The 288,358-nt window shown below is 41.6% G+C and overlaps 8 protein-coding genes and 1 pseudogene across 15 annotated transcripts; 5 read left to right on the plus strand and 4 right to left on the minus strand.

Moving 5' to 3' along the window:
• The first annotated feature begins 3,622 nt into the window (after nt 1-3,622).
• AK9 (adenylate kinase 9) lies at nt 3,623-116,605 on the plus strand. Its single transcript, XM_036249032.1, has 39 exons — nt 3,623-3,739; nt 6,059-6,122; nt 7,562-7,614; nt 7,713-7,809; nt 8,316-8,428; nt 17,949-18,137; nt 23,526-23,654; nt 27,656-27,734; nt 30,187-30,281; nt 36,498-36,637; nt 36,719-36,899; nt 40,889-41,033; nt 46,097-46,183; nt 46,275-46,367; nt 50,295-50,434; nt 57,949-58,105; nt 58,937-59,051; nt 61,937-62,013; nt 63,757-63,915; nt 66,320-66,406; nt 66,888-67,088; nt 67,729-67,850; nt 75,767-75,979; nt 78,046-78,309; nt 79,545-79,669; nt 82,827-83,046; nt 89,608-89,673; nt 95,764-95,964; nt 96,309-96,527; nt 100,218-100,431; nt 102,482-102,683; nt 105,736-105,882; nt 105,988-106,208; nt 110,181-110,377; nt 111,949-112,118; nt 112,338-112,436; nt 114,401-114,503; nt 115,823-115,937; nt 116,323-116,605. Exons 1-39 carry the CDS (start codon nt 3,623-3,625, stop codon nt 116,523-116,525), a joined length of 5,619 nt encoding a protein of 1,872 aa, XP_036104925.1. The 3' UTR covers nt 116,526-116,605.
• Nucleotides 116,606-121,084: 4,479 nt separating this feature from the next.
• On the plus strand, nt 121,085-145,684 carry ZBTB24 (zinc finger and BTB domain containing 24). Of its 3 annotated transcripts, none has more exons than XR_004957848.1 (6): nt 121,085-122,078; nt 125,130-125,297; nt 125,823-125,901; nt 127,036-127,119; nt 143,202-143,283; nt 144,608-145,684. XR_004957848.1 is itself a non-coding variant. In XM_036249371.1 (6 exons), the coding sequence occupies exons 1-6, from the start codon at nt 121,109-121,111 to the stop codon at nt 145,326-145,328; spliced, it is 2,109 nt and encodes a 702-aa protein (XP_036105264.1). In that variant the 5' UTR covers nt 121,085-121,108; the 3' UTR covers nt 145,329-145,657. The 3 variants fall into 3 exon arrangements, 2 of the variants coding, with proteins under 2 accessions (XP_036105264.1, XP_036105265.1); XM_036249371.1 differs by having other exon boundaries at nt 125,818-125,901; nt 144,608-145,657; XM_036249372.1 differs by lacking the exons at nt 143,202-143,283; nt 144,608-145,684 and having other exon boundaries at nt 125,818-125,901; nt 126,971-127,065.
• On the minus strand, nt 126,614-126,941 carry LOC118621934 (annotated as a pseudogene).
• Nucleotides 145,685-155,554: 9,870 nt separating the features above from the next.
• MICAL1 (microtubule associated monooxygenase, calponin and LIM domain containing 1) lies at nt 155,555-166,440 on the plus strand. Of its 4 annotated transcripts, XM_036248205.1 has the most exons (26): nt 155,555-155,609; nt 157,087-157,395; nt 157,490-157,697; nt 157,959-158,063; nt 158,402-158,506; nt 158,614-158,769; nt 159,340-159,440; nt 160,140-160,397; nt 160,645-160,760; nt 160,939-161,065; nt 161,231-161,312; nt 161,870-162,017; nt 162,412-162,602; nt 162,757-162,845; nt 162,957-162,998; nt 163,222-163,305; nt 163,411-163,567; nt 163,840-163,916; nt 164,200-164,215; nt 164,372-164,476; nt 164,609-164,706; nt 164,998-165,111; nt 165,237-165,330; nt 165,516-165,615; nt 165,716-165,789; nt 166,149-166,440. In XM_036248205.1, the coding sequence occupies exons 2-26, from the start codon at nt 157,138-157,140 to the stop codon at nt 166,295-166,297; spliced, it is 3,054 nt and encodes a 1,017-aa protein (XP_036104098.1). In that variant the 5' UTR covers nt 155,555-155,609; nt 157,087-157,137; the 3' UTR covers nt 166,298-166,440. The 4 variants fall into 4 exon arrangements, with proteins under 4 accessions (XP_036104098.1, XP_036104095.1, XP_036104096.1 ...); XM_036248202.1 differs by having other exon boundaries at nt 164,200-164,476; nt 166,149-166,417; XM_036248203.1 differs by lacking the exon at nt 155,555-155,609 and adding an exon at nt 155,671-155,787 and having other exon boundaries at nt 164,200-164,476; nt 166,149-166,417.
• Nucleotides 166,441-166,555: 115 nt separating this feature from the next.
• Nucleotides 166,556-169,388, minus strand: SMPD2 (sphingomyelin phosphodiesterase 2). The gene is made up of 10 exons (XM_036248206.1): nt 169,281-169,388; nt 169,000-169,096; nt 168,799-168,875; nt 168,371-168,464; nt 168,149-168,238; nt 167,834-167,916; nt 167,579-167,711; nt 167,384-167,488; nt 167,052-167,205; nt 166,556-166,957 (listed from the first exon to the last, which is right to left on the minus strand). The coding sequence occupies exons 1-10, from the start codon at nt 169,328-169,330 to the stop codon at nt 166,569-166,571; spliced, it is 1,272 nt and encodes a 423-aa protein (XP_036104099.1). The 5' UTR covers nt 169,331-169,388; the 3' UTR covers nt 166,556-166,568.
• A 622-nt stretch (nt 169,389-170,010) lies between these two features.
• Nucleotides 170,011-197,784, plus strand: PPIL6 (peptidylprolyl isomerase like 6). Its single transcript, XM_036248512.1, has 8 exons — nt 170,011-170,124; nt 173,022-173,117; nt 175,927-176,115; nt 179,742-179,804; nt 179,921-180,068; nt 186,248-186,304; nt 194,615-194,750; nt 197,581-197,784. The coding sequence occupies exons 1-8, from the start codon at nt 170,011-170,013 to the stop codon at nt 197,690-197,692; spliced, it is 915 nt and encodes a 304-aa protein (XP_036104405.1). The 3' UTR covers nt 197,693-197,784.
• A 1,743-nt stretch (nt 197,785-199,527) lies between these two features.
• CUNH1orf35 (chromosome unknown C1orf35 homolog) lies at nt 199,528-206,063 on the minus strand. Of its 2 annotated transcripts, none has more exons than XM_036248515.1 (3): nt 206,046-206,063; nt 205,631-205,728; nt 199,528-201,450 (listed from the first exon to the last, which is right to left on the minus strand). In XM_036248515.1, the coding sequence occupies exon 3, from the start codon at nt 201,177-201,179 to the stop codon at nt 200,463-200,465; it is 717 nt and encodes a 238-aa protein (XP_036104408.1). In that variant the 5' UTR covers nt 201,180-201,450; nt 205,631-205,728; nt 206,046-206,063; the 3' UTR covers nt 199,528-200,462. The 2 variants fall into 2 exon arrangements, with proteins under 2 accessions (XP_036104408.1, XP_036104407.1); XM_036248514.1 differs by having other exon boundaries at nt 205,977-206,048.
• A 388-nt stretch (nt 206,064-206,451) lies between these two features.
• CD164 (CD164 molecule) lies at nt 206,452-222,720 on the plus strand. 2 transcript variants are annotated; one of them, XM_036248969.1, is made up of 6 exons: nt 206,452-206,710; nt 209,587-209,679; nt 211,140-211,214; nt 212,635-212,670; nt 217,678-217,722; nt 219,422-222,720. In XM_036248969.1, the coding sequence occupies exons 1-6, from the start codon at nt 206,521-206,523 to the stop codon at nt 219,586-219,588; spliced, it is 606 nt and encodes a 201-aa protein (XP_036104862.1). In that variant the 5' UTR covers nt 206,452-206,520; the 3' UTR covers nt 219,589-222,720. The 2 variants fall into 2 exon arrangements, with proteins under 2 accessions (XP_036104862.1, XP_036104863.1); XM_036248970.1 differs by having other exon boundaries at nt 211,143-211,214.
• A 16,538-nt stretch (nt 222,721-239,258) lies between these two features.
• On the minus strand, nt 239,259-266,239 carry LOC118620719 (coiled-coil domain-containing protein 162-like). The gene is given in 13 exon segments (XM_036247740.1): nt 239,259-239,561; nt 242,206-242,337; nt 242,809-242,862; nt 242,864-242,962; nt 244,916-245,088; nt 245,970-246,018; nt 246,850-246,999; nt 249,452-249,462; nt 254,656-254,754; nt 264,361-264,399; nt 264,402-264,477; nt 265,635-265,773; nt 266,154-266,239. Coding segments are annotated over 13 exon segments (1,410 nt in total).
• Between the last annotated feature and the right edge of the window lie 22,119 nt (nt 266,240-288,358).

Genomic DNA, 288,358 nt, shown 5'->3' on the forward strand with positions numbered 1-288,358 from the left:
CTCTATTTTCCTAGAAACCTGCTTTATGGTGGTGTTTCACTGAGTATCAGTGTTTTCCACCCCCACTCACGTCTCTCTCTTGTCTATTTTGGTTCATGGAGGTTTTTCTTTAATCACCCAAATTGGAAATTTTGGACTTTGTCACGTATTTGTGCCGGAGGCTAACCATTTGTAAATTCTACAAATGGACCGTCGAAGGTAGAGCAGTGCAGTGTAGCACTGGCTTTGGAGTCAGGCAGCTCTGCGTTCACGTAAGGTTTCTTCCACTTGGTGTGTGCGGACCTAATGGAATCGCCTTCCATATTGGTGCAAAGCAGTGTATCACACCAGTGAATATTTAAAATAAAAAATAAATTACAGTCCCACCGCCCGATGCCCCGCCCCCTAGACCCCACCCACCCACAAGCGTCCCAGCGCGCAGCACAGCTAGTGGTTGCCTAGGCAACTGATCAACAGATCCCAGAGTTCCCGGAGGCGGATGTAGCCCACCAGTGAAGTCCGCTGGGGTCCACTGCGCCCAGGTAAGTAAGGGTGGTAGTCCATTGATCCAAATCATTTTGGTACAGATTGAATAGAATCCCACCTCCTGCGGAGACGCCCCAGACCAGTTTCTTTTCTTGCAAAACTAAACTTCGAAATCTCCATAAATTCCTTTGAAAAATCGCTTCCCCTTTTAAGGGCTAATGTTTTCATTCCACAGATATTTGCTGAGCACCTACTGTGAGAACATGAGATGTACTGGAGTGCCAGCTAACCTAGCCTAGGCAGAGTGCTAGATATTCGGAGTTGGGCCCCCTGCAAACCTCAGGACCCACTGCTAGAGGGTTTTTCAGCTGCTAAAATTGTAAGGAAACTTAACAGTTGTATTAAATTATAGTGTAGACACACAATGTGATATTAGAGTTTATATTATATAATAAAATCTATTATTTGGGATGATATTGTACATTCAAAATTGAGAAATTACCAAACTTTTAAAATAAATATTTAATCATTTTAAATTTTCTTTCACAGTTTGGTAACTCCTTTTATTAAGAACTAGATAGGTGACCATGTCAGTTTTGGCATTTTGCATTGACTTGGATCTTTTAACTGGGGAAAAATATTTAGTTCTGTTCCATTTATAATGGAAACCAACTCTTCTGAAAATGAGTTAAATAGTTTCACAATGTTTTTATTTAGGATAACAACTCTTAAAATATCTATTGAGTTCTGGCTTTCCAGTATTTAGTTTTCAATTATTATATTATATTATAATTAAGCACTTCCATTTGAACTTTGTCTTAGTTTGGTACAGCCCGAAACAGATCCTCAGACAAAAATTTGAGTACAAATAGTTTATATGGGAAATAATCCTGAAAACCAAAGCAGGGAAGTGAAAGAAGCTAATAAAAGGAATATTATCAAGCAAATTTTTCTGTAGTCTGAATTCACTTGGATGTATGTATGTCTCAATTATTTACTCTTACGGGGCAAAGGAGCTGGGGTATTTGTTCATCAATCCCCACCAGTTAGTTATTGGCTGAATGTTAATCCTCTAGAACTTCCAGTCTGCGCTGTGCTCAGGCAAAATAGGTTTTGGCAGCCATAAAGAGCCCTTAGGCAGAGTCACACATGCCAGCCAGCAGTTGGAAGTTGGACTGGCCATGCATGGAAAAGGTGTATGTCAAGTAAATGTGAGCAGGTCCCTAATAACATCTGTGTTCCAACCTTGGCACCACCTCATAGCCACTCCTCTCTCATATTACATTCACACCATCTGTGATTGGTTCTTCAATGTGGTGTCTGGTCCCAATTTCTAAAAGAAATGTACTCACAAAAAGGTGATTAGCAGGACAAGCTACAGAATCCACTACTGAAATTAATCCTAAATCTGTAACTGATACTTCATCACTTCCCTATTCTACTGCCCATTCTAAATTTCCCTTACCCTTGGCCAGCATTGCTGCTGGTCTGAATTGTTTTACCAGTAGAGTAACCAGTTTTCATTCCTGAAGGGTGTAAACCCCTGGTTATCATGTCCTTATCAGGTTGTGGTTGCTACAGTCATCCATTCACTAGTTATGAAAGCATTAAGAGGACTCTCAGAGAATCCCCTGCATTCAAGACATGTATCTCCTTGCCTAATTATGTAGCAGCAGCTCTACCTCCACCAGTGTAATAACTCCTTAATAGCTATGTGGAGCCAAATATGACCAGCAGCAATTTTAGGTTTAATGAAATTTAACTAAGTGGATCCCCTGAAAGAAGCATCTCTCTCTTCAATCAAAACAGGACTTCCAAGTCCAGCAGAGCCTCAAGCTGTGAGGGAGGTTAATATAAATTCCTCCTGTCAATCACAGAAGTGATAGTGGGAGGAGCCACTCTTACCCAACCACTGGTTCAAAGCAAATCCCTCATCCTAAAGTACAGTACAGTGTCTCAATCCCACACAATCCCAAACTGGGCTTTAGCTGTTCCTTTAAGAGGCCATTTTAACAATCTGTTAGACCAGCAGCTTCTAGGTGAGGTGGTATGTGGTAGGATCAATGGATCCTCATTTTATCTTCATTACTCTAAAGGGGGTCCTTTGATCCAAAGCAATATTACATGGGATCCCATGGTGATAAGTGCAACAACTCCAATCGTCAGAAAGTGGTGCTGGCTAAGGCACTGCAGGTAGGAAAGGCAAACCCATATTAGCAACACGTCACCTGCTACCCTGTCAAGGTAAAGGAGTCCTGTGTAGTCAATTTGTCATTGAATGGAGGTATCATTGAGGGCTCAGCCTCATTCTCTGCTACAGACAGGTAAGACATCCTACAGAAGTAGTAACTAGGTCAGCCTAATGAGAGGGAGCCTTGTTGTTGAGCCCGTGCATTGCCTCCATCCCTGCCACCATGCTTAGTCCATTTTTGAGCCTATTAGGCAAGCACCGAGGTGACTAAGGACAAAGACCAGTTGGCATTTACTGGATAATCATTCTGTCCACCTGGTTGGTGAGTTCCTCTTCTGAGACGGATGCTTCGTGAGATACAAAGCTCCACATACTTTGTGTTCATTTATATTAGTTTTCTATGTGGCACAACATGTTACCACAAAATTAGCATTTTAAAACAACACACATTATCTCACAGTTTCCACGTCCAGGAGACCTAGCTAAGCAAGGTCCTCTGCTCAGGGCCTCACAAGACTGCAATTTGGGTTGGCTGAGCTGCATTTTTATCTGGAGGTCCAACCTACTTCCATTCAGTTCTTTTGGAAATTATCCTGTGATAGAACACAAGGCAAGCCTCACAAATTTCAAAGAATTAATCTAAAATGTAGAACATTCTCTGATATAATGAGTTAGAAATAAACAACAAAACATAGAAAAGTCTTAGTCTTGATATGTAAGAAAACACACTTCTAAAATAACTGTTTAATATTGTTTAATTGTACCTTCTATCTTCCTTTCTTGATCAGTTTTGACAGTTTTTTATTTATAAGTTGTTTCATAATACCACTATTTAGCTTTGTTGACCCTCTTTATATAATGTTTGTATTTTATTTTATTAATTTTTTAAAAATACTTTTAAATTTTTTTGTCCCAACTAAATTAGGCACCTTAACAATCTTACTCTTTCTTGTAGTATTTTGTATTATGACTTCTCAAGAGAAGATAGAAGAGTATCCTTTTGTGGATATATTTAATGAAGATGAAGCTGAAAAACACTTTATGTTGTCTAAACCTGTTTGCTTTGTTGTATTTGGGAAACCAGTAAGTAATCTCTTCTAGCTTATTTAGTTAAATTTTTTAAAACATTTTATTTTATAACCGTACAGAAAATGACTCACAGATATACATCTGGGTGGATATTCATGGTTTGCACATGCTCAGATGCAGACACTGACCATGACAGCACCCCAGACCCTTGTACTCTCGTCCTAAACACCTCCCTAGGGTATCTAACAACTTAATTTGGCCAATTTTTGTTCTTTATTTTGTTTTCCATTTTTAAATCATTTTTATTTTTAATTACAGTTGACATACATTATTATATTAGTTTTAGGTGTACACCCCAGTGATTAGACATTACATAACTTACTAAGTGATCATCCCAATAAATCTAGTACCCATCTGACAGCATATATAGTTATTATATATTATTGATTGTATTCCCTGTGCTGTACTTTACATCCCCATGACTATTCTATAACAACCAATTTGTATTTCTTTCTTTTATTGAATTTATTGGGGTTACATTGGTTAATAAAATTATATAGGTGTAAGATGTTCAATTCTGTCATACATCATTTGTATATTGTATTGTGTGTTCACCACTCCATGTCATGTCTCTTTCTATCACCATTTATCCCCCCTTTACCTTCTTCTGCCTGCTCCATTCCCATTTCCCTCTGGTAAAGACCATACTGTTGTCTATGAGGTTGTATTGTTTTGGGGGTTTTTTTGCTTAATCCCTTCACCTTTTTCATCCAACTTCCTTACCCCCTCCCCTCTGAGAGCTATGAGTCTGTTCCTATTTTGTTTGTTAGTTTATTTTATTCATTATATTTTACATATACATAAAATCATATGGTATTTGTCTTTCTCTGACTGGCTTACTTCACTTAACATAATACTCTCCAAGTCTATCCATGCTATCGCAAAAGCTAAGATTTCCTTTTTTTTTTTTTAATGGCTGAGAAGGAATTATTTAGTATATATTTTTTTATTTTTAAAATCCTAATCTTATGTTACCATATAAGAATGAAAACCGCCCTGGCCGGTTTTGCTCAGCGGTTAGAGCGTCGGCCTGTGGTCCAGAGAGACCTGGGTTCGGTTCCCACTAAGGGCACGTACCTCAGTTGTAGTTTGTCCCCGGCCCTGGTTGGGGTCGTGTGGGTGGCAGCCAGTCTATGTGTCTCTCTCACATTGATGTTTCTCTCTCTCTCTTCCTCCGTCTCTCCCTCCCACTCTATCTGAAGATAAATGAAAAAAAAAAAAAAGTCCTCGGGTGAGGATAAAAAAAAGAACTTTATGTGCTTTATGTGGAAAAGTGAAGTTCTCTAGATATGTGAAGAGGAGACAACATAAGGACAAATGGGAAGTTCTCCCATTAACATCTGAAGCTACTGAGAGGCAAGGTGTTTCACCTTTGTCCACAGTGTGTTAGTGGACCTACACATCGTCTTTCCATAAAACAGGAAGAAACCAAAAATTACTGTCATAAGATAGGTTGCCTTTCTAGGCAGTTCCAGTAAGGACCTCTAGATAAAACCTATTTTCAGCCACGGAGCTAGTTGGTAGTTACCATTAGAGGGCCTAAGCTGGTTAATTAAAGAGCCTTTCCAGCCTGGCCCATGTGGCTCAGTGGATTGAGTGTCCTCCCATGGACTGAGAAGCCGTGGTTTGATTACCTGTCAGGGCACGTGCTTGAGTTGTGGGCTCGATCCCAGGGGGGTGTGCAGGAGGCATTCAATCAGTATATCTCTCTCCCCTCGTCTCTCTCTAAAAAAATTAATAAAAACATCTTTGGGGGAAAAAAAGCCTCTCCAGAACAGGGGAGACCAAGGGCTGGACCCTATTTTTGACTAATTTTATATAGACCCTGTGACAGATACCAAGAAATAGTTCCAATAAGTTTATTGTGTTTCTAAAAACATAATAGAGTTTTAAAAGTCTACAGTGAAAGTAATGAAATGCAACTGTTAACTTCATTAAAGTGATCTTTTATCTTTAAAATATCCTTTTCAAAGATGTCCATTAAGAAGGACTTTTTTTCTCTTGGAACTTACTAAATAAAAGTCTCAGAACGTTCTTGATTATAAACTTTAAGAAAAAAATAAAATGATGAATCTTAATATAATCACAATGATTTATATTGAAAATTACAAAATTTGACATTCAAAAGTATGTATTGCCTGGAATACCACTTTAGTACAGCTTCCTGGTTTTTAGGGTTATTCTTTGTTTATTTTGCAAAATAATTTTCTTGATAATATAGTAATCATCAACAGAATCTTTTAAAGTGAGAATATCTGTTCCACTGGCAAATAGCTATTTTATTGGGTTTTAAATAATGTCTTTCTTTTTAAGGGCACTGGGAAGACAACGTTAGCTCGTCACATAGCACAAGAATGGAAATGTATTTCTGTAGAAGGTAAATTTTATCTTTCCCCCCAGTATTTTAGTGTAATAAATTTTAAATATGCATAAAAAGTAAAGATTTGTATAATGAACACTCATATAACCCATCTACTTACCATCTATAGTCTGTGGTTAACATTTTGCTATATTTGCTTTATTACTGTCAACCCAGTGAACTATCTTTATAATAGCATCAAACATGTTTTGCCCTTCGGTTAGTCCTAGTTTTGTTCATAGAATTTAGGAGGGTTTATGAAGGGTCTTTGACTACATTCTATTGCTTTCAGTTCTCTGATTTCATCATTTAGAACTGTTGAGAATACACATGTTTGGGGTGTCCCCTATGAAAAATGAAAAGAAAAGAAACTCTTACAGTTGCTCTTGGGAATATATTCCAGGACTTAATTATCTTCAGTGAAAATTTTATTTTTTATTATTTATAAATTGACTTGCATTCTTTGCAATATTGAAGACAAGAATTGATACCTTTATATATAAATATTCTGTTGATCAATACAACTACTTATGCCCTCATAGAAAAACAATTCACAAAAGTAGAAACAAAAATAGGCGAATATAAGAAAAAAAGAGTTTAACCTCATTGTTATTCAAAGGCATGCTAATTAAAATAACACTGATCCATATTTGCCTATCAAGTTGACAGTAAATTTTTTAACTTTCCACAGTCATTATTTGCAAAAATGTTATGAAATGAACATTCCACAGGCTATTAGTGAAATTGCAATTGGATACACTGTGTGGGGAAAAACAATTCAATAACACATACACACAAAAAGCTTTTAAATTTTTCTCTTTCTTTGGTCAAAAAATTCATTTGTAGGAAATCTTAAAGAATACCAAATGTGCCATAGATTATTAGCAGCTAGGGACATAATATAGTTCCTGGGTTCTGCCCGGTCATTTCTATTCCAGGATGTCTTCCATCAAGGGATGGAATATTTATTCTTAAAAAGGAAACACATTATTCATATTTCAGCTTTAGGGCCCTTTTTCTGATCAGTTTTTATCTATTTCATCGTTGCTTGATGCACATTTTCCTTTTATACAACCAGTGTACAAAATTAATGAGCTCTGGGCATAACTGTATGGTTACAGTACTTCACAATTTCCAAGTCATTGTCATGTACACAACCTTATTTCATCCTCATATTCTCTTGCATATTATGCAGGGCATTAAGTATGCAGGGCACAGAGGTGTTTAGTAAATTAGCTTCCCCAAGATGGCAGAGACGTATTCTCTATGGAATATATTCTGCTGCCTCAGCACTTTGGTTAGGTTTAAATGATATAATGTGCATAAATATGCCTTGTAAACTCTAAAGTGATATACATATGTTAACCTTTGTTATCAGTTACAAAACACATGAATGTGTTTCTTAATTTGACAATTCTAATACCAGTTTGTGCTAATACTTCGAACTCATATTTCAGCTTTAACAATTTTAGAAGAACAGATTGCCAGTGAAACCGAAGTAGGAGTTATGGTAAACAAATCTAAATTTCAAAGTTACTATTATTTTTTTAAAAGCTCTGTGTCACAAGTGTATTGTACAGTAACGTAAAATATCTGTGCTTTTCTTAGATTCAATCAATGCTGGTCAGTGGTCAAAGCATTCCAGATGAACTTGTCACAAAGCTAATGTTGGAGAAGCTCAACTCCCCACAAGTCTCTCACTTTGGTATGTTTATTTTCTTTACATCAGAGTCTATCAGAGCAGCCTTAAAACGTGTGCTTTTTCTGAGGCACAGATAGTTTCTGGACGTGCTCTTTCTTGTGCCCTGGCACAGGTCCCAGAATCTGAATTCAGTTGAGCAGTTCAGATAGTGCTTGTTTACTTTTTATTTTTCATACTCTACTTTTGTAAAAAAAACAAATTACATTTATATGATCCAATCTTCTTTTAGCATTATGTTTTCCAGCAAAAGCATCAAAAATCTGCTGTGATCTTTCTCGCGGTGCTGACAGCTTGTCTCCTCCTAGCCTAATGATTTTATTTATTATCAGAAAAAGATTATTCATACTTATATTTCCTTTACTATTGATTTAAAATTTTTGATAGATGATTTTAAGATTTGTATTAGTGTTCATCCATAACTAGATGATATTTAAAAAGTAATAATAATAATAAATCCATGCTTTCACATGGATAATATAAAACATTACAAATTATATTTTACTCTACAGGTTATATTATCACTGAAATACCATCACTTTCACAGGAGACTATGACTACTTCACAGCAAATAGACATAATTAAAAATTTAGGTTTGAAACCTGATATTATAATCAATATTAAGGTAAGAATAGTTATTTTTCTAATATAGTTTAACTGTTCCTTTTGATGGCAGTGAAATTAAAGGAATTTTACAAAAAAATTTAAGTAGTTAGGGAAATACTAATTTATACATCAATCATAGGGACTGAGTTATTCTTTTCTTCTACCTCTGTGTTTTGCACTCACAGCTCCATCCACAGCAGATACCTCCTTGCCTCTTCACCAGATTTAATCATAGTCATCCATTGAAAGTTGGTTTGAACGACAGCTCTTCAGAACTTTTCCCCAGGGCCACCGCCTGCACACTAACACACCCATTACCTAATTCATTCTCTACCCCTACCCATTCCCCAACACATCTCTTACCACAGGAAAAGTTAAATACTTCTCTGATGACTGTTCATATTACTCTCTTCTTTTTTTTTTAATTGATTATTTTATTTATTTATTTATTTTCAATTAATTTATTTTTTTATTAATTAATTTTTGTTACAGATGTTTCTCCTTTTTTCCCCCACTGATCTCCCCTCCTCCTCCTTCCTTGCCCTGTCCCCAGTTTGTTGTCCATGTCCACTATTCATGCATACATGCATATAAGTTCTGTGGTTTATCTCTCCCCCACCACCCCCTCTTCTGGGGATTGTCAGTCTGTACCCCACTTCCACGTCTCTGGGACTACCCCATTCCTCAGACTGTTATGTTCATTATATTCCACAAATAAGTGAGGTCATATGATACTTGTCTTTCTCTGTTTGGCTTGTTTCACTTAGGATGATACTTTCCAGGTCCCTCCATGTAGTCTCAAAGGATAAGCGATCTTTCTTTCTTACAGCTGCTTAGTACTCCATTGTGTATATTTCCCACAGCTTTTTTATTCATGGACATTTGGGCTATTTCCAGATCTTAGCTATGGTAAATAGTGCTGCTACAAACATGGGGGTACATATATTCTTCCTGATTGGTGTTTCAGGCTTCTTAAGGTATATTCCTAGAAGTGGGATCACTGGGTCAAATGGAAGTTCAATTTTTAATTTTTTGAGGTAACACCATATTGTTTTCCATAGTGGCTGCACCACTCTGCATTCCCACCAGCAGTGTACTAGAGTCCCCTTTTCTCCACACCCTCGCCAACACTTGTTGTTTGATGATTTGTTGATGGCGGCCATTCTGACAGGTGTGAGGTGATACCTCATTGTCGTTTTAATTTGCATCTCTCTGATGATTAGTGATGATGAGCATTTCTTCATATGTCTCTTAGCCATTTGTATGTCCTGTCTGGAGAGGTGTCTATTTACTTCCTCTGCCCATTTTTCAATTGGGTTCTTTGTCTTCCTTTTGTGGAGTTGTATGAGCACTCTATATATATATATTGGAAATTGACCCCTTATCTGATATATCATTGGCAATTATGCTCTCCCATACAGTGGTTAGCCTTTCCGTTTTGATGATTGTATCTTTCGCCATGCAGAAGCTTTTGAGTTTGATGTAGTCTCATGTATTCATTTTCTCCTTTGTTTCTGTTGTCTTAGTTGATGTATCAGTGAAAATTCTGCTGCGTATGATGTCTGAAATTTTGTTGCCTACAGTTCCTTCTAGGATTTTTATGGATTCATGAGTCACATTTAAGTCTTTTATCCATTTTGAGTTTATTCTTCTGTAGGGTGTAAGTTGATGGTCTAGTTCCATTTTTCTGCATGTAGCTGTCCAATTTTCCCAACACCATTTATTAAAGAAGCTGTCCTTACTCCACTGTATGTTCTTGCCACCTTTGTCAAATATTAATTGAGCATATTGCCTTGGGTCCATTTCTGGGTTGTCTGTTCTGTTCCACTGGTCTATATGCCTGTTCTTGTGCCAGTACCAGGCTGTTTTGATTACAGTCGCTTTATAGTATAACCTGAAATCTGGTAATGTGATCCCTCCAACTTTGTTCTTCCTTTTCAAGATTGCTGTGGCTATTCGAGGTCTTTTTTGGTTCCATATGAACTTTTGAAATATTTGTTCTAATTTTGTGAAGTATGCCGTTGGTATTTTGATGGGATTGCATTGAATCTATAGATTGCTTTGGGTAATATGGACATTTTAATGATGTTAATTCTTCCAATCCATAAACAGGGTATGTGCTTCCACTTTTTTATATCTTCCTCTATTTCTTTTTTCAATGACCTGTAGTTTTCTGCGAATAGGTCCTTTATTTCTTTGGTTAAGTTTATTCCTAGGTATCTTAATTTTTTTGCCGCAATGTTAAATGGGATTGTTTTCTTAGTTTCTCTTTCTGTGAGTTCATCATTGGTGTATAAGAATGCCATCGATTTCTTGATGTTTATTTTGTATCCTGCTACTTTTCCAAATTCATTTATTAAGTCTAGTAAATTTTTGATGGAGTCTTTGGGGTTTTCTACGTATAGTATCATGTCATATGCAAATAACGACAGATTCACTTCCTCCTTTCCAGTTTGGATCCCTTTTATTTTTTCTTCCTGTCTGATTGCTGTGGCTAAGACTTCTAGTACTATGTTAAATAAGAGTGGCAAAAGTGGGCATCCTTGCCTTCTTCCTGTTCTTAAGGGAAATGCTTTTAGTTTTTGCCCATTGAGTATGATGTTGGCCGTAGGTGTTTCATACACGGACTTTATTATGTCTAGATATGATCCCCCTATTCCCACATTGCTAAGCATTTTTATCAGAAATGGATGCTGGATTTTGTTGAAGGCTTTTTGGCATCTATTGATATGATCATGTGGTTTTTATTCTTCTTTATTTATGTGGTGTATAACGTTTATTGATTTGCAAATATTGTACAGCCTTGCATCCCTGGGATGAATCCCACTTGGTCATGGTGGATAATTTTTTTGGTGTATTGCTGGATCCGATTTGCTAGTATTTTGTTCAGGATTTTGGTATCTATGTTCATCAGGGATATTGGCCTGTAGTTTTCTTTCTTTGTAGTATCTTTTTCTGGTTTTGGAATTAGAATTATGCTGGCTTCATAAAACAAGTTTGGAAGTCTTTGTTCTTCTTGAATTTTTTGAAATAGTTTGAGGAGAACGGGTATTAGTTTTTCTTTGAATGTTCGGTAAAACTCCCCCATGAAGCCATCCGGACCTGGGCTTTTGTTTGCTGGGAGAGTCTTGATTACCTCTTCAATTTCTTCTGTTGTTATTGGTCTGTTCAAGTTTTCTATCTCTTCCTGGTCCAGTTTTGGGAGACTGTGTGTTTCTAGAAATTTGTACATTTCGCTTAGATTGTCGAATTTGTTGCCGTATAATTGTTCGTAGTAGTTGTTAACGATCTTTTGTATTTCTGTGGTGTCAGTTATTACTTCTCTTTCATTTCTGATTTTGTGTATTTCGGTTCTGTTTGTTTCTTGGTGAGTCTAGCTAAGGGTCCATCAATCTTGTTTATCTTTTCGAAAAACCAGCTCTTTGTTTCATTGATCCTTTGAATTTTTTTTTTTTTTTTTGGTTTCTATGTCATTTATTTCTGCTCTGATCTTTACTATTTCCTTCCTTTTACTTGCTCTGGGGTTTTCTTTTTGTTTGCTCTCTACTTTTTTAAGTTGTGAGGTTAGATACCCTATTGGAGATTTTTCTTGTCTTTTGAGGTAGGCCTGTAGTGCTATGAACTTCCCTCTCAGAACTGCTTTCGCTGCATCCCATAGATTTTGTGTTGTGTGTCTTCATTTTCATTGGTCTCCAGAAGTTTTTAATTTCTTCCTTAATCTCCTTGGTAACCCATTCATTGTTTAATAACATGTTATTTAGCTTCTATGTGTTCAAATGTCTTTGCATGTTCTTGTTGCAATTAATTTCTAGTTTCATGTCATTGTGATCTGAGAAGATGCTTGATATGATTTCAGTCTTCTTGAACTGGTAGAGACTTAGTTTGTGCCCTAACATGTGGTCTATCTTTGAGAATGTCCCATATGCACTTGAGAAGAATGTGAATTCTGTAGTTTTGGGGTGTAATTCTCTGTAGATATGTATTAAATCCATTTGGTCTAGTGCTTCATTTAGAGTCTCTGTTTCCTTGCTAATTTTTTGTCTAGAGGATCTATCCAGTGATGTCTGCGGGGTGTTGATGTCCCCTGCTATGATTGTATTGCTATCGATTTCTCCTTTGAAGTCCTCCAGATTTTTAATATATTTTGGTGCTCCTATATTGGGTGCATATATGTTTATCAAGGTTATATCTTCCTGTTGGATAGATCCTTTCAATATTATGTAGTGGCCGTCTTTGTCTCTAGTTATGGTCTTCATTTTGTAGTCTATTTTATCAGATATGAGTATTGCTACCCCAGCTTTTTTTCCTTTCCGTTTGCTTGGGAGATTTTTTTCTATCCCTTCATTTTCAATCTATGTGAGTCTTTTGTTGTGAGGTGGGTCTCTTGTAAACAACATATAGATGAGTCATGCTTTCTTATCCAATTAGCTACTCTGTGTCTTTTTATGGGAGCATTCAATCCATTTACATTTAAGGTGATTATTGATATGTACTTACTTATTGCCATTTTTGTTTAGTGTGGTTCTATTTTTCTTCCCATTTCTTCTGCTAATTATAGCAGTCCTTTTAACATTTCTTGCAGTGCTGATTTGGTGCTAATGTATTCCCTTAGCCTTTTTTTGGTCTGGGAAGCTCTTTATTTGACCTTCTATTTTGAATGATAGCCTTGCTGGGTAGAGTAGTCTTGGATTCAGATCCTTGTCTTTCATGACCTTGATTACTTCATGCCATTCCCTTCTAGCCTGTAGTGTTTCTTGTGAGAAGTCAGCTGAGAGCCTTATGGGGTTTCCTTTGTAGGTAATCTGTTGCTTATCTCTTGCTGCTTTTAGGATTCTCTCTTTGCCTTTAATTTTTGGCAGTTTGATTACTATGTGTTTGGTGTGGGCCTGTTTGGGTTCTTCTTACTTGGGGCTCTCTGAGCTTCTTGAACTTGAATGCCTTCTTCCTTAACCAGGTTAGGGAAGTTTTCTGTCACTATTTCTTCAAATATAGTCTCTAACCCTTGCTCATTTTCTTCTTCTTCGGGGACTCCTATGATGCGAATATTATTATGTTTCCCGTTGTCCCACAGTTCTCTTAAGCTGTCTTTCTGTTTTTTAATCGTTTTTTCCTTTTGGTTTTCTGATTGGTTGATTTTTTCTACTCTGTCTTCTAATTCACTGATCCGGTTCTCAGCTTCCTCTACTCTGCTTTTTAGACCTTCCAATGTGTTTTTCATTTCTGATATGTCGTTTTTTAATCTCTTCTTGGTGGTTTTTAATTTCCAATTGGCTTATTTTCAGCATCTCTATGTCCTTACACATGCCATTGAGCTTCCTCAAGATCATGGCTCTGAATTCTAGTACTGTTAACTTGCTTAACTGCACCTTCTATATTTCATCTTCAGTAGAGGTCTCTTGTTCTTTCATTTGGCTTTTGTCTCTGTTTTTCACCATTTTGGCTATCACAGTGGGCTTTGGAGTCTGCCAAGTTTTCCCTGTGGGTGTTGCTGTTCTGTTGTTTGTGGCTCCCCTCCTGGGTTTGGATGAGGCAGGGAGGACCCACCTTACACACCACTGTTAAGTCTTAACTTTCCTGGTTAGAGTTGCTAGCCCAGGGAATGGTAGTTATCCTCTAACTCTTTTTTGCCTGGAGGCTATTAGTAGAGGTCACCTGAAGAACCTTGGTTTCTGAGTTTCCTGAAAAACTTCCTCAGGTGCTCAGTGTAAGAGGATCTCCCGAGGGTGGGGCAGATGCTGGTTGGTAATGGGCCTCAATTAGCATTTCAGTGGCCACTGGGTGGGGTTGAATCTCTGAGGGAGGGGTCGCTGCCTCTCCCCAGGGCTCTGGGAAGGAGTAAGATGACCACAGTCCTGCTGGCTGCACTCAGCAAAAGCTCTGAGCACCCTCCAAATCCCGAGTGTCCCCACACAGTTCCAGTCCAGTCTGCCTTCCCTCTACCGGAGCCCAAGGTGAGTGGCTGCTGCCAATGTAGCCTCTGTCCAGACTCTGAGTCGTGGAGCCGCCTGGGACTTTTAACCCGAGGCCGCTGCTCCCAGCCAAGGTTGGCCGAGGCTGCGGCACCTGCCGAGGGCGTAGCACCTAGCCGAATTCGCAGGACCCAGCTGCGGTCGCCAGACGCAGCCAAGGTGGCAGCAGCTTCCAACTGAGGCAGCTGGACTCAGCTGAGGGCGTAGCACCCAGACGAGGTCACAGGACCCAGCTGAGGGCGCAGCTTCCAACCAAGTCCCCTGGTCCCAGCCCAGGCCGCTGTGGACCGTGGGCTCCCGGCTCCCTCTCACGTCCTCGCAAGCCTACCAGGATTGAGTCAGTGTCCCTGGTTATGTTGCCCTCCAAGCTGCCTTTCAGTTGCTCCTTCCTGACGATTTGTCTTTATTTTCGTTGTAATTCCAGTTTGGTCCTGGGAGATGGTCTGTGTAGCTTCCATTCACTCTTTCCATATTACTCTCTTCTTTCTGTCATATTACCTTATTGTATGATCATTGAACATTTTCCTTCTGGACTCGGCCTTACTTGAAGGCAGGAACCATGTCTTACTCATATAAACATAAAGTAGCACAATATTTCCACCTCCTTGACACCTAATAAGTTTGCCAGTTAAATAGCATGAAAGAAGAAACACATGATTTGGACATGTGAATGTTAAAGAACACTACTAGACTGATTAAGAATCAAGGCTGGATCCTGTTCCCAGCTTTCTCCTCTCTCAGCTATTAGAATTGGTAAATCCCATTTTAAGAACCTCAGTTTCATCTTTACAAAGATGATAATAACTGCCTCGTGGGTTGTGATAAGAGTTCAGTAAGGTGAGGACTACTTGTTTATATGAAAATTAATGATAAGCTTTTTATTCATACCCTGCTTGATTTCCCAAAAGGCTGGGCAGCTCAAAATAAATTAGATGGTTCTCAGCCCAGGTGCTCGGAGCCGTCTGTGTGGTCAGCTGTGAGGGAGAGGTGTCATTGCAGGGCTGCGCATGCAGCCCCAGCCACCGGTCACGTGGTCAGAGGACCATCAAAATCCCTGTAATCTTGAGACTGTCATGTGAACATGTGTACAATGGAGAGAAGAAAAGATCTCAAACAATTAACTGAAACCAAATATAAAGTCTAAGCCATAGAAAATATATATTTTATAGGAATTTTAAGACTTCGTGGAACAAGAACACACAGGCTATGGGGCCCAAAATGCTTACCAAAGTTGGAACATCAATTTGGTTCTAAGTTTGATGAACCAGAGTAGAAGGGGAAATGTGACCAGTTATATAAAATTCACATTGCCCATGAAAAGACAAGCAATAACCTCAGGAAAAAGAACTCTCATTAAAAATGAGAGAAATATCTTACATGGCTGTTAATGTAAGAGATTGTTAATATAGAGAATGAAGTCCTGAACCCCATTTATATTGTAAGTGTGATAGTGAGTGTCCACAGCAGTTTCTGTAGCATAACCAGCGTGTAATCAGAGGGCTTAATGTGAGACAGAACTCAGTACAACACACACTTCCCTGATGGTTTAGCCTTATTTGGGAATAAAATCTGGAATTTCTAGAGCAGAAGTTCTTAGCCTGGGATCCATGAATCCTTCAGGATCCATGAATCTCCTAAAATTACATGCAAAATTTTGTATGTATGTGCATTTTTCTGAAACAAAAGCCTATGGCATTCATTATATTCTAAAGAGGGTTTGCACTACCAAAAAAAAAAAAAGGTTAAGGGCCAGTGATCTACTACAACAGTGGTTCTCACAGTATGGTTTCAGAACCAACTGCATCAGCAACACTCAGAAGCTTGTTAGAAGTGCAAATTCTTGCTGCACACCTGAGACTAATGTAAAATAATATTGAACATCAACTGTAATTGAACATTTTGCAAAAAGAATGAAATGCAAATTTTTCACCCCCATCTTAGAACTATGAGTCAAAAACTCTGGGAGTGGCATCCGGCTATCTGTGTTGAAAAGCCCTTTAGGTGACTCTGATGCCCACTGAAGTTCGAGGACCGCTACCATATTGTTTTTCACAGTGGCTGCCCCAGTCTGCATTCCCACCAGCAGTGCACTAGAGTCCCCTTTTCTTCACATCCTCGCCAGTACTTGTATGAGTATTTGTTGATGGCCGCCATTCTGACAGGTGTGAGGTGACATCTCATAGTCATTTTCATTTGCATCTCTCTGATGATAAATGATGTTGAGCATTTTTTCATATGACTCCTGGCCATTTGTATGTCCTGTATGGAGAGGTGTCTGTTCAGGTCCTCTGCCCATTTTCAATTGGATTGTTTGTCTTTCTTTTGTTGAGCTGTATGAATACTCTATATATTTTGGCTGTTAACCCCTTATCCAATTTCATGGGCAAATATGTTCTCCCAGAGAGTGGGTTCCCTTTTCTTTTGATGCTGGTTTCTTTTGCTGTGCAGAAGCTTTTATGTTTGATGTAGTCCCATTTATCAATTTTTTCCTTTGTTTCTCTTGCCGTAGTTGATAATATCAAACTCAGTTTTCTCATTTACAAAATGAAAAGGTTAGATTAGAATAGATGACCTTTCAGGTACCATTCATGATTGACATTTTATAAAATACTTCACCCACAAAACTGTAAATATTGTCAATGCACAATATATTTTTTATTGTTGAAAATGTGTGGATATTCCTCCATTTTTTTCCATTCTCATCCTTTTCTATTTTTAAATTTTCTGTTTTTCAACTACAGTTGACATTTTATATTACTTTATATTAGTTTCAGGTGTATAGCATAGTGGTTAGACATTTATATAATTTATGAAGTGATCCCCCCGTAAGTCTAGTACCCATCTGGCACCATTCATAGTTATTATAAGACTATTAACTATATTCCCTATGCTGTACTTTACATCCCTGTGACTATTTTTAATTACCAATTTGTACTTATTAATCCCTTCATCTTTTTTACCCAGTCCCCCAACCCCTCTCCCATTTGGCAATCATCAGTTTGTTCTCTATAGCTATGAGTTTGTTTCTGTTTTGTTTGTTTTGCTCTTTAGATTCCACACATAAGTGAAATCATATGGTATTTGTCTTTCTCTGTGACTTATTTCACTTAGCATAATACCTTCTAGGTTCATCCATATTGTTGCAAATGGTAAGATTTCACCTTTTTTTTTAAGGCCGAGTATTATTCCATTGTATATATTAACCACATCTTATCCTTTTGAAATTAATCTGACAGAATTCTCCTGTGTAACTTTGCAGGCTAAACTGACTTTCTACTATATTTCTGTAACTCTTTTTACCTTTCTTTGAACACTTTTTTTTTTATCACTTTAAAACTTCTGATACTTTCTCATATATATTAATTTTTGTGAAAGAAAAGTGTTACCATAGCATAAAAGTTGTGTCTTGTGTCTCTTTTGGTATATGATGAAACCTGATATAAGATAACATTTAAAATACTATATTCACTCAGGATTTTAAAGAACTTTTTGGTTTATGTATTGCATAATATACGAATATGAAGTAAAAGCATATTCAACATGTTTTAATTGATGACTGATGTTTTTTAGTGCCCTGACTATGATTTATGCCAAAAAGTTTCTGGGCAAAGGCAGCACAGTATTACAGGGTACATATATTCAAGAGATCAGTGGGATCCAGAAATCATAACAAATCGAAGGAAAAAAAAGAAAGAAACTCAAAAAGAAGTAAGAATAGAAGAGGAAGGGGAAGAGGAAGAAGAACAAGAAGAAGAGGAGGTAATATCCCAGTACCATATACTGTACTTTTAAAAATAATACCTTTTCATTGAGGTTTTAAAGGGAGAGAAAGATAAAAACAGTTGGCTACTTCCCGCATGAGCCCCAGCCGGGTATATGCTCCGACCAGGAATCTAACCAGCAACCTCTTGGTGCAGGGGACAGCGCTCAATACACTGAACCCCACTGGCTGGGTCCATATACTGTACTTTTAAAATTCATGACAATTACATTAAATTATAGCATGGATAATAGAAAATATCAGGTACTATAGAAAATTACATTTTCTTTACATTTTTATTTAGTCTGGAGTAAATAGCAAAATATTTCTTGTTTTCAAGAACTATTAGATCATAATCTGGAAGTCATCAAGTTTAACCTTCTTGTTAGTATGGAAGTCCTTCTACTGTCAGCTAATCTGCTTTATCCATAGCAACAGAGTTACTGATCACCTACTATGTGTCAAGCACTACGCAAGGTTACAGTGAGGAGTTAGAGCAATAAAGGCCAAAGTATAGGATGAAGAGCAAGATAGCTCAGACATAATCCAATTTATGAGGTTAACATAATCTGAATTCCAAACTCTGACAAAGGGAGCACATGACAAGAAATGTAGAGCCCAATTTCATATATACACATTGTTACCACAATCCTAAAGTCAATACTAGTAAGCATAATGCAATAGGGCATCAAAAGAATCTTCTACTATGACTTAATGAGGAAAATTTGATATTAAGAAATCTGTTGCCCACCCGGTTTGATTCCCAGTCAGGGCACATGCCCAGGTTGTGGGCCAAATTCCCAGTGGGGCGTGTGCAGGAAGCAGCCAATCCATGTTCTCTCTCATTGATGTTTCTGTATATCTCTTTCTCCCTCTCCATTCCTCTCTCTCTAAAATCAATAAAGAAAATAAAATTTCTTTTGAAGAAATCTGTTAACAGGTGATGGACTGGATTTGGCTCAAAGGCTGTAGTGTGCCAATTCCTGCTCTACTGAAATATATATGTGATTTCTATTATAAATTAATTATAATTTCTATAATTTTTCATAATTTCTATAATTTATAATTACTATTACAAGTAAATACTATTTCCATTAGGGCCTAGACTACTTTAATTTATAGATGGACACATTGCAGAGCATTTTCCCAGTACAAAAGATAACTTCTAAAGGTTACACTTCCATTGCCCTGTAAGATATTAAGCAACCTTGTATCTAACATTGCAATCTCATTTCAGTGGTTATGTATACTTTAGCTTTGTCATACTAATGAGTTAAATTAATCTTTGACATTTGTTCTTTCATTTTAAAGTAGATCTTAAAAGTTCTCATCACAAGACAAAAAAAATATTGTAAAGATGTATGACGATGCCCTGGCCAGTTTGGTTCAGCGGTTAGAGCGTTGGCCTGCGGACCAGAGAGTCCCGGATTCGGTTCCCGCTAAGGGCATGTACCAAAATACAGTGATACCTCGGTTCTCGAACATAATTCGTTCCAGGAGGACGGTCGAGAACCGAATTGTTCGAGAACCGAAGCAATGAAACCCAATAGGAAAGCGTGACTCCACAAAGCGTGACTCTCTCTCTGCACTCACACTGATGACGCAAGCAAGGCGCGCTGGGCCGAATGAACGCCATTCGGCTCAACTCGGCTCATCTCGGAAGTTCGAGTTCCAAATATTTGTTCGGATTCCGAGACAAAAGTTTCTCGAATCTCCATTTGGTCGAAAACCGAGGCGTTCGAGAACCGAGGTATCACTGTAAATAAATAAATAAATAATAATACAGTGTTTTCTCAAAAAATAAAAAGATGTATGACGATGAATATTAGCTAGACTTACCATGGTGTTCATTTTGCAATGTATACAAACATTGAGTCATTATCTTGTACACCTGAAACTAATATAATGTTATGTCAATTATATCTCAATTAAAAACCTATTAATATGAGAAAGCATATATAAAAACGTAAAATAATCTTTCCTGTGTAAATAAGGTGTAAGATAATAGCATCTATTACAGGTCTTTTTTTAAAAAAAAAGAAAAAAGAAAAACCTCATAGCAAATAAGAATTTTTTTTTTTTTCCTCACCCGAGGACATTTTTTCTATTTTTTGTTCAGATAGAGTGTGGGAGGGAGAGAGAGAGAGAGAGAAACATCGACGTGAAAGGGACACGTCGAGTGGTTGCCACCCACACGACCCAACCAGGGCCGGGGACAAACTGCAACCGAGGTACATGCCCTTAGCGGGAACCGAACCCGGGTCTCTCAGGACCGCAGGCCGACGCTCCAACCGCTGAGCCAAACCGGCCAGGGCCAAATAAGAATTTTTAAAGTGTGCTATTTTAGCATGAAAAAAAAAAAAACAATTTTAAGTCAAAAATGGTGAGATACAAAGTTTACATCTCAGTTACAGGGGCTATGGTTATGTCCATTTGTGATGTTGGCCAGGGATATAATTGGGAAGAGTGAGGACTGAGGTAGTCTAGGACTGCACTGTTCAGTATGGTAGCCAGTAGCCCCGTGTGGCTATTTAAATTTAAGTTAATTACATTTATATAAAGTAAAAAATGTAGTTCCTCAGTAATACTAGCTACATTTGAAGTGTTCAGTGACCAAACATGGCTGTCTTCCAAATCGGACAGCACAGATACAGAACATTCCCATTACTGCAGAAAGTTCCTCTGGACAGTTGGAGAATGCATGCCCTTCTTCAAAGGACAGCTCCCTTTTAGCTCCAGCCCAGCCAACTGTTGCCATGAGGGGAAAATGGCCTATTTGTACCAGGTAGTGTGGTTTCTCTAGAGAAACTGAAATCAGCGTTCTAAAACAAAGTTCTTGACAACTAATCTGAAATTTTAAAACGCCATTTAGGCTATGCAGAATCTAATATGAAGAAATCTGTTAACAGGTGATGGGCTGGATTAAATTATGGAAGATAGGAAGGAAAAGGAGAAGAGGAAGGGGAAAGAAAATAGAAAAAGAAGATAGAAAGATAATTAAAGATCATTAAATGCTGTGGAAGATCATTAAATTATGGTTCGGCCCCCAGGGCCCGGTTTTTTGCGATCTCAGCCTAATGGTACAGCCATGTTCAGAGGCAGACCTGCTGCCCATTTGAGCAGATGGTGTGAAAGTGTTTGCCTCCATACACAAGCAGATGTGAACAATCTCCCTGAACTTCTGCAATAGTTCTGTTCAAGTTCTCTCAGTTTTCACTTTCTTCCTCGACCTGCCCCCTCCCATTCCATTCTTTCTAGAAGCCAGAGCTACTTTTTTTTTTAACATGACCCTCCGTGACTTTTTATTACCTGTAGATTAAAATTCAGACACCCTCACATAGCTTACAAGGCCAAGGACCCAGACTCTCGGTGCTCATCCCTGCTGCCTCTCCCAGCCTGCTCACTTATTCCAGCCTCGTTGGCCTTCCAGCTTGTCTTCCACTGTGCTGAACTCAGTCTCACTTCCATCCTTTGGACCAGCCTCTGCCTACAGCCCCCTCCTCCAGATCTCCTTTATGACCTTGCTCCTTCATGTTGCCTCAGAGATGACGTCACTGTAGAGCACCTAGAAATATACCCTGCCATATGTGCTTTTAAATGTGCTAGTAGCCACTTTTTTAAAAAGTAAAAAGAAACAGGCAAAAATCATTTAATAGTACATTTTATTTAAACTAGTATATCCAAAATATTATTTCAACATAAAAATTCTAAGTATCATGCATTCTTTTTTATGCTAGAGTTTTTAAATCCGGTGTGTAGTTTACATTTACAGCACATTCCAAGGTGTACTTGCCACATTTCATGTGCTCAATTGGTACATGTGGCTAGTGGCAACTATGCTGAACAACACAGGCCTAACCCTTTACCCTTCTTCATTTTCCTCATAGAACTTACCCCCCTTTTTTTTTTTTGCATTTAACTTCAGATAGAGTGGGAGTGAGAGAAGGAGGAAGAGAGAGAGAGAAACATCGATGTGAGAGAGACACATCAAGTGGTTGGCATCCACACGACCCCATCCAGGGCCAGGGACAAACTGAAACCGAAGTACGTGCCCTTAGTGGAAACCGAACCCAAGACTCTCCGGTCCTCGGGCCATTATTCTAACCGCTGTGCAAACCAGCCAGGGCTATTTACTTGCTTATTATCTGTCTATCCTACTGAATGTGAGCTTTATACAGCAGGGACCATATCTCCCACTGTAACAATCCTCTGTATACAATAGGTGCTTAATGAGAAGTTGTATAATGACTGAATGCACATGCATTCTAGCAAAGCCCTCTGCTACAGAGAGAAGAATGATATCTTTTGGGAAAAAAACAGTGTGTATTAAGCTACTTTGAAATATATAATCTTTGGCCCAGTAATTTTACTTGTAGAAATTATTCTAAAGGAAAATATTAGCAATATAAAGATTTATCTGCAAAGCTATTCAGTGAAATGTTATTTATAATTGTGAAAAATATGAAACAGTCTTGTTCAACTATAGAATAATGATTAAATAATCATATATTTAAGGATATTAATTTCTTATTTAACTAATAAAATAGTATTTAAAGCATTTCAAGTAAGTTTAAATTGGCTTATATAATAGGTAATATATTTCAAATGGTATAAAACAGATTTTTATGCACTGACAAAAACTAGAATTAATAATTAAATAATAAATATGATGATGAAATAGGATAATAAGTATGATAGTGAACACTTTCCAGCCTTGGGCTGAGAAATTTTACACACTCTGTTCCCTCTGCCTTGAAATGTTCATTCTTCAGAAATCGGTGTCTCTCTCTCTCCCTCATTTACTTCTGGGTTCTACTCAAATGTTACTTCTTCAGAGAACCTGTACATGACCACCTGATTAAAATACCACCTTCTCCTGTTACTCTTCATCCCCTCTATCCTGCATTATCTTGTTTCCTCATACTTACCATCACCTAACCTGTTACATATTTATTTGTCTTCGTGTTTATGCTCTTTATGCTCCAACTGGTATGTATGGTCTGTGATCCCCAGTGTCTTAGTTTTGTTCACTCAGTCAATCTTCACAGAAGGAGTGAATGAACGAACTAGTAGCTCAGGTATTCAGAGAAAATCTGATCTCTTTATTTTTTCTCTAAAAATTTGATGTTTTTCCCCTGCTTCTCTTTACTCATTGAGGAGCACAAAGAAATTAGTAAGTATCAAAGTCAATTTCAAGTTTTATTTTATCTGATAAAGGCCCCCTAAGGCATTTAATCACTCTTAAATAAAAATGCTCAGTCTCTAATTTCCCGTCTGCCTGCTTCTTACCCTAAAATGGCATCTAGGTGTAAGGAGGGAGGGGTATGGCTTGTAAATTAAGTAATCATTAACATAAAGATATTTAAAATCTCTTCTTTTCCATTTAGATATTTATTGCTGAAATGCAGATGATGGCTGAAATTCTTCAACATTTAGTTCAAAGGCCTGAGGATTTTTTGGAAAATATTGAGCACACTGTTAAACTTTATAAGGAGATGATTCTTCAAGCTTTAGAAGTAAGAACAAGATATATTGCTGAAAATGGGAATATTGATATTTGTGTTCTGTCACTAGGTTAAATGGCTTTCACATTTATTCACCCCTACATATCATCTGTCTGATTCTCCTCCACTTGAGTTTGGTAGAATGCTGTTACAATAAGGCTTCTGTCCCAAAGCCTGTTTCACAAAACAATATTGTTTTACTCATACAAAGGATCAGTGTTACTGAAAAGTGATAAATGAACTGCATTTTTAAAAAGGAACTAGGGGAATTCATTTATGGTTGGAGATTGGAAAACCGATGTTAACACACTATTTTGTAAAATCATTTTCAATCTGTAATTTATGGGTTTATTAAAACAAATGTACACTAAGGTGTATCTTTTGTTCTAAAAGTTTATTTAAATTGTAATCTAAAGAAGAATTATTCCCAGATTAGTTTCTATGTTATATCCCATTCAAAGTTGATTATATATAAACATGATAAAGCCACTATATATTGTAATAAGAAACTTTTAATTAAAATAACTAGCATTTAAAATATGATTACTGCCCTGGCCAGTTTGGCTCAGCGGTTGGAGCATCGGCCTGCGGACCAGAGAGTCCCAGGTTCAGTTCCTGCTAAGGGCACATACCAAAAAAATAAATAAACAAATAAAATAAAATACGATTATTAAAATTACAATTATATGAAAAACATACTTTATATGGCCAAAAATTTAGGGAAGACTGCCAAATTTGTGTTGGAAATTTATTCAACAAACATCTGTTGAACTTGGGTATTTAGCTAGGCATTTTGCTGAGCAATAGAACAACAAAGACAAATAAAAAACAGTTTTCAAGTTGCCTCTTCCCATCTGATAAACTAAAATAATTTGTTTTGTGTTTATATACATATTTAAAGATAAATAAATGGATCATTTTAATTCTTGTCATCTACCCCTCAAAATGAGAACCAAATTTAATTCTTTTCTTATTTATGACTTTTATTCCTCCCTTCATTCTCTTCTATCCCTGGCCTTTAAACATAGCTTCTTAACAGTAATTTACATATTTACATATAACATTCTTCCTTCAACAAAAATATCCTGCATAGTCCTTATGTGGCTGACACTGGGCATGAAATAAAGCATAATTAAAATCAGATTCAGAAAATTAGAAAACTATATTCACAGGGGAAAATAAGCAGATATAATCTCTTCAAGGTTAGGGACAAGGTCTTACATACTAGCATTGCCCGTGCCCAGTGCAGTGCCCAAAGTATGGCAAGTGGTAAATGCTTAACAGATATTCAGCTGAACAAGTGACAAGCTCACAAAGGAAAAAAATTATAAATTCAGTTTTATTATTTGTAAGACTTCTAGAAATAAAAGAATTAAAAACCATTACTCAAAAGATAAACTGGTAATATATCCACATTAATTATGTAAAAGTCATAGAAATTATTTGTTAAACCTTTAAGTTCTCTCCCTTCTGAGATAAATAGACTACAGATATGAGCAGACAATTCACAAAAATGAAAGACAAAAGAGTAACAGACCTCTGGAAAAATGATCAGCTTCACTGATTATGAAGAAATGCTAATGTAAATAATGAAGCATTTGGACTTCCGGTTAAGATGGCGGGTAGGTAAACGCGGTAGCGCGTCCTCCCACAACCACACTGTAGTCACAACTAAACTACAGAACAACCATCATTCAAAACCACCTGAAATCAAGCTGAATGGAAGTCCTACAACTACGGAATTAAAGCAGCAGCCACATCCAGACTGGTAGGAGGGGCGGAGGCGGACGCGGACACGCACGGGCTGGTCCCACACCCACGTGTGACGGATAAAAATCAGGAGGACACCTCAGCTGGGAAGGTCCTCCCTGAGGACTGAGGGGTCCCCATCCCACACCAGGCACCTCGCTCAGGGTTCCAGTGCCAGGAAGAGAAGTCCCCATAACTTCTGGCTAAAAAAAAACAGCGGGAACTGAGGCTCAGAGAGTCTGAGGCAGCTGGAGCCCAGGCAGCTCCTTAAAAGGCCCGCGCACGGACTTATCGGACTCTCTCCCTCTAAGCTTGGAGGGGAGGCAGCTTGAGGGGCACCAGAGACATACAGGGAAGAACTGAGCTGTTTGGCACTGGAGCGAGGGCTAGAGAGGGGGCTTTCTCCGGGACAAATGTGCTGTAAGAGGCCTTTGTTCCTTTGGTGAGCCCTTCCCTGGGGCGGCAGACAGTCGCCATATCTGGGACTCCAGCAACCTGGCTCACACTGGTAGCCCCGCCTGGTGATTCCCTGAGGCCCCGCCCCGCCCAACTTTCAGGCCCACCCAAGCTGTTGCCAGTTGCTTAACCATAGGATTGGCCTGTCTTGGATCCTGGTTCAGGTTTTCCTAAATTCTTTCAAACAAGCAGCATCTGGTCTCAGATAGCCCCATACCTCTAGTTAAGTAATACATAGAAACAAACACAGGGAGGCAGCCAAAATTAGGAGACTGAGAAACAGGTCCCAAATGAAAGAACAGAACAAAACCCCAATAAAAGAACTAAGCGAAATGGAGATAAGCAACCCAACAGATGCTGAGTTCAAAATACTGCTTATAAGGATGCTCAATGAAAACCTCAGTGAACTTAGTGAGGACCTCAAGAGCATAAAAGAGGACCAGTCAGAAATGAAGGAGGCACTAACTGAAATAAAGAATAATTTACATAGATTCAATAGTAGAGTAGGTAAAGCCAAGAAGCAAACCATCGATTTGGAATATAAAGAAGCAAAAAAGACCCAATCAGAACAGCAAAAAGAAAAAAGAATCCAAAAAATGAGGACAGTGTAAGGAACCTCTGGGACAACTTCAAGCATACCAACATTCGCATCTTGGGGGTGCCAGAAGAAGAGAGAGAAGAAATCGAAAACCTATTTGAAACAATAATGGCAGAAAACTTCCCTAACTTGGTGAAGGAAACTGACATACAAGTCTAGGAAACACAGAGAGTCCTATACAAGATGAACCCCAAGAGACACCAAGACACATCATCATCAAAATGCAAAAGGTTCAAGACAAAGAGAGAATCTTAAAAGCAGCAAGAGAAAGGCAGCTAGTTACCTACAAGGGAGTTCCCATAAGGCTGTCAGCTGATTTCTCAAAAGAAACTTTGCAGGCCAGAAGGGGGTGGCAAGAAATATTCAGAGTGATGAAAAGCAAGAACCTACAACCAAGATTACTCTATCCTGCAAAGCTGTCATTTAGAATTGATGGCCATGTAAAGAGTTTCCCAGACAAGAAAAAGTTAAAGGAGTTCATCACCACCAAACTGTTATTATATGAAATGATGAAGGGTCTTTTTGAAGAAAAAGATAAAATATATGAACAAACAAAATGGCAGTGAATACTTATCTATCGACAATGGAATCTACAACAAAGTGAACAGGCAGAACAGAAACATTCTCATAGATACAGAGAACATTTTGTTGGTTGCCAGATGGGAGGGAGGTTGGGGGAATGGGTGAAAAAGGTGAAGGGATTAAGAAGTACAAATTCGTTGCTAGACTGAAAAACCTCAAATGGAAGGGGGTTGGGGGTGGGAAGAAATAAACCAAAGAACTTACATGCATAATCAATGGACACAGACAACAGTGTGGGGAAAGGCAGGAGGGGGGCGGGAGTGGGGAGGAGGGGGCCAATGGGGGGAAAATGAGGAACATCTGTAATACATTCAACAATAAAGATAATAAATAAAATAATAAATAAAAATAATGAAGTATTTATTTCTATGATCAAATTTGAAAAGATGAACAAGAAATAAGACTTTCTAATGCTAGCAAGAATATGGTAAAGCAAACACTCATGCCCTACTGAAAGGAACAGATACCAGAGTCATCCTTTTGAATAGCTTGAGCACTAAAAATAACATACATTATTTCATGTATAAAGCAATTTAGCTTTCAAGATTTCTTCAAGGATATTAAAATTCTGATCTTGTAGTTTTCGCAATGATCCTAGATAATAAGGTTTCATCTTTATTATCTGTAGGAAGTAATGGCTGAACACAACCCCCGTTATTTCATTGAGCTAGATGGAAATAAGCCCCCAGAGGAGCTCTTAATGGTAAGTACAATTTTCAGTAAGAATATCCCACAGTTTGGAAAATCAAAAAGTTGTTGACTGAATTGTACCTATTTTAACAAACATCAGAAATATTTTTACTTTTTTAACCATTTATTGTGTGAAAAATTCATCTTGACACTTAAAAATTTGATGTTATATTTATTCATTTGTTTATTATATTTAAATCAAAACTACATTTGAATCTAAAATTCCTGTATGACAAAAAAGGCCTCAAAGAAAAGTAAAAGCAAATAGCAGCCAATAAGGTCATGATGGTGCTTAATATGAGTCATTAGAGAAATGCAAAACAAAACCATAATGAAATACCACTGCATACCCACTAACATGGCTGAAATTAAACACACACACACACACACACACACACACACACACACACACATACAAACAGGCACTACCAAGTGTTCTCAAGGATGTGGGAAAATTGGAACACTTATACATTGCTGGTGGGCTTATAAAATGGTGTGGCAGAGGGGCAGAATCTAGTCTGGTGAAAAGTAATCTGAAATTATTTTAAAATTGAAAGTCTAAGGATGAGCAGCTGGAAGGCTGGATTTGACATTACTGAGAGGGGAGGAACGTGGGAGAAGTGTATTTGAGTTGGGGTGGTGGTAATGGTGGAATATGAGTTTTATCTTGAGTGTTTAAATCTGAGGTGACTATTAGACCTCTGTGAGATAAAAGAAAATATATATTGGTCTCTGTCCCTGATTCCTGACACAGAGCCCCCCAAACCCTATAAATGCCTAAGGGATAAGAGCACTAGAAGCATCTTTTGTTATATTGAGATGAATCTGAGTAGGCTCCTGGATGGCTCCTGGACACCAGAAAGACAGGTTTATTACAAGACATGATAAAGGATACAGATCAACAGCCAGATGAAGAAATACATAGGGTGAGGTCTGAGAAGGTCCCAAGCTCAGAAGCTTCTGTCCCCATGGAGTTGGGGTGTGTTACCCTCTTGGTGTCGATGTGTTCTCCAAGTGGAAGCTCTCCAAACACCATGCTATTGGGATTTTATGGAGCCTTCCTTACATAGGCATGATTAATTATTAACTCTGTTTCTAGCTCCTCTCCCTTCTCTGGAGGATAAGAGATGGGCTACAATTGCAAACCACTCTTTTATTTTTCTCAACCCCACATTCAATCCATCAAGCATACACAGTAGGCTTCACCTTCAAAATGTATTCAAAATATGAGCACTTTTTGCAACACAAGAGAGAGGGCAGAAACTCTAATAGGCCTAGTTGAAACTTACCAAGCCTGTGAAGACCCCACATTCCACTGGCCAAAACAAGTTCATGGAGAAGCTCAACACCAAGGGGATAGGGTGTGTACTTTACCCAACATGAACTAGGGAATTAGCAAGGGAAGGGAGGAGAGGGTGAAGTGTGAATTAATAATACAATCTAGCCCAACTGCTGTGGCTCAGTGGCTGAGCATCAACCCATGCATCAAGAGGTTGCCGATTTGATTCTTGGTCAAGGCACATGCCCACGTTGTGGGCCCGATCCCCAGTGGGGGGTATGCAGGAGGCGGCCAATCGATGTTCTCTCTCATTGATGTTTCCATCTCTCTCTCCCTCTCACTTCCTCTCTCTAAACAATAAAGAAAAAGAAAAAAATAATAATATTGACACAATCTTCCACAGGTTATCATGTACCATCAGGACTTTGTCTCTCTCACCATCTCTTATCTCAGACTATGTTTCAAATTCTTCCACAAAGTATCTGTATTAGTTTTCTAGAGTTATCATAACAAAGTACCATAAACTAGGTGGTTTAAAATGAGAGAAATTTATTTTCTCATAGTTCTAGAGGCTAGAAGTGCAAAATCAACATGTTGGCAGGTCCATGCTCCCTCCAGAGCCTGTAGGAGAGGATCCATCCTTGCCTCTTCTGGCTGGTAGCCCCAGGCATCCCTTGGGTAGCATAACTCCAATATCTGCCTCTGCTTTCACATGGCTGTCTTCTCTCACCTGAAGAGGTCCTATGGAGCTAGACCTCTAAGGACATGAATATTTGGGGACCAGAAGGAAGACGGGTTAAATTGTTATGGGTTGAATTGTGTCCCCCTAAAAGATATGTTGAAGTCTTAACCTCCAATATCTATGAATGTGACTTTATTTGGAAATAAGATCTTTTTGGATATAATCAAGTTAAGATGAGATCATACTGAATGACAGTGCTCTAGTGCAATGCGACTGGTGTCCTTAGAAGAGCAGAGACTCAGACACCAGGAGAAGATGGCTACATGACGACAAAGGCGGGATTGGAGTGAGGCACCTATAAGCCAAAAACACAATAGATTACCAGCAAACAACCAGAAGCTAGGAAGAAGCAAGGAAATATATTACTCATCAACTCACCACTTTTTCAGAATATTAGAAAAGTTCAAATGGCAATGTAATTAAAGATTTGTTCTCTAAATTTAGACAGTTATAGATCGACTTAAATTTCTGAACCTAAGAAAAGCAGCTGTTATAACTAAACTTCAGAGTGCTGAGGAAGAAATGAATGATGCATTGGACAATGTAAGTTATTTTTAAGAGTTTCAAAGTGAACTGTTTTACTGTTTTAATTTATATCCTTTCAAGGTTTAAAAGGAGTTTCAGGGTGCTTTTTATAAAGATGGATTTGATTTCTGGAAAGAAGTTGTGATATTGGCACAATATTCTTATAGACACCAAACACAACAAAACAAAAGTAATGAAACAAAGAAAACCAATTAAAGCAGAACAACCCTGCTGGCCAGTTTAGCTCAGAGATTGGAGCATCAGCCCATGGACCAATGAGTCGTGGGTTCGATTCCGGTGAAGGGCACATACCTCGGTTGCGATTCATCCCCAGCCCTGGTCGAAGTTGTGCGGGAGACAACCAATCGATGTCTTTTTCACATGGATGTCTCTCTCTCTCTCTCTCTCTCTCTCTCTCTCTCTCTCTCTCTCTCTCCCTCTCTCTCTCCCTCCCTCCGTCTCTCCATCCCTCTCACTCTATCTGAAGATAAATAGAAAAAAATATCCTCAGTGAGAATTTAAAATAACAAATAAAGCAGAACAACTAATCACAGGAAAAATGAGAAAGACAAAACCAAATTCACTTTAAACATTTTGCAGCACCAAAGAAAGCAAAGACATAAAAGCCTTGGACTCCATCAGCACTCCTCGTTCCTTCAATCATTCAACGAGTGTTTTGGAACAACCGCTGTGTTCCTAGCACTGAAGTGTTATGGATGTGATGGTGATCAGATTATAAATGCTAAGTGCTAAAGGGGCCACAGAGCTTTAATTGGAGATTTAATGTATTCTGAAAAATTCAGTTTTACCTACATGAATAGAAATTAAAAAACAAACACCAGAATTTTTAAATAAGTATTATAATTCAAATAAAGTAATCTTTGAAGAAAGGTCCTTTTGTTATCCTGTAATGTGTAATCCCTAGATCTTTTTTTTTTTAATGTTTTTCTTTATTGATTTTAGAGAGAGACTAAGTGAGAGGGACAGAGAAATAGAAACATTGATTGGCCACCTCCTGCATGCCCCCAGCTGGGGATCGGGCCCACAACCTGGGCATGTGTCCCAACTGGGAATCGAACCGGCGACCTCTTGGTGCATGGGTCAATGCTCAACCACTGAGCCACACCAGCCGGACTGTAATCCCTAGATCTTAATGGGTGAACTTTGTTGGAATATGTTCTGGGACTTTAGTAACACAAACTGGTGCTGAAGAGGAAGAAAGGTGGGCTCAGCAGTTAGAGCGTCGGCCCGCAGACCAGAGAGACCTGGGTTCGGTTCCCGCTAAGGCAACAGTTCTCAACCTGTGGGTCTTGACCCTGAAATGGGTCCCAACCCCTTTTGGGGTCAAACAACCCTTTCATAGGGGTCGCCTAAGACATAACAGTAGCAAAATTATAGTTATAAAGGAGCAACGAAAATACTTTTATGGTTGGGGTTCACCACAACATAACGAACTGGCCCTGGCCATTTTGGCTCAGCGGTTAGAGCGTCAGCCTGCGGTCCGGAGAGACCCAGGTTCGGTTCCCGCTAAGGGCATGTACCTCGGTTGCAGTTTGTCCCGGCCCTGGTTGGTCGTGCAGGTGGCAGCCACTCGATGTGTCCCTTCACATCGATGTTTCTCTCTCTCTCTCTCTACCTTCCTCTCTCTCCCTCCCACTCTATCTGTACAAAAAATGGAAAAATATCCTCGGGTGAGGATAAAAAAAAAAAAAAACACAACATGACGAACTGTATTAAAGGGTCGCAGCATTAGGAAGGTTGAGAACCACTGCGCTAAGGGCACGTACCTCGGTTGCGATTTGTCCCCGGCCCCGGTTGGGGTTGTGTGGGTGACAATCAGTTGATGTGTCTATGTTGCTCTCTCTCTCTCTTCCTCCCTCTCTCCCTCCCACTCTATCTGAAGATAAATGCAATGTCCTCGGGTGAGAATAAAAAAAAAAAAAATAGAAAAGAAAGGTGGGCCTGACGAGCACAGAGGCTGTGTCCTGAGCCTCCTCTTTTAGATCATCAATAAAAGAAAATTTTAAAGTTCCCGGCTGGAATTTCCCAGCTGGAAAGTTTGTCCTTAGAGATTATTGCCTAAGGTTATAGTTCATAAGATATATGACTAAGGATGCCTGCCCTCTCTTTCATAAAAGGGCAGAAATTGCGACTGTGTACAATGGAGTAATTATTTATATCCCTCAAGCACTATTTCTCCCCGGCAGACCAGGTCACCTCCAAAAGAATCACTTGGGAAGCTTACTACAAATACAGATTCCTTAAACTCACATCCCGGACTGACTGAACCAGAATATCTGTCTAGAGGTGGCACCTGGAAATGTAGTTTTACAAGATCTAGAAAAGATTTCTATCCCCACTTATGTTTGAGAAACCCTACTTTAAAGTTCGGGATACTGGCCCAGCCAGGTTGTGGCTCTGTGGTTGAGTGTTAATCCATGCACCAAGAGGTCGCCAGTTTGATTCCTGGTCAGGACACATGCTCAGGTTGTGGCCTCATTCCCAGTGGGGGGCGTGCAAGAGGTGACCAATTGATGTTCTCTCTCATCGATGTTTCTAGCTCTCTCTTTCTCCCTATCCCTTCCTCTCTCTCTCTAAAATCAATAAAGAAAGAAATTAAAATTTAGGACACTGAAGAATCCTGGCTTATCATGGTTGCTAAGTCTTGAAGTCCCTGTGTGTTTTGAATAACTTTAGATGGATGCTTCTGCTAAAGGCAGGTGAGTTTAAGAAAACCAATATAAAAGAGTTGAATATAAAGGACTTAAATCTCCAAAGAAGATTTATAAATGGCTAATAAACACATGAAAAGAATTTAAACATCACTAGTCATTAGGGAAATGCAAATCAAAAGTACAAGATTACTGCTGTTAAGTGTTAGAATGTGTGTGTGTGTGTGTGTGTGTGTGCGCGCGCGCGCGCACGTGCGTGTGAAAAAAATGGAAAATAATAAGTATTGTTGAGGATGGTGCAGCCACTGTATAAAACAGTTTGATATTTTGTCAAAATGTTGAACACAGATTTACCATAAGATGCAGAAATTTTACTCCTAGGTATATACCCCAAAAAATTGAAAACAAGAACTCAAGTAGATATTTGTACATCAGTACTCATAGTGAACAGCCAGGAGGTAGAACAACCCAAATGTCCATCAGTGCATAAATGGATAAACAAAGTGTGGTATGTGCACACAATTGAATATTATTCAGCCTTAAAAGGAAATTAAATTCTGATACATGCTAAAACATGGATGAACTTTGAAAACATTGTGCTAAGTGAAATGAGCCAGAAACAGAAGACAGATACTGTATAATTACACTTAAGTGAGGCTCCTAGAATAGGCAAATTCAAAGGGGCAGGAAGTAGAACAGAGATTACCAGGGAATTATTGTTTAATAGGTGCAGAGTTTCTGTTTGGGTTAATAAAAAAATGTTCTGGAAATGGATAGTGGTGATGGTTGCACAACATTTTGAGTGTACTTAATGCAACTGCATTGTATACTTAACTTTGTTAAGATGGTAAATTTTATGTTATATGTAACTAACCACAGTGAAAAAAATAAAAACCTGAAAACCTCCTTGCAGATATCCCTGTGCAGCCTGGGATGAGGACCACTGGTTTAAAGGGGTGAGAGGTAAACAGACCTTGATGTGAATTCGAACCCCTGGGAGATGAGTGTGAGAGCTGTAACAGTCGATGAGCTGTTAGATAGGAGGCGGACGTGTGGGTGGTGATGGGTGTGAGAGTTTGCGGTGGGAGGAAGGACTGTCAGGCTGGCATCCAGCACAGTAGACAGTGACAGCATCAGTTTTCAAATCAGACACATGTGGACTTGAATTCCAGATCTACAGCCTACCAGATCTGTGACTTTGCTTAACCTTACCCTTTGTTCAATTGTTTTAAAAAGGGATAATATCGCCTATATGAAATGATGCTTGTAAAATGCCCAAAACCAATGGTAATATTTAAAATACGCAACATCTGTATTGAAGGGGCAAGGCTGGCTTCATGGGCTAGCGACCTGTGCAGCCCCACAGAACCGCATGCTTAGACGGGCCCCACAATTAGTTCAATGCTGTGCTGTTACAGTCTTGAAATTCCTGGTCACTTTAGAACAAGGGCCCTGCATTTCTGTTTTGTACTGGGCCCAGCAAATTAGCTGATACTGTGCAGGATCAACCACAACAGAGCTGGCAGCAGGACTAAAGAGCCTGAGCTGTGCCAGGCACTAACAAGGGAGTTGCTAGATCATGGAAGTATCCAGAAGTTCTGCAGCTAGAGGCTGGGGTAGGAGGGGAGCTTGAGTGTAGTGGCTAGAACCGCCGACTTTCTTGTGCCTCCCTCTCACTGTGGCTGTGTTTTGGGGGTCCTTCTTACGAGATCCTCAGGTTTAGTCTCCCCAGGCAGGAAGCCTCCAGTCTTCTGATTGAAAGAGAGGTAGTGTTGGGCTGAGGGACAGGGCTGTTGGCTGACTCAGTGAAATGGAACGTGGCTCTGGCCACTAGCACCTCCTTTTTTTTTTAATCCTCATCCGAGGACATTTTTCCATTTTTTGTACAGACAGAGTAGGAGGGAGAGAGAGGAAGAGAGAGAGAGGGAAACATCGATGTGAAAGGGACACATCGAGTGGCTGCCACCCGCACGACCAACCAGGGCCGGGGACAAACTGCAACCGAGGTACATGCCCTTAGCGGGAACCGAACCCGGGTCTCTCCGGACCGCAGGCGGACGCTCTAACCGCTGAGCCAAACCGGCCAGGGCGGCACCTCCTTTTAAAGATTTTCAGCCAACCTTCCTGTCTTCTGCTTTCCATTCCCTGCCTTCAGAGGTGCCTGGTGTTAACAGGTCCTGAGCCTCTCGGGGGTTTTGCAGAGTGAATGAACTTTATTCTTGTTGTCCCCACACCACCCCCACACTCATTCCTGCTACCACACTGCGACTTCACCTGTCTCTAATCTAAGTCACTACCACTCATTCATCTGCTTTCTAGCTACAAAAATGTGTAACCGTGGAGGGTCAGCTATCAGTTCCCTGGTCTCTTTTCCCAGTCTGTGTCCTTGTGAGTTTATTCCTCTGCTGTCATTTTCATGAAGCTTTAGGGAAGCAGCAAACACAAATGCATGTGTTATCTGCCTTGTTTAACCAGAGGTAGCCCTGATCGTTCTTAAGACTAACATCCAACTCATTTGAAAGCTCCTTGTCTCATTGCCCCTCAGCACCGGCAGACATGTGGCTCCAGGGACTTGAAGTTGAGAGAGAAGTATGATCTGTTATTAAAACATTTTTTCAAGTTGGGTCAGGAAATAAGGATGCTAAGGAGAATGGCTGCCTCCTGACTGGACTGATTACGTTTCAGTCACTGCCTCATCGTCTGTGGACTTCATGGGGAAGGGGGGTAGCCCCACCGACGAGGTTCTCAGTCTCAGGCAGCTCCCCTGAGCATTGACAGTTTCCTTCAGACTTAATTACTTCCCCCAGCCTTCAGTTGAGGACACTCATGCCCTGTCTCCACACTGTGCACGCCTCTTTGTTCTGTGACGCTGCAATGGTCCAGGCAAGACCATAGCTCCTATTCTCATCACTCTCCACAGTCAGCTCAGGAGCCAGCAGCTAATGTGAGATCCACATCTGAAAGTGGGAGGGAGCCAACCTGGACCCTGGCAGTTGCCCACCATGCCACCTCTCTCCATTTCCCTTGTCCCCTGCTAAGGTAACACAAGGACAGTGAACCTTTCAGCCATCTGCACTCTGTAGAGAAGTGGTTGTTAACTTCTCTGGAGATCACCAACAGAAAGAATTGCTGAGGGCAACTTCACATTCTAAGAAGAATGAAAGAGCTAATTAATGAAAAAATAATCTGTATATAACTTCTTGCTATTTAAAAACTTAGGTAAATTGACTAAGAATTTGGTACATTTTCAAACTTTTTGGTAAGAATTTTTCAGTATCTGTTTTCTGAAACATAATAGAAAACATTCCTTGTGCTCATTCTACCTTATAATAGAAAATGCTCAGTAAAATTTATACCAGGTCTTATAACAGAAATGAAAGCTATATCCCTATTAAATTTTGAACAAGTGTAGAATGATCGCAATTAAGAAAAAAAGCCAAAATTTGCTTTCTAAAATATTTATTAGATAGTTACAGCAGTTATCAAATAAGAAATGAAATAATACCATTACTTTCAGCAAAACTTATGCCCACATATTAAATGTGGTATTTGTTTTCAATAGGATGAACTGTTTCGTACCCTTGCATCTTATAAACTTATTGCACCAAGATACAGATGGCAGAGAAGCAGATGGGGACGAACATGTCCTGTGTCTTTAAAGGAAGGTAACATTTATCCAGGAGTGGCGGACTTTTCCGTCAGGTAAGTAAGATTTTTCAGAACTTAATTTCCAAACTTCCCCAAATCTCTTTTCAGTTGTTTATGATTATGACATACTTTAAGTTTTCTAGGTAAAATATACTGTCTGTCCTCGGAAGAAACACTAAAATCATTTCTGTTGAATCCACGTCCCTATCTTCTTCCGCCTATGCCAGCACCACCATTTAAACTATTCATATTCGGACCTCCGTCTTCAGGGAAAACCACACTTTGCAGTTTGCTTGCAGAACATTACAAAGGAAAGGTAACTGTTATCTAACTAGCTAGCTAGCCTTCTACCTATTTATACTTGGTTATAATTTGTAGGCTTTTTGGATTTGTAGGATTTGTACTGACTTTTCTTAATTTTACACTCTCAGTTGGGTAGTTGTTGTTCTGGGCTTGGAGTGGGAAAGGCGTCTCCCTTGGGGTTTATTGTAGCTTCCAGACCATAGCCCACCCCTGTGTCCCCAAGGCCCCCAGATTTGACTGTTACGTCGTACAGGTGATGCCACCCATTCCCTCTCTTGGCCCCACTGGTCTACTGTATCGTGGGTCACAGCCCTCCTGGCTCACTGTGAAGTGAGTATGTGGAGAGAGTTTTCCACCACATCCTCACTCCTGTCGTAATTCTTGGCTTCAGTAGCTACAAAGGTGACCTCTCAACTCCCTGGCCTGTGAATTCCTGGACCTCTCCCCTCAGTGATCTTGTTCTCCACGCTCAAAAAAATGGAGAGAAATGATTTTTTAGGTTGGACCAGAGAGAGAGCAGTAGCGGTGATAAGAAGCGGGCAGATCGGGGATGTAATTTGAAGACAGAGCCAAAACATTTGACAAGGGATTGGAATGTGGACACGAAGGCCAGTGTGGCCAGAGCGTGGGGCGTGAAAGGAAGGATGGCACAAGGTGAAGGTGGCTGAGGAGGTCGTCAGAGCAGTGCAGGCCCTGAGGAGGAGTCTGATTTGCTCCAAGTCCTCTTGAGTTCTTTTAAACAAGGGGTAGCATTTTCTATTTGCTTTTATCTTTTTTATTGTAAAATAAAACAAACATACAGAATAGTTGAAGCTCACTGAACTATCACAGAGCAAACCCCCATGTAGCCAACCCCCAGGTTAACTATGGAATGTCGCCAGCATCCCAGAAGTCCCCTCATGCCTCTTCCCAATACCAGTCCTCTTACTCCTTCCACAAAGGGAGCCACTGCCCTGACCTTGATGGTGTTCACTTCGGTACTTTTCCTTTATGGTTTTACCATCTAAGTATACATCCACATCCCATAGGTTAGTTTTGCATTTTTTTCTTTTAACCCTATGGACTTAAACAGTTTATGTTCTTTGTGCCTGGCTTCTTCTAGTTAACGTTATGATTGTGATATTTATGCATGTTATTTATGTGTTGTTGCATATAGCTATCATTTATTCATTTTTGTTGTTTTATTGTCTTGCATTAATTGAATCATATTACAATTTGTTTATCCAGTTGAGTGTTAATAAAACTTGGATTACCTCCAGTTTGGGCTATTATGAATAATATTGCTATAAACATTCTTATGTTTGTCTGCAGTGCACACATACATATCTTTAGATATTTTGGAGCTATATCTAGGGGTAAAATTTCTAGGATACAGGGATATATGCATATGTTTAATTTATATAGATGATGCCAAACTGTTTTCCAAACTAGTTCTACCAATTTATAATTCTATCAGCAGTGTATGAGAGTTCTGTTATTCCACATTCCTGCCAACTTTTGTTAGGGGCAGTCTTTCTAACTTTAACCATTGTAATAGGTGTTTCTCACTGTGGTTTTAATTTGCATTTCTTTGATAGCTAAGAAGGTTGAACATTTTTTTATATTGACCATTCATATATTCTTTATTTTAAGTGTTTGTTCAAGTCTCTTGTTCATTTAAAAAAAATGAATATTATCAATGAGAGTTCCTTATAGTGTCTATATACAAGCTCTTTATTTATTTTTTAATTGAATTTATTGGGGTTAAATTCAATAAATTGAATTTATGGGGTAAATAAAATACAGGTTTAAGGTGTACACTTTTATAATACATCATCTATATATTGTATTGTGTGTTTATCATGCAAGTTCTTTTTTTATTATAAGCATTATGGATATTTTCTATCACTCTCTAGTTTGGCCTTTCACTTTTTTAATGAAAAAATCACTACGTTCTGCATATACTGAAGAGGAGTGGAATTAGACTCCATCTTCTGAAGGGAGGAGTATTAAAGGATTTGTGGATATGTTTTAAAACTACCACAATATGTATCAGAAAAAGGAATTATAATTTTAAAATATAAAGAGTTCTTTTTTTTAAATCCTCACCTAAGGACATTTTTGCATTTATCTTCAGATAGAGCAGGAGGAAGAGAGGGGGGAAGAGAGAGAGAGAGAGAGAGAAACATCGATGTGAGAGAGACACATCGACTGGTTGCCACCCACACAACCCCATCTGGGGCCGGGGACAAACTGCAACTGAGGTACATGCCCTTAGCGGGAACCGAACCCGGGACTCTCTGGTCCATGGGCCGATGCTCTAACCACTGAGCCAAACTGGCTAGAGCTAAAGAGTTCTTACAAATCAATATGCAGATGGAAGATAATAGCCAACAGGCAATTTACAAAATAATAGATACAAATAGTTATTAAAGAGAGATGAAAAAAAAACCTAGATTTATGTTATGTCAGCTGTTAGAGTTGAAAGATCACTATTAACACCCAATATTGATGTGTGACTAGGATGAGGAAAAGTACATTCTCATACACTGGTGAGAGTATAACTATTAGGGATGGGGATTGGAAATATGTATAAAAGCCTAAAGTCCATGCATATCCTTTGAACTGTCAATTCAATTTTTAGATGTTTTCTAAAGAAACCATCAAAGATATATACATAATTGTATTTATCATAGCCTAGTTTATAATATCAAAAACATGTATACCTAAGTATATATTATTGATATTTTAGTTCAATAAATTATAATATATTCCGCTAATACAATACTGTGCACCCATTAAAAATGATGGTATAAATGCATATTTATTGTCATGGAATAAAGTAATAGAAGCATATTGAAGGAAAAGCAAAATGGAATCTAGAGTTATGAAAATATTTAAACTTAAAAGGCACATAGAAATTTACTTGTAACAATTCAGTATAAAGTATACTACCTACCTGACAAAGGACTTACATTCAAATATATATAAAATTTTAATCAAATATTTTAAATGGGCAAAATACACATTTTTAAAAACAGAAGGTGAGTGACCAAGAAGTACTAAAAAGTAGCTCAAAATTACTAATGATAAAGGAAATGTAAATTTAAACTACAGTGAAGTACTTCTTTAGACCCACCAGAATAGTTAATATTTAAAAGATTCACAAACCAAGTGTCAGTGAGGATGTAAACTGCAACTTTCGTACATTGTTGATAGGGATGCAAACTAATTCAGCCACTCTGGAAATGGTTTAATGGCTAATTATTAAGTAAAATGTACACTTACCATATGACCCACTAATTCCACTCCTAGATATTTATCCAAGGGAAACAAAGACATGTGTTAACAAAATGTCTTGAACATTTCATCAAAAATGTTCATTACTACTTTACTGATAATAGCCAAAAAGTGAAAACAACCCAAGTGTCCATCAATAGATAAATGAATAAAAATGAAAAAACCTGGTATATTCATACAATGATACTATCTAGCAATAAAACTAACAGATTACTAATAATACAGTTACACTGATGAATCTCAAAAATGTTATGATAAAGGGGAAACACTTGGAAAAGATTACGTACTAACCACAAAGAAGCATGAGGGCACTTCAAGGAGTAAATATAAATGTTCTATATCTTGATTGTGGTTGTTTTTTAATATATATATTTGTAAAAACTCATCAAGCTGTATACTTATAATGGCTACCTCTTATTGTATGTAACTTATACATGCAAAGTTGATTTTTTAAATATATATGTAACTTGAAGATATATTACATGATACATATCTTTATAGATATATAATCCTATGTGAAAAATAGGACTGAATCTCTATGAAAGCAAATATTCAAAGATTAGTGAATTCTGAAAATAACATACCTCAAGTAGTTTTAAGATTTTAAGATAAATAGGTAAAGATATAGATATGAATAGATTACAGATATGGATATAGATGAACAATGTATTAAATTTTACAGTAACCTGTGCTTATGTTGGTTTTTTCAAATATTCTTTGCAGGTAATTGACTATGCCAAACTTGTTCAACCACGTTTTGATAAAGCCCTTGAAACGTTAATACAAAATACTATATCTGCGGCCACTGAAGCAGCTATTAAGGCTGTGAAAGAACGGCATCTCATAGAAGTAGAAGCTAAAAGACAAGGTGATTCATTGTTGTTGTTTTTTTAATGTGTTTTTTAAGGTTGGGTTAACAATTAAGCCTGACTACCTGTGGGCAATGGCTTGGCTTGCTCATCTTGGTATATCTGGCACCTTGCTCATTGTAGCCTCTTAATAAATAATTGAAGAAATGAGTATACATCAACCTGATTCATAAACAGAGAAAAGATTTCAACTCTAGACTTCTAAGGAAAGGAATCAGAAAGATCTTTCAAATTTATATTGCTTTACTTTTACGAGTCTGCTTGCTGGCCAGATACTGAGCAGAATTTATACTTTTATCTACACCAATCATGATACAACCACCACTCCACCCGACTCATGGAGTTTGATGGTGTTGCTGCTGCTGCTGTTGTTTTAGGCTTGTATGTTAGCTCTGATTGTAAATTAAATCTTTCTGTTGGGGGAATATTAATTTTAAATTCAAAAGGTCATAAAGCAATGAACCTGGAAGAAGCCTTAAGATCAACTAACATAATTCTCTAACTTTACAGATGAGAAAACAGAGGCATAAGAACGTTAAATAGCTTCCTGAAACTCACCCAGCTAGTTGCATAGCTGAGACTTGAACCCTAGTTTCCAACAACTCGGTGTTTTTTCTCCTGACATTCTGTCTCTTCCTGTATCTCACTTCTTTTTTTTTTTTTTTTTTTTATCCTCACCCGAGGACATTTTTCCATTTTTTGTTCAGGTAGAGTAGGAGGGGGAGAGAGGAACAGAGAGAGAGAGAAACATCGATGTGAAGGGACACATCGAGTGGCTGCCACCCGCATGACTGACCAGAGCCGGGGACAAACTGCAACCGAGGTACGTGCCCTTAGCGGGAACCGAACCCGGGTCTCTCGGGACCGCAGGCCGACGCTCTAACCGCTGAGCCAAACCGGCCAGGGCTGTATCTCACTTCTTATCATATATTTAAGAATAGGCACAAGGGTTTGGGTTGTTTTATTTTTATTGTTGACAGTATTACAGATGTCTCCCATTTCTCCCTTTTTTCCCCCCTCCACCCAGCCCTCACCACACCCCAGGCCCTCACTGCACTATTTTCTGTGTCCATGGGCTATGTATATATGCATATATGTTCTTCAGTTAATCTCTTCTAACCCTCCTCCACTTCCCTCTGAGATCTGTCAGTTTGTTCCATGTATTCATGTCCCTTTACCTATTTTATTTGTTAGTTTATTTTGTTCTTTAGATTCTACATATAGGTGAGATCATGTGATACTTGTCTTTCTCTGACTGGCTTTTTTCTCTTAGCATAATAATCTCCAGGTCCATTCATGCTGTCACAAAGAGTAAGAGATCCTTATTTTTTACAGCCACATAGTATTCCACTGTGTAGATGTACCACAACTTTTTTTATCCACTCATCTACTGATGGGCATTTGGGCTGTTTCCAGATATTAAAAATGGATAAAAGACTTCAATGTTAGTTGGGAAACCATAAAAATCCTAAAAGAAAACAGGCAGTAAAATCTCAGACATCTTGTGTAGCAGAATTTTCTCCAGTGTACTTCCTAGGGCAAGAGAAAAAAAGGAAAAAATAAACAAATGGGATTACATCAAACTAAAAAGCTTCTGTACAGCAAAAGAAACCATCCTCAAAATGCAAAGGGAACCCACTCTGTGGGAGAACATATTCACCAATGATACATCTGATAAGGGGATAATTTCCAAAATATATAAATAACTTATACAACCCAACAAAGGGTTTGGGTTTTTTATTTTCTGTTTTTCTCAGTGAAAAATAAGAGTTCTCATTTTATGGCTATTTTTTTAATTCATTGATTGGCTTTAGTAGAATTTATGTCTATAGTTGGCACCCTTGTAACCAGTCACATTAGAACACATGGAAGTAGCTTAATATCTAAACATTTCCTCTTAGTGGAATACTCACAATGCAGCACTTGCTATACACTATATGGGATATTTCTCACTTTCAAAGATCTGGAAACAAAATCTGAAATTAGCTCCAGTATTTTAGATTAGATTCAACTACCACTGTTTGGATTTCCAGAAGCTATGGCAGTTACTATACTCTAATAGAGCCATTACTGCCTCGATTCCAAATATTCTTTTCCTAATAAAATTTTTCTCATTACAAAAGTAATATCAGATAATATTTATTAGGCCTTTACTTCACATTGAGGCTATGCTAAATGCATTGTATGCATTACCTCACTTAATCCTCATAACAGGCCTAAGAGGTAGGTATTTTTATCTCTACTTTTAGTACGTGCTGAAACTAAGGCTCAGAGGGGTTAAGGTACTTGCCCACAGTTGACAGCCAGCAAGTGATTGGAATGCAAATCAGTTGGGATTCAAATAAAATCTGTTCTCTTAGCTCTGTCTCTCAAGTGGTCACAGAAAACTGGGAAGAGTAGTTATACCCAACAGCTATCCCATTAAGAATTTGATGCATTCTTTAGCCCTCTCTTTTTTCTATTCATATTGATAATAATTCATTGCAATTCTATGGTATATGCAAAGTTGCATTCTTTTGTTTTAAAAGAATGCTTCTTTCTAATTAATATGTAATTATTATAATAAATTGTATGTTAGATGGAGATTTAAATTCATTATTTCCAAATGGTGGGCCAATTTTATAAATAACATTTACTAATACTTATTTTAGTACAAATTTGAAATGCCATGATATTAATATTAAGTTTATGTGTGTATAAACTTCTGAATTTTCTATTCTATTCATCTTTCTAGTACAGCCTTTAATACAAAATGTAATTATTAAAACTTTATGGTGCATTTTAATGTAGTAATGCAAGTGTCTCCTCAAAACATTTGTTTTAAAATTTTCCTGGGTATTTTTTTTTTTTTTTTTTCACTTATTTCATAAAACGAGTGCTTTGTGCCAGGAGCTGAACTAGGCTTTGAGACACATACAGAATTTTGTCAAGTTCTACACAAATCCCAGTGGGGTAATTGTGTTTACATTAAACAATAATATGATGAGAATTAGCATCTTTACTATAAAATCTTCTCATGGAGACAGATAAAATCTCCATTTTGGGGTGTAATATTTGTATCCTTCCTTAACATGTTACAGCTTCATGTGTTATCTACACTTTTCTTAATGTTTATTCCTAAATATTTTGTTACTATTGAATGAGATAATTTTCTAATATTTTCTAAGTAGTTATTACCAGTATATTGGGAAAATGTTTAATATTTATATATTTGTAACTGTCCACCTTATTAAACTTACTAGTTCTAATTGATATTTTTGTTGAGTCTCTTGAGTTTTACGGATAACTACTCATATCATTTGGAAAAGAAGTATAGTTTCAACTCCTCTTTTCCCATTATTTATGCAGATTTCCTTTCTTGACTAATTATGTTCTAGAATGATGTGTAAACAGTGGCAGTGATAGTGGGCCTCTTTGAATGGATTCTTTCCAATGTTTTTTCATAAGGTTATTAAGTAGTTTTATCTGGAATGGATGTTGATTATCAAATGCCTTCTTGGCAGCTGTCAAGATGATCATAAAGTTTTTAATCCTTTGACCTATTGATTTCTCAATTATACTAATGTATTTTTCCAACATTAAACCATTCTGGTGGTTCTGAAATAAACCTTACTTGGTCATGATGTATTATAACATATTTTTTCTTTTGGTTTTTAATCTAGGATTTTTTTCTACACTTACAAGTGTGATTGTATATGACATTTTCTTTTCCTGCGCTCTGTTTGTCAGATTTTACTATCAGGGTTTCACTAACTTTTTACCTAAATTGAGAAGTTTCCCATCATTTTCTATGTTTGAAACTATTTAAGAAATAAGGAAATTACCTCTTTTTACATGGTAATGTTGAGCTTTTGCTAGGCAAGGACACACTATTGCCTAATAAATCTGCCTCTTTTCTTTCTCATTATTAGTCTATAAATAATATGAGAGTCCAACATGGTGCCTAAGGGATTACGAAAAATAACAATGAAAGACATTGAAATTGCATGCCATCCAAATGATCATCCAGATGATGCAGAATTGATTTATGTTTTTAGTATATTATCTTCAAAATGAAAACCAAATTTTTTAAAAATACTCATAGACAACTCACAAATTAAAGTTTGAGAATATTGACCCAGATTGCTAAGATGGTTTGCTATTCAACCTGTTTAAGGCTGGACAAAATGAATTCATTAATTCATTCAACCTAGAGTACCTACTTTGTGTTAGGCACTGAGCTACAGAGGTGAACAAGACACATGAAACTCCTGTCTTCATGGTGGTTACACTTTAATGGTAGGTAGAGGGGCAAAAAACACAAGTAAACAGGTAAAAAAAAATAACACAGTAATGGAGCTGGCAGTAATTAGAGTAGGTGTACAGGAGTATTGGGATGACTAGGGAAGACTTCACTGAAGAGGAGACATTTAATAAAAACCTAGATCAAAGGAGGAAGTTAGCCAGGGTCCTGGAGGAGGAAGAGGGATCTTTAACGTTTCTTGGAGTCTATAGTGATTCCTTTCACATGACATTATGGCATAAAATCATAGATTTTAAAGCATTCCCCAAATTGCCTTTTGCCACCAGAATATAGAATTAGATGCTCTCTCTCATATGCTACAAAACTTAAAAGCCTCTTTTTAAATTCATTAATTATTCTAAATATGACAATGAGGTTAACCTTTCTAAAAATTTAAAAAATTGGAATACTTTTGCTAGTGAATTTTACTCCAAAATATTTTTAAGAAAAATTCATCAGTGGAAAATATTGAAGTTTTCAAACACTGAAAATTATAGAATAACACAGAGAATGGCAGCTAACATGGAGCAGGCTTCCTGTGAGCCAAGCATTTTCTAAGTTGTCATCGTCCATTATTGTATTTAATCCTTGCAAGAATGCTTTGGTTTGATGATCCTCGTTTTGCAAAGTAGAAATTGAAACAAGGAGATCAAAGCCGTGCTTACTGAGTTAGAACTCACACCCAAGTCGGTCCAACTTTATCGCAAAGAAATGAATCATTATGCCTGTCTCCTTAATCCCAACTACCTTTTGTTAACACAGCCAATTACTATCTTTCAGCTTTAAGCGAACTTAAAATGAAGGAATATGGAAAGCTCTCATCTGATAAAAGCTTAGAAGAGGTGCCCTCTTCATTTGAGGAAGATGGTAAAGAAATATGTTGCTGCTCTTTTTATTGGCCAGATTTTTTCGAATATAGACAGAGTAGCTGATAAAGCATATTATTCCTTCATTACAGCCTTTACCCATGAATCCCAGATTGAAAGCTCGTTAGAGGACAATGAAGAAGCCAAAATGAAGTCAGATCACAGTGATCAAGCTGCTACAACTGGTAAAGATGGTAACAAAATGAACCGTTGATGCCATGCTTATGCATCTTATTTCCGTGTATTTCATATTTTGCCATGTTTGTATTGAAGTTTCAAATACCCCCAAAAATGGAAAGTTCAAGAGAAAAAAAGTAGCTTATCTCTTGCAGATTTAAGCTATAGAACAAAACTAGATTTACCAGAATGAAGAAAACAGACACTAATGACACTAATCTAATCTTATTAAAACCACCTCAAATTTTTAAAAATGTTTCTAAACGTAACACAATTATTATCATATAATAAATTTTTCTTAAAAACACTCTACTTCCCTTAATGCATTCAAATCCACCCATCATAAACCCAGAGTTTTAGTTGTGAAATGTTATCCTTTAGTGCTATTTATCCTTATAAAGTTTTTCCATTCATATTTTAACATAATTCAAAGCATACAATGTAAACTATTTCTTTTTAAATTTATAATGTAACATTTAATTACATTATTCTATTAGATTTTTTAACCTTCATTTTCAATTACTGCACTCTATCCATAGCTTCATACTCATTAAACCAGTGATTCCACTGAAGGTCTACTTGCAGACAAACTTTATGTAAAAAATTCATTGGATGCCCTGGTGGGTTTGGCTCAGCAGTTGGAGCATCGGCCCACAGACCAAGGAGTCACAGGTTTGATTCCAGTCAAGGGCATGTACCTTGGTTGAGGTTCGGTCTCTGGCCCTGGTCAGGGTTGTGCAGGAGGCAGCTAATCAATGTGTCTCTCTCTCATGTAGCGCGCGCTCTCTCTCTCTCTCTCTGAAGATAAATGGAAAAATATCCTCAGGTGAGGATTTTTTTAAAAAATCATTGGAGCATTATTTTTAGTAGCAGAAAAATTACAAGTTTCCAACATAAAGAACTAGTTAAAACTATTAATTATAAATAGGAGTATGAAGCTATAGACAGTCAAGTTGCTTTGTGTAAAAGTTGTTCCAAATTATGCTCCCCTCAGTAATATACAAAGTACATGTCATTGTTTCCTCGGTATTTTCTCTCTTTATTTACTTTTTTAAAAATGTTTTTTCTTTATTGATTTTAGAGAGAGAGAAAGGGAGAGGGAGAGAGAGCTAGAAACATTGATGAGAACATCGATTAGCCACCTCCTTCCCGGCCCTCACTGGGGATCAGGCCCTCAACGTGGGCATGTGCCCTGACCGGAAATCGAACCAGCGACCTCTTGGTGCATGGGTGACGCTCAACCACTGAGCCATACCTGCCAGGCAGTATTTTCTCTTTTTAGATATTTTAATTTTTTAACTGTTTCTGAAGTTTAATATTTGTTAGCTGTTTATATTTCTTATTTTCTGAGGTGACCATTGTTTCTTTTGCCCATTTTTATAAGTTGTTAATCAGTTATATGGTTTCTCTGTAAACTTTCTATATTAGCCACTTATTCTTTCGTTTTGTTGTTGTTGTTGTTTGTTTGTTTTTTCCAAAATTGGGCACTTTGTCTTTTATATCACCTTGCTGGTTTTGGAAGTAGAGGAATTTTTTATATTTCATGGTCAAATCATGACTTTCCCTTTGTTGATTTCCTCTGTTTACTTTCAGGCTTAAAAAGTCTTCCTCTCAACCAGAGATTTAATATTTACTTATATTCTTTTTTTTAAAATTCATCTAACCTTTTGTATTTAGTTTTTAAGTGCATCTGTAATTTGTTTCATTATGTAATGTAGAGCTGATATTTTTGTTTGGTTTCTACTCCTGAATCAGACAGATGCGTGCTTGCCTAATGTATATTTTAAGCACAGTAGGAACTGAACTGGGCACTGTCAGAAACTTAGGTTATGGTCCACTTCCTTCCCCAACATATATACAGCCCCCCCACACACACACACACACAAACACACACACACACATTGAAATTTTGGTTAAGTGACTTCTCGGAGTTGCCAGCCAATACACCGAGAGCCCCTCCCCCATACTGTCTGCTCCCTCCTTAGGGGAAGCAGTCGAAGGTAGAAGCAGACATCAGTGCCTCTAACCACTGCTGGAGGGATGTCAACACTGTCAGTGTTCCTGGTCAAACATACCCTCCCTGCTCCATGTATCTGAGATTAACACAGCCTTTACCTCTGGAAGGGAAAATTTGGTACATATTTTTTCAATTTATATCCACTGACATTATATGAAATTGAAATTACTCTTGGTTTTGTTATAGGTTAATTAAATCATCTTTATTTTCTACTGCTGATAGATACGTTTACCTATTTTATTATTATGATTATTATTTTAATCTTTAAAAAATTAGGAATATGAGGCCTGGATACCAGGACCCATACCACAATCTTTTTTGGGAATCACCTACAATTTAATACTGTTCTTTAGGTGTTAATAATGTTTTATTCACAGATGAAAGAGAACCTAGTGAAATGTCTACATTTAAAAGAAGTTTTCAAGACAGTCAGATCTAAAGTTGGATTCAAACAAAGCTAAATTAATATTTGGTTAGTTTGGTTCTCTTAGGTTGTGGATCTAAAAATCACAAATAGCTCCTTTAGAATTTTGAAGCAGAAATATGTAATTTCTGTAAAAAACATTATTAATACCCACCTTACTGTATCTTAAAGGTTACTCTTATAAACAGACATGCAGGAACACAGAAAAAAATAATGTATCATATTGTTTTGTTGAAACAAAATTTTGAGAAGACAGGAGATCTATCATTCTGTTCTGCCATCCCTGGCATCTGGCTACCATAACAATTCACAAGATGGCTGCTGGTGCTCCAGCCATCATATCAGTGTGCCTACCAGAAGAGAGAAAAGTCAAGGGACAAAAACCGACAGTCCCTTCAGCTGAGTTATTTCTCTTTAAAGAGATGATAGAAAGACTCTCCACCAAAAAAAAATTTTAAATTTCTGCTTGCATCTTAATTATGGGCCATCTAAGCTATAAAGGGAAGTTGTAAGATGTAGTGTTTTTAGCTGGGCACCTTGCTGATTTCCAAAAAATCAGGCAAGTTACTAAGGAAGAGGAGAATGAATATTGGGTTGAAAACTAAGCAGCTTCTATCACATTTAGTATCTTTGCCCAACTATTTATGACTCACCATGACCCCCATTCCAAGACCATGGGTTCTTGCCTCTTCCACTCTGGCTCTCCAGGAACTGCTGGCTCTCCAACACTGAGAACAGATGTCTCACTTAACAGTAGGGAGGGCAGCAGGAAGCTGCTCTTGCAAAGGCCCTTTGCGATTTTCTGGGCTAGGATCAACTGGGCTCTGGCAGGAGACTTTGATGAATGGAGCCTTGAAGAAGCACAATTAGCAAGACAGAAGGAGAGGAGTCAGGTAGAACAGCCATTCTCCTTTCTCATTTACATCATCATGCTGCCTGTGAGTCAACTCAGCTGTGTAAGGAGACATTTAGCATGCAGTAAGGGCAAGAATCAAATGTAACACTTGAGAAACAAGCCTATGTCTCCCTTTCTTCTATCCCTCCAACTTTGCTTATCTCCTGTCCTCTTACTGTCCTATGTAGTCTCATGCTTGTAGTGGGAAGTATTCACCTTGTTTTCTGACTCATGTCTTAGATACCTGTGCTTTAACTTGACCCTTGGAATCATTTGGTGCCTACCTGATCTCCCCAGCTTTCTGAGTTTTGACTCCTGCCTATGACTCCTGAGCATGACTTCTTGCCTCATTCACTTTCATTCTGCTGCACTGACTTTAAGCCACTGTTCTGATATGTTGTGATTTTTGACTTGACATTTTCTCCAGAGTCTATTTCCCCTTTCTTCTAGACTCTAGAGTCTAGAGTGTGCTATCGTCACACAAAGATAGTGCTTTGTTAGGTCAGGTATTAGCAATCATGTTCTATTGCAAATAGAATTGTCCACTAAAATTATTAATAGCACTAGTTTATTAACTTGTTTTACTTTAAACTCAACAGAAGACTCCATAGAAGAGATAACTGCAAATCATCCAGACGTTCTTTCTATAATAAAGGAGACTGTGAAAATGACAAAGGATATGAACTTTGAACAGCCATATGAAAAACATGCTGAAATCTTAGAGGACATCCTGGAAGAGGTAAGAAATCCAGGCTGTTTATTTTTATCATTAATTTAATAAAAACTGAGAAAATGTTAACCTAATATATATATAATTAATTTAGAGTGACAGTATTGAAATCTGTAGCCTTCAAGTTCATGTATATTTTATAGTCAACATTATTATGTATGATGTACTTCAGTGAACAATTGCTGATGCTCTTTGGTGGTTTTTCATTTATCAACAATTATGTTATACAATTTCATAGTTTGTAAATTAATTCTTCATTAACTTTTACTGTTTTTAATTCAGTCAGTTGGTTAAATGTTGGTACAGAGGCCGTTACCAAAGTTATATATTTCATCTAATTAGTTGTAAACCAAGACAAATTTTGCTCCATTGTTAACTTCATCCAACCACCCTGAATGTGTGTTCCTTGAGGAGATGGATGGACACATGAGTGATTTTCCAATCTGAAGGGAAAATAAAGCCTCAGGTACTATATCCTATCGATGGCAAATGAGAAAGCCTATCTTTTGTTTACAAAGAACAAGATATCCATATGGGTCTGTTTTGCACAGACACCTTGAGTAAGCAGAGTAAAGTCAAGGAAAACAAATTAGTTTTGGACTCTCAATGAACTTCTCTATAATTTGAAAATGATGCAATTTAAAATTATTATGTGTGAAAGTATATAACCACTCTGTAACACATTGGGTGGGCTCCTTGAGCCCCAGGTTATATCCAAGGTGAGTTGCTGTACCCATTCTGAACTTCCAATAGAGATCTTTCAGCTTCCTCTGAATTTCTTCAGGTTGTTTGTTCTGTCATCAATTTATTTCTTCAGAAACCCTCTGAGCACCTACAATTTGCCCTGTACTGTACTAAATCCTAGGGATATGAAGATGAATTAAACTCAGCTCTTTCTAAGGAGTTAACAGTCAGGTTGGGGAAGGCTGACCAATAATCCAATAATAGAGTTACTATGTGCTAAATAATAAACAGATAAGTACAAGGTGTAGGAGTTTTACCAAGGTCGGGGCTGTCATCTCTGCCTGGAAGGTGAGACCACATATCCTTGAGCAGGAGACATGCAAATGAGGGACATCTTTAGCCCTCTGAATGTCCCACCCTCTCCTTTCACTGACACATTTCTCCATTCCTTTCAGAATTTATTCTGGAGGATACCAATCTACAGGAAGTACTACTAAAATACTTCTGATAGAGAAATATATGTAGTATCACTAGATACTACATTGTGACTCTGGGATTGCAGGGGAGTTTAAATCACACGAGTTTTCACCATCAAATCTCATATCAGATTGTCTTTCTTAAGAGAACAGAGACCTGTGCAGGAGACTGTTTTATTTGTCATCTATTTTCTGTGATCTCTGTGAATAGGAAACCCATTTTCAAAAAGTAGCTAGTTAGTTACTCATTTTTCACATGTAAAGACATAATCTTAAAATGTCATTCTCAAATTAATTTGTAGATTGAATTAACGCTAATTCAAATCTCAATATATTTTGGAAACTGACAAAATAACTCTAAAGCTGATTTGGAAGAAGCAGTGGTTAAGAGTAGGTAAGAACAGTTTGGCAAAGTATAATAGAGAGATAGCTCTACCAGCGAGCAAAATGTGTTGAAATGCTACAATAGTATATAAACTTGATAGTCATATAAGAATGAACAAAACCACAGAGATGGTACAGAAATAGACTTCAGTAGAGATATAACTTTACTATATCCTAAAGTTTACATCATAATCCAAAGGAAGATTTAATGGTGTTGATAAAATTAATTATTGAGGAAAACCAATTTAGATTGTCACCTTATAAAAAAATAAACCAAAGAACTTCTATGCATAAATGAATGCATAGCCCATGGACACAAACAATAGGAGTGCAGTGAAGCCCTGGCTCATTTGGCTCAAGGATTAGAGTGTCAACCCAAGGACCAAAGGTTCTCGAGTTTGATTCCCAGTCAAGGGCACGTACCTGGGTTGCAGGTTTGATTCCTGTCCCCAGTCAGGGTCATATGGGAGGCAACCAATCGGTGAGTCTTTCTCACATTGATGTCTCTCTCTCACTCTTTCTCTTCCCCTCCCTCCCTCCCTTCCACTCGGAAAAAGGACTTGGGTAGGGCAGGAGCAGGGTAGAGGGGATCAAAGGGTAAAATATGGAAGACATCTGTTGTAAAAGTAAGACATCTCAACAATAAAAGTTTTAAAATGATAATAAATATCATATAAATTAGTTAAGTGTAAAAATGGCATTTTAAAAAACTTATCTTAATTGTTGAATGTATTACAAATATCCCCCTCTTTTCCCCCACTGTTCCCCCCTCCTCCCCACTCTCTCCCCCTTTCTGCCTTTCCCCACAATATATTTTTTTTAATTTTTTTTTTTATCCTTACCCGAGGACATTTTTCCATTCTTTTGTTCAGATAGAGTGGGAGGGAGAGAGAGGAAGAGAGAGAGAGAGAAACATTGGCGTGAAAGGGACACATCGAGTGGCTGCCACCTGCACGACCAACCAGGGCTGGGGACAAACTGCAACCAAGGTGTATGCCCTTAGCAGGAACTGAACCCGGGTCTCTCTGGACCGCAGGCCGACTCTCTAACTGCTGAGCCAAACCAGCCAGGGCCTTCCCCACAATATTGTCTGTGTCCATTTGTTGTGCATATATGCATATAAGTTCTCTGGTTTATCTCTTCCCATCTCACCTACCCCCTTCCCTTTGAGGTTCGTCAGTCTAACAACCAATTTCTACTTCTTAATCCCTTCACCTTTTTCACCCATCCCTCCAACACCCCTCCCATCTGGCAACCATCAGAAAGTTTTCTGTATCTATGTATCTGTTTCTGTTCTGCTTGTTCATTTTCTTTGTAGATTCAATTGTATTTATTGCCATTGCATTGTTCATATTTCTGTTCTTTTTCTTCTTCAAGAAGACTATTATATTTCATTTAATAGTGGTTTGTTGGTAATGAACTCCTTTAGCTTTTTCTTGTCTGGGAAACTATGTCCATCGATTCTAAATGATAGCTTTGCAGGATAGAGAAATCTTGGTTGTAGGTCCTTGCTTTCCATCACTTTGAATATTTCTTGCCACTCCCTTCTGGCCTGCAAAATTACTTTCGAGAAATCTTCTGACAGTCTTATGGGAGCTCCATTGTAGGTAACTAACTGCTTTTCTCTTGCTGCTTTTAAGATTCTCTCTTTGAAAAAAAATAAATAAATTCTCTCTTTATCTTTAACCTTTTTGCATTTTGATGATGATGTGTCTTGGTGTGGACCTGTTTGGGTTCATCTTGTTTGGGACTGTCTGTGTTTCCTGTACTTGTATGTCTGTTTTCTTCACCAAGCTAAGGAAGTTTTTTCTGTCATTATTTTTTCAAATAGGTTTTCAATTTCTTGCTCTCTCTCTTCTCCTTCTGGTACACCCATGGTGCAAATGTTGGTATTCTTGAAGTTGTCCCAGAGGCTCCTTACACTATTCTCATTTTCTGGATTCTTTTTTCTTTTTGCTGTTCTGATTGGGTGTTTTTTGCTTCCTTATATTCCAAATCGATGGTTTCTTTCTTGGCTTCTCCTACTCTACTATTGATGCCCTGTAAATTATTCTTTATTTGAGTTAGTGCATCCTTCATTTCTGACTGGTCCTTTTTTATGCTCTTGAGGTCCTCACTAAGTTCCTTGAAGTTCTCACTAAGTTCCTTGAGCATCCTTATAACCAATATTTTGAACTCTGTATCTGATTGATTGCTTATCTCCATTTTGTTTAATTCTTTTCCTGGAGTTTTATTCTGATCTTTTTTTGGGGATATATTTTTTTGTATCCTCATTTTGGCTGCCTCCCTGTGTTTTTTTCTATGTATTAGGTAAAGTTGCTGTGTCTCCTAGACTTCCTAGGGTGACCTATTATAGTAGGTGTCCTGTAGGGTCCAGTGGCACAGTCTCCCTGATCACCCCAACTGGGCCCTCAAGGTGCACCCCTAGTGTGAACTGTACACCCTTCTGTTGTAATTGAGTCTTGATTACTGTTGGCACATCAGCTGCCAGGACTGGCTGTGCCCACTGACCACTAACCTCTTATTACTTTGGAGGATCAACTGTGCAGGGGCCCATCACACAGAGCAAGACTTAGTTCAGCAGGGCTCTGGTACCTACTGACTCCACTCCTTGAGTGTTTCACTTGTGGAGATGGTTAGGTGATGGCACTTCCCCATTGTCTGAAGCTGTCCACTGGGTGTGCTGGCTCTGAGGCAAGGTCAGCCTCTACCTGTGTTCTACCCAGGGCCACCAGGCATAAGCTACAAAGTAATATGCAAATGGCTGCTGCTTGTACTGGGCTTGGTGGTGCCCAGGCAAAGCCAAGCTGTGGCTTCTAGTGCTGGGCCTGGGGTCAATTATGGAGAAGTATTGGGTTCGCAGAGGCCAGATGCTGTTTGTTTGAGAGAATTTAGGAAAATCTGAAGCAGGAGCCAAGACAGGCCAATCCTATGGTAAAGCCACTAGAAACAGCTTGGGTGGGCCCAACAGTTGGGTGGGGCAGGGCCTCAGGGAATCACCAGGATGGGGCCAACAGTGTGAGCAGGTTGCTGGAGTCCCAGATATGATGCCCCTCTGCCAGCTCCATGTGGGAAGGGCTCACAATGGCCTCTACCAGCACGTCTGTCCGGGAGAAACCTGCCTCTCCAGCTCTCACCCCAATGCCAAACAACTCAGTTCTTCCCCATATGTCTCTGGCACCTTTCAAGCTGCCTCCTCCATGCTAGAACCCAGAAAGAGCAAGTCCTAGTAAGTCAGTGCTTGGGCCCTTTAAGAGGAACTGCCTGGGTCTCTAAAAGCCTCAGCCTCTGTCAGCCCCAATTCCTGCTGGTTTTTACAGCTAGACGTTATGGGGACTTCTCTTCCTGGCACTGGAACCCTGAGCTAGGGAGCCTTGTGTGGGATGGGGGACCCCTTGTTCCTCAAGGAGGACCTTCCCAGCCAAGGTATCCTCCTAATTTTTATCTGCCACATGTGGGTATGCGACTAGCCCGTCTGCGCCTCCACCTCTCCTACCAGTCTCCATGTAGCTTCTTCTTTAATTTTGTAGTTGTAGGACTTCCATTCAGCTTGGTTTCAGGCAGTTCTGAATGATGGTTGTTGAATAGTTTAGTTGTAATTTTGAGGTGGTTGTGGGAGGAGGCGAGTATCATGTTCACCTAGGCCTCCATCTTGACCAGAAGTGAAAAATGGCATTTTTTTTAACTATAAGAAAGTATAGTAATATTGGAATGGTCAAGTACTCTATGAAAATCAAAATTTTAAGGCAAAAGTCAAATTGGGGAAAGTATTTATAATAAAATTTATAATAAAATGACAGTAATTTCTTAATATAAAAATTTCTTGCAAATCAAGGAAAATCTAATATCCCAATATAAAAGCAGGCAAAAGATATAAACAGATTATTTTATCAAAGAAAAAATACAAAAGGTTAATTGAAAAATTTTAATGTTCAAGTTTCAATAAAAATATGAAAATTAAAACAATGAGATATAATTTCTCTGCAAAGTTGGCAAAATGTATTTAAAACATTTATATTAGTGAGGCTGTAATGACATAGTCACATAGCAGAAATAAAAATTGATACAGACACTTTGGAAGCAATGTTGCAATGTACATGCTAAGCCAAAAGATGTTTATTTCTTATTCTCTTTAACCTAAAAACACGTCTTCTAGGAACCTAGCCTAAAGAAATATATATTTGGACAAAGGTTTGTACATACAGATATTCACCACATGAGTACAATGGTATAATAAAATTATAAATTATATAAATATTTAACAATAAGAGAATGATTAAACAAATTAAGATTTATTCATTTGATAAAATACTATAAAATCATTAAATTTTTTTTCAAAAAAATTGAGATGGGGAAACTATAAATTATATGTTATTGCTTTAATTTTTTTTTTTTTATTCTCACCTGAGGACATTTTTCCATTTTTTGTTCAGATAGAGTGGGAGGGAGAGAGAGGAAGAAAGAGAGAGAGAGAGATGTCACCGTGAAAGGGACACATCGAGTGGCTGCCACCCACACAACCAACCAGGGCCGGGGACAAACTGCAACCGAGGTACATGCCCTTAGCGGGAACTGAACCCAGGTCTCTCTGGACCGCAGGCTGACGCTCTAACTGCTGAGCCAAACTGGCCATGGCAATATTGCTTTAATTTTTATATCTTTGAAACTTGGATAGTAGCATTTTTATTAATCATTTATATTTTTTCCAGCTTTATTGAGATATAATTGACATATAATATTGTATTAGTTTAAGGTATACAACATAATGATTTGATATATTCATATATATAAAAATGATTATCACAATAAGTTTATTTAACATCCATCACCTCAAACAGTTACTCTTTTTATCTGTGTGTAGTAATAATCTTAAGATCTACTCTCTCAGCAACTTTCAAATATACAATACCACATTGTTAACTATAGTCACCTTGCTGTACATTACATCCTTAGGACTTATTTATCTTATGACTGAAAGTTTATTCCTTTTGACTCCCTTCACTTATCCGCCCCCCGCCCCCCACCCCCCACTCTAGCAATCACCAATCTGTTCTCTGTTTCTGTGAGTTTAGTTCTTTTAAATTCTACTTATAAAGGAAACCATACAGTATTTGTCTTTCTCTGTCTTATTTATTTCACTTACATTTCTTCTCTATAGCTTTTTTTTACCCTCTAAATCTCTTATGTTACACGTTTCAAAGTGTTTACAATTTTTTTTCTAAAGACTCTTCATTCAGACAGAAATTCATAAAGCAAATAATCTTAAATTCTATATAGGCTAGAGGGTTATACTTGCCATCTCTTGCCTTTTGACTTACTTCTAACATTCTGAAATTACCTGGTGTCACACAAACTTGTTTAAAACCCTCAGAATTGGTGTATTCACAGATCCACATTACTAATTTTCATACTTACGTTGAAGCTACTGCTGCTTGGTGGCAAGTTGGGGAGAGTTTAGCAAAACTCATTAAGCACCTGCAACATTTGTTTTGACCAATTCCTTTCATGGCTATTAGTAACCATCTCAGAACTCAGCTTTCTCCCTGAGGGATGAGAAGCAAAGGGGAAGTGAAGAGTGTTGTCATTAAAAAAGGCAAGCTGGACTTAGGACCTTACTACTCAAAGAGTGTGCCATAGATCATCATCACCTGGGAGCATGTTAGAAATGCAGACTCTCTGGCCTCACCCCAGACCTTCTAAATTAGGGTATGAATTCTGTAATATTGAATAGCATATAACAGAAAATGTGTTGTTGTATTCATTTAATAAAGGCTTTTGCTTTCCATTCTAAACTTTTAAAACTTATAACTTTCTTGCTTTAAGTTTCTCTTTTGAAATTAAGTGGCTCTTTTTTTCTTCTGAAAATTGGAAGAACTCAGAAGATAGTTGGTTATGGTTTACAAAAAGTGATATATCAAGGTAGCAACCTTGACTTGTCTAGCTATGATGGTAATATCAGTCTGTCATTTTTTTTTACAGGTCACTGAAGAAAACAAGAACAGGTTTTCTGGGGCCCCAAAATATGGAGGATGGGTACTGGACAACTGCCCTATTACTAAAGAACTGTGGACAGTCTTAGTTGAGAAAGGACTTACACCAGATTTAGTAATCTGTTTGTCAGATACAGAAAACAATGGTTGGTAAATATTTGTCATGTAAATTTGAAAGTGAAGTTTTTGGTACTGATAATATTTTTAGTTAAAATATAAAATGGAAAACTCTCCACCCTCACTAAGTACAAATACCACCCAGCAATCCTTTACAGCCTAGAGATACACAAAATGAGGCATCCATCCACCGAGTAGGTGGCCAGGGGTAGTGTGCTGGAGCACTGGATGTTCCAACAGGCTCTTGTAATTATTCTTTGGAGCTAAGAATTTAACACCCCTTCTCAGTCAGCACTATAAACTCTAAATGAAATATATATATTAGGCTGAGGGAAAATATGATATATTAGTCTTTCTCCACCTCAAATGGGACATGTCAAGTACATAAAGATAGCAGAACTAAATTTTAATTATTCTGTCACTTTGTACAAAGCTATAATAATCAAAACAGTATGGTACTGACATAAAAACAGATGCATAGGCCAATGAAACAGAATAAAGAGCCCGGAAATAGACCCACGTATATGTGGTCAACTAATCTTTGACAAGGGAGCCAAGAATATTCATTGATTTTGCATTTTAGGAAAATATACTTGAAAAGAGTTTCCAGAGTGAAAATATAATATACTACATTTTTCATGTTTTAGTTGTTTGTAACATGCCAATATATATCTTTTAAATGAGATTTAAGATGGTTTCTTAATATTTTAAAGAATCTGGGCTCTATTTAAATAAATGTTCAAAGGAAAATATATTTGGATATAGGCCGAATTAATTTTTTATTGTTAATTTTCAAAATATATCTCACTATACTTTATAGAGCTTCAACATTAATATTATTCTGTTTCTCTATATTTCAGGAAAATATTTACTCAATAGGCTGTATTTAGAGAATAAATCTGAAATTGACTCTAAGATATTAGAAAGATTATTAGATGATCTACAAAAGAAAAAGACAGAGGAAGAAGCAGCAAGGTAAAATCTGCCTGGCTAATAAAACAGGTTAATGAATCATTTATGAAGCTGTTGAAGATCTACTCACAATTTATATTTATGAAATCTCTTTTAATATCAAAATAGTAGTATAACTGATCCAATTCTAATAAATTTCAAGAAAAACAATCATTTCACAAATACTTTCAGAATCTCTACAGAGTTGTGGGTGTTTTCACAGTCCCAAATCAAATTTATTATAAATCAAATATCGACTCTCAAGAGACACTGCAAAATAAATAAGCAGAGATAAGATTTTTTTTACCATATTTACCTGTGATTTAAATAATTTTGCTAACTAGAATTCATAAATTGAAGAAATAACATGATAAAAAATAAATGAAAATACACTTGTGTGATATGACTAAAATCCAAAGCCCAACTATGTTCTAATAAGGAAAAGAAATGTCTAGTTACTTACTATACTCAGAGGCTTAACATCAAGTTTATTCTCCAATGTGGATGCAATGAAGTTTTAGGAATGTAAACATATATCTTTGTGACTGGGGTCAAGACTAAACTTTAATAAACTATGAAGTCCTTCACAATGGGAACTAAAGTATAATAAGAAACAGTGACTTCATTAGCTAACTGTCCTTTCGTGGTGAAATATGCTATTAAATACTTTAAGTTTTAGGTTGTTCACTGGGATTCCTAATTGTCAGTCACAAAAGCCAAGACATTTAGTAACTAAATTTCATGTTAGTCCACTAAACCTCCTACAATTAATGATGGCACCTGTAGGAGCCTTCTCAAATGCTATTTTCTTTTCCCCTTCAGATATTAACAACTTTAATTGGGATTTAGGAGAGCTATCTAAACTCTGGAAATTATGAATCTATTATCTGGATTATTGGGAAATAGAGGGCAGATAACTGATAAGTGTGTGTCAGGGGCTTTTTTTCAGTGTTCATTATTCATCTAAGTCAGCAATGTTCAACCTTTTTCATCCCATGGCACACATAAACTAATTACTAAAATTATGCAGCACACCAAAACATATATTTTTTGCTGATCAGACAAAAAAATAGGTATAATTTTTATTCATTCCCACCTCAGACGGCTACTGTGTTGGCTGTGTCATTTTTTTATTTGACAATCTAAGGGAAAAGAGATCAGTGCCCGTGACTAAAATAATCAGGTATTGATTGCATGTTTTAAAAGTTGTTGTGGCACACCAGTTGAAAGTCGCTGATCTAAGTTAACCATTTCTTTAGGAACTTAACACAAAAATGTACAAAGTTTAGTTAGACTAATTAATAAAATTATTTGATATATAGACTAAGAAGTATTATTAATTTTGAGAACAATTACAAACTGATTACATATATTTATAGCCTTTAAATGTGTGTTACAACTGAAGCTACAATCTTTAGGATTTAAGGGATTACCTAATTTCTTTCTAGTGTATGAGAAATAGTCAAATATTTGAGAACAGATGAAGATATTGACATAAAAGTAAAACAAAGTTTATATGATTCCTAGACTGAGGTATTTTAAATATATAAAAAATATATACAACTATAATTTTATAAAGGGAAAAGAGATCTTCACGTTCTCCCCACTATTCTTTTACTATATAGAATTTTCTGAGCAATCTCTATAATCAGTTTTTACTTCGTTTGATTCAAAATTTGTATATCTTTATAAACTTCTTTATATTAAAGACCTGCCCAGACTGAAGCAGACTTTTCTATGTTTCTGTATGTCGCCTTTTAAATGTTTATTTGATTTTCTTGAGTTTTAGAAAGAGAGGAAGGGAGAAGGTGATAGAGACAAAAACATTGAGAGAGAAACATAGATTAGGTGTCTCCTGCACGCCCCCTACTGGGGATCAAGCCACAACCCAGACATGTGCCCTGACCAGGAATCAAACCAGGACCTGTCAGTCCATGGGACCACGCTCAATCCACTGAGCCACACTAGCCTGGCAAAAGTATACACTTTTTTACTTTTGATATATATTGCTTTTCTGTGCCATTTTACTAACTTTTCTTATACTAGTCTTCACCTTTAAGGCAAGTTTAGTGCTTTAACCCTAATGAAAAACATTCCCTCCAGATATTAAAGTTTCCATACTCCGAGTCTCTTTAAATTTCATCATGACTGTGTTAGAAAGAAAATAAATCAGAAAAGAATTGTTCTTATTGCAAAGATAAATTTACAAATTTTCTATTCAATATGAAAAATAATTTAAATGCAAAAAAATTAAATTAAAAACTCATAATGCCATCCTCCAGATTATAACTATTAACAATTTGATTTGTTCCTTCTAGTCTTTTATTGTTTATATACATTTAAAATACAAAATTAAAATTATATTATACATAGTTCTATATTATACTTTTTTCACTTAAAATTATATTCTAAACATTTCTCAATCAGAAGGAAAAAAATGGCACAATTCTCTCATTTGCCTTTTCAACCTGTAGTTAGTCCTTTATTAATTTTGCCAGATTTCCTAATAAATAGCCACAGCTTTTCAAAGTGCAACATTCCAAACTTTCTTCCAAAAAACATACCCTGCCCTGGCCAGTTTGGCTCAGCGGTTAGAGCGTCCACCTGCGGTCCAGAGAGGCCCGGGTTCGGTTCCCGCTAAGGGCACGTACTTCGGCTGCAGTTTGTCCCCGGCCCTGGTTGGTCGTGCGGGTGGTAGCCACTCGATGTGTCCCAAAAAACATACCCTGAATATTAACTGACCTTAGTATGAGTAAATTAAACACTTAATTGTGAAGTAAAAATACAATGACTATTATAAACAGTTTACTCTTTATTTTTACTACTCTAAGCCTTAAGTCCTATAATTTTATGAGCTGTTTGAATTTCCAAAGATAATTAAATTGTGGACTTTTTTTTTTTTATTTCAGAAAAGCCAAAGAAGAGGCATTGAGAATAGAAGAAGAACATCAAAGGCTATTGGAAGCTATGGATGAGAAATTGAAAGGCAAGCAGAGAGGGATACGACTAATAATGTGTCACACCAGTTGAAAGATAATGTGTCATTTAATTTTGTAGTATTGTTGTAAGCAACTGCGGTATTTCAGTGAATTATAGACAGGGTGACCACACTTTTTTATTTGCCCATGGGAGTCCAGGTTTATGGCTATGATCCTGAAGTACTTATTTGACCCCCTTTCATTCTCAACGTCTTCCATTTTGGATAAAAATTATATGGTCACTGGAATAATGGGTTCATAGGTCAAAGATACACATACCTACTTACTCATGCACCCTCTAAGAGGGGTACACAGCAGGAGAACTTGCAGCGTGCCCTAAAATGGTTGATCTGGTCATAGATGACATGGCTATTGGGATTACTTCTACTAGAAGGATCCTGCAGAAGATGACAAAACAGTCAAACTCTTACTATACCCCATTGTCTTTGCACTTAAACTTCTATTATAGAAGAACTTAATCAACAAGTTTCTGTTAAGACTGGAGTTCTTAACCTGAGGTCCACGGATAAAATTCAGGAGTCTATGAATTTGAATGTGATTCTTAGAAGGTACTCACTGGGAGGAAGGAATTCCCACAAGGATCCAGAAGTCAAGTTCATTTATTTTTTCCCATCATCTTTGCATAGAAATTACCTAGTTTTTCAGACAATTTAATAAATATAGTAAAGGAATTGGGAAGATGGATTTTTCTGACTCCACCATTCACTCCATCTTCTTCCTGAAAGATTTCCATGCATATATTTCTGATAATGGTCATCAGCAACTACAGAAAATTTGAAGTATTGCTTTTTAAATGTCCATTTAACATATTGATTAACATGCTCTATTACTTATTATTAACTATAAGAAAATATAGAGTCTAGCTCAGTGCTGCCCAATAGAAATATAATGCAAGCCATATATGTAACTAAATTTTCTAGTAGTCACATAAAAAGTAAAAAAGAAACAGGTAAAATGAATTATATTTTATTTAATATGCTATATCCAAACTACTGTTTTGCCATGTAATCAATGCAAAAATTATTGATATAGTTTAATTCAATTTTTATAATATATTTTTAAAAGATATTTTAATTGATTTTTAAAGAGAGAGGAAGGGGGAGAGAGAGAGAGAGAGAGAGAGAGAGAGAGAAACATCCATCTGCTGCCTCCTTCATGTCTCCTGCTGGGGATGGAGTCTGAAACCTGGGCCTGAGTGGGAATTAAACCTGCAATCTTTCAATACATTGGATGATGCCCAACCAACTGAGTCAGGACTACATTCAATTTTTCATACTAATTCTTTGAAATCCATTGTGTATTTTATGTTTACAACGCATCTCAGTTTGGACTAGCCACATTTTAGGTGCCCAATAGCCATATCTTGTAGTGGTAAGTGTTAGACAGTGTAGTTCTAGCCATTTCCTTATTGAATGGACATTTGGGCTGTTTCCAGTTTTTTACTATTATAATATTTGGGACTGCTATAAACATTTCCTGTTTTAAATGAACCCTTAGACTGGTGCTCCCAATGCACTGAGTATATGACTATAATTCCATACCACTACATTGTAATAGGTAAAATATATAGAAAATGTATCTCTCCCCCTCATTAACCCCCATGCTCCAGCAGGGCAGGGGACCACTCCTCTTTGTTCTTTGGGTCTCAGCACTTATCAGAGTGCCTAGCACCCAATTAATATTTGCTGATCTAATCTGAATGATAATTTATTTCTTCTCACTTTTCCTAGAAGTGGAAGAAGCTGAGCTTGAGGCTTTTGAGGAGATTGAAGGTGAGGAGACTGATATTCCTGAAGGGCCTGAGGCCCTTGAAGTAACCGAGGAGACCAGCGAGTTCTTACCTGAGGAGCCTGAAGTGTCCGAGGTTCCTGAAACAGAACCTGAATCAGGTTAGACTTTATCCTTAATTCTACTCATGTCCATTGGTGTGTTTGTGTGTGCATATGTGTGTATATATTAAGAAAATAGAAACAGGCTAAAAATGGAGAAATGAGGCCCCCAAGAGCAGCCATTTATTCCAAATGTCATGGTTTGCAGTACCGGAGGAGAGCGCTGCTGCTCTGCCCCATCTGGTACTCAGGAACAGGGCTGTCTACGTCATTAGTGGGGCACATTGTTCAAAACGCAGGGAAAAAGTGCCGTTAAAGGTACTCAAATATAAAGCTTTTTTCTTCCATAATCTCTCTCTCAACTTCTCATGGATTGATTTTTACTTGTTATTTAATGTCATCCTAAGTAAAGAAATATTAAAATGTTAAGATATTAGCATGAATTTTACCATTCATCTTTATATTGTGCAATGCCATTTTTAAATGACAATCAAAGAACATTTAATTCCTATGCAGAATCACTGAAATTGACACAATTCATATCTGGTAGCTCGTACATACATATGTAGTTCATTCTTACCAGAATACTAGTAAGTTTTGTGCACAAAGCAAACTCAGCTTTTTATTTCACTTCTTGATATGCACATATTCTACCAACACTCTCTATCTTCAGCTTCCTGGTAATGAAAGAAGGACTGAAAGAAAAAACACTGGGTTGCCCTGTCTTTTCCTTTCCTTCTCATTTTCAGCCTATGTGTTTAGTTACTACCGGAAAGTGACATGAGTAAGAAATGGGGTTCCTTGGTCATTCTTGTCTCTTTGAATGCTATCACCTTCTTTCTGCATCTGAAGCAAGTTCTGGTTCAAAGGGAAAGCGTAGTCTCTCGGGTCTATCAGCATCTTCCCCAGCCTGCCCCCACCACTCAATCATACTTACTCCCACACATCATGGGTTCCCCCAGAATTCTATACTCATGACAGGGCATCAGGAACTCTCATGAGAATGCGGTGGCAAGGACTGGCTAACACATATTGTGTATATCTCTGCTCATATGCATGCTCTATTGTCCCATTGAGCCCCTTTGGATTTTGTTTCCAAAACAAAGTTCAAAGATAAAACTATTAAAAAGTTCAAATTGACAACCAAAGAGCACTAAACTAAGTGTGAGGCCATTCTGAGTGAGAGACTGTAAACTGCTCAGGTCTCACACCCATGGAGTCTGCCCTGCTGCAGCAGTGCAGTTTGGTGGGTGGGGCAGGGCAAGACAGAGTCTTTGGGCAATGAAAGTCATTCTCAAGATGGGAAAGTGGGCCTTAAGCAGCAAGACAGTGGGGTACCCAGCACGATGGGAATGAGGTTCCTAAATGCACAGTTAGTATTGGATTAGAAACTAATGCTGCGAACTAAAGGTCTTCAAATACCCGCAAAGCCTGGGGCAATTAAGGACTAGGAACTTGCTATCAGCTGGTAAAAGAACCAGGACTAAGGGGGATTTTCACACTGAGAAATCTCAAGTTCAACATAGATCATTTTTACTACAGGGGTTGACATTAGGTTTATGGGACAATAAGTACAAAATCATATCCCTTGTGCCCAACAGAGGAGCTAGCAGGATGAAATACCTAGTTTCCTTTTAAGAGTCCCACACTTCTGTTGACTTGTGCAGCCACCCAGAAACTTTAGTATTTTCTTTTGCAGGAAGACAGGCCATAAAGTACCAAAATTAAATAAATAAAGGAAACAGACATCCATTAAACATGACATATCAAACATATACCCAGAGTGTCTCATAAGTAGTATTTACTAATCTAACAGGTCTAAAGGACAATTTCGTTTTACTGCCTTTTATCTCCTTACTGTTTCTCCCAGGGAACCTCCTTTGGGTGTTCTAAAGCCAGCCTCCTACTCCATTTAACATCAATTCTAGCTCATTGCTGTAGACAGGACTGTTATCAGTCAGAATTGTATCAGTTATTATTCTGGTCATTGTCCATCAGTATGTTTAAGAATATCCTTCATGCCCTGGCCGGTTTGGCTCAGCGGTTAGAGCGTCCACCTGCGGTCCGGAGAGACCCGGGTTCGGTTCCCGCTAAGGGCATGTGCCTCGGTTGCAGTTTGTCCCCGGCCCTGGTTGGTCGTGCGGGTGGCAGCCACTCAATGTGTCCCTTTCACATCGATGTTTCCCTCTCTCTCTCTTCCTCTCTCTCCCTCCTACTCTGTCTGTACAAAAAATGGAAAAATGTCCTCGGATGAGGATTAAAAAAAAAAAAAGAATATCCTTCATTTTCCATCTTATACTATTAGGTATTCTTAGGCCATACATTTTCTAACAAGAACTGTATTTTCAATCAGACATATCATATACAATTTAAACTGTGTTTTGAAATTTTCTTTGTGCCAAAACTTTCATAAAGAAACAATGTTTTAATGTTCAAACACTAACTATTAGATTTCTTTTCTAAGCATATGATCCTACTGAGGAAACTACAGTTGGGACAGAAATTCCAAAAGAATCCAAAGAGGGCCTGGAAACTAAATTATATGAAACAGGTTAGCTTATAAAATAAAAGTAGTTAGTGCATGAAAGTGCATTTTGTATTCTCCTACAATGGGCCTACTCCCTTATTTTAGGCATAGTTCCAACTTTCTACTTACTGCTTTTTATATTGTATGCCAGTTGATGTAGTATATTTATTTAGCTTATTATAGTAAAAATATATCTAGCCAGCTTATAACACTGTTTTTCATCAAATTTTATTTTATACATTTTATTAATAGTTAAAGTTACCATATGAAATACATGGTAATTGTCCAAATAATTTTATTAATAGGTAATAATTCATCTACAAACAATACACAGAATAGAGCATAATTAAAATATGAATTTATCAATATACATTGCTGAGAACAATATGTTTATTTCTTTCCTATGTTTTTAAAATATTATAGAGTATAAATTATTTTGGCAATGTGGGTCAAGATACCATGTTTGAGGCCTCTTTTTTTCTTTTCTTTAACCTTTATTCAAAAGTTGTGCTACCTGAATTTCCTGAAGACAGTTACCCTGATGTTCCTGAAATGGAACCACTTAAAGAGAAGATTAAATCTTTCATCTCCAACTGGAAACCCACAGAAACAGTAATCGCTGACTCTTTCGTCCCAATTTTCAAGTTGGAGATTGTTGGCAAAACTCCAGAGGAACTACTTCAAAAAGCAGTTGAGATTATGGAAAGTAAGGGCTGTAATCCTAACATTTACTGTGAAGAGCAGGTAATATTATTAAAAGCCCTGTGCAAGTTTAAAACCTTTTTTGATGGTCCATAAAGGGAAACATTCAACATATCAAGTGATGATGGTTAAAGTATTTAACAACTCTCATAACGCAGGCACCTGCCAATCAGAACAGCTGTGGGCCAGAAACAGCACCAGCCAAACTGGCCAGTTATTGCCTTAAAAATTCCAAAGGTAGCCCTGGCCGGTTTGGCTCAGCGGTTAGAGCGTCGGCCTGCGGTCTGGAGAGACCCGGGTTCGGTTCCCGCTAAGGGCACGTACTTCGGTTGCAGTTTGTCCCCGGCCCTGGTTGGTCGTGCGGGTGGCAGCCACTCGATGTGTCCCTTCACGTCGATGTTTCTCTCTCTCTCTCCCTTCCTCTCTCTCCCTCCCACTCTATCTGTACAAAAAATGGAAAAATATCCTCAGGTGAGGATTTAAAAAAAAAAAAAAAAAAATTCCAAAGGCCAAGTTGCCTACACATTTAAACTAAGAGATCAGTCACTACAATTAATTTTCCTAATCTTTAAATACTGTAATATATGCAAATATCATTTTAGCACAAAATATCTTCCTACGTGTTTCTTTTTTTCTTTTTACAGAACCTTTCCAATATGCTGCATGGGAGTTAAACGTTGAAGATTTTGAGGAAGAAACAGACGACTTTCAGGCTGAAGCGGAGGGTTATGAGGAGCTAGACGAGGAAGAGGAGGAAGAGGAAGAGGTCTGAGTCTTTTATTATTGCTCCTTCACATTGGTACATCACTGAAAGTGCACGTATCCTGAGTTGCAATTAGCACTCTTGGACCCCAGGATTCCTCAGTTTTACTAAAAACATTTTCTTTTCTTTCTTTCTTTTTTTTTTTTTTTTTAAGAATAGTTTGTATTGATTATACATTGTTCATATATTTACACAGAAACATTTTAAACACACTTTGCCTTCATCCCAGCTTCCCTTGATCCCTGAAATGCCAGGGCTGCTTAGACAGTTTGTTATACCCATGAAAAAAGAAAAGAGAAATCTTTTAATTTTTTCTTTCATGGAGAAAGCTATATATATTAGAGCCAGAAATATTTTATAAATTTAACAGAAGTAAGTGTTCTATGTAAAATACAGCAATGGCATATTTGAGAGGCTGATTGCATGATATTAACAAGTGGTATTTTCAAACAGAAACAACTCATGTTAGGCGCCGATCTATTCCCTTGTCACAAGAATTTTGATAACCATCCTCAATTGATAGCTACCCAATTCAGGCATCTATCAATAATAAAATAGGAAGTTTTTTAAATTTGGGGCTTTATGAAGGAAACAAAATGATGTAATAAATTAGATAAACATACAGTTGTAATTAAGTTAAACCCAAATATGTGTGTGTCAAACAACAAATGTTATATAGTGTGATTCTGATAACTTTCAGTCAGAACGAATGGCTCACAGCTACGGATTTTCTCCTGCCTATATTCAGATTCTCTTTTTTCAGTCTTCCTTCTGCCGTTCTTCTGTGTCCTGTTCTGTTCTGCAAGAGAATGTCTCTTTCTTGTGTCTGTAGTATATAAAACTTCTCTTTTTGATAATAGTGTCCTTTCCTCACTTCTATTCTTCCTAATTTACCACAATACAAATTTGTTTTTCTTGTTGGATTTGGTTTCCTAAGGTGGCCACAAGAAAGTGCCACAAACTGGAAGACTTAAAATAACAGAAACTAGTTATCTCTTGGCCTCCAGGCCAGAATTCTGAAATCAAGGTGTCAGTAGGCCCATGCTTCTTCCAAGGCTCTAGGGAAAATCTTCCCTTTCCTGTTTCAGCTTCTGATGGCTCCAGATAATCCACAGCTTATGACTGCTTACCTCCCTTCTCTGCCTCTGTCTATTCATGGCCTTCTCTTTCATGTCTTTTCCTTCTCTTCCATGTCTTCTCCTTCTCTTTTAAGGACACTCATCATTGGATTTAGGGACCACCTAGATAATAAATTTAAATATCATCTTGAGATCCTCAATGACATCTGCAAAGATGTTTTTTTGTTTTTATTCAAACAAGGCAGATAAGGATGCCAGGGGTTCTTAGAAATTTATCTAGGAGGCAAAAGAACACTCTATCCTGACATCCACCTGGAAAAATAGCAAGAAAGAACTTTCTTCTCCCATCTCAGTCAGTCTCTTTGATTAATCATAGTAACTAGAGGACTTAGTATGTGATTGAACTAGCCTTGGTAACATGCCCACCCATGACTATGAGGTAGGGAGTTACTGTGATTGTCTGGTCCACTTGAGTTCCTTGAAATGTGGAAGAAGCAGTTCTCCATAAGAAGAGGGAGAAAGGTTATCTTACTAGAAAGGAGAAGAAAGGTGCTATACAGACAAAAGCAAAAGGTATACATCACATCGTAAGAAAAATTGTGGGAAGATATGTACTAAAATCTCAACAGTCATTTTGGGAATGAGATTTACCCTCTTGCCCGAAACAACTAAAAACAAGATAAAATATATGAAACAGTTTTCAACACATTGACATGAGGCAGTGACGTGCAGTGATCCCAGAGAGATGGGGCAGAGGGAATGAGGTGCACCCTGCTATTTCCCCAGCTTACTATCTGTAAGGTCATGTACCTTGTCCAGGCCATGGTTTAGGGAGGAAGGACCCAGGCACAGCCTGGCAGACTTTGTTGTTGGAGGAGATAGAGCAGAGAATCCCCGGGCACCAAAGCAGCTAGAGTTCACAGGGACAAGACCAGAGAGGAAAGAAGTGCACAGAGGGAGAATTCCAGAGACCTGCAGAGCAGAGTACTGATCAGATTTGCCCATCAGAAAGCTGTTCCGGGCTGGGGAAGTACCACCTGATGAGATTAGAGGGAAGAGTACTTTGATCTCATACAGGGCCAGAAATAATGCCTGTTCCCACTAACCACTGGGTAGTACTAACAGGGTCTAAGCCTCAGGAATGGGGATAGTTTAACCTGGAATAGTACACAGTAAAAAATAAATAAAAACAAAAAAAGAACTGCTGATACATGCAACAGTCTGGATGAATCTCAAAATTATTATGCTAAAAGAAAGAAACCACACAAAAGAGGAAACATACTGTATAATTACATTTGTATAAAATTCTAGAAAATGCAATTTAATTATAGTGACAGAAAACACAGCAGTGGTTACCTGGGGGTGGGGCAGGTAGGAGGCAAATAGAGTCAGGAAAGAGGCATGAGCAATTGTATTGATAAATATGTTCATTATCTTGATTGTGGTGATGGTTTCACAGATATAAACACATATGTCAAAAGTTATCAAATAACATACTTTAAATATGTACAGTATTTTAATGTCAGTTATATCTCAATAAAGCTGTTAAAAGTATTAATGGTGGGCCCTGGCTGGTTTGCCTCAGTTGTGGTTTAGTCCCCAGCCCTGGTTGGGGTTGTGCGGGAGGTAACCAGTCGCTGTGTCTCTCACATCAATGTTTCTCTCTCTCTCTCTCTTCCTCCCTCCCTCCCACTCTATCTGAAGATAAATGGAAAAATATCCTTGTGTGCGGATTAAAAAAAAAGTATTAATGGTGGTTATAACAAACCATCATCTCTGAATGATGGACATATAAGTAATTTTTATTTTTTAAATTAATAAATTCTTACCTCTCCTCCATCTCTTCTTTTTTCTCCTTCCACAATACCAATTACTGGTTAGTTCTCTTGGATCTATCCTCCAAATATCTTATGTTTTTCCTCATATTTTATATCACCTTATATTTTGTTCATATACTTGTAGGTACGTCTTCCTAATCTTCTAATATAGACATCATTAGGGTCTTCTAGAGTGGTGTATGAGTTTGCTACTGCTGCTGTAACAAATTTCCACAAAGTTGTTGGCTTAAAACAACCAAATTATTGTATAACTCTCAAGGTCAGGAGTCTGGCTTTAAGGCTAAAATCAGTATTGGCAGTGCTATGTCCCTCCCTCTGTAGGATAGCCCTTTTCCTCCCTTTTCCAGCCTCTGGCCACCTGTATTCCTGATTCATGGCCTCTGCCTCCATCTTCAAAGCAAATCACTTCAACCTCTGCTGCCCATCTCATCTCCTCCTGCCTTTGACCTTCTTCCCTCCCTCTTACAAGGACGCTTCATTAGACCCACCTGGATATTTTTCCCAGATCAATATCCGTAATCACACATATAGGGTAATATATTCACAGGTCCTAGGGATCTCTTGGGGTGGGGGACATTATTATGTCAACCACAACTAGTCACTGTCTTCTTTAGCTCATTTGCATATTTTGTTGGTGTTTGTAAACTCTTTTTAGTGTTTACTTGAATCTTTATAAATGTCTTTTATTATTTTTCTACTCAGAGATTGGGTTTCTTCCATCTCTGTGTTGCAGACTTTATGTTCTGTTTGATCTGACCGATCTTTCAGTCTGCGAGTCTCCCTTAGCCTTTCGTGCTGACCATAACAGCAAAGAAGAAGAAATAGCATTCTGAATACCAATCAAAGTAGAATTTAAGGAGAAATGCATTAAAACAACAAAAAGATACTTTATTCTGTTAAAGATAAAGTTGGGCACTAGTTAAAGTGGTAAGGACAGATTTTAATCAGTAATAACTACTGCAATAGGAAAAGGAATCCAGTGTGAACTTAAATCAACTTTGATTGAGGTGAATGGACATAAAGAATTGAAAGGGAGAATTAGGGAATAGGGAGGGGGGCAAGCAGGAGCCCCATATAGTTAGGAAAGTGAAAATTACAAAGGGTTAGTCAATATAAAAAACAACTGAACCCTGGCTGGTTTGGCTCAGCAGTTGGAGCGTTTGCCCACAGACCAAAGGGTCAAGTTCGATTCTGGTCAAGGGCACGTGCCTGGGTTGCAGGTTTGATCCCCAGGCCCAGTTGGGGTTGTGCAGGAGGCAACCAATCGATGTGTCTCTCTCGCATCGATGTTTCTGTCTCCCTCCCTCTTTCCCTCTCTTCCTCCTTCCCTCCCTCTCTCCCTCCCACTCTATCTAAAAATCAATGGGAAAATGTCCTCAGGTGAAGATTAACAAAATTAATAATAAAATAAAATAGCAGTCGAACCAGCTGTGTCTGCTAGCTGACAATTATAGAAGTCAGGATTCTGTCCTCCCTCAGAGACTAGGAGACAGAGAGCCTAGCCTCAGGTCTTGGCTGAAACAAACAGTACAATTTTTGTGGCAGCCTTGAGTTTTCTCAGGCAGGCACTGAGAGAGAGAGTAGGGTCATCTTAGGGATGTGGCCTTGACCTGGTGGAGTCTATGTTAATGTTTATTAAAGCCTTTAAAATGTTTTCCAGCTTTATTGAGAAGTAATTGACATGTAACATTGTATAAGTTAAAGGTGTACGACCTGATGATTTGATAGTCTTATATATTACAAAATAATCACCATAATAAGTTTAGTTAACACATCCATCACCTCACATAATTACAGTTTTATTATGTATGGTGAGAAGATTTAAGATATACTCTTTTAGTGACTTTCAAGTTTACAATACACTATTGTTAACTATAGTCATCATGCTGTACCTTAGATCCCCAGAACTTACTAATGTTATAACTATAAGTTTTGCCCTTTGACCAACATCTTCTCATTTCTCCCAATGCCCTCAACCCCTAGCAATTACCATTTTATTCTTTGTTTCTATGAGTGTGGCTTTTTTTGAAATTCCACATATAAGTGAGATCATACATTATTTATCTTTATCTCACTTATTGCACTTAGCATAATGCCCGTAAGGACCATCTATGTTGTTGCAAATGGCAGGATTTCCTTCTTTTTTATGACTGAATAATATTCTATTGTGTATAAATACACACTTTCTTGATCCATTCATTCACCTGTCAGTGTTCAAGTCTGCATCCATAAAGAATGAACATTCTCTTTAATGTTCATTTAGTAGGTCACAAAGAAAATCACAGTAAATTATAATAAGTAGAAATCTTACAGGTCACAGTCTCTGATCACAATACAATAAAACAAAAAATTAACACCAGAAGGATAGTACTTCCCCATTCCCCCAAAATAAATACTCTAAATTTTAAAAATACATACACATATTTTCTTTCTAAATGCTAATGAGTTAAATAAGAAACAAAAAATGGCCCTGGCCGGTTTGGCTCAGCGGTTAAAGCGTCGGCCTGCGGTCCTGAGAGACCTGGGTTCTGTTCCCACTAAGGGCGCGTACCTCGGTTGCAGTTTGTCCCCGGCTCTGGTCAGTCGTGCGGGTGGCAGCCACTCGATGTGTTCCTTTCACATCGATGTTTCTCTCTCTCTCTCTGTTCCTCTCTCTCCCTCCCACTCTACCTGAACAAAAAATGGAAAAATGTCCTAGGGTGATGATAAAAAAAAAAAGAAACAAAAAATGAAACTATAGCTTATTTAAAAATTAATGATAATTAAAAGATAACATATAAAAGTTTTTTGTATGAAGGAAGTAGAAATTAGAGTTGTCATAAAAAACACATTACCCAATGAAAATTGAATTTCATATAAATGAATAATTTTTTATGTAATGTACATACTTATGTATGGTACATACTAAAAACTTATTTTTTATCTGAAATTCAAATATAACTGCAGAGTCTACATTTTTACTTGCTAACTCTGGCAACCCTACTGTACGTGCATTTATTGAAAAACAAGAAAGACTAGAAAAATTAATTAAGCATTCAACTCAAGAACCTGAAAAAGTACAACAAAATAAACCAAAAGAAAGTAGAACGCAGGAGATTAAAAGCCAAAATTAATGAATAGCAAACAAGAGCAAATAAAAACTGTAGACCTAATTTCAAAAAATGAAAAGTTGGTTCACTGGCAAGAGCAATAGACAAACTTCTGTTATGTTGAATTAGGTAAAAAAAAAAAAAAAAGAAGAAGAAGAAGAAGCAATAAATAACACTTGAAAGAAAAATATACTGGTATATAATGAGATTAAAAAAAGAGGGTTATTTTAAACTACAGGAACTTTATAATAATAAATTAACTTTAAAACCAAGATGAAACAGATTTTCAAAATATGAAGTACTAAAATTTGCCTTGAAAGAAACATAAAAGCTGAACAAACAAAAATAACACGAGAGTTTTAAGTTATTTCTAATATACCTTTCTTGATGAGATATTCCTATGTTGTTTCAAACCATCCACATCATAGAAAAGGATCAATACTTCCCAGCTCATTATGAAGCTTGCATTATCCTGATACAAAAATTGAGCCCTGGCCAGTTTGGCTCAGCGGTTAGAGTGTCGGCCTGCGGTCTGGAGAGACCCGGGTTCGGTTCCCGCTAAGGGCACGTACTCCGGTTGCAGTTTGTCCCCGGCCCTGGTTGGTCGTGCGGGTGGCAGCCACTCGATGTGTCCCTTCACGTCGATGTTTCTCTCTCTCTCTCCCTCCCACTCTATCTGTACAAAAAATGGAAAAATATCCTCAGGTGAGGATAAAAAAAAATAAAAATAAATTGAACAAAAGTGGTACAAGATAACAGTCACGGGGATGTAAAGTACAGCATAGGAAATAATATTGTAATAAGTATGTATGGTGTTAGTTGGGTACTAGACTTATCGAGGTGATCACTCTGTAAGTTATATAAATGTCTAATCACTATGTTGTACACCTGAAATGAATATAGTATTGTATGTCAACTGTAATTGAAAAAACAACTTAAATTTTTAAAAAATCATAATAATATATTTTTTTAATTTAAAAGAGTGGTGTGAAAAAATAGAGAGTAGTCTCATTTTTGCACCTTTACCAAAAGTTTTTCATTATATCTTGTTTTGGTGGGAGGAGTGAGGCATGTAGTAGAAGAATCATGTAAAATATTAGTTCATTAGTATTTTTTAAAATAATGTATTTGTGCCTAAGTATCTATTTTATATGTATATTGGTAGCATATACTTATAAAAAAGAGTAAAAAAATACACATAAAACCATTAAGAGTGTTAATATAGTATTGGAAGGAAAAAGGAGAGAGAGAATTTTTATTCTTTATGCACAGTGATGTGTTTTAAATTTTTTTATAATAAGCATGTATTTTATAATGAGCATGTATTTTTAACACAGAAAATTATTTTTCATGTACCTCCACTGCTTTAAATAAATTGCAAGAATCCTTAAAGGACTTTACACAGTTTCTTTGTTTTTTATAAATAAAAATATGTTACACAGTTCCAGTGGAATGAAATAAATATTTCCAAATTATTTTTTCATTTTTTTTTAATTGAATTCATTGGAGTGATTGCATATGTACTTATTAGGAAACATAGCAAATCCTGAAGCATCTCCCATCTCATTTTTAATGGGTAAGAAGTTGTGACCCTGACTCAGCTTTTACTTCTTAATTTTATTTTAGAAACTGATTCTGCACCAGAGCACAGAGGGCTGGGGACACCTTGATTCTCAATGCTGCTTTATTTTCTTTATAAAAATAAAGAAGCTTGAAATGTGAACTTAGAGGGAAACTGATTTTCTAATTAATTAATTAAAAGGCCAACATAAGAACTGGCTTTTACAAATTGTTTTAAAGATGTATTGTTATGGATTAAAAATTGTTCAAGAGATATTATTTTTTTATTCCCTCTTTAGTATTATATCAAAATACTTTTAAAATAGTCTCCAAATGTTAAATAATATTTCTAGAATGAAGATAGAATAAAAGAGAAGAAACGGCATTTGGGAGACACAAAGCACTTTTGTCCAGTAGTTCTCAAAGAAAACTTCGTCCTACAACCAGGCAACACAGAAGAAACAGCTAAATATCAAGATAAGATCTACTACTTTTCAAGTCCTGAGGCTAAGGAAAAATTTTTGGAGCATCCCCAGGAGTATGTGGCTCATGAAGAACCATTAAAGGTGAAAACTATATTCATATCTTAATGATTGCCCTTGTGTACTTTTTTAGGGACTTATTACACCCACCCTTTTATTTAATAGTGAAGTTCCCAATCTGATATAATAATATAGTGAAAGTATCTGTTCCAATAACACCTTTTTAGAATATAACCTAAAATAATTATCAGTTTGTATTTCTACAGTAATGCCTTGTGTCAAACCAACACTTAATATCTGTTTTTAGCTGAAATAAAAAGACACAGCTGAATTTATTGTTTATAAATTTATTGAATTTATTTTTCTCCTTAACCAGTTAGTCTCTCTGAGCAGAGCAATCCACTAATCATAAGACAGGATTTTAGGGGGAAGTGTAGGATCCAGAGGCTTGTGGCCTTCACTGGGGTGTCATCCTCTATAGAAGTGTGATTACTCAGGTGAGACTGCTGTTAACCTTTTTCAAACTCAGAGGTATGAATATTGGGCAAATTCATGTCTGACTGCTTGATTCTCAAGGGCAAGGGATGACGCTAATTAAAAAGATTGCAAAAGAGTGTTTCCAGAGGTGAGTTCTTGATCAATTAAAATTTGTTTAAGTAGCGCCCTGGCTGGTTTGGCTCATCAGTTAGAGCGTCAGCTCGTGGTCCAGAGAGACCCCAGTTTGGTTCCCGCCAAGGGCACGTACCTCGGTTGCAGTTTGTCCCCGGCCCTGGTTGGGGGCATGTGGGTGGCAACTAGTCAATATGTTTCTCTCACAAAGATGTTTCTCTCTCTCTCCCTCTTGCTCTAGGCAAAAATGTCCTTGGGTGAGGATTAAAAAAAAAAAAAAAAACTGGTTTAAGTAGCTATAGAACAATCAATCTTTTCCTAAGTTTGTGGGAATATTTTTATCCTTACTTGTTTATCACCTTTGGAACAATTTTCTACCTTATTTAAAAAATATTTATTAAAGCCAAACACAAAAGAACAAATACTGTATAATTCGATTTATACAAGGTACCTAGAATAGGTAAATTCATAGGGACAGAAAATAAAAGCGTGGTTGCCAGGGGCTAGGAAGAAGGGAGAATAGATGTTGCTGTTTAATGGGTACAGAGTTCCAGTTTGGAATAATGAAGAAGTTCTGGAGAGAGATGGTAGTGAAGGTTGCACAACATTGTGAATGTACTTAATGCCACTGAACTATATACTTAAAAATGGTAAGTTTTATGTTGTGTATATTTTACCACAATAATAAAAGAACATATTGTGGCAATATTTTATTTAGTTTTTAAAACAAAGCACACACATAGTAACACCAACTTTAGACAAGTTTTCATATTTATGTTTTACTTTCTCATCCTCTTTCACATGGATATATATTCTTTCTAGTGTATATTATATATATGTCCATATATAGAGAGAGATAATCTCTTAATATTATATCATAGAAAGTTTATGTATTTCTACATAGATCTCATAATGTTTTAACATACCATTTTAATATAATTTGTTTCTATCATGCTAAAAACTTATCTTTTTCATTCTTTTTATTTTCTTTTTTTAATTAAAAAATGTTTATTGTTGACATTGTTGCAGGAGTTCTCCACCCACACTTTGCCTACCTCCACCTTCCCTGCTTTTTACCAAACTATTATCCATGTCCATGGAGTATGCATATATGTTCTTTAGCTATTTCCTTCACTTTCTTTATCCAGTCATCCCTACGCCTCTCCCTTTGGGCATTGGCCAGTCTGTTCCATGAATTCATGCTTCTGGTTCCATTTTGTCTGTCAGTTTATTTTGTTCATTAGATTTCATTCTTTTAAAATTAAAAATTTTAAAAAAACAACGAATTCTCTTTTATTAAATGCCTTTTGGCACAAGACATCAGGATGCTCTTATGGCTGTTAATGCTGCCTGAGAGCCATTGTTGATGCAGTGCATCATGTTAATTGATATCCTAATGTCAAAGCATCCTTGAGTTTGTGAAGTAATAATTAAGTCTTAGGGAGGGCAGTTAATTAGTCTTTTTGTTTTTAATAACTCAAAATTTTCTTTCCTTCACTCTCCCTTATCCCATCTTTCCCTGACCCAACCTCCTGTGTCAGGCTCCTCCATTAAGAATATGCCTTCTGGGCCCCCATGGCTCTGGCAAAACTGTCTGTGGAAGACAATTAGCAGAAAACTTGGGCATCTTTCACATTCAGTTTGAAGAATTTCTACAAGAAAAACTAATGCTCAAAACTGAAAAGAAAATTGGACCTGAATTTGAAGAAGATGCTGAGGAAGAACAACTAGTAAGACAAGAAATTGAAGACCTTGCAATTCAGGCCAATGTCACAATTGAGGAAGAAAATACAAAGAAGCTGGTAGTAATATTAATACTCTCTTTGCAGATAGTTGTGTTTACTGGTATTGCTTTTGGAAAGTAGAATATAAACAGTATAAAACTTAAAATTTCCAAGAAAAAGAAAAAAATTAGCCCATAAAAGTCACTTAAGAGTCATCCTCCCCATATGTTGGATACAAATCTTACTGCTAATCTATAATATAAAATTACTGAGTTTTATACAACTCCAGTAAAAATCAGAAAAGCTTTCCCTAACAAAACTGTTGTATAGCATTAATTTGAGGCTACGTTATTTGATATGTCTGACCTAGACTGTAAGGTTTTCTATTATTGTGTTATTTGTTTTTTGGGGGTTTTTTTGTTTTGTTTTTAAGTGGTTTTTTATTATTATTATTTTATTATTATTATTATTATTATTATTATTATTTTTTAGAGAGAAAGGGAAGGAGAGAGAAACATCGATGAGACAGTGAAACATCGATTGACTGCCTCCTGTACACTCCCCGTTTGGAGTTGGCCACAACCCAGGCCTGTGCCCTGAATGGGAATCAAACCAGCAATCTTTTGGTGCTCGGGACGACACCCAGTCAGCTAAATCACAGCTGCCAGGGCTCTGGTTTTTTGCTTGTTTGCTTGTTTGTTTGTTTGTTTTTATGATGTATTATAAAAATCTGCCCCAATGCCAATGGTAATCTCAAAATATTAATTTCTCATGGTGCCTCATAAGAAAGTTTGTATGATTCTCTTAGCTGGTTTCTATTTTGGGTTGTAAAGAGAAAGTTCTTCATCCTAACTCCCTTTTTAACCATTTTTGATATAGCTAGACCCTTTTCTTCTCAAAGAATCCCCTAGAAATTGGCCCAGGTACAGATTGTATTTTAGATGACCGCCTGGTTAGCTCATTTTTTAATCAGGATTAGGTATAATAATTATAAGATAGATGACAAAAATTAATTTATAGATTGAAGAAGGTTTTAGCAAAAGGTGATGGAATAGATATCCTGAGGCCACGTATGAAAACCAGTTATACTAATTGCTAGTAACTCCTCTTAGCTATAGTAGATATAATTTGATATTTAAAATTATATTAAATATTAGTTTAAAGGAAAGAATGCAAATTTTTAAATGTTTACAACTAATAGTATAAAAAAATGTCCTGAGAAAAACAAGTGTCATCTTAATCAACTATGTGATAGGGTATTGTGCATTGATGTATAGAGTTTTAAATTTGTTTTGTTTTCTGATTTTTGTGATTAGCCTCTAGAAATACAATTTACAGAAGAAGAAGAAGCAATGAGACTAAGTCTAATGGAAAATGAACCACTGCCTCCTGAGATTCTTTACACCATTCTTTCTGAGTGGTGGTTTAAGGAACCAATACGGTATCTTAATTTATATAGTATTATACATTTATTGACTTTTATTTGCCTTACTCTCAAAAATTCAAAATGTAATTCAAGATAACTTTAAAAATTTTCTTCTGTACATTTATGTAAATTAGTGATTTGATATATTTAAAATATCTGGAGAATTATTTTAAAAACAATTGAATCAAAATCTTTATGGATCACCTAGCCAATGTGGCTCAGTGGTTAAGCATCCACCCATGCACCTAGAGGTCATCGGTTTGATTCCCCGTCAGGGCACATGTCCAGGTTATAGGCCCAATCCCCAGTGGGGGGCATGCAGAAGGTGGCCAATTGATGTTCTCTCTCATCGATGTTTCTATCTTTCTCTCCTTCTCACTTCCTCTCTCTCTAAAATCAATAAAGAAAAAAAATATTTTTAAAAAAATCTTTAGGGGTATGTGTGGTTGGGATGCATTGATATTTTTAGAGCTCCCCATGTGATTCTAAGGTATAGTTGTGGTTGAAAACCCACAATCTAAAATTATGTGCCAGACTCTTTTCCTTGTTGCCATTTAGTAATTACAGTTAAGAACACTTAATAGCTGTCCATAGTGTTATCCCTTAACCAAAAGCCAAGAACAAGCCTGACCCCACACAGGACAAATCTAAGAATCTCTGGGTCACCACTTTGGTCCTGGCCAGTTTGGCTCAGTGGTTGGAGTGTTGGCCTGCAGACCAGAGAGTCCCAGGTTCAGCCCCTGGTCTGAGATTGTTTCACAAAGTTTAAATAGGAAGTTATTGAAGTAATAAAACTTAAAAACATATGGGCAAATGACCGAATCAGCCAAATTAGCTAATCCTTTGAAAGATTTTCCCCCCTCTCCCACCCCCCCAAAAAACACTTCACTTTGCTTTCTTAAACCAGAATCCCTTGCATTGGTATCCACCAGAAGAAAGTAAAGTGATATTTACAGTACTAATAGCAAACACTTAAATGGAACTTACTATGTGCCCAGTACTGTTCTACTACATTTTATTCATATTAATTTACTTAATCCTTACTATTACCCTATGACTAGAAACTTTTATCTTGTTTTGGAGATAAGGAAACTACATCATAGAGAATTCAAATAACTGGCCCATTCCAGTACTCCTCTGGACACTCTTTCACTTAGTCCCTGGCCTAAATGAGTGAGTGGGATTATTAGTTACCAACTTTAATTTTAATTTCCTGTTCCTTAAATTAGACTAGTAGTTGTAGTAAACTTAGGTAGGTTGCAACAACAGCCATGAGTTGTCCTTCATTAATTTAGCTCCTGACCTCACACCATACTTTCTTTTAAAAAGCATGTGGTTTGCAGAATTTAAAGTTAAATGTAAAATTGTAAAAGCCTAAATAAAATAACAGAATATTATGCAACCATAAAATTGTGTTATAATGAAGGATTTGTAATGGCATAAAAAATGTTATCATATAATGGTAAGTTAAAAAAGAAGATACAAAATTACTTATAATATGATAGAGAGATGGAATATGAATAAAAAACTGGAAAGAAACAAAACAAAATGTCAATAACCTGTGGAACATGAGATTATGGATAATTTTGCCTTTTTTTAATGCTTTCCTGTATTTTTCACTTTTTCTATAGTGAGATTTGTTGCTTTTATAATCAGGAAACACATTTTAAAAAGGGCACTGCATTAGTCCTGGGAAGATATAGTAAGGGCCTGAACTAGGGTGTAGTGTTAGGAATGGAAATGTGGGTACAGACGAGAGCATGCCAGGACTTAGCTGTTGTGTGTGAGAACCAAGAGGGAATTGAGGGAGCAGTCCAGATGTCTCTGAAGTTTGCCACCTGAATTCTTGTGAGTTAGACGTTAAAAGAGTATAGAAAAATAACAATAATTACAATTTTTGACAGTATGATGCATATGTAATTCCTGACAGTCACTCAGATGGAGAAATTAAGCAGCTTTTTGAAAATTCTGGATTGAAACTCAGAACAGGTTGGGTGTAGAGGTGAAGATTTAGAAGTCATTGACAAAGAAGTGACAGCTGGAACGGCAGGAATGAAATTGTTCCTCACGTACTAGACAATGCTGAAGGCAGCTTTAAACAAAAGGACATGTTTTATGGCCATTGTATGGGAATTTGCCCATTTAATAAGATAGAAAACATTTTTAAATGCCAATTAAGCGCTGAAATGTTCATGAAAGTCCTGCTCATATTAAGAAGAAAACATATATTTAAATAATAAATATTTAAATAAACCAAATATTAGATAAACAGGATAAACTTTCATTTAAAAGGGGACCAATGTTGTTTTCTCAATTAAACAAGGCCAAGTTCTCAAAGCCTGATTGTTGTACAGTTAGTTACTCCACAATGAAAATGTGTTAATTTCATGATTCTTCAAGTTTCATCATACTCAAACAAGTCTGATAATCCTAATTGATTATAATCATCTTAATACATGTGAGCCAGGATACATACATAAATAATTGTTATCAGTTACAAGGGGACCCAGGGAAGAGGGTATGAATTATCTCATGAAAGGAAACATCACTAAAAGAAAAACTACTAAAGGGTGGCTTTGCCCTAAAGGTAGGCTGGCCAAACCCACCATTTTAGAAAGTGACACATTCATTAGGCCGGGCATTCCTCTCAGGCAGAGAATTTATTTTCTCTTAATTTTTTAAAAAATATTTTTTCTTTATTGATTTTTAGAGAGAGAAGAAAGGAGAGAGAGAGAGAGAGATCGATGAGGGAGAACATCGATTGGCTGGCTCCAGCACACTCTCTACTGGGGATCAGGCCCACAACCTGGGCATGTGCCCTGACAGGGAATCGAACCTTCAGCCTCTTGCTGTATGGATCAATGCTCAAACACTGAGCCACACCAGCCAGGCTCTCTTAATTTTCATCAAATATTAAGACTATTTACAGTTAAAGAGAACTTATCTATACCACAAATATAAGTATAAACACTATAGCTTTTATCTAATTCAATACCTTTGAGAGAAGACATATCATGCTTATATAAGTAGAAATATTAAAAGAACAAAAAGATACTTTTTAAACTACTCATTGCACATCTTATATAAAGTTGAGATTTACCAATACTTTTTTAATTTTTAAATCAAGATTTATAACATAACATTTTAAGTAAACTATGAAATTTACACCTAGTTCCACAGGTTTTATATTAGATGGTTTCCCACGCTATCTTGATGAAGCCCAGTTTCTGGGGGAACATGGATTTTTCCCGGATGCTGCTGTTTTAATACAAGTTGATGATCAAGAGGTTTCTGATCGCCTCCTGCCGCCCCAAATTGAAAAGTGGAAACTGAAACAAAAGAAGAAATTAGAAAGGAAAAAACTCATCAAAGAAATGAAGACAAAAATCAAGGTACGTATCTCGTAAAAAAGTATGAGAGTAAATTTTTTCAGCATCTATTCAATTTATAAAGTGGTCTTTACAAAAATGTAGTCTTCTGATTTTAATACCACAGTCAATATGAAAACACTTCTCATCAAATATTAAGAGTATTTCTAATTAAAGAATTAAAATTTATGTGAGGCCTGATTATCAACAGGTTAATACTTCTCTCGCCAAGGCAAATAAAATTAAAGATTGTGGTAGCACCAAAATATCCCTATACCAGACACAGGCGCATAATGGAAGAGGCAGCAAGTGAAGCAGGCCTTGAAATACAAAGAATTAAAATTATCAGTGGTTTTTTTTCACTAGCTCCTGGAATTATGACACCATCCATGAGCACCGTGTAAGCCTATAGTGAAACAGATCCAGATATTAGCTTAGAACATCTTTTCTAAAACTACAGTGTGAGGAGTATTCCATAAAATGTTCAAAAGTATCATAGAAGCCCAACAATTCCACTCCTAGGAATCTGTCTAACAGAAATGAAAACATATCCACATAAAAATTTGTATATTAATATTCATAACAACGTTATTTATAATAACCAAAAAGTAGAAACAACCCAATGTCTATCAACTGATGAATGGATAAACTAAATGTAGTTAGACATCCAGATAGAGTACCTGAGTTCTAGCCCAAGGTGGAGACACACTGAATCTACATACAAAGCAATTCCCTCTGAAACAGAAACTAGTTGAGCGAATTTGTGTTTTTTACGCCTACACATTGGGAGAACAAGAAGATACCCATATCATACACACCAAAACAGCTGCTGCCTGGAAGTCTAGCTTCCCATCAGCCTGTGTTGACTGCAGTCCTCCCTTTGGGACACTGATGGGTTGAAGCACACCCTCAACTACTGGAAGCCACAAAGAACAAAGAAGGTAGCGTGGACGATCACAAAGATTTGAGAGACAGCCAGGAACTTGGGCCAGGCTGATCAATAAGCTTAATCTTCTAAGCAAGACGTACTCTGTCAAGACTAGGAGAGGTATCTGTTTTATTTAATGTGCAGAAATCAACACAGAGAATCAAAGAAAATGAAGAAACAGAAAAGTAAGTTTTAAACAAAAGAACAAGATAAAACTCCAGAAACAGTTTACTGAAATGGAGATAAGTGATTTACCTGATAAAGAGTTCAGAATAATGATCATAATGATGCTCAGCAAGGGTAGAAGAACAGTAAAGGAACAAAATAAGAATTTCAACTAAGAGAAAGAAAGTATAAGAAAGTACCAAACAAAAATCACAGAGTTGAAGAGTATAATAATTGAACTGAAAAATTCAGTAGAAAGGTTTAATAGCAGACTAAACACATAGATCAATGGAACATAATAGAGAGCCCAGAAATAATTCACACTTATATTGTCAGTTAATTTACATTGAAGCAGCTAAGAATATACAGTGAGGAAAGTACAGTCTTTTCAATAAATGATGTTAGTAAAAATGGGCAGCCATATGCAAAAGAATGGAACTGACCTCCTATCTTATCTTATACACAAAAATCAATACAACTATGTTCATAGCAATACTATTTACAATCACTAAGATCTGGAAAACAGCCCAAGTGTCCATCAGTAGATGAGTGGATAAAAAAGCTGTGGTACATATATACAATGGAATACTATGCAACCGTAAGAAAGATCTCTTATCCTTTGAGACAACATGGAGGGACCTGGAGAGTATTATCCTAAGCAAAACAAGCCAATTAGAGAAAGACAAATATCATATGATCTCACTTATTTGTGGTATGTAAGGAACAAAACAAACTGATGAACAAAATAGACTCAGAGACAATAGTAGGGTACAGACTGACAAAAGTCAAAGGGGAGGGAAGAGATAAACCACAGAACTTTTTTTTTTTATCCTCACCCAAGGACATTCTCGCATTTGACTTCAAATAGAGTGGGAGGGAGAGAGGGAGGAAGAGAGAGAGAGAAACACCTATGTGAGAGAGATGCATCAAGTGGTTGCCACCCACACAACCCCAACCAGGGCCGGGAACCAACCACAACCGAGGCACGTGCCCTTAGCGGGAACCAAACCCAGGCCTCTCTGGTCAGCGGGCCAACCCTCCAACTGCTAAGCCAAACTGGCCAGGGCTGAACTTATATGCGTGTATGCATAACCATGGACATAGACAACAATGCTGGGGACGGTGTGGGGGCAGGATCAGGAGGAGGGGGTCAATGGGGGGAAAAGGAGAAACATTTGTAACAAAAATACATTAATAATAAATTTTTAAAAATCAATACAAAATAGATTAAAGACTTGAACATAAGACCTGAAACCATAAAACTAGGGGGGAAAAAACATATAATAAATAAAAAAATTAATTTTTAAAAAAGACTGGAGATAAGAGTTGGCTAGGCTGTGGAGAAAAGAGAACCCTTTGCACTGTTAGTGGGAATGTCAATTGGTATAGCTATTATGGAAAACAGTATGGAGGTTCCTCAAAATTTGTAAAGTAGAACTGTCATATGATCCACCAGCCCCACTTCTGAGTGTATATCCAAAGGAAATGAAAACAGGACATTGAAGCCCTGGCCGGTTTGGCTCAGTGGTTGGAGCGTTGGCCTGCGGCCCTGAGAGACCCGGGTTGGGTTCCCGCTAAGGGCGCGTACCTCGGTTGCAGTTTGTCCCCAGCTCTGGTCAGTCGTGCGGGTGGCAGCCACTCAATGTGCCCCTTTCACATCGATGTTTCTCTCTCTCTCTCTCTCTCTCTCTCTCTCTCTTTTCCTCACTCTGCCTGAACAAAAAAATGGAAAAATGTCCTTGGGTGAGGATAAAAAAAAGAAAACAGGTCATTGAAGAGAGAGCTTCATTCCCACATTCATTGCAGCATTGCTCACAATAGCCACAATATGAAAGCAACCCAAGTGTCTGTCAGTGGAGGAATGGATAAAAATGATGTGTTTACATATATAATGGAATATTATCTGGCCATGAGAAAGAAGGAAATCTTGCCATTTGCAACAACATGGATTGACCTTAAGGGCATTATGCTAAATGAAGTAAGTCAGAGAAAAACAAATACTGCGTGGTATCACCTTACATATGGAATCTAAATAAGTCAGATTCATTGAAACAGTAGAATAGTGGTTGCCAGGGCTTTGGAGTTGTGGGAAATAAGAAGAGGTTGGTAGCCCTGGCCAGTTTGGCTCAGCGGTTAGAGTGTTGGCCTGTGGTCCAGAGAGACCTGGGTTCGGTTCCCACTAAGGGCATGTACCTCCGTTCCAGTTTGTCCCCAGCCCTGGTTGGGTCATGCGGGTGGCAACCACTCGATGTGTCCCTTTCACATCAATGTTTCTCTCTCTCTCTCCCCCCCCCCAACCCTCCCTCCCTCCCACTCTATCTGAACAAAAAATGGAGAAATGTTCTCGGGTGAGGATAAAAAAAAAAAAGAAGAGGTTGGTAAAAGGGTACAAACTTTCAGCTATCAGATGAATAAAATTGAGGATCTAATATATACCATGGTGACTATAGTTGATAATACCACCTTGTATTGTATAATTGAAATTTGCTAAGAGAGTAGAACTTAAAGGTTGTCACCAAAAAATTTAAAGATAAATATGTGAGGTGATGGATATTTTAATTAACTAAAAGGGAGGAGTCCTTTCACACTGTATACATATATCAAATCATCACAATATACACTTTAAATATCTTATAATTGTATAAACCTGGATAAATAAAATGGTACATCCATATAATGGCTACTACTCAGTATTAAAAAGGAATGAACTGTCAGTATACCCTACAACAGGAATAATTATCAAAATCATTATGCTAAGTGAAAGAATCCATGCCAAAAAAAAAAAAATAGTACATACTATACGATTAATTACATTTATTTGATGTGTCTTAACATGGCAAATATATAGATCTAGACAGGAGTAGAAAAAAATGAAGCTTTTGAATCTGGAACTAGGAAGACCAAGGTAGAACATGAGAGCAGCCCTTAAATTATCCGAAGGGTTTTCCTGCTGAAGAGAGTTTATAGTAGTTTCCTGTGGCTAGAAGAGGAGAAACTACCATTGGTAGGAGGAAGTTACAGAGAGATTTATTAGTCGTAAGAGTTTCCAAAAAGAACCGAGACTGAAGGCAATGAGCTGCTTATTAATAGATAAGTATAGACAGAATGGACATTTGGCAGGGAGAGTATGGAAGAAACCTCTGTAGTGTCAGAGAACTGATCACTTAGTTCCAACTCTAAGATACTGCAAATTAAGTTAGTTAATACATTCTCACAACTCAATACTCATTAAATTCTAGACAAAGTGTTAAAACCCTGAAGTTCCTCTTTTCTTTGCTCAGACACAGTTGGCAAATTCATCTTGGGGTTAGCCAGAGGAAATCCCTTCAAGAGCATTGCCATCCATCCCTCTGCTCTACCACACTGAGATTGTGTGTCCCAGGCTATCCCTATGCCACCCCAAATCCAGGCAAGCTGAGCTCTCAGCCACCCAGGAACTGTGGAAGTAAGGAGAGACATGTGGGAAGACACCCAGTTTCACACTATGCTTAACGACATTCTTCCCTTTTCTGCTGCCTGATCTCAACGAAGAAAATAGATCACAGTGTCTGCCAGGCAAGATGCTCTTCGAGCATGGGAATGGAGAAGAAAGAAGAAATACCAAAGCACATTTGCTTGTTAACTTCACTGTGGGACTGGACATTTCTCAACCAGCACCGTCATAGAACTCTGTGAGACGGAAATATTGTGTATCTTCACTGTCCAATACGGCAGCCACTAGCCACACATGTGGCTGTTGAGCACTTGAAATGGGCTTAATAAGACTGAGAAATCAAATATTTAATTCTAGTTAATTTTAATGTAAATAGCCACACTATTTACTGTACAGAGCAGCTCTCGGGCAATGAAAGACCTCCTAGACATCACATGTCCTGGGAATTTTAGGGATATGGAAACAAGAAAGAATAGATTTCAGGAGCTAGTTTATAACCTCATTCATTCGCTCCTTGTCGCACACAACTCTGCCCTGGTTCAGATCCTTCTTAGCTCATACCTAGCACTCCTGCAGTGACCTCCTAATTGTCCTTCTGGCTTCATCTCTGGTCCCCCTAGGCCATCCTTCTAGCCACTTCCAGACTAATCTTCCTAAAACTCTTGTTTTGACCAAGCCACCCTATGAAGGTCTGAACTCATTATTCTGGCATTGAAAGCCTACCAATCTTGTTCCAAACCCTTTTTCTGACTTTGTTTCTTAGCACAAACACAAACCTTCCTCTGCGGCACCCAAAATACCATCTGCTTTTCCAATCTCTTACCTGGAAGTTTCTTACACCCTCCTCCACTAGCCAAGTGACATTACATGAGTTAAACCCTCGGACTTTACTAGCTCCCTATAAAGTTGAATAATACTATGCTGCTTTGCAGATAGAAAAATGAAAGTGTATAGATACCACAGTATTCATAAGAGTGGTGGCATCTAGCAGACACACAATAATTAAACTTCACTAACCACTTGTTTGGGTGAAAAGATCAGAGGAAAAATAGACTCAAAATATATATGTGTGTGGTTGTGTATACTTTGCATTTCTTTGTGGTTAGACCATGTTCTCTATGTATATTATGAAAACGAAAAGGATACCGTTCTCACAACTATACAGTTAACCCACCCATGGCAAAACCCTGTTTAAAAAAATAGGAATAATAAGGGTTTTTGTACCTTCTCACCCTCTGTACAGCTAGGGAATCTCTCTGGGGGCTTAAAACCGAAATGAATTCAATTCCATTCCGTTGTATAATTCTATCTACAAATATTTTTTGAGTGTCAACATAACATAAATTCTTTAGAATGTATACTCAGTAATTGCCAGGTAAAAACAGCAGGGTCCTGGGACCTAGACCTGAGCCCCCAGAGTATGTCTTCAGCTACTGCTCTAATCTCCTAGGATTTTAAAAGATTTCAGTCTGGAGAACCCTTAGTCAATATACCCAAAACCTAAGTAGAGCTGATTAATTTTCATGCAAACCTTCGGGACATACCAGAGAATTCATTGCATTAGATTTAGAGCCCCCTAGAAAGCCTGGAGGACTGCCCCATATACCGTGTCTGTAAACGTATCCAAAATACATATGCTTTACTCATTTGTATATATATTTTTAGATTTTATTAGGCTCTTATATTTTAATAGTTTGATAAAAGATTATCAAACATTTTTAATAGATAATCTCCAAGTTTTTCTCTATTCCTCCACATACAAAATCCACCTCTTCACCAAAAGCAAACTAGTAGGTAACAAACTGGAAAAGAAATTCTACAGTTTCTAGAACAGTGACTGGCTCCAAGGGCTATTTAGCCCTCTGAAAGGAAGTGGCTGATCAAGTGGTCCCAAGGTACGAGGATATAGTAACATAATCGCCACCATCACATACTTCGTTGGAAAACTCACTGTCCTTCCACGCGAATGCAATTCCCACTTTGTGAAATAGACATGTATTAATACATCGAAAGTAATTTTATCATTAACCATTAAAATTTGTAAATGTCTCTTTTATAGGATGATATGATTGCTAAAAGAAGGGCTGAACTTGTAGCAGAGAAAGAGAAAAGAAAGAAAGAGGAGGTAAGTAAGATTTTTAAAAATTTTATTTTTCTTTATTGATTTTATAGAGAGAGAGGAAGGAAGAGAGAGATAGAAACATCGATGAGAGAGAACATCAATTGGCTGCCTCCTGCATGCCCCCCACTGGGGATTTGGCCCACAACCTGGGCATGTGCCCTAACGGGGAATCGAACTGGTGACCTCTTGGTGTATGGGTTGACACTCAGCCACTGAGCCACACTAGCTGAGCAGTAAGATTTTTTTTAAAAGCAGGACACCCATTTTGTGTGTGTGTACAGCATAAAATAAAAAGATGTATAGAAAAAAGTCTTGAAGAAAATGCAGAATTCATGTGCAAGTAGTGAGATTATATATAATTTTTATTTTTTATATCTTTTGTATAACTGTTTACAATTACCTTAATTATTTTAGAAATCAGAAAAATGAACGCTTTTAAAGGAAAGTGTTTAAAGGAAAGAGATGTTTAAATAATCTAATACAAATTATAATACTACATTAAACTATACTTCTTTTGGAATTTTAGTTTTTCTTTTACTCTTCCAGCCTGTGCCATAGGAGACAGGCTGGGAGCTTGGGACTGAGGTCTAGACAGAGAGCCTATGAAACTGCTGGAACTAAAATATAGATTATCTCGAGATAAAGTATGCAATAGGGCACAGCCTGAGTCATATACTGTGCAGGATGCTCAGTACAGCTCCTTCTCTCCATCTGCTGATTATTTATTTATTTAAATATATTTTTCTTTATTGATTTTAGAGAGAGAGGAAGGGAGAGGGAGAGAGAGAAAGAAACATTGATGAAATAGAACATCGACTGGCTGCCTCCTGCATGCCCCCACTGGAGATTGGGCCCACAACCTGGGCATGTGTCCTTACCAGGAGTCGAACCGGCCTGTTGGTGCATGGGTCGACACTCAACTGAGCCACACCAACCGGACATCTGATTTTTAAAAAACATAAACCTTAAAGACTGAGGATTTTGTTTTATTTAGAGAGGAACTATTCTCAAATTGACCTTGCTGACCCAAATGCTACAACCAAGTCTGCCTCAGGGGTACAGGAGTTAAAGAGGAGGTGTGACTAGACCAGCTAGTTCTATAAAGGACCTGAAGCTCATATTTATACGATCGGCTTATAAGTAACCCTTGCAACCAAGGCAAATAATAAGATAGTCTCTGCTTTATTCCATTTCCTTCTGGATTAAGCACCCTTGCAACATCTTTTCAAGACTTACTCTTCTGTAATCTGATTTCCATCTGTATAAAAATTTAACTCAACAAAAGAGAAGTAACAGATAATAGGGTTGGCTACACATGCAACCATGTATCACCCTGGGGTGCACATGCTCGGTTTATGTAGAGAAGACTTCTAATAAAATGAGACTGTAACTGTGGGTGAAAATATTGCAAAAGAGGGCCCGGGACAATTGTTTCTTTGTCCAAAGTATTTACAACCAAAGCTGATCTAAAACCATTGGACTGAAGAAGTTATAGCACCATCTGAAAAATAAGAACCCTCTTTTTGTGTCTTGATCTTCATTCATCCAGTCAGTTTATCAGTAAACCTTAACTCACTACTCACTACTACCTGGCTACTACTCACTCACTATTGCCTAACAGTATTCCAGACACTGGAGAATCAGCCCTGAACAGAATTCACAAAAGTCTCTGGCCTCATTCTAACACTTATTCCCTGAACAAACATGTTCTGAAATGTTATTCTGTTGAAGGAGTCGTGCTAATGTTTAGGATCAAAATGACAGGCATCCTAACCTGAGACCAACCACAGTTAAGTACCATTAGCTCTTGGACGTCCTCAGTGGTCCCTCTTTTTTTTTTTTTTTTTTTATCCTCACCTGAGGACACTCTTCCATTTTTTTGTTCAGATAGAGTGGGAGGGAGAAAGAGAAACATTGACGTGAAAGGGAGACATCGAGTGGCTGCCACCCGCGCAACCAACCAGGGCCGGGGACAAACTGCAACTGAGGTACATGCCCTTAGCGGGAACTGAACCCGGGTCTCTCTGGACCGCAGGCCGACTCTCTAACCGCTGAGCCAAACCGGCCAGGGCCTCAGTGGTCCCCTTAAGAATCACGTCAAAGGTCTCAGGCACATATTACCAAAAGATTACAGACTTTGGGGTGGAATTGACCTAAACTGCTATAATCTCTCCAGTTCTTTATGAACTTGTTCACTGATGGCTACCCAGTGCCTAACATAATGCTGGCACACAGTAGGCACTCAACTTACAGTTGTTTTGTTGCTGTCATATGACATTGAGCATTACTTAAGCTCTCTGAGCCTAGGTTTTTTTTTTTTAGAAAATGGGAAAATTTAATAATACCTAGTTTCCCTAATTAATAATACTTTAATTTCCCTTCTTTACTATTCTTTATAGTTAAATTTTCTTTTTCCTAAGGGAATTAGTTTTCAGGATAAATTTTAAGTGTTCTTAATTTATAAGTTTTCCATTTGTGAACTTTAAAATGAGAAATTTTATATTATTTTTCATTCAAAGATTCAATATTCCATCTTATAAATTAAATAAATTCTTGTAAGTTAACTCTCTTGAGACCTAATCTTTTATGAAATTGACTATGTATATCCCACACAATTACTTTATACAAACTGACTTTTTTTTGTTTTCTTATTTATTTATTTATTTTATTTAATTAATTTATTTATTTTTGTTACAGCTGTTTCTCCTTTGTCCCTCACTGATTCCCTCTCCTCAACCCTCTCCGCCCTGTCCCCAGCTTTTTTGTCCATGTCAAATGTTCATGTATACATGCATATAAGTTCTGTGGTTTATCTCCCCCCCCAACCTCTCTTCTGGGGATTGTCAGTATGTACCCCACTTCCACGTTTCTGGGACTACCCCATTCCTCAGACTGTTATGTTCATTATGTTCCACAAATAAGTGAGATCATGTGATATTTGTCTTTCTCTGCTTGGCTCATTTTGCTTAGGATAATACTCTCCAGGTCCCTCCATGTCGTCTCAAAGGATAAGAGATCTTTCTTTCTTACAGCTGCATAGTACTCCATTGTGTGTATGTACCAGAGCTTTGTTATCCATTTGTCTACTGATGAATTTGGGCTGTTTCCAGATCTTAGCTATTGTAAACAGTGCTGCTATGAACATGGGGGTACATATATTCTTTCTGATTGGTGTTTCAGGCTTCTTAGGGTATATTCCTAGAAGTGGGATCACTGGGTCAAATGGCAGTTCAATTTTTAATTTTTTGAGATAACTCCATACTGTTTTCCATAGTGGCTGCATCAGTCGGCATTCCCACCAGCAGTGTACTAGAGTCCCCTTTTCTCCACACCCTCGCCCACACTTGTTGTTTGATGATTTGTTGATGGTGGCCATTCTGACAGGTGTGAGGTGATACCTCATTGTTGTTTTAATTTGCATCTCTCTGATGATTAGTGATGATGAGCATTTTCTCATATGTCTCTTAGCCATTTGTATGTCTTGTTTGGAGAGGAAGACAATTCCTGAGATTTTTGGTAAATCAACGATTAAAACTGTGTATTTTTTTTTCAACTCCTTTGATGGGAATTTTATATGTCTTGCTACTGCCTAAGACAAAGAAAGACTAAACAAAATATAGCATCTCAAGGATCATTTAGTGTGATTGCTGTCATCAGTTAATGCCATACCCTGAGCCAAAACCGTCCTGACTACAGAGACCCTGGAGTTGGCTTTTATGAACAGAAACAGGAACCTTCTCATCGTTTGCTTCTTTGTACAGAATATGCAGCTCCAGGACTCACCTCTTTGCAACTAATTGAGGAACCGTAGGCAGATCAAGTCCTACCCAGTGTTGTCTTCTCACCCTTGACAAAAATCTTTGCCTTTACTATCTAGACTTTTTAGCAGCAATAAAACATTTTAACATGAGAAATCAAAGTCTCAAGGTGACTATTTGTATTAATTTTATGGGAAAATGTTGCCATCATGTAGAACTTTAGTTTCCAAATGTGACTAAAGAATTTTTTTTAATCCTCACTGGAGGATATTTTTCCATTTATCTTCAGATAGAGTGGGAGGAAGGGAGAGAGAGAGAGAGAGAGAGAGAGAGAGAGAGAGAGAGAGAGAGAGAGACATCGATGTGAGACACACTGATTGGCTGCATCCCACAAGACCCCGCCCAGGACCAGGGACAACCTCAACAGAGGTATATGCTCTTGACCGGACTCGAACCCATGACTCTTTGGTCTGTGGGCTGACATTCTAACCACTAAGCCAAACCAGCCAGGGCTGCCTAAAGAATATTTTGCCCAACCAGTGTGGCTCAGTGGTTGAGGTCCACCCAGGGGCACCAAGAGGTACAGGTTTGATTCCTGGTCAGGGCACATGCCCAGGTTGTGGGCCAAAACCCCGTGGGGGCATGCAGGAGGCGGCCAGTCGATGTTCTCTCTCATCGATGTTTCTATCTCTCTCTCCCTCTCCTTTCCTCTTTCTCTAAAATCAATAAAGAGAAAAAAATTTTTAAGAATATTTTATAAGCCAACCACCCTTTATCTTGAGGTTTACATTGTATATCTTCCACCTCCTTGGAGGCCTTGCTTCTACTCTTACTCCTGGCTCCATAATCTTGGCTCTCTCCCTGCCCACTGGCTCCTTCTCTGGTGCCTGTGTCCCTTCTATACAGTGTAGAGCGGCCACAGGCAGGAGAAGGCCAGGAAGAGCCAGGACAGGGAGCCAGGGCAGCAAGTAAGCTGAACTGCGTGACACGATGCCCAGCTGAGTAGTTAATAAAGATACGCACCCTAAGTACTGAGGCGAGCACAAGTTCACCTGAAACTAAAATGTGCCCGGCTGGTAGTGTGGGCTCATCCCACCACACTGCCAATGATCCTTAGAAAATCATTATTTTAGGATTAAAAATTGTCAAAGTATAAGAAAAAGAGAAACATAACAGGAGGACAAAATGGTGTCAAGGTTTTAATAGGAAGGAAGGAAGGAAGGAAGGGAGGGAGGGAGGGAGGGAGGGAAGGAGGGAGGAAGGACCAGAACAGATAAACACTATCCCATTGCCAAGCTCCTTTTGTAACTAGAGGAAGGAGTGTAGACACAGAGCAAGAATGAGCCCTTATCCTCTCCCCTTCCTCCCTGCACCTTCAAGTTCAAATCCCAGCTCCTGACACCTTTTAAAGACACTAGGGTCTAATCGGTTAGAAAGATTAGGACATGTCAAGCTACTCAGAAAACTGCAGGCAAGAGATGAGAGAGCAAACAGTGGAGTGAGAGCAGAAAGGATGACCATTATTTCAGATGACAGTCCTTGGAAACTGGATGAGCAGAGATGGAGCACAAGGAGTCAAGATAACTTTCAGGTTTCCAGTGAGGGGGCAGTTCTCTAATTGAGACAAGGAATACTTCAGGAAGCGTTCGGAGGCAATGCAGAAGTATCAATATTAGAGGGTTCAGTATTATGCATACTGAACTATAGCACTTAAAGCCTATACAATAGTACTTAGTGTCAATATTCCGTTACTTTATTAATAATTTATGTATTATTCTTGTTTCCTCAGATGCGCTGTAACCTCCTAGAGGGCGTGCTCTGTTCTATTCGAACAGTGCTTTATACAAAGTAACAATATAGCTATAGTAGCTATCATTTGCATGCTTACCATGTACCAGATACTTTTCTAAGGGCTTTACATGTATTAACTTTAGTGTCCCCACAACCTTGTGAGATAGGTACTTGGTTATTCCTATTTTACAGTTGAGAAATTGAACTTGTCCAAGCTAACACAGAGAATGAGTACTTTATACTCTTTGGGTTGCATTAAATATTTTTACTAAAGACCATCAAAAACGTAACATTCTGACCACCATAGACATAAATAGCATTTAATATCTTTTCTGAGCATTTATTTATGGGATCATTGTGGTGTCAGAGTCATAAAGGTATTAAATTTCTGGGTGCCAGATATTTAAATTTTTTTTTTACTATTTAGTAGATGAATATTGCCATGCCACACAAACTAAGATCATTATTACAAAATATTCCAGTTAGCAGTGCCATTTGTTACATATTTTAGATGTATAGTAAAAGGGAATATTTTCTTTTTCAGATTGGTAAAGAAGATGAAGACAGTGAAGAAGAGCCCGAAGAAGAAGAAGATGATATTGACAACATCCTCGAAGATGAATTTCCAAAAGAGGAGGAAGTGATGAGTGAGGAAGAAGAACAGGAAACGGATGCCATTGAACGCCTGAGAGGTGAACTGGGAGAAAAATTTGAAACAGATATTCATAATTTACAAACAATACAGGTTATTAATTTTTCTTCACTTTCATAATTTGAAAAGTAACATTTGAGTATGAAACAAATTTGGTTTATGCCTTGGTTTCTTTTTAACATTTCAAAGAAATGTGTATTTTAGAGTTATATTCCCTTTTGTCAGCACTACTTACAATATGAAAACAAGTTAATAAATAAGGACAACATGGAAGCCACACAGGGTCAACGGTTCCAGCTACCAACATGCAGAAGCTGAAAAATATTTGCGCTCTAGGACTCATGTAGTCAGTCACCAGCAATGTCTGTGTGCTGCCACTGAATACTAGCAGCCTTATTCCCACTAAAAATATTTGGTTTTATGCTTTTTCTCATCAGGAGGAATTTGAGAAGTTTTTGATACCAGTAATTCCCATTAATGGAGCTCGGAAAATCCACATTGTACAGTATGTGTTAAATACAAGACTGAAACCACTGGTAGAGAATCGTGCAAGCATTTTTGAGAAATGTTATCCAATATCATCACACCTTGCCCAGAAAATGCTCAACTTTACCTATAAATATATTAGCACATTTGGCTACTGGGACCCTGTAAAGGTAATGTCAGGAATGTAACCTCTGAAAGCCATATTCTTTCTTTTATTTTTTTAAATATATCTAACAAGACACTGGATAATTTTTTTTAAATTGTAAGCATTGTACAGTATATTTTTTTAAACCTCACCTGAGATATGTTTTTATTTATTTTAGAGAGAGAGGAAGGGAGAGGGAGAGAGAGAGAAAAAAAAACATCGATACTCTAAGGAAGAAATATGGATCAGTTGCCTCCTGAACACACCCTGACTGGAGATTAAACCCACAACCTGGGTATGTGCCCTGAGTGGGAATTGAACCCTCAACCTTTTGGTGTACAGGACTATGCTCCAACCAACTGAGCCACACTGGCCAGGGCCAGTAATTTTAACTAGCTATAAAAATATGTGGTTGGCTGGGCCAGTGTGGCTCAGTTGGCTGGACGTTGTCCCATGCACCAAGGAGGTCGCCTGTTTGATTCCTGATCAGGGCACATGCCTGAGTTGCTGGCTCCATCCTCGGTGGGGAGCCTGCAGAAGGCAGCCAACTGATGGTATCTCTCTCATCAATGTTTCTGTCTCTCCCTCTCCCTTCTTCTCTCTAAAAAAAAAAAATCAGTAAAAACAAATGTTAAAAAATATATGTGGTTGTTTTGCCTTTCTGAAGTAGGAAAAGTAGTTGAAAGGTTTAATTTCTTTATTTTAGTCTGTAGAGATAACCCAATTTCAGCTTAGTTTTAACTTTGTAACAGAAGAAGATGGTAGTGGAAATATTTTCAAACTAAACAATAGAGAGTTGAACTCTGATACTAATTTGCTGTCTAAAGTCATTTAACCTCTTTATTCTGCTTCCTCAACTGTAAGATAGAAGAGAAATGCACCAGGCCACGGTGATCAAATGTAAGAGTATTGAAGTCCTTTGGAAAGTGTGAGACACAATACAAAATGAGCCATTAGTGTTAGTAACAAAATTATTTATAAGTACTGTATTTTGATGCAGTGTATACAAATAGATATCCAATTGGAATTCAATAACTTCAATTGTGGGATATTTTTTAAATTTAAATTTTATTTTTTCAATTACAGTTGACAATATTATATTAGTTTCAGTTGTACAGCATAGTGTAGTTAGATATTTATGTAACTTATGAAGTGATCCCCCCCCCAATAAATCTAGTACCCACCTGACACCATACATAGTTATTTCAATGTTATTGACTGTATTCCCTATGCTGTAATTTATATCCTGCGACTACTTTGTAATTGCCAATTTGTATTTCAGTCCCTTCACCATTTTCACCCAGTTTCCCAACACCCCTCCCCCACTCTGGCAACCATCAGTTTGTTCTCTGTATCTATGAGTTTATTTCCAGTTTGGTTGTTCATTGTTTTGCTTTTTAGATTCCATACATAAGTTTAATCATATGGTATTTGTCTTTTTCTGTTTGACTTATTTCACTTAGCATAATATCCTCTAGGTCACAAATGGTAAGATTTCTTTTTTTTTTAATGACTGAGTAATATATATATACAGATACAGATACAGATACAGATACAGATACAGATACAGATACAGATACAGATATAGATATATCTCACATCTTTTTTATCCGATTGTCTATTGATGAATACTTAGGTTGCTTCTATATCTTGGCTATTGTAAATGATGCTGCAATGAACATAGGGGCGCATATATCTTTTTAAATTAATGTTTTAGATTTCTTTGAATAAATATCCAGAAGTGGAATTGCTGGGTCATAAGGTAGTTCTATTTATAATTTTTTGAAGAATCTTCTTACTGTTTTCCATAGTGGCTGCACCAGTTTGCAACCCACCAACAATGTACGAAGGTTCCCTTTTCTCCACACCCTCACTAGCACTTGTCTGATGATTTATTGATAATAGCCAGGATAGTTTTCAACAAATCTTAAACCAAGAACATGCCAGTCATTGTTCTAGTCTCTGGGAATAAAGTAGTGAACAAAACAGACAAGGTTGCTATGGAGCTTATATTTCAGTGGGTTGGAGAAGGAGGGTAGGCAATAAATAAGTCAACAAACAAATAGGTTCTTATCAGATAGTATTAAACACTATAAAGACAATAAAAGAATGTCATCTAATAGTGATCCGCTCACTCAACCAGGTTACCTTCTTATTTTTATCAGTGATGTAGCACAGTGGAGAAGACCATTGCCTCTGGACCAGATAGCCTAAGTTCAAAGCTACCGTTTGCTAGCTTAGTGAACTTAAATTACTTAACCTCTTTGAGCCATTCCCATTTATACACTGGGAATAAGAATAGTCCCTAGCTTAAAATACTGTTACAATTTTAAATGAGTTAATTATTGTAAAGTGCTTGCAACAGTGCTTGGTTTTTTGTAAGTACTCAATTAATATGAGTTATTGTTGTTAATATGTATTATTATCATTATTGGTCACTGATAAAAGGCATTCTGGAGAGTGGGTCCAAATGAAGCCATGTGCATGTTACTTGAAACCTCCTTCCTGGTGGATATTGACACAGTCAGTTTCCATTCTACTTAATTGTGTTGTCTTCTTTAGCCTAACCTTAAGAGAAACCTTTTAAAAATCATACTAAAATACAAAAACACTATGACAGTACCCTCCGCAGAAAATTGGATAGAGTGAAGCATGTATTAGAATTACCTGGGAAGCTTGTGAAAAATAGTCATGCCCTAATGTTCTCTCTGAGATCGGTAAAACAGGGAAAAAAGCAGGCAAAGTCAAGTCTAGAAATGGTAGATGCTCGGTCACTTGATGCTGTAAAAGAGACAAACAAACCTAGCATCAATTAAAGACCCAGTTCTAACCATCAGCAATGCAAAGATGTGGAACCACTCCTCCCACTCCATTCCTTCTCTGCACCTTAGGCTGCCTTTAGGGGGAGTTTTTCATTTTGTGCCAGCTGTTAATTATGTGAGTGGGATTTCATCTGTATAATAATATGGAAGTGGGATTTGTCCAACCAGTATACCCTAAAAGATAACCAGGACCCCACCTGTCTACTCAAGCTGACATAACAGAATACCACAGACTCGTGGCTTTAACAACAGAAACTTATTTTCTCACAGTTCCAGAGACTGGACATCTAAGACCGAGGTTTCATGTTGGCATGGTACTCTGGTGAGGCCTCTCTTCCTGGCTTGCAGACACCCACTTCTTTCTGTCCTCACACGGCCTTTCCTCTGTGCTCATGCTCTCCTGGCGCCTCTTCCTCTTCCTCTTCCTGTAAGGATGCCAGTCCTATTGGGTGAAAACCCCACTCTCATGACTCACTTAACCTTACTTCGTTAAAAGCCTGTCTCCAAATGCAGTAACTCTAGGTGTTAAGGTTTTGACATATACATTTGGGGGAACCATAACATTCCCATCCATAACATTACCTTAGGAATGGACCTGTTTGTAAAAATAAATTCTTTTATGAATATATCTAAACAACCTTATGCTCCTTGGCAGAAACATTGAGTATACACACTAAAGACATACAGGAAATCAAAGAACTATAAGAGTCATAAACTGAAAGCCTTTTAAGACAGGTGACTTATGGGTATAAAATAATTTGTTCTTTTTAAACAGTTTTTTAATATTAATATTTGATTATTTTTACCAATGTTCTTGTTTTACAAGTTATATTTGGGGGAAATGCTGTATAAATTAAAGCTAACTTTCAAATTTGATTGTGTACCTATTGCAGCTCAGTGAAGGAAAGACAGTCAGGCCAATTATAAATTCAGAGAATCCAGTTTATCCTGTAATCCATCGTCAGTATATTTACTTTTTATCTACTAAGGAAACTAAAGAAAAATTTATGAAGAACCCAATCAAATATATTCGCCAACCCAAACCTAAGCCTAATATGCCCATTAAGATCACCATCGTGGGGCCTCCAAAATCAGGGAAAACTACAGGTAAGGATGTGTTTGCCTTTGTTATCCATAGCCTAAAGGAATCCCCTGAAAAGTAGCGCCACTTCTCCAGGACACTAACTATTCACACTGACTCAAAAAGAGATAGAAAACCTAAATAGGCAATAACCATTGGAGAGAAGGCATTCAAAAATATAGCCCTACTCCAAAACAACTGAGAATCAAATGGTTTTAGAGGAAAATTATAGCAAACTTTCAAAGCATTAAAAGCTCAAGGGATCCTTCCTGTGTTTTTATAAGCTTTTCCAGAGCAAGGGAAAAGACAGCTCCCTGATTTATTTTTAATTTTTTTTTTTTATTAAGGAATATGTTTCATCTAATTCAAAGGGTATAAAGAATACAAATTCATTTTTAAATTAGCATAATTCTGATATCAAAATCTAACAAAGATAATACAAAGAAAAAAATTACAAATAATATAAATGTAGTCAAATGGCAGTATATTAAGATTATATTAGCATAAAAATTATATTAAAATATTTTGTAAGTATAATCTGTATTGATAGTTTAAAGAGTGAAAATCTATTATCTTAATTATTGCTGAATTGAATAAGGCATTTGGTAAACTATTCTTATAATGCTTGAATTGTGTATAACTTTGGAGTGTGTGTGTGTGTGTGTGTGTGTGTGTGTGTTTAAAGGCAAATAATCCAACAATAGGTTGTATTTCAAAAGGACATAGTAACATCATGAACGATGGTTATTGCAATGAGAATGGAATGGAAAGGACAGATACAGGAGATATTTAAAAGGAAACCAATGTCCGGCAGGTGTGGCTCAGTGGTTGGGCGTTGACCCATGCATGCACCAGGAGGTTGCCGATTAGATTCCCGGTCAGGGCACATGCCCAGGTTGTGGGCCCAATCCCCAGTGGGGGGCGTGCAGGAGGCAGCCAATTGATGTTCTCTCTCATCGATGTTTCTATCTCTCTCTCCCTCTCCTTTCTTCCCTCTCTAAAGTCAATAAAGGTGGGAAAAAAATTTTTAAAAAAGGAAAACAATGTTTCCAAAAGAAAGAAGAACATTGACATTCAAATTAAGATCCCACAACCACAGCAAAAAGTGAAAATGGAGACAAAACGATCTGATTTCTCATTTCTTTGTTGAAATAGAGGTTAATTTTTTTAAACAAAATGTCAAATTGTAAAAGCTTAATTATTTTTAGACCTTTATAACAGTAGCTCTGATCTCAGCATTTGTGGCAGAAGTGCGGCTGAGGGTTCTGTGGCTCTCCACAAGGGTTTCCCTTTGCGTGATCTTCGCTGTAGTCAGTTCATCTGCTTTCCTGTGGGCTGCGGCGAGCTCTCTCAGTGTCCTCTACACACTGCAGTCTCCGGCCAGGGAAGAGGCCGGAGTGTAGACACTGACAGAGCATGCTCCCATATCATATTAGTTCTTGGAGCCATTGCTTGGTCTCGTACAGGAGAAACAAAGGCCCCGGTGAGTCTTCTTTCAGCCAGTGGCAATATCTGTGTGACCTTGGGCAAATCATTCCATTTAATTGGGCTTCAGTTCTTTCATGTATAAAATTGGAATTTCAATATTCATTCTACCCATCTATTGGAATAGTTGAAACTATCAAATAAAGTCACAGAAGAAAAATTGCCTCATAAGCTGTAAATTGCCATTAAAATGTCTAGTATGCCATTATAATTTTTTTAAATTATTTCTCAGAGGATTAAGTGAGTTATTTTGGACATACTACCAAATATTAATAGTACACATAGGATGCCTTGTAACGCTCTCAATAATTTTGCTACTTCATGCAAAGAAGGCAAAGAAAACTTAAATGTTGGTTGGGTTATGAGAAAAACCCACAGAGGTGGCTCCATCAGCCACATACCTGAAGTGCTAATAATGATTAACCTTTGACTGTATTAATTTAGTAAAATGTAGCCATTTTAATTCTGAAAATTTCATTGAGGAATGTGAAGATTAGTTTGCCGTCAATATCAATTGACCAAAATCTGCAACTAAGGTTAACTGATGAATTTGTGAAATGGAGTAAGTTTAAAAGTTTTAATGTTTTTCAGTTGCCAAAAAAATTTCAAGTGAATATGGCTTAAAACGTTTGTCAGTAGGAGAAGCTTTGCGTTATATATTAAACAACCAACCAGACACAGAGTTGGCACTTATGTTAAATTGGCATCTTCATAAAGGAATGACAGTACCTGACAAACTGGCTATTCAAGCCTTAGAAGTATGTCTGATGGAAAGTGCATGTAATACTGCAGGGTAAGTGGGGGCCTTGTAGGGGTGGTTAAGTCTTTCAAGAAATTACTCACTGGAATGTAAAGCACTTATCTTAAATAGGCTTCAAAGTTCTTGTAAAAGGTGTGATCTGCTTGTCAAACTTTGGACACCGATATGGTTCCATATTTTAATTTTCTGTCAGGTTAAAACCTGCCAGAATAACAAGCAGGCCGCTTTACTCTCTGCAGCAGCCAGAGCTGTCCAGAAGTCTCTGGGCTTATCCAGACCTCCACTTGACATTACCATTGACTGGTGACTGGTGTCCTGATGTAGTTCTGGGGGAGAAGCAATATTACCATACTGTTTCACAGTGTGACTTCCACAGGCCAGTAGAGCTTCTTACTGCCCCCTGGAGTGATAAAGAAGTGGCCCTTGCCCTGGCCTGTGAGGCTCAGTGGGTTGGGTGTCCTCCCATGCACCAAAACATTGCCGGTTCAATTCCCAGTCAGGGCATATACCTGGTTTGCAGACTCAATCCCCAGTAGGAGACAGCCAGTTGATATTTTGCTCGCACATTGATGTTTCTCTCTCCTTCTCCCTTCCTCTCTCTAAAAATCCATAAAAATTCTTAAAAAAAAATAAATAATAAGTGGCCTTGCCCATTCACAGGTAGCAGTGCCCCCTTCCCTTAATGCTACATTTAGATAGGAGGGCTCTCTGTGCTTGCACTGTGTCTTCAGTTTACACTCCTCTGCTCAACCACTGCTCCCCCAGCACAGCCACTGGTCATACTCAGTAGCAAAAGACCGTGAAACTTAAGGCCCTGCTCTCGAGCCCAGGTCAGTGACCTAGAATCCCTCATTTACTCAAAGCTGTTTTGTGTTAGAAGCCTCCTTGCCCTCCCCTGCAATTGGTCCTTAAGCAAATCGTTGGAGAGTTCTCCTAATTTCAGCTATGAGGGAGCAGATTCTGGGATGTCAGATTATTTTTTCCCCAGAAGGCCCTGGTTTTATGCAAATTGAGTGACCTCCTCTCTGGAGTTCAGCTTTGCATACAAGAAATCTCAATAAGAGCAGTCTTGGTTGAGTCCCAAAGAATGTATTTCACCTTAATACCAAGAGAGGGACTACCTATTTACCCCGAATTTCCCTAATCCTGAGGGCCCCTCAAGTGACGCTTCACAGGACAGAGAAGTTGAGCTACTCTCCATTAAAGACAACAGCAAGGACACTCCCACACATGGTCTGTTGGGCTTGCCTGCTAGGTTAGCTTACAATCTTCTTGGCCATGGAACTTAGAACTAGTTAGTGCCTAGAGATTTGGTTGGAGAGCACTGAGGGAGGACATCTTATGACTTACTTCAAACTAGCCCTTCCTGATGACCATCGGCCAGCATGCCCCAGACTTTGGGGGCCACTCCTCCCAGAATGTGTGACTAGCCTTTATTCCTCCTCTGAGTTCGATAGTAAGACTCCGACTACCTCAAACTGTTGGACTAACAAATTCTCCTTCATTTCTGCTCAGTAGCATGATGAGTCCTGATGGAATGATTTTCTCCCAAATATTATAGAACTCTTCTCACCAACTCTTCATCTCCCCTTCCACACACCCCAGCCTCTTTAACTGAATAACACAATATTCAAGGTATTATGTGTATTCTCTCTCAAATCCTGCCAAATCCTAGCTCTATGATGCTAAGTGTATGAATTGAGAGGTGTGTTCCTATGTATGCTGCCCTCCTTCTGGGCCTTGGGCTGGCTGAGATTGAAAATAGATAGCCCTGCCCTGGCCGGTTTGGCTCAGCAGTTAGAACATAGGCCTGTGGTCCAGAGAGACTCGGGTTCTGTTCCCGCTAAGGGCATGTACCTCGGTTGCAGTTTGTCCCCGGCCCTGGTTGGTCATGTGGGTGGCGGCCACTTGATGTGTCCCTTTCACGTCGATGTTTCTCTCTCTCTCTCCCTCTCCCCCCCACCCCCCATTGTATCTGAACAAAAAATGGAAAAATGTCCTCAGGTGAGGATTAAAAAAAAAAAAATAGATAGCCCTGGCCGGTTTGGCTCATTGGTTACAGCGTCGGCCATGGACCAATGAGTCGTGGGTTCAATTCTGGTCAAGGGCACGTACCTCAGTTGTGGTTAGTCCCTAGCCTTGGTCGGGTTGTGCAAGAAGCAACAGTCAATGTGTCCCTTTCACATCGATGTTTCTCTCTCTCTTTCTCCCTTTCTCCCACTCTGTCTGAAGATAGAAAAATGTCCTCAGGTGAAGATGAAAAATAAATAAACTAAAATTAAAATATAGATATAACCAATGGACACAAGCAACAGTACGGTGAAGGCAGGGGGTGGGCGCAGAAGCGGGAAGAAGGGTGTCAAAGAGGGGGGAAAGGAGGGACATCTGTAATTAAAATAAATAAATAAATAAAATACTAAAATAGAACGAAAGAGATTAAGAGAGTAGAGTACAAAGAAGATAAATCAGCCCGGCCCAGGTGCCTCAGTGGTTGAGTGTCAACCCATGCACCAAGAGGGCGCCAGTTTGATTTCCGGTCAGGGCACATGCCCTGGTTGTGGGCCCGATCCTCAGTGGGGGGCATGCAGGAGGCAGCCAATCGATGCTCTCTCTCATTGATGTTTCTATCTCTCTCTCCCTCTCTCTTCTTCTCTCTCCGTAATAGCAATAAAGAAAAAAGTTTTGCCCTGGCCGGTTTGGCTCAGCGGTTAGAGCATCAGCCTGCGGTCCCGAGAGACCTGGGTTCAGTTCCCGCTAAGGGCATGTACCTCGGTTGCAGTTTGTCCCCGGCCCTGGTTGGGTCGTGCGGGTGGCAGCCACTCGATGTGTCCCTTTCACATCGATGTTTCTCTCTCTCTCTTCCTCTCTCTCCCTCCCACTCTACCTGAACAAAAAATGTCCTCAGGTGAGGATAAAACTAAAAGAAAAAAAAGAAAAAAGTTTTTGTTTCAAAGAAGATAAATCAGGTTACATAAGGAAGAGAAGATGGGCTACTCCTAAAGAGAGAGATTGGTTCTGGAAGACAGAAATAAAGATACAGGAGAAAAGAAATCTGAAATTTTGTGTTCATGTTTTTCCTTGTTAGTGTTGTCATTGATGGATATCCTGTAACTAAATATCAAATGAATATCTTAGAAGACAGGTCAATCATCCCCCTGGTCATCTTTGAGTTGGATGTGCCTTCCAAGGAGATTTTCAAAAGATTGCTCCTAGAAAAAAAAACGCAACAAAGGTAATGAATGTAGTAAAAACAGTGATGAAGGAATGAACTTTATTTATTTTTTTAAAACCTATGTTTTAAACAGCGTTTTCCATTCCTTCTCTGTTTCTCTGTTAGTTTGCCTTATCCATTACACAATAGCACACAGATTATGGCTGTCAAGAACTCAAAATATGCTAAAAATATTACTGAGATTAGGCAATATTATCAAAAACAACATCAGAACTGGCATGTGATTGATGGATTTCACAGCAAATGGTGGGTATGGAATGAAGTCAGTAAGATAATTGAAATGACGAATAGATGCATGCAGCTATACCTGGAAAGAATAAAAGAAGGTAAGAAAACATCTAATTGCTAACGTACAATAAAATATGAATTTAAAGTCCACGCACGCATGGCTCGTGTTACTATAATTTATTCAATTTGAACATGTGTTCCCACAATTTTAATCAGTATTTTAAATATATATTACGATCCAATTTTTGTGAACACATATATTTGTTCTAATAAATGACTACTGCTACTCAATCTCTCATTTATTGAGTGCCTGTGTGAACCTAGCATATTAAAATAATACATGGTTTTTTCACTAGAAGACTTTATGGTGTTTGAGATGTAACAAGCCAGTTTTGAGAACCATGGTTATATGAGGGCAGTGGTGTGTGGAGTGACACTTGTCAAAATTTTGCTTAGGAATGTGGAATTAAAGTTATTCTTACTATTCCTATGCATTATAGTATTATATAAATGTTGAGTCTATAGAAATTTAAATTGAGCACAAAATGTCTTTTTATCTATATTTGGAATCCATGAAAGAAAATGTTTGATTATATATTCCTCTAAGTTTCTTCATTTTTCTCCAAAAATACACAAAATAGAAGATAATTTATCTACACCTGCTATGTCTAAAAACAGTGATGACTCCAAATGTTCATCTGTAGGTGTCTTACAGACATCTGCTTAATGACTTTGTTTAACTTTGGCAACTATAGACAAGAAGATATAAAAAGGTATGAGACAGCAACATGGCTCAGACAATCTTGTACAAAGAAAATGCAGTGAGGATACTGATGATAACTGTTATCATTGAGTCTTGACTTGCTTCATTGTTTGGGCATAACCAGTCTCTCTGGTTCCTGTTTGTCTACAGATTGGGAATTTGTTTTCACCTGAGTATTAGAAGGTATGAAGATAAGAATGCAATCGAAGGAAGAATTGGGTTTTTAGAAACCTAATCCTAATAAGTTTTGGATAGCATCACACTAGTAAAACATTCCACAACAGACTTTGGAAACAAAAATCATGCCTCATTTATTTTTCAATTATCTTATTTCACCCTCCCTGCCTGAGACAGAGTTCCCTGGAAACAAACTCAAGATGAAAAATTATGTGCAGAAGCTTCATCAGAAAGTAACCTCAGGAGTAGAGTTGCCAGATTTACAAAATAAAAATGCCCAATAAAATTTAAATTTTAGATAAACAACTAGTAATTTTTTAGTATAAGTATGCCCCAAATATCGCAGGAGGCATCCTGTTTTCATCTGCCAGCCCTCGGAGGAGATGCTCCTGTGGGGAGCGAGGACAGTGGAAGTGGGCAGAGGGGGAACTGAACTGCACGCAGTGGGGATGGAAGCCTCGGCAGATCCTGTAGGAAGGGCACTGAAGCTGGGATGGATTTTCAGACTTTGCCAAATTGAGAAGAAGGCCACACTTCGTATACTCCCATCGGCCTGTTACTGACCATAGATCACTCTGGGAGGAGGTATAACCTGTGACATAGGGGCCATTCCCAGTGCAGCTCGAGACATCAGCACCGATGTTGCCAGCAGCTAGGGGATCAGTGTGTGAGCCCCGAGGAGGGATCTGGATGGGGCATCATGGTCTCCACTACCTTATTCCAATATGCTTTCCCCTGACTTGGATAGAGTAAGCTAAGTGAAGTCTGCCCTCTTGTTCTGCTGCTTCAATTTGCACCTGATAATCTAACCTGGGCCCAATTCTTTGAATTTATTTTTTATTTATTTTTTCATTCTACATTTTCTTTGCACACTATTCAAATGGTCCTCCCCATTTGGGGCCAAGGTTTACTCTACTAATGAAATGGAGCAAGGTCAGGGCTAGAAGATTAAAGAGATTCTTCCTCATTCTGCCAAGCAAAAAATGAAAAAAAAAAAAAGGAGAAAGAGAACTCATGGACATGAACAACAGTATGGTGATTGTGTGGGTGGAGGAGGGTGGGTGGAGGTGGAAGAGGGCATAGAGGGGATAAATGGTGATGGAAAAATAAAATACAAGATAGAATAGAATATATGGACATTGCCAGATGTCACCAAGGATATCACAAGAATCAGAAAAAGAGATATTTAAGTGTCATTTGGGACTTGAAGTCAGGTGATTCTAAATTACTAAATCTATCAGGATTAGTAAGGTTCTGTACATCTGAGCTAAAGAGCAACCTGGGAATATACAGTATTTTGATACTATCATACCATATAGTATAATATTATAGTACTATATAATGCTATATAGTTCAATAGTACCATATATTATATCATAATGTTATACATTATAACACTTTATAATAATATGATGCCACTATAGTATAATATTCTTTGTAGGAAAGGATGTTGGAGCTTTTTAGTCTTTTCATCTCTGTCAGATGGAATAGTGTGTTAGTTTGTCTATTGCTGCATAACAAATTATTCTAGAACTCAGCAGCTTAAAACAACACACACAGTTTCTGTGCTTCAGGAATCCAGGCACAGCTACTCTACTTCAGGGTCTCACAAGGCTGCAAGCAAGGTGTTGGCCATGTTCGCCAGGATTGGGGTCTCATCAGAAGGCTCAACTGGAAGCCTTATTCGTGTGTTGTTGACAAGATTTTGTTCTTTGAGGATCGTTGGACTGCAGACCTCAGTTCCTTGCTGGCTGTTGGCCAGAGGCCACCTTCAGCCCCTTGCCATATGGACCTTTTCAACATGGCAACTTGCTTTATCAAGTGAACAGCTGAGAAGGCAAGAAAGAGTGCTGACAAGACCAGCCTCACAGTCATCTGTAACTGTTTCGGTTTCCTAGGGCTGCTCTAAGGAAGTACCACAAACTGGGGGGTTTAAACAACAGAAATGGACTCTCTCACAGTTCTGGAGGCTAGAAGCTCAGAATCAAAGTGTTGACAGGACCGGAATCTTTCTGAAAGTCCTAGGAGAAAATCTGTTTCATGCCTTTCTCTCAGCTCCCAGTGTTGTCAGGAATCCTCTGCACTCCTTGGCTTGCAGACACATAACTCTGATCCTGAGGATTAATTTTGTGTTCATACCATTACATAACTGCTTCATACTTTCATAGTTAATTTGAGACCCTCCTAGGCATAATGAAAAGAAGGTGAGACCTTTCATTGGTGAAAGGTACCATTAATAAAATATATAGGGGTCAAAATTTACTTATTATTATTGAGCTATATTAAAAAAGTAGTTTTATTTTCTATAATATTTCATATTGTTTTTGAGTCCCCATTCTAGTGGACTATTGGGGAGAAAACTCTTAAATGTATCCATTAAAGGAACTTTGGTGATTCCTTTTAAAAATAGACCCTTTAGGATAAACCTAGTCTTTTTCTGTTAAATTCACTTCTCTTTAGTGGCATCTGGGTACAGGGAGAAGTTTGTGCAGTAACATCTTATTAACAAACTATTTGCCCTTCCTAAAATCTATCCATAGAACAATAAAAAATATGAAGCCAATGTATATGTGTGAGTGGGTGGGTATATATCCATATACATGTACATGTACATGCACATATATGTGTATATGTATTGTTAATAACATATATAATAGCTAAGAATTGAAAACAACAAAATATTCATCAACAGATATATGGTTAAGTAAACTATATGTATATTTATACAATGCAATGCTATGCATCAATTTTAAAAATTAGGTAAATCATATAATGTAATATGGAAAGATGTCAAAGAGCACAACTAACTGATGGAAAACAAGTTGCAGAATAAGGTTTACAGTGTGGTAATATAAGCATACCATATGGGAAAAAATACACATGTATACATGCAACTGTATAGAAAAAGTCTGAAAAGGATGCAAACAGTAGTGATCACCTCTTAGGCAGGAGTGTGAGGGCAGAGGTGTGAAGAGAAAGTTTTACTTTTTACTCTATTGTTTAGAAATTTACAATGCGTGTGCATTTGTATAATGCTGTGTAATTAAAGTTATTTTAATTTTTAAAATCATTGGGTTTTCTACTAAAAAAAAAAAAGTATGTATGCTAATAGCTAATCTCTTAATAATAGGGAAAGCTTCCTGCATTGACAAGCTATGCATCACACCTCAAGAACTGATTTCTCGCCTGGACGAGTTCGGACAGTTCTGCCCTGTCAGCCTGGCAGAATCATATGAATTAGTTGATTGCTCTGTAACTGAGTCCTTGAAATTTGCAGCAGAGTTCAGAGGGCATTATTATAAAATGAGTTCTCAGGAAAAACTGAATGTGAGCTTATTCCTAACTCTAAATACTTACTAGGGAAAGAAAATTCCTATCTCAGAACTCATTAAATAGGTAGGGGTGGGCACAGTTGTGAACACTAGGAGCTGGGGACCAGGAGCCCCATTATTGAAACCTGTGGCTCTGGGACCAATGAGGCAACTCAGAAGCCAGCCTTGAGACTGCATCCCAAACATATTTTAGCACAAAGCAGAAGTTCAGGGTCAGTAATGGGCCCTCACCTGGGCCAGCTTAACAGGTAGGGAGACCAAACAGTGAGCCTCACCAGTGGAGAGGATGCTTGCTGAGCATCAGGGCTCAGCCCACAGAAGGGCATCCAGGGGCTAAGGCTCCAACAGAACAGAAGGGAAGTCAAAGTCAGTAGAAATGAAGCAATGTTTCCTGTGCTTTAATTTTTTTTTTTAATTTTTTGTCTTTATTGATATTAGAGAGAGAGAAACATCGATGGGAGAGAACATTGATTAGTCGCCTCCTGCCTGCCCCCCACTGAGGATTGGGCCCACAACCTGGGCATGTGTCCTGACTGGGAATTGAACCAGTGGCATGGGTCGACACTCCACCATGGAGCCGCACCGGCCGGGCTAAATTTTTTTCTATCACTAGAATTCTCGGTGTATGTTATTCTTCTGTTTACTGGATCAAAATACAGATTTGTTCTAATAATATAATGTCCATAATTTGATGATATAAAAAGGTTGGTAGTTGAAAACTAAACAGATGCCTCTGAACATTTTATTTTCCTCTGAAGAATTAGAGATTGTTATCACTTAATTAAGGAGACATTTGTTTCTTTCTGCTTGTTTGTTTGTTTATTTATTTATTTATTTAATATTATTATTTTTTTAATCCTCACCCAAGGATATTTTTCCATTTATCATCAATTAAGTGGGAGGAGGGAGAGAGAAGGAGAGGAAGAGAGAGAGAGAGAGAGAGAGAGAAACACCGATGTGAGAGAGACATATCAACTGGTTGCCTCTGCACAACCTGACCAGGGCCTGGGACAAACAGCAACTGAGGTACATGCCCTTGACTAGAATTGAACCTGCAACTCATTGGTCCATGGGCCTACACTCCAACTGCTGAGCCAAACTGGCCAGGGCTCTTTCTGCTTATTTAAATGATAATCACAGAATTTAAAAACCAAAAGTGACATTGGAGATCATATATCTGTTTTGCCCCCTCCATTTTATAGAGTGATAACTGAAGCTGGAGAAGTTAGCTCACCTGGCAAAGGGCACACAACTAGTATTATACTGTAGGACAGGAAGACAGGTGGGCAGGGGACTGTGTACTCTCCAGTGCCTGGCACATATTAGGGGCCTGAAAAATATTTTTGTGTGAATGGATGAGCAAGGGAGTGAGTGAATGAGACAGATAAGGAGAGACCTTAGGTTCAATCACTTGCAAGTATTACTATAATGAACTTCCAGCCAGGGAAGGGGTTATTGTAGTGCTACAGAAAAGGGGGTGCAGTACCAGGAGAGCCTCGGTGGGTTTTTGGTTGGCATGGTATTCCTGTTGTAAATAGTCTCATTGCTGTAATCCTTTCTTTATAGAAATTTTTGGAGAACCCAGAATTATATGTGCCTCCTTTAGCTCCTTATCCACTCCCACCTGATGACATGATCCCCAAAAGGCTAACCGTGTCAGAGCTGAAGAAACGATTCCCTAAATGTGCTGAGCTCCAGGGCTACTGTCCAGTGACCTATCAGGATGGAAATCAAAGGCAAGTCCTCATGGAAGCACAGAATGATATCTGTACTCAGAATAAGTGGTTCATACAACAGTCTTAATTTTGTGGTCAAAAATGTCATTATTGTTTAACTGGAAAATATTTTATTTCTTTCTTGAGTTGCATGGATAGGAAAAATAAAACATTTTGACATTTTATTTACACAATACTGCATATTAGTTATACTATAGATTTTTTTTTTTTGTCTTTCAGATATGAAGCCCTAGTACCTGGTAACATTAACTATGCCTTAGAATATCGTGATCATATATATATTTGTGAGAGTAGTGAAAAACTTCAGAAATTTTTGAGGTGAGACCATTCACTAAGTCACATATTTCTTGAATATCTGCTATGTTCAGTGCACTGTGATGGGGTATATGTGCATGTATGTACATATACATATACATATATATTTATATATATGATGGTGAACAAGACTGGTCCCTGCTGTCCCAAAGCCTGAGGCTCAGAGATACAATCATACTTTAAGTACCTGATAGGAAAAAAGAATGTGAAGGGGTTTAGGATGAGGACATGCTAGGCGTTCTGGGAAAGTGTAGAGCAAACGTCTGACTAGATTGTCTGTGTAAGACCTGAAGGAGGAGCAGGAATTGGCTAGATGAAAGAAAAAGGGATATGTTCTAACCAGAGGGACCTACAAACCTGGCCCGGTGATCACAGAGCTTCAGGAAATTCTGCATGGCTAGAAGTGATGTGGAGAGGGAAAGGAGCAAGAGTTGAGGCTGGAGACAATGGGACTTGAGTGTGGAAGGTCAAGTAAAATCACCATAAATCATTTGGACTTGATTCAATGGGCAGTCTGAATACATTGATTGGTTTTTGAGTGCTATAATCAAATTTGCTTCGGAGAGAGACCATCGTTGGAATGTTGATAATGGATTGAAGGCAGGGATACCTGTTATGAGGCTGTTGGAGTAACCCTGTCCAAAATAATATAGCATGTTTGAGGTCACTCGTGAAGAGTAATGTGGGAAAAGTTGCAGGCTTAGGACAAGCCCTGAGAAATGCTGACAAATGAATGTCAGAAGAGCTTACAAGGGAGAATGAAAAGGAAGAATCCACAGACAGGTGAAAGGAGAGCTAGGATGGGGGTGGGGGAGCTCCAGGAGGTGAAGGGGAGAGGGAGTCTCTGGGAGGGTGTGGCCAACAGGTTTAAATGCTTCACCTCTAAAGATGAAGCAAGACAAGATTTGAAAAGTGTGTCAGATTTAGGTTATAACTGGCTGTCAGTGATCTTGGCAAGAATGGTTTCAGTCAAGTGAGGTGAGCAGAAGCCAGTTACAGAGTGCCATGGATGGATGTGAGGTGACAAAATTAAGACCTTGCCCGTAGCCCAGAGGTTACAAACACAGATGTCTGCAGCGCCAGAAAGCTGACATCCGTGAGGGAAGCAGGTTGTGTGTGAAACAACAGGAAGCGATGGGGACGGCTGCACCCTGGACGGCAGATGCCCAACCAAAGGGGGCAGCTACTTGTACTGCCAGACATTTCTGTTTTTCACAAGAAGTAGAAAACCAGATTTCTTTTCTTCCCCTCCCCCCCGATTATTAAATGTTTGTGACTGATTCAAATAAAAAAATAATAATAATATGTGGATCCAATCACATCTACAAATGGAATCTGTGCCGTAGTCTGTGATCTCTAGAGAAGCATACTGTTTGAAGAAGTTTAACTGTAAAAAGAAAAGACAGTTTCTGGAAGAGATAGGAGGTTGAAGGACTGCAGGTCGTTTTTCTTTTTTCAATGGGGGAGGTTTGAGCATGTTTAAAGGCAGATGCATAGAAGATCCAGTGCATGGGAAGGAAATGCCAAAGGTGAGGGGGAGAGAGAAATGCTCTAGTAAGATACCTGGGGAGAAGTGGGGGTGGTGACTGATCTTAGATGGGACATAAACTTCCTCATGGAAAGAGGAGCCTGCGTGGGGCTTTGCTGGTGTTGAGTAATTGAGGAAGTTCCTTTCATATATCTGCTCTTTGTATAGCATGGTATCTATGTAGGGGGTTATTTGGGAGAGTTGGAAGTTTGAAGAGACTAAAGAAAATTGTATACAATGGCTGCAAAAAAAGAAGAAAACTAAGAATAGGTGAGCAGGTCCAGGGACTGAGGCGTACGTGATGGGCATGAATTTCTAGGTGCTCCAGGGGAGAACAACAGGTAGTGAACTTTATCCTTTAGTCTCTTGTATATCTACATTCCTAGGTACACAATGAGTATGTCTGTGAGCATCTAGCTAATGAACTTGGTGTTCTTAGGTCACCACTGAAATACTGGAATCAGAAGCTTCCACAGAAACTTCCCCCGTTAAAGGACCCGATACATCTTACCAGTCTTCCTTTGCCTGGATATCTGGAGCAGGTTCAGTTACATATTTTCTATATATATATATATTAGAAGAGTGCAACAATCTCTTCTTTAACAGTAATTTTTATTTTGGTAATGATAAAATTCAAGGCAGAATTTTCTGATATTAAGCTGCAAATTCACTTTTAACCTATTTTGTTTGTGTGTTTATGAAAATAAGAGGTGTGAAATAGCTGGTTTTCAAATACCTGCACTAAAGTAAAGAGAGAATAGATGGTCATAAAATTATTTATCTTTGACATGTAGTTTGGTCCATATTTTGAATTTCAGTGTCTGTAAAACATTTTATTTTGAAATGTACAGATTCTGAGAGGCTTATTCCCTGCTTCAGAGTTGAGTTATAGTGTCACTGAAGCTATCTACTGAAATCACATTTTATTTTTCTAAAGATAACTCTTTTGAAACATAGTAAAACTGCCTGGCCAGTGTGGCTCAGTGTTGAACCCATGCACCAAGAGGTCACCAGTTCAATTCCCAGTCAGGGCACCTTCCCAGGTTGTGGGCCCGATCCCCAGTGTGGGGCATGCAGGAGGCGGCCAATCGATGTTCTCTCTCATCAGTGTTTCTATCTCTCTCTCCCTTTCTCTTTCTCTAAAATCAATAAAGGAAAACAAATTTTTTTAAAACAGTAAAACTTAACAGTAGCCAACCACTGTTTTTAATTCTATACAATAAATGCCCAAGACACAATTTCATGCCTTTCTCACAAAAATTCTTAACCACTGTTTTGTTTTTTTCAACTCTCCAGTTTGGCCTTCAGTCTGGTTTAATATCAAAATGTAAGATGAGGCTCACTTGGAGATGGTATTCTCATAAAGGCCAAGTGTCATCAGGAGGGCCTCACCCCTTCTTTGCCTGCTCAGGGTCCAGAATCTTGACTGCAGTGATCTCTGTAGTCTCTGAAAGTCCTTGTCAGGTGGCCAAGGGTCCTGATAGTGGGAGGCAGTCTGGCCAGTACTGAGCAATGGAGGCAGAGATGGGCCCAAACAACTCAAAGCCCAGTGACCCCTTCTTTCTTTTTTAATTTTCTGCCATGGAAAATGTCAAATGTCTAAAAATAGAGGAAACTGTAACAAAGCCCTTGTGGCCATCACCTAGCTGGCCCTAACCCAATTTATAATTTTCATTTTTCCTAGCCAAACATATTTTAGCTTTTTTTTTCTCTTGGTTAAGTGGTCATCTAACCGTCTTTATAAGCCCCATTCCCAGCCCCGGGGGCTATTAGGGGCAAAGAATAGCCTCTTTATCTATTTGCCACTAAGAAAAGAAATCAAACTCAAATATACACAATTTAAATTGTTTCCTATCTTCAGGGTATCGCAACTTCTCTAATTAAAGCAATGAATGCAGCAGGATGCCTAAAGCCAAAATTTCCCTTCTTAAGTATAAAGAAATCTGCACTACTCTATATAGCATTTCATCTCAAAGGTATGTCTTTTTTAATGATATACTACTCAGATGTAATTTAACGCTAATTGTAGTACATGTGTTAAATAGGATCATTGAGCTGGGACTTGAATGGGATGTGTGTGGTTGGGTGGCCGTCTTGAATGGGGCGCAAAAATTTTAACAAAAATACCAAAACTAAATTTCTAGTTTTTAAAGCAGGGACTCTGAGTAATATAGTCAGCTTTCAAAAATTCATGCCATAGAGGAAGGTGAAAAGGCCATTATGATCTAAAATAGACTACCCAATTATTATTTGGGATTTGAATATCTTCTCAGCTCAAACACACACAGTTCTCTTTCTCTGTGATTTAATGATTTATTGGCCGAACTGAAAACATTCACAAGTCCTTGAAATTTCCTACAGCCTTTAATCCCAAAGGTTCTGAATATACAAGAAAAAAGTATAAGAAGAAGATGGAGCAGTTCCTAGAGAGATGTGAACTCATTACATACCTGAGTGCCACGATGACCAGAAAATACAAGGAACCTCAGTTTAGAGCCATTGACTTCGATCATAAATTACAGACATTTCTCTCTCTCAGAAATATAGACCCAGTTAATGAATAGTTTGCTTGGGTAACTGCAACTAGAATCTGCAGAGTTATCTGAAAGGCATAAAGGGAAATAGATTGAAAACCTGGCCCTCTCTGATGTTCTTCTCCTTCCTCAGTGCTGTTCATGTCTGTCAGACCTCACATGGACTCAAAGCTCTGCCATCCAGGAAGGAATGCTCTTCCGGAAACATAAGTTTTCCTATAATGTTCAAGTTTATTGCTCTTTGCCTGAAATTTTATGCTTTAACAAAAATGGTGGTTCCATTTAGAATTCCATTTAGAATATTTAGGTAATTCATTTTACTTAATAAATCTATTGTTCATTTTCCTTTTTAACATTTTCAGTTGAAAAGTCAGTCTCTGTTAAAGAAAATTACTCAGTAAAGGTTAGAAAGCTTCAAGAAACAAAATTAACATCGATATCAATAAATAGAAATATTGGTTATACTTTTTAAATAAGGAGTTGTTTGTAATTTTATGCACATAAGATACTTTATCATTTTCCCACAAAATAAATGGATTTTGAGATAACTAAATGGCTGCCTCTTTTCTTTTTCTTTAAGTATTCAAGGAAGTATACTTTGTACATTATTTATAATTAGAAATTACTTGGGAGTTTTGAAAAGGATGAAATCTAGAGTCTTATATGACATTATCAAAAAAGTATATATGCAAGAGGAAAACTTACTAAATTGAATTTGAATGAGATATAAGATTATCAGTTTTTCAGCAGTAGCATAAGAAATCTAGAATGTGAAGTAGCGAGATTGGCTCTTTAAAAATACAACCTGATAATCTTAGGTAAATCTCAATTTCTCTGAGCCTTTGTTTCTTAATCTCTAAAATTAATGATTTAGCTTTATTGAGGTATAATTGACAAAATTATATATACTTAAAGTGTATAACATGCTAATTTTCTTGTTGTTAACCCTCACCTGAATATATTTTTCCATTTTTATTTTCAGATAGAGTAGGAAGAAGGGGAGGGGGAGAGAAACATCAATGTGAGAAAGACACATCAATTGATTGCCTGCTGCACAACCCCAGGGTATGCAACTGAGGTATGCCCTTGAGCAAAATCAAACCTACAACTCTTTGTTCCAGGGGCGACTTTCTAACAGCTGAGCCAAACCGGCCAGAGCAGAAGGATCTCTTTTTTAACTCCTTACTTCAGACACAGCAAATGCTTTGTCTACTGGTCCCAAATAACTCATTAAAACCTAAGCCTCTAGGTCCTGGTTTAATAAATTGCCCCTAGGATTGCCATGGCTCCAAGGTTAGCTTACTACTCTGATGTTCTCCCTATTTTCTGGCACCTTGGATTTTCTTTACTTCTCTTTAAGCTCAGTTATGCATTTTCTATTGTCATTTCTAGCTATCTTGTGGAAAGGGTTTTCACAATATTAACTTCCCATATTGTCAGATACAGGCATCCTTTCCAATGAGGTTGTCAGATAAAACACAGGACAGTCAGCTGAATTTGAATTTCAGATAATCACATGGATTTTTTTTTTTCATATAAGAATATTCCATGATATATAATTATTCATTTATTATTCATTGTTTATCTGAAATTCAAATTTTACCAGATGTCCTGTGTGTTTATTTGCAAAATCTGGCCACCTTACCTCCAGTCCACCTCCTGCTATTTTCCCCCTCATTCACTGTGCTCCAGCCACACAGGCCTTTCTGTCCCTCAAAAGTAGCAAGCTCATTTCCAGTCCCAGAGCCTTTATGTTTGCTTTTCCCCTGACTGGGACATTCTTAGTCCAGATCTTCACACATCTGGCTTCATATCATTTAGATCTCAGCTCAAATGTAACCCTATCTTGACTTCACTTCCTGTCAGTCTCCATCACCACTACTTATAAAACTTAACACTTTCTGAAATTATATTATTTACTTGCTTGCTTGTATTTTTGTCCCTTTCCCCATAGAAGAATGTAAGCTTCAGGAGGGCAAGGACCTTGTTAGTTGCTATATTCCCTAGCACCTGACATAGTGCCTGGCACTTAGTAGGCACTGAATAAATATTTGTTGGATGAATGATAGGCAACCCAAACCCTTCTCTGAAAGATTTAAAGTTATGAAGACCTGTTAAAGGTAGACCTGAACCAAAAAACAGCAACAAACATTTCAAGAAAAGTCAACAAGGGTTCTAAACAAAACTGAAGAAAGGGCTGGTTTCTACTGTGAGTAGCAGTATATCCTTGAAGAGCTTGTGCTCTAGTGAGCAAAGACTGAGGGAGTAGGAATACCTAGCTTAACTCCACACGGTCATCTCTAGCTGTTAGACTATGGGTCTGTGGAGGACCAGTGTTTTTACTGCAGTTCTTGTGACAGGGAGACACAACGGGGCAAACTCCACAGGCTGACTTCTCTTCCTGCTGGTGTGTGCAGAAATCAGGCAGAGCCCACCATCTGACCTGGACCCCCACAAATCCTGGTATTTAGAGGCTATTCAAGACAAAGGGGTTAGTTTTAATAAAAACCAGTAACATTGTAAAAGAGCCAGGCTGGTAATTATACTTCCAGTTTGAAAATCTTGGAGGCAGCAGATGGTATGGTGGGGGGTCTGGAAGTGTCGGTTTTGAGTGGATAAATGATAAGTAATTAGTTGTTGGTGACGCATACATTGAGAGAGAAAATGCTGAAATGGTTGGCGAGGAGTATGAGGGGACTGGATTTGGGTGGGGCTTGAAGACAGTATCAAGAAGCTTGGTCTTTATCAGTAGGGTACATGGGAGCCACAATGGATTCTAAGCAGGGGAGTGACTCCGTTCTCTGGATGTGATTTGTACTTGGAGAGATCTCCCCTACTCCTGTGTATTGTAGGGAACAACACTGCAACTAAGACTAGTTAGAAACCTTGACTAATCTGTAGAAGAAAGATTATGAAAGTCTGAAGAATAATAATTTTTTTGTTTTGTTTTACAATGAATTTTATTTTGAGCAATCTCAATCTTACAGAAACTGCAACAACAGTACAAATGTGATAGTAAATTGACTACATGATACAAAATCCCACCCCCTCCCCATAAGTCAGTGGGTATTTCCTAAAAACAAGGACAATACACTCATTGAAATCTACAAATTTACATATTATTGAACAATAATAATTTAAATCACGATAGTCGAGAATTAAATCAGGCACTTACTAAACTCATTAAATCTTTAATCTTGTTTGCAACCCAACCTAGTAGGCACTAGTGTAACATCGATTTATAGGTAAGGTAAAAAAAAAGTTGAGAGGATAAGTAACTCGCCCAAGACCACTCCACCCAGTCCGACTAGAGCGCTCTCTTCACTCCCCTGGGCGAAGGCACTGGAAGTGGGTGAGGAAAGAAAGCAGGTGTGAAAGTCCCTTAGGAGGCAAGTAACAATAACGGAGGAGAGGAGGGGAGGGATAAGGGGAAGAAGGGTGAGGCTATAAAGGCGATTTCATTCATTCGTCACACATTCGAGACCTTAATGTGAGCTTCGCGTCTGGGGTGAGGCGCTAACGGTCTAATATGACAAAAAAAACTTCCACAACTGCGGGGTGACAACGTCATCCCCGCCCCTCTCCCTGTCCCTCTCCCAGGGCACGGCAAACACAAGACCCGCCTGGGCTCTCCTGGGGGGCACCGGACCCCAGGCCCCGCCCCCGGCCCCGCCAGGGGGCGTCTCCGCGGGCCACGTGGTGCGGCGTCCGCGCGCTGTCGGCTCCCGGCGCCGGTGCTTCCGGGTTGGCAGCATCGCAGGCGGCGGCGGCCCCGGAGCTGGAGCCCGGGCGGCGCAGGAGCCCAGCGGCAGGCCCGGCGGAGCTGGAGACCACGGAGGGCCCCGCGTGGGTGCGCCCGCCAGGCTGCCGGGGGGACGGGCCGCGATCCACACCTTGTCGGGCGCCCCGAGAGGTAGGTCCTCCCCGAATCCGCCGTCCGTGGGTGCGGGACCCGCGGCCGTGCGGACCCCTCCTCAGTCCGCTCCCCGGCCGGAGGGGCTCGGGCCCGGAGTTGGGGCCTCGCGCGCCGGGCTCCCAGCTCAGTGACCCCGGGCGCGGGGATCGCCACCCCGCCTGTGCGCCGAGCGCCGTGTGGCGCCAGCCGTGGACGCTGCACGCCGCCCTTCCAGAGCGAGGCCCCGTGCGCCTGACGTTATTCTTTAATCACAGCTACCCCCAAAATTCACTTCGCAGATGTACCTTTTCTTCGCCCGTTCATATTTGTTTTCACAGAACAAAATGGCTAGTAATGTGTGAAATCGAGACACGGTAGTTCTCATTCTGATATTTGTGCAACTATGGAAAGGGAGTGCTGGGAAGGACTTTTAGGGATGGTTGGTCCCCATTCCTTAATTTTGCAAAGGAGAAACCAAACCCTGAGAGGTAACGTGGATGTTGAAAATCCCCCATCTAGTTAATGGTACAACAGGAATGAGAACCCAAAGCTAAGTTTTTAAATAGACTTTAAAAAGTGGTTGAGTGGTAAATTTCGGTTAATGTGAAGTGAATAGTAGGTTCATTTGGTCTGGGATTAACCTGGTTAGACAGTGCTTCCTCCTTTTTAAACATTATTTCCTTATTTCAGGCTTAACCCTTCTTGGCCTCTAAAGAAAATGGCAGAAACATCATCCGAGCCTGCTGGGCAACTTGGGCAGCTTGTTGTACACTCAGGCACTCACAGTGACACTGTCCTGGCCAGTTTCGAGGACCAGAGGAAGAAAGGTTTTCTCTGTGACATTACTTTAATTGTGGAGAATGTGCATTTCCGGGCCCACAAAGCCTTACTGGCTGCCAGTAGCGAATACTTCTCCATGATGTTTGCTGAAGAAGGGGAGATTGGCCAGTCCATTTATATGCTGGAAGGCATGGTAGCCGACACATTTGGTATCCTGCTAGAGTTTATCTACACGGGTTATCTCCAGGCCAGTGAGAAAAGTACAGAACAAATCCTGGCTACTGCTCAGTTCTTAAAAGTCTATGACCTGGTAAAGGCATACACAGATTTTCAAAACAACCATAGCTCCCCAAAACCGACGACTTTGAACACAGCTGGTGCTCCAGTGGTTGTTATTTCTAATAAGAAAAATGATCCACCGAAGCGGAAACGGGGAAGACCAAGAAAAGTCAACAATTTGCAGGAGGGAAAATCAGAACTGGCTGCAGAGGAAGAAATACAGCTGAGAGTGAACAATTCCGTTCAGAATAGACAAAACTTTGTGGTTAAAGAGGGAGATAATGGTGTACTGAATGAACAGACTGGAGCAAAAGAAATGGAAGAATCTGAGCCTGCTTGTGAGCTAGGTAGAGGGGAGGAAACGGGAATGCCTGCTGAAAAAGATGAGAACTGTGATCCTAAGATCCAGGATGGGCAGGACCACCAGACTCGGTACAGCAAGAGGAGGATTCAGAGATCCATCAAACTGAAAGATTACAAACTTGTTGGGGATGAAGAAGACCTGGTTTCAGCCAAGAGGGTCTGTGGAAGGAGAAAGCGTCCCATTGGCCCTGAGGCCCGTTGTAAAGACTGTGGCAAAGTCTTCAAGTATAACCACTTTTTAGCAATCCACCAGAGGAGCCACACGGGTAATTACGCCTTCACAGCTTATTGGAATGTGTTTTGGAGTAGTAATGATAAAAAATAGCTTTCATTTATTGTGCAACTTTTAGGTCATGGGCATTGTAATAAAGCCTTTTACGTGTTATTGCATTTAGTTCTCACATTAGTCTTGTGAAATAGTTTATATTATCTCTGTTACACAGATGGCATCTGTTTCAAGTCCTAGAAAGCTTAAATAACTTGCCCAGGTTATCCATTTAGTGTCAGAGCTGGGATTTGAACCCGGGTAGCCTGATTCCAGAACTTCTCTTATTTGTAGTTTGTTCACGGCTATAATATCTAGGTATCGAACTCTAGTCAAATTATTCTGATCTCTGACTCTTGAACATTCCTTATCTTGACCATAGCTATGCTTTTGGTCTGTGTGGACAGCTTTCTCCTTCAGCCGTCTAGCTATAATCTAGCTGTAAATGTCTTCTTTTTGGTCTCTCTAGCTCAGTACTGGCCAAGAGACCCTTTTGTGATGATGGAAATATCATCATCAAATATAGTGCAGACCAATGTAGCTGCTAGCCACATGTGGATTTTGTGCACTTGGCATGTGGCAAGTGTGACTGAGGAGCTGAATTTTTTATTTTATTTTAAGTAATTTAAATGACCACCGTATTGGACAGTGTAGCCCAAGTCAAAAATCTCTTCCTCCTTTGAACCCTCTCTTACACACAGACCTAACTCACTCTGCTTTGGGTTCTATTGTAGTTACCACTTAAATACCTTTCAACTTCATTGTAAGCTTATGTATAGGGATTGGTGCTTAAGTCTTCTGTCATCCAGCAGCTTGCTGTCATGTGACTCAGCAGCACTTAGCACTGCAGTTCTAAACCTGGCTGCACTGTACCTTAGAATCACCGAGGGAACTTCTAAAACTATTGGTGCCTGAGCCCCAACCTCAGAGCTTCTGATTTAATTATCTGGGGACTTGGTGTTTTTAAGATAGGTGAGAACCCTGAATTCTGTTTCTTTGAACGAAGTAGACACTTGAGAAATATTTGTTGAACTGTAATATAGCATAGTTTAAAGAATTAAATAGTTCTACAAAAATTTTTAAGGAAAATAGCACATAGGATCTTCCCTTTTGCCCCAGTGTCTGAAAGTTTCCACTGAATCACTTTAGAGGGGCTCTCTCTGGAAACTCATGATCTTTCAGTTCCAGAAACTTTCCTGAAATTATTTCATAGATGATTTCTCCATTTTCTTGCTCTCTTTCCAGAACTCTTTGTTATTTGGTTGTTGAACCTCCTGGACCCATCCTCTAACTTCTTTATCTTTTTTCTCCTTTTTTCCACCTGGGAGAGTTCCACTTACTAATTTCTTTTTTTTTTTTTTTTTTATCCTCACCCGAGGACATTTTTCCATTTTTTGTTCAGGTAGAGTGGGAGGGAGAGAGAGGAACAGAGAGAGAGAAACATCGATGTGAAGGGACACATCGAGTGGTTGCCACCCGCACAACCAACCAGGGCCGGGGACAAACTGCAACCGAGGTACGTGCCCTTAGCGGAAACCGAACCTGGGTCTCTCAGGACCGCAGGCCGACGCTCTAACTGCTGAGCCAAACCGGCTAGGGCACTAATTTCTTTTTTTTTCCCCCACTTCTAGGTACACTTTTTTCCTATAAATTCTTCAGTTAATTTTATTAAAATTTGTTGTTGTTGCACAATGTAATATCTTACCTCTGTGAGCATGTTCAAATAACATTTACTTATTTGTTAGGGGTTTTTTTTAATTAATTAATTTTTTATTTATTAATTTGTTTTTGTTACAGATGTTTCTCATTTTTCCCTCATTGACACCCTCCTCCCCTTCCCCGACACCTCATCCCCAGCTTTGTTGTCTATATTCATTGGTCATGTATACATGCATGTAAGTTCTGTGGTTTATCTCTCCCCCTGCCCCAACCCCTATTTGTTAGGTTTTAACATTTTCTTCATCTTGGACAGTTTCTGTTTTTTACAAGTTGCCTTTTTTCTTCTTGTTTTGGCATCTGTTTCAACTACTAAAGGTTTTCCTTGAAAGATGATTTTTTTTTTAAAAAAATCATAATCTTGTAAGAATGGTTTCCTAAAAGCTACTGGTAACTCTGTAGGTAGTGTCCTATAAATAGTGTCCTCGTTGGTAGTGTCCTATAGACAGTGTCCTCATTGAGGGTGGTGTGGTTGGCCTACACTTCCTTGCTGATGCTCTCTTATCTTGGGCTCTTCACATTCCAGGCAAAGATTCTCCACTCTACTCTCCACCTGGAGGCTATATGCTCCTTGATTGCCAGTGTCTAGAGCAGGAGGGAGAAGAAGGCTGGGGGAGTCTCATCATCCCAAACATAAACTTTGACCTGCTCTCCCTATGTTCGTCCCACTCCACTATACTGGGAGACCTCTAATCCAGAGACCCCTCTAGTCCCAAGACCTTTTGTTTTTGTCTTTTTATCCTCTCCCGAGGACATTTTTGCGTTTATCTTCAGATAGAGCGGGAGGGAGAGAGGGAGGAAGAGAGAGAGAAACATCAATGCGAGAGAGACACATTGACTGGTTGCCACCCACAAGACCCCAACCGGGGCTGGGAACAAACTGCAACTGAGTTACGTGTCCTTAGCAGGAAGTAAACCCAGGACTCCAGTATGCACAGAGACCCTTTGTTTTACCCTCTACAGAAAATAGTCTCCATCTTCTTTTGGGGAGAGGGCCAGTCTCCTGGCTCCATGGTTAGGGATCTAACCACCTTTGAAACAGACTGTCTTTTATCCTCCTTACCCCCATTTTCAGAGATAACAAGTACCACCAATTCCTGAGTCTTCTGGAAACTGTCTTAAATATTAGGTAGTATCTCAGTGTTCCTCACTGCTGGCATCAGATTCAGCTGTTCCAGCTTGCAAAATTTTATTGCTGATATTGTTTCTCCTGTTCATTGGCCTTTTGGATACGTGGCTTTTAAGAGAAATCCCTTTATTGTCATTTTAATTTGGGAGTGAACAGAAAGATGTGCAGATTCTTGCTTATCCTAATTTTCTGGGGCTCTTATTCCAGGGGAGCGACCTTTCAAATGTAATGAGTGTGGGAAAGGCTTTACCCAGAAGCACTCCCTGCAGGTCCACACCCGGATTCACACAGGCGAGCGGCCGTACACCTGCACCGTGTGCAGCAAGGCTCTCACCACCAAGCACTCGCTGCTGGAGCACATGAGCCTGCACTCAGGTAGCTGGGCTTGTACCGGGAGGGCCAACTGCCACCAGGCTTCCTTTTCCTGGGGTGGGCATTACCATGATCAAAATAGTGTCTTCTCAGCCTGGTGCCATTTCTGATATGGTGTCATTGGAAGGCAGAATTATGCATCTGTTAGAGTGTGGTTTAGAGTTTTGCACAGCATCAGGCCTTAAACTAAGACTTATTATAAACTTGTTGCCAGTAGTTCAGTATGCAAACATGTTTTGTTTAACCACCAGAATATAGAATTATTTTACTTTGAATGCCTTTGGGGGAAACTTGAATTCTCCAGTTCTGCCCCAGTCTCCACCACTCCTTATTGCCTTACATGCCTTTGCACATTTGGTTTACTGTGGTAGATTCTGAAGGCATTTGGGCTTGTAAACAAGTCACTTGTATCATTTGTAGAAAATGGAGACCAGGGCCCACTTTGGTATTTACCATATTAGTGAGCATCTTAGTTCTTTATAGTTTTTTGCATGTTTTCGTGTTTTGTTTTTTTATTTGGCAGGACAGAAGTCTTTTACCTGTGATCAGTGTGGAAAATATTACAGCCAGAAAAGACAACTGAAAAGCCATTACCGAGTACATACAGGTACAATAAAGTGAGAGAAAATTTGGATTGGTGGGAGAGAAATACAAGTACAAATTGTTTCTGAAACATTAGGTTTATATTGTGGAAGATAAATGAGTATTTAGGAAAAGTCCTAAAAGCAATCTAAATTAGATGTTCTTGTGTTATTCTCAGTACCTTGTGATTTGTATTTAATTTTTGTACTACAGTTTTAGTGCCACACACAGAAACCCCACAGAATTGGTATCTTTCAAAAGTGCTTCTTGACTCTGAGGTGCCAGTGGATTGGTTGTTAGTGGTGCCTGGAGAGAGATGTCACCACCCTTGCCTTCCAGGCTTTCTCCAACGTGGCTCCACCCACTTGCCTTTTTTTCTTTCCTGACAACAGATAAGAAATGAATGGGGGTGGGGGTGGTATGGGAGTGTCATTTGACATTAATTGGCCACAGTCACACTAGTGCTTTGAGGAAAAAAGATTATAATTAGGGAAATTGGGAGGGTCCCAGCTTTCTTAGAAAGCAGTAAATTGAGATGTATAGGAAAATATTAACTGTTACCAAATTAATTTTAAAATTATTGTGGTTTTATTAAAGTACCACATTTAAAGTGATTCTTTTTCAAGGAAGCACTGTAACACAAATCACTGAAGAAATGCAGGGAGATCATATATGCACTAAAACTTTTTTTTTCTCAAGAGAATAAATCCATCTTTATGTATAAGTTTTCAATAAATTTAAATCCATGAGGGGTACAGCATTACACAGATTCTATGTCCATTGGCCTTAGCAGGAAGATTGCTTTGGAATTTAGCATGAACCATGCCCTGGTTTTCAAGAGGAGTTAATCTTTCCCCAGACTCTTGTTTTGTTCTGTTTGCCACCAGGTGTCACTGTGCTGTTCTTTGCTTTGAACACATAAGCACATCCCTTGCTTAGATAGAATTCAGTTTCATCTCGAGCATAAACACCTTCAATTTTAAGAAGAGCTATGTGCTCCCTCTGGTTCTGGAGACCCTGCTTATAGCCAGCAAAAATGGCCTTGCACCGCAGCCTTCCAGACATATCTGTCATTATAGAAGTCCTGTTCCCAGCAGGCCTCTGCAGGCTCCAAGATGGCAGAAAGACGCACTGACACTTTTTTTATTGTTGCGACAAGGCCACTCATTACCGGAATGCAACCACTGCCATCGCAAATTCATGGACGTGTCTCAGCTGAAGAAACACCTACGAACACACACAGGTAAAATTCTGTCTCATCCTTTCTTTCTAGTATGCTTTATGTTTTCAGGAGAGTGAGAAATGAAGTACTTGGAGTTCCCTCCTCAGATTGTTTATTGTAAATTGGGTGGGAATTTTATGATTCTATAAACCCAAACAGAATGCTGTTAGCATCTGTAGGGAAGTCACATCTCTGTAGACTAGCAAAACAGATTACTTACTGAGCACTTTTATCTAGGGAAATTTATATAATACCACAAAATAGAACAAGTCAGAATCTAATTCCCTGTTTCACTATTAATTTACTTTAGCATTCAAGATTGAGATACTTTTTTTTTTTTTAATTTTTCTTTCTTTACTGGCTTTAGAAAGAGAGGAAGGGAGAGGGAGAGAGAGATAGAAACATTGCTGAGAGAGAACATCAGTTGGCTGCCTCCTGCATGCCCCCTACTGGGGATTTGGCCCACAACCTGGGCAAGTGCCCTGACCAGGAATCGAACCAGTGACCTCTTGATGCATGGGTCAGTGCTGAACCACTGAGCCACACCAGCCAGGCCTCTTTTTTTTTAGAAAAGGAAGTAAAATGAAACATCCATACTAAGGCAACACATGTAGAAGATTTTTTTCCACTTTCTCTCCTAGAACCAGTACTTATGACTTAAGCATTGTCACCTCCAAAAAAATGAGCTTCAGGATAAAGAGGAATCAGGATCGAATAAGGCAGGTCAGATTCTTAAATTTAAGATCAGGAAAATAAAAATGTGGACCTTTTAGACCTTTGGGTAGGAGCACTTAAAAATACACGTGTTAGCCCTGGCCGGTTTGGCTCAGTGGTTAGAGCGTCAGCCTGCAGTCCAGAGAGACCCAGGTTCGGTTCCCGCTAAGGGCACATACTTCGGTTTCAGTTTGTCCCCGGCCCTGGTTGGTCGTGCGGGTGGCAGCCACTCAATGTGTCCCTTTCACGTTGATGTTTCTCTCTCTCTCCCTCTCTCTCTCTCCCACTCCACCTGAACAAAAAATGGAAAAATGTCCCTGGGTGAGGATAAAAAAATAAAAAATAAACATGTTAGATATTTCTAAGAAAAGTATTCTAATGTATGTTAATTATTTAATGATTCTGTTAAATTGCCTACTAAAATTATATATCAGATTGGTTTATGTTGCTTTGGACATTTTTTAAAAATGTAAGTTTTTTTCCTTAAAGTAATTTGCTTTCTTAAAGCAAATATCTTACAGGGTACTAGTTTAATGAAAATGGATCTCTATACAATTTTTAATAAGTTTTGTGAAATTTAATTCATCTACCTAACACACATTTACTGAACAATTATTGAGTACCAGGCACTGTTCTAGGTTCTGAAGATACAGCAATGAATGAGGTGGATAGAGCCCCTGCTCTTGAGGGTTAGGGGCTAGCATTCCAACAGGGGAGACAAAGAACAGCTGGGTGAGGGTAGGTGCAATAAAGAGCTAAACACAGGGTAAGGAGACAGGGTGCAGGAAGAGGAGCTGCCCTGTTATGTGGGGATTTGTCCGGGAAGGCCTCGCTGACGAGGTGACATCTGTGATGGAGATCAGAATGTGGGGAGCAAACAAGCCATTGTGGCTCTCCAGGAGAAGAGCTTTCTAGGCAGAGGGAATGGCAGGTACATAACCCTGAGGCAGGAGAGTTTCAGACATGCTGGTGAAATGCCAGGAGACAGGAGTGGCTGAGGCAGAGCCAGGATGGTGGGAGTAGGAAGGAATGTGGTAGGTGCTGTCAGAGGCGACTGGAGTCCTTGTACGGTAGGGGTTTTCAGCCCAGCCGTGTGCTTTAGTCACCTGCAAGCTTGGTCCCACCCCAGAGATCCTGACAGAATCCACTTGAGGTAAGGCCGTGGAATTGTAGTTGGCAATTTTTAAAGCTCTTCAGGTGATTCTAGTATGCACTTCAGTTTAAGAATTTTGGAAGCCACAGTGAAGACTTTGGATTTTATTCTGAGTGAGATGACTTTAGCAAGAGGATTGACATGGTGTGACTTAGAGCTGTTTTTGGTTTTTTTTTTTTTGGTGGTACGTGCCCCTAGCGGGAACCGAACCTGGGACTCTTTGGTACACAGGCCGACACTCAACTGCTGAGCCAAACTGGCCAGGGCATGACTTAGAGTTTTAACAGGATCACTTGCTCCAGCTACCATGTGGGGTGCCGAGGCAGGGGTGGAGGCACCCATTAGGAGGGTGAAGAGACACATAGAAGGCTGTTGCAGTAATCGGACTTGGCATAGTGTGGCAGCAGTGGAAGTGGTGACGAGTGGTCCAACTCTGGCTATATTTTTTAAAAAATATATTGATTGATTTTTTAGAGAGAGAGGAAGGGAGAGAGAGATAGAGACATCGATTGGCTGCCTCCTGCATGCCCTGTACTGGGGATCGAGCCTGCAACCCGAGCATGTGCCCTGACCAGAACCTCTCAGTCCATGGGATGACGCTGAATCCACTGAGCCACTCTGGCCCAGCAATTCTGGCTATATTTTGACAGAAGAGTCAATGTGATTTGCTCATGATTGGATGTGGGGGGTGGGGTAAGAGAAAGAGGAGGCAGAAGCAACTGGAAGGATGCAAAACGGGGAGATTTCAGGAGGAACAAATCAAGAGTTGGATTTTTGGCATGTGGGGTCTGAGATGTCTATTTGACATCCAAGTGCAGGTGTGGAGGAGGCAGCTTGATATTTGAGTCTGGAGTTCAGGGGAGACATGCTAGCAGTGATAAATATAAATTTACATGCTTACACATCTGCCTGGAAATAGCATGTGAAGCTGTGAAGAGAAGACTTTGGGAGAGGTGGAGGTGGAGGAGAGCTGAGGCACCTGGGTTATGTTGAGGAGTGCCAGAGATGAGACATTTCATCTAGGTTTTGTCTTCTGAGTATAAGGTATTAGTGAGGTTTCTGGCCTTTATGAGATATCACCTTGAAATGGGGATAAAAAGGAACATAAATCCTTTCTCCATAATCCTAGCAAACTTTTTACCCTCTACTTTGAAGAGAAGCAGAAGAGGGAAGTGGGAGATATATGGTGGGTAAAAAAGGAGACAGAAAAGGCTCTGTAGTGGTTTGTTATGACTTAAAAGTAAGAAATCAAACCCATTCAAATATTGGGCTCTTTGAGGACAAGGATTATGACCCACCTGCCTCTAGCACAGAAAATATGCTCAATGTTGTTGGAAGAGTTGGCGTGTCTCTTCCCTGCTCCCTGGGCAGATTGGAAAGTTTGGGCAGAGGCTGCCTGGCAGAGTTGGTGCTTGCCTCTGCAGATCGTGGTGTGAGCAGACCTGAGCTGGCAGGTCATGCTGAGGGCCAGGGCAGGGGGCACCAATTGCAGCATTGTGGGCACATTCGATTGGAAACTCTTCTCTTAGCTCTTTGAGTACAAAACTCTTTTTCAGTAAGATGTGCCATGCCAAACCTGAGAAGTCAGAGGTAAATAAGGAATGCTCTTTTCCTAAGAGAACATCTTCAGTGAGGGAGATGGATGCATTTTGAAATGGAGGCAAGACAGATAGGCCGTGCCTGTGAGGTCCCCACAGCTCGGGCTCTCATACTCAGATCTTGGAGCTAGTCAGGTTTTCAGGGGCTGAGCCAATCACAGGACTGATAAAGTGAATGTATTAACTGAAAAAAGAGACTATACCTTTCTGTTGCCCACAGTACCACCTTCCTGACTTCAGTGTACCTGAAAACCTTGGTAGTGATCAGAAGATTGCTTGGTGAGCTGGGGGCATGTTCAGGGAATTGGCCCAGGCCATGAAAAAGCCTGGTGAGTGACCTCAGACCCCAAAGTACAATAGCAGCCCTCCAGTGTCCCTGTCCCTTGCATAATGTTAGATAAACACTGATTCTACCTAATGGGCTCCCACTCACGTGTAGATGCCCTGCCTAGTAACACATCATTCAGTTAATCAAGTCACAGCTTTCATTCACAGCCTCATTTTGTTGGAATAGATTTGAAGCTTCCCAAATCTCCCCAACCATCTGTTAATGTTTCCTGTCCCCATCTTAATGAGCTCTGGGCCGCCTCACTGCAGCATCCCCTTACAGCATCTACATGTGACCTGATAAGAGCCTCAGAAGGGTGCACACCCTAGTAGAGGTGTGAACACAGTGACAGAAATGATTCACTGTCCCTGGGAAGATCTGGGGCAGCATCCCAGAAGAAAGACCTGGATCTTGAAGCCAGAGTAAGTGCAGGATGGACAGAGGAAGTAGGAAAAGGCATGTCCAGACAGGAACAGGGTGTGCAGAGCTTGAGGATGAGAGCAGCCGGCATCAGAGACCGCGGTGAGGAATTCTGTGGTGAATAGCTAGAGTAAAACTGCTGATGGGTGAGGTGGGTTCTGCAACGTATTTGGGCAGAGAGGGGACATATTTGATTTACATATTGAAAAGAACTCAGGCAGCCCCAGGAGGATGGGCAGAGGGAGGGTCCTGGGGGTGAGGCAGTTAGCAGGCTCTGTGGTAAATAAAGATGAAGGCCTTTGGGTCAAGGGAGTAGAAAGAAGAGATGTATTTAAGAGCTTTGTCTAGAAAAAATAGTCACTGTAAATATAACAAAGTTTATATCCAAGATATGAAAATATGAGTACTCTTCCCTGCTCCCTGGGCAGATTGGAAAGTTTGGGCAGAGGCTGCCTGGCAGAGTTGGTGCTTGCCCAGAAAACTGGGCAGGAGACATGAAAAGCATGTCACAGAAGATGTAGGAATGGCCAGTAGACATATAAAATGATATTAACTGTATTAATTATCAAAGAAAAAGAAATGCGCTCTTCTTTTTGCCCATTAGGTTGGCAAATATGTGAGGAAGTGGGGAACTTTATGTTCTGTTGGTAAGAATATAACTTGAGAACTTTCTGCAAAGAGCTTTGGCAATATGTATCAAAATGTAAACTGCCCGGTTGTGAAAGGATGTTTGCGTAAGGGTATTCATAATCAGCAGGATTACTTACAATGTCACAAACTGGAAGTTACCTCATTGTCCATCAGTAAGAGATTAGTTAGGTAAATTTTGGACAGGACATACAGTGAGACACAACACACCCTTGTTAAATGGTGGTGTGGCTTCTTTATGTGACATTACAGAGCAACATGCCTGGGCAGTCGGGGAGGAAGAGACTGTCCTCTAGGCTTCTGGGTTCTTTCAGCTGGTCTAATCAAATAGACGTGAGGCCCTGGCCAGTTTGGCTTAGCGGTTAGAGCGTTGGCCCGTGGCCCAAAGACTAGCGGGTTAGATTCTGGTCAAGGGCACATACCTCAGTTGTGGCTCAGTCCCCGGCCCTGGTCAGGGTTGTGCAGGAGGCAACCAATCAGTGTATCTGTCTCACGGCAGTGTTTCTCTCTCTCATCGATGTATCTCTCTCTCTCTCTCTCTGTACCCCCCCCCCCACTCTTATCTGAAGATAAATGGAAAAATATCCTCAGGTGAGGATTTAAAAAAAAAAATAGACATGAGACAGATTAACAAGAGAAAAAAACAATTTAATTACTTACATACATACTGGATCTCCACATACATGAGAGAATCAGACAGAAAGGTAAAGAGAGCTCTACATGGCAGTCTGAGCCAAGGAATGAGGTACGTTGCCTCGAGGTTTCAGAGAGAAGGAAGGTCATTCCCAGGATGATAAGAGCAGATGTTAGTAATTAGAAGTTTGCCCTGCCCTGTAGATAGGTATAAAAAGTTATCTCAGTGGCTCAGTGGTTGAGCATCAACCCATGCACCAAGAGGTCACCAGATCAATTCCCAGTCAGGGCACATCGCCAAGTTGTGGGCCAAATCCCCAGTGGGGAGCATGCAGGAGGCGGCCAATTAATGTTCTCTCTCATCGATGTGTCTGTTTCTCCTCCTCCCTTCCTCTCTCTCTAAAATCAATAAAGAAAAAAAAAATTTTTTTTTAATAAAAAGTTATCTGTGGTAATAACCCTTTTTATGGGTAAGACCTCAAATCTAAATTCTTTAAGGGAGAGGTAAAGGTTTCTTGTGAGCCTTCAGGGTCTCGATTGCCTTCAGCTCAAAATAATTCACATGACAAAGTGGCACGTTCTGGGGAGGCCTGTTCTGAACTCCTTTGGTCCCACCTTTGACACTTCCTGAGAAGTTTCAAATGTTGGGTTAGTAGATTATTCCATATCTCATTAAACCTGTCTCAGTCTTAAAAATAGGTCAGTTCATTTAAACAGTCGTATCTCATTTCAGGAGATGGTGATGCAGGTGGGCTCCCAAAGTTAGGCCTATGGTGCAAGCAGTCAGGTATTTAATAAGGCATGTCTGTGGAAACAAAAGAAAAGCAATGGTTAATGATTGGAGCAGACTAGAACCCTGGTTTCTGAGTTCTGAAGGCAACCAGTTGAGAAGATTTCTACGTGTTTGGTTTGAAACATCTTCAGATAGAGTGGAGGCAGGCAGTGACAGTTTGATAGATTTTCCTGGTCTGCAGTTTGAATGTCTCTGGTGATCTTTCTGTAATAGTCATAAAGACTGTCCATATCTGAGGTACTGTGGTGGTTTCTCTGAAGTTTATATCAAGTTGTCCCACTTGAACATACATGGATTTGGGGGAAAGGCAGTTTTAGTTCTTAATGATTCCAAGTTAGAATTCTGAGTGGGAGAAAAAATTGGAAGCATTAGTTTGGAGAGTCATAGCCAAATATTAGACAAAACTAGAAGAATTTAGGATCTAGTTTAATTTACAGGTAAGAACAAAACCTCAAATGACAATGAACAGCACTAGAATTTAATATCGACAGAGATATGTTACTGAAACATAATCATTCTCTTTAAAATCACCCCCATTTTGCCTGGCCGGTGTGGCTCAGTGGTTGAGCGTTGACCCATGCGTCAAGAGGTCGCCAGTTCAATTCTCGGTCGGGGCACATGCCCAGGTTGTGTTCCCAGTCCCCAGTGAGGGGCATGCAGGAGGCGGCCAGTCGATATTCTCTCTCATTGATGTTTCTATTTCTCCCTCTCCCTTCCTCTCTCTCTAAAAATCAATAAAGAAGAGCCCTGGCCGGTTTGGTTCAGCGGTTAGAGCATTGCCTGTGGTCCAGAGAGACTGGGGTTCGGTTCCTGCTAAGGGCATGTACCTCAGTTGCAGTTTGTCCCCGGCCCTGGTTGGTCGTGTGGGTGGCAGCCACTCGATGTGTCCCTTTCACATCGATGTTTCTCTCTCTCTCTCTCTCTGTTCCTCTCTCTCTCCCACTCTACCTGAACCAAAAATGGAAAAATGTCCTCGAGTGAGGATTAAAAAAAAATCAATAAAGAAGAAAAAATAAGTTTAATAAATAAATAAAATAAAACCCCCATTTGTACCAACAGTAGCCAAGTTAAGACTAATTTGTTTGTAAAATAAGTCTAGTTTCCATGAACATGGCCTGTCATGTACATAAGAGCAGCAAAAATGGCAATTCACTTAAAAGCTCTTTTAAATCTACTTTGCTGCAATTTTTTATAAGGAATTTTCAGTTTGAACTTAAAAAGGCCTCTATGGACCAGAAAAGTCAAGGGGAGGACTTGCCATCTGATGTTGCCTACAATACCTGTATATAGATTGTTGCCTGCAATATCTACCTATATGGATTTGGGTTCCTCACTTCTCAAGGTCCTCAGAATATCTTCAGGCTCCTGCACCTGCCAGAAAATGACCTTTGCTCACCTAGTGAGGCTGCTTAGAACCTGTAAGCAAGGTACCAAGCCTATATGTCCAAAGATTTTATTGGCTTCCATTAGTTAATCTTAATTCCTTAAAGCTGTCTGGTCATGTCTGAGTATATGTATGTCTCTCTCAAACATGACATTCTAGTCAAAGTCTTGGTAACATAGCCAATGTTTCTAATTATGTGTTGTTAACAAGAAGAACAGATTATTATTGAACCTATGCAAATAATAATACCATGAAAATAAGATGACTCACTGAGAGCTTCCAAATTTTAGAGGGACCAAGTACAGAGAAAAAGATAAATGTTTTAGTTCTGCTCACAGAGGTATAAGTTACCAAATTGTTGTAAGTCATAGATAGTTTAAGATAAATAAGTTTCCTTATATCTGGAAAACAAAAGATTTTAAAAATTGATATTTTCAACAAAAAGTTATAAAAATTATAATCATCCTCTTCAGTTTATTTAGTCCCATGTAATTAAAACTTATTTTGCTTGGATCAAGTTTTTACATAACTTCTCTTGACCTTACCCGATGATTGAGGACTGTTTGGTCAGCAGTAATTCCAAGAAGTTCGCAAGACCTTTGTCAAGCACCCTGTCTGGTTTGACTCAGCAGTTAGAACATAAGCCCAAAGACTGAAGGGTCACAGGTTTTTTGTTTGTTTAATCTTCACCCGAGGACATTTTTCCATTTTTTGTTCAGATAGAGTGGGAGGGGGAGAGAGAGAGAGAGAGAGAGAGAAACATCGACGTGAAAGGGACACATCAAGTGGCTGGCACCTGCACGACCAACCAGGGCCAGGGACAAACTGCAACCGAGGTACATGCCCTTAGCGGGAACCAAACCCGGGTCTCTCTGGACCATAGGCCGACTCTAACCACTGAGCCAGACCGGCCAGGGCGGATCACAGGTTTGTTTCTGACAAAGGGCATGTAACTGGGTTGCAGGGTTGATCCCCGGCCCCATTCAGGCTTGTGTGGGAGACAACCAATTGATGTCTCTCTCACATTAATGTTTCTCTCTCTGTCTCTTCCTCCCTCCCTTCCAGTCTAAAAATCAATGGAAATATATCATTGGGTGAGGAGAAGGTATAACCCAAGTGGGAAACACAGTTTTTTTGCCACTATGAGGGCATCAGCCTTGCAGAAGAGGGACACGTCAGCCCATCAGGAAAACATACATATAGCAACAAGAACATATTGAACTCATAGTAAATATACTATGGTGGACGAAAGAATGCAAAAACTGAAAAATGGGGTTTTTCAGGGAACTTAGAAGAACCAAATGGCCATCATGGGTTTCCCATAGCTCTGACTATTTAATTTATAGCCATTGGTTACCCATCTTAGTTTCTCTGATTTAGAAGCAAACTGTTGCTGTGGCAAAGGTATGGAACTAAAGGGTCATTTTTGCAGAAGCAGAATGGACTTCATCCACATGTGCCACAGTCTTCATAGATTTTGTTGCTGCTTCCTATGAATGAAAGTTAGCTAGGGCATTTCAAATACAGAAGGTAGTTCTTACTATTGGGAAAATTCAGTTTTCTTAAGTAATCAAAGGCCTGATTAAGATGATATAAAACAAAATTATTTTGATAAAACCCAAAATCTTTGCTTTCTAGGCAGAATACTTTTCACAATATCTTATCAGGAGCTGACCAGTAATACTTTTTCATTTTAACAGAGAGAGAGAGAGAGAACTCTAAACTCTAATTTTGCATTAGCTTACCTTCAGTATTAAAACATTTACTTAATTAATGTATTCTGATATTTCTCTGCTTAACTATATATAAAATTTTCTTTTTCAAAATTCCCTACAAATCTATAACTTTTTCCTTGTCCAATTTAGTTTGTCTCTTCTTATTCAGAAATGAACATATTTTAGGACAAACCATTTTCTTTTAATTTCTTCAAAAATGCATTCCCATATCATATTCCTTTCTTTACTGAAAGAGCATATTACTTCCATATTAATTAGCATTCTCAACCCTTAGTATGTGTGTGTCTAACCACTATGCGTACTCCTGAAATTAATACAAAAAAATATTGAATATAAACTGTAATTGAAAAATAAAATATTAAAAAAATTTTAACCAACAAAAACCTTAATTTTTTAATGAAAACCTAAAAGTAAGCAATTAGCATTCTTTAGATTAGCAAATGTATGACTATATCTCATAACCTCTAGAAACAAGTACTTTTACTGGGAAATATATTTCATAATGTTTAGAAATATATGCTTCCTCAACAAAGCAGAACAAACATATTAATAGCTCCAAATTTATCTTTTAAGTTTTTGTTACAAGAAGTCAAAAGTAGCCCTGGCTAGTTTTGCTCAGCGGTTAGAGCCTTGGCCCGCAGACCAGAGAGACCCAGGTTTGGTTCCCGCTAAGGGCATGTACCTCGGTTGCAGTTTGTCCCCAGCCCCAGTTGGGATTGTGTGGCAACCAGTTTATGTGTTTCTCTCACATCGATGTTTCTCTCTCTCTCTTCCTCCCTCTTGCTCTATCTGAAGCTAAATGCAAAAATGTTCTCAGGTGAGGATTAAAAAAAAGTAGGTAGACTTATTTAACAATTAGTGTTTCAGTATTTTATCTAATTTGGAAATGATCTAGATCTTCAATATATTTTCATTATTTAACTCAGTAAAATTCTAAGGTATGTATTAAGCTTCCAAAGGATTTTGGGAGCTATTTTATTTTTCATCCTCACCTGGGGACATTTTTTTTTTTTTTTTTGCATTTATCTTCAGACAGAGCGGGAGGTAGAGAGGGTGGAAGAGAGAGAGAGAGAAACATCCATGTGATAGAGACACATCAAGTAGTTGCCACCCACACGATCCCAACCGGGCCGGGGACGAACTGCAACCGAGGTATGTGCCCTTAGCAGGAACCAAACCCGGGACTCTCAGGTCTGCAGGCCGACACTCTAACTGCTGAGGCAAACCGGCCAGGGCTTGGGAGCTGTTTTTAAGTACGTATACTATAATACATATATAATTATTGATAAAAAATTTCACGTAAACACCTCTTATTTTACTTACACCTATTTAGTTATTAATCCTTAAAAATTATGTTTAGATTATGCTTGAAAACTATGAGACATCAAAGTCAATTATTATCCCAAGCTAGGTTTTCTGCTGACAAATTTTATAACATGAACGTTTTTTGTAAAACAGGTAAAAATAAGTTTTGTGTTTAATTCTGATACCTCTAAAGACATGTCAGCTTTAACCAAACCAAACTCAAACCAGCTTTTATATCAAGTAATTTCTCAGATCACATGATCTTTAAAAATATTTGGGTTAGTTTCTATTATATTATGAGAATTTTTATATAAATACTTTAAGTCATTATTTGAACTTTTTTACAAATTAGCAATATCGTCTGGAGATAGAAAATACTACTCAACACACATGAGCATATAGACAAATGTGAACAGAGACCTTCTAGGCTTTGGTTTAAATTTTCAGCCAGGAGACATAATAAGTTAAGTTCATGAACTCAGATAAACTAAAGACTTTTCTTACTGTAATTTGTGAAGACAATCTTGTAGAGACTATAGACTAGATTTGGGGCAAGGGTGCTTCTATAGTCATTCATATTTTTAAAAAAACACTCTTCTTTTTTCTTGCTTTTTTCTTCAGTCTTAGGAATTGAGAATGATAAAAATGGGTGGGCTTTGCCCTGGCCGCTGTGGCTCAGTTGGTTGGGCGTTGCCCCATGCATCCAAAGGTCACTGGTTCAATTCATGGTCAGGGTGTGTGCCAGAGGCAGCAGATCAGTGTTTCTCTGTCACATCAGTGGTTCTCTCTCTCTCTGTCTCCCACTCTCTCTCTAAAATATCAATAAAAACATTAAGAAAGAAACATTGTTAAAAATGGGTGGGCTTTGAGCTGCCTTTCTCATTTTGCAAAGATTTGTAAGATACGGACCGTTGCTCTCAATTCCCAAAGTACTGGGTTGTAACTTAAGTGACATCATAGGTTAGCTACCCATCCCACTACATCATCCCTGAGTTGCCTTTTTTTCTCTGGGTACATAGTTTTATTTCTAATCATAGTTGTTAAATTCTTTCAAATGTTATATTTCAATTGGGACAAACAGTAACTATTTCTGGCAGTGTTAAACTATTCTGTGGACTCAAGGGATGTAAAGGTTATCACCTTCCGGAGTCATTCCCTGTGATAGCCAAGAGAAAAAACTGACAGCCTGCCTGTTACAGGCAGGCAGGAAGCCAAGCCCAGCTCTTAGGACATAGGCAGTAGTTATCCCTGGGAGAAAGGATCAGTAGCCATTTGGCCTGATTTGGGAAAGAAGGAAGGGGCAGTGTGAAATTGTCTCTCACTGAGCTCAGGAGATAAACTATTTACAAAAACTTTTTAAATTGAATTTATTGGGGTGGCATTGGTTAATAAAATTACATAGGTTATGAGTGTACAGTTCTATAATACACCATCTGTATATTGTATTGTGTGTTCACCACCCTACAGAAACTTTTGAGCATCTTCCTTGAGTTTAAGAAATTCTCTAATTATGGTCCTCAGATTGGTCTTAGCCAGTGGTTCTCAACCTTCCTAATGCCGCAACCCCTTAATACAGTTCTTCATGTTGGGGTGATCCCCAACCATAAAATAATTTTTGTTGCTACTTCATAACTAATTTTGCTACTGTTATGTCTTAGGCGACCCCTGTGAAAGGGTCGTTTGATCCCCAAAGGGGTCATGACCCCCAGGTTGAGAACCACTGCCTTAAACCAAGGGATGAAAGATATCCGAGGATAGTCACCTGTAAGGGGTAATGTCAGTCTTATAGTTCTTTATTTTAAGTACGTCTATTTTTAATGTTTCATTAGCCTATTAAAATAAATATTTTACAGCAAATTTTTCAATGAAACTTTAAAAAAATTTTGAAGCCTCATAGTGGTTCTTGCATACCAATTATTTGATTTAAGTGCACTGTTTAATCTAATTGCAACATAATTGCTGTTGTAATTTTAAATTATAATTTTTTTTAGGGCTGGCAGCAGTTTGGTAGGATCCTAGCTATAAATGGAGTTTAACCCACTTTTCTGTCTGGCCATATTTTGGAGCTTCCAACCCTGTAGTTACCATGCCAGTTTCTTAGGACATAACATTTCTAGGTTGTCTTTAGTAAGATTTTACCATATTTATTTATTTATTGGTTAATCCTCACCTGAGGATATTTTTCCATTGATTTTTAGATAGAGTGAAAGGGAGGGAGGGAGAGAAACATCGATGTGAGAGAGATGCATCGATTGGTTGCCTCCCGCACGACCCTGACTTGGGCCAAGGATCGGACTTGCAACCTAGGAATGTGCCCTTGACCAAGAATCAAACCCATGACCCTTCAGTTGGTGGGCTGACACTCTAACTACTGAGTCAAACCAGCCAGGGCTGCCATATTTCATGTATTTAATTTATTTTTTATTTTTTTCCTTTATTGATTTATTGATTTTACAGAGAGAGGAAGAGAGAGATAGAAACACTGATGAGAGAGAACATAGATTGGCCGCCTCCTGCATGCCCCCCACTGGGGACCAGGCCCACCACCTGGGCATGTGCCCTGACCCTTTGGCTCATGGGTCAACGCTCAACCACTGAGCCACACCAGCCGGACCAGGGCTGCCGTATTATAATTAACATTGCTTAAAGGGTGGATTTACATGCCTTCAGTTTTACAATATTAGGCAGGAGAAATGTTTCCCAGTGAGAGAATGTCCACCCTCATGATACAATCATGTAAAAGAGATGCAATCATTTCACATAAGGCCTGTTGAATATATAACAATTCTATAAACTTTTACCTTAATTCCATAAACTATTACATTTCTAACTGTAGCCTCCATTAGGATTTTATCAACAGGTTTTGGTTTTACAATACTGGGTAGGGGAATTGACTTTAGCCACACATAATATCCATTCCCATGAAATATTCAACTTTTTTACATAAAGCCTGTTTAAACATGACTGTTTTCATAATTTTATCAGTCCCTGTTTTTCTGTATTATTGCACCAATGGATTTTGGTTTCACAGTTCAAGGAATTCTCATATCGAGGAGAGGTGACAGGCCGTGGGCGGCCGTGGGGCCAGAAGGAAGTTGGTTACAGGAAGATTAGACAATGACGATGCAAGGACAGAGTAGAGACAGGAGTGTGACTCTACGAATCCAACCAGGGGAAGGCCCACAGAAATGCTGATGGGGTGAAACAAAAAGAAAATGGAGAGTCACAGGACTAGTAGCAGCAGGATAGAAATCTTTAGATGATTTTTAAAAATTGGGATTAAAAAAATGGATATTGATGGGGTTTATTAAAACAAATGTTTGAATATAGTAATGCCAAAGGTTGGATGGCCAAAGTGGCTCCTTGGCAATCCCCTAACATCAAAGGACCCTGAACACATCCTCACTATTGACCTCACTTTGAAAAGTTTAAAAAGCTGGAAGACAGCCCTGGCTGGTTTGGCTCAGAGGTTAGAGCGTCGGCCAACAGACCAGAGAGACCCAGGTTCGGTTCCCACTGAGGGCACGTACCTCTGTTGCAGTTTGTCCCTGGCCTTGGTTGGGGTCATGTGTGTGGCAGCCAATCGATGTGTCTCTCTCACATCGATGTTTCTCTTTTTCTCTTTCTCCCTCTCTCCCTCCCGCTCTATCTGAAGATAAATGCAAAATTGTCCTCGGGTGAGGATGATTAAAAAAAAAAAAGCTAGAAGACAGAATTATAATGAGAAATCTGACCAGCAATCCTTGAGGCAGCAGGTAGGCTAGTTAATCAAGTTAAAAATTGACAAAAGTACCAGGATCCCTTGGCCTGACCCTTCGCTAGGGACCCCAAAGTCTTTTTACACAAACAATGTTTAAAACATTTGCCAACAGGCGGAGTTTCTGAGTTGTTGTAAATGAGGATGGAATTGAATGACAAGCACACAGCAGGTCCTCAGCCTTTGAATGTGGAGAGGGAGGAGAACTGAGAACAGGAGGCCCCAGCTCTGGTTTGGAAAGCTATGATGAGATAGTGGCAGTGGCCTGGTTTTAACCTTTGGAGGGGTAAGAGTTCCTGATGCACAGATGCAGACTCATCCATATTGTCAGTGTCTTCTGTCTACTTGGAGCCTCTGGTCAGCGTGGAGAAAGGGAAGCTACCTGACCATCCTCCACTTCAGATTGCACTCCTTGCTGTTATCTAGTTAAATGGGATTTTGCTGCTTGCTTTTATTTTTTTAACATATAGTTCCCTTGTCTACATTAATTTTGTTTCTGGAGGGTATGACAGTCTATCACTGTATGTGCACTGTACAAACTAGTGCTGAATAAACACTGTCAAAGCTTTATTAATTCCTAGTGGGGTCTGGAGCAGTCACATCTGTGTGAGCCTTAGTCACTGTCCTGTGAAATTCATTCATTCAATGAGGATTTCTGGAACAGTGTGCCAAGCCTGATTCTAGGCACTGGGGTGCTAGGAGTGAATAGGCCCATAAGTTATCCTACATAAGAATGGGGTGGGGTAGAGAATAAAAACGTGATAGTCTTGTGGTAACAGTAACTCAGGGGAGTGGACTAGGGGTGTTGGGGGTGGGGCAGTGCTTTCAGCAGTGACACAGCCTCCTGGTAAAGTGACATTTGAGCAGGCTTGAGGTGAGTGACTCACACTGGGAGACCCCTGGGGGAGACATGCCAGGGTGAGGGGATGTGAGTTCAGTGACTTTCCCGGATGCCTGAGAGGATGAGTTAGTGAGCAAGGGGAAAGTGCTGGATGAGGTTAGGGAGGCTTGAGGTGAGAAATGGGGGTGATCAGACAGATCAGTTCCTTGTAGGCCCAGGACTTTGCTTTTATCTCTGGATGGGCACCGTTAGGGTGTTTGCACACGATTTGCAATGATCTGACTGCATTAAAACAGGGAAGCAGGGACAGAAGTGGTCAGGGGAGACCCTTTAGGAGGCTGCTGCAGGGAGATGCCAATGGCCTGGACCAGAGGTGGCAGTGGAAATGGTGAGGAGTGGTCGGACTAGGGTACATTTGAAAGATAGATATAAATGTAAATAATATGGAAGTCACTCTAGTGCACAGGTGTCCTTGTGAAGGTCAAGAGGACTGCCCAACCAAGCAGTAAGGTATGGGAGTTAAAGTTACTCGGGTGGACAATACAGGAGTGAATGTGGTGCATCATTCTTTCCTATGGACAATTGCGTTCACTTTAAGTTAAAGGGAGAGAACCGTAGCTACATTTTCTCTCTATCCTCTTGGCACCTAGCACGTGCTTAATGCATTTGTGCTTATTGAGGATTCAAGTGGTATTTATTGCCCTTGTTTTTTTTTTATATTGTGAAACTATGGGTGATTTTTGCTTTCTGTTTTAGGTTAAATGTGTATTTCTAAATGCTTTCCCTTTTGTAGGTGAGAAGCCGTTTACATGTGAAATCTGTGGCAAATCTTTCACAGCAAAGAGTTCTCTTCAGACCCACATCAGAATCCATCGGTAAAGTTATGCTGATTTGTCTCTCATATGGAGTCCTCATTCAACCCTGGTGTTCAGCAGGGTGACTTGTTACTTATATAGTCCTTTTCCCCAAGTTATTACTCTGGTAGAATTTTCTGTTTGGTTTATAATTTCTAAAAATCTTTTCCGCCCTGGCCGGTTTGGCTCAGCGGTTAGAGCGTTGGCCTGCGGTCTGGAGAGATCCAGGTTCAGTTCCCGCTAAGGGCATGTACCTCGGTTGCAGTTTGTCCCCTGCCCTGGTTGGGTCGTGCGGGTGGCGACCACTCGATGTGTCCCTTTCACATCAATGTTTCTCTCTCTCTCTCTCCCTCCCACTCTATCTGAACAAAATATCAAAAAAATGCCCTTGGGTGAGGATTAAAAAAAAAAAATCTTTTCCATAGACCTGATCGTTTGGGCTCAGTAGTTAGAGCATCAGCCTGCCTACTGAAGGAAGGGTCTTGGGTTTGATTCCCGGTCAAGGGCATACATCAGGGTTTCAGGTTCAGTCCCCCGCCTTAGGGTCATGCAGGAAACAACCAGTCGATGTATCATCTCACATGGATGTTTCTCTTTTGCTCTCTTTCTCCCTCTCCCTCCCTTCCACTCTCATCTAAAATCAATAGAAAAATATCCTTGGATGAAGATTAACACACACACACACACACACACACACACACACATGACTTGTAAAATCTTTTCAATAAAGAATTTCCTCACTTAGGCAAAATCAGGAAAACTGATGCTGGCCAGCAAAATTTGCACTATTGATTTCATTTCTTGAATTTTTTATTTGATCTGGGAGCTGGTCCAATGCTTAAATCTTCAATCAAAGTAATATTAAATTTAATATTTTATGAGTGAATATTTTTGTTCACAAAACTTAACTTCTAGATTGGATTTAATAGATCTTCTAACAGCATCACAGACAACTAGGGGCTACTCATTTTAATGTTAAAATCAGTTGTATATGCTTATTTGTCCATTAGAGCAAAAAAATTGTCTATGAGAACTAGAACAAAACCAAGGAACTATATGTGTAATATATATTTACTTTTTTATCTGAAGTAAATACTATGGAATCATAAAATTGTATTGCATCTAGCCCAACTTCATTCACCACCCTTCCTCAGACACCACCCACACCTTTTTTTATAAGATTAGAAACTGAAGCCCATGGAAGTTACGAGTTGCTCCAAGTCCTCATCTGAGTAGGACAACACATGATTTAAGTTTCCTCTATTCTTGACCGCTTCTCCCTAAGTAATCAGGAAGTAATACATAGATCTTTCTGTTTTAATATAAAACATGTGTTTCCTTATAGAGGAGAGAAGCCATACTCCTGTGGCATATGTGGCAAATCCTTCTCCGACTCCAGTGCCAAGAGGAGACACTGCATTCTACACACAGGCAAAAAGCCTTTCTCCTGCCCCGAGTGTAACTTACAGTTTGCTCGCTTAGACAACTTGAAGGCTCACTTGAAAATCCATAGCAAAGAGAAACATGCAGCAGATGCCAGCAGCATTTCTGGCAGTAATAATACTGAAGAGGTCAGGAACATTCTTCAGCTGCAGCCTTATCAACTCTCTACCTCCGGAGAGCAGGAAATACAGCTTCTTGTAACCGATTCTGTACATAATATCAATTTCATGCCTGGTCCTAGTCAAGGAATCAGCATCGTTGCTGCAGAGAGTTCCCAGAACATGACTGCAGACCAGGCTGCTAATCTCACGCTGCTCACACAGCAGCCAGAACAACTGCAGAATTTAATTCTCTCAGCTCAACAGGAGCAAACAGAACACATTCAGAGCCTCAATGTGATTGAAAGCCAGATGGAACCCTCACAGAGCGAGCCTGTGCACGTTATTGCACTTTCCAAGGAAACCTTGGAGCATCTGCACGCCCATCAAGAGCAAACGAGGGAGCTCCGTTTAGCAAGTGCTGCACATCCAGCTCAGCACCTGCAGCTGACACCGCAGTCTGCTCCGCCGCCACCCAGCCACCATGTGCCGCAGCCCACACCGATGAGCCAGGAGCAGAGCTGACCTGCAAACACGTTTGACTGCTCTACTGGTCTCTTCTCCATCAGCCAGCTGTAACTGGATTGTGTGCTTGAAGTCAGGCTTCCTGAAACCTCACTCACAGATCCTTACGGAATTGTGCTAGCTAGCTGATAGTCATAATGTTTCCTTCCAGGCAGCAAGATGTGTGCATTATGTCCCCTATATAGTACTGAAAGGGATTAAGCATTTCACTATTGATAAATGGTTTTCATTTCATCTACTGCATCTCAAAAAGACTTGGGTAATTTTTCTTTGGGGGTATTGGTTTAAATTTTCCATAAGTACTATATGTTCACAGCAATAGGTTACGGTCTTGCTGACCTTTCCAGTTATAGTTTGTTTCGTTTTGTTTTAAATATATTTTTATCGATTTTTAGAGAGAGGAAGGGAGAGAGAAAGAAACATTGATGTGAGAGAGAAACATTGATCGTCTGCCTCCTGCATGTCCCCCACTGAGGATCAAGCCTGCAACCCGGGCGTGTGCCCTGACCAGAAATTGAACTGGGACCTCTCGGTCCATGGGACAACACTCAATCCACTGAGCCACACCAGCTGGGCTATAGTTTTTATTTTTTAGGACAAAGGAAGTCACATGTTGAATTGGGTAGAATGGTTGGTTCCACTTCTTTATTTCTCATAGGCAACACAATTGCCTCAACAAGACAAGTCAGACTCCCAGACCAGCAATAATATTTGATCTTCATGATGAAGTTAGAGCTTTCTTAATTGTCCTGGAATAAAAATTCTATTCAGTGTAATTTGTGTTGAATATACTGAATTCTAATTGACCTCCAAAGATGTTGATCTGTATGTTATGTCTAATAACTTTCTGGAGATGGGAACCTATAAGCTATTTTTATGGCAAAGTATGTTAAATCCCATAAAATGGACACATTATTTTTTAAAGTAAATATTTTCTTACAATCTTAAAATCTTTGAGCCTCAGAGAATTAGTTAGCCAGCATGTATTTATAATTATTGTATGATTTTTAGATCATTGTCAAAAGATTAAGTTATGTTTGGGTTAGGTTTTTCCAGTCCAGCATATTTTATTTTATTGAATACTTTGCTTTCTCTGAAGTAAACTAGCAGAGAATTTTTGAGAAAAGAAGGTGAGCAGTGGTATATGTAAATTAATGCTGGTGGAGAGTAGGGGTGATCTACCCTAAAATTAACAGGATCATCACATCAGTTACTAGTTTTCTTGTCTTAGACATCTTTGATTTCCACCTAAATCAAATTAACTTTGGAGGTTAAAGTAATAGAGAATTGTTTAAGTTCAAGAGAAAATGAAAGCATTTTTCTAACATATTAGCCAAAATATGTTTTAATGTACATAATTCACAAAATTTCCAAAATGATTTCTCTTATATGTATCAACCAAAGTAATGCTAAATCAGACCTGATTAGAGCAAAAGTATAATTTTTCAAATTCATTTATGCCTTATGTATTATTTTAGGTTTTCACCTTAGTCATTTAAACTAGTTTCTTAAAATGGAAAGCTTTTCCCAGCTTTTGAAAGCCTACTGGCCCACATTTTCTCCAGGATATAAATAGTATTCAAGTAAATGAATTTTTAGCTACTCACTCTAGATAGCTGGATAATTATTCAGGAAATATAGTCATATGACTATTTTTAAGTCACTTTTAACTAGCTTTATGACAGTCTACCTCTGCGCTAAGAGAAATTTAATGTGAACCACATATGTAATTTTAAATTCCTAGTGGCCATAATTAAAACAAAAAGGGGAAATTAAGTTTAATAAAATAGTTTATTTAATCCAACATTTGCCAAATAGTATCATTTCAACATGTAATCAATATAAAAATGGGTTAATAAGATATTTTACATCTTTTTTTGTGTATTAAGTCTTCAGAATTCAGTGTGTATTGTATACTTACTGACTCTTATTTTGGATGTTAATGTTCATTGGACATGCTTGATCTGTATTTAGAGTTTATGCAATTTACAGTTGAAACTATATACAAGTAGTTGTAGATGTACCTTTTGTTCAGTAACTGAAATGAGTATCAGTTCTTTTAATTATCCCTGGCCGGTTTGGCTCAGCTGTTAGAGCGTCGGCCTGCGGTCCAGAGAGACCCAGGTTCGGTTCCCTCTAAGGGCACGTACCTCGGTTGCAGTTTGTCCCCGGCCCTGGTTGGGTCGTGCGGGTGGCTACCACTCGATGTGTCCCTTTCACATCGATGTTTCTCTCTCTCTCTCTCTCCCTCCCACTCTATTTGAACAAAATATCGAAAAGAACTCGAGTTCTTTTAATTAAAATTCAAACCCAGTTCCATGGTCACACTCGCTACATTGTGAGTTCTCAGTAGTCACACGTGGCTAGGGGCTCTGTCTTGTACAGCACAGGCCAACCTGTTTCTAACTAGAGATGCAGTCTCAGTCATAAAAAAAGAATTCTGGTAGAGTTCTGGGTTATTTGACCAGCTGTGAAAAGGAAATGAGAAAATTATAGCACTATAAATCTAGGCTCTCTTCTGTGTCCCAAATATACATTATGTCCCTTTAAATGAAATTCAGAATATTTTTTTAATCCTCACCCTAGGGTATGTTTTTTTATTATTGATTTTGGAGAGCGGGTAATGGAGAGAGACAAAGAGAGAAACATTGATGTGAGAGAGAAACATTGCCTCCTGTCACACCCCAACTAGGATTAAACCTGCAACCTTTTGGTGTACGGGATGATGCTCCAACCAAATGAGCTAAGGGCCAGAGCAAAATCTAGTATTTTAAAGTTCAATGACTGTACGCAGCGGTAATGTCATGTACATAAAAACATTTTTGTTGTGTCCTGAGAAATTGCTAGTTCATTGTTTCACAACTCATTTTTACTAAAACTTGTACAATTTTAAAAACTGTCTTAAGTGCGGACATACAAATTGTATTTCTTAGGAAATAGAAGAATATTATGCTTTTGGACTACTGAAATGACCTTGTCACTTTCAAAGGTGAATTTGCCTCATTCATTGAGTCTTTACTATAGGCCGGGAGCAAAGCCAGCTGCATTAGGTCTAACTCTTATCTCAGTGCTTCTCAAATTTCTTCCATGTCATGGTGCACAACGAGTAGGCTTTATACAGTACCTTGCCAGTTAGAGGACTCCAGTCACCCTGGCCATGACTGGCATATTAGCTTGCTAGGGCAACAAAAACAAGTACTACAGACTGGGTGCCTTAAAAAAATAAATTTAGCCCTGGCCGGTTTGGCTCAGCAGTTAGAGCGTCCGCCCATGGAGAGTCCCGGGTTCGGTTCCCACTAGGGGCATGTACCTCGGTTGCAGTTTGTCCCCGGCCCCGGTTGGGGTCGTGTGGGTAGCGGCCACTCAATTTGTCTCTCTCACATTGATATTTCTCTCTCTTCCTTCCTCTCTCCTTCCCGCTCTATCTGAAGATAAATGCAAAAGTGTCCTCTGGTGAGGATTAAAAAAAAAAATTTATTTCTCACAATTCTGGAGGCTAAGAGTCCCAGATGAAGGTGTTGGCAGGATTGGCTTCTGAGGCGTCCTGGCCATCCATTCTTCTCTGCCTTCACGTGGTCTCTGTGTGTGTGTTTGTCTTAATCTTGTAAGGATAGAAGTCATGTTGGATTAAGGCCCACCCTAATGACCACATTTTAACTTAATTACTTTTTTAGAGGCCCTATCTCCAAATACAGTCACATTCTGTGGTACTAGGGATTAGGACATCATTGAATTTATGGGGGACACAATTCAGCCCATAACCACTGGCATCTGGAAGGTGTTGGGAAAGAGTGTCTGGGACACACCTGTTTGAAGCACATCTTATTTTACTTAATCTTCATGACATTCCTATGAGGTAAGTAAAATTATGACGATTTTACAGATGAGAACACTGAAGCCCAAACAGATGAGGTCCACTGCCCAAGGGCACAGTGAGTGGCAGAGCCAGAACGGGCACAGGGCTGGGAGATCGCACCGCTGCTTGTCATCACCAGTCTTCTGGGAACTTTCAGCTGCATTTCTCTCTACATATAATCTGCTTAATGTAATAGAGTCTTTTTGACTAAAATTTAGGGTTTGTGTCGAAATGTTAGCATATAATCAAACTTATATAAAACAATAGTAAAAGTTATATAGTCTACACAACACAATAACTACCACATGAATAATATATTAGTATTTTGCCATTGATTTAAAGCTTAATCAAAACTTATCAATCAGACAAAAATGACTACTAAAGTGAAAATGTCTTAACCAACTTGAACCTCTCTAAGTGAGCTGTTTTGTCAAACTTCTAAGGATATTTTACATTTAGGGCAGATTTTTAATGTTTCCTGCCCTGATTGAGGTAAATTTTCATCATCAGTTTCCAAACTAAAATAAGCCTAAATTTTTAAGAATTGAAGCTATGTCTTACTTTTGGAAATAGGCTTTCAGGAATAACCTTTTTTAAAAAATCTGCCTTGCCATCCTTTTGTAAACAGCAGGTATCAAGGAATTTGACCCAGTGATTCCACTTCTAGGAATATATTCTAAGAAGCTTGAAACACCAATCAGAAAGAAATATGCATCCCTGTTTTCATAGCAGCACTATTTTACAATAGCCATGATCTGGTAACAACCCAAGTGTCCATCAATAGATGAGTGGATAAAAAAGCTGTGGTACATTTACACAGTGGAATACTATGCAGCTGTAAGAAAGGAAGATCTCTCATCCTTTGAGATGACATGGAGGGACCTGGAGAGTATGATGCTAAGTGAAATAAGCCAGTCAGAGAAAGATAAGTATCACATGATCTCACTTACATGGAAAATCTAATGAACAAAATAGGCTGACAAAATAGATCCAGAGACATGGAAGTAGGAAACAGACCGGCAAACCTCAGAGGGAAGGGGGCTCAGGGATTGGAAAGAAAGAAATGAAAGAACTTATATGCATATCTGCAAACCAATGGATACAACAGTGTGGTGAAGGTCAGGGGCGGGGTGGAAGGGGGTCAGTGCAGGGGGAGTGAGGGACATCTGTAATACTTGCAACAAGAAAGATTTTTAAAGGAATTGCCACCAAAAGAAGCAGGGCTGTCACTGATAGTTATCTTGCTTTCACATTCTTTACATGTAATACAAGCAACAAACGCTTTAGTTGACTGATATATATAGATGTATAGATATAGGTATAATCTCACTTTTAAAACTTACATTAGGAGAGCTTTTAAGCTAAAGCTCATTCAATCACATTTTTAAATACAAAATCTAGGAACTTGAACACATTTAGGTAACATTCACTAGAGATTTTTTTTTTTTTTTTTTTTAAGTGAAAAGTACTGCTAAATCCAATGTGATGTGTAAAAGGAGAAAAATTTGAGCAACAGGTCAGGGAACTTTCTTGGTCTTAGAGCATGGATTTATTATTTATTTTGTATTCTTCAAATCCATACTATTAGATTCTTTTAAATACAGATTTGAAGATTTTTCCAAAATAATAGTTTGGTTCTTGGTTTATAGTGTTTGATGTGTGAAAGCACTCTCATGACAAAAACACAGAAAAGTATTTAAACTGATCCTGAACCTATCTGTATTTTTCATCTTTGAAGCCTTTAAGGTAGAAGCCCTTGTATTACCTTGGACTCTGCAATCATTATGCTTGGACTTCTGGGGAAGGCACCTGAGTAAAAAGCAGCATAGAGAGAAGATTGCAGGGAAGAGGGAAAGGATGAGGGACTCAAATTTGTTATGATTTATTCATCTTATCACCCAAGAAAGAAAGCTGGGAGTCATTCTTGATAGAACCCTCCTCAGCCCCTATCCCCCAGCCCCATCCCAATCCATCACCAAATTACGTCACTCATTTGAATCCATCCAGTTCTGCCATCCCCACTGCTGCACCACCTCCTCTTACCTGGACTCCTGCCAAGGCCTGACCCTTTCTACCCCTCCCCCATCCCCTTCTCCACTGGAAGTGGTAATTTGGGCTCACCATTGTGCCCTTAGCATTAAAGTAATGATTAAATATTGTGTTATCTTGGCTAATATGATCATGTCTCTGCTCTGTTTAAAATCCTTCTGCAGTTTCCCATTGCACTTAATAAAATCCTCAATTCAGTTTCTTCTTGGGTCCCTTTCCCATTCTAACTTCTAGCCACCCTGGCTTCCCTTGCTATCGGCCCACACACACACCCAATTTCCTGCTTTAGGACTTTGAAGCAGACATTTTCTCAGTTTCTGCCCATACTCTCTGACTAATATCTGTTCATCTGACAGAATTCAGTGTAAATGGTCATTGCCTCAGGGGGGCCCTCCTTGACCCCCTAAACTTAATCAGGCTACCCTGTCTGTTAACAGCACTCTACACATCTGGCTCAGTTCATAACTACTTTTACATCAGGAGCTGTGTCTGTCTGGTCCGCGGCTCGCAGGCCAAGACCAGGGCTGTATTGTTTGAACTCACTGACCTACAGGTGCAGGGTGTCTTAGACATGCAACCTGCATGGCTAGAGACCTAATTTCTGGCTCCAGGCTCAGGAAATGAAAGGTTGGGAGGTGTGGTAAGGAAGGATAGCATTGAAGGAAGACAGAATATGATGTGAGTTAGAAAAAATGGATCCTGTCTTAATAGCTCAAGTTTTTGTTTTTTTAAAATTTCTTATTAATTTGTTTTTGTTACAGATGTTTCTCCTTTTTGCCCCATTGACACCCTCCTCCCCATCCCCCCACCGCACCCCCAGCTTTGTTGTCTATGTCTATTGGTCATGCATACATGCGTATAATTTCTGTGGTTTATCTCTCCCCCCCAAACCTACCTCCTCTGAGGCTTGTCAGTCTGTACCCCACCTCTCTGGGTTAATTTTGTTCAGCAGTTTGTTTAGTTCATTATATTCCACAAATAAGTGAGATCATGTGATATTTGTCTTTCTCTGCTTGGCTTGTTTCGCTTAGCATAATACTCTCCAGGTCCTTCCATGCCATCTCAAAGGATGAGAGATATTTCTTTCTTACAGCTGCATAGTATTCCATTGTGTACATGTACCACAGCTTTTTTTATCCATTCATCTACTGATAGACACTTGGGTTGTTTCCAGATCTTAGCAATTGTGAATAGTGCTGCTATGAACATAGGGGTACATATATTCTTTCTGATTGGTGTTTCAGGCTTCTTAGGGTATATTCCTAGAAGTGGAATCACTGGATCAAATGGCAATTCAATTTTTAACTTTTTTTTTTTTTTTTATTCTTTTTTTTTTTTTATCCTCACCCGAGGACATTTTTCCATTTTTTGTTCAGGTAGAGTGGGAGGGAGAGAGAGGAACAGAGAGAGAGAGAGAAACATCAATGTGAAAGGAACACATCGAGTGGCTGCCACCCACACAACCGACCAGGGCCGGGGACAAACTGCAACCGAGGCATGCGCCCTTAGCGGGAACTGAACCCGGGTCTCTCAGGACCGCAGGCCGACACTCTAACCACTGAACCAAACCGGCCAGGGCTTTAACTTTTTGAGGTAACACCATAGTGTTTTCCCCAGTGGCTGCACCAGTCTGCATTCCCACCAGCAGTGTACTAGAGTCCCCTTTTCTCCACACCCTCTCCAACACTTGTTGTTTGATGATTTGTTGATGCAGGCCATTCTGACAGGTGTAAGGTGATACCTCATAGTTGTTTTAATTTGCATCTCTCTGATGATTAGTGACGTTGAGCATTTCTTCATATGTCTCTTGGCCATTTGTATGTCCTTTTTGGAGAGGTGTCTATTTAGGTCCTCTGCCCATTTTTTAATTGGGTTCTTTGTCTTCCTTTTGTCTGGTTGTATGAGCACTCTATATATATTGGAAATTAACCCCTTATCTGATGCTTCATTGGTGATTATGCTTTCCCATACAGTGGGTTCCCTTTCCACTTTGATGGTTGCTTCTTTTGCTGTACAGAAGCTTTTTAGTTTGATATAGTCCCATATGTTCATTTTTTTCCTTTGTTTCTCTTGCCTTTGGTGTTGTATCAGTGGAAATTCTGCTGCATATGATGTCTGAAATTTTGTTGCCTGCATTTTCTTCTAAAATTTTTATGGATTCACGAGTCACATTTGTCTTTTATACATTTTGAGTTCATTCTCGTGTATAGTGTAAGCTGGTGGTCCAGCTTCATTTTTTTGCAAGTAGCTGTTCAATTTTCCCAACACTATTTATTGAAGAGACTGTCTTGACTCCACTGTATGCTCTTGCCACCTTTGTCAAATATTAATTGAATAGCTCAAGTTTTTAACCTAGGCCATTGCCAACAATATTATTTGCAAAAACATTAGAATGGGATTCTTTTAAAACTGACTTTTCATGTATCAGCCACTTATTTGATGTAATAATATGAACTGGATGATGTGACTGATTGTGCCAGTATTTTTAGTTCTATATGTAATACATATCATAGGGATCATGACTCAAGATTCTAATGTATTCCTCATTACTTTATGCTGCTGTGTATATCTTTAATTAACTTAAAGTGAAACTTCAAATCAGCAGTTTTTCAGTATTGATCAAGTCATATTGTTCTGTGATCTTTTTTTTTAAAGACAAATTTTAGCATTTGTCATTCAAAGAGCCACATAATCCCACCCAGTTTGACTGGAGTCAAGGTCCAGACCCTGCTGGGCTTTTGCAAATGTGCAAAGTCCAAGCAGCTGGTTGTTATCATCCACTAATGAAAGGGAAATGTGTTTATAGTGGCTTTAGAATGCTGCTTAGAATATTAACTTAAATATGGGTGTGTCTGATAGATATTTGGCACATTCACTTCAAGCCAAATGACAAGTCACAGTCAAGAGCCAGGATAGGCCCAGTTGGGAGGCTGCCCTAGTTTCCTGAGCATGACCTGGCTGAATTCCCTCCTCTCCTGGCAGAGCAGGTGTTTTTCCTTGCTGCCCATCTCCTGCTGGCTTCAAAACTCAAGCTGAGAGTAGTGAGTATTCAAATCTTACTGGGTCTCAGAGGGTTTCCAGGCGGAATATGAAGTGAGAATAAACAGAAAGGCACCTAGCTCTTTCTGATCCCTAGATCTCAAGAAGAGCAACCCTCCCATTCACCTGTTTTGTTGGTGTTGTTAGTGTAACAGTGTCACTTGCTCTAAATAAGAGACAGCTTCTTATAATGCCAGCCTTTCATCTGTCACATTTCATCACCACTGGTGTAGTCAAGTCCAGAACACCTGGGCCCCAAACCAGCTCCGCCACTTGCGTGTAAATTGTTGCAGGTCACAGAACCTCTGTGAACCTGTTTCCTTTTCCATAAAATGGGATTGTTGTGAAGACTGAGATGAGGGGAATGCTCATAGTAGACGCTCAATAAATGAGAAGTGATGTTTTATTCCTGTGAACTAGTTGAATGACATTGAAGGAGTGCCTTTACATTCAGGCTGTCTCTTTGTCCTGAAGGTCTTTCGAGCCCTTTTCAGCACTGACAGTTCTAGGGGTCCTCACTCCAAGACATTCTTGAATATTGGAAATCTAGTCTCTCTCCCAAACATCCCTTCCATTTGCCCCTTTCTCCGTAGTGATCTAACATCACCATCACACCCCCGCTCCCAAGACCCTCTTTGCCCTCCCACTTTGCGAGCCGCTGTGGAAGCTGCAGCTTTCGGAGCTCCCAGGGCTTAATGGGTGCCCATTGCCCTCAGGCGGGTCTAGGGGCCGACTTATCGCAGAGGAGGGGGACCGCGAGCTTTACTCCAATGTGGGGCGCCCACATTGTGGGGCCGAGGATCTCCTGGTAAGAGAGTGAAAACAACGTAGACTTTTCGGCGCCACCTAGGGACCCGCCAGCTTCGACAAACTTCTAGCCCAGCCGGAGAGCTCTCTCCGCCCAGCGCCGGGAGACGGCTCTCGAAGTGGGTCCCGCGCAGATGGATGGCCTCGCCCGCCCGGGAAGGGCTAGCTCTGCGGGCGCAGGCACCGGCATAAAGCCCGGATCTCGGGCTCCTCGGCCCCCGCCAGGATGGGCCCGGGTCTGCGGCCCACAAGCGGAACCCGGCACGTAGGCTGCCACGCCTTCCGGCACCACCCAGCAGCCCTGGGCGGGCTCCGGGCTGCCCCAAGCGGGGGATCGCGGGGTAGTGAGATGCCAAGGAAGCGCTGATAAAGCCTCCGCCGGCCGAGCACCCAGAAGGACTCCCGGCGGGGCGGACCCCTCGCCGCCCGCCGCCCAGCTCTCTCCGCACCTCCTCCGCCTCCTGTTCCTCCGCCCCCGCCCTCCCACCAGAGCAGCAGGAAGCCGGCCCTCCCGGCTCCGGAGCCGCCCGGTAAGTTGTCCAGCTGAGCCAGCTGTGCTCCCCCTGCCCGGGTGGGGCGGCGATGTGACGTGGGGGTGCGCTTCTGGGGACATGCGACCCTGGGCGCTCGGAAGCCCCTCCTGATCGGTCCCACCGCCTTCCCTTGCCCCCGCCCCGCTCAGCCCCTCTCCAGACTTCCCCGTCCGCAGTGAGTATCCCACCCCAGCCCCGCCGCCAGTGGTCCAGCCCCTCTCCATCCTTGCAGACCGCTCCAGCCCTCGCACATCCCTAGTCCTGGCGTTTCCAGGCAGGTTTGCCACTCTCTCTCCCGTCTGCCTTCCTCTCCCCCACCCCCAAGAGACCTTTCCCCTCCCCAGCGTTCCGTCGGCCCTGGTTCAGAGGATCTGCAGCAGACAGCTTTGGTCGCCTTCCCCTGCCTCGGCCTGGCCCGCTGGTCTCCGCTGGGACCCGTGGGGCGGCCGAGGGGGTGGGGGTATCTGCCCCAGGGACCTGCGCCCATCGATGCCACGCACCTTTCCTAACTTTCTCGGCGGCAACCCCATCCTCCGTACCCTCTGACTCCTCTCCGTCTTATCCTAGCGTGAGAAAGATCCCTCGGCACCCGTCAGTTTGCGTGGGGGCCCGAGCGAGGGAGACAGGGACAAAGAAGCCTTGTCTCGGGAAATTCCTGGGAGAGCGCGCCGCAGCCCACAGGGCATGGGACGGGGCTTGCAGGGGGGTGGGAGGAAGGTGGGAGGGGCGAACCAGGCGGCTGTCGCCCCCCACTGCCTTTGAGGCCGACTGGAGAAGGCAAGTCTCACAGGGGAAGTGTTTTTGACCACAGTGAGTCAGAAACAGACCCAGTTCTCTCTCACCCAGTCAGTCGTTGTGTGTAACATCCTCCAGCTGTTTGTTGAGGTCGTTTGAGTTGTGGGAAATGGAACCTTTACAGTTACAGACCGGCTCAGGAGTACTAAGGAGAAAAACTTTGCCCCTGGTTAAGACACACCCCACACCCGCGTGGCACTGAGTCCGTCGAGAGTCACCTGGTGCGGGGAGGCCGTGGGTTGAGATGGAGGAGTATGTGTGCCCAGCAGCTGGGGTTGCGGGTATTTGGTCTGTCCCTGTCTGCACCACAAGGAAATCGCTCCTGACTAACATGCCCTTTCCAGTCTGAGAAATTGCCCCACGCCCTGCTTTCTGCCTTGTGGGCTCCAGAGCTGGAGCAGGGCTTGGAGATCCCTGTCAGTAAGGCTGAGCTGGTGGCTCGCTCACTTCTTGCATGCCCTCTGTGCCCAGGACTGCTGATTTTTCATTCCCAAATTTGGTCGACTTCACTTAGAAGGAATAGCAGCTGTCTCCGGAACAGATTGGAAATGGGCTGGGAGAGAGGAGCAGAGCCAATCGGGTGGACCCAGAGCTCCTGGGGACAACAACTGCCTTCTCCTCCCCTTCCTTTTCCTTTCCCTTTTTCTCCAGCCTCCTTCCCTTCTCTCCTCTCCAACAGCCACGTGCTTCTGCCCAGCTGCTGCCTCCCTTGAGAGACCCAGGGGCCTCCATGGCCTCACCCACGACCACCAACCCAGCACATGCCCATTTTGAGAGCTTCCTGCAGGCCCAGCTGTGTCAGAATGTGCTGAGCAGCTTCCAGGGGCTCTGCCAGGCCCTGGAGCTGGAGCCTGGTGGGGGGCTGCCCCAGTACCACAAGATTAAGGCCCAGCTCAACTACTGGAGTGCCAAGTCACTGTGGGCCAAGCTGGACAAGCGAGCAGGCCAGCCTGTCTACCAGCAGGGCCAAGCCTGCGCCAACACGAAGGTGAATACACAGTGCCTGGGATGGGCTTGGAGAGTGGAGGAAGTCAGAGGAGGGAGATGGGATGCCATGCCCACACTGTCTTGTGTGTTCATAGTGCCTGGTGGTGGGTGCTGGACCTTGTGGTCTTCGGGCTGCAGTGGAGCTGGCACTGCTGGGGGCCCGTGTGGTCCTGGTAGAAAAGCGCACCAAGTTCTCTCGCCACAATGTGCTCCACCTCTGGCCCTTCACCATCCATGACCTTCGGGCACTCGGTGCCAAGAAGTTCTATGGGCGTTTCTGCACAGGCACCCTGGACCACATCAGTGAGTAACACCTGGTGGCCTGGAGGGGCTGTGAGCCTGGGTCTAGAGACAGGCCAGTAGGGGGCTGCTGGGCCAGCCAAGAGGCAGAGTAGATAAGATTCAATTAATCTGGGTGACCTTTAGGACTCAGGTCCTTTATCTGTAACATGAGCAGCTGGATGGAGTGATCTCTGAGACTTCCAGCTCTGACCAGGCACACACTGGTACTTGGGGAAGCTCTGCAGTCATGGGTTCCTGTTCCTAATGTCCTCTACCTTCCAGGCATCCGGCAGCTTCAACTGCTTTTGTTGAAAGTGGCATTACTGCTGGGGGTGGAAATTCACTGGGGTGTCACTTTCACTGGCCTCCAGCCCCCTCCCAAAAAGGGTAAGTACTTCGAGGCTCCTGAGAACCACCATCTGCCAAGGACATCTGGGCCTGTGGAAGAAAAAGGGTGGGGTTGGGAGTCAGGAGTCAGCTGAGTCTCCTTTTCTAATAGTGTGGCCCAGTGCAAAACCACTCAGCCTCATTTTGAGCAAATGAGAGTAATACCCCTTCCTTCCCTACTTTCCATGGGAAGATGAAGGTGTAATTTAACAATGTATCATTGCTTTCTAAATTGTAAAGTCCATTAACACATTAAATTATTTCACTGGCTTGTCCTGGAAATATAGGGACCACTTCAGACTCCCATATTTTTGTGCCTCTTACACCCTTTGCTTCAGGGAGTGGCTGGTGTGCCCAGCTCCAGCCCAATGCCCCTTGCCAACTGGCCAACTATGAATTTGATGTCCTCATCTCTGCAGCTGGAGGTAAATTCGTCCCTGAAGGTGAGTGATCCCTTTCTTAGAAGTCATAATCTTCAGTTTCTCTTGGGCCTTTCTAGGCTATTATACCCCTCATCCTCCTGCCACTGCCTACCTGCCCACACCTTTAGGCTTTACAGTGCGAGAAATGCGTGGCAAACTGGCTATTGGCATCACGGCTAACTTTGTGAATGGGCGCACCGTGGAAGAGACACAGGTGCCCGAAATCAGCGGTGTGGCCAGGATCTACAACCAGAGCTTCTTCCAGAGTCTGCTCAAAGCCACAGGTCAGAGTCCCTCTCTATCATAGGGGTTCCCCTCCCCCTGCCTGGCTTGAGGCCTCTCCCCCACCTGCCCAGACCTGTGCTTAGTCCAAGAAATCTTGACAGCAAAGAAGCTGTGCCCCTGGGGATTCAGCAGCCACAGGTCTTGGAAATCTCACAAAATGAATGGGAGTTTGCTTTGTGCTTTTAAATATATCCTTTAATATATAAACCATGTAAATTCAAAATGAAATTGGTACTTCAAGAAGATGCTTTTTGTTTATTTTGGCTTTGCACTGCCACACCCCTTGCGGTGTGCACACTCTAGTTCAAGAAGCCAGGCTGTCATTCAAAAGCATGTGACCATGTGGTACAGGTCTCCCAGCTGCTGCCCCACCCAAGTTCCTCTCTTTGTTCCGTGTTCTCAGGCTTCCTAGGCCAGGGACAGATGGTCTATTGTGCCATCAGAACTCATGGGCTCCTGAGTGGGGGGCACCCACTGTAGGTTAAGAGATCAGACATAGCTAGTGTTTGGAGAGGTGACACATAATGAAGAGGAGACACACATTTCCTGCCCCTGGCCCTGCCCCGTAGGCATCGATCTGGAGAACATTGTATACTACAAGGACGACACACATTACTTTGTGATGACAGCCAAGAAGCAGTGCCTGCTGCGTCTGGGGGTGCTACGTCAGGTGAGGCCAGGCCTGGGCAGGCAGGGGCTGGGCGGTGGGCCCTGGGAGGTGGAGGACGGACCTGGACATAGTCTGCTCCGTCCTCCACCTCTGGTGTGGAGAGAGCCTGTCCTGCCTCTGCCCTGAGCTTTCCTCCGCATCAGCAAGCTCCTCTTCCCTGGGACTTATGGTCCCCCGAATCGTTCTGGGCTGAACACTTTCTACCAGCCACAGGACTGCACGTAAGCTGGGTGAGGGCGGGGGTTTTGCCTCCATCTCTTTTGTTTGCTGATTATTCCCAGTGCCTAGAATGGTGCCTGGTGTGTAGTAAGCCCCCAGTATTTGCTGAATGGACTAGTTGAACACCTACTATGTGCTAGGTACTGCGTTGAGAGCTTTATGTGCATTTTTTTCACTGAGTTCTCATGAGTACCTTGAGAAGTTAAGTGTGTTATCTCAAAATGGAAAGATTGAGGCTCTAGTTTAAGTGACTTGTCCAAAGCAAGTAATGGTTCTGGGCCTCAGGGGCAGGGTGGGGCCTGGGACCCCCAGCAGCCGGGTGAGTGCTGAGAAAGGGGCTTGAGCCTGAGAGGCTCAAATCCGAGGCCCAGCTGTGTGGTCTGAGGAAGCCCCTTCTTGAGGCCTTGGTATGTGAACCTTCTACACTCAAGGAGACAGGGCTGCCCAGTTGACGCTGGTTCTGATCTGTTGGCCTTGTAGGACTGGCCAGAGACCGACCGGCTGCTGAGCAGTGCCAATGTAGTGCCTGAGGCTCTGCAGCGCTTTGCCCGGGCAGCTGCTGACTTCGCCACCCATGGCAAGCTCGGGAAGCTGGAGTTTGCCCGAGATGCCCGTGGGCGGCCTGACGTCGCTGCTTTTGACTTCACAAGCATGATGCGGGCAGATAGCTCTGCTCGTGTGCAGGAGGAGCATGGTGTCCGCCTGCTGCTGGGGCTAGTGGGGGACTGCCTGGTGGAGGTGAGGGGCTCAGGGTTCCCGGATTGAGGGAGGAGGAGGGGCTTTCTGGTGTTTGAAGAAACGGACTCCTTTTAAGGAGGCACAGGGGTTCCATGGTTGGGAAGGAGGGGGAAAGGGTTTGCCTGTTGTGGGGAGCTAAGGGCTGCTTGATGTGGCGAGGGGTCTCCTCTGCTATGACCTTGGGGGCATCTGGACCTGGACACTCCTGTTGGACTCTGAGCTTCTTTCTATTCTTCTGACCCTGCAGCCTTTCTGGCCCCTGGGCACTGGAGTGGCCCGGGGCTTCTTGGCAGCCTTTGATGCTGCCTGGATGGTGAAGCGGTGGGCAGAGGGCGCTGAGCCCCTAGAAGTGTTGGCAGAGCGGTGAGGCCTGAGTTATGGGGTTTGGGGGAAAGGGCTAGCTATAGGACAAGGAGTAGGTGGAGGGTGGGGGGTGCTGGGTGAATAGATGGGGGCATGGACAAAAGATAATAAAAGAAAGGCCTGGCAGTTCTTGAGGGGTGTGTGCTGATGGGTCCCTGCCCCTCACCTTCTTCCCCAGTGAGAGCCTGTACCAGCTCCTGTCACAGACGTCCCCAGAAAACATGCACCGCAATGTGGCCCAGTATGGGCTGGACCCAGCCACCCGCTACCCCAACTTGAACCTCCGAGCTGTGTCTTCCAATCAGGTCAGAAACCCTGGAACCTCCACCAGACTTCCCAGGTCAGGCCCTCCCTCCAGACCTGCCCAGTCACTGCCCCTCTGGGTTAGCCCTACCCCAGGAGGCCCCTCCCCATGGGCTGATGGGGGTGTGTGGTCAGCCTGCCTCAAGACCTGAAAGGGGCCGCCTTAGGTGCGAGACCTGTATGACGTGATGGCCAGGGAGTCTGTGCGGAGGAAGAGCGACAGCACGGATTCAAGAAAGCCTGACAGCGGTAAGCAGGCCTTCCTCCAGGGCCACGTCCAAAATGCTTACCAACGAGCGAGGCGCAAGCACCCACTTACAGAACTGCTGCGGCCGCAGGCCAGGAGCAGGGTGCTGGAGCAGCTGGTGTGGGAGTTAGGGGCGCCTGGAGAGGGGAGGCAGTGTAGCCGGCAGCAGCCGTTGCCAGCAGGTGGAAATACTCCAGAACTTCAGCCACTGCCACAGCCCCAGCAGCTGAGTGCTCAGCTGTTCTGCTTGACCCCTTCCAGCCTTGCAGACTCCACACCCACATTTTTTTGCAGACTCTGGGCCTCCCTTGCCCCTCAGTTCATAGCCTGCTGCCATCCATTTGGCTAGCAGTGATTTCACCTTATTTATTCCCTCACTTTATTCCAGAAAGGATTTTTTTTTATGAGAAAATTGGGATGAAGGAGGTACTGCTTACAGTTAGTTTGGCGCCCTAGTAGGGGTGGGGCCCTGCCTCCACCTCCCATACAGACCCCGGACCCAGCAACTGGGCTGTCTGCGAGCCAGGGGGCTTGGGCACAGCACAGCCTCCTCTCTCAGGGTCGGTGGTCACAAAGGAAGAACTGCTACGCTGGTGCCAGGAGCAGACGGCTGGGTATCCTGGTGTCCATGTCACCAACCTTTCTTCCTCCTGGGCTGATGGGCTGGCTCTATGTGCCCTGGTGAACCGGATGCGGCCTGGCCTACTGTGAGTTGCACATTAGGCTCCGGTCCGGGACGGTGGGGAGACCACTGCATAGGAGTTAGCATACCCAGTGGAGCCCCAGCGCCACCGCCTGCCCATCACTGCACCTCCCTAGGGCTAGTGTTCCTGCCTGACTGCCTGCCCACCTGCCTGAGAATCTTGTAAGAATCAAATGCATTCAGTAGGGACAGCTTTGTGAGTGATCAAGATCCCCAAGGCCAGAAGGCTGTCATGGGGTGGTGGTGGTGAAGCACAGAAAAGCACCCTTCATGCCTTCTCCCTTTGCATCCCCCAGCCCCTCCCTCGTCCCTCCCTCACTGCTCTCTGCTCACCCTCTCCCCCTGTGACGGGGTCAGGTTCTGGTCTCCCACTGGCTTCTCTGCCTGATACTCTGCAGGGAACCCTCAGAGCTGCAGGGGATGGGGGCTCTGGAAGCAACTGGTTGGGCGCTGAAGATGGCAGATCACGAACTGGGCATCACACCCGTGTTGTCAGCACAGGCAGTGGTGGCAGGAAGTGACCCACTGGGCCTCATCGCCTACCTCAGCCACTTTCACAGTACCTTCAAGGGCACACCCCACAACCCAGGTGACCTGGAGGGTGGGACAGGTGTGGGGTGAGGAGGTATGTGTGTGTGAGAGGGGAGGGTGCCCTCTGAGGGACAGCCTGTGAGAGGTATCCTTTGGGGCTGTAGCTGGCACAGTATTGGCCCCATCTACCCTGACACCTGGCTCTCCTGCAGGCCCTGTCAGCCAAGGCTCTCCGGGGACCTCCAGTGCTGTACTATTCCTGGGCAAACTGCAGAGGACCCTGCAACGGACCCGGGCCCAGGTAGTCCGGGCAGTGGATTCCCAGTGGGGGTCTCTGGGGTGATGGGAGGACACTGGGGAAGGGCAGGACTAGAGGCTCAGGGTCCCATGCTGAGTGTAGGACTTGTTGCAGGAAAATGGGGAGGACACAGGTGGCAAGAAGCTACGCCTGGAGGTAAATACATGCCCCATGTTCTGGTCCCTATCCCAGCACACTTTCCCATGTCCTGTCCCCCTATATCTTGCTCCCCACCGAAGGTCCAGTCCTTTAATCACCCCCAACCAGTCTGCCTTCCTGGTCTCGCTCCCCTTCCTTTCCAGCCCTTCTTATTCATCCGCATACATGCACCCCCCAGCTGATCCTGCCTGTCTCCCGGTCTGAACACTTAACTCCTTAGGTAGAGGCTGTGACCCCCAGTACTGAGGAGCCAGCTGTCCCAGAATCTGGTGTACCCCTGACACCCGCATCTCAACACCAGGAGGTGAGAATGGGGGCACTGTCTGCGGGCAGAAGCTTGAGGTCAGGGACGGGTTTCAGGGAGAGGGAGGAACTTTCCAGCTGACCCTGTGGCGTGGGGTCTGGTCAGGCTGGTGGCGAGGACCTGTGTGCACTCTGTGGGAAACACCTCTATATCCTGGAGCGTCTGTGTGCTGACGGCCGTTTCTACCACCGGAGCTGCTTCTGCTGCCGTGTCTGTGAGGCCGCACTGTGGCCAGGTGGCTACGAACAGCACCCAGAAGATGGTGAGTGCGCCCAGGCAGCTTGAGAGTTCGAAGGTGGAGGGGAACTGGGGTGCTGGACATGGGGTGAAAATAGACTCAAGATGGCACTTTCTTCCCGAGCTTGTATCTGTCTCCTCCAAAGCCCCAGATGTGGGGTTCTGAGTAACCATGAGCCAACAGAAGTTCACCTTCAAATGCAGAGTCCTGTTGCCCCCACCTTCCCCAATAAACGGAGTCTCTGGGCATTGTGCTGCCTTCATCTGATGTCTCTTGCCCCTCTCCACCCTTCCCAGGACATTTCTACTGCCTCCAGCACCTGCCCCAGCCAGGCCACAAAGAGGATGGCAGAGCCAGAGGCCCTGAAAGTCAGGTACAAGCTGTGAAAGTGTATGCTGGGGATGGGAACAAAGAAAGGGGTCTTGCCAAGCCCAGCGGACTTTGCCGAGGATAACTAGATGTTCTCTGCTAGAATGTAGCTCCATGAAAGTAGGGATGCCTGTGTTGTTTCAGTTACTGCTGTAGCCCAATATCTAGAACACTGTCTGACACTGTTCAGTAAATGAATGAATTCCAGGATCCACATTTGTCTAAAGGGGCAGCCTCAACCCCACACTGGGCAGGTCACTGACCAGACCACATGATGGTTTTTCTAGGATCTCCCCACACCAGGTGAGAATAACATGCCATCCAGCCCCTCAAATCCCATGGCCTCTCAGGAAGAGGCCAGTCCTGTCCCAAGCCCCAGCCAGCCCACCCGTCGGCTGATCCGCCTCTCCAGCCCAGAACGCCAGCGATTGTCCTCTCTTAATCTGACCCCTGACCCAGAAATGGAGCCTCCACCCAAGCCCCCCCGCAGCTGCTCTGTCTTGGCCCGCCAGGCCCTGGAGGGCAGCTTTGTGGGATGGGGAATGCCAAAGCAGAGCCCCGAAGGTAACTCCTCTGCCTGGACATGCTGACCCAGGGTGGGGATGGGCAGGTGTCACTGGGATTCCTGAAGGGGAGTGCTGGGAAATGGAAAGGGGGGTTATGGGGACTCCAGGCCACGTCTACTCCTCTGCTCAGTTCTTGTGGCCATGGAGATGGAGGAAGGGAATCCCTCCTCCAGTGAAGAGGAAGAGGAAGAGGAAGAAGATGTGGCTTTGGACTCAGACATGGAACAAGTGAGTGGAAGGAACCTGGCCCCCGATTGTGCTCACTCCTTTCCCCACGCCCCCCGCCACGGGCCCCAACCCCCCTACACACAGAAGAAACCTACAGCTCGTTCCCTCCTCTGAGCCCTGCTCTTAGAAGGTCTTCTCACTCAGTCTGACTCTCATATCTCTAAGCTTCCATCTTTTCTACCAGCATGTACCCCATTTCCAACCCAGGATTTTTTGGGCCCTTCCAAGAAGCTTCCCATCCCGTTACCAAGAGGCCAGTCCCTGTCCCTGAATGGTCTGACCCTGCCATAGGCTCTGCTGACTTTCGCCAAGAACTCAGGCACTATGAACAAGTACCCAACATGGCGGCGGACCCTGCTGCGCCGTGCTAAGGAGGAGGAGATGAAGAGATTCTGCAAGGCCCAGGTGAGATCTAGGGGTTCCCCGAAGTTCTGATGGGGTCAGAGTTGTGACGCTGGGGATCAGAGCTTCTCCAGTGCTCCATTCTTGAACAATCCAGACTTCTGGGTTTCTGTTCTTGTACCCCACAGGCCATCCAGCGGCGTCTAAATGAGATTGAGGCTGCTCTGAGGGAGCTGGAGGCCCAGGGAATGAGGCTGGAGCTGGCCTTGAGGAACCAGAGCAGTGAGTAAAGATGGGGGGGAATAGGCGAGGATACACCTTTGCCTCCTGGCATTGTGTTCAGCCCCCAGCGGTCTCTCAGACCACTGGGCTCCGGCCCACAGCAGGCTCCATTCCTCATTCTCAGGACTCCTATGACTCTGGTTGGAGGCCTCCTGACCACCCCACCCCCTCTTCCTTCTTATCAGGTTCTCCAGAAGAGCAAAAGGCACTATGGCTAGAACAACTGCTACACCTCGTTGAGAAGAAAAACAGTCTAGTGGCTGAGGAGGCTGAGCTCATGATCACGTAAGGGACACGGGGAGGTGACAGTGGCTTGTGAGCCAGGCCCCAGTCAGGTCCTTGGGCACCAAGGGCAGCTGTGCCCCTTCTATCCTGCCTTCCACAGGGTGCAGGAGCTGAGCCTGGAGGAGAAACAACTGCAGCTGGACCAGGAGCTACGAGGCTACATGAACCGGGACGGTATGCAGGATGTGGGCAGAGGCAGACATCACGGGTTATGGTTTGTTGGAGCCTCGTGATCTCAGATGCTGACCAGCAACACAGTCCTCTAGTCAGTTCCTGTGAGACAATTCTGGAGGAAGCCAGAGGAAGGGGCTTCAAGCCTCAGTTCAGTCCGACCTGCACATTTGGGCTTTTGTGCAGGATTTCCTGAACATGGTGCTGCTGTCAAACAATGCCAGAAAACCACTGGTGTTGACAGACCTCACTTTACAGATTAGGAAACCAAGATCAGGTTGTAGAAATCACATAGGCCAGGATTAGGTTGTGCCTCTCTCGCCTCCCTACCCAGTTCTCTAAGCTCTGTGTTCTCCCTTCAGAAGTCCTAAAGACAGCTGCTGATCGGCAGGCTGAGGAGCAGATCCTGAGGAAGCTGGTGAATGTGGTGAACCAGCGAGATGCCCTTATCCGCTTCCAAGAGCAGCACAGGCTCAGTGAGCTGGCAGCAGGGCCAGGGGCCCAAAGCTAGAAGAGGGTGGACTGCCTGCCTTCTTCCCTACAAGACCGCCCCACCCCAGGACAGTGCCACCCTGCTCATCTGGGCTGCCTGGGAGAGGCCTTCACTGTTTACAATAAAACTGTTTGCCACCCACAAGGCTCTGGCTGCAGATGGGAGGTGGGAGTGTGTAGGGAAAGCAAGAGTATAGGATCCTGCAGGTCTACATTGTGACAGTCACTGTGACCGCTGGCCCTAATAGCTGCTTCTACAAGGAAAAAGGCAGTCATCAAAGTGTCAAGCTTTATTGGTCTTCAGCCCTGTCCCCCTCCTGATGCCCCAGGAACAAGGCTGGCTGAGACTCTGGGCCCAGGTCCTGGGCCTCCCTTGTCCTTCCCAGTACATGTTGGAGCTCAGCCCGAGCCTTACATAAACCCTTGGCCTCCTGCATGTGGAAGATGTAGACTGCACCTGCCCCCAGCGTCAGTCCTACACTGGGGCTCCAGAGCAGTATGGCAGCTTCTCTGAACCCTCCTCCAGCTGCCAGGACACACAGCACTGCCAAGAGAAGCAGCCCCAGACCAATCCCGTAGCCAGCAAAGGTGGCCCACCAACAAGCTTGAGCCACAGCCAGATTCAGTTCTGTCAAGGTCTCCCTTAGCACACTGATCAATGGTGAGCTCTCTGCTGGTCCTAGAACAAGGCAGGGCAGTGGGGCAGAAGAGAGGGTTAGAGTGGAAGGACTGACATGTGGGAGGGACTGAGAAAAAGGGTAGAGGTGACTCACCTTGGGTAGAGCTGGGGTTGTGCTGGGGTGGGCTGTGTCTCACACACAGAGTAGCCATCAGGGCCTCATGATCAGAGAGGGGAGAGCCACTGTGAGGGTCCTGGCCGGTAGTGGTTTTGAGAGTCTTGCAGGAGATGTACAACCCAGAAACCGCCTTGGAAAAGTAAGAGCCAGAGAAAAACTTATATCTTCCCAGAGAATCAGCTCATGGCTATTCCGTTCTCCAGTCATCAGTGAACTAAGACTAGACTTGCTGGACAAAGGATCGGCACAGGTTGGTAAGAGATGAAGACACACAATGGGTGAAGGCATGTTGTGAGGAGAGGCCTGACCTTATAAAGCACATAGTCGATGCGGATACCACAGGGAAATCGCTCCAGCTCCTTCTGGTTGACGTAGCAGTTCCCAGGTACCATTGTACAGCCTTCTTCAGAGCCCTAGGTGAACAGTTGTTCATGCCAGGATGTGGGGGAAGAAGGGAAAGAAGCTGGGCATTCAGGTGGAGAAATAATCAGGCAGGTCCTCACCTTGAAGTCCCGTGTCTCAAGGTAGGCATCATGTAGCCCTGTCCACTCCTTCAGCAGGCGGTAACCCAGGTCCTTCGGGTGCAAGTTGAGGTCCCCACACAATAGAACCATATCAGCCTTCTTGGATGTATGGCTAGAGAAACCAGTGAGGCAAGAATTTTTCCCTAGCCAGCTCTGCCCTGTTAGTGGGGCACTGGCCACCCCTCAGTCCCTGAACCCCATCCCACTTCCCTTGTCAAGCCCAGGCTCACACACTGGATGAAATGGGCCAGTTCCCAAGCTTGGGCCACACGGTGTGCTAGGTAGATGTCCTTCTGTCGATTGTACTCTGCATGGAGCTAAGCAAGACAGATGGCATTACAGTAGATGAGACTAAGGGTCCCATCTAAATTAAACTTGTGTCTGTCGTTTGGCATGGTTCTTGGTAACAATGGGTGAACCTTGCCTACTGACTTTCAGAGATCCTGCCCCCACACCTCACCCCAAGGCAGTCCAGCTAGAGGAGTCCCATCTCTCCCTCCCAGGACTAGGCTGCCTGTCCCAGGCCTAAGAACTGTCAGTTTCACTCACATGAGTCACATAGGCATTGAGCACCAGTCCACTTAGCTGGAGTACCAGCAGCCCCACAGCCTTCCCACAGAACCAGTCACCATGATGGATCTGCAGGCAGGAGGGGGTAGGAAATCAGGGCACTGCTCCCCTCTTTCTGCCCATCCCCTGCAGCCTAGTAAGGCTGCCCCTTTACCGTGTTAGTGGGGGGTGGGGAAGGGAGGCAGAAGAGGTCAGGCATACCATATAGGGGTAGCCATTGACGGTGAAGATGTGCTGGGTGAATTCCTGGATTGGGTGTTTGGAGAAGACACAGAGGCCACTACCAATGATGCCACTGAAAGATAAGTCCTGATTAATAACCAGAGAAGCAGGAAGAGAAAGAACCACTCCTCTTCCCTTCCCTTGTCTCTCAGCACTTATCAGCTACTTTTTTCTCTCTCCTTCCGGGACCAGAACAAGAACACAGGGTGAAGCCACAGCCTTTGTGGGATGATAGGGTGACCTGATGACAAGGCTGAGATCTTTCTGGTTCCACTTGTGCTGCTTCCACACCCAGACAAAAGGATGCTGGGAGAAAGGGAGGAGGGTGCAGGCAGGATGGGGCAGGGCTGGCAGGGCCAAGAGCCTCCCTGGTCTGAGAACAGGCTTCCAGGCCAGTAGGCTCCCACCTCCTGAAGTAGTGTGCAGCGGGGTAGGTAGGCAACAGCTTCTGTCTCAGGTACTGGAAGTCCTGCTCACTCCACACCTGGGGGGGAGGGGGGGGATATTTGCCTGGCTCGTCCCCCAGAGGGAAGTCTCCTCCTGCTCCCCACGTCTCTCGGCCACCCCTCCTCCCCGCCAGGGTTCCACACCAGTTCCATACAGCCCACCTCCTCCAGCAGGGCTAGGTCGAAGCTCTCCATGTTCAGAAAGTCCCCCAGGCGCTTCATGCGGTCTGCTCGGTGCTTGCTCAGGTAGGGAATGCCCCTAAAGACAGAAGGGCCAGAGGGGTGATTGATGGGGGAGCTCAGCACTCCTACAGCACTGGGGCTGGGCCAGGTACGGGTTTTGGAGGTGCGAGTTCTCCCAGCACCCCGAGATTGTAGGGCAGGGTAGAGCCGTGGCCCGGATGTGAGGATGGCCCCAGGCCCCACTCCGCGGGAGCACTCACCAGCAGTTGAGGTTAAAGACCCTCAGTCGCAGGGAGAAGTTGGGCTTCATGGCGGGGCGCTCTGCGGGAACAAGACAGCTCGGCTTTCCCAGCGACGGCCGCGGTCGGGACCCGCGCCGGCGGGCGACGCCTCCTCGCGGGGCGGTGCGCACAGGTGGTCGGCCACGCCCCCGCGCTCCCCGGAAGGCGGTGGCTCCTACGCCCCGGCAGCTCCGGCCCGGGGCCCGGCTTCGCCACTCGAGACCGACTTCCGCATTACCCGGACAACCGGCCCGCTAGCCCAAGGTGGCTGCCCACCAAGCCGGAAAGGCGATCTGCGGCGAAGCCTGGGAGCTGACCGGAGGCGAGGGCCGGGCGCGAGGGGGCCCGGATGGGCGGCGAGCCGGGGTGAGGCACAAGGGGCGCAGGGCTTCCGGTTTCTCTCCCCGAAACCTGCCCCAGGCCTCGGCGGCCCTCGCTCCCGCGCTCGCCCCTTGCCCGGCTCAGTAGCAACAGGCGAACGAATCCGACCGCCGCCGCCCGCCCGGCCCTTAGCCCCGCCCCTTAGCCCCGCCCCTTAGCCCCGCCCCTTAGCCCCGCCCCTTAGCCCCGCCCCTTAGCCCCGCCCCTTAGCCCCGCCCCTTAGCCCCGCCCCTTGCCTCCCTCCTCTCTGCGAGCGGCGGGGGCGGGACCTTGCGGTTGCCCTGGCGACACGCAGTGTTTGTGCTCCGAGTAGTGCGCGGGCGCCGCCATGGCGAACCTGTGCCGCTTGCCGGCGCCGCCCCAGTCGGAGCAGCGGTTGCAGGTGAAGGTGGTGGGGCTCTTCAAAAGCTCCAGCTTTCAGATTGCGAAGAGCACAGCTGAGGTAACGGCGAAGAAACCACCAGTGCGGAAGGCGCTTCCCGCTTCCTCGCCTCGCGCCTCTAGGTGGCGAGGGTGGGAGGAGGCCGACGTTCCGGGAGGGGAATGTCCCGGGAATGTCCCGGTGAGCGGGTCCAGTCTGGTTGGGTCTGAGCGTGTCGGGAAAAGTGTGGGTTCGGGGCGAGCATTCCACTTGGAGAAGGGCCACCTTCAAAGGGCCTTCCGAGCGAAGGAGCCTTCAGAACCTTGCTGGGAATAAAGGTAATTCCTCCTCTCTACATAATGTTATTCCACATTCATTTTTAATTGAAATTAAAGATTTAAAATATCCTTGAAAAATGTTTAGAGTTACCATATAATTCGCTGATTTTTTTTTCAAACACCCCCTCCCACTGATTTTTGGAAACTATTCTCTCAAGAGGTTTAAAATCCTTTATTTTATGTATTTTTTTTAAAATACTCATCCGAGGATATTTTTCCGTTTATCTTCAGAGTGGAAGGGAGGGAAAAAGGGAGAAAGGAGAGAGAGACGGAGGGAGACAGAGACATGGACTAGTTGCCTCCCGCTGGACCTTGACCAGGACCGGGGTCGCTGAGCCGCAACCGAGGTCGGTGCCCTTGACCAGAATGCAACCGGAGACTCATTGGTCCGCAGGCCAGGCCGCCGCTCTGACCGCTGAGCCAAACCCGCCAGGGTAGGAAAAACACTTGAATTGGAAGAATGTCAGGTCGGTAATGTTGCAGCACACCTAACATCCCAATGTAGGGGAAATGTAAAAATGTTGAAATGTAAGCATTCAGCACATCTTTGGGGTTTGCTCCAGAAATGCTGCGCTAAGATTATGCCCAGCTTCTCTCCTTCCCACTAGACTCTAGGACAATACTTTATTCATGTTTGTATCTCCCAAAGTACCCAGCCGGATTCTTGACCAAAATGTTCCCAAATAGAAGAAATCTTAAATTCCTATCTTGCCTATTCCAAGTCCACAGAGGTAAAGAAAAGATTGTGACTATATCAAATCAGGAAAGAGTAACTAATTTGTGAAATAGGTAAAGTTTACACCAAAATGAAGAGAGTAAGTGATCAGCAGAAGTCTGTGGAAACCATATATGGATCATCAAAACAAGTAGAAATTAAGGGTTTGAGTTAGCTGGGCTGATGGGACAGCATAGTTTTATGGCCTAAGTTGTATTTCATGTGTTTGAGGGATTTTTTTCCCTTTGTTTTTCTTAGCTCCTTTTCTGAAGGCACATGTTTTCTGTGCCTGCGCCACGCTGTAGATAAGGTATTGGCAATGTTTTTGTATAAAATCCAGATATTAAATTACTAGGCCTTCTGGGTTCTCCAGCGGCCATTACTCAGCTCTTGTGGTGCAAAAGCAGCCATAGACAGTATGTAAATGAATAGCAGTTTTCCAATAAAACTGTATTATGCACACTGAAATTTGACTTGCATATAATTTCACATGACATGAAATGTTAATCTTATTTTGATTTTTTGATTTGGCCTGATGGCCACAGTTCGCCATTCTCTGTTGTAGAGCACACTAAGTCAGGAAAACAATGTCTTTATTATATTCGTAATGATAATTTTCTTTTTGTAAGCTTTTGCCTACCATAGCTCTATTTGAATATGAAAACATCAATGTAAATTTAGTTAGTTCTGCCTTAATAAAGGATCCATGAAAATGTGCCCAACGTGATCATTTATGAGTAATCCCAGATGCCTAATTAACTGACAAAGATTCAGATATGTAAAGAGTAAGTATTACATATATACTAATTTGGATGTAGTCCATTCTAGAATTAACGCTTAATTATTAAAATATGGTTAACATGCTTAATTTGAAAACTACTGGGCTTATTAGTTATTCCAGGTGGTCCCTCAGTTTGAAACAGTCATCCTGCACAATTGCCTCAGACTGAGCACAGACACTGGAATTGAGAAAAAAGCACATATCATCTGTTGGTTGGAGACAGTATATCTAAGAAGAAAATGACGAGATTGTTGTTGCCCTCTTCTGCTATCCCTTGTCCCAAGGCAAGATGTCCTCACATCCTGGCTCTTTCCCACATGAAATATCTACCCTTGATGAAACGTGTCAGGTCAATGTCCTCTTTAGACCACAGTGGGAGAAGCCAGCTGTCACTTTTCCCTGTTGGCCCATCCACTCAGACCCACTCAGAAAAATGAGGCCTAATTGTTATTGCCTCAACTACCTTTTCTTGCTTTAGGAAGAGGGAAATGACATATTAGGAACCAAAACGTTTTATTTTTGACAGGCATTATTAACCAGTAAGAATTGTCTCTGATTCATATAGATAATATATATTAAATCAAAACACGCTCAATATCTAAACCTAAACATATTTACTATTTTACTTCTGTTTCCCGAGAGGTATAATAACCACAACAGTATCCTTTTGGTCATTCTCCATGTATGAATTAAAGCGGTAACATTTATTTATTTTAGTTAAAAGTATCCATGGATCCACTGAAGTAAGAGTTTAATTTAAGGAAAAACTGATCCTAAAAGAACAGGCAGATCACAAAACTATTGGCACAAACTCACTTACTTGTTCCTTTGTTTATTCAGTTGCTGTGTGTGAATGATCCACTAGGTGACAGATGTTGAGGCCAATGGAAATATAGGAAAACTGAGACATAGTCTTTGCCTTCAGAGAGACAAATAAGACAGAGCCCCAGCCTTGTTTGGGAAGTGACCTAATGGAAGTGAACACAGGGGTCCTGGGTGGCTGGCAGGGAGCATCTAAGCTAGACTGTGCAGCCTAGGCATGCATTGTATAAAATTTCTTGGAGACCCCATAAAAATGGGGGGAAATGATTACTACTTTAAAAAAGAATTCACTCTAAACTAATTGTTCTATTTTGAAACCTAGAGTCTGAAGAGTAATTTTCCATCCAAATTTGAAGATCCTATAATAGTTCCTCTTCAAGAATTTGCATGGGATCAATATCTACAGGAGAAAAAAAGGGTAAAGTAGTAATTTTAGTGCAACTAAATTTTATTTCTCTAAATTCACTTTTCCTAAATTATTTCAATCATTTTACCAGGCCGATTTTAAGAAAAAGTAAAATATTTGCAGGATTTTATTTTGGAAGTCATGTGATAAAGGTAAGTTTTAAACTCTCAATGTTGCTATTTACCCCTGCTGATGGTTGCCCCTCTTCCTGCACATCACTTACTCACATTTCCTATGACATCTTGGCACTCTAAATCTAGAAAGTTTGGTTTTGGATCACAGATATAGTGAGGGGCTTGCTTATATTGGGCTGTTGCCTAGGAGAGCTCTGATGATAGACACCACGTTCCCACAGGTAGCCTTGTTCCGATGGAAGCTTCCTTCTCTGCATCTCCCCCTAACAGTACCCTTGGAGAATCCCAGACCTCAGGGCTAGCAGTGCTTGTCCATGGAGGGCAGATAGGTTTTCTCTTGAGTGCCAACCGTGGTAAGTTGGCAGTGCTGCCTGGAACATGTGATATGGAGGATTCTAAGGTGGCATCCTGGCTCATGTTGAGGGGAGGCTGGAATGGTATACATCTCTCTGGCCCAGTATTGTAGAGAGTCCCAGTCCTGGTTTCCCCGCCCACCCCTTCTCAGCAGTGGCTGACGAAATCCCCGTTTCCCTTGACCAGAGCAGTTTGAATTCTGTGCTTAGTTGCACAAGGAGGTCCTATGATCCTGTGATTATCATGTAAATAGTGTTGCTTTACCTGAGACCTCTTCACTCTTCAGTCACACAAATGATGCAAGACTGCATCAAGAATACCACTTGTTAAGTCTCATGCCATTTTCATAGCCATAATATATTTTCATTGGAATTCAAATAGAACTAGCAAACGTGCTTATTATACACCAGACACTATTCTAATAGCTTCTACATATATTATTAACGCTAATCCTTACAACTAGGGTGACCAATGGTCCTGGTTTACCTGGGACTGAGTAGTGTCCTGGGATACAGAAATTTTAATGCTAAAGCTGGGTTAGTCCTATGCAAACCAAAACAGTCACCCTAACATAAAACAATGTTTTTCTTAATTTTCATCATCAAACTTACTGTTCTGTGTCCACCGCCTGGAAAGCTATGATCTTATGCTTTAGTTTGCACCTGCTCCTCTGATATTTTCCCACTGTACTCTTAAAAGAGTAATTTCCTTTCTTTTTCAGCCTGGGTTACTGACCTTGAGATGTTGTGTTCTCTTCCTTCTGCTTTTCTCATGGGGCCTGAATGAGGCTTTCTAGATAATCATTGCTGTTTCTTTTTCACCTATTCTTTATTCCTTATCCTTCCTTGCTTTTTTCCCTCTCTCACCCTCATGTCCTGGATACTTGTCACTTTAACATTGTCTTCCTTTTCAGGCTAGTACTCTGTCCTTCAGTGTAAGTGCTATGTTATGTGTTAGATGTAGAGCTTCTTAGCACATTTGAGGTTAGGTCCAGAGTTTGTTGCACACCTGAGGGATGGCTTCAGGGCTTTTGAAATGCCTTTTTCTCCTCCAAAAAAGATATTATCATACATCATAGTGCCCCAGAAACCCTTGGGTCCAGCCTCTGTCCTGAGGCAGGCGAGGAGGTGGTCTACACAGAAAATACACAGAGACATTTACATCTTCAGCCTCTGAATAAAGTGTACTTTCTGCATTCTCCTACCAAGCGAACTAAAATACTCACAGTTAATCTTTTACTCCTCTTTTCAAAGTTTGTGTCTTGTGAAATGTGTTAACACTGGTAAATATAAATAGTCCAGAGACTATTGACCCATAGGCTCTATCAGTGATTTACAGTTCATTATGAACAAGTGTATTCTCTTGAAGCAGGTTTTGATAAGGGGCATGGGAAGTAGCAACTGAAAATGAAATCTCCAGAGAAGAGCTGCATATGGACCAAGTTGGCAAACTGAAGGCAGGCTGTTCCCCAAACCAGCACTTCTCTAAGTGTGGTCTCCAGACCAGCAGCATCAGCATCTCCTGGGATGTTGTTAGAAATGCAAATGCTCAGACCCCACCCCAGAATCAGAAATCTGTACTTCTGATTGCCCACTAAAATTAGAGAACAGCTGATGAAAATTAGCCATGAATTTGCCATGTGGCACAACACTGGGAGCAATAAACCAGAACTCCTGGGAGGGGACATTACTCACTGGCTACCCACTGGGATTTAGGAGGTTGGCTGGCAGTGTTGTATGGATAAAAAATAAATACACTTCATTTTGAAGGTCTTAGGGCTTGAAAGTGTTGATGTTGATGCAAGTGAGTCCTCTTCCTCACTGCTCCTGGGGTGCCCAGAAGTCGCTGTTGGCCCTCAGGAGGCATTTCCTCACCCTCATCCCCACTCCGTCAATAAAGCATTCTTTCCATCCTTGGCACTGAAAACCATGTCTCACTGAGGATCCCTGACCTTCCCATGTATGCACACCCCACGTATGTATACTCCATGTACACACACAGTATAAGTGCTTCAGAAATGATGCCAGAGATTGCCTTTTGTCTTCAAGTTAATATAACAAGTTTGCTACACAGATTTTTATTACCACATTACCATCTATTTTCTATGTACCATTTTTAAGATTACTTTTAGGTCATTCTTTTCATCAAGTGATGTCAGAGTCTTGAAAAATGTTCTTAAATTCATTTTGAGATCAAAATAATGTATTTTAAAAAAGATTTAGTCTTAAGAGTTGAACCCAAGCTCTCGCTTGTGGGTTTAGCACAATTTTTTGTTTTGTTTTTCTTTCTTTGTTACATTTTTTTTTTTTTTTTTTTGTCCTTTTCCTTTACAGACACTTAAGAGTGAAGTTTGGGCATATTCTTCCTATGTCATGTGTTTTATTAATGATCAACTCCTGGGTGATGCACTTGATCTTCAGAAATGGGCCCATAAGGTGTGGGATATAGTTGACTTTAAGCCCCCTGCACTTTATGAAGCACTTACTGTGGATTATTCTACTAAATTCTTAAGAGACACCAAGGCAAGTTGCATTAATTTTTAAAGAAAAATAATGGAATCTTTGATGATTTATGTTGTTCAGTATTAATTACTGATATCCTAACAAAGGAAATATAAAAGAGTAAGGGACCAGGTTTGCAAAGGATGATGATATGACAGGGTTTGGCTTGGTGTTATGTTAAACAAGCATATCTCATAGCAGGCAGGGGCATCCCAGTTCAAACATTTCTACTCCCCTTAGAGGTTTATATGCATTATCATTTATTTTTAATCTTTTTTTATTTTAATTTTATTTTTTCCATCACCATTTATCCCCTCTAAGCCCTCTTCCCCTCCCCCACCCCATAATCACCACACTGTTGTCCATGAGTTCTCTCTTTTTTTGCACAATCCCTCCCAAAACCCTTCCCCTCATACATACACCAGAGCTGTCTGCCTGCTTTCTACCTATATCAGTCTGTCTCCATTTTGCTTGGTAGTTCAGTTTGTTCATTAAATTCCACATATGAGTGAAATCATATGGCACTTGTCTTTCTCTGACTGGCTTATTTTACTTAGCATAATGCTCTCCAGGTTCATCCATGCTGTTGCAAAAGGTAAATTTTTTATTTTTTAAAAAGTATAAAGACCCCATCAGAGAAGGTCAGACTTATCACTCATTCAACGACCTTCAGTGTGGAATTTTTTTTTTTTTTTTTTTTGGTATGTGCCCCTAGTGGGAACCGAACCCAGGCCTCTCTGGTCCGCAGGTCAACGCTCCAACCGCTGAGCCAAACCGTCCAGGGCCAGTGTGGAATATTTTGATTAATACTTTCTAATACCTAAAAGACAGCTACTGCACTAAGAGAATGTAAAGTTTGAGAAGAAAGGTGACATTTTAAAGCATGACTTAATTGATGAGAGCAGGACATGCTGTGGCATTGAGGTTTCTGGTAGCAGAGAATAGTCATTAAGTTTAAGGTCCAGAAAGAGACAGACATTAGGGTGGGATGGCAATAGAGATAAAAGTACTTTGTAATTTTGCTCACAGGCTTTGTAGCAACAACTACCACACCCTGAAAATCACTTCATGGTCATGGTGGCCTGGGCCCACAGAAAGATCCAGGGCTTTTCTGAGCTGTGCAAAGGCAAAGACAAAGACCAGTATCTTGTATCCCCATTTAACTACTGCCTGGAACAATCTGAAACATAGTAGATGTTCAGTGGGTGTTTGGTTGAATAAACAATGCACTTAGAAAATGCTAGAAACTCTGGGGTGCAAGGAGGCATTTAATGTTCATAGCAGTTCATTCCCAATGGGACGAGTTTAGAAGTATGTGTTGTACTCTGGGAATAATGGTACAGCAAGGAGAGCAGAATTAGTGGGGAAAAGACGCTGGGAAAATGAGAGTATCAGTCAGGATTCTTGATGCCATCAATACTAAGGTACTCTGATTAAGGAAAAAGTTATGTATTGAAAGGATATTGATAACCTCACAATTGGCAGGTAAGCTGGAGAAAAGCAGGTGGGAACCAAGGAAGGCCTGGCAATAGGAGAACATGGCCAGAGTCACCACCCAGGAATATGCAACCAGTATCTGCCATGGGTGCCCTCTGGCCTGGATTCAAATTGCCACCTTCACTGAGAACAACTTCTCAGCTGTTCTTGTGTTTGTGTCACACCCTGGAGAGCCAAGGGCCAGGCAGGAGCACCTAACTAGTGGAGCCCAGCTCATATCCCTATACCCAACTCAAACAGGATAGGAAGAGGGAGAATCTGGACCTTTTAGGTTCTGTAGAGGCCCTTTGGGGAATTCCCCAAGTAGGAAAAGTGTTCAGCTGTTAAGTAGGAAAATAAAAAACAGATCCACCAAAGAAATGACCATCTTTTCTGAACCAAAAAGGCACTTTTCATAATGAGTATGGCATAACCCTCTTTGCTTTTTTTGAAAAACTTTTAGCGCTGTGCAGAAACGTGCTGGAGTGAGGAAAGCCAGGTTGTAGGGCAGGCATTTGGAAAGCCGTTGTAGTAGCATAGGCTGAAAATAATGACAGATTGAATTAACTAGTGGTAGTGAGGGGAGGGGACATAGAGTCCAGAGAAAATTCTTAGTGTTTGTTTTTTTTTTTTCCCCAAATGGTAGATTTCTCTTGCTGAGTAAAACCCAGGGACTTGTTTACTTCTGAGTTGGATTGATAGGCTATATAATTATGTTTGTGTGTCTGGTTGCTAAGTGACATTATCTTGTTTTGCCTTCATTTGCTCTGTTTTCATTAGAATTTTCAGAATTATCTACTCGTGACAACCCATAAAGATAAGATATTGTTCCACAGGGAGTCACAATTTTTAGTAGATCCTCTTTCCTCTTAAGCCTGTGAAGTTGACTATACTATGCCTCTTATTCTAAAGTTATTATATTCTTTTATAATTAAGAAATTGTACTACAGAAGCTGAGAGGCACAGATTATAATTAGCATGGATGCCAGAATACATAATACTTCAATCTTTTAATTATAAAAAGGTTAGAGTAGCATAAAATTAATGATAGTGATATATTTAAAGGTGATTTCATTTATGTTTCCTAGATTCTTAAGACCTAGGGCAGGGCAAATTATGTACCTTGTTAAATCAGGTGGCATTTTTATGTATGAGAATGCTACGATTCGAAACGTATTCCATTAGATGTGCTCTGCTTCCTAAATTAATGCTACTGTGATGGAGACTGGTGTTTTCATTTTGGATGCCTCTTTGTAGGGCTAAACAGTATCTCACAAATGTTAGTTGTTTCTACAGGAAAGGATGTCAATTGAAAATACGAGCGGGGGTCCTCTGGGAACATGAGGACATGATTGCACAGCATGGAAAGCACAGCATCTTGGGTCAGGGGGAGGGAAGAGATAAACCAAAGAATTTATAAAACCAATGGACATACACAACAACAACTGGGGGGGGGGGGGGGGCGGGGATCAGGAGGAGGGTGTCAATGGGGGAAAAAAGGAGAAAAATCTGTAACAAAAATAATAAAAAAATAGAAAATAAACACTTATCTGAACTTAAAATTTAACAAAGAGAAAGAAAGAAAGAAAGAAAGAAAGAAAGAAAGAAAGAAAGAAAGAAAGAAAGAGAAAGAAAGAACAGTGTCTCTCTTCCCAACCCTAGGAATCACACCTCTTGTGGATTTAGGGCCTTATTTTCCCACCCAGAAAGGCTGGCCTGGCTTTGAGCAGCTAATCTGAGCTGTCACTGAAAATCCAGATCACATCGTAACTAAATCCATGGTGCTCACATTGGCTCTTCTCAAAATTATTCAGGAAAGAAAAGAATTCCCAGTCTCCTCCTTTTCCCAAAGGGACTGACTGGTTCCTTTCCATACCTGGTTTGAGACGTAGTGGATATCTAGGCCATGTTCTCAGTCTTGGTGAGGTTAATGTTACTCAAAGCCTTGTTACTGAAGGGTTTTAAAAAGTGTGTTATTTGGGTTGTAAAGACTTGGTATAATAAAATGAAACAAAATTCCTTAAGTGATTATTTTAATTTTATTGTTGCATTCTCCACTGTTAATGCTGTTGACATCTTATAAATGAAAACATTGTTTGATTTTTGGTCATTTCTAAAATTTTCTTCTAAGATATTGACCTGCATTATCTTTATCTCCTGAATTTTACTAGCATAAGTTTGTGTTCTTGGATGTTTCTATTGATTTGCATCCAATTGGAAGATTGATTTTTGAGGTAAGAGGGTTTTTTGTTTGTTTTGTTTTGTTTTAGTAGGTTGAGGGGAGTGGGAATCTGTAACTTTCAAAATGTTAAATATTTAATCTTTGAAACTTTCAATCTTTATTTTGTAGCTATACAATGATGCATGTCCCAAAACATGTAAAAATTTTCAGGTCTTGTGCACAGGAAAAGCAGGGTTTTCTGAAAGTGGCATCAGGCTACATTATGCTGGTTCGATATTTCATCGAATAGTACAGAATGCTTGGATACAAGGAGGAGGTGAGTTTAAAATTTTAAATACAACTTAATTGCAAAATCAAGTCAGAATGTTCAAAATATTATTTACCTTTGTAAAATATATATAGAATTAGTTATATAATATTAGATGTTCTGTATATTTAAAGGATGTTTCATATGGTCAAATGATGAGATAAGATATTCATACTCTTTAAAAATTCCCTAATTATTAAAAAAAACAAACCTACAGTATGTTAGCAGGAATATTCTAAAATGCCCAGGTTGTGGGCCAAATCCTCAGTGGGGGGCATGCAGGAGGCAGCCAGTTGATGTTCTCTCTCATTAAATTCTCTCTCTCTCTCCCTCTACCTCCCTCTCTCTCTAAACAATCAATAAAGAAAAAATTATTTAGCCTCACCTGAGGATATATTTTTTTTTTGCATTTATCTTTAGATAGAGCAGGAGGGAGAAAGGGAGGAAGAGAGAGAAACATCAATGTGAGAGAGACACATCAAGTGGCTGCCACCTACATGACCCCAACCGGGACCAGGGACAAACTGCAACCGAGATATGTGCCCTTAGTGGAAACCAAACCCAGGTCTTTCTGGTCTGCGGTAACACACTAACTGCTGAGCCAAACTGGCCAGGGCAAGAAAAAATATTAAAAAAAAAAAAAGAAAGTAGGATAACATTTTTAGTCAAAATGTAGTTTTATTTTTTTAATCCTCACCTGAGGACATTTTTTTTTGTTTTTTTTTTTGTTTTGTTTTGTTCAGTTAGAGTGAGAGGGAGAGAGAGAAACATCGACATGAAAGGGACACATCGAGTAGCTGCCACCCGCACGACTAGCCAGGGCCGGGGACAAACTGCAACCGAGGTACATGCCCTTAGCGGGAACCGAACCCGGGTCTCTCTGGACCGCAGGCTGACGCTCTAACCGCTGAGCCAAACCAGCCAGAGCTCAAAATGTAGTTTTAAATGCTCACCTAAATAAGAGTGCCTAGAAAATACAGTGCTTTTAAGAAACATACTAAAAGTGGGAATTTTAAAGTAGAATAAATAGAAAACAAGTTATTTCTTTTTTTTTTTTCCCATCCTTACCCGAGGACATTTTCTATTTTTTGTTCAGGTAGAGTGGGAGGGAGAAAGAGGAAGAGAGAGAGAGAGGGAGAGAGAGAGAAACATTAACATGAAAGGGACACATCAAGTGGCTGCCACCCGCATGACCAACCAGGGCCGGGGACAAACTACAACCGAGGTATGCGCCCCTAGCGGGAACCGAACCTGGGTCTTTCTGGACCGCAGGCTGAGGCTCTAACCGCTGAGCCAAACTGGCGAGGGCAACAAGTTATTTCTCACCAAAGACATTACATTGTTACAACTGAAAAGTAAGATCTAGAGCATTTTGGTTCCCTTTTTGCATTCTTTTCAGGTCAGTCCTTTGGCTTTACACAGGCTAGGTACTTGGTTAACAGCACAAAATTATTTTGCTAGGCTTTTTGGGAAATATCACATAGAGAGCAATGAACCAGCAATTTAAAAATAATTGCCTTAGCAAAAAGCACAAATGAAAACAAAAAATCTCATAGACACAGGCGACAGTATGGTGATTACCAGAGAGAAAGGGGTTGACAGGAAGTAGAAGAGGGTATAGGGAGGATAAATGGTGATGGAAGGGCACTTGACTTGGGGTGGTAAACACACAATACAATATACAGATGATGTGTTGTAGAATTGTACACCTGAAATCTCTGTAATTTTTTTTTTTTTATCCTCACCTGAGGATATTTTTGCATTTATCTTCAGATAGAGCGGGACGGGGAGCAGGAGGAAGAGAGAGAAAAACAACAATATGAGAGAGGCATATCGAGTGGTTGCCACCCACACAACCCCAATCGGGGCCAGGGACAAACAGCAACTGAGGTACATGCTCTTAGTAGGAACCAAACCGGGTACCCTTGGTCCGCCGGCCGACGCTCTGACTGCTGAGCTAGCCCGGCCAGGGCGAAAGTTATATAATTTTATTAACTAATGTCACCCCAATAAATTCAATAAAAACATCCCAGAAAGGTTGAAGGTAAAGAATAAAACAATATAACATGTAGACACTAATAAAAAAAAAGTAATTGGTTTAGTGTGGAAGGAGATTTTCTTGAACTTGATGAAATATGCAGAGGTTTAAATTAATAATGGTTACTTTTCTACAATTTGGAACATTCTGAAGCTGATGAGAAAAATATAGATTTAACCTGAGCATGTTGCATGTAAGTCAGTTAGTTTCCCTTCAGGTTCTCCAAAATGAGATCAGATCACCAGTACTGTTATCTAATCTCATTATTTTTCCATGTGTCTTCCTAAGTCATTATACATAAACATAAAATGTTTAGGGTCTGCCTAATTTTTCATCATATTGCTATACAAATATATTTAATTTCCCATTAGTGAACATTTAGATTGTTTCCAATTTTTTGTTAGTATAAAACAATCCTCAAGAGGCTCAATATCAAGTGCTGGGCTTCGAGGTGCTATGTTCTTCCTCTTCTTTTTTTTAATCCTCACCCGAGGACAGATAGAAGAGGAGGGAGAGAGGGAGGAAGAGAGAGAGAGAGAAACATATACATGAGAGAGACACATCAACTGGTTGCCACCCACACAACTCCTACCTGGGCGGCGACAAACTGCAACCCAGGTACATGCCCCTAGTGGGAACTGAACCCGGGACTCTCTGGTCTGCGGCCCAACGCTCCAGCCGCTGAGCCAAACCGGCCAGGGCGCTTCCTCTTTTATTGTTATTGATTTTTTAGAGAGAGAGGAAGGGAGAAAGAGATAGAAACATCCATGTGAGAGAGTAACATCCATCAGCTGCCTCCCGCATGCCCCCTACTGGGGATCGACCAAGCAACCCAGGCATGTGCCCTGACCAGAATCAAACCGGGATCTCTCAGTCCATGGGATGACACTCAGTCCACCGAGCCACACCGGCTGGGCGCTGCGTTAGTCTTTGTCTTGGTTCTGGATTTTGTTTAGACCTCCTTTCCCTCTACCCTCACTACCCACCCCTCCCCAAGTAAGAATGGGGAAAAGTAGGTTATGTTATTTGTTTATATATTTGAGGTAAAATTTCCAAATAGAAAACAGATCACTGGTCATGTTTTCAAAACAGTGAAGCAGGCCTGGCCGGTGTGGCTCAGTGGATTGAGCATCATTCCATGGACTGAGAGGTCCCAGTTTGATTCCCCATCAGGGCACATGCCCGGGTTGCAGGCTCAATCTTCAGTACTGGGTGTGCAGGAGGCAGTCAATCAATGTATCTCTCTCACATCAATGTTTCTCTCTCTCCCGTTCTCTGTCTAAAAAAATGAAAACATATTATTAAAAAAAATAGCAAAGGAATAGTGTTAAGACAGTTTGACGAAAAATTCTGATTACCAAATTCAAATCCAAGCTGATATGTGCAGATTGTACCATATTGGATAAATCACTTAGACTCTCTAAGTCGGTTTCTATAAAATGGGGACAATTATAATATTACAGGATGTGGTGAGGATTCAGTGATGTAGTATATTGAAAGTGCCAAGCTCTATAAACGTTCTCCTTTCAATGTCAGAATCCCTCAGGGCTGTGTGTAGAATTTTGTAGTACAGGAGCTAAATGTGGTTTTGTGTTAATCCTTAAGATGCTTCCAGGCATTACTGCTTGCCCTTTGGGACTAATAGCCTAACTGTAGGCAGAACACTTAGTGCAGTGCCTGGCCAAGTGTCATGCTCATTCATGAATGGCTGTTATGATGCAGCATCATGTGCTTATAGAATGCATCTTCTCATTATCATCATCTTCACTATCATTATGATCAGTATGGTGATGATAATGATAAAATATATTCAGCTATATCTCAGGATACCCTTCTAAAGCAGCAGTTCTCAACCTGTGGGGCGTGACCCCTTTAGGAGGCGAACGACCCTTTCACAGGCGTCGCCTAAGACATAGCAATAGCAAAATTACAGTTATGAAGTAGCAACGAAAATAATTTTATGGTTGGGGGTCACCACAACATGAGGAACTGTATTAAAGGGTCGCAGCATTAGGAAGGTTGAGAACCACTGGCCTACATGATTTCATTTAATCCTCAGAAGTACTTGGGAGGCACCATTATTCAAGTTTATACAGATGATGACACAGGCTTGGAAAAGATAACTAACATCAAGATTAAAATCAAAATCACTTTAAAGTTTACTTTTAACCACTATTCTGCATTGCTTAATTTGTTTTCAGACATACAAAAATAATACCAGATATACAAGGCTGAATTCAAGGGGGTTAGTTATGGTCACAAAACATATTAAATACTTTTAGGTGTCAATATAAAAAATTCACCTGAGAGACCTCAAGCGAAGAGCAAGAGTAATGGTGGGTGTTGGGCAGATAGGGCAGAGGAGTGTCACTGGTGTTTCTAAGTGTTAGTAGGAGAGGGGAACCATCTGGACAGATTTGTTTGAGCAGAGCAAACTTTCAGATCTGAAGGAATAGGTGCTGGGGGACCCTCATTCCTGGATTTAGCCTTCAGCCATTGCAGCATGTTCCTGGGAGCGGCTGAGGGCTCCGAGTATATCATGGGGAAAGTATCAGGTAGAGAAGAGTTGGAGACTTGAGGTTTATCAATTAACTTCGGAACCACCTTTGTGAATAGTATAATTTAAATACTACATGCCCTGTCCTGCAAAAATTCTCTCCATGTGTTTGTTTTTGCATCAGATATCTTTTTTTTTTGTGGTACATGCCCCTAGCGGGAACCAAACCCGAGACTCTGGTCCACAGGCCAATGCTCAACCTCTGAGCCAAGCCGGTCAGGGCACATCAGATATCTTTAAAATTACACAGACACTATAGATAAATAATTTATACTGAATTAAAATGGTACAGTCCTTCATCAGATAGATATTTATTGCACACTGTATTCAAGGTGGGTAGACTAGAAGTTGAAGTAAAGAGGTATTGGGGAGGCTGGAGGCACAGAAGACAGACCTCGAGACCTCTAGTTTTCACTAGAATTACCTTTGCTTCCCTTTTAGCTGTGGATAGATTAAAAATAATTTGTACATGGAAGAATTTTATAGTAGGAGCATTGTCTAAGCCAAAATATGTATATAATGCAAAATAGGTCATATAAATACCTTTTTATTTATTTATTTATTTATTTATTTATTTATTTATTTATTTAATCCTCACCCGAGGATATTTTTCCATTTTTTTTTGTACAGATAGAGTGGGAGGGAGAGAGAGGAAGGGAGAGAGAGTGAGAAACATCGACGTGAGGGGACACATCGAGTGGCTGCCACCCACACGACCAACCAGGGCCGGGGACAAACTGCAACCGAAGTACGTGCCTTTAGCGGGAACCGAACCCGGGTCTTTCCTCAGGCCGACGCTCTAACCGCTGAGCCAAACTGGCCAGGGCTAAATACCTTTTTAAAAAACTTATTATAGCCCGGCCGGTGTGGCTCAGTGCTTGAGCATCAACCCATGCACCAAGAGGTCGTTGGTTCAATTCTCGATCAGGGCACATGCCCAAGTTGTGGGCCTAATCCCCAGTGCGGGGCATGCAGGAGGCAGCCTGTTGATGTTCTCTCTCATTGATGTTTCTATCTCTCTCTCCCTCTCCTTTCTTCTCTTTCTAAAATCAATAAAGAAAAAATAAATAAAAATTCATTATATTACAAAAGAACTTCATTTCCAAAATACTGGATAAATGAGTTATCACTATAGGGTTCCAAGGAATGAAAATTTGAACCTGAATTTTTTTTTAAAACATCTAATTTTATTCTTGCTCTAAAAAGATCTTATTGTTTCTATTTCATCCTCTCAGTTTAATCATTCCACTTTTCTGAAAAGCAAGATGGACTATGGGATGACTTGTGAAGTAAGCAGAATTTATATGAGCAAATTTTTAAAAATCATTATCACAATTATAATTAAATTTTCATCATTTCAAAGTTTTGCATTATAATATAACCTACCTCCAAGAATTATTAGAAAAAAAATAGGGTCTTGAATGTAAAAGTGCTCATAAAATGTAAGTAAAACATTATAGCAATATTTTCACAGTATAGAACTTAATGTAGTTGGTATAAGGAAAATCATAATTTAAAGCATTTTTTCCCTACCAATATTATACTTTCCTTTTTAGTCTCGGAATTCTAAACTTATTTATTGTTACTTTGCAGATATAGTAGCTGGAAAAGGAGATGGTGGAGAGTCAATTTATGGCCCAACCTTTGAAGGTATGTATCTTTAAATTGTATCTGTCATATATTAGTTGATTATTCAAATTCAAATTTAACAAGATAGGGCAGTTTACAACTTCAAGTAAGATAGTTTTGGGGCAATATATTAAAAGTAGAAATATTACCATGGATACAGATAGCAGTGTGGTGATGGCCCTGGGAAGGGGGGGATATGGGAATGGGGTCTGGGTGGATGAGGAACAAAGGGAGGGAAAATAGGGGACATCTTTAATACTGTCAACAATAAAAAAATAGATATATGAAATAAAAGTAGGCATATTAATATTGAGAGTTTAAAATGACACCTCAGTCTAGTCCAGAACAGTTTTATATACACATTTTTTCCCAAATATATTATTTCTTTAGGATAAACTCCTAAAATTAAGATTGTAGGGTCAAAGGGAATTGATATTTTTAAAGTCTGTAATTTGCCATTCTCAGAATTGGCACCTTGATTATCCTCCTGTTTAGGCTGTCTGGGATCCTCGGAAGATGGTAGTGGTGGTGGCATAGTTTTTTAATTTTTAAAAATCTCAACAATAAAACATAAAAGAATTAGATAGAAAAACTGAAAACCTGCAAATAACATTTACAACAAAACTGACAAGCTATAAATTATATAAATTCCAAAGTACAAGCAGGTGAGGACAGACTGCCAACAGCCATGGTCTGCCAACAGCCATGAAATCTATGAGGGAGAAAGCAGGGCATCTGAGGAAGCTGAGAACAGAACCCCAAAATAGCCAATAGCTGGTGCGTCCATGGGGTTCATTGTAAGGTTCCAAGGGGCTGGAGCAGTCTAACCGCTGAGAACTCTCAAAACTGATCTGAAATGGCTCTCTTCTAGGACAGACTCACATTGAGTCGGTATTGCTGGGAATGGAATCAAAATTATGCAGGATATAGGGACACCAGTGAGTAAAAGAGAATGGGAACAGAGCGGCCATACTGTGAACACCACATGAAACCAGCACAAAAGGGAGTTTTGTGAAGTTAGAAAAGCTACTTTCTTTGTAAAGCCACACCTGCTTCAAATGTTTAGAACTAATTTTATATAAAAACAAGCAGTAAAAAGTTTCATGGTTGGTAGTAGAAGAAAAAAGGGAGAAAGGAACAGAGTAACATCACTACAGATAATGAAAGCACACTAGAAAGACATACTCACAAACAAGATAAAAACTGTGACCATTTCAAAACCAGCTAAAAGTCAGGAAAGAACTCAAATCAGAATTTTAAAAACTCAGCATAAGGTTGTTAAACTGAGGAAAAAATTAACAATAAAATAAAATATCAGAAATAAACTAGAAGAAACACAAGACCAAATAAACAAAACAGACATGTCTTTTTAAAAATGTATCTTTATTGTTGAAAGTATTACAGATATCCCTCCTTTTTTCTTCCATTGACACCCTCTTCCCCACTCCCGCCTCCCACTTCACCCCACTGTTGTCTGGTTATACATATATGTACATAAGTTCTTTGGTTTATTTCTCCCTGACCCTTATCCACCCCCACTTCCCTCTGAGGTTTGTCAGTCTGTTCCCTACTTCTGTGTCTCTGGATCTCTTTTGTTTATCAGTTTAATTTGTTTATTAGATTCAACAAATAAGTGAGATCGTATAAAAGGTAGAAGAAGGAAGTTTTGTTTTGTTTTGTTTTGTTTTGTTTTGTTTTTTAATCCTCACTTGATGTTTTTCATTGATTCTGGAGAGAGAGGATGGGAGAAAGCTGGGGGGAAGAGGCAGGAGAACATCTGTGTGAGAGAGAAACATCAGTTAGTTGCCTCCCATTCACACCCTCACTGGGGATCAAACCCACAACCCTTTGGTGCAAGGGAGTATACTCTCTAACTGAGCTACACTGGCCAGAGCAAAAGGAAGAAATTTTTAAAAACCAAAGAGCCCAGACAGTGTAGCTCAGTGGTTGAGCGTTGACCCATGCACCAGGAGGTCGTCTGCTCAATTTCTGGTCAGAATACATGCCCGGGTTGTGGGCCAAATCCCCAGTGGGGGGCATGTAGGAGGCGGCTGGTTAACGTTCTCTCTCACTGATGTTTCTATCTCTCCTCTCTCTCCCTTCCTCTCTCTAAAATCAATAAAGGAAAAAAAATAAAAAACAAAAACAAAGAAGAAATGAAGAAAGATAAAAAGGATTATTAGAGATAGAGAAGATCTAATATATGGCTACTTGTGCCTAAGAAATTTAAACCAATACAAGGGAATGGAACAAATACAGAGAACTATAACTGAAGAAAACTCTCCTAAAATAAAAAGGATTTGAAACTATATTTTGTTTTGGGTAGTGGTTACACAATTATACACAATTGTCAAAATACATCAAACTGAACATCTAAGATATATGCATTTTATTGTATGTTTACTTGAAGTAAAAATACATGGTATGAAAACTTGAAACTACTTATCTTTCAAGCACACTGCTACTTGACAAAACTGAACCAGAGCAACTAACACCAAGACATATTTTAGTAGCATGATTGAATGGACATTAAAGAAAAAGAAAAAAATTCTTTAGGCAGCTAGGCAAAAGGAGCAAGTGATTTACAAGGGAAAGAAAAGTTAGATTATCTTTCATATTCTTTGACATCATATTCTTATGCCAGAAGAAAATGGAGTAATATATTTATGATGCTCAAGGAAAGGAAATGTGAGCTATGGATTTGCTATCCAGCCAAACTGAATTTGAATTATAAAGGGCACACAGAGTTAACAACATGTAAAACTTTAGGGAATAGTGTCGCTATGAGCCCTTCCAGAGTAATAGACTGTAGATGAATTTCACAGAACCAAAGTACAAGAGAGACCTTGGCATAAGGACTATTAGTGAGCATTAAGTGTATAGTGACTTGTAAAACTAAAATTTAAAAAGGGTGAGAGTAAGCCCAGCTGGTGTGGCTCAGTGGTTGAGCATCGATTCCTGGTCAGGGCACATGCCCATGTTGTGGGCCCAATCCCCAATGAGAGGCACGCAGGAGGCGGCCAGTTGATGTCCTCTGTCATTGATGTTTCTATCTCTCTCTCCCTCTCCCTTCCTCTCTCTCTAAAAATTAATAAAGAAAAAAAAAAGGGTGAGAGTATGGTATGTAATAACTATATGCTTAGTTTATTTAAAAAATGAAAAACAGCCCTGGCCGGTTTGGCTCAGCGGTTAGAGTGTCGGCCTGCGGTCCTGAGAGACCCGGGTTCGGTTCCCGCTAAGGGCGCGTACCTCGGTTGCGGTTTGTCCCCGGCCCTGGTCGGTTGTGCGGGTGGCAGCCACTCGATGTGTCCCTTTCACATCGATGTTTCTCTCTCTCTCTCTGTTCCTCTCTCTCCCCCAACTCTACCTGAACAAAAAATGGAAAAATGTCCTCCGGTGAGGATAAAAAAAAAAAAAAAAAAATGAAAAACAATGGGGAGAATACAAGCAAAATATTTTAAACTATTTTCAGTCATACTGGTGACGATATTGTTATTCTGAGATTATTGTGTATATAACCTGGGGAAAAATAAGTAATTAAGGAATTTTCTAATTTCATCATTTCCTGTGCCCTTGAGAATTAGGATTTCACTGTGGAAGGAGGTACAGATGAAATATGATAGAGGCTAATAAGTAAAATATTCCATAGTCCTGAATTTGAATTGGAAATTTCACTTTAAACTCAAGAAGTATCTCATCTATATATATAGCAATGTCCATTACATTGGTCTACAAACAACAACCAATCCAGTAGTGATACACACTCCTAGCATTTAGATTGTTGTTTTGAAATGTCATTTCTTGCTTAAAGAAACCAGGGCTTCTGGGAGAAATGGCAGATTCCAGTTCTGGGACAGGAAATTACAAAATGAGCCTGGAACCTCTTGTTCAGTCATGCTATCATCAGATAACAGGAGCGCTATGAAAGATTTACCAGGGTCATGTCAAAGGCCTCAGGAGCCTATTTGAAGAGATTTTCACTGGCCAAAGATGGAGTAATTTGAATAGTAGTTGCAGTGATTGAAACCCAACACATATTTTAAATCCAGGAGTTCATAATAATATTATTTTATAAATAATGCCTAATTGCTTAGAATTTGGTCCTTCTGTCCAATAGGAGATTGATCTCTCAGTTCATCTCCTCTGTCCCTCTGGCATGATAGGTAATGAATTCATTACTTTAAATTCTTATTCCTCACCTGAGGATACGTTTCTCTTTATCATCAGATAGAGTGGGAGGGAGGCAGAGAGAGAGAGACAGAGAGACAGAGAGACAGAGACATTGATGTGATAGAACCACACTGAATGGCTGCCTCCCGCACGATCCGACCAGGGCTGGGGGCAAACTGAAACCGAAGTACATACCCTTGACCTGAATCGAACCCACAACTCATTGGTCTACGGGCCAACACCCTAACCACTGAGCCAAATTGGCCAGGGCATGAATTTATTTTGAAAACTGATAAATATAGGGAAAGAATCAAGCATTTATCTTGCCTTTTCTATGTGAACTGGACTAAATTGTAGACAAGGGTAATCATTTAATTATAAAAGTATTCCAATTATTAATGAAAAGGAAATAATAGAATTAGAATAGTACCATTTTGCTGCCCCAGAGAAATAATGGAGCTAGGTATTTGTTGCATCAGTATCTGCTACCTTCACAAAAACATAGTAGACAACAGGACATTATGAGCCTTCTGCTGAGAGAACACATCACCAAACGGATAGAACAGGAGTCTGATTAAGCTTATGGACCCAGCTACCAACTTGCAAGAAATACAACCAGTTCTGCCATAATGTGTTCTTAAAGATCTCTGCACTATGTAAAATCATGTAATAAAAACCACAGGACTTACAGCAAAACTGAGGTTAAAAAAACAACAACAAATTTTCTCAGTGATATATTAAAAAATAATACAGTAACCTAATAAAAATAGTAACAGTTTTACAAATATGCTATGGTTAAGAGACACATATATACTATAATAAATATGGCACTCTGCCTTGTAAGCTCCCTAACGTGTGTGGGGGCAGCTTGTGCGCGATTCTGAAGTGGTGGAAGGCGTGTTCTCTGAAATTGGAGGCAAGTGGTAACCCCAGATTGGGTGGATGTGGCTCACAGTGGAGGGGCCTGAAGCAGCCGGTGGACGTTTGCAGTGTGTGTATTCCTCTGTAGTCCAGCTCAGTTTAGCTGGGAGCAGCTTTCTACATTCACCCAGAGATGTTTCTCCCAGAGGAAACTGCATCTGAGTGGGGCGAAATTTATTATGCTCAAGTCCTTCCCTTATTTATCAATCAAGGTGAAACGTGCATTTTCAACATGAGTATTATAACCAAACTGAAAGGAAAGAGAACAGAGAAATAAGTATATTGAACTGCACCATGTGTGTGAAATGAGCAAGCTCCAGACTGGGAGGAGTTCTCAAGGTTAAGTAGTTCAGGTTCAGGCCCTGGATGGGTAGCTTAGTTGGTTAGTGTCGTCCCAGTATGCCAAGGCTTCGGGTTCGAGCCCCGATCAAGAAACATACTAGAATCCATCAGTGAATGCATAAATAAGTGGAACAACAAATTGATGTTTCTCTTTCTTTTCCTTCCCTCTAAAATCAATCAATAAATAGAAATTTTAAAAAATACTTCAGGTTCATTAACAAAGTGTAAAGAACAGAAAGAGATAGAGGCAGAACCTGCAGATTAAAAGAGATTTTAAAGGCATAACAAGTCTTTTAAAATGGAAATGACTAGACTATACTACCTGGGGATACACATTTAGATGGTAAAACTACTGGGAAACATTAAGTACTTGATTATGTAAAAGTCAGGGGAATGGTGCCTCTGGGGGTGTGGAGAGGGACTTAACAAGGGATTTTAGGGGAGGCTGGCAGAATTCTTTCTCTTGGCCTGAGTGGTGGTTAAAGGGTGTTTGCCCTATAATAATTACTAACTATACATTAGTTTTCTGTGGCTTTTTGTGTCTGTATTTTAATATAATGAAAAGGTTTTAAAAAATAATATTGAACCAGTGGCTTCAGTGAAAGGGAAAAGTAAAAGCTAGTTTCCTTCTAAATTTATGTGGCGGGAGCTTTATCAAATGATACCATGCAAGTGACACCATTCATTTATTTACTCATAAATCAGCAAACTCTTAGTTCAGGACCTACATGGTGCTAGGGCCTTTGGAAACAAAGATGATATGACCAAGTTTCTACCCTCAAGGTTTTTGTGTTTTTGTGAAGACAGATGTTTAAACAGATAAACTATAGGTGCTGTGCTAATTGCTATTCCAGAGGAAGAACTAAGTGCTGTGGGACAAAAAGAACAACTGTCTGGGAGTTGGGGGCAGTGGCCCAGAGCAGCTTGTGAGTTTAGTCTTAAAATAAGACAGTACAGATGGGGAAGGATGTTCCTGGAAGCTTTCCTGGCATCCTTAATCCCTGGTGAGAATCCACCCTACTTCTCCACCCCAGGCATAGTCTCAGACAGCTTGGGCCTTCTGTCCAGAAGGGGACTAATTTCTTAGCTCATTTCCTCACCTGTCCCTCTGGACACCTTGTGCCTCTGTTGACTATTTTTCATTCCCATCCTTAGATCGTTGTGGGATTTGGTCTCCAGATGGAGGCCTGGCTGTTCCTTGGTGCCAAGGGAGACCCGGTGTATTTAGGGAAGTCTCTAAAACTGCATGTCTAGCAGTGCCAAATTAGAAATCCAGTAACCAATCAAGTGAAAGAGAGAAATGCTCCAGATGGAAAAATGAGTGGCTATGGAAGAGAGTCCATGACTAGTGCTCAGAACAGCCACAGCATGCGTTTCCCTCCTTTTACCTCCTGTGGATCATTAATACATCAGACGGCCAGCCCTTCCTCCAAATTTCTCTCATGGGATCCTATTTCTGTGAGATACAGAATTAAACCCAGGGCTCGTTAAAAACAACTACAACCAGAAAACCCACTTTTATTAAGCTTAACACAGTGAATTTAAAAGAAAGAATAAATCATATATAATTTAATTAGATGATTATTTTATAAATTGGTTAATCTTTTTTATTAACTTGAGGATGTCTGTTTTATATTTTAAATCCTCACCCGAGGATATTTTTTCATTTATCTTCAGATAGAGTTGGGAGGGAGGGAGAGAAAGAGAGAGAGAGAGAGACATCGAGACATTGATGTGAAAGAGACACATCGACTGGTTACTTTCCTCACAATCCCGACCAGGCCTGGGACCGAACCAAAACTGAGGTATGTGCTCTTGACTGGAATCGAACCCACGACTCTCTGGTCCTTGGGCTGACACTCTAACTACTGAGCCAAACTGTCCAGGGCAAAAAAAGGCATACATTTTTAAATACTAAATTATCCTTGTTATATTAAATAGACAAGTTTCTTATTAGCTTGTGCCGTAATAGACACATCACTTAAAATCTGTGTATCCTTGCCAGGTGGCTCAGTTGGTTAGAGCAGAGTCTCAATATGCTCAGGTTGCAGGTTTGATCTCCAGTCAGGGCACATATAGGAATCAACCAGTGAATGAAATAAGTGGAACAACAAATCAGTGTTTCTCTCTATCTCTCTTTAAAATCAATTAAAAAATCTGTCTTATTCCTATATCTACCTGCCTTCAAATGAAACTGGACATTAATAAAAACCACAGAGCCTGATGACTTTATATAAATGGAATCATACAGTAGATTTTCTTAGTACACTTGTTTTTAGCTATGATAAACTAAATGTAAATGCTCAAATAGTTCTGATAAGACTTTAATTTATTTAAAACAATTTTTTCTTTATTGATTTTTTAGAGAGAGGAAGGGAGAGGGAGAGAGAGATAGAAACATCAATGAGAGAGAACATCATTTGGCCACCTCCTGCATGCCCCCCATTTAGCCCACAACCTGGGCATGTGCCCTGACTGAGAATTGAACCGGCGACCTCTTGGTGCATGGGTTGATGCTCATCCACTTAGCCATACCGGCTGGGCATAAGACTTTATTTTTCCATTGATTTTTTAAAATAGAGTGGGAGGGAGGAAGGGAGAGAGAGAGGGAGAGACATCAATGTGAGAGACACATCAATTGGTTGCCTCCTGAACGACCTCAACCAGGTCTGAGGATGGAACCTATAACCTGGAATTGAACCTTCAACTCTGGTCTATCTTTAACAGCTTGGTTGAGTAATATGAAAGTAATATGAAACAAACAGTATATTTGCAACTTGGAATGTATTGATTAGTATGATTGAGAACCCTTGTTACCAAAGGTTCTGCTTGTGTTTTACATGTTACAGTCCATTGAGATAATAGATATATTTCAATAATGTTTATTGTCTTTTCTAGATGAAAGCTTTTTAATTCCTCATAATAAAAGGGGAGTTCTTGGAATGGTCAACAAAGGCCGTCACAGCAACGGGTCACAGTTCTACATCACACTACAATCAACTCCTTATCTAGATAAAAAATATGTGGCTTTTGGGTATGTGTATTATAAGTCTGTGTATATTATATTTATATATTTTTAAATGTGGTTCAAAAAATTTGAATTAAGTATTGTATGAAGTCTGGGTAACAGATAGAATTTAAAAACAAAATCAATACAAATACAAACAAACATATTTAGAAATAAATATTTTGTCAGAAACTTGCTATCAATAAAAACCATAGAAACCACCCAGCCGGTGTGGCTCAGTGGATTGAGCATCATCCCATGAACTGAGAGGTCCTGGTTCGATTCCCAGCCAGGGTACATGCCTGAGTTGTGGGTTTGATCCCCAGTGAGGGGCATGCAGGAGGCAGCCTATCAATGTATCTCTCTCACATCAATGTTTCTATCTCTTTTTCCCTTCCCCTCTTTCTAAAAACTCAATAAAAACATATTTTCAAACAAATAAACATAAAAACCATTTGGGAGGCACAACCATTATAATGTTGTGTTTATCCATCCATCCATCTATCCATTCATCTATCCATCCATCCATCCATTTATGTTCAGCCTCAAGGATATTATCAATTCTTAATTACTATGAATAATACAGTAGTGCTTAATAATGTAGATATATTTAGATGCAGAAGTGAGGTGAAACCATTTAAGTAATTGCCCATGAACACTGAAGAGAGTAACCTTTTTTTTTACTGAACAACTTAAAATATGGAAATATCTCAGGTAATTATTATTAGAATATTATTAGAAGTTTATAGGCCTGTGGACCTAAAATGGATGATGAATATACTTTTCATCACACCAATGTTTCATGTCTCTACTTGATTATTGAAGTGAATATACGTTGAAGCTTACTTTGTCCTCCCTGAAATGATGTGAAGTGTTAGAATTTTTCCGAATAAGTGTTAGATTATTGCAGCCACTCCATAGGGATAATTATTAACTCTTTATCCCAAGGAGAGATTTCATGCCCATGTCATTTTTAGCCACAAATGTTACATGTGTTCATTGAGCACTTGAAATGTGGCTAATGCAACTGAGGAACTAAATTTTATTTAATTTTAATTAAATTTAAATAGCTACACGTGCCCATGCTGGGCAGTGAAGGTCTAGATGCAGGGGTGGGGAACCTTTTTTCTGCCAATGGTTGTTTGGATATTTATAACATCATTCACGGGCCATACAAACTTACCAACTTAAAAACTAGCCTGCTATATTTGGTCAGGCATATTTGGTGGGGTGTGTCATGTTAGCTGGTATTGATTTCGCAGGCCTTATAAGGCCCACGGGCCAGACGTTCCCTACCCTTGGTAGAGGAACTTCTAGGATTTTGGAACTTGTTGACTGGTTGATGTCATTCACCAAGATGGAGAATACAAGGAGAAGGATATAGGAGAGATCATGAATTCAGTTATGATTGGGATTAAGATACAGTAGGCAGGTGGCATCTCCTGAATACCAGGAGTAGGTATTCAAGCTGGGCCAGGGCTGAAGATGTAAATTTGGAAGCTGTCGATAGACAGCTGCAGCCAGACCAGAATACCATCACTTCCAGAACAACCTCTGGGTCTTTGCTTATTTGTTCATTCTGCCTCCCTTCAGTCTGCCAAAATTCTATTCAAGACTTAGGTCAGAAACCTCCCTGATTACCAAAATGAAACTGGTTGTTGGTCCTCTTTGGCACACTGTGAACAACATGGAGTAGGGACTGGGTCTCACTCATCTTGTGCGCTAACGCCTATCATAGTGGAGAGGTGCACAGTAGGTGCTCCTTCAGTATTTGTGAAACCAGTTTGGAAAATAGGCTTCACATCCTCTTTGGACAGAGATGAATCTGTCTCTTTTTCCCTACTCTTCAACCTCAGCCTGTACCCTTGTGTCCTGCTCTGTCATGGTTTCTGATTGGGATGGCAAACATCGAGCCCAGAGGCAAAGATGACTAGAGCATGATCAGTGTCAGCACTGACCATGACCCTATAAAGGTTCATGAAATGGAAATTGCACCTTCCCTTCAGCCACTCCTCAACCCAAGCATTGGTAGAGGGCACTGGTTCTATATTTAGGGCTGTCTCTCTTTTGAGAAAACCATCATATTAGCTCCATTCAGTTCTAGATCTTGGCCCATGAATGTTTACAGAGACCCAAGTTAGCATGGCTTTAAGCTGTCTTTTATTCATGTATTCATTGGATGTTGATTAGGTGCCTACTGTGTGCCAGGTATTGTGCTAGGCATTGAGCACTAAGTAAGCAAAGGCGTGATCTCTGCCCTCATGAGATAATCAGAAATGAATCAAAGAAGCATACAAATAAATGTCAAATAATTCCTGTAAAGTGTCCTGGGAAACTGCCACAAGGAAATGATGACTGAGCTGAGATCTGAAGGAAGGCCAGGAAGTGACCATGCAGAGGGGTTGGGGGTGGGGGCAAGAAAGAGCAAAGGAGACAGCAGTGGTAGGAAGGGTGCTACTGAGGTATTAACAGACAGTCTGGCTGGAGCGTTGAGGGAAAGTGGAGCATGATGCAAGAGAGCCTTGGAGAGGTGTGGGGACGCTAGCCATGGAAGGGATTTTTGGTTTTATCATAAGGATAATGGGAAATGATTGAAGTGCTTTAAGCAGGAGGTGAGATCAGATTTGCCTTTTTAAAACTTCACCCTGATGGTAGTGAGAACAACAGATTGGAAAGGTCCCAGATAGATGTGGGGCAACCTGGACACATTTAGAGCTATTTAAGATATTTATGACTGATACTAATTTAATTTATAAGAAATATCCTTAGGTAAGCTAGATAGGACTCAATTTAGGAATGTAAGCTAAATGTGAAAATGTATGGCTGACTGAAATTTCCACTTTCTCCCCTATACTAGGCAACTGATTGAAGGAACAGAAGTTCTTCAACAACTAGAATTGGTTCCAACAGAGAATGAAAGACCAATACAACAGTGTACAATTATTGACAGTGGAAATTTTTATGCTTGATTTTCATAACAGTATTTCCCAAGTTTATTATGTATCTGGATCAGCTGTTTCTAGATTTAATTAAACCATGCTTGATAAAAGTTCATTTGAAAGCTGTGGCAGATGCTGTAGGTTGCCTCATCCAAACCCAGTATCTCCCCATTTCCCTTTCTTACCTCTACCAGAGACTGTAAAAGCACAAAACTCCATTTCCCAGCCTTCTTTACTGCCAGGTGTGGCCATGGGACACCATTCTGGCCAGTGAGACAGGAGTAAAATGCCAGTGGTCCTGACCCTTCCCCTTCATCCAGTCTGGAACGCCGAGAGGCCGTGAAAGAAAGGCCAAGAGAACTGCGGAGATGTCAGCCCCAACTCGAGTGTGGAACCAATACCCGAAACGACCATCTCTGGGCTTCCATGTGAGAAAAATAGACCCATTTGTTACTGTTGCTATTTTATTACTTGTAGCCAAAACCATTCTTAATTTACGGCAGTGCCTAATGAACAGCCTTTGAATCCTAAAATTGTTTGTTTTTGATTTTAGAGAAAGAGAGGAAGGGAAAGGAGAGACCTTAGACATTGATGAGAAAGAACCATGGACAGGCTTTCTCCTGCATGCTCCCTTGCTCTGGGGATTGAGCCCAAAACCTGGGCATGTGCTCTGACGGAAAGGAAAATTGAACTGGTGACCTTTTGGCACATAATACTTAACCAGTTGAGCCACACCAACAAGGGGAAATCCTAAAGTATTTGTAATAATGTTTGTAACTATATTATCTGCCATGAGAAACTTGGTAAATAACCAAGTAAGAGAGGTAATAGAAAAAAATAATTGTGATATTTCATATACATAGCATTCAGAAAAGGCTATCTTTGGATGTTTTTAGAAGATACGAATAGTATGCTGAGCCATACCAACCAAGGGCTTGGGGTGCATTCTCCGTGGTGGTTGGCTAAGATGTTATTGGGGATCCAGCTTTATCAGCAGCTTCTTAATCTGAGATTTTCAAATACATGCACCTGCAAACTTTTTCAAGACTTCTGGGCCCTGTCCTTGACCTAAAGAATCTCTAAAATGTGAGACAGGGATTCTGTGCATGTATTTAGCTCTCTCCCCAGAGGTTCTTGTTTAGCCTGCTGGGCACTAGTCATTTGAAAATCACTGCAAGACATAAGTAATGGTTTCAGCCCTCTTTTTAGCCAGTGACATGCTCGACTGTTAGTGGTGACCCTGCTCAGCACTTCTGCCACTGTGCTCTTGCTCTGCCCAGAGCCATTGTGCTTTTCTTACCCTCAGGTTTGTCTTCAAACCTGATCTATTTTTGAGCCAATGTCAGAGACAGGCTTCTAATTGACTTAGGGCTTGCCAAATGTAGGCATGTGTTTTTTTCCTCCCTAAATTATATATTTACAGGAAGTTGCAAAAAACAGTACAGAGCAGTCCTATGTACTGATCACTGTTTCCCTAATGTGCGTATTTTATACATCTATAGTACAGTGCCAAAATAGGCAGTTGACATTGGTACAATATATACTGTCATTTTATCATGTGCAGATTCATGTGACTGATACCACAATCAAGACACGGAACTTTTCCAGTGCCAGAGACCTCCCTGGGGCTACCCCTTTATTGTTACACCTACTCCCCTGCCCCCCACCATCCCTAACTACTGAAAACTGGCATATACGTAAAAAAAAAAACAACCCACAAAAAACCTCATTGCAGTATAGTATGGTTTTTTAAAATGTTTTTATTTGATTTTTAGAGAAAAAGAAAGGGAAAGAGAGAAACATCAATGAGTGAGAAACATTGACTGGCTGTCTCCTGCATGCCCTCTACTGGGGATTAAGCCAGCAACTGGAGCATGTGCCCTGACCAGAATCAAACCAGTGACCTCTCAGTGCATGTGTCAACACTCAACCACTGAGCCACATGGGCCAGGCAACATAGGGTTTTATACTAAGATCTGAAGTAGATGAGGAGCAAGTACACTGCATGTGTCACATTCTCAATTGACCAAGAGGCAGCAGTGTTAAGGATGTGTGTCTTAGAGGCAGACAGCCTGGGTTTGAATCCCAGCCCTGCCATTCCCTAGCTGCAAAAGCTCAGGCAGGAACTTCACTGGCCTCTATCTCATCTCAAAACAGTAGTACCTACCACAGAGTTGTGGGGCTTTAAGGAATCAACAATTCGTATACAGGACCTAGAATAGGACCTGTTATACTGTAAGTGTTCAATAAATGTATGCACAATAAATTACAAGTGAATAACCTTCAGGGTGTTGCCTAGGAACTTGTATTTTTTTATCCATCTTTTTAAAAAAATTCTCACCCCAGGATATTTTCCCATTTATCTTCAGATAGAGTGGGAGGGAGAGAGAAAAATCAATGTCAGAGGGACACATGGACTGGTTGCCTCCCACACAACCCCAACCAGGGCCAGGGACGAACCACACCCAAGGTCTGTGCCCTTAACCAGGATCAAACTCGGGACTAACTGGTCCACAGGCTTGCTCTTTAACCATTGAGCCAAACTGGCCAGGGCTTTTCCATCTTAAAATAAGTTTATTTAAGTACTAAGGGTGAGTAAACACAAAGAAAAATAGAAGCAGCAGTACTTCGAGCCTGAAGCAGGTGAACCTCCTGGACAGTGTGTCCTCCCCTGGTGAGCCTGGGGCCATTTGGGGGTAAGGCCTCCCCTGGACACCTTGTCTGCTTACAGGCCTGGCAGGGCCTCCATAAGCCTGGCCTCCAGTTCTCTGGGCCTGGCAGGGGCCTGGCGGGCTGGGCCTCAGTCACTGTCGTGCCTTCGCCTCCTCTTGGGCGAGGAGTCGGAGCCGTGCCTGCGGTGGTGGGCCCTGGCAGGAGCCTGGGACGGTGAGGAAGCTGCCTCGGTTCTGTGCTCCTTTTCTCTCTTCTTCTCCTTCTTGTGCTTCTTCTTTTTCTTCTTCTCTTTCCTGCTCTTCTTGTGACTCGGGGGGCCCTGCTCCGCCTTCTCCTCAGGCCTGGGCTTCTTCCTGGCTGGGGAGGCCCCTGGCCGACTGCTCTCCACGCCGTGGTGCGTGAACACCGGGAGCCCCAGCTTGGCGGCCTCCTTGTCTTCTCGGGACAAGGCCACTCGGCCTGCGGAGCCACTGGAGCTCCCCAGGCCCAGGAGCCGGTCCACCCCCTTCTCCTCGGGGTCACTTCCTTCGCGCTTGCAGATCTCCACAAAGTCCTCCTTGCTCAGGCCGGTGGGCTGCTTCCTCACGTTCTTGTAGCCTAGCGCCGCCATGAGCGCCTCCTGCTCCGCCTGCCTCACGGCCGCCAGCTCCTGCTCCCGGCTCACACCCGCGCCCTCCGCGCGGCCCTTGGCGTACCAGGTGAGGTCGCGGCCCTTCTGCCAGCGGCCCACCGGGGCCATCAGCGAGTTGCCCAAGTAGTTCTCCCTCTGCTTGTCGGTCTTCACATCCTCCCAGCTGAACTGGTCCTGTCCCCCGCGCACGCCACCGCGGCTGGAGCCGAACATGGTGCCTGCTGCCCGTGGCCGCTGGTCTGGATCTGGTATTTTCAGAGGCTCTTCTTCAAGGACTCTGATTGACGGCCAGATTTGGGAATTACTGAGGAGGAACTATCTCCTCTTCTATTCCTAAGAGTTTCAGCCAAGCTGAGAATAAAGGCTGCTGGAATGCAAACTCCAGATCCTCTCTCTGGGCCTTTGGATGGGTTCCTGTGGTCACCCAGGGGCTCTCACCAGCTGGTGAAGCATGCGATGAACCAAACGATGCTCTGCAGAGATCCTGGTTAAAACAAATTAAAAGCATCAACTATGTAATAACAAGCAGCAGAATAATTCTCACTGGTAATGAACCTATATATTAAGACATTAAGTTTTTATGTGAAAGAACTAGATTATCTGAATGGACGTAGGAAACTATTTCCAGCTCTCTTTATTTTTCATTTTAGCTTTAGTGTCAACTGCAAACTTTCTAAAGAAGGACACATTCATGGTCTCTTTGATCCCTCTCACTTTCCACTTTCAGGCCATTAGAAGCTTTACTGATATGTATATGCAGTGGCCCTTGTTACCCTCACTTAAAGGTACACACAGTAATACTTATGTATTAGAATGATTTGTATGTTTAAACATGTTTGGAGAAACTGTTACAAGGGACGCAAAAGCTTATCCCAATTAACTCCATATACAGACTTTGCTTTAACCAAATTGAAAGATTTTGATTAAATAGAAGGAATTCTAGAGTTTTTCAAGTCTACAAATATGAGAGTAAAGGCTTTTTTATTTATTTATTAAAAAATTGTTTTTTGCCCTGGCCAGTTTGGCTCCGCGGTTGGAGCATCAGCCTGCAGTCCAGAGAGACCTGGGTTCGGTTCCCACCAGGGGCACATACCTCGGTTGCAGTTTGTCCCCGGCCTGGTTGGGTCGTGTGGGAGGCAGCCACTCGATGTGTCCCTTTCATGTTGATGTTTCTCTCTCTCTCTTCCTCTCTCTCCCTCCCACTCTATCTGAACCAAAAATAGAAAAATGTCCTCCGGTGAGGATAAAAATAAATAAATAAAAATAAATAATTTTTTTTTTCTTTATTGATTTGAGAGAGGAAGGGAGAGGGAGAGATAGAAACATCAATTGGCTGCCTCCTGCATGCCCCACACTGGGGATTTGACCCACAACCTGGTCATGTGCCCTGACCGGAAATTGAACTGGTGACCTCTTGGTGCAACACTCAACCACTGAGCAACACCGGCCAGACGAGAGTAAAGGCATTCTGATGATTTATACAAAATGTTAGCTATATGACCTTGCCCTAATGGGTGATATGGTACAGCCAAGTATATATGCTGTATCTTATACTAAGCCATATTAATAAGAGAAATGTGGTATCTGGACATTTTTCTTATTTGGGAGATTGCAAATAAACATTTAAAATTCTATCTAAAGAACTGTCCCAACTGCATACAGTGCTAGCTATTTGTTAATTAATGAATAGTATGGTAATCAATATCCCGTACTCTGAGTTTTTACACTTTATATATACATATTTTAAATTAGTGTTTGTTTTAGTCCCAGCTATCTAGCAATGTGGTGGTCAAACCACTTAACCTTTCACATTCCTCATTTGTAAAAAGAATGGAGAAGTAAAAAAAGGTGTTGGCTTCCGTCTGGCTCTAATTATTTTAGTGATTCTCTGAGTAAATTTATAAAATCAATAACAGTACTAATATTTGCTTTGGGGCTTCAATTTCATTAGTAAAATGGGGGTATATCTATTTCATAGTGGTCTAAGGATTAATTGAGATAATATGTGAAGATACTTCTCATGATACTTGACACAAAGCAGATATCGAATAGAAATTAGTTTCTCGCCCAGCAGGTGTGGCTCAGTGGATTGAGCACCAGCTCATGGACTGAGAGGTCCCAGTTCGATTTCCAGTCAGGGCACATGCCAGGGTTGAGGGCTTAATCCACAGTAGGGGGCGTGCAGGAGGCAGCTGATTGATGTATCTTTCTCACATTGATGTTTCTCTCTCTCTCTAAAAAATCAATAAAACATATTAAAAAAAAATTAGTTTCTCTTCTGGAATATCAACCCACAAAAACCAGTCAAGCTGCAACTGACAAAGAATATCATCATCATTTCAAGAACTATCAAGTCCCTGTTATGTTCAGTATAATATGATGTTTACAAACATATTAATTTTCCATTGACTGAATTAATTCATCCTCAAAATTAAAATTGATATCTATTACACCTTGTTACACTCTCTCCAGTATAGGAACTCATTTTTTAAACTAGTGCCATATTGACTATACTATACTATTCACTATCCTTCTCAAAATGAAATCACAACTTAAAACTGGCAAATCTAGTTAGTCTCAAATTTTATATAACATGCAAAATATTGTAACAAACACAATAGTAACATACAACACAAATTACAAAGTTTGGTATTTGACAGGGGGTTTTGAAAATGTGACAAATCATGCCCGGCCAGTGTGGCTCAGTGACTGAGCATTGACTCATACACCAAGAGGTTGCTAGTTCAATCCTGAAATTTTGTATTTCTAAGAAATTTGTAAGTAGTATGAATGATACTTGTGAACCACACTTTGAGAAGCTTTTCAACCTGAACTGCAGATTAGAAACACCTGGGGAGCTTTTACATCTCCTGATGCCCAGGCATTATTCCAAAATAATTAAATCAGTACCCAGACATCAGTATTTTTCAAAACTTCCCACATGGTTCCTATGTTTTGCCAAAGTTGAGAACTGCTCTAAAGTGTAATGCTCCCCTCTGAAACCCTGGAACAGCTATCAAAGAATTAAACAGTCAAGGTGGAGTGCCTCCTAATGAGAGATCTCTATTATATTATCAATTCTAATCATGGTGTTAGTACTAATAATCTGAATATACAGTTTTAGCTCACTATTAATCTCTGATTTACTACAATCCTTCTCTAATTTGGTTGAAACATTTAAATATTACATGAGCTTTAATACATGCTGTTAAAACTGTATTATAGACGCCAGTCCTTGCTCTGGAATGGTGAAAATGACTTTGGAACTCTTCCTTGATCTAGCTCAACAGATGCCATGTAAAATAAAATAAGCCAATGCTTTTCTAGTCTTAAAACAAGAGAGTGAAATGTCCCCTTATAAGAACTAACAAATCTGAGGGCTAGAGTTGCACACCTAGATGACAAATTGTAAAACAATGGCCTCCACAATGGGGTGTGTTCATCTTAGGGCATAAACAAGATAACCCACTGGGGTATGGCAAGAAAACAGAAATTAAAAAAAACAACAACAAATTTTATTTTTAACCTTAAGAAAAAAAGTTGACTAATGCCTTCATTTGGTCTGGGTGTCAGTCACGTGCTAAATAAATACTATGTGAGAGGTACCCTGAGAGAGGAGCAGGCGTTTCCTGATGGCTGATGATGGGACTTCATTTACTTTACTTGGCTACACTCTCATGCTTTTGGTCATAGGTTGGATTAGTCAAAAGCATCAGTTTCTTATTTACAGCTGAGCAAATCTCCAACTACTGTAGTCAGTGTAACGTTGGTCCATAGTCATCAGGCTACAAAAGGACCCCAAGGATTTAGAATCTAGAGAGTTATAAAAGCTTTTGAATTTAGGCCAAAAAAGGTAAAGCGCTGGCAAGAGAAAAATGGTAAGTCCTAAATTAATGCCCGAGGGTGGGAGGAAGAGACATGGGAAATTAATCAGCTAACAGCCAGAAGGCCAAAACCCATAAGACTGATCACATTCCTGAATGAATGTTGAAACTCTGAATCAACTTCCGGTTGGCATCCTGCTTACACATGAACTTTCAAATACTCCTTTCTTATGGACTATTCACCTATCCGGAAACTTTCTCACTTCCCCTTTTCCTGCCCCCTCCCCATCTAGGGCCAATGTAAATACTTTAAAAAGATCTTTTATCTTTCTGCTCCAAACTCATTCTTTAAAAGAGCCCCCGCATCAACCTCAAGACGGTGGACATGTTTGTATTCTCCAAGCTCTGCTGCTGTTAGGTCAACCAGTATGTTCCCGGACAACAAATCCTTTCAGGACACCTTTTGGCCTGCAAGGTTTTAACAGCGCTTATGCAGTCATCTTTTTTGGTGCTTTCATAGCAAAGCAGATGTCACAAAAGCAATGACTGTTCGTGTGTTATTTTATTAGGGCAGAAGTGCACAATTAAGACTACACGATAAATACAAATAGCTGTTAACAAACGACATTAAATACTTTGCTTTAATAATACAATTGTTACCATTTGATGTAAGCATGGCTGCACTTGTGACTGCTTCTGTGAAATTGGGCATCAGATGGCGCTCAGCCTTACTAAAACACGAGCAGTGACATGACATTAACAGGCATTTCGAAATCAAGCCCTGACGCCAAGCAATCAGTGTGCTTCGGTCAAGTCACTTTTATGAACCTGTTTACTCACCTGCAAAGTGTAGGGACCCAGCAGATGGATTTCCAACTCAGATCGTCTTCGATTTCCCGACTATATCGGTGGCATTGACTGGCTGCTGACACCGCTGGCTGAAACAGCAAGAAATTCGGAAACGTCAGGCTGAGAAAGAGTGAAAGGAAGACGGTACGTGGCTCTGGCTGGAAGGCAGGAGACCGCCTTAGGTGTTTCAGCGGCTCACACTACGTGGGCGGCGGAGCAGGGACCCCTTAACCACGTGGTCTCCATTTCCCTGGGCAGTCCCAACACGGGGTGACTTCCAGAAAAGTCGATTTCCAAGGTAAGTAGCACAGATTCTATTTAAGTATACACGCAAGACCTTGGAACGCGGAAGCACAGCACAAATTTAATTCTTGCCAAAGTTCTAAGCGCACAGCACGGAACCTACTTCCGCCCGGAGGCACGCAGGTCCGGGAGGCGAGGCCTTGAGGTCACATGGGGCCGCGGAATCACAGCCTGGCTGGTCGCTCCGGAGGACGCCGTGCGCCACGTCATATAGGTTGTTCCATCCAGGTCAGGGGGGGAGCTTTCCTATTGCAGGAACAAGAAAAGCCCAGTTGCGTTCTGTATGGTACTATTAGGGCAAAAAATAGTTTCCTGTACTCTCTCAGTGTTTTTGGTATAGTACAGTCTCTTTGAGGGACAGCCTCCCTCGATTTCTTCTCGATGCCTCTGTTCCCCCTCCCATAGGGTTTCGGTTGGTATAGACCGCGCCCCGCCTCCGCCCCGCGGCGCCCCGCACGTGACCCCAGCGCGCTCCCGCGGCGGGAGCAGAGTTTCGGAGGCGGCGCCGCAGGAGACAGAGGCACCCGTCGAGCGTTGCGTGTTGCAGCTGTCGCCGGAACGCCAGCGCGGAGGTCGCGATGTCGGGGCTCTCCCGCCAGCTGCTCTGGGCCGCCGCCTGCCTGGCCGCGCTCTGTGTGCTCACCGCGGCTCAGACCGCCATCCTGGCCCCGAACGTGACTGTAGTGCCCACCAACCACACGGCGACCACCAACCACACGGCGACCACGTCGTTGGCGACCCTCTCACCGCTCACCACTGTAGCACCAGGTGGGTGCCGGTCCAACCGGCTTCCTGCGCTCGCTCTCCCGCCGGGCCGAGCTGCCCTTCTTGCCCGCGGTGCGCGCGGGGCCAGGGCTGTCCGCGCTCCCGCAACATGGCGGCCCGTCCAAGTCCAGTCGGGGCCGGGCGCGGGGTGGCCGGGGTGGGGAAGCGCCTCGGTGGGAAGGGGCGGCCGAGCCCCGGGGGCCGTTGCCCTGGTGCAGTTTCTGACCCCAGTGTCCCAGCCCGAGGTGCTTTATAAAAGTGCCTCGTAATCCCCAGTCTTGCAGTAGGCTTGGAAGAGGGGACGTGGCTTCCTTCCGCGCTAGCGGCAGTGGGGTTGATGATGGGGCGAGGCGACGCGCCTCCGAAGTTGACGGTGAGACCGAGCTCCCTTTCCCTGGTGGTGGTGGTTTGTCCACCCAGGTCCTCTCCGCACGGAGGCTTCTCCGAAAGTTGGCAAAAGAGGGAAAGGGAAACTGAAGACAGGAGTTTTCGCTGATGTCTCGACTTGCGTCTGAGAAATAAGTCGCCTGAGATTTAATCACGTTAATTTTGCGGAGAGCTATGGGATCTATCTGAGGTTTGAGTAAGCAATTAAAACTTTACACTCCATGCTGTGTGCAAACGACGAAAAGTACCCTCATGTACCCAGTGCTTCGCATCTGCCTCTTAGGCTAAGCTAGAAGAAGATAGGTCGTGAAACCGAGAAGTAGAGAGAAAGTAAATTTGCCGGGACCGTGTGATTAGTAGATTGTGAAGTTGGAATTGGATGTCTTCCCTCATTTTTGTATCTTATAAAAGCTTAATAAAATACATAATGAACTTAATATTTCTTGTTAAAGTCAGAAAGATGTAATGATAAAATTTTTAAAAATTTAGCTCTGGCTAAAAATTTTTGTTTCAATTGGTTAAGCATTGCCCGTGCACCAAAAGGTCAAGGGCTCCATTCATTTCTAGTTAGGGCCCATGCGGGGGTTGCAGCTAGATCCCCAGGAGGGGGCATACAGGAGGGAGCTGATGGATGTTTCCCTCTCTAACCCTCTCGCTAAAATAAAAAAATTATATTAAACAGAAACTTTAAAAAATGAAATTGCAGTACAATACTGGAAGTTCTAACCACACTATTTTAAAGGTGACATAGCAGGAATATGTTTTGTCTCCTGATTGGCAGTTTCCTTTCAGAATTGTAGTTTTGTTGTGTGTGTGTGTGTGTTTTTGTTTGTTAAAGAGAAGTTTGGCAATATGAAGGTAATTGCCATTGAGTAATTTAAATGCATGCAAAGGGAGAGTGTTTTCTGTGCAGTCTGAAAGGTAGCAAATTTAATTCATTGTAAATATCATTCATGACGTTACCCATTCATCATCCAGCACAAAAGATTTTAAACAACTAGCATTTTTCATCTGTGTACAAACCTCTGAAAAACTTATTTCTGCTTTGTGGCCCCAACCCCATATATGTCCCAGTCCTTTAAAAAATTTTTTTTTAATTTTATTTTATTGATTTTAGAGAGGAAGGGAGAGGGAAGGAGGGAACATTGGTCCTAGGCCTCCTGCATACCCTCTACTGGGGATTGAGCCCACAATTTGGGCATGTGCCAGAACCAGGAATCAACTGCCAACCTCTTGGTGCATAGGTGGATGCTCAACCACTGAGTCACACTGGCTGGGCTGTCCCAGTCTTTGATAAATACTAATGATGAAGTATTGAAATGTAATGCCTCTGTGCTGAATAGGTTTTTTTTGTTTTTGTTTTTGAGGTACTCTTTCCTGAACAGGGAAAGCAAAAGCGAAGGAGAATGTTTGTTGGAGGCATCTAGCTTCTAGGAAATGGATGGTGTCCAATTCTATAGGCCATTTGTTTGTCCAGACATTGAAATATAATTAGCCTTCTTTGAAGTCTTGTTTCTAAGCCATGTGGCTTAACTTGTTGGAAAAAACCTTGCTAACTTGTTAAATTACATGTACATGAATGTAGGCCCCTCCAAACGTATTGTCTCTTATCCTCCAGTCATGGAAGATTCTGGAAAGAGTGGATCATTTATGAATTATGAATCTCTGGAGTTTTTCAGAATGGGCATCATCAAATCTTGGATTTTGAGGAAATGATTTCCCTGTCTGTATTGTTGACCTTATAGCAGTCTCTCACCCTCACCCCCCTAGTATTTTTAATTTTTGAGGATGCTTTAAAATGCATCAGGAAATCCTGAGTGTCTGTGCAAGAGTTACCATGTAAAAATAAAAAGGTGTTTAGATAGCTGCCACAAAGTACTAAGAGTTCCCACAGGCCCCTCTTGAGTTGACTCTTGATTCCTATGTCATTTAAAATGATTGAAATTTCTTAGTAAGCCAGTTTATAAAGTATTTTGTGTGTGTGGTTAATAATATCACGTGAGAATCTTCCCTCTTAACAAATTTTTAAGGTACAGTGTTAACTGTAAGCACAGTGGTGTCGGAGGTCGCTAGAACTTTTCATCGTGCATGCAACTTTATACTCATTGAACAACAATTTTCTATTTTCCCTCCACCCAGCTCTTGGCGACTACCATTCATTCTACTTTCTGCTTCTGAATTTGACTATTTTAGATACTTCATGTAAGTGGAATCATGCAGTATTTGTCCCTCTGTGACTTGCTAATTTCACTTAGCATAATGTCTTCAGGGACTGTCCATGTTGTAGTGTATGCCAGGATTTCCCTTTTTAATGACTGAATAACATTCCCGTTTGTTACCCCTTCATCTGGTGATAGGCTATAAAGTTTTACCATTGCTCTGAATTAGTAAGTTTGATGCTATATGTAATGTTTACTGTTTTAAAAAGATAAGTAATGCAAATTCAAAATCAGTTGCCAATTAATTGATTTCATGTATTTCTCCCCACCCAGAAACCTGTGAAAATCACAAAAGCTGTGTTTCCTGTGTTAATGCTAGCAATGCTGCTGATAATAGTACCTGCTTTTGGATGGAATGTAAAGAAGGTAGGAAACTTTGGGATTGTTTAATTTTGAGAATGAAAAACTGTTTTGTTACAACATTTAAAAATATACTACAGGGCGCTCTTAAACATTTGAAAATTATGTAGAACATTTACGATAGTCTACACTATTTTTTTCTTTTTGCAGATCAAATGCTTTATCTTTACAGTGCTAATTGCTTGACACTTCCCCCTAAAAATCTCTTCTTGTCTTCCATTCACTTCCCTCTCTTTAATTCCTTAGATTTGAACATTACGTCTCAGTAGTTTTAAAGAAAGAGAGATTATACATCTTTCTAGGATACACTGAAATTTGCTGTGAAAGAAAGTTGTGAAATTTTCCCCAGAAAAATGCTTGAAGCATTTATCTTCAGTGTGTCCTGCTAGGTGAACTATAGTATTGAGAGACCTTAAGAAACTTAAGATAGAGAAGAAGAATGAGGTGGGAAGAGAGTTAATTCTTTCCTTTTCTTAATGTAAAGTGCTTGCTTTTTTTTTTTTTTTGGTCTTATCAGTAAAGCAGTTTTTTGTATGTAAAGAAAAAGTCAAAGCTACATGTTCGGTTTCTTTATGCTTCATTGAAAAATTTAATAGTTCTCAACATTATATAACTGGATAACAAAGTTTAAAGGCCTCTTTTAAAATTAGGGTACTAGCTTAATTGGGGGTTAAGTTTACTCTTCGTATAAGAGTCCCTTTTTTTTAAGGTCATAAAATGGAATTTAAAAGTATATTTCTCTCCTTCACGTATGGCAGAGTTGACAAGTTTTGGAGATTGAATACCCTGCTGTGGAATATGTTCTAGGACAGAGGACTCACTGCTGCCTTCGTGGCACCTCCCCTGTTTACTACGGAGCCTTTATTAGATCCTGACCACTTCTCCCTACTGACTCAGCCCTCTTGTGGATTCTAGCAGCCTTCCTTGTACAGTAGTCATACCACAATTCTAAGATCTAAGTTTATTTGTTCAGTATGTTCATGTGGATTTTAAAAGGATAATATTTGGAGAGATCCTCTGTAATATTGCTAAAACAATGGAGGAAAGAATACCAGTATTTTGTTGGTCTGGGGATGGGCTTCTTTCTACAGTGTTTATGCCTGAGTTTTATTAATGTATATATTAATTTATTTATTTATTTTGTTGTTAATCCTCACCCGAGGATCTTTTTCCACTGATTTTTTTTTAGAGATAGTGGAAGGGAGAGACAGAGAAACATCTGTGTGAGAGAGACACTTTGGTTGCCTCCCACATGACCCTGACTGGGCTGGGGCAAACCTTCACCCAGATATATGCCCTTGACCGGGAATTGAACCTGAGACCCTTTGGTCCTCTGGCGGCCACTCTAACTGCTGAGCCAAATCGGTCAGGCCTGAGTTCGATTTTTGGAAGCTATTCTAGAGCTGAGTAACAAAGTCAAAGATAATATAAGTGGTGCTGTTTAACTTGGTTTTTTTCTTCCATAGCAGGTAAAAGCTACTGTTCGCATAATTCAACATTTACTGATTGCCAGGTGGTGAACAGTACAGAGTTCTGTTCTGGTAAGTATTCACATTGACTGCTAAAGAAAGTGGCCGTAGAGAGGTGAAGATCATTGCTTCAGGAAGCCTTATTTCAATATTTGGTTTGAAGCATTTCCATAGTTCTAATCTTGTTAGAAATTTCAACATGGATAGCATTTATATTGATTTCTAAAAGGACAGTGTTTCCCAGCTTGGTTTAGTGATTTGGTTATATTGTGGAATGCCGTGAGTACAGATGCCCACTCCTTTATTATTATCATCATCATCTTATTATTATTATTTCATCTTCCAGAAACTCATTGCATTTTAGACCCTCTCTTTATGTGCTTTTGTCAGGTTTGGACAGTCGTATTCTGGCACTTCCTTGGTTTTGGTACTGGTGAATGTCATAATGTCCAGCATTGTTTGTGCTATGATTAAATGAATCTTCCCTGTATTCATCCATATTCTGTACTTTAATTTGAAGAATTTGATTTCTCCTTGCTCAGGAAATAGTTAAAATTCTTAGCTGAAACATTGGATATTTCTAAGAAGATTATAAATTAATAGGAAAGTCAAACTCCTAATTTGGTGCATAGGTAATAATGAAATTGAGTAAAAAGTTTTTCTGGCGCATGTCAATAACCTTGAAAGACTACCTTTAATTTTGCTAGGAGTTTTTCCATCTCCTCCATCCCAACTTGAACTTTGTAACTAAGAATTTTATTAGTATGAGATCAGTTACACCCTATGTAGAGTGCAATAACATGGTTTAGGTGGTAAATGAGCAAACATGTAAATAGTTATTTTAATGTCTGGTAGAAAAAACTAATAACTATATCAGATTTATGATTTCATGATAATATTGCTTAGAAACAAGGTTAAGTAAAACATTTTAAGAGACATTAAAGAAAAACTGAACAAGTAACTACTTATTTGATGATATATCAAATTACAGTGGTTTAAGAAATAAATTTGTGTTTAGAAAGTCTGGGCTCAAGTGCATCTGGAGGGTTACAGTAGCAGCTCTGCAACCATTAGAAACTCAGGCTCCTTCTAGGTTTTTACTGTTATTCCTCAAAAATGGCTTTGACCTTACTCTCCAAGATAAGTTCTCATGTTTCAGCCATGTAATTGGTCATTCTGCTAGCAGAAAGAGAAAGGGAAAGAGAAGCCCATATCTGCTTTACATATGTTTCCTAGAAGTTACACATAGCTACCTAGCTGCAAGGTTGAGGAATGTCTGCTGGGGGGAGGGAAGTGTCACTAAAAATTGGTGCTCTAATTTCTAAGAAGGGGAGTGTAACATTGGGTGAGAGCAACTGTCAATCTTCCTTCACAGGTGTTACTAAAATTAAAAATTGTAAAGTGGCACACAGATGATTGCAGGTTAGGAAATAGTGTTACAAATGGTGATATTTTAGACAGTTTTGACTTAATTTGTTTGTTTTTTAAATAGTGCCGACTGTCTCTCCGTTGCCAACCAATTCTACAGGTAATACAAGATAATTGTTTTTCTCTTCCCCCTTTCAGGATTTTTAAGCTCTCTTGATGGATAATGTTTAATAAAAACCTAACAGTTGTTAGTATACTTTTTAAAATTTGTAGACATATTTAGTCTTGGACCACAATAATTACATAAATGTGTACTGTTTGTGACAGTGACACATAGCATTGGTGTTTCACATTCATTGACTCTGAGTGCATTTCCTGTAGCTTTGTACACCAAGTCTGCAAATAGCTTTTTGTGGAAATCCTCAGAAATACAAAAGCCTAAAGGAAATTAAAATTCCCAATAATTCCTGTCATTCAGAGGTACACCGAAATGTTTTAAGTGTTTGAGTTCTAGTCTTTTTACGTGTATATCCAAATAAATACGTTTACGAAATTAGATAATGTGTACCTACACGTTTGAATTGTTTTTCTTTTACTGCATGCATTTTACACACTTCAAACATTGTGCTCTTGGTTAAATAATTAGGTTGGAATACCTTATAGGGAAATATTTGCTATCATCTCTGACAGGATTGATTTAAACAGCATTCCTAAATGATGATTTTGGGGCACTCAGTACTGATTCTTTCCAGAATGATAGGCTTTTCATTCTCATCAACTTGAAAGTTTTTTACTACCCTTAATAGCATTAGATAACATCTCCTTTTAGAAATCTTCAACAATTTGATAGGAAGAGTAAGTAATATAAAAATACTACGCCAGTACAAGTAGTAGGCTAGATGATAGGGATACAGGGACAGAAGACAGAATTTGGTCTATTGTAGGAATTGTGAAAGAGATAAGTGAGCACAGTGTATTAGGGAATTTGTAGGGGAAGGTGTTATATTGAGTAGCATGGCATATGGTGACAGGTTCCTGAAGATGCTGACTGGCTGGGTCTTGAAATTATCCTGGTAAGATATGAGGCAAGTTTCCCAAGTGGAGCAGGGTGGTTGGCACATGTGAAGGAGATGTGAAAGAATATGAGGTTAGGGAATTGCATTTGGAGGGTCCAGTACAAGGTGAGGAAGAGTGAAGCTGGACAGTCAAGTCAAGAGCCACATTGGGAAGTGCCTTTGTATGCCTTGCTGGTAGATGTGAAGCAATATAGGTCATGTGATGAGACTTGTGATTTAATAAAATGGTTTATTCTGACAATGTTGACAATGTGGAAAGCAGGCTAGAAGGAGACGAGTCAGCAGGGGGAGATTAGATAACCTGTTGCAGTAATTCTAGAGAACTAATAGAAGAGTTGCAGATGTGTGCAAATAGGCTTAGGAAGTAGAAGGCATAGGACTTGAGGTGATGGGAGAGCTCTTAGCTGAAAGTACAGGTAAGTTCATCAGTGTCGGCAATAGTGAAGTCCACTGAAGCAGTTTTTAGGGAGGAGACTAGGGTTTGAGGACCAAACTCTTGGGAACAATATGTGTAAGAGATGAAAAGAGGATTGGAAAGGAAACTTAGTAGGAGTGGGAGGAGAAGAAGGTCCAAAAGGTGTGTCTAAGAAACTTTGCATGTGTCATTTCGGTACAGTTTTTCAGAAGAAACGATCAAATGCTGTGACAGGACAGGAACTCGTTTTAAAGACTTAGGCAGTGGTGAGCTAGCTTTCACCGGGTTTTGCTGGCCAGTTGTGCACAGCTCTTTCCAACTGCACATTCCATGATACCATGTTGGTAGCTTGAATTACAGCTACAGTGGAAATACACCGTGGAAAGCTGCAAATGCTACGAAACTTTATTTTGGAGAGCACACAGTGATGTACTTTTAGATCTTTAGCACCCATTAAGAAGTCATTGACTAGGAAGGTATTAAAGGTTGATGAAAGCAGAGATGTTGAGAGAAACATTTCCAGAGGTGGGATGTGAACAGAAAGGGAGAGTGGAGGAAATGGTTTCCTCAAAATCATTGTGGGTCTACTTTTAATTTCTTCCCCACGAAATCTTTATGTATATGCTTGCAAAAAATATCAATTGAGTGGCAATTAATGGTTGAAAAACTTTAAAAAATTAAAAAATTTTTTTCTTTATTGAATTTAGAGAAAGAGGAAGGGAAAGGGAGAGAGAGATAGAAACATTGATTGGCCGCCTCCTGCATGCCCCCACACCCCCCCACTGGGGATCGGGCCCACAACCTGGGCATGTGCCCTGACTGAGAATTGAACCAGCAACCTCTTGGTGCATGGGTCAACACTCAACCACTGAGCCACACCAGCCAGGCAATGGTTGAAAAACATACTGTCTCGCCCTGGCCAGTTTGGCTCAGCGGTTAGAGCGTCGGCCTGCGGTCTGGAGAGACCCGGGTTCGGTTCCCGCTAAGGGCACGTACTTCGGTTGCAGTTTGTCCCCGGCCCTGGTTGGTCGTGCGGGTGGCAGCCACTCGATGTGTCCCTTCACGTCGATGTTTCTCTCTCTCTCTCCCTTCCTCTCTCTCCCTCCCACTCTATCTGTACAAAAAGTGGAAAAATATCCTCGGGTGAGGATAACAAAAAAAAATAAAAAAAAAAAAAAGAAAAACATACTGTCTCTTTCTGTGGCTGCTGCTGAAGAGAACAAGTGGGAAATTAAGGGACTATTAAATAATGCAAAAGGAATCTGATTTATGTAGAAAGGTGTTCAGTGGGGTTACTTACAAGTCTTCTGCCAATACAAATAGTATATTATAAACATAAATACATGTTTATAAATAACATAATAAAATGACTAGATTATGTCAGAAATATAATGGCAAATGTTCATAATAAATGAAAAACTGTACTAAGTAGTTGTTGTACAGTTTACTTATTTACATATATATATAAACCTAGAAAAATTGCTGGCAGGCAAAAAACATGCTACTCGAGTGATGGGATTACTTGAATTTCTTTACTGTCATTTTCTAAATTTTCTATCACCAATAGCAGTTTTTACAACCTATGAATTATTTTTTTCTATAAAGTTTATTCTTTTTGTTGTTAACCCTCGCCCGATGATATTTTCCCACTGATTTTTAGATAGAATGGAAGGGAGGGAGGGAGAGAAACATTGATGTGAGAGAGAGAGGCATTGACTGGTTGCCTGAACCCGCAATCCAGGTATGTGCCCTTGACTGGGAATCGAACCCGTGGCTCTTCAGTCCTTGGGCTGGTGCTCTAACCATTGAGCAAAACCAACCAGGGCATGAATTTTTTTTTTTTAAATGAAAGGAACATACAGTAGGTCAGTGGAAGTATATTTGTTAATTAGTGCCTCATTTTGGAAAATGTAGTTAATGTAATACTTTGGTCAAAAGTAAAAGTGTGTAAATGTTCAGACAACTTCATCAGTGTTTTAAGATTGAAAAAATTTGATATGTTTAATTTGAAAAGTATATTTTTTGCAGTTACACAGAATGTGTAAGCAACAACTTTGAAGGGATTATAAATATTAAAATAATAAGCCCTGGCCAGTTTGGCACAGTGGTTAGAGCGTCGGCCTGCAGTCCAGAGAGACCCAGGTTCGGTTCCCACTAAGGGCACGCATACCTCGGTTGCAGTTTGTCCCCAGCCCTGCTTGGGTTGTGCAGGTGGCAGCCACTCATTGTGTCCCTTTTATGTCGATGTTTCTCTCTCTGTCTCTCTTCCTCTCTCTCTCCCTCCTACTCTATCTGAACAAAAAATGGAAAACTGTCCTCAGATGAGGATTAGAGAGAGAGAGAGACCCTCGCCCAGCTGGTGTGGCTCAGTGGTTGAGCGGCGGCTCATGCACCGAAAGGTTGCCAGTTCGATTCCCAGTCAGGGCACATGCCCAGGTGGTGGGCCTGATCCCTGGTGGGGAGCATGCAGGAGGAATTGATGTTCTCTTTCATCAATGTTTCTATCTCTCTCCCTCTCCCTGCCTCTCTCTCTAAAGTCAATACAGGAAAACAAATGTTTTTAAATCAATAAAGAAAAAAAAATTTTTTTTAAATAAAATATACCTTCTAATCTGAGAATTCTGTGTAGGAATCAGTCCTATCAGAGATGAGATCAAATATTTCCTTGTAAGATGTTCATAGCATGGAGAAATGAGAAGTGACCCAGCTGTTTAACCAAGAGCAGGGTGGATAAAATGTGTACAGTGGTGAGAGAAAAAGGATACACACGTGTGAAAATAACCATCAGTGTTAACATTTTTTTTTCTTTTAGTGTTAACATTTATTACTATCCATCAGTAGTATCTATACATACAGAAGTCTGTTAATATAGTGCTTTAGTTCCTAAAATGTTACATTCAATCTAATTCTTCCAGTGATTGTACATTTCTTTAGAGGCATCATCAGATAATTATTTGAGCTCATGTAATTTGGTAGACTAGAGCTTTTCCTGGCTCTTCTAACGCTAAAATAGGGGAGCTATGGCCTCAAAGTTTTATTGAAGCACAACCTTGCCCATTCACTTGCATGTTGTCTTTGGCTTCTTTTGCACCTATACAGTGCACAAAGCCTAAAATATTTACTTTTTGCCCCTTTAAGAATAGTTTGCCAACCCCCTGAAATGAAGAAGATAACCAAATCTTAATACCCACGTAAGAAATACTGAGTTGCATTTATTTCTTACCTTGACTTTTTAAGTTAATGGTTTTTCTTAGAAGAAATATTATTTTATGAAGAACCTATAGTTCCCTCACCTAAACACTAATTCTTGCCCTTCGGTGTGTCTTTTTGCAAATTTGATCCAGTTGTATACATAGATTTTACATATAGATGTTAACATGGATACAGTTTTATGACTGCTTAGTGTTTTAAAATATATAGTGATACCTCGGTTCTCGAACATAATTCGTTCCAGGAGGACGGTCGAGAACCAAATTGTTCGAGAACCGAGGTATCACTGTATTTAGAAGCTAGTATTCTGGATGTGTAGATGTTAGTGAACCATTTACTGAAATAATGGCCTTTGATCCAAAAAACTGAAAGCATGTTGAAGTTGGTATTATTTTACAAAGGTGAATACTAGAGAACTGGGAAGTTTAGAAATTTAAGTTTCTAATATATTTTGTTTACATTCCAGCTAAGACCACAACTATGCCTTCCTTTTCTACAACTACTACTCCAGGTAATTGAGGTTTTTTTAAAATTAACAATGAAGCAGGATGTATGTGCACTGTTGCCTTTTACTGTTTCTGTCATCATTTTCCAGTTTTACTCATGAATGATTATGAACTAACTTCTCTCTTGTATTTAGGGGACAACACAGTAGGCTGTTAGAGCAGTAGTGATAGGTTTGCTGGTAGTCCTTTTCTAGTCTTTCACTGTGTAATCACATTTGGCATGACATGTTAGAATTAAATGATGTTTTTCCAGAACCCTTTTAGTACAACTTGTAGATGAAATCTAATTTCTTATAATTTAAAAATTAAATACTGATTACTGTTAGGAATTGGTTTTGTGCTATATTAGACCATAGTGATTTGAGTGAAGATAATAAAGCCATCCTTTTTACTGAGAAATCTCTAAAAAGCCATTATCACTATTAAATGTGCACCTTGGCCATACTTCTTACTGTTTCTCATATAATAATTCCTGAAAGTACATGTGAAAATTAATTTATTAATGATTTGACATCTTATAACTAAGTTATATTTAGGTTATGCCACAAGACACAGTAGATACACAGGCTAAGAACCCTCTCCTATAATACTGGTTTTTTTGTTTGTTTATTTATCCTCACCTGAGGACATTTTTGTGTTTATCTTCAGATAGAGCCAGAGGGAGAGAGGGAGGAAGAGAGAGAAATATCGATGTGAGAGAGACACATCAAGTGGTTGTCACCCACATGACCCCAACCAGGGCCGGGGACAAACTGCAACCAAGGTATGTGCCCTTGGCGGAAACTGAACCCGGACTCTGGTCCGTAGGCCGACTCTAACCACTGAGCCAAACTGGCCAGGGCCTTTTCTTTATGATGACTCCTTTATAATTTTTTAAATTCTTTTGGCTTTGTTATTATGCTACCTTTATTTCAATTTCAGTGAAGCCATTCTGTTTTCATGAAGAAATATAGAACAGCTGTGATTAATTTTAAAGCTGGCCAACTTGTTATATACAGCCACCAGAACCAGTGTTTATTTGATTCTCTAAGAAAAAGTAAAATTTATTTTAAATATGAAGTTGCTTTGTGTTAAAGTGAGTGGTTTTCCACTTGAAACATTTTACTCCCTGAGAAGGAATTCTAATTTTTGTGCCCTTTTTTCCCCTCATAACTTGGTAATAACTATCTGATAATGTAAAATCTGCAGAGTAAGATTTAAGATACTTTTAATAACAAGTTCTTTTGCTTATGGAATTATAAACTGCAGATATTTAAGATTATTTTTGTAATTTGAAAAATTGCAACCAAATTTTAAATTTACCTTATATATTTAGTAAAATTTAAAACTTGTGTGAATTTTTAACACAAATATTAATATTTACTCTAACAATTAGGTATAGTCTGAAGAAAATTGGAAATTTTTAAAGTGCTTCACATATTCCCAGGGCATAATTTATATACCAGGAGAGTCTTTTTATGACATTTTCATATTTGAAGTTGTATAGCAGCATTAACCACTTGATATCACCAGACAGAATGAAGAATGGGATTGATAAATAATTGTCTTCCTCAGTTAAGTATAAATTCTAGTTGTAAAGACTTGACTCGAACGGAAATACTTTATAGAACTTAAACACATGGCAAAATAGAAACTCAGGTGGGTCTTGAAATTATGATAGAGGCTCACGAGACTTACCGTTATTTCTTCTGTCTTATTTAACAGGTTCAACTAATACCACTTTAACTCCAACCTCACAACCTATGCGGAAGTCTACCTTTGATGCAGCCAGTTTCATTGGAGGAATTGTCCTTGTCTTGGGTGTGCAGGCTGTAATTTTCTTTCTCTATAAATTCTGTAAATCGAAAGAACGAAACTACCACACTCTGTAAACGGACCCATTAGATTAACAAGGACTGGCGCATAATTCAATGAAACCAAATTATTATCTTTCAAGATTTCCTACATGGAAGACACTATTCCAGGATCTTTAAATTTTCAAAGAATGCACATAGGATATTTTGGAGTATCGTGCTTGAAGAAAAATCAGTTAAATCATTTTGCTCAACAAGAATACTTAAACTATTCTGCATGAATCCTTGTGGCTGTCTTCTTTTATTTTAAATGGCTGCTCCTGTTGGATTATGTTCTCTTTTCTTGACATGCCAAATGTAACTCTGTAAGGGATGGAAAACATTGTCCTGCAGACAACCTCATGACTCTCTTGGCAGTTAAATTTAGTCATTTTAAAGCCTGAAAGCTGCATTGTTTTCATCCTAACTCAGGATGTAGTTTAATGACCAGAATTGAGAAGAATGTGCCAAATGAGCATCAGTCAGGTGGATTTTTGGCTATTATTTTAAAAATGGAATAAATTTATAAGTTTAATACCCATGTAGTAAACTGTATTCTTAAAGTAAAATTTTGTGCTTGATAACAGTTATTTTTTCTACATTATAAATAAGATGCCACACAGGGAATTACATTCCAGATTTAAAGAAATGAATGGAAAGGATACAAACCATTAAAGCATAGCAGGTTATTGTTAATACTTGTAAAGCACCTTATATCGTTGAGAAAATAAAGAACAGTGCCTTAAAAGACAGATTGAAAGGTAGACTGTAACTTAAAATGTTGTGATGTGTTGTTCCTAATTAAGAAAGGTAAAATTACGGTTGATCTGAGGATGTAACTTAATGTCAGCAGTAGTAAACCTGCTTTTAGATACCTACCATACCGTTAGTATTTAACTGAAAACTTACCTACTTCAGACCTGAGTAAATTAAGCTAAAGGATGTTATACAAAGTTGAAAGTCTTCATATATTGAACCTCCCAACATATTTCTTATGGCTGTTAAAAATATAATAGAGACTAAAATATTTCTCTTTGTATTTCAAAAAGGTATACTAATACTGTTGTTATCTCGAACGGATTTTCACCAAGCTATCTTGAAAAGTAACTTCTTTCATGAGACAAGAAGGAAATAATCAGTTGTTTTAGAATCATTTACTAATTCTTTAAATGAGACAATTATCTTAAGGTTTTTTTGTTTGTTTGTTTGTCTTTTTAAGTTTTGAGACAACAAATGTGACCAGTGTAATTTCAGGAAATCTAAGGATTTTTGATTGATAAGATTACTGTAGATTTTTAATAATGATTACCCTGGATAAATAGATTGTGCTTTCTTTTTTTCTTTCTTTCTCCTTCTTTCAGATATTTTCTTCTTCTTAATTTCAATTCCCATATTATAGTAAGCATGCATATTTTTATTTCTTTAGTTTTCTTAGGAAGCACTAGGTTTCTTTATGTTTTAGAGGGATACTTCTCCCTCCTTTGATGCATTGGATTAGTTCAGAAGGCTTGATTTAGTTTAAAATGAGCTTTTGCTTTTCTAGGTCGTGAAAATTTTTTTGCTTTGTTTTAGTTTTTTTAGCCTGTAGTGGCCGAGTTTAGTCATTGGTTTCAATGTTTTATAATAGGAAATGACAAGTTGCTTAGGTCCATTTCATAAGCCAAAATTCCTTATATTTAGATAGTTATATTAAAGATTCTTACAACGAAGATTTACTTGTTTCTTAGTTACTTGCTGGTACAGCTAAAGTTTGTTTTACTTGCACATTTGTACATACACCTAATGTTTTCAAGTGCCTTAATTGTTTAAAATAACTGGCTTAAGAGGTTTTTGGGAAAAGGTAGCTTTACCTCACACTTTTGTGTTTTCATTAGTAGTAATATTCTAGGTACCTCACAAAAAATTTTATTATGGTGCCATGGCTGTTGGTTTTTAGTCAGTGCTATAAGGTACAAGATTTATTTGAAAGAATGCAGAATATCCATTTCTCCCAAAGTGGCAAAAATTGGCTACAGTGGTATAATTGTTATTTACCTAGATTATGAATACCTTGTCACACATTGATGTCAACAGAGTAATTTTTGTGAAAATGTAGCTGAAGAAGCCTCTCTTCTGTCATTTTGAGTACTGCGCTAACAACAAAATCATATAATATGAAACTAGATGTTGCAAGAAGAGCTCTTACAATAGAACTCACAGCCTTTTCCCCTCCTTCCTTTAGGAATTTAGTATCTTGAGCCATTAATAATTTTTGGGTTTTTTTTTTTAATCCAGAAGGAATATAGAAACCTTTTCAGATTTTTCATCTGATTATTTCATGCAGATGTAGTTCTTTCAAAATACCTTATTTTATCTTAAGATATTTGTACAGGCAGACACTGCTGTATTTAGAAATTTCTATTTTAGTTCATTAAAAACTGCAAAACCAATCTGTATCATGTACCAAACTGATTTAAAATAAATCTACATGTTTATTGAAATAATCTGTTCTTTTTTATTAACTGAAGTGTGTATTTGCTTTTTGATTATGATAGTTAATGCTAGTGAATTTACCTTTTTTACTTTGTTTGAGGGATGGGCTGTCTTTTATTGCTCCCCAAGATCGGCAGGTAGAAACTAAACTATGTATCATTAGTGGCGAACAGAGCCTTAGAAATGATAGTTGGAGGGTTGACTTTGTATGCCTATGGGAGTGATGTGCAGTTTATCTTCCACAAGTCAATGGAAATCCACTTCAGCTCTACCGGTTAACAAATGTATGAGACGACCATTTGTCATTATAAATCTGAAAGCTGGTTTGTAACTGCATTTATAGCTCAGATTGCATGTGAAGTAAAATTGGACTTCTGTTTCACTTTGTATAAATATCTAGTGCCAAGCCACATGGCTAGTATGTGAAATTTGGTATTTTTGGTCCATGTTTTGGCCAAGATTATATTCTGTATTAAATCCCAGAATTTAGACTAAGAAGAGAGACTACTCCCCATATGCCTTGAAACCCAGAAGAGTGGACATGATATTTTGCTGTAGAAAGTAGGAATTTTTGGTTTCATATTAGCCTTATATATGGTTATGTTTGCTAAATATATAAAACTCTGCCAGGCTTTATGTTTCCCTGAAATATTGCTAGAGACAAATTATTATTTTGAGATAAGAATGGGGCCCTGGCCGGTTTGGCTCAGCGGTTAGAACGTCGGCCTGCAGTCCTGAGAGACCCGGGTTCGGTTCCCACTAAGGGCATGTACCTCGGTTGCAGTTTGTCCCCGGCCCTGGTTGGTTGTGCGGGTGGCAGCCACTCGATGTGTTCCTTTCACATTGATGTTTCTCTCTCTCTGTTCCTCTCCCTCCCACTCTATCTGAACAAAAAATGGAAAAATGTCCTCGGGTGAGGATAAAAAAAATAAATAAATAAAATGAGATAAGAATGGGGTTCAAAATAGTTTTGTTTTGTTTTTTTTAGATGATGATAAAAAGTCCTGTATGCTTGATGCCCATGTAATTACTATTTCTTGTGCTCTCCATTTCTTTGCTACTGGAATTTACCTTCTGAAAACTGTTCTTTAACCTTTAATATTTCTAGTTATGATTGTATAGGTATTGATGAATTCTTTCAGTTTTTGTGTCTGCCTTGTTTTTGAAAGATTTTCATTGGATGCAGAATTCTAGGTGGACATTTTTTGCTTCCAGCACTTTAATGATGTCCACTGTCTTCTCACATTGTGTTCTCTGAGAAATATTTCATCTTCATCTTTTGTTCTGTGTACATGTCTTTCCTCTGTTGCCTTTTAAGATTTTTCTCTGTCACCTAGCCAGTGTGGCTCAGTGGATTGAACATCGTCCCATGGACTGAGAGGTCCTGGTTCAATTCCCGGTCAGGGCACATTCTTGGGTTGTGGGCTCGATCCCCAGTGTGGGCCGTGCTGGAGGCAGCCAATCAATGTTTCTCACATCAACGTTTCTCTCTCTCTCTCCCTTTCTCTCTCTAAAAAATAAATAAAAACAAATTTCAAAAAAAGATTTTTCAGTATTACTGGTTTTGAAAAATTTGATTATGATGTGCTATTTTTTTCTTTCTTTTGTCGGGGGTTCATTGGGTTCCTTGAATCTATGGTTTTCATAAAATTTGGAAATCTTTCACCCTTTATTTTTCAAATATTTTTTCTATTCTCTCTGTTGTGAACTCTAAACAGAGGCTGCTAGAAGTTGACCCCATAGCTCACCCATGCACTGTCTAGGTTTTTAAAAAATCTTTTTTTAGTTTCATGTCAGATTACTGCCTTTGAGTTCACTAATGCTGTGTCTAATCTGTTGAAGTCATCCAGTGTGTTTTTCATTTCAGATGTTTTTATTCCTAAAAATTTGGGTGATTTTATATTTTCATGTCTTTACATATTCAATCTTTTCTTTAGCAATTTTTAAAATTAGCCTATGGGCTAATTATAACATCTGAGTCTGTTGATTTTTGTTTGTTTGTTTGTTTTTTCTCATAGGTCATATTTTTCTATTTCTTTGCATGCTTGGTAATTTTTTCTACTTGCCAGATGTTAATTTTAACTTGTTGAGTGCTGGTTACTTTTATTCTGGGACATAAGTTACTTGAAAACAGTTGGATCCTTTCAGGTCTTTTTTTAAAACTTTGGTTTGTGAGAGCAGCATAGCATTTGTTCTAGGGCTTAATTGTTCCCCAGTTCTTAGGCAAGACCCTTCTGAGTATCCAGTGCCCCCTGGATTAGGAAGCTTTCTAGTTTCTATTTCTAGCTTTGTGTGGGCTCCAGGAACTGTTTCCTCTAACCCTTTCCCCAGAATTGAAGTTTTCCTCACTTGCATGTGCTGACCAAGTACATTGCTGAATACTGGAGGGGCACCCTCTACAGATCTCTGGAATTTCTCTTTCTGCCGCCCTTTTCTCCGTGATCCTCTGCCCTGGGAACTCCAGCTGCTTCATCTCCCTTGATTTCAGCTCCATATTCTGAACTCAAGAAGTCCAGTAGGCTCTGCCTGGGTGCCCTCTCCCTGCGTCATGGCTTAGAAATTCAAGGCAGTAAGTGGGGTCAATACAGTACTTCTCTTTCAGGGCTCACTGTTCTTTGCCTAAAGACCAGTGTATTGAAAACTATTTCATGGATTTTGTTCAGTTTTTTAGTTTCAGAGTAAATTTAGTCTCTTAATTTATTCTTGGCCAGAGGAAAAAGTTCAAGATGTGGATTTTATAGTCTTAGTCTTTAATTGTTCAGGTAATGCATAAATATATATTCTTTTCCCCTTAATCTATTGAAGTTAAAATGTAAGTCTGCTCTGACCATCCCCAGTTTCTTCCCTTTGCTTGCCCTCCACTTTCCAGAGGTAATTACTAGAACTGGTTTGGTGTTAAACCCACCTGCCCCCCGCCCCCCAAACCCCTGACAATTTATATACACGTAATTTGTACCCTTAGAAAATAATATTATGTGGATTTTGATTTTAGTATTCCACAGCTTTTTTTTTCACTTAACTACTTGGAGATCTTTCCAAGTTAGTTTATGTCTCTATACAGAATTCTTTAATTCCATGTTGCTATATGTAGTATGAATGTCATAAGTATCTACCTATTGAAGGATGATTAGGTTGTTTGGAATTTTTAGTTTTTACTATTAATTTTGCAAAGAATATCTTTGTATGTGCCACCTTGTTTATGTGTGAATATTTCTCTAGAGTAAACAGAATTGGAAAGCTCTGTCATAGGGTTTCCAATGGGAAGATTTAAAAAAATTTTTTTCTTTATTGATTTTAGAGAGAGAGAGATAGAAACATTGATGAAAGAGAACATCGATTGGTCGCCTCCTGCATGCCCTCCACTGGGGATCGGGCCCACAACCTGGGCATGTGTCCTGACTGGGAATCAAACCGGTGACCTCTTGGTACATGGGTGGACACTCAACCACTGAGCCACACCGGCCGGGCTACAATGGGAAGATTTTAATAGACCCGAGATTGCCTTCCAATTCCCACCAGCAGGTTGTCAGTATTTTCTGTATCCTTAACCACCTGATAACTGACAAAGTTTAAATTTCTGGTGAATAAAATGTTTTACTTGGTACTTTGATTAATTTGTAATTCCTCTCAATTGGCTTTTTCTATTGTTTCTTTTCTGAAAAATTTGTAGGGTGTTTGTTTTTTAATCTTAAAATATCCTGAATGTTAATCCATGGTCAGTGGATTTTCTTTAAGTCTTTGTCTTTGATTATGATATCTATATCAGCAAGACAGTACAGTCAGGAGACAGAAGCCACATAAATAAGAACAGAAAAAGTTTGACATAGAAAAGTGTTAACTATAAGTGGGTTGGAGTGATGGGGCATAGTGTCTTTAATTTAAGAATTAAAAATTTGCAAAGCAGTAAAGAGAACTCTGGAGAGTACAGATGTCACAAATGCAAGAAGTGGCCACTGTCTGTTCTTCCTCAAGCTGAATTCCAGAAATCATTGGAGAGAATACAACCTAGGTTGTCTGGATAAAGTTTGTGGTAGCTGCAAATTCATCTGGGATGGTACCAGGGGAGGTTATTCATTGGGAATTTACACCAGTACAATCTGAAGTCATCCATGGAGGTACATGGTAAACTGAGCATAGGAGGTGCCACACCAGTGACAGACTCCACTGCTAAACTTTGTGCACTGCTAGATCAGGGCACTATGAGAATTTGCCCAGAACCAGGAAAATAAATCCCTCCAATACCCTCTGCTGACAAAACACGCCAACTAGCATAGAATTATATGTCCAGCTCTATTTTACTATAATAAAAGGTGGAATAGACAAAAACTAGTGGATTAAAAGCTCTCATTTCTGTAAATTTATGACCTTTCACTGAATATTTATTTTGCACTTGATCAGAACCTCAGCTGGTCAGGGTTCTTTACCTGGTGGAGTGACTCACATACTGCCTAAAGGTCTAAGTTATCCCATTGTCCTGTTTTGGTTGATGTTTCTCATCAACCTTTACTATTGGGTATGGAAGAACTTGGGCACCCAGAGAATCCCATGTTCCAGATACAGTCCTTGCCTCTTGTGTCTCAGTAATAAAGTCTCACTCTTGGTAGTCTGGATTGATCATTCCAGCCAGTAGAGGAACACCTTTTGCCACCTTTCAGTTTAGTGGCATAAGAATCCAAGATGGCCAAGTGGCAGCCTCGACTTAGATCTTATATCAGTAGACCCATGTTGTGCTCCTGGTTGAAGAATCCCTTAGGAAATAAGAACTCCAAGCCAGCACAACTTGAGGTTGCTGGGATGAGAAGGATAATCATGCTTTGAACCAACATATGCAGACCTATCTATAAGCCAAGCTTGACTTTTCCTTGGCCAGCTAATTGTTAGAAACACACCAGTCCAGGGAGAGGAGGCAACAGAAGTTGGTATTGAAAGAATTTGAGCCATATGTTCAATGGAAGCTACATGAACATTTCAGGCCTGCCCAGCAAACTGAGTTGATTGTATACCATTTCCACTGATGCTAGATTGTTACTATGTATGCCCAAGTTTGTTGACTAGGTGAGTCCTGCAACACCCACATCATGGATGGGAAGCTCAGACTATGTGATCATCTATTATCCCATGGTTAGGCATTCAGTCTACCAAGGCACAAAAGGAGGATAGTTATCTTCAGAAGAGGGAATGGATTTGTTTAAAATCTTGGGTCTACCTGTGATTCTACTGGTGCTTGGCAGAGGCTCCATATAGTGTTCCTTTATGCCAGGACATTTTTTAGTATTTTGGGCTCTGCTGGATCATAGGAATTATATGGCAAAGCAGCTTGTATTGAAATTCAAAATCACAATGGAGCTTTCTCTTGCTCTGGTCCCCACTCAAAATTGATATATGGATGACTCTCCAGGTGGGTTAAGTAGCACACTCAAATATGGTATATGTTGCCTTCAAAATCCAAAAAGGCCCATTGAACACCATGCTTTTTTCATGGTACCTAGTGTGAGATGAAGCAAGATGTTTTTCATCTTGAAGGGGAATATTTTAACATGCTCCAAACCATTGAATCCCTAGAAACTTCATTGAGGCTAAGGGCCTTGAATTTTTGTAGGATTCATCTTTCACCCTCTAGTTCTTACTGTATGTCTAGTTCTTAGTATATGTCTTACTAAGGCACCGAAGACGTAGTACTTTCTGCTCATGATATCCAATCAGCATTATTGATGTAGTGGACCAATGAGATACTTTATGGAATATCAAGATGATCATGACAAAGCAGGATAATTGACAGCCTTGAGGCAAGAATTTGAAGGTATACTGTGACCTTGTCAGGTAAAAGCAAACTACTTGTGGTTCTTGAAATTTGATGTGGAGTAAAAGCTGTTATATTTGCGTAACAAGTGCCAGTAACATACTCATTTGCCCCAGTAAAGATACTACATCTGGAAGAGCAGCTGCAGTTGGAATCTCTACTTGGTTAAGGTGGGGGCCTGGTAGTCCCTAAGATCCATCCATTTTCTGCACAGGCCAAGTGCTGAGTTAAGAGGTGATGTGATAGATCCCACCACCCTTGCTTCTTTCAAGTCTTTATGGTGGCTTTCATCTCAGAAGTTCCTCCAGGGATGCAGTGTTGCTTCTAGTTTACTTTCTTGATAGAAAGGGGACGTTCCAGGGGTTTCCTACAATAGAGCCAAATGCAGGAATCCTTTCCGTTGTTAATTATGTTTATTCCAATTATACCTTCAGGAACTAAGGCAATAACCACAGTGGTAGGCCAATGCATCAACCCCGTCCACTGTAATTCAGACCTGAGCTAAGACTCCTATCCCCTTGCTCTACGCCTTCATTTTTGACTGGTGAGCCACAGTGGTGTTTTGGATCCCCAGGAGTTAGAAATAATTTACAGGTGGTGCCTAGTCACTCTGATGAAAAATCTCTAGCAAATGATTACAGATCCCTTAGGAATAAGTATGGAGGAAAATGTATAGTATGTACCTGCAGCAGTGTAGAGATGAGGATTTGGTAGATGAACAAAATGTAACCTTGAGATACGCATTCTCAGGACCTGACCCGCCAAGGATCAAAGTATGATGTGGATAGATAAGGTTTGCCTAATGGGTAGGAACGCCACCCTGTCTGAACCGAGTGTTTTGTTTGCATGAGAATAGATAAGGTTTGCATGTCAATGGGTAGAAAGGGGTAATGGGCAAGAAAGCCCAGGTGTGAATGGGTTTTTAAAAATAATCTCCTTTGATATTTCTCCTGAGAGGAGAGACAGGGCTTGGCTGTATGGTCAGCAGAGATGCCATCTCAAGGAAATAATTACCTAAAACAACATGTAACCTGGGGAACCACTTTGCAAATAAATTGGGCTGCATCCAGAGATCTACAGCATTTGCTCCCTTGCATGCTCCTCCTCACTCCAAGCAGTGTCTGCTTCTAGTTCATTGTGTTACACTGACCCCCAGCAGGCCGAGAGAGACGCCACAGCAGTATACACGTAGGGTCCTTCCTCAAGGGGGTCCAGCCTCCCCTGCAGTCAAGGTCTGTGAATTGACTTAGGCCTGGAATCTAGGTGAGAGGCTATGACTCTCACCCGTGCTGACTCAACTCGGGTTTCGGATACCAGTTTTTCCTGTTACATAGATCAAGCAATAGTCTAGTAGCTACCCATATGTATTCACTCACGGGCACATTAGCTACCAAAGATATATCTAACTACTGCTATGTCCCCGCTGACCTTCATAATAACTGTACCCACCTTGTCTTTGGCAGTTGGCTTCTGCTACTCCAGGGTGGCATCACCACTGAAATGAGAGAGCCCATCTCAATAGCAGTGAGAAACGAGATTGTGAATTCAACTGTCACTGTAATTTAGCATTGTGCACAATTAAAAGTTGTGTTTGATTTTTAGCAGTATTATCCTTGTTACTACAGGAAATAACAGGCTTTAAAAAGGCTTTTTGTGGAAGCTCATTGGTTCTCGGACCATGATATGCACAGAATTAAAGGACCTGAGCTTGTCATTTGCTTTAGTAAGTCCAAAAAGAACTCATCTTACAACCCAATTGTTATGGTCATCATCACTGATGAGAGTCAACTGTAGTAGCAATTTATGCTCCCAAGGCACAGGTTTCAGCGGGTACTTTGTCATAATCGACCACAGGTGACAGTTTGCATGCAAAGGGTTACTAGCATTCCATTCCCTATTGCAAGGAGCTTAGCACTGTGTTCAAGTCCAAGGGTGCAACCAAACAAATCCCCAAATCCCATCTTTGTGTGTCTGTCCTCCAGGACCAATCCACTGCTGGCACCAGTCATCAGTCATGGACCAGTTAGGAGACAGAAACCACGCAGTAATCAAACAGGGAAAGTTTCATATAAAGAATTGTTAATGATAAGAGATTGAAGTAATGGGAGGCTTGGCTGGCAAACAATAAAGAGAACTCAAAAGAATACGGGGATAGCAGATACAGGAAGCAGCCAGACCCTCCAGGGCTGACAACCGGACCTCACTGGAGAGAGTGTGCCCCTTAAGGCTCACTGGATGGCTGAGACATTCACTGAAGCTGTGAAACACCCAAAGTGGTGCTGGCAGGGAAGCCCTTAGAGGGGCCATGCAATGGCATTCCACTGTGAAGCTGCAGGCGCCCTGGAGCCGGGCACTGCAGAACCATGCGCACTGCGGGAGCCTATCCAAAGGAGCCCCCGGAACCTGGAAGAGAAACCCTTCTTCCGCCTCCAGGGTCCATCCGGGACCTCTACTGACAAAGCTTAACATCTTGCCAATGGGCAAAGAAGAAATATTTACAGGGTCTAGATTCATTATTTCACAGCAGACAACTAAGGATAAATTTAGAGCTGAGAGGTTGTAAATTGATAACTTGTACCATACCTTGTCCTGTTGAATTTCTGATTTTGATATCAAAGTCATCAATATTCCTCTTGGCTTTTGTTTTTTGTATTTCAGAAATAAGTTTGTATGGATGTCTATGTGCTTTTTGTGTGCACATAGATCTTTAACCATTAGAAATTCATTGTATATAGTGTAGTGACGATTTAATGCACTTCATATAAACTCAGTCTTCTCCTTAATTTATAAAGCTACATATATTCTATAAAAATTTATGTATGTGAATATGTTTCTCTGATCTATTCTGTTTCATTCATCTAGTCATTTATTACTATAACCAACATAGGTTTTCTTGTCTGAACAAAAAGACTTGGATTAGGACTTTACAAAAATCTGAAGAGGGTTTTGGCACTGGAGGAAGACTAAAAAGCCTGTCAAGAGAGGATGATGTTCTTAAGTGAAACCAATAGAAATAAGTGCTTTGAAGTTTATTTGGATTAATCTGTTTTAGTTTTCCACTTGCTAGCAAATACTGCTTAGCAGCAATGCCCTCCCTCCTGGCTCTTTCATCTCATCGGTATTCCTGGAACCCAGGCTGAGAGGCTGCTGGCTGACGGGAGGCAAGGCCCAGGGGGTGGGAATGCAAGTCAGCTCCTGTGTTTTAAGATCTAGGACCAACTCCTGCTTCACTCAGGACAGCCCTCCCACGTTCCCTTCACAGTGCGGATGACAAATATTAGGTAATGGGTTAATGGAATTTGGAATCATTTTTATTTATTTAAATGCTTATACAAGTTGGAATTCCAATACAAGTTGGAAAAGGATTTATGATTACCAGTCAGGTCTAAAAGGGATTCTAGATGGAGCTGCTTGAACTTGAAAAGCTGAAAGTTGAACACGTTGGGTAGGAAGACATCATCTATCCTCATTGTGTGTTTAGTAGGTACCTGCAATATAAATATTAAGTAGACATTGGAGCGTTTAAGGAAGGTGATGAATAATTCTCGTTATAGCATCATTAAAAGTCCCTGTTACTAATGAGACCAAGATCACTGGTTCAGTCTGGATTAGGCCATTTAGTGTGACTTCTTGTCCATATTTTGCCACTTGTCATAAAGAGAACTGGTGAAGAATGAATCCATCAGTGGAAAGCCATTTCCTGCTACAGAAAAAAAGATATCCCATATTTGTATCATTTGTGTTAGTGCAGCGCTATTTTATTTTTTGAGAAATCACTGGTGGTCTTACATTCCAGCCATGTATAAATTCCTCTTCGATCTGTCTTTATCTGACTTGTCTCATAGGCCTTGCTTAAGAAGTCAGACCTCAGATAGATTCGAAGAGGTTCCAACTAATTTTTTGCCTTTCTGGGACCATTGGCTTTTTGTGTGGGGTCTGTATAATGTACACAAGCCAGGGACCCACAAGACACTTTCTTCATTATTAGGACTTATTTATTTAGTAGGGTGATGTCCCGGGATTAGCTTTAGACTAGCGGTCTAAAGACATAACAGTAGCAAAATTACAGTTATGAAGTAGCAACGAAAATAATTTTATGGTTGGGGTTTACCACAATATGAGAAACTGTATTAAAGGGTCGCGGCATTAGGAAGGTTGAGAACCACTGCATTAGACCATCACATCGCCCTTCTAAATCTCTCAAACACAGTGGATCTCCACTCATGCACGTGGCAGCCTTCTTAACCGTAAGAGTCGTGATCCCCAGGGTAGAAACATTCGCTTTGGGGAATGAAACGGGAACGGAATGAGTCTTAAGCCCTTGTGGTCCCATACACACCAATTGAACATTGCTTCCTTTTGGAAAAGGCTTTTTCAGAAAAAAAAATACATATACTAGAATTCCACATTTTAGTCACAGATGACTCCACGGAGATTGATGAGTTAAGCAAATGGTGGGCATTAGTGACGTGACCCTCCTTTGTCAAGGATCTCAACTGGGTATGTTCCTGACCACTTTCTTCCCTCTCTGTGTATATTGCTTTTTAACTGCATGTTTAGAAATACTAAAACAACAACAACAAAAGAAATACTGCAACAAACATTGGTGTAATAACTAGATATCAGCCACAGAATTACACCTGCAAAGGGGCCTCAGGACGGCACATTTTCTCTGACAGAATGATGAAATGTTTTTCTCTTAATTTTTCTCAAGTAAGAGAGGAGGAATTCATTTTTTAAATTATTCTTCTATTTTTACTTTTCTTTTTCTTTTTTTTTATCCTCACCCGAGGATATTTTTCCATTTTTTGTACAGATAGAATGGGAGGGAGAGAGAGGAAGAGAGAGAGAGTGAGAAACATCGACATGAAAGGGACACATCGAGTGGCTGCCACCCGCATGACCAACCAGGGCCGGAGACAAACTGCAACCGAGGTACGTGCCCTTAGCGGGAACCGAACCCGGGTCTCTCCGGACCGCAGGCTGACACTCTAACCGCTGAGCCAAACTGGCCAGGGCTATTTTTACTTTTCAATTACAGTTGACATTCAATATTACATTAGTTTTAGGTGTACAGTATAGTGGTTAGACATGTATATAATATATGAGGTGATCACCCTGATAAGTCTAGTACCCACCTGACACCATACGTGGTTATTACACTATTGCAGACTATATTCCCTATGCTGTACTTTACATCCTTGTGACTACTCTGTAACTACCAATTTGTACTTTGGGAATCCCCTGCACCTTGTTTACCCAGCCCCCTAACCCCTCCTGCGGGCAGCCTTCAGTGTACTCTCTGTATCTACGAGTTTGTTTCTGTTCCACATATAAGTGAAATCATATGGCACCTGTCTTTCACTGGTTTATTTCACTTAGCAGAACACAAGAGGAGGGACTCTTTTCTTTTTTCCTCACCCAAGGATATTTTTCATTTATCTTCAGATAGAGTGGTGGGTAGAGGGAGAGAGAGAGGGAGAGGAGAGGGAGGGGGAGAGAGAGAGAGAGGGAGAGAGAGAGAGAGAGAGAGATGTGAGAAACACATCAACTAGTTGCCTCCTTCAGGACCTGGACCAGGGCTGGGGACGAACCCGCAACCCAGGTACGCACATTTGACTGGAATTCAAACTGTGACTCTGGGCTCTATGGGCCAGACACTCAAACCGCTGAGCCAAACCAGCCAGGGCAAGAGGAGGAACTCTCAAATGTGTTGATCGGGTACGTGAATCTCTAGGGGGATCCTGAAAGCCACTGGAGCAAAGAGTGTAATGCTATTCAAGTAGCACAGAGGAGGCAGTGGAGGAGGATGTAAATGTTGTTTCCCATGAACTAGGAGCTAAATCTTTTAAATAAATCTTGACATATGTGCTATACCTCAAGGTAATCTGCATTCCAAGAATTTCTTTTGAGGGAAGATTTCTCTCGTGTTTTAAACTGACTTCTGAAACTCCTTTCTGCTCTGCCCCGGAACTCAGATGAAGAACCTGATGGTGCTGGTTGATTATAGCAGATGAGTGGAAAAAAGAGAGCACATTGAGAGACAGGGTGACACGGTGTTGGTGACTGGCTGCACACTTATTTACTGAACTGTAATGGAGTAAGTGCTCTTGGGCTTCACTGTTTCAGCATCAGAATTTTATTGTTGGGGAGTGACATCAGCAAGACGCAGAGGAGGGGGCTCTGGACCCTCTTTCCCTCCACAAACACTGATTCAGCAGCAACTCATAAATTCCACTCATGAAAAATCCAAAATTTTATTACCCAGACCTAAGCACCTAGATAAGATTCTGACATGTAACTTTTTTCGTGTAAGTTTGAAGTGACCCTAAAACCATAACTTCATATCCACATTTTTCATTGTTTCATATTCAAATTTATCATTACTTACAGTCTTTGGCCTCTGGATCCTTGTTATTTTATTGCCCATAAGATTTGTCTTTAAAAGGTGTTGCTGGGAGTACTTGGATGATGCAGAAGCAGAATTTAGGGAGTACGCAGTCCGGGATATAAGGCCTATAATGTTAAAAATGTTAAATTATATATCTGGTTGCAATGTACAGGCCTAGATTTAATTCATAAAAATTTAAAGCTTAAAATAGGCATATAATCCAGCTTCATTAATCTTGAGTCAAAAATGTCAAAACCCAGGTAGAGTCTTTTGCCTAAGTGTCACATGACCAAATGAAAGAGGAGATGACGGGTGACTTGGACTATTGTGGAGAGAAGTGGACAGACAGAGATCTTGAAATTAATAGGGCTTAGTAATTAACTAGATTTGCAGGGTGAGGAAGCAACCAGATTGATGCTAACTTTATTTTACAGTGAATTTTACTATGCTGGCACATACATGCTTCATAAATAATTGCTAGTTACAAGATGAGGAGGACAGACGTGTGGGAAATGGATAGATGTGTAGACCAGGAAGCAGATAAAGATGAGTTCAAGGTCCTTGAGAAGTTAGGAGAGCATCTGAGCTCTTATGCACCTGGATTGGCCAGGGGAGGAAAGGGGCACCTTCTCCATCTTAACGAGAGGAAGGAGGAGCAGCAGTATGGATGAGGTAGGCTGGGGACAAGAAGTAGAGGAAGTTTTCATCTGATGGCTTTTAACTTCACTGTGAAATGGGGAAGGACACTGAAGGTTTGGAGAGACCAGGAATATTTACAATAGTTGCTGCAAAGAGGAGAGAGTGAGCTGACCCTACCCTCAGCTCCAGGGAAGGACAGTGTGAGCTAAGCCTAAGCCTACCAGGCATCTTAGTCTGTCTTAAGTGCTTTGTTTAAAATTGGGAGAATTCCCCTGGCCGATGTGGCTCCGTGGTTGGGGGTCGCCCAGTGCACTGAAAGTCTCCCGGGTTTGACTCCCGGTCAGGGCGCATGCCCTGCTGTGGCTCTGTTCTTGGGGAGGGGGCCTGCAGGAGGCAGCTGGTCATTTCTCTCTCTCCCTGGCCCTTCCTTTCTCTAAAAGAAAAATTTTAAAAGAAATTGGGTGCATAGCCCAGTCAGAGCACGATAGGTTTGGCCCGCCTCCACACCCTCTTCCGCTACCCAGACTTGAACAGCGGATGGAAGCTACGAGGTGGCGGCTGAGGGGCCCCATGTCCTTTCTGCTCTCAGCATCCTGAGAGCGCAGAGGTGGAGAGAGAAACCAGTCCTCCGGAAACAGTTCAAACCTTCATCAGCCCACTGAAGCCAGTCCACCTCTGAGCACGTCAAACAGTTTTGTGAGCCAGTTGATTTCATTATTTTCCTGAAGTGTTTTGAGAACAACTGCACTGGAACGAACGGTAATTTCTCAGGAGTTGCAAGGTCCTAGGAGAATCTATATTAATGCCAAGTAAGGAGAGCTCACCCCTTCACCCTGCCTGGGCTTCTGATGCTTCTGATGTGGGCGCAGGGAGGCTGCAGCTGCCATCCCTACAGAAAGGAGAGACCTCACACTTCCCTGTAGCACTGCTGGTGTAGGTGACGTCTGCCTGTCCCTTGGAGTGCTGAGTCCTGAACAGACAGGTGTGACCAGCCCCTGCCCTCCGATGAATCCACCGGTAGGAAGTCCTCAGCAAATCCACCTCCTGTCATTGCAGATGGCGGCAGATGGGGGCCGAGCCTGGGGGGTGACGTCTACCTCTGCTTCCTGGCAAAGAGTTTCTCTTTCACTCCTGCCGCATCCCCAGTCTTGGGAATCAGCTCCGCCCCCCCCTCCTCATGCCCCTTGGTTCTCCTTTGTAATTGTGCCGGCGTTGAAGGATATGGGTGGCAGTTATCTAACACACATTAACCCAGAAAGGGATTGAAAAGATGCTTGATGGGGCTGGAGGCAGAGGGGAAAGGGAGAGACAGAAAAATCCCAGGGCCTGTGGAAAGGACTGAGCCACACGCAGGGTCAGTGGTCAGAACAGGGTCCTTGGGTGTTCTCGGTGTTCTTCCTCTTTGTGCTGGGCGGCCGGGGCAAGGGACACGGCCCTGCGGTCAGGGCCCAGGCAGCAGGCCCAGAGGCAGGGAGGAGGGCTTTGCGGACAAGCCCAGCCCTGTTCTCAGTAAACCCAAAGTAATTCGATCTTTGTCATCTTGATCTTGGAAACTGATCTTTCTGCTCCTGAAAGGCTGTGTTTTCTCACATCATTCACACTGGAGGGAACATGCAGTACAACCCAGCCAGGAGAGTGTGGTGACCAGCATTTGCAGGCTTAGTGCTACCACACTATCTGTGCCGCATGCCCCACGAGTGTCCTTTCATGTAACCCTCAGAATACATCTTTGAGGTGACGCGTCCCATTTCAGGAAGGCTAATTACCGCGTCTAAGGTCGCATAGCTAGAAGTGTCAGGAACAGGGTTTGAACCTTGGCTGTCTTGCTCCAAAGCCCCCACACTCCATCCCCAGGCTGCACTGAACAGGAAAGAGCCTTGGCTAACCTTAACAACAGGTTCGTCATGGTTACTGATAGTTGGGGATACTTTCAATAGTCAGAACTAGAAGAGAACCTGGACTTTATGTAGTCCTCATCTTACAGGGGAGGAAGCTAGTGCAGAAACACCCAGGGGTCTGGCCTTGGCTCCATGCTGCTTGTTCTACTTCCATAAAACTCCTCAAGCCCCCCGCACCCAAGAATCATCATGGACAGTGAATAACATCTGAGAAATGTGGTCATTAATAGCCCAAGGCATTGAGATGCTTCGATATCCAGTGACGGCACCAGTGTTCTTTAGGTGGCATAGTACACACTCCTGGGACCAGTTTTTAGGATTGAAACAGTTTAGTATAGGATGACAATGATCCAAGGAGAACTAAAGTAGAAAAGTCTGTCTGCAAATCAGAATTAGGTTTATTCATTCATGTATCATTCATTCAACAAACAGCATGGCACACCCACGCAATCACCCTTGCGTTGTTATGGTTAGTCCTGGGATCCTCCTTCGACTTGGACCCAGGGCCCTGGGGGCTTGTTGTAGCCCGAGCAGGGTGTCCGCTTACCTCCGGTGAGCTCATCCGGACGAGGACCTCACAGCGTCACTAAGCTGACTTCGCAGCTCTACGCGCTGGGAAGCGTCCAGCTTCACGCTTGCTCCTGGGCAAGCCGGCTTCTCCTCTGAGGGGAGAGTGCTTGAGAAGCGGAGGTGCTGTTTGGTGGTGATGTATTAGTTCCCAGGCTTCCTAGGGAGAGTGTGGGTCCAGGCCACCCCAGGAATACAGGTCTTCACGAAGTCCTGGTCCGGCTGAACTCGGCCTTCCGAGAACCAAGGGTGCCAGGAAGGCGGAGAACTTAACCAGAGAGGAGCAGAGGCAGCCCTTGGAACCCCTTAGTACCTTATAAAAGCCAGGTGTTTAATCATAAAAGTTATATCTTTTTTTTTTTTTTTTTAATGGTACGTGCCCCCAGCGGGAACTGAACCCGGGACTCTCTGGTCCGCAGGCCGATGTCTATGCTCTCAATGGCCTCCCCAGGAGCAGGAGGTCGGCAAGGTCATGCACGTTCTCCAAGGTTAAATGGTCAAAATCTGCCCTTGGAGTTCAAGGCTGGAGATGGATTAAAGAAGCCACTGCTGGCCATGGGGCGCTTGCCAGCTGAGGGTAGATTGCTGTACGGGGTGGATGAGCCAGGGCACAAGTTACCTACCAGCAGAGTTGGAAGAGTAGTTTATTTAAAACAAAAATTTTTCTTTTCCTTTATTGATTTTAGAGAGAGAGGGAGGAGGAGAGAGAGAGAGATAGGAACATCGATGACAGAGAACATCAATTGGCCGCCTCCTGCATGTTCCCACTGGGGATCAGGCCCACAACCTGGACATGTGCCCTGACCGAACCGGCGACCTCTTGGTGCAGGGGTCTACACTCAACCACTGAGCCACCCCGGCTGGACTGGAGGAGTAGTTTAAAAAGAGCCAATGATTGTTTCTACATACAAATACTTAAAAAAATATATTTATTGAGGGAAACCTCAAAATATGTGTTTTGATTACTTTTAAAATCCCTGCCACTAAACAAAACTTAATTATAAACTGGAGGACTTTAAGAACTACTTTAGGAACCTCTGTACTTTTGTGGTGGCTTTTAGAAAAGCATGATTTGAAGGACACCAAATTTTTACGTGACGCCAAATTTTTCTTACAGGTTCGGTCACATTTTAGTTACTTTTCATGAAATAAATGTGAAATTGTAATTTTCTTTTAAAGCTACTCATTTTCTATTTCTACAAAAAATATTTTCTCTAATGTTGCCACAATTCAACTTTTATTTTTGTCATTTGTTTTTGTAGAACTTTCCTTACTGATCTTCTCCTTGAGCCCTTGAAACATTTGCCCAATAATTTAACTTAACTTTCCAGTCTCTTTCTGGTGAATCAGTTGGTGTCTTTAGTCAGTAAGTACCTGGGGAGTGCCTACTCTGAAAGGGGCTGTTTCTTTTCCCTTTTGTATGGAATTACATTCCGTGGTCTCCTCTGTTGGAACTTACATGAATCCACATCTACATTATATTATTCTCCCCCCTCTTTTTTCTGTGGTATATTTAGCAGAACTGTCGTGTCTGGGAACCTCATTTGCCCCTCCATTTCGTCTCTGCATTTCCGGAAACACCATGAATAAAATCTCCTTATATTAGCTTCCATAATACTTGTTGCTTTTCCAGATTACTTGTCAGAGTTTTCTAATGGATTCCTGGTTCAGAGAGTAGAGCCAGGTGGAAATACATTTCTCAGTGGGTTGCGAGGGTGCCAAGATACCAGGCCTTGAGGTAGTCAGAGCATCATCTCTCACGGAAGCAGCCTGAGCCGTCACTCAGCGTGGGCGTAGATTTTCCCTGGTGGGCCTGGGAGCCACGAAGGTGGAGAAACACCGTGGGGGGCATGAGAGGCCTGGAAAAGAGGGGAGAAGGAAAGGGTCCGGCTGTGGCGCCCACCCTCTTTCCGGTCGCTGCTACCCTCCCTGGAGTTACCTGTCACAGTTCTCTCTGAGTTTTCTCCCTCTGGAGCTGGCCCCGCTGGGCAGCCCGCTCGGCCTCTTCGGGGAGCAGCTGCAGGTGCTGCTCCTTTTGCTCCACAGCTTCCAAGAGCTTCTCCATGCGGCAGGTTTTCGGTGAATCCAGCTGCTGCCGGTGGAGAGCTTCCTGGTCCACTTGTGTCCTAACTCTTTCCGCGATGAGCCCGTGGCAGGGAAAGGACAAAGGACACGAGAAAGGTAGTTTCTTAGCACAGAGCAGGGAGCTAGAGGCTGGGGGACCTCCGTTAGGGCCGGGGTAGAGCTGTGTGGAGTATCCCTCGGTGCAGGTGATACAGCCCAGCTGTTCTGTCCTGTGCCAGCAGCAAGACCACCAGCACGTGGCATTTACCGTAGGCCCCGAGGCAGCCGTCAGGGGGAAACAAAACAACACAAAATAAATGCACAGCAATCATAGCCAGGCATGTGATAATGCCACTACCCAGCGAAACCAGGTCAAATAATTTGGAGTTTTAATACCCCAATTTGATGATAATATGTATGTTACTTAGCTTATTAACCAGAGTCACATCTATCACAAACTGCATCTGCACTGCCACTGGGCTTCCATCGGAGCCGGGAAGGGCTAACCTGGGAGACAGGTGATCCAAGACCTGTGCTGAGTGGGGAGGGGAGGGCCGACTCTGCTCTCCGCTTTGACTTCCAAACTAGTTTTGGGGAAGCCGGGTTCCAGATGGTTAAAGAAGGTAAACAGCAGTAATAATTTGGTTCTGTTCTGAAAATTTTCAAATCAGTAGCACTATAGTACCATATGGTCAACTCTCAATGATAATACTACTAATAATGATTAATACAGCAGGTCCTTGAATAGCACCATTTTGTTCAACGTTATTTCTTGTTTTTCTCCTCACCCGAGGACATTTTTCCATTTTTTGTTTAGATAGAGTGGGAGGGGGAGAGAGGGAGAGAGAGGGAGAGGGAGAACATCGATGTGAAAGGGACACATCGAGTGGCTGCCACCCTCATGACCAACCAGGGCCGAGGACAAACTGCAACCGAGGTACATGCCCTTAGCGGGAACCGAACCCGGGTCTCTCTGGACCACAGGCCGACGCTCTAACCGTTGAGCCAAACAGGCCAGGGTTTTCAACGTTATTTCATTATAACGTTGAGGAGATGCCGTAGGAACTTAAATCTTGTTTATATAAATTAGCCTGCGGTAAAATTGGTTTTGTTACACATCATTTCACTTAAAGTTGTAGAACCTATTGATGACGTTAAGTGAGGACTTATTGTACTTGTATGGTGACTTCAAAGTTTACATAATGATACATCATAGTCCCCTGGTGCACAATGATGGAGAAATTATGATACGAAAGGAACAAATCACATTTCCTGATTTAAATATGCCCAGCTTTCCCAGGCTGTTATTTAAACTTAGCTGTTCTCTCTCTAACCCGAAGTCTCTCTGCTTCCTTCACGCTCAGACGGTTGGCACAGTTATTAAGAGCTTAGACTTGGAAACACCTTTACTTTAGTGCCAGCCCCTATTGAGCAGTAGTGACTTCTGAAATTAAGACTTAGCATGGGTCATCAGGAAAGGACCCGAGATGGTCTACTTGGGGCATACTGCTGACAGCTGGGGCCACACGCCAAGGGCAGAGGGTCGCACTCTTAGAAGATGAAAGGGTGGTATTTAAGGCAGAGACCCAGACCCCAAGATGCCTTCTGGGTGAAAAGATCCTCAGAGAAACACACATACACGCACAGACACACACGTGAGAGAGACACGAATGGTCTTAAATAATCTCATGTATAAGTAACATTTCATCATCGTAGCCAAATACAAATACGAACAAAAGCCTTTTGGTTTCTGGGCTGGAAAGAAGGGAGAAGGGAAGCCAAGGCCCAGGCCATCTTCCTCTGGCTGTGCCATCTGCTGGGCTTCACACCTGGAGCGCGGAGACTGCTCCAGGTGACACCTGCGCTTCCACCTCCAGCTTTGCGAGTGCGCTGTGGGGGAGGGGCGTGAGCTTCTGCGCTCAGGTACCTGGCTGTCCAGCTGCTCGCACATCCTGTGCTGCCAGCCTGAGCCCTGGCCAGGGCCTGCCCCAGCGCCAGTAACTCCTGACGAAATAAAAGCATTCTCCTGCCATTCGCTGGATGTCCAAATACTCTTACTCCGAGTCGCTTCCTGTGCGATGAGAACCGGTTTCCCTCCCACAGCTGCAGCCTCAGAGCAGCCTCCACCCCACCCTACCACTGTGGTTCTTTAAAGCTCCTGGTAGCAGGTGCCCCTGGCCACTGCCTCCGGGATTTCCGCCGAGAGCAGGGTGACAGACCAGAGGAAACTTTCAGAAACAGTAAGTAAAAGTTTCCAAACCACTATTAATATATGCTTTGGTTTCATTTTACCTTACAGCAGATTTTCCACTTATTATATATTGTTACTTCACTTTCCTCAGATAATCATGTTTGAAACTCAGATCTGAAGCATTGTGAAGAAGCGGCCTCAAGCCCCTGGTAAGGTCTCTCCGCCACAGTTCCCCTTGCCTCACGCCAAACTCTGACCTGTTTTCCCATTTGCTTCTGGCTCTTGCCTGTTTCTCTCCAGGCTCTGACACGGCCTGTTCCCTGGGAAATGCTCTACTGACAGGTCTGTTGAGATGGTTGGAGCAGCCCAGCTGGTGTGGCTCAGTGGTTGAGCGTCACCCATGCACCAAGAGGTCACCGGTTTGATTCCTGGTCAGGGCACATGCCCAGGTTGTGGGCCCGATTCCCAGTGAGTGGCACTCAGGAGATGGACAGTCAATGTTCTCTCTCATGGATGTTTCTATCTCCCTCTCTCTAATATCAATAAAGGGAAAAAAAAAAAAAAAAGATGGTTGCTGCAGCCAAGCCCCCCACCGTCACCCCCCAGGGCCAGGCCTCCCTCCCCCATCGCTCACCTTCTGGGCCCTGCTCAGCTGGCCCCAGAATGGAGCCTGCTGCCCAGCCAGCCTGCAGCGGCCCCAGCCCCTCACTCGGCACACCAGGGCGGCCAGGCCGCAGTGCTCCTGCTCCAAGGCCCACAGCTGCTCCTGCGAAGAAGGCTCACTTTCAAAAAAGGCTGCCCCCAACACTTTTCTTGGGAGGGCATGAACCCTAACATTCTTCCAGAAGATGACACAATTGTGCCCCTTTAACAGGCTGGATGCAGCCCTGCCTGGTTTGGCTTAGCGATTAGAGCATCAGCCCGTGGACCAAAGAGTCTCGGGTTCGATTCCGGTCAAAGGTACATACCTTGGCTGCTGTTCGGTCCTGGCCCCGGTCAGGGTCATTCAGGAGGCAACCAATCGATGTGTCTCTTTCACATCGATGTTTCTCTCTGTCTGTCTGTCTCTCTCCCACTCTATATGAAGATAAATGGAAAAATATCCACAGCTGAGGAGTAAAAAAAAGGCGATGCATTGCTTTCTCAGGGAGACCCAGTGGAATGCAAACACAGTGCGCCGTGGGGTCAGATGCTGGGCTGAAGCGCTGAGCTCCCATTGCTAAATGAAATCACATACTTTGGCTGCGTTTTCTTTCATTCCTGCATCAGGCCTGGCAGAGCCCCATTTTTTTCTTTAGGTCCTTCACATGATCCATCCATTCTGCTCTCACTTCGCTGATGAGCTCACTCACTTTCTGGATCAAATTAAGCTGATTCTCATCCAGCTTCTCCTGCAAAGTGCAGACTCGAGTTCAGGAAGGGCACTGAGGAAGAGTCATTTTGCCTTCTGAAATGCAACTTTCAGAAATGATTTCACATGAAAAAAATCATCCACCCGGACAGTTATTTCATCAGGTGGTGTCTGAACGTCTCCCTAGCAGCCCCCTTCGTGTTGGCTTCATCTTCTGAGAGCCTGCCAGGTGATCAGACGCCAAGGCAAGTTGAGTGGGCAGAAGAGCGGGAGGTCACAGATGGAACACTGACCACCCCCTCCCAAATGGATACTTAGGCATTTAAACTTAGGGATTTTTGCTATCAGGTTGATTCAGCAGACCCTGACCTCATAAAACACTGTAGATTAGCCACTAACAGGGAAGTCTGTTAAAAATAGATAAAGCAGCCCAGCAGGTGTGGCTCAGTAGACTGAGTGTCATCCCATGGACTGAGAGGTCCCGGTTCCATTCCAGGTCAGGGCACAGGCCTGGGTTGTGGGCTCGATCCCCAGTAGGGGGTGTGCAGGAGGCAGCTGATAGATGCTTCTATCTGTCTCTCCCTTCCTCTCTCTCTAAAAAATCAATAAAAAACATTTAAAAGAATAGGCAAAGCGGAGGAAAGAATCGGGCTGCCTGCCTTCCTAGTTACACGCCGGCATAAATTTCCTTATGAAACAGCCTGTTCTAAATGGCAAATGGCTTATGGTAAAATGACTTGACCATTGGTAAGTACTACTGGAGACTCAGTGCTCTTAGGTTAGGGATGAGAGTGGGGTGTCCTCTCACCTTTGAACCACTTCCTAGAGAGGAAGGCAAGAGGACCGTGCCCAGCGGGGAGCCACGGCAGGGGGCCTGGCTGCTGGCCACACAGCAAAAGCTTCACCACCTTCTTGGGACCCCGGAATGGAACAGGGATTCCCTACTTTGGGGGGCTTTGTAGAACTAGTTTAGCTGGAAGAAGTACAGAATCCACTTGTTGTCTTGGAATTTGGCAGAAGCTAAAAAGAACTTAAGACATTTTCAACAGTTTCACCCCTGAAAGATGGCTTAGCAGATTCCAGCCTTCCCTGTCCACGCCCCTCTCCCCGGCAGCACCGGCCCAGTACATTTGGGTTTGGATCCTTTAATATTCATAAGCACTTGTACTTTGTGGTTCCTTCACAAGTAAGAAGGAATCTCCAGTCCTCTCTGAAGTGACCAGGCCGGGGCAGAATGTGATAAACCCAGGGACTGCCCTGGGCTCCCCAGGAGAGATAGGAGCTAAGGACCCAGCTGCGGCTGGCTCTGGGAGTGTGCAATATCGGAGACGGGGCAGTGGACTGGAGGGTGGTGGTTGGAACGGAAATCCTTACTTGTCGGACAGCTGGCTCAGGCTCTGTGGTGGCCCATTTTAGACATGGGGCTTCCATTTACAGCTGCTCAGACCCCCTAAGAAAGGACAGGCTTCCACAGTGCTGCAGGCACCTGGGCACCCCTTGCTCCTCCTCCAGATGGGCCTTCACTGGCGGGGCGCAGCTCCCTGACACCCATGTTAGAGAAAGCCTGGCGGGCATTCTGAGGGTTGGAGAAAACCTCTGAAAGCTGATCCAGATTCTGAACCTGCCCAGAGAGCTTTGTGGAGGTGCCTGCTGCCACCTGCACTGGGGTCTGGCCTGGCCCAAGGCACTGTTCTCTTCTGTTTGGACGGTCACACTCAGACGTTGGAGGAGAAGACTCCTCCTTCCCCCTTCCCCTCAACTGGCAGTAGAATGAGCAAAAGAGCAAATTTCTAAATGATCTAAACTTCAGTGTCTGTCATGGTAAAATAATGACAAGCCGTTGCTGACTCGTTCTCTGCAGAGAAAGTTCGGAGCTGGAGAATTCTTGTGACCACACGGCCCGCCCCGTCGTCGATCCTTCCGTGTGCAGCGCCACCAGGTCGGCGACACCCGCTGCCCAGGGACCGCCCAACGTCCGACACGGGTCACTTACTTTCCTGTGCAAACACGCCGGAAACAAAGTTTTGACTAAATCTTCCTATTCTTCTTGCACTTCTTCTCTGATGTGCTTTTCGAGATTAAGATGCTCCTCTCCCAAATCCGCGAGGCGGGCTGTCAGAGCCGTGATTTCCACGATCACGTTGTGCCCGAGCTCTGCAGCCCAGCCTCAGAAATGGTTCCTTTCAGCCGAAGATTACTCGGGAATTCAAACGGCCACTACAATGTGCACTTTTACTTTGAACCTAATGAAGACGGTGAGTCTCCTGGTGTGCAGATGTGGGTGGAAGAATCCAGGTTGGTTTAAGGGTCACAGAACAGTGCCGACACACAGTGGGTGCTCAGTAAATGGTGGCTGAATGATGGCCCCAGAAGAGGCACTGAGTAAGCGCTTTTCATTTGGAGAAAATATTTGACTATCTTGGCCTCCATCTCCAAACTTGCCTTCCCTCCACATTTCAGCCCAAACACCTCTTTGGAATTACACTGTAATCAACCTCAAAAGAAAACAAAGAAGCCCCCCTCCCCCAAACCCAAACATAACAACCAAAAGAAAACAAATCAATAAAAATAACAAAAAACACCAAACCAAACAAAAAAGTCCTGAGTTGCTTAACTAGTGAAAGTGCAGGCCTCGCCCTGGCCGGTTTGGCTCAGCGGTTAGAGCGTCAGCCTGCGGTACAGAGAAACCCGGGTTCGGTTCCCGCTAAGGGCATGTACCTCGGTTGCAGTTTATCCCCGGCCCTGGTTGGGTCATGCGGGTGGCAGCCACTCGATGTGTCCCTTTCGCGTCGATGTTTCTCTCTCTCTCTCTCTCCCTCCCACTCTATCTGAACAAAAATGGAAAAATGTCCTCAAGTGAGGATAAAAAAAAAAAAAAAAAAAAGAAAGTGCAGGCCTCGGGTTTCTCTGCAGTGTCCCTTCCCGGGAGGGACTCCCACAGGCCACCGCCCAGGGACACAGGAAAACAACAGAAGTCCCTACTGGGGGGACTGTGGATTTGAGAAATGGGGAAGAGAAACGTTTTAGTAATAACCGACCTACCTGACCTGCATTGTCTTCTGGTGGACTCTGACCGCTTCGTAAAATATCCAGTTCCTGAAGAGAAGAAAGCACACGAAATTCAAACACTTAGCCTCCCATGGCTCAGTTGAGTACAGCACGCCCCAGGCACTTCCTATTTGTCTTCATGGAGCTTCATTTAGATCCTTGGGCCCCGTGTGGAGCCAGGACTGTGCTACAGGAGGCTCAGTCCTGCATCCGAAGACAGGACCCTCTTCCAGATGTCCACTCTGAAGCGGAGGACTCAGCTATGGGGATAGGCCCAACTGGGGGCAAAAGCCAAGACTCATTATTTGATATTTTAAAGCTTCATTTGTTTAGACTTTTGCACTTTTCTTAGGTATACACTAAAATTACACTGAACCTCTGATGTAATCCATTTCAAAAAGTCTGCAATCTAAAACAGAGGAAGTGACCCTTGGATCCCAGCATGGGGTCTCATTTTAAGGAAGTCTCCTCATGAGACCCATGATGTGCACCCGCCTTGAAGACACATTGACTCGAGGACCCTGGCTTCTCTGCTAGACCAGGACCAGCACGAGGTGCCTTGTGTTTGCCGAGGCTGGGAAGGTCAGCGGTGCATCTTCCTGGGGGGTCAGCTCCTCTGTCGCTCACCTTTTACATTCCCCACTAGACACCTCCAGAGCACAGAACCCACTCTTGCTGGGGCCATTACCTTCGAGGCTGAGCATACCAGCCCGAGAAAATGAGCCAGGGAGAAGAGAAATTTGGAGAGTGCCATTCATCCTCCGTTCTTACCTAAGAACACCTCTCCCCCACCTTCTGCTTTACTTTCCTCTTCAGAGTGACTCCTGGGCCTCCCCACCCACACCTTCTCCATTGCAGTTCTGGTCTTTGGGGACATACCTGCTCCTTCTGACGAAGCTTCTGCCTCACATGCTCCGACAGATGCTCATAGCACACGGAGTAGCTCTCAAAGCTGCTGCGTTCTCTGGCCATCACATCACAACCCAGGGAAAGCAGGCAGGCTTCGAGGTGGTCTGTCCTGAAAGTGATCTGAAGAGGGAGGGGCATCAGTCACAGCAGCTCCAGCAGGGCAGCCTCACCACGCCAGACTCGGCACAGGTTGCCTTGGCTCACAGACCCACTTCCATTTCTCCTCCATAGAAAAATGTCAGCTCTAGCCTTGCAAGCCTCTCTCTCAGGTCTGCTCTTAACATGCACAGGACCAAGGACAAGAGTACAGACGGAGCCCTGGCCGGTTTGGCTCAGCGGTTAGAGCATCGGCCTGCGGTCCGGAGAGACCCGGGTTCGGTTCCCGCTAAGGGCATGTACCTCGGTTGCAGTTAGTCCCCGGCCCTGGTTGGTTGTGCAGGTGGCAGCCACTCGATGTGTCCCTTTCACGTCGATGTTTCTCTCTCTCTCTCTCTTCCTCTCTCTCCCTCCCGCTCTATCTGTACAAAAAATGGAAAAATGTCCTCGGGTGAGGATTAAAAAAAAAAAAAAAAAGAGTACAGATGGAGGCCTACCTGCCACATGTCTAAATACTCTGACTATTTAAAGGTTATAAATAAAAATAACACACTATTGAAATTAAAGTGTTTAATTCTCCTACTTTGGAAAATAGACCTTCAAAAATGACTTGGAATGCAAGGTTTTGATTTACCGTTCTTGGGCTACTCTGAGTTCTATGCTGAAATGTGGTGACTTGGGGAGAGATGACCTCCCCCTCGGGTCTCACTGCATACCGTGGAGGGCCCGTGCATGTAGGCAGGTAACCCAGCCGTCCATGCCCTGGACCGCCCCTCAGGCCAGCGAGTACACGCTGCGGTGAGATCCACTCTCCCTCGAGGGAGGATGCCCTGGGGAAGAAGCCCCGGACTCAGGGAATTCCGGGGTCCCTGGCACTTGAGTGTGGTCGAGAAGGAAGTCCAGGAGCTGAGCATACACGTCCCTAACTGTGTGGGTTCTCACTCCGTGGGGAAGGGCGGGGCTGGAGGAAAGCCAGGGGCCTTCGAAGAGGGGTGCACGGCAGGGTCCTCTTCCTCTGGCCGAAGGGCCGTGCTGTTGGCTCTTTGAGCACCCCTTCCTCCCTTTCTCCAAGAGATGGGCACCTTCTGAAGGGGTGGCCCCGGGGAACGGAGGAAATGCCCACCCCTCCGAGGCAGGCTTCCATTTTGGCTCTGGAGAGCAGTGGGAGCCAGTACGGGGGAGGTTGGACAGATCTACCTGACTAGGGCCTGCGTGTCCATGTGAGCGCTTCTGTGTGTCTGTGTGTGTCTGTATCACTGAGCGTGTGTATGTGCGCATTTGTGGATGTCTGAGTGTGTGTGTGTTTCCCTGTGTATGTCTCTATCTGTATAAGTGTCTCTATATGTCTCTATGTGTCAGGTGTGTCCCTTTAGGAGTATCCGTGAGTGTATCTGAGGGTCTTATGGGGCCCTCTAAGACCCAGCCTGAAAGCTTGCATGAACTTTACCTGTGATACGTCCAGGGTCAGGAGGGCTCCAGGCTCACCAGCAGTCTGCTGCAGAAGCCAGGCTGTCCCTCCAGCCTGGGTGGCTCCCCAGCTCTGATTCAATTGTCCGGGCGAGGCCCAGGACACTGTCCTATCAGTGCAACCTCAGTGTCCCCAGTGACCTCCAGAGAAAGCCCAGACAGCTTTACCAAAGCAAGTGACTGAGGCAGAGCAGCAGTGATGGCAAATAGTGACCAAACCAGTAGGGACAGAGGGAGGGAAGCGGCTTCTCACCACTGCCGGGAGGGGAATCCCTGGTATTTTGGAGGGTAGACCAGCAGTATCTCTGAAAAGATTTTTTTTTTTTTTAAATGGCCATGCCCTTTGACCTAATAACCCCTCCTCTAGGAATTTATTTTTAGGAAATAATAAGAATTACACACAAGAATATAGATAAGCAGGTGTTGTTTATAGCAGCCTCTCCAATATAAAAAAATAAGGAGATGGAAACAGTCTAAAGTGCCTAGTAATGGAGAACAGGTGGAATCCGTCTCCCTCATCTGTGCGACGAAACACTACACGGCCACCAAGATCACGCTGCGGACGTATGTTTATTGACAAAGAAACATATGTATAACATAAAGTCAAGGGGGAAAAGTACACTGCCACAAAAGGGCATATAGAATAACCTTATTTTGTTAAAAAAGCACATGAATGAAAAAGTTACAAAGTTTGGAAAGAAATATGCCAAAATAATAATGGTGGTATCAATAAAGGTAAAATTGTGAGTGTATTGTCTAACCCATCATATTCCTGCTTTCTAATACGATAATAAAATGTATATATAATTATACTAATTATATATAAAGTACATACAATTAAATAATATATATGTAATTAAAAGATAATAAAGCTTTTGAAAAACCATCCAGTGTAGCAGCTTGGCAGGATGCGCTCACAACATGCACAATGGAAATAGTGGATGCAAACTCTGCTCGTGGGATTTTACGAGAAGGGAGTCGGGAAAGGCACCCAGCCTCCTGCACTCACTCGAGGGCCTCCTCAAGGGGCCCTTTGTGCAGTGGGGTGGAGGCAATCCATCCTGCCCCTGGACAGTGAGCAGGACGGCAGCCAGAGTTAGCCGCTGACACCAAGGCAAAGGGAACTAAGCTGCCATCCCCTGGACCTTGGCTTCTTGATGGTGAAAGGGCATGGCTCTGTGAATGTAGTAAAGACAAAGGAAACACGTCCTGGACCGCGTAGAGTGAAAGCCTAAGGCCTTGAGACCATATCTGAGGTCAGCAAGGTGTGGCCAGTGACCTGGTCCAGATGAGCTGGGCCCAGTGCTTGGCATCAGCCAGCAGCACCAAGCTCCGGTGTACCAACAGGGCCTCCAACAGCCCTTCAGCAGGGCAAACGCTTCTCAAACTAATGCTGCCATAGCCGCTGCAGATCGAGGATCCCAAATACACAGAAATGCAGACTTGAACCACAGTGGCTCTCTCCCATCCGCTCTTGGCCAGCGTGACATTTTACCCAGCGAGGAAGAGGAACCTGTGAGTGAGTCTGTGTTACACCCAAGAGATGGGAACAGCCAGGACATGCCGTGAGCATCTCCAGAGGCCAGAGAAGTTGTGTTGCTTCCTTCCCTCGGTGGCTCTGCTGAGGCCTCGGAAGGTTGGGCTGAAAGATCAGCTCATGGGAATGGCACGTGGCGGGTGAGTGTGAAGACAGGGAGAGGGGGAAGGGCACAGCCAGAGCATCTGCTGGGGGATGTGGAATGGTGAGCATGTGTCAGGTTGGCGGGCAGGAAGCTGTGACTGACAGGTGACAGGGAGGCCCAGGAAGCTCCTGGCCGTCCCTCTCTCTGGGTGGACTTTGGTTCTGTATGCTGCACACTCGGCCTCCCAGAAGCAGCGTGTGGAGCCACCTGAGCATCAGCTGTTGTGGGACAGCAGCCTATGTGGCTTCTGTTGGCACAATCCTCCTATGAGCTCTCAGAGGAGAGAGGAAGAGAAACATCCATGTGAGATCCATTGGCTGCCTCCTGCATGCTTCCTACTGGGGTGGAGACCGCACCCCAAACATGTGCCCTGACTGAAATGGAACCCGCAACCTTTTGGTGCACAGGACGATGGCCAACCAAAGGAGCCACACAGGCCAGGACATACTTTGTTTCTTAAAGGCTCTTCTTCAACCCACCACTGCCTTCCTTGGTCACTATATGTCATCTCTGTGTCAAAATACTGCAAGAAGGGGCTTTATTGGCCAAATTCCTCTCCAAGGCCAGCCGCTGGGTTCCAGAAAAATCCCAGAGTGAAGACTGTTGGCTCAGTGCCCTCCAGTAAGCTGATGGCTTCACCAACACTTAAACCTGACCCATGACGATGACACTGGCTGGAAGCTTACCAGATTGCCCCATGGATTCTTCTGGAGAGCCAGCGTGAGATCCTCTTATGGCAAAAGTCTGGGAGCAAATTGCTTTTTGTGGTTTGCTTCATCTGAGAGACCCTCATGACAATTTGTCTTACATCAGGCACACACAGGTATTTTGATGATGTTTCTAAAACCCACCTCTGCTGACAAAATGCTTCAGTGAATTCCCACCGACTCTGGAATGAAATCCAAACACCTAAGAATTGCACACAAAGCCAATCAGCTGAGTGACTCTTGGCATATGAATGGAAATGGTTCTGAAATACACAAAATAGACTACAATTGTTCTACTTTGCAATAAAGGTCAGGCCCTAACTTCAGGCCATTGTGTTTGGCATTAAATTTGGTTAAGATGTTAGAATTGCTTGAGAAAGCTGGTTTTCTAGACTCTGGAGAAGGAAGCAGAGATCACTAGAAGTCAACATGGGTTCAAGAAAAGTCAGATCAGATTAACCTCAGGAATTACAGCAGACGCAGTGTCTGGATTTCAGCAGGCGTCTGAGAATGTTTCTCCTGATGTCCTGGGACAAATGGAGAACAGTACAACTGGATGGGCCACCAAAAGACTGCCTAGAGACCCTGGTCAGCCTGGAGGGGACCCAGAGTGGGTGGCACAGGGCTCGAGGCCTGTCCTGTCACACACTGTTATTAATGACTTGAATGAGGGCAGGCAGGGAGAGAGAGTATGCTGGATGATAAAAATCCAGATTTTTAAAGATTTCAAAAGGTTCAAAGTGAACACGGACAAGGCCAGTCACATGGCAGCTGCAGGATGCCTAAGGCAACGTGTGGACTTCAGGTGACTGTTAGCCTAATGAGTCAGCCTCGAAGTGGCTGCCAAAACAACACACACGGGCGTTAATCAAGCACAACCCCCAGGTCAAGGGCACTCTCCACTGGTCAGATGACCTTGAATTTGGAGGAGACTGATCAGGCTGGAGGAGGTGCTCATGTAAGTGATGGAGGAGAAGGCTGGGTGCAGGTCCTCCACGTACTATGCTCATGCAGTCTGGGCTCTGCACAGAGGCACCCAGGTGAGGGGGAGCCCGGCTCCCGCTCCATTTTCCAGCTCATATGCCCTGGCCCTGGGCCGCAACCTTCTGGAGGAAGGGCTAATGGACTGTAATCCACCACCTGTCTGGGTTCGCCCTCCTAGAGTGGGCCCTTGGTTGTAAATTTATGGAGGCTTCGCACATGTTAGCAATGGTGCTAATTAAGCTCCTCTGACTGACCTACCTGCCCTCAGATGGCTAACGGCTCGTTGGGAGGGGTCGGCAGCACGATCTGTGGTGTCCCAGGGACAGAACAGGATCCACGGTGGAGATGGGGAGGAGGCCACACCCAGCTCAGTGAGAGCTGCCTGGACCGACAACCACCAGGAGTGGGGGAGGGGCTTGGAAGAGTGAGTCCCTGTCACTGCAGAGGATCCAGAAGAGGCTGGAAGCCCACCAGGCACAGACTTTGCAGGGATCTAGCATTCCGGGGTCCTGTTATTCCAAGACACCGGCAGGCAGATACCAGTCTCTTCGGTGTACCCTGAGTTTCAGTTGTGTCTGATATGGGTTTGCCCTCTCTCCTAATAGATACCCACACTTCTTTCCTAAGAGCCTTTCTTCAGTGTTGGGGTGACGTATATAGACAGGGGATGAGCAGATCTTGAGTCACAAGCTTCATTTTTATTGTGGTAAAATGCACATAACGTAAAATTTGCCATTTCAGCCATTTTTAAGTATATGGTTCAGTGATATTAAGTACACTCACACTGTTGTGCAATCAATCTCTAGAACACTTTACCTTGCAGAACTGAAACTCTGTACCTACTGAACACTAACTCCCTCTTTCTCCTCCCCCAGCTGCTGACAACCACTGTTCTGTTCCTGTCCGTGACTCTGACTACTCTCCAATGCCCCCTATAAGCAGAATCATGCAGCGTTTGTGCTTATGTGACTGGCTTGTTTCACTTAGCATGTCTTCAAGGTTCATCATGATGAAGTAGCTGTCAGAATTTTCTTCCTTTCTAAAGATTTTTGAAAATATTTTTATTGATTTTTAGAGAGAAAGGTAGGGAGAGGGAGAGAGAGAGAAACATCTATGTGACAGCAAGACATCAGTCGGCTGCCTCCCGCACGCCCCTTACCAGAGACTGAACCCACAGCCCAGGCACGTGCTCTGACCAGGAATCCAAGGGCACTGCCCAGCCAACTGAGCCACACCCGCCAGGGCAGCCACAAACTGTTTGACTTAAACATTTTTCTGAGCCCCACCCTAATCATCTCTGTGCCTCTGCTGGAGAACCTCTGAGCTGCAAGGACCCAAAAGGAACACTTCTCCCCTCATCAGAATACATAGTATCACATTTGGGTATAATTGAAAGCTGGAAGCAAATACGTATAAATCATCAAGTTCTGAGGCAACCAAGTTGTGAATTCCCTATCTCATGATTAAGAACTGGAGAGATTATAAAATTATGGGGAATATTTGAAGAGCTTAAAAAATGTGATTTTGGAGAAAACAGTGTCATGTAAAAATTGAGTACATTTTATTAAGTCGGGTTTTTAAAAAAATGGTTGAATTTCAAAGGAAACTGGATTCATGTCTACCTAATGTACTTGTGTTTACTTCGTTAACGATCCTAGAAATTCTGTTAAGGCTAAATACCCACATAGACTCCTGACTTTTTGGTGAATTCTTTTGATTTAGAAAGGCACTTGCTGTCAAGAAGAAAGGGTTCAAAACTCCATGAACTGTGTGCATGTGTGTTGTACGTATTAAATATATACTATATAGAGTTGTTATGGACTCAGATATGTATACACAGGAAAAGTTGTGGACACCTGTTTCTTTGCAGAGAGGAAATGGGATGGTGGCGAGGAGGAGGGATACTAATGTTACCTTTCTGGGCTGGTTCCTTTTTTTGCTTTTTGTTTTCCACATTGGACATTTTAAAAATATTTTCTAGTGGTATTATAGGCTATTTTGGTTTCTTTCTAATGTAGCTATTGACTCATTCATAAACAAACCCCAAGGTTACTTTTTAAAAATTGGACAATCTGAAATTAGCCAACATGCACATTCTAATTTCTCTCCCATCTTTATTAGAAATCAGACTTTTTCCAAAATTAGAAGAGTAACAAGTGAGCCAGGCTGGTGTGGCTCAGTGGACTGGACGTCCTCCCATGGACTGAGAGGTCCCAGTTGGATTCCCTGTTGGGGCACATGCCTGGGCTGTGGGCTTGATCCCCAGTAGGGGGTGTGCAGGAGGCAGCTGATTAATGTTTCTCTCTCACATTGATGTTTCTCTCTCTCCCTTCCTCTCTGTCTAAAAAAATTAATTAAAAAACCAAACAAACAAAAAGGTAACAAGTGATTACTACTTTGAGTTCAGGCTCAGTATTCATATCTTTGTTCTAAGGCAGTAAGGGAAGCATTGGGAGATATGTTTAGGGAAATGATTTTCAACCTTTTTCATTTCATGGCACACAAAAACTAATTACTAAAAAATAATTACACCAAAAAATACATTCTATTTTATGCTGATTTGATAAAAAAAATAAGTATAATTTTGATTCATTCACACTGGATGGCTCTTGTTGTGTTGGCTGTTGTCATTTTTTTATGTGACAGTCTAAGGGAAAAGAGGTAAGTGCCCCTGACTAAATAGTCTGGTACTGCATGTTTTAAAAATTCTTGTGGCATACTGTTTAAAAATCGCTGGTTCAGGGGAAAGTCTTCCTTGTTTGGATTTATGTTAAAACACACACACACACACACACACACATTACAGAAGGACTCATTTTCAATACATACCTCTAATCTACCATCCTGGTAATTCTCCATTAATCTCTGCATAAAATTTTCAACTATTTGTGGTTTGATAAGTGAAAAGTTTTCTTTCATGACTTAGTGTTTCCAAAGGTCTAGGGGAAGAAAAACACCAGCACTAGCATCGTGAAACACTGAACAACCGGCCATTAATGACTACGAAATGGCAACTCTCTGAGGGGTGGGGGAGGGGAGGGAGGGACGGGGAGGAGGTGGTTCAGGACACAGGATGTTTCAGAACTTGGGAATGAGGAAGATAGCTAACAAGATTCCTAATGAAAAGATTTGGAAAAGCACCTCTAAAGACAGTCAACAATACTTCTACCATAACTAAAAATCCTGAATCAAGTGTTATTGATTCTGCATGACATCTATTTTCATTAAGTGCCTATATGTATCTGAACAATTATTTTGGCCTAACACAATTATCAGAAATAAACGAAGAACTATTATATGTATCTGCTTCAGTACATTTCTAGTGTTACAGGCAAAATTGATTTAAACATAGAGCTAATAAAAAAATGGGAGGACATCCAAAAGAGAGAGAAAAGAGTCACAGATTAGAAATGTTGAGAGCGGACAGACTATAAACTTTAGCTCCTGGATTGATGATACAATAGGACTGACACTTAGGGGATGAGGCATATACACAGTTACTCAGAATAGCATTGTTTAGGACAGCAAAAGCTTGGAAACAACACCTAAACTGTTATATATATATCTCCTCCCAGTGTAATAGTATACAGCTTTGAAAAAGAGAGGACCTTCTCCATGTACTGATATGAAAAGAGTCATTGATTGTCAAGTGAAAAATTCAAATTGCAGAACCATGGATATAAAATGTTATCTTTTATAAGAAAGATACATATAATAAAACAGGAAGATATCTCCTCAAGCCTATTCAACATCATTGTTCCAAAAATTTGGCATTCTCCAATGTCATCACTTCTCCCCTTTTTCCTGGACCATTCAAAATAGCACATATCATTTATCCCACTTCATAAAAATCCTTCGGTGGATCCCATGTCCCCTGTCAGCTATTGCCTCATTTCTTTGCTCCCTTTTTAGTGAAACTCTCAGAAGGAGATTTCTACCCTTTACTGTGTGACTTCTCTCAAAATCCTTCTTAAACTCACTCACCCAGCTTACACCTGCACCACTCCAATGAAACTGATTTTGTCATAAACACCAACATAACACCAACACCACCATGTGACTGCAACATGGCTAAAACCAGTGGTTTCACTTGACTACCAGCAACATTTCACACAATTTGTCACTTCCTTGTGGTTGAGAAACTTCCATCGCTAGACACCGGGACACCACTGTGACCTACTTTTCCTCTACCTCACTGTTCCTTCTAGATTCCTGTTACTGGTTCCCCTTTTCCCCTCCTCATCCCCAGCTCTTGACATCAGGGTATCCTAGGACTCAGCCCTTGGTCCCCCCCCTTTTTCTACCTATACTCACTCCCTTGGCTGTCTCATGTCGTCTCACGCTAATAACATCCATGTGCTGACAACCCTCAAATTTAGATCTCATACCCACTTGGCATCTCTCCTTAGATGTCTAGTGTCACTTCAAATGTCACTTGTACATAATTAAATTCCTGATCTTTCCTCTCCAGCTTGTCATCTCAGTTGATGGCAATTCTATTGTCCCAATAGCTCAGGTTAACCATCGTGGAGTTATAATGGATTCTTCTCTTTCTTCCATACTCAATACTCAACTCATTAGTGACTACTTCAAAAATATACCCAGAATCTGACCACTCAATAGTTCCACAGCTCCCAACTTTGTTTGAGCCACCTGGCTTGGATTATTGCAATAGCCTCTGCCTTATTCCACCCTTTCTTTCTTCTCTGTCCCTTCTTAACAAAGCAGCCAGAGAGATTCTATTAAAATATAAGTCAGATCATGTCACTCAAAACCTTGGACAAGCTCTCATTACCTTCACTGTGAACACGGAAGTCCTTGCAAGGCCTTGAGTGATCCGTTTTCCATTCGCTCTTCCTCTCTGACTCCATCCCCACTGCTCTCTCTCACTCTCCACTCCAACCACACTCGAGTCTTCGCTGTCCCATAACCATGGCAGGCACCCTCCGCGTAGGGACCCACGCGGGCTGCGGTTCGGTCCCAATGCTCTTCCTCAAGGTACCCATCTGGCTCCCTCGCCTTGTTCAAACTTTTCTCAAAACATCACTTTCTCAGTGAAGTCTATTCTGACCACCCTGTTTAAAATTGCTATGTGCTCCCGTCAAACCTCACAGCACCGTCCTCCTTACTCCCATTATCTTCTTATTTCTTATGTTTATTGCTCATTGTCTGTCTACCCCCTTCTAGACGATAAACTCCATGAGGGTAAGGAGTTTTTGCTCTATAACAGTGAGCATGCATCCCTGAAACAGTGCCTAAAACATAGAGGCCTAGCACATAGTATGTGCTCAGTAAACAGGTATTGAAAGAAGGAACAAATTAGTATATGCATAAAAAAGCCCTGAAAAGATATATTAAAAATTAATTAAAAGTGGTTACGTAGGGGATGGTAGAGGAGGGTCAGTGGTGGCAACAAGACTTCTCAGTATATAGTTTTAATATCATTTTGAGCTTTAAACCAGGTTAAACAAATAAAATCAAATTAAAAAATAATATGACAATGCTAGAACCATAAGTGTGTCAACACTCCTGGCATGTGGAGGAGCAAAAGCACCTGTGTGTGCTGGTCACTAAGTAGGGCCACTTCCTTGTGCATGGCCCCGGGGTGTCTTAAACAAAGAGAGACGTACGGAGTCAGGGGCAGGAGCCAAGCCCCATCCTGCTCCCTTTTCTTTCTTTAAAAAAATTTTTTTTTTCTTTATTGATTTTAGAGAGACAGGAAGGGAGAGGGAGGGAGAGAGAGAACATCGATTGGCCGCCTCCTGCATGGCCCCCACTGGGGATCGGGCCCACAACCTGGGCCTGTGACCAGTCCGAGAATTGAACCGGCGACCTCTTGGTGCATGGGTTGTCACTCAACCGCTGAGCCACACCGGCCGGCCCACTCCCTTTTCCATGGGGTCGCTGGCCATCAGCAAGAGCAAGCACAGGGCTGCTCCTTGCCCCCAGCTCTTTCTGGTCTCAGATGAGACTGCTGATTCACACTTTCATTTTTCGGACAGGAGACTCAGTGCACCGAAGATGAAGTATCCAGCATGATCTTCCCAGAAATGGGGGTCTGACAGAGTAGGAGCCTTTGGTATTGGCAGTTATTATGTTATTTATTGGAGGATGGGGTCCTGTTTTTGAAAATGGAGTCCACATTTCTTCTACAATTGTCTACTTTCCATCATAAACAAATGAATCTGATTTTGCTTTTCCTTTAGGACAGTTAAAACAAATAGACGTATCTTCTCTCCACTGTCCTGGCACAACTGAAGTGGAAAATCCAAGATTAATATGCCTAGAAGTTCACACTTCTGAAGATGTTTAAGACTGTTACAAAGCTAAGCTGTGACAAGACAGAGCACATGTATATTTCAGATAAGAAATTGGAGACTTTTCCCAGGACAGTTTAGGGGCAGGTCTCTGGCTCAGAGAGGCCCAGGGAGGGACCTCATCCTTCACATGCTTCCTGTATAGGGCACCTCACCTGCCAAATACCCTCAGAACTGTGGGAGGAAAGAGAGGGGCATCTGTAATATTTTCAACAATAAAAATCTTTAAAAAACAAAGCAAAACAAATACCCACAAAACTGGTTTAGGGTTTAGCCCTGGGCTTAGCTGGAGGGGAAGTGTTTTACCTACAGGCTGGGAAATCTTCCCAGCATCTTCCTACTCATGAGTTCAGGCTCAGACATGCATCTGATCTGCAGGCAGGAGTCAGGGGAAGCCAGGGAGAGTACAGTTCATCCAGGAGAAGTACTTCCTGGCCAAGTGGAGCTGGCCGTGTCTACATGTGTCTCATTTTCAGTATGCGTGTGGTCATGGCTTCTTCAAGATGAAGCAGTTTTTGACAGAAGCATGGCGGGAGATGGGAGACAGCACACTGGGGGCTAAGTTAGGGTTTTGTTCTTTCCTCTCAGTCTGTTCCCACGTCCTTCATCCTTCGACTGGAGGAAACTTTGAATTCCCGGTGCTCAAACCACTTTCCCTCACTCCCTCTCTGAACACAACCGCCACCCCCATGTGGCTTCCTCCCTCTAGGAAGGGCCTCGTCATTTGCTGGCATTTCACTTCCCTAACACGACCACCAGCCCTCTGCCCGTGGCCCCAGGTCCTGAGCCAAGGCAGAACTGAAACCAAAAGGCATATGACTGCCAATTAAAGTTGTTTTCCCAACCAGGCAAGGGGGTCCCCCCAAATGTGGGCAGGTTGAAGACCTTGCACATGTGTGCATTTTGTACTCCTGTGTTTCTCACACTGCTCCCCAGAACTCTAGTTCCTTGAGTGGACAGTACATGTTCCCGAGGGGAGAAAAGGGTTCAGTGGTCTAATAAAGGGAAAGAACATTTCCTACTCCAGCTCTGTCCTGGAGACGGATAGCTTACAGTAGGCCAGTAAAGTCTCGAAGAAGGTCTGGAGAAAAGAAATCTTTTAAACATTACTTACTCCATATTTCCCAAACTTATTTTGACACAAAACAAACAAAACCTTTTTCTCTCAACTCCTGCAAAATATGGTGGAAATCCTCTTATCGAAAGCAATTTAGCCTCAGAGTCGATTGGTCAATCAAAAGAAGTCTGTTAAACTAGGGAACGCTTAAAAAAGTGACTTGCGCTGTCTTAAACATTTTATTTCACTTAAAAATATACAAACATTTGCCAATCTTTTAACATACAGCCTCGGCCCCTTCTTTGTATGTACCCATTCATTGGAGTTCTGTACCATAATATATGCACACGGTCAACAATCTCTAGTGTTCTTTTTTGGGGGGTTTGCTTCTTTTCTTTTATGGAGAGAAAACTTAAAGTCCATCAAACAATCCAAGTGCATCAGTTTTAAAAGAGATGTTTTAGGTTCACAGGAAAACTGAGCAGACAGTAAAGAGAGTTCCCATATATCTCCTGCCCCCCCCCCCCCCCAGCTTCCCTCAATATCAACATCCCTCATCATCTGTGGCAACTGATGAACCACACTGACATATCATTCTCATCCAAAGCTCATAGTTGACACCACGGTTCCAAAATGGTGGGTTTGACAAATGTATAATGACCTGTATGCACCACTGTAGTGTCGTACAGAGTAGTTTCAAGGCTCTGAAAACCCTCTGGGCTCTGCCTATTTACCCTTCTCTCCTCTCTAAACCCCTGGCCACCACGAATCTTTCTATGTCTCCACTGTTTTGCCTTTTCTCAAATGCCATATAGTTGGAATCATACAGTATGGAGCTTTCTCAGGTTGGCTTCGTTCACTTAGATATATGCATTTAAATTTCTCCATGTCTTGATAGCTCCTTTCCTTTTAGCGTTGAATACTATTCCATTGACTAGAGGCACCATCTTGATCCATATCAACCTAATTTTTATAGTACAGACCTCTCTCTTTTTGTACTCCTGTTTTGTTGGTTTACAACATAACACGGAATTACATTACTCAATCACAATGACATACACGGGTCCAGAGCAAACAATGATCAGCGATGCTGGGTGGACATAGGCAGCCCCCAACTGTGATTGGGGAGTACCTGGCCTGCTGTGTCACCGAGGGAATGGAAAGTACAGGCAGTGCACGAGTCTGCCGGTGGAGGCTGGTGGGGAGTCCTTCTGCGCTCACACGGAGGAGCTGGTGTCCCAGGGCATACTGCTGGGCACACGCCGGCCCGACCACGCTCTCCCAAGTATTTTGATTGTGCTTCCCTCAAGTGAAATTTTTATTCACTCACCTTTAACACGTGGACGTTTGCATTTGTAACTACCTACAACACAATCCCTGGCTAACACTGCAAGGCATGATGGACTTAGGGTGAGGTCTATCAGCAGGGAGAGTGGATCTCCGTCCGCAGTCCCGTAGTTCCCTTGACCTTTTAAGTCTCTGGTCTGACTTCTCAGATGTGATTAGGTTTTTAAAACCTCATACTATGGCTGACGATAAGCAGGTACCAGGATTACAGAGTCACCTCTACTATTTCTACAGATTCACCTGTGGGCTGCCTCCCCACGGCGGCTTTGGGGTGCCTCCCTGTGCCGCGAGCCGTGGCTTAGACGCTCTGATCCTTCTCCCCACAGCCCTGGAATATATGTGCTCTACTTTGCAGACTGCTAGCCTCATAACCGCTCAGAGAAGTTTAGAAAACCAATAAAAAACGGCTCCAATGCCCAAATGTTAAAGACGGAGAGGGCAGAGCCTGTCCGCGTCAGCGGCCCGTCTCCCCGCGAAGGTGGACCCTGAGGCCGGAGGGTTCTCGGGGGAGCATCAGATCAGCTCCCAGGAACCAGCACCAGAGCGGGTGTGGCTGCCCCAGCCCAGGGCACTGACAAGCTGAAACCCCCCTCGGAAGCTGTGCGGGAGGTGAAGCTCCCCGCCGGCGGGGGGCAGGGGACAGGGAAGGGCCAGGGGTTCCTTTCCCCCAGGTCCAGGTGGAGACACTGCAGTCCGCCAGCAGGGAGAGAGGGGACCCCAAGGGAAGGACGGGAGCTTGCGAGGTCCCCTGGTGTCAGTCTCCATTCTCACCTCCCTCTGGAGAACCCCCTAGCCCAGGCGGACCTTGACCGCACAGGGGTTCTCGCATGAGGAGGCGGCTCTTGGTGGGAGCCCATCCACGGTGGCTGCTGCTTGTTGCTGAGATGAGTGGGAGGTGGTTTTATCAACTTCTTCGAAGGCACGCAGCCCACAGAGGTCTCGGGAAGACTACACTGAAGAACAGTATCCCCCACCAGGCAGTGGGGGAAGCCAGTACAGGAGGAGAACCAGGCCTCCACATTAAGTAATGCTGAACAGACCAAAACCAAAACCAAAACCAAAACCTCCTTACCACTGGCATTTATTTTAAAAGCTTCAGGAGTACAGAATCTGAACAAGAGTTTAGAATTGGCCAGTATATGCCAGCCAAAGTAAGGTTTGGGAATATCAACCTTAGCACCATTACAATAACCCTCCCCCTCCCCCTGCCTGCCCCCGGGCCTCACCGAAGGCCCTTTGCAAGCACAGCTGGGCAGTACGCACAGCACAGGGCGGGCGGGCGCCCACAGCCCACCCCCAGCCGCAGAGCAGTCACTTCCTCCCGAAGGGCCACAGCCCTGCGAGGTGCAGATGGTTGCACCTGCTGTGTACTTGTGGATTTTTCTCCCAGGGAGCCACCTGGAAGCAGCCGATGCAGCATAAACAACAGGCACTTTGTGTCTTGTTAAATGTTCTGTAATTGGAGCTCAACCACAATCAGCTCTGGTGACAGAGACGCCAGGGGGTGTGGCTTGCCCTTCCACTGCACAGCCTTTTCCCAGAGCCTTGTTTACAGAATTCAGTTGCTTGAAGCTCTGATTAAATGACAAGGGCTTAGGTGAGGACAGAGGTTATTCATAAACATTACAAGGTCTGTGGACGCTGCCACAACAGAAAACCCTGATTTATTTTGCTAGGCAGGAAACTCCTCTGTCGCTCAAAGGGTGTGGGTTTTCCTACAGAATTAGTCGGAGTTAGGAGCAGATACTGCAGTTCAAAAAGCAGAGAAAAAGTACGATTATAAGTACCAAAGAATAGACTTTCCCTTTCTTCTGCAGTCTCTCTCTTGAGAGACTGTCATGGTCGTCGTCGTCGTCGTCTTCTTCTTCTTCTTCTCCTCCTCCTCCTCCTCCTCCTCCTCCTCCTCCTCCTCCTCCTCCTCCCCCGAGGACATTTTTGCATTTTTTGTTCGGATAGAGTGGGAGGGAGAGAGAGGGAGAGAGAGGGAGAGAGAGAGAGAGAAACATCAACATGAAAGAGACACATCGAGTGGCCGCCACCCTCACGACCCAACCAAGACCGGGGACAAACCGCAACCGAGGTACATGCCCTTAGCGGGAACCGAACCCGGGTCTCTCCGGACCGCAGGCCAATGCTCTAACCACTGAGTAAAACCGGCCCGGGCTTCTTCTTCTTCTTATTTTTAATCCTCACCTGAGGATATTTTTCCATTTATCTTCAGATAGAGTGGGGCGGGGGGAGAGAAACATCAATGTAAGAGAGACACATCAATTGGTTGCCTCCTGCACAACCCCAACCAGGGCCAGGGATTGAACTGCAACCCAGGCACGTGCCCTTGACCTGAATCAAACCCGCGACTCTTTGGTCCATGGGTCAAAGCTCTAACTGCTGAGCCAAACTGGTCAGGGCCTTATTTGTTTTTAACCTTGCACACCCAGGCATGGGAACGCTTGCAGGGCAAGTTCTACCCTCATGGGACCCAGGGACTCCGCCCTGGGACTGGTGCCTGAGTGCACATGGTCCACCAGGGACAGGACTGAGGTCTCGAGGCCTGGCCAGGGGAAGAGAAGTTGAGCCAGGCATGTGCCCTTCCCACAGGCCCACTGCCCCAACCCGCTATAGATAGGCAACCCCAACGGTATTCCAACTTCTGTCCTGGGATATTTTAGGTACCCAGGGATAGCAACAGGCTTGTCCCCACTGAGTCACCTATCAAACACACTAGGGTCCTGTCAGCCTGGGATCCCTTAGACATCGCCAGGTGTACATACACACCCTAACCTGGCCCTCACCAGCCTCAGGCCCCCACTGGGGTGGAGGGCCACAGCAATTGCTGAGTGGGTCAGTGAGGGGAAGTCTGGGGGTGCCCTGGGTGACAGAGAGCAGAGGAACAGGCAGCTGAGAACCCCCTGGCAAGCTGGGGAGGCAGCAGGAGGTGGGACTGAATGTGAGTCACAGTTCCAAGCCGTTGGTGCTCCATCGACTCACTGGGATTCCACTTACAAACAAGAAATTCTAAGTTAAAATTAGGAGTTTCAAGATGTCACCTGAAGAGCATTAAACTCCAAGTGCCCCTGAGTCCTGTGTGAGTGCCCTGGTCATATGGCCATGAAGTGACCCTGGCTTTATCTTATTTTATTTTTTTTAAATTCTCACCCAAAGATTTTTTTAAATGGATTTTTTAGAGAGAGAGGAAGGGAGAGAGAGAGAGAAACATCAATGTGTGAGAGAAACATCGATCAGTTACCTCCTGTACCACCTGGACTGGGGATCGAACCCACAACCTAGGTATGTGTCCTGACTGGAAATTGAACCCCACCTTTTGGAACCACCTGGTCAGGGTAAAGTGACCCTGGCTTTAGACCTCAGATGAAAGGAAACAGTTTTGATTGACTTTCCACCCCAAATGTATGCGCTTGTAACATTTTAACATATGTATGTCATGTGTGTGTGATATATGCCTGTATATATGGAGTCAGAAAAGCTTTAAGGGTTCACTCATTTCACATTATTTCAGTTACAAGTTAACAAGCAGAGCTGAGTGAAGCTAACACATGTTTTCTAATTGTATATTTATTTATTTATTTTAAAATTTAATTTGTTACAATTGACATACAATAAGTGTTTTCTATTTAAAAGCCCTTTAAGTGGAAGGAAATTCATCAGAGTGTTAATAGTACTTCTTTCTGGGTCAAGATGTTAGAAAGTAATTTTTACATCATTTTCTGGGCATTATAGAATTTTTTATCCTGACTATAGACATGATTGCTTTTATAATTAGGAAAGAACAGTAAATGTTATTTTGTGAGATAATAATAATTTACCTGTGGGGAGAGTACGCTGCTCCTTGGATTTTTCTGACACAGTGTTATCTCTCTGTTAACTTTTCTTAATAATTCCTGGATCATATGACTTTCAGGGTTTTCCAGAAGTGCCTGAAGCTAGAGTAAGCAGTTTGAGAACCAGTCTCCACATTTAGTTTATACTCTGGGCTTCTAAGTCAAACTCCTGCCGAAGGGCCTTGGGCTGGTCTCCTTCAGCCGCTCTCTCCCAGGAAGGAGGAGGGTTGCTGCCTTGGGCTCCCCACTGCTTCTGCAGTGGAAGGTACACCTCTTTGTACCTAACAGCTTTTCTTCCTAGCCTACATTCTGACTAATAAAATACAAGCCTTTTTGCCAGGTTCTGTTAAATTGCAAAGTGCTCGATATCCGCGGTGACCTCCATGCTTTGGAGTCTCTAAACATGGCCAGGAATATTGTGATCTGTTATTCCACGAGAAGCCCTCGGGTCTGAAACTTGATTTAGATACCAAGGAGGATTTCACGAGATTTAAAAATCCTTATGTGACCAAGAGAAAACTGTTCCAATAACCATGAACCTTACTTTATACATGAAGCTTGCAGAGCACACCTTGCTTGGGACTGGTGTGTGTGTGTGTGTGTGTGTGTGTGTGTGTGCGCGCGCGCGCGTGTGCGTGTGTTGCGGGGAGTGGGGTGCTGAATTCTCCTTGATGCTCAGTAGACGCACATCTGGGCATTGACACCCAAACAGCTCATTGTAACAGATGAGCACAGCTACACGAAATCTGTGTCCCAGGACCAAAGTGAACAAACACTTGAGAAAACCACCCCTCCACATAGATCTTCTAACTCACCAAACGGGCTGTGTGTAAGTGTGTTGTCTCATTCTCAGAAAAACAATCACAGGAGCTATTTCAAATATTCCATTTCCATGGATGTGTATATTGGGGGCGTGCGGGGTGGGGGGATTACCTGTGTGCTGGATTTTATGTTTAAGATGCTAGAGGTTATATTTTCTATTGTCATTTTTTTTGTGTGTGCTGGTACACCTTAATTTGGGGAAATTAAAATATGAAAATCTAGACTTATAGCTCAAAGACATTAAGTGGTAGTTATTTGCTTATTCAAAGCCCCACATGTCTTTAAATACTTAGTTCCCTCTGAGCCTGTTCAATGATTTACAAACCTTCAATTTAGACTTCACTTCTTAGAAAAAACAAATAAAACACCACTGGGATATATCTGTTAATGTCATATAGTGAAATTTCAAAGCCAAATTCAAAACGGCTCCTGAATACCTGCTGAGTCTTTATTTCAATTTCTGAAGCTCCTTCTGGGGGGAGAATAGACGGACTAATTACTACACATTCTTCAAATTTGTCTTCTTTCTCCGTCCTCCTAGCTATAGCTTTCATGCTGGGGTACAGAATGCCAATTCTATTACAGAATAGAGATAGAAGTTACAAAGAAACATATTTTTTTCTCATTCAGATTCTCTGACAATTATTTTCATTCATGTTCTGTTTCCTGTCATCCTGTGTACACCTCCCAGCCCATCACAGACACTCACATCAATGTGGAAATTCACCACGGTTGCTACTCCCTTAGTCGGTGTAAATCCCAATGCTTTTTCCCACTGGGTACATTAAATTTCAGTCTTCATTTTTCAAAACATTGACAAGTCCTCTCATTTCCTAGTAACCAGGGAAGCTGACTGTTAATGACTCATAGATGCGCATTCAGACTTCCCCACCAAAGGGAACCTTCCTGCGCTCAGCGTGGTCCAGGGAGTGGATGCTTAGTGAGTGAGTGCTCACTTGGTGACAGACTCATGGCAGAAGCAGGTGTCTTTTCTGCCAGCTAAGTCATCCCAGCTGGGGCTTGAGGCTGGGAAAACACCCATCATCCACAGACCTGGTCCTACTGCTCTACCATATTATATCTCTGGCTGCAGCACAGGAAGCTCTCGGGCACTCAGTACATGGGTCTAATGGGGCGGAGAGGGGAGGAATTCACAGCAGCAGCAGCATCTCTCCACCCAGCGCTCGCTGGAATCCTATGAGCTAAAAAGCTTAGAGGCAGCACTGCAGCCCCACTTTAGAAACCCAAGTTCCCAGGGACAGAACTCAGGGTAAATGATACAGTGTTGCCTAGTGGGATCCAGGGCTGTCCCTGCAGTCAACAGAACCCAGCTTCTCCTGTAGAGCACTGTTTGCAGAGGTACACTGCCCAGCTTCCTTGGACTCAGTGGGGCTGGCCATCCCGGGATTCAAAGAGCAAATCTCACCCTCAGGGCACGGGGCTGGGATGAGCCCACCCGCAGGTGCACAGGAATTGGCACCCCAGCAACACTCACTCATAGAGACCCGAGAACTGTGTGCGGGGGAGACAGATGGACGTCCCCCCTGCTCCTTCCGCACCTCCAGCTGCTTCCACAGCGCCAGGAAGGATCCCAGCAGAGCGAGGGACATCACTGCATCGCACGGGCCTCCCAGAGGCTTGGGCGCCTTGGCTGCTCTGGAACTGACTTCTGGTCCCTGGCGCTCGGGACAAGTCTGGCTGAAAGTGTTATAGAAATTCTTCCTTTCTGATCATGGACCAAGACAGGATAAGCTTTTAACAGCAGCCCTTGCTGAATGAAGTCTTTGGAGAATACCTTCTCCCAGGAGGAGAGGCTTACAGACCTGCCACACACGTAGGGCTGGGAGAGGGAAAGCATCCCTCCCAACAGACGCAGAGAAGGCTTCCATTTCGGCTTTCTGCCTGAGTCCTGAACCATTCATTCGTACACCTTTGTACCTGGGTCCTAGCATTTCATCTCCCTTTGAGAAATTAAGCCTTTCGTGTTTAGCCTTCGCCTTCTAGAAAGTGTCCTTGAACACACTTGAGATTTAACTCCCCATATGGTAGAGCGATAGTATAGCCCTAATTGGGGTTTTACCCATTGTGTGGGTGAGGAGATGGGAAACGTAAATTGATCTTACCCCCTGTTCCTTTTATCACCCTCTGAAAGTTAGGCAGAGAACATGTCTCTTAATTGGAATCTATTATTCAACAGTCAATTTTACTTTAAAATTATGATTTGAACATTCGTTTGTTGGTGTTTTTCTTAAATAAATGTTTGTTGAGGGTCTGCTCTGAGCCACGGGGAGTGGAGAGGGAAACAGGGTTCAGGTCCCTGCTCTCCCGTAGCCAGTGGTATGAGGGCCAGTCACCCAGAGAATGACGGACAGACGGGACCAATCCCAGGCCCTCAGTCTGACAGCGGCGTCACAGTCACAGGAAAGTGAACTTTCCTTTGCAGACAAGAACAGCAAATCTGATCACGATGTTTTGACAAGAAAGGTCTCAGAGGCCAATCCGCAGGCTTAGCCGCTGAGGTTCCTGGGTAGGCCCTGGAAGATGCACCACCTGGTGCGACTGGATCCTAGACCAGTGCTATCGGCATATTTGCAGAAAGGCATGGCTGCCAGAGGGTTGGTCGGCGGGACAGTTCGCAAGCAAGACCCAGGGGACAGTGAGTTCCTGAAGACAGCTGGCAAACCCTCAACCTCAGAGCCTGCTTCCTCAAAAATCAGCTAATCCACGCATTTCCAGATTTATTTTATCTTCAGAAAACTTTTGCCCCATGAAATCTTACCCAGTGGCCCCAAATACCCAACAGACCAGGGCCAAGCATGGTGCCGGGAGGTGGCAACCTGCAGGTCGCATTGTTGGCCCCTCTACTCAGAAATCCCGAAAGTGCCTCTGAGGAACCCAGGACTCCTGGGACCACAGTGTGAAAGGCCCTGAGCTAACCCATCGCTTTCACTCTGGAGTTTTAGAGACTGAGGTCTAAGAGAGCACAGAACTGGTGTAGCAGAAACAGGAAACCCAGAGTTGCATCTCTTGTGTTTCCTACTGTCTATGAATAAACATTTTTTTTTCTTTATTGGTTTTCGAGAGAGAGGAAGGAAGAGGGAGAGAGAGAGAGATAGAAACATCGATGAGAGAGAACATCGATTGGCCGCCTCCTGCATGCCCCCGACTGGGGATGTGGCCCACAACCTGGGCATGTGTCCTGACTGGGAATCAAACTGGTGACCTCTTGGTGCATGGGTCGATGCTCAACCACTGAGCCACACAGGCTGGGCAGTAAACAATAATCTTAAAGCAAACTTACCTTGTTAATATAGAGCTGACACCTGAACAGCATGGGGGTAGGGGCGCCTACCCCGCGCAGGCTAAGTTGAATCTGAGATGGGAATCCGGGGATATAGAGGACCAACTCTATAGTTAGTGAAAAAACCCATGTGTAAGTGGACCCATGCATTTTCAAACCGGTGTTTTGCAGGGGTCAACTGTATTCATATTAAGAGAAGTATTTTCTTCCTAAGTGTTTTAAAAGATGGGAAAAGGAAGAGGAGACAGAATAAAGAACAAGGTGGCGGAGGTGGGGATGTCAGGGAATGATGGAAATCCCTCAGAAACAGGGCTAACGATGGTAAAGAGAAGGACCAAAGGACCCAGCATGCTTCTTGATCCTGGCACTACTCAGTCTATGTACACCCAGCTTTGCAAATGCTCTTCCTGGGTGAAGCCTCCAATCCTGCTGTGGAATTTAGATGGCACATCTAAACACACTCTTTCTGCCACCAGTAGGCCTGCAGCGGCCTTGTTACTCGGTGTCAGTAAGACACAGGAAAATCTACTGGAAGGCTTCTCGAATGGTTTTTCCTCCTTGGGAAAAAAGATAAATCCCACTAAGGAAAAGACCTTTTTGCTCCTCTTTTTATCCTACAAGGATGAGGGAGGCATTTTGCCGACACACCAGGATGGCAGAGCTGGGTACCAGCACCTGCTGAGTGACTGCCCCAACCTGACCTGCCTCCTTCTACACCTGTTTTGAAAGATTAATGCACTCCTCTAATTTAAGGCATGGCTAGTGGGACAACCTGTTATTTGTGGCAGGTGCACCCTAATTGGCACAGGGGCGCATTCACTTAGACGGAGGATCAGAAAAGGCTTCCGAAAGAGTGGTTTGGATGTTGAAGCCTGAAGGATAAGTAGTTCATCAGGTGATGAGGCAGAAGGTGAGAGAAGAAGAAAGTTTTCCAGCAGAGGGACCAGCTCACGGGAGGGTATTGAGAAGAGAGAACATGGCATATTTGTCAACACGAAGAAGTTCAAGGAGAAATATTGGCAGGAGTCAAGCTGTGAAGGTCTGGTTAAGGCACATGGACTCTCAGGGCATTTGGAAATCACTGACAGATTACAGGAGAGAAGTGACATAATCAGGTTTTCATTAAAAAGCATTATCCTCGGGAACAGAGTGGAAGGAGGCAAGCGTGACTATAGGGAGTCCAGCTGGAGGTTAGGACCAGCGCCCTGCATTAGGAGTGGTGATGATTTGGACTGTGGACATGGGTGGTGAAGGAGGATAGAGAAAAGTAGACAAACTTGAGAGATATTAAAGTAATAGGATAGAAAAACTTGGTGTCTGATTATAGGGTGTGACAGAGAGAAGTCAAAGACGGGTGCCCAGAGTTTTTGGTTTGGACAACGGGGCAGGTGGTGGTAAGCTGACAGTGAACATGGAAAGAAGAGCAAGTTTGGCGGCAGTAAAATGAGCTCAGTTTGGGACACACTATTTCTGAGATGGACGGGTGGAGATGTTTCTGAGACGTAACAAGGCAGTTGAGCATGTGAATCTGATAGGACGAGATGCAGATTTCGGAGTCATCACACGTCACGTTATCGAAGTCCTGAAGGCAGACAGGTGTGCGGAGGGACAGGGTGAGGCGTGGAGCCACACGGGGGAGAGGACGAGGGAGCTCAGGGCAGACTCTCAGGTAGTGGCTGAGTTTCTCTCCTCACAGGCCTGTGATTTGGGCACATCAATTAACCTTTCCAAGCCTTGGCATCATCTGCAAAATGAGAATGATGAAAGTATCTATATCATGGAATTGTTGTGAGGAGGAAATAAATGAATAATTAATAAAGCACTCTGAACAGATCCCAATCATAGCCAATAGTAGTATTCAAAGTATTCAGAACCAACTTATTGATTAGACACAGAAGGCACAGTGTCTAGGGCCCACAAAATGTTTTAATCTTTTCATAAATCATAAAAGCAACCATTTAGGTTGAGTAAAATAATTTAATACATGATGTTTATATAAATATATATATTTTTATATTAACATAGCTGTAAACTGTAACTGTTCATTGTTTTTATGGAGGAAGGGACCCACAAAGACAAAAGTGGCTGGAGCCACAGAAATCAAAATGCAGCCCCGGTGGTAGTAGCAGTGGGAGGAAGCCCCCAAAACAACATTTTTGGGATTGGCGGAGAAGGGGAGTCTGCAGAGAGGTCTGCGAAGGGGCGGCCAGTGATGTCAGAGGAAAACTAGGAGCCCTGTGCTCGGGAAGCCAAGGGAAGAGAGGCTGCAAGGACACTGTGTCCAGTGCTGCCAAGGAGTCGGTTGGAAGGGGACGGAAAGTATCCAGGGGATTCGGTGACAGGGACCGTTGTGTTCTCAATGATGGTGGTCTCGGCGGTGAGAGAGGGAAGAGGAGAATCGCAGTTTCTGAGTAGTGGAAGGTGAGGGATGGAGATGTCTGGTGCGTGCATCTCAAAACACTCAGCCCTGGAAGGGAGGCTCTTTGAAGGGGGCACCAGCTAGCTTGCCCTGTGTCCAGACACATGTCTCTCTGGTTCCCGGATACATGCAGAACTGTTGCAAGTTATGATACTCAGCGGGCTAGTGGCTCTTGGCACCTGAGAGTTTCCGAGGGACAAGTCCAATGGAGGGAGTGCTGGCCTGTGAGTCCACAGGCGAATGGAGCGATGAAGACGGCAGCCCAGACAGAGATGTTCACCCGGGTTCTTCCGACTCTAGTCCTAAATGTGGGACTCACAAGGAAAAGCAGCCAGCAATGGAGTATCTGCCCTAGTTGGTTTCCATGAACCTCTCACAACCTTTGTTCTGTTTTTTAAAGGAAAAGAAATGGATGTATCCCTGATCCTGGGACTTACTGGGAAAGAAATACTTTGGAGTGGCTTTCGCAGGCCACTGTGGCTTCATTGCCCCCCCCCCCCCCCCCCCCGCAGATTGCACAGCCTGGCACCCACTGGGAGAGGCTGTGGCACTGATGTGGCTTTCTAGTGCATCTCCAGACTAGGGGGCTCCTTCAGGACGATACGGCATCGGCACCACGGATACCTGTGTATTTTTGTCTAGTGTGGACTGCTGTCCTGGGGGACACTCCACAGTCCCACGATAACTACGTCTTCCATTAACAGTTACATGCCCACCAGCTCTCCATGGGCCACCTTGAGGTCATGGTCACTCAGCCTACAGAGGCACAGCCAAAAACAAAACATCCATGTTGAAGACTTCTGTGTATCCTTTACACATGGCTTCTGGGGAGAAAACTAGGAGGAATTGTGTATATAAGCCCTTCCCTCTCTCAACTAGTAAAAAATGCTGTAATAATCAGAGTAACATTTCTAGCTCAAAGTCTTGGAACATATGAGACTTTCGGTTCTGTGTGGAAGTCCAAGGTCCCCAACCCTCACAGCGGTGTCTGTACATGGTGAATGTGTAGTGTAATGTCAATTTTCCTTTAAAAGTACAGATATACACACATGTATGCATAGGGAAATACTGGAAAAAGTAAACCAAAATATGATTGTCTCCTAGTGGGAGGCTATGATTGTTTTTTGTTTTTTTAACATTGTATTTTACTTAAAACAGAAACACACACTTTTTGACTCATGGAGAAATTTGAGCATATACAAAAGCAAACAGAATAGTTCCCACCATCCAGCCCCAGAAATCACCCACCTATGGCCAATCCTGCCCCATCCCCAACACTTTCCACCTCCATGTTATTTTATTTTTTTTAATTAAAAAAATTATTTTTTATTCTCACCCAATGACATTTTTGCATTTATCTTCAGATAGAGTGGGAAGGAGAGAGGAAGAGAGAGAGAGAGAGAGAGAAACATCGATGTGAGAGAGACACATCGAGTGGTTGCCACCCACAAGACCCCAGCCGGGGCCAGGGACAAACTGTAACTGAGGTACGTGCCCTTAGCAGGAACTGAACCCGGGACTCTGGTCCACAGGCCGATGCTCTAACCGCTGAACCAAACCGGCCAGGGCTCCATATTATTTTAAAGCAAATTTATGATTGATGTTTCATGTTGTTCTTAATTTTTTTTATATTTTATATTTTTAAAAATCAAAACATAATAATATTTGTTTAAATAACCAGGGGGAAAACACTTAATTAAAAAAATTCTCTTTATGAGTTCTGCTTAATGAGTTCTCTTCCCACCACTATCATAGACGGCCAGGAGCCACACGTCTCAGCCGCCAGCCTGAGAGTTTCTCGCAGAGGCTCAGAGGGTGACTGGGAACGGATGGCCTCCCTTCCAGATCATTCCGGGCCATGGGAATTTCAGCTGAGTTTACAAGCAAGGCTGATAACGAGCTGAGATCACGATTCTCTTCTGATGTAAAGACAAACAAACAAACAAAAAACACGCCTCACCTTGCAGGCATTGGATTTACAGCCTCATTATAAAACACCCTGGTTATTGCATAAATCATTCACCACTGGCTAGAGTGTGAGGATCTGACTTATGGGCCAATGCCACGTGCTTTGCAGTCTGCATTCAGTTACTTCGGTGGCAAGTGGGAAGACCTATCCTACCTGCATATTATATTCCAGGGTATCTGGGCTGCTACTCATACTGGAAATAGTCCTCCATCTTCCAGAAATGCTCTCCAAGGGAAAAGCACAAATGCCTAAAAGAACCAAATAATAAACATGATAATGCTAGACTGTGTTCGTAAGTCATAGACATCTGTATATGAACAGGATAACTGTGTCTGTACCCCAAAACACTGTGGGAGGATTTATTTGTTATGTAGAAATAATTCTTTTTTTTTTATTTCTTTGTTACAGATATTTCCCCTTTTTTACCCCATTGGCACCCCCTCCCCCCCCCACCCCCGCCCCGTCCCCGGCTTAGTTGTCCATGTCCATTGGTCATGCATACATGCATGTAAGTTCTGTGGTTTATCTCTTCCCACCCCTCCACCCCCTCTTCTGAGGGATGTCAGTCTGTGCCCAGAAATAATTCTTAATGTATAGTCCCTAATGAAGTAGAGGAGAGAGTATCAACCTCATTTTGTTACATTGATTTTTTTTCAGAAAGTGGCTAAACACAGAAGGGCACTTAGGACTTCAGTGTAACTAGTCAGCACTGTGTTAGAAAGTTCCAGCCCTGGCTGGTTTGGCTCAGCGGTTAGAGCGTCGGCCTGCGGTCCGGAGAGACCCGGGTTCAGTTCCCGCTGAGGGCACGTACTTCGGTTGCAGTTTGTCCCCAGCCCTGGTTGGTCGTGCGGGTGGCAGCCACTCGATGTGTCCCTTCACGTCGATGTTTCTCTCTGTCTCTCTCTTCCTCCCTCTCCCTCCCACTCTATCTGTACAAAAAATGGAAAAATGTCCTCGGATGAGGATAAAAAAAAAAAAAAAAGAAAGTTCCAGAACACTATAATACCAATAGGAAATATTTATAATCAACAAAGTAAACCACTTAAATGTTCTCAATATTAGGAATCTTAAAAATGTGTCCTTTTTTTTTTTTTTTTTTATGAATTTTTATTTATTTTTTTGTTACAGATATTTTACCTTTTTACCCCATTGGCACCCCCCACCCCACCCCCTCCACCCTGTCCCCGGCTTAGTTGTCCATGTCCATTGGTCATGCATACATGCATATAAGTTCTGTGGTTTATCTCTTCCCACCCCCCCACCCCCCATCCCCTCTTCTGAGGGATGTCAGTCTGTGCCCTACTTCCATGTGTCTGGGTCTACTGTATTCCTCAGACTGTTATGTTCATTATATTCCGTATATAAGTGAGATCATGTGGTATTTGTCTTTTTCTGCTTGGCTTCTTTTACTTAGGATAATACTTTCCAGGTCCCTCCATGTCGTCTCAAAGGATAAGAGATCTTTCTTTCTTACCGCTGCATAGTACTCCATTGTGTATATGTACCACAGCTTTTTTTTTTTTTTTTTTTTATTGATTAATTTTTGTTACAAATGATTCTCCTTTTTTCCCCCAGTGGTTCCCCCCTCCCCCTTCCCTCCCCGCCCCTTCCCCCGATTGTTGTCCATGTCCACTGTTCATGCCTATATGCATATAAATTCTGTTGTTCATCCCTCTCTCAGCTCCCCACTCCTTAGGGGATTGTCCTCAAACTGTTATGTTCATTATATTCCAGAAATCAGTGAGATCATATGAAATTTGTCTTTCTCTGCTTGGCTTGTTTCACTCAGGATGATACTTTCCAGGTCCCTCCATGTAGTCTCAAAGGACAAGAGATCTTTCTTTCTTACCGCTGCGTAGTACTCCATTGTGTATATGTACCACAGCTTTTTAATCCATTCGTCTACTGATGGGCACTTGGGCTGTTTCCAGATCTTAGCGATTGTAAATAGTGCTGCTACAAAGATGGGGGTACATATATTCTTTCTGATTGGTGTTTCAGGCTTCTTAGGGTATATTCCTAGAAGTGGGATCACTGGGTCAAATGGGAGTTCAATTTTTAATTTTTTGAGGTGACACCATATTGTTTTCCATAGTGGCTGCACCAGTCTGCATTCCCACCAACAGTTGTACCACAGCTTTTTGATCCATTCGTCTACTGGTGGACACTTGGGCTGTTTCCAGATCTTAGCTATTGTAAATAGTGCTGCTATGAACATGGGGGTACATATATTCTTCCTGATTGGTGTTTCAGGCTTCTTAGGGTATATTCCCAGCAGTGGGATCACTGGGTCAAATGGAAGTTCAATTTTTAATTTTTTGAGGTAGCACCATATTGTTTTCCATAGCGGCTGCACCAGTCTGCATTCCCACCAGCAGTGTATTAGAGTTCCCTTTTCTCCACACCCTCGCCAACACTTGTTGTTTGATGATTTGTTGATGGCGGCCATTCTGACAGGTGTGAGGTGATACCTCATTGTTGTTTTAATTTGCATCTCTCGGATGATTAGTGATGTTGAGCATTTCTTCATATGTCTCTTGGCCATTTGTATGTCCTGTTTGGAGAGGTGTCTATTCAGCTCCTCTGCCCATTTTTTAATTGGGTTCTTTGTCTTCCTTTTGTGGAGTTGTGTGAGCTCTCTGTATATATTGGAAATTAACCCCTTATCTGATACATCATTGGCAATGATGTTCTCCCATACAGTGGGTTGCCTTTCCATTTTGATGATCGTTTCTTTTGCTGTGCAGAAGCTTTTTAGTTTGATGTAGTCCCATGTGTTCATTTTCTCCTTTATTTCTGTTGCCTTAGGTGATGTATCAGTGAAAATTCTGCTCCGTACGATGTCCGAAATTTTGTTGCCTACATTTTCTTCTAGAATTTTTATGGATTCACGGGTCACATTTAAGTCTTTTATCCATTTTGAGTTTATTTTTGTGTATGGTGTAAGTTGATGGTCGAGTTTCATTTTTTTGCATGTAGCTGTCCAATTTTCCCAACACCATTTATTAAAGAGGCTGTCTTTACTCCACTGTATGCTCTTGCCACCTTTGTCAAATATTAATTGAGCATATTGCCTTGGGTCCATTTCTGGGTTTTCAGTTCTGTTCCACTGGTCTATATGCCTGTTCTTGTGCCAGTACCAGGCTGTTTTGGTTACAGTCGCTTTGTAGTATAACCTGATATCTGGTAATGTGATCCCTCCAACTTTGTTCTTCTTTTTCAAGATTGCTGTGGCTATTCGGGGTCTTTTTGGTTCCATATGAACTTTTGAAGTATTTGTTCTAGTTCTATGAAATATGTCGTTGGTATTTTGATGGGGATTGCATTGAATCTATAGATTGCTTTGGGTAGTATGGACATTTTAATTATGTTAATTCTTCCAATCCATGAACAGGGTATGTTCTTCCACTTTTTTATATCTTCCTCTATTTCTTTTTTCAATGACCTGTAGTTTTCTGCAAATAGGTCCTTTACTTCTTTGGTTAAGTTTATTCCTAGGTATCGTAATTTTTTTGGAGCGATGGTAAATGGGATTGTTTTTTCAGTTTCTCTTTCTGTGAGTTCATCATTGATGTACAAGAATGCCGTCGATTTCTTGACGTTAATTTTGTATCCTGCTACTTTGCCAAATTCATTTATTAAGTCTAATAGATTTTTGATGGAGTCTTTAGGGTTTTCTATGTACAATATCATGTCATCTGCAAATAATGACAGTTTCACTTCCTCCTTTCCAATTTGGATCCCTTTTATTTTTTCTTCATGTCTGATTGCTGTGGCTAAGACTTCCAGTACAATGTTAAACAAGAGTGGCGAAAGTGGACATCCCTGTCTTGTTCCTGTTCTTAATGGAAATGTTTTTAGTTTCTGTCCATTGAGTATGATGTTGGCTGTAGGTCTTTCATATATGGCCTTTATTATGTCGAGATATGATCCCTCTATTCCTACATTGCTGAGCGTTTTTATCAGAAATGGATGCTGGATTTTGTCGAATGCTTTTTCAGCATCTATTGATATGATCATGTGGTTTTTATTCTTCATTTTGTTTATGTGGTGTATCACGTTTATTGATTTGCGAATATTGTACCAGCCTTGCATCCCTGGAATGAATCCCACTTGGTCATGGTGAATAATTTTTTTGATGTATTTCTGGATCCGATTTGCTAGTATTTTGTTCAGGATTTTGGCATCTATGTTCATCAGGGATATTGGCCTGTAGTTTTCTTTCTTCGTAGTGTCTTTTTCTGGTTTTGGAATTAGAATTATGCTGGCCTCATAGAACGTGTTTGGAAGTCTTCCTTCTTCTTGAATTTTTTGAAATAGTTTGAGGAGAATGGGTGTTAGTTCTTTTTGAATGTTCGGTAAAACTCCCCCGTGAAACCATCTGGGCCTGGGCTTTTGTTTGCTGGGAGAGTCTTGATTACCTCTTCAATTTCCTTAGTTGTTATTGGTCTGTTCAAGTTTTCTATCTCTTCCGGGAATAGTTTTGGGAGACTGTGTGTTTCTAGAAATTTGTCCATTTCGCTGAGATTGTCGAATTTGTTGCCATATAGTTGTTCATAGTAGTTGTTAACGATCTTTTGTATTTCCGTGGTGTTGGTTGTTACTTCTCCTCTTTCATTTCTGATTTTGTGTATTTGGGTTCTCTCTCTTTGTTTCTTGGTGAGTCTAGCTAAGGGTCCATCAATCTTGTTTATCTTTTCGAAAAACCAGCTCTTTGTTTCATTGATCCTTTGAATTGTTTTTTGGTCTCTATGTCATTTATTTCTGCTCTGATCTTTACTATTTCCTTCCTTCTACTTGCTCTGGGGTTTTCTTTTTGTTTGCTTTCTAATTCTTTAAGTTGTGAGGTTAGACAGTCAATTAGAAATTTTTCTTGTTTTTTGAGGTAGGCCTGTAGTGCTATGAACTTCCCTCTCAGAACTGCTTTCGCTGCATCCCATAGATTTTGTGTTGTTGTGTGTTCATTTTCAAAAAATGTGTCCTTAATTACCATTGTGCTTCAGTTCTAGGCAGCAATGCCACAATGGTACACGTGGGGCTTCTGTCTTCTCCACATCACTGTCTAGCCCTCAGGGCATCCCCTGCCTGCTGTGGCACCACAGGCTGCCATGGATCCAGTGGGCCTGTCCATCGGACCCCATGCGACACTTCCAGACCTGGTTCTGCCTTCAGACAATTCCCAGACCTGGAGCTGATTCAGGTGGCAGGGAGCTGAGACACCTGCATCAGCCCAATCCCAGGCAACACCCAAAGGCAGAAGGAACACAATGATCACGGTCTAAACTTGTCTTTTGGGTCTAAAACAGGGTCAAGGTTTGGGCCAAGAGTCATTGTCTTGTAGCTAGGGAAGGTAGAAGCATGGGACTTAGAAGGGGTTGATGTTGACATTACCACCTAAAAGCATTAGATTGGAGGTTTTGGAGTCAAGTGACCTAGGCTTGTGAGGTGGTTTAAAAGATATGTCCACAAATTCTTTGTGGCTGTTCCCCTAAGGGTTGGGGCTTAATTCTTCTCCCCTTGAGTGTGTGATGAAATTAGTGATTTGCTTCTAATGAATAAAATATGGAAAAGTGATGTGATGTCACTTCTGGAATTAGGTAATAAAAAGACTGTAATGTCCCTCTTGGGTCCTCTCTTTTGCTCTCTTGAATCATTCATGCTGGGGAAGTCATCTGCCGGGTTGTGAGGAAGCCCGTGGAGAAGCCCATGTGAACAAGCTTGGAAATGGTTCTTCCGGTCCCACCAACAGCCACCTGGGTGGTCTTGGAAGCACATTCCCCTCCAGTAGAGCCTTGAGATGACCACAGACACCTTGTGTAGCCTCACGAGAGATCAGAGCCAAAACTACCCAGCCGAGCTGCTCCCAAATTCCTGAGCCTCTGAAACCATGAGCTAATGAATGCTTATTGTCCTAATGCACTCAATTTTGAGGGAATGTGTTATGCAGCCATAGAGAACTAATACCGTTGGTGAACTAGTGCTGCCATGACTACCCAGCAGTCTCTGGGCTTCCTGAACCCGAGTCTTCAGTTGTAGAAGGTGGGCGACACTGTTGGTGCCTAGCAGCAGTGATAGTTGCCAGGGTTGCATTTGCTAACACACCTTGTGAGCAGGACTGTTCAAAACTCAGCTGCTGCCTTATTTATGTATTGTAATTGCTATCATTATTACTTATTAAACAAAAAAGATCAAATGTTAGTTTCGCTACCGGCTGTGAGCAGATAAGCTTTGCCCCAATTAGCCTGTTGAGCGGTTTGGAGGCGAAAACCCTGACTAGGAATAACGGCTGGCCACAGGGGCCGGGCTGCTCTGCCAGGCGAGCGACGGGGAGCCCACCAAGACGGGGGCGCCACAGACTCAGAGAGTCCCTGTGATAGTTACACCAAATGGAAACAGAGTGACAAAACCCTCTATGCACAACACTCCTTTTATAGGTATAAAAGGCCTCTCAACGCACCCGGAGGCTCTGAGGATCCAGTGGCCGGGCAGACTGAGCTGGGAAGCGAAAATACTCTTCACCAGAGAGTTGCTCAGCGGTGGCAACCCATGCATGGTAGGAGCCCCAGGTGACAGACTGGTAGGCAGGAACATTTCCAGCTGTCAGGAATGTTCTTCTGCCAAGAAATGGAGGAAATCTCATTAAAAGCAGCTACTTAAGCTTCTGAAGCTCAGAACTGTCTTCACAGCTCCTGTTGCAAGATAACATTTTGAGATATCAACAGGTTTCTTCCTCAGGGACCTCATCCCTCACCCTTTCTTTACACATCACCCTTCACTCCCACAATGCACAGCTCTCAAGGGAAAGGTGTCTGTACTCTAGACTAGCAGTGACCGATAGAGCTTTCTGCAATGTGCAAATGTTCTATATTTTACTGTCCAAGGCAGTAGCCACCAGCCATATGTGTCTGTTGAGCACTTGAAATGTGGCTACTGCGATCAAGGAATTGAATTTTAAATTTTCTCTACTCTAAATCAATATTAATTTAAAGTTTTATATTAAATAGTCACATGTGGCTACTGTATTAGTTCAGTTGCTGCTCTAGAGCAAAGACACCGATTGTTTGTTGAATTGATTATTTGAAGACCAAAAGCTGAGACAATTCTTGATATATAAAATCAAACTTTAAGTTAAATAATAAGAACCTGGGGTTTGAAAGAGAAAGATTTTTTTTTGTTTTGTTTTCAACAGAACTTGGCTTTGTACATCAAGGAACAAAAACCCTGAAGACTAGAGCATGACATTTATACCATAAGCTGTAGGGAAGGAAGTATGCATGATAAATTACAATGACTTTCTTGCCCAAAAGGAAAAGAGAGTTTAGCAAACAAGGAAAGGCTGTTTCTAGAGCTTAGATCTAGTGGATGCCCAAGAAAAGATCCTGACACAGGGCAAGTGGAGGGTAGGTATCCCCGAACAGAAGGGACCTTTTGCCCGGGTCCTTCATGGGCCTGGCCCAGGTCTTGTATAAAGAAGACATGAAAAGGCAATGACCAAGGGAGATGTTAGTATTGATAGAAACGAGGCAGCCTCCCAGAGACTAGCAGACAATCAGAGTGTGGGGGAGTGCCTGAGCCCCCACACATGGGTGTCTGGGCAGGGTGCTGAGCAGCAGGCCAACAGAAGAGATCTGTGGGTGGACCATCTACCGAACATAGAGGAGGTTGGCCCCTCCTCCCTGACTGCCAGGGTGATATATAAGCGCCCCCAGGAACTTCATCTTTGAGAGGAATGAAGGAGACAGGTGTGGTGTGAGGCCTAAAAATAAGGTTCAATATTAAGTTAGCCTTGGCATCTGGTAAAATCAGGAGGGCCTTGAATGACCTAACCACAAGTTCCCCTCCCAACTCTGCCCCAGAGGGACCAAGCAGAGTTCCTGCTTATCCCTGAGCAGTGGTTTCAGTTCCCTGTGTGGACGAAAAAGGGGTGCTGTAATAATCACAAATTCCTAACTGGGCAGGTCAGGGTGGGTAGTCATGCCCCAGGCCTATAACTTCCTTAGTGAAGGTTTTTAAGCCAGCCCTGTCCCTTGTTCTTATGCATGTAGGCTAACACCTTTGTGCCCCCTTCCAGACCCCTCATTCTAAAGTGTGCAAGAGAGCACATAATCTCATTAACTAGCCCGTCCCATCTTGCTTTGTCCCTCCTTCATGGCATCTTCCTTAGTTCCCTTCATAATTTCAAATGCGTAAAAGAAACTGCAAACTGTTATTCTCTGGAGAATTTGAGATCTTGTTCTCCAGCATATGTCGTCAGTTTGGCTCAAATAAATTCTTATGACAATTCCCCACAGGTTTGGCCCACTCCGGCAGACCACAGAATTATTCAGACAAACCAATCCTGCCTTCCTGTGGAAACCAAGGGGCACCGCGTCCTCTCGATGCACAAAGCCTGCCTCCCGCAGCCCCTGGGTTTCACTCTGTTCCCAGATGCAGTTCCTCTGGGGCCCTGGGCTGTGAGTATAGATGACAAACTGTCCTTATCTCATCTGTCCATGTTTGTTGTCATCCCCACAACCCTAGGGCAGAACCCCCCAATTATAATAAAGGGAAAGGGGATAATCTTGAATTAATTGATTTAAAATGTCAAACGGACCACTTTTATTTATATTTTTTCTGTCTTCATTCATTTTTTTTTAGAGAGAGAAAGGAAGGGGGAGAGAGAAACATCAATCTGCCTCCTGCACGCCCCCAACTGGGGACGGAGCCTGCAACCCGGGACTGGGAATCCAACTGGGACCTCTGAGTCCACGGGACAATGCTCAGTCCACTGAGCCACACACGGAACACTTTTAAAATCTAAATGTGGCTGAATGACATGGAATTGGAAAGTTTAATCTTTTTGCCATCAGCAGAAGTAGGGGCTTATAAACTTAAGTTAAAAGATAGATAAAAGGAACTCTATTTGCATACCAACCATGTACTAGTCTAAAAATCACAGCACTCTTTTTACATTTTAATGAGAATGGATTAAAGATAGTTGAGTTCTCTCTCTCTCTCTCTCTCTCTCTCTCTCTCTCTCTCTTTCTCTCTCTCTCTCCCTCCCTCCCTCCCTCCCTCCCTTCCACTCTATCTGAACAAAAAATGGAAAAATGTCCTCGGGTGAGGATAAAAAAATAAAATAAAATAAAAAATAAAGTCGCCCTGGCCGGTTTGGCTCAGCGGTTAGAGCATCGGCCTGCGGTCCAGAGAGACCCGGGTTTGGTCCCCGCTAAGGGCATGTACCTTGGTTGCAGTTTGTCCCCAGCCCTGGTGGTCGTGTGGGTGGCGGCCACTCGATGTATCCCTTTCACGTGGATGTTTCTCTCTCTCTCCCCCTTCCACTCTATCTGAACAAAAAATGGAAAAATGTCCTCGGGTGAGGATAAAAAAATAAAATAAAATAAAGATAGTTGAATACTGTTATGTACTGAGACAGTGGATAAAAGAATTGAATTACCTTGATAGCTCAAGGATGGAGCTTGGACTGGCTCAATGGATCTGTGGAGGACATAAGAACATCCAAACCTGTGAAGAGTTTCTATAAGTTTATTTGAGCCAAGATGGCAACATTCCGGGAAGCAAGATCTCCAAAACTCTGACGAATGGCATTTTTTCAGTTCTTTTTATACATTTGGAATTAAGTTGGGAAGTAAGAAAGATTACATAAAGGTGGGAGAGAAAGTAGAGAAACCTCTGAGTGGATTACAGGACAGTTAACGAGATCATGTGCTCCCTTGAGGGTGGTTGTGCCTCTGAGGGGCCTGAACAGAACTGTCTGGCATTTCAAAGCTGTTAACCTAGATGCACAAGAACAATGGAGAGGACTTGCTTAAGGCAAAGATAAATCTTTTACTAAAGAAGTTACAGGCCTGGGCAGTTAGGAATGACCTACCCAGTTAGGAATTTATGATCAGATCACCCTCTGCGGTAACTTTGTGTCACTTGAACTTGTCAGATTTATTACAAAGCCCTTTTTTCATTCACAGATATATAAACATTTTCTTCTGTTTCTCATATTTTTCACATGTTTTTCTTTCTTTTTTTTTTTTATTCTCACCCGAGGACATTTTTCTATTTGTTGTTCAGATAGAGTGGGAGGGAGAGAAAGGAAGAGAAAGAGAGAAATATCGATGTGAAAGGGACACATCGAGTGGCTGCCACCCGCATGACCAACCAGGGCCGGGGACAAACTGCAACTGAGGTACATGCCCCTAGCAGGAACCAAACCCGGGTCTCTCTGGACCGCATGCCGTCGCTCTAACCCCTGAGCCAAACTGGCCAGGGCACATGTTTTCTTATGATTCTCCCTGGGCCCTGCCAAGGGACCCACGACTCACTCAGCACACGTGTCAGTGATGTATCAAGCACCTACTGTGTTAAAGGCACTGTGCCAGGCTCTTCTGAGAGGCAGCCATGGGTCTGACCTGTAGTCTAGTAGGGCCCTGTTAACTAGAGCTCATTATCCAGCTGCTTCTGACCTTCCAATTTAAAAAAAGAAAGAAAAATAAACAACAGGGCAAAATATAGTCACTTTTGCTAAGCCACATCACCAAACCAAAACTTAGTAACCAACCTAATTGCAATTTCAGCCTGAATGTAAAGCAACCAGCCTGGAATTTCCTGGCCAGCACCAGTGAGATAGTCTGTCTGATAAGAACCCCCACCCTCCCCCCTTCCCCTGAGAAAAGGTGTCCTTGCCTGAAATAATCCACGCTTAGCTTCGTGGTTCCATTCTCTCTCTGCCTCTAAAAACCTTCCAGTTTTGTACATCTCTCTTTTTCAGTTTTGTGTGCCCTTCAAATTGCTAGATGGGATGCTTCCCGATCCATGCATTGCTTAATAAAGACAATTAGATCCTCAAATGTACTTGGTTGAATTCTGTTCTTTAACACTCTAAACTCCCAAGGCACTTTCTACATGCATGCTTCTCTCATGGCACTTGGAGGTTGTATATATTAACCGAAAACAATGGTACCGAAGGCAGAATATTCTAAAGGAAACATTGTTTTTAGCCCAAATCCCGCACAGCATCCCACACAAGCTCTCCCTGGTGGGCTCCTGTCATGTCATCCTGAGACAGGCCAGTAAGCCAGGACAAGCGGGAAAATCGCATCTTCCCTAACCAAAGATTCCTAAGAGTAAATGGTTCATACTTCTCCCCAACCAGAGGATAAATAGCTTAAATCACCCTACACAGGGAGATAGCAGAAATCCAATGAGTGCCATTTGTGCCAATCACAGCCAAGGACAGATGAAGTTAAGGAAATAAATCTCATTTTGGTTCATCAGCATAAAGCTGATGAGTAGTCTATTGAGATTCTCCGCTAAGACCTCCCCAGAACCCCTAGCCTATGAAACCCTCAAGAGGAAGGTCCCAGTATGTGCTCTCCTTCCTGGGAGCATGCCCTCACCTTCCCCTTCCCTCTTTTTTAATCCCACAGATGTGCACCTCCTAAATGCTGAGGGGCCCCGTGAGGCTTGCAACCAGGGAGCCATGGGCAGCGGCAGCTCGTCCCCAAGTCCCCCTTTTCTCTGACTTCTTAGTGAGCCAAAGCAGCCCCGCCTAGGCTCATTTCCCCACCTAGTCCCTCTCCTGTTACCTCCTCTGTCCTAAGCCCTTCTTTTTTCACTGTCCCCAGCCTTAATGAACATACTCTCAAAATCACCTGGACTCCTGCTGTGAAATGGTCCCTGCACGCAGTGGAGAATCCACACACTATTGGCCTGGACAGACCCCTCTGGCCCCACCCCCTTACCAGTAACAATTCCTGTTCTCTTGCCAATCCACAGAATGATTTCTCTCAGCCTCTGGGTTAGGCTTTGTTAACATCTTGCTTGTTCAATCTTTGACTGTATTGTTTATATTTTAAAATTTATTTTGTTTATTACGATGTTTTGACATCTTAAACAAATCTTCCTGACTGTGCCTCTCAGGGCTAGCCAATTTTTAGAGGCAGCAAAGGACTCAGCAGGGAGCACACCTTTGATATGCAAACCAGCCATCCAGAGGCATATGTCCTCTGTGGAACCACACAACCCCAGGAGTCAGTACTCCTCTGCCTTAATCATCCCAGGACTAGTTAACAGGCAGCTAGAGACTGCTCTCGCAGGCTAAAGGCCCCTGAAATTATTCAAACTTCTCATCTTTTTAAAACTTGTTTTTATTGATTTTTTTTAGAGAGGGAGGAAGTAGGGGAGAGAAATACTAATGTGAGAGAGAAACTTCCATTGGCTGCCTCCTGTACGCCCCCTACTGGGGATTGAGCCCACATCCCTGGGCATGTGCCTTGACCAGGAATCGAACCGGGACCTCTGTGTCCATAGGGCAATGCTCAATCTACTGAACCACACCAGCCTGGCCAAACTTGCCAGTCTTAACCTGCTCACCCTGCCTGCCTTGCCTTTCCAGGCCTCAGCACTCTCCTTGCTCCTGACAGACACAGATGCTTTCCCGTGGGCCCCGCGTGGGGTGGCACTTGTGAGTATGATCAACTCTGTCTTCCTGAGTCTCTCCTGCATCTGCTCCTGTCGCCGCACCTGACTGGCCATTGCACAGGAGAGCGCAGAACAGACATGCGGCAAGTTGGCGCAGCACCTTGTAGTCACCAAGTGCCAGGCGCGAGCACGATTTCTGGCCGAGTTGTAGAGCCCCGAACACGGCTTTGTGCACCTGCTAGGCCCATTACTTTCCAAATCCTTGGAGACTATTCAGAATATCAGTACAGTTCAGATGCTAATGTGATTGCGACTCTAAGCACGAAATCAGACTGTGCTACACTCTGAGACCAGAGTCAAGTTGTAGGCACCAGCACTGATCAAATCTTTGGTTTTCCTTTTCCTCACTTTCCCAATTCCCCGGTCTATGGTCCTCCATAGGGACCATCTCCCCTCTATCAGTAGAACCGTTTATTAGGAAGTTGTGCAGTATAGTGCTGTATAAAAGGGAGGTTTTAAGGCGGCACCCCAAGTTTTTAGATCCTCTTTTATTTCCTCCTTCTCCATGGGCCCCATAGTTTGAAAGACATTTTTACACCCATTAAGCATTTCCCTACCTTTAACTCCAAGCCACGTCAGCCTCCAGCGCAAGTCCTGAGCTGCAGGGAAAGATGAAGAAACATGATCTACAGCAAGGAACAGGGCTCTGGAGGAAGACAGACTGTATACATTTAAATTCTTCTGCAAGGCTAAGTGGCCCAGGGCAAGTTATGTAACTTCTCTGACTGCATTTCCTCGACTGTAGAAAGGGTGTTCCACGGAGTTGGTATATAGTGGGAGCTCAGTTCTTAGAGTTCCCGTTAAAAACAGAGAGGGCCCTGGCCGCTTTGGTTCAGCGGTTAGAGCGTCGGCCTGCGGTCCTGAGAGACCCGGGTTCAGTTCCCGCTAAGGGCGTGTACCTCGGTTGTAGTTTGTCCCCGGCCCTGGTCGGTTGTGCGGGTGGCAGCCACTCGATGTGTTCCTTTCACATCGATGTTTCTCTCTCTCTCTCTGTTCCTCTCTCTCCCTCCCACTCTACCTGAACAAAAAATGGAAAAATGTCCTCGGGTGAGGATAAAAAAAATAACAAAAAAACAGAGAGGAACTTGGCATTTTCTTTACCTGCACAGCTTTTGGGCAAATGCATCTTTTTTGTCATGCCTTTAAAATACTGTGAAGGGCTCACCCGCTGCTGCGACAACTCACTGAGACCCTCGGTTGGTGACCCCTGGCCGGTGCCTTCTGCGCGGCTCTAATCAGAGCAGCTTGCTAGCCGTGCTGAAGACACAGGGAAACACATCGGAACGAAAGGCCAGCTCGTTGCTTGGGCCAGTGGTGTGCCCGTCAGCTGCCAGCCCCTGACAAAGTCAGGTCTGCCCAGCAGCCCACCAAAGTACCAGAATGGGTGCATCAAACTCTCCAAACTGTTCTGCCACACTCCAGTGGCCTCACTGTCCATAAGCAGTCAAATGTTTCCTAGAATGCCAGGCACCTTGGGTGTGACAGAGCTATGCACACATGATCCCAGGCAAGCTGGTTCAAGCCGGGGAATTCATAGGGCACATGCTAGAGTTCCTGGATGCAAGGATATTACAAACAAACAAACGTGTGTAAAGTGGCATGAGGAGGACAGGCAGAAGTTGGCACTCTTCACTTCTCAGACACCGGAGACCAGGGCTGTGGTCGTGAGCTAGTCCCTGCTCACACGAGGCCTTTGTGTGTCGCAGAAATCCCCGGACAACACTGAAGCACATTTTAATATCTGCAACGCCACTACAACTAGATGAGCATGAAAATAAATTAAAAAATGAGAAAACCAACAAAATTCAAGGGCTGAGAAGTTAGTGTTGCTTTTTTTAGAGATCCCTCAATATACCACTAAATCAGGCTTACTGCAGGAAGTTGTCGTACCTCAAGGGATTTCAAGTTCCTCCTCTTTCCCATAATCACTCTGAACACCAGCAAGACATTCAGATTAGGGGCAGGTTTCATGCCACAGGTTTTATTCTGTTCTACAGAGTTCCTTTGAGGTTGTTTGATTTGTTTGTTGGTTGGTTGGTTTTGCCTCCCTCCATTCTTGAACTGCAAAGGAATGCAGCCCTTTAAATCAAAGGTGGCAAACTTTTTCTTGAAGGGTCAGATAGTAAATACTTGCAGCTTTGAGGGTCGTAGGATCTCTGTGCAACTATTCAGCTCTGTGGTGAAAGCAGTCAGAGAAAATCCATAAAAGAATAGCCGTGGCCGTGTTCCAAAAAACACTTCATTTATGGACACTGACATCTGAATTCCATGTAATTTTCATACATCACAAAATTCTTTTCTTGAATATTTTTCCTCCAACCATTTAAACATGTAAAAGCCATCCTCAGCCCACAGCAGGGGCCTATGACAGTAGTTTGCCAACCCCTCACTTAAACTGATGAGACTGAAAAGAACCACTGTACCACCCAAGCATTTACCTTCAACCCAAATGATTAAATCACCTGAAATTAGCCCTGGCCGGTTTGGCTCAGCGGTTAGAGCATCGGCCTGCGGTCCGGAGAGACCCGGGTTCGGTTCCCGCTAAGGGCATGTACCTCGGTTGCAGTTTGTCCCCGGCCCTGGTTGGTCGTGCGGGTGGCAGCCACTTGATGTGTCCCTTTCACGTCGATGTTTCTCTCTCTCTCTCTTCCTCTCTCTCCCTCCTACTCTATCTGTGCAAAAGATGGAAAAATGTCCTGGGGTGAGGATAAAAAAAATAATAATAAAAAAAAAAATAAATCATCTGAAATTAAAGATCAGCTCCACCCGCAGGCATTTCTTACACTGGCTAATAAATAAATCCCGCAGGTCGGTGCCCGTGCCCAGAGGTGAATGCCAGGCCCTGGGCCATGTGACTCCAATGCCATCAGAAGACAGCAGCGATTTCCACCAGGTTCTTGCTTGAGGTTGGTCAAGGGCAGGTCAACAGGAGCACAGTGAAACTTTCATGCTTAGCAACATGCATCTATCCTGTAACTGGAGTCTGTGCCACAGAGAC

Source organism: Molossus molossus, unplaced genomic scaffold (assembly GCF_014108415.1).
Source record: "Molossus molossus isolate mMolMol1 unplaced genomic scaffold, mMolMol1.p scaffold_m16_p_8, whole genome shotgun sequence".
Lineage (NCBI taxonomy): Eukaryota > Metazoa > Chordata > Mammalia > Chiroptera > Molossidae > Molossus > Molossus molossus.

What these genes read in the sequence shown, in the direction of transcription:
- ZBTB24 (XM_036249371.1), top strand. Translation starts at nt 121,109, where the DNA reads ATGGCAGAAACATCATCCGAGCCTGCTGGGCAACTTGGGCAGCTTGTT. An exon ending in ACACCTACGAACACACACAG is followed by an intron (nt 127,120 to 143,201) that starts GTAAAATTCTGT and finishes TCCCTTTTGTAG; the next exon opens with GTGAGAAGCCGTTTACATGT. An exon ending in ACCCACATCAGAATCCATCG is followed by an intron (nt 143,284 to 144,607) that starts GTAAAGTTATGC and finishes GTTTCCTTATAG; the next exon opens with AGGAGAGAAGCCATACTCCT.
- CUNH1orf35 (XM_036248515.1), bottom strand. Translation starts at nt 201,179, where the DNA reads ATGTTCGGCTCCAGCCGCGGTGGCGTGCGCGGGGGACAGGACCAGTTC.
- CD164 (XM_036248969.1), top strand. Translation starts at nt 206,521, where the DNA reads ATGTCGGGGCTCTCCCGCCAGCTGCTCTGGGCCGCCGCCTGCCTGGCC. An exon ending in TTGGATGGAATGTAAAGAAG is followed by an intron (nt 209,680 to 211,139) that starts GTAGGAAACTTT and finishes TTTCTTCCATAG; the next exon opens with CAGGTAAAAGCTACTGTTCG. An exon ending in TTCTACAACTACTACTCCAG is followed by an intron (nt 217,723 to 219,421) that starts GTAATTGAGGTT and finishes CTTATTTAACAG; the next exon opens with GTTCAACTAATACCACTTTA.
- AK9 (XM_036249032.1), top strand. Translation starts at nt 3,623, where the DNA reads ATGACTTCTCAAGAGAAGATAGAAGAGTATCCTTTTGTGGATATATTT. An exon ending in TGATCAAGCTGCTACAACTG is followed by an intron (nt 46,368 to 50,294) that starts GTAAAGATGGTA and finishes TAAACTCAACAG; the next exon opens with AAGACTCCATAGAAGAGATA. An exon ending in TGAAACAGAACCTGAATCAG is followed by an intron (nt 63,916 to 66,319) that starts GTTAGACTTTAT and finishes TTCTTTTCTAAG; the next exon opens with CATATGATCCTACTGAGGAA.
- MICAL1 (XM_036248202.1), top strand. Translation starts at nt 157,138, where the DNA reads ATGGCCTCACCCACGACCACCAACCCAGCACATGCCCATTTTGAGAGC. An exon ending in CGGATGCGGCCTGGCCTACT is followed by an intron (nt 162,018 to 162,411) that starts GTGAGTTGCACA and finishes GATACTCTGCAG; the next exon opens with GGAACCCTCAGAGCTGCAGG. An exon ending in GCCAAAGCAGAGCCCCGAAG is followed by an intron (nt 164,477 to 164,608) that starts GTAACTCCTCTG and finishes TCCTCTGCTCAG; the next exon opens with TTCTTGTGGCCATGGAGATG.
- SMPD2 (XM_036248206.1), bottom strand. Translation starts at nt 169,330, where the DNA reads ATGAAGCCCAACTTCTCCCTGCGACTGAGGGTCTTTAACCTCAACTGC. An exon ending in GCTGCACACTACTTCAGGAG is followed by an intron (nt 168,465 to 168,798) that starts GTGGGAGCCTAC and finishes CTTATCTTTCAG; the next exon opens with TGGCATCATTGGTAGTGGCC. An exon ending in TCAATGCCTATGTGACTCAT is followed by an intron (nt 167,917 to 168,148) that starts GTGAGTGAAACT and finishes TGTCTTGCTTAG; the next exon opens with CTCCATGCAGAGTACAATCG.
- PPIL6 (XM_036248512.1), top strand. Translation starts at nt 170,011, where the DNA reads ATGGCGAACCTGTGCCGCTTGCCGGCGCCGCCCCAGTCGGAGCAGCGG. An exon ending in AATTCTTAAGAGACACCAAG is followed by an intron (nt 176,116 to 179,741) that starts GCAAGTTGCATT and finishes GAATTTTACTAG; the next exon opens with CATAAGTTTGTGTTCTTGGA. An exon ending in TGCTTGGATACAAGGAGGAG is followed by an intron (nt 180,069 to 186,247) that starts GTGAGTTTAAAA and finishes GTTACTTTGCAG; the next exon opens with ATATAGTAGCTGGAAAAGGA.